General features: G+C 31.6%; 1 protein-coding gene and 1 long non-coding RNA gene across 4 annotated transcripts; one reads left to right on the top strand and one right to left on the bottom strand.

Moving 5' to 3' along the window:
• Nucleotides 1–1930: 1930 nt before the first annotated feature.
• Nucleotides 1931–4305, top strand: LOC140438314 (uncharacterized). Of its 3 annotated transcripts, none has more exons than XR_011950497.1 (4): nt 1931–2443; nt 2497–2678; nt 2784–3001; nt 3191–4305. It is a non-coding gene; the product is annotated as an uncharacterized lncRNA (long non-coding RNA). The 3 variants fall into 3 exon arrangements; XR_011950498.1 differs by having other exon boundaries at nt 1931–2157; nt 2254–2443; nt 2784–4305; XR_011950496.1 differs by having other exon boundaries at nt 2784–4305.
• Nucleotides 4306–9222: 4917 nt separating this feature from the next.
• Nucleotides 9223–164837, bottom strand: LOC140439788 (sensory neuron membrane protein 1-like). The gene is made up of 8 exons (XM_072529927.1): nt 164592–164837; nt 105309–105466; nt 100268–100412; nt 91718–91969; nt 91431–91642; nt 65458–65743; nt 13996–14121; nt 9223–11101 (listed from the first exon to the last, which is right to left on the bottom strand). Exons 1-8 carry the CDS (start codon nt 164763–164765, stop codon nt 10841–10843), a joined length of 1614 nt encoding a protein of 537 aa, XP_072386028.1. The 5' UTR covers nt 164766–164837; the 3' UTR covers nt 9223–10840.
• Between the last annotated feature and the right edge of the window lie 64201 nt (nt 164838–229038).

A 229038-nucleotide genomic window follows, 5' to 3' on the forward strand; every position in this document is an offset into this window, starting at 1 on the left:
ATCGTGAGGTTGGAAAGCACACCTTAATTTTTCCACGAGGTCATCCCACGATGAAAAGGTTCCCATACGATACCACAAGAGGGCATCTTTGGTAAACAACTCAGGTGCAGACCGAAGTAAACGCTCCTTGGATACACCTCGAGATTGCCTTAATTCTTCAACCCTTTCTATGAAACTGTTGACACTAGTGACACCATCATATTGAATTCGCCACCTGCTAATATCATGATGCTGAGAGAATTGATCCAACTGTGAAGTTTCAAATCTAGGATAAGTGTTTACAAGATGACTCGAAGGTATCGACGACAACCGCATATTGCGCATTTGATCATCGATGCCTGAGGAATAGGCATGATGTCCTTCTGGATATCTTCGTTCTTGATATTCTACTTGTCTTGGAGTACTTTCTCGAAGTATTGGATAAATCCCACCAAATGAAACTCGTTTATGACTTGATCCATATTGCTCATTTTCCAGTTGACAATTTCTTGATGTCAGAGAAGAAAGACCTGAAATGTTAGCTAAAATCGAATCCTTTGTGTTTGGAATGGCAAAAGTATGCTCATACTCAAGTTCTGTATCGAGTCGAGTGCCATCAGGTGGCGGATGATTTCTAGATTGGGTGGAATTATTATCCTCTTGGTTATCTTCAGCAACATCCGAAGTTGAATCACAATCAAATTCAATTTGTGGTTCTTGCCTGCTTTGCCTAATTTCACCAAATGTATTACTAATCGATTCAAACCTCTGTCTAAGTTCTGAAACTCTACTAATTCCTACGTCTTGTCTTTCACCATAATTTCTGTCAGAGGAGTGTACTACTTCTGGAAGAAGTGGAACAGCTGTGTCCAATAGTGAGAAATGATACTGGGATAAAGATTCATCACGAACAGTTCCGTCTTTAATTCGATTTAGATCTGCAACTAATTTCTGATGCCATTCTTTGAGATGAACGAGTGCTGTACTTTCATCACGAATTCTGTTCAGACGCAAACCTAAATGTGTTAGACGCGAGGATATCCGTTTAAATTCATTTATTTTATTTGCTGAATTAAATTCCTCAATATTTACTTCCAAATCCTCCAGTTTGCTTCTACAAGTTAAGATTTCATATTGCGGATCCAAATTAGCGATTAGTGGTGCTGCTCTTCGACCTGCTTTTTCTTCTCGAAAAATATTTCTTAAACTCTCTCTTTTCTCAACAACCCTATTCCCAATAGGCAAGTTCCTTATAGAGAGTTCATACGTCAATTCGTCCCCCAATAATCTATTGACGTCCATAGTTTACTTGGAGATAATCTGACAAAAGCGAAGCGCAACCCCACCCCAACTTGGAGGAAGAAAACGAGGAAAAGAAAAGAAAACAAAGACCAAAATATTGTTATCATTAAACTCCAACAAAAGCGAACTTTTTTTTTTTAATTAAATTTTAAAATTTTAAATTTAAATTTAAATTTTATTAATTTTAAAAAAAATTTAAACTTATTTTAGTTTTAATTTAAAATCTTTCCTATGATAAATTTAAATTTAATTCAATTCTTAATTAAATAATTTTTTTTTTGTAATTTCAAATTTTATTTAATTAAATTCAATTTAAATTTATTTTAATTTAATAAGAAAACACCTGTCACAGGTCAAAATTGCTAAATACCAATAGAAATAGAGTACAAGTACAACCAAAACCTATTATCTTATCCTTCGAATTATACCAAAATTCGAAACACTAAAATTCCCATAACAAATTAACTTTAACAAATATAATTAGAAATTAAAAGTAAAATCCTCAAATTTAAAGAAATTTAATTAACAATAAATAATGGCAACGTCGGTGCGTATCCCGGGTGTAGAATTATAAAGGTGAACACCAAATTCACGAAACAAATGTCACTAAAATATGAATACTGTGGAAAGTGTAGTTCCACGGATTGACGTTTTCAAATTGATAGTGTGATTGACAGGCTTCAAAATTGTAAGGTTAATAGTTAATAAATTATAAACATTAGAAATTTACATAAAATATTCAAAAAATTGTGCAGTTTTTGGAAAAAAAGAATTAATCACAAAAGTAACAGTAGAAGAATTTTATTTTTCAACAGTTGGGGCGCCAAATTGATATGTATTTGAAAACGCTCTTTCGGAGAGCCCTCAGGGAAGTGGGTAAAGGAATGATTATCAATAAATCAATATATTCTTCGATTGCTACTTTTGTTTTTATTAAAGATTTCTTTTTTTAAATCAATTTAAAATCAACAGTTGAACAATAAAGTGAAAAGGTTAATTAACAAGTTCTTATTATAACCACTACAGTGGGGTTCTAATTACAGTGTCCTACTAAAAAAATTGAGAAATTTAGTGTAATGTTCGATTCTACCAAGATTAAGAATAAATTGCCACTTAGCTGTTAGAAAGTCTATCTTCTTGATTTCTGGAGACTCGATCCCAGGTGAGTACTTAATATTTATTATTATTATTTCCTTTAATAATCCGACGTTTTAGGTTCTTTCTCTCTGATGGACAATTGGATAACATCCGATCCTAACTAATATGGAAAACTGATAGCCAATCCCTTAAGGAGTCATGAGATTATAAATATAAGTTGAAAAGATGATCAAAATGGTTTGAGATTAAATCACAGAGTAAAAATAAAAGGCCTAAAAAAACGTTATTAAGTTTAAAACGTAAGTAGTTATTTATTTTTTCCAAAAGAAAACCTACCTTTGTTCAAATGTGGCCTTAAAGTGTTTCTAATACGAAATTAGTTTATAAAATCGAGTTTCTTTTAGTTTTAGAAAACAAATCCACACGATAGGTGATAATTGCTCAGCTTCTCACTGCTACAACTATTAAATTTTCGGAAAACTATCAAGAAAACCCTAGAAAAGCCGCAAAATTGCGTTGTAAGTTCTACACGAACCAATACTTTTTCATACAAAAGACCACCAAAGAAAGGAAAAGAAAAAAATTAAAGATAAGTTTTTTATCTGGCGCCGGCCATTGTCCAGTAAGAATTTATTTAAAATAAGTTGTTGTACTACTAATAGGATTGAGATCTGTTTAAAAACACAAGAAGAAGAATTCTATCAAGCTATTTTTGACATTAACCTTTAAAATAAGAAATAGGCTTTTTGGTTTGTTTATTTTTAATTCAAAGTTTATTATTCATTTAAATTCATACTTATTTTTGTTTTAGGCTGTACAAAATCAAGGAAACAACGAATAGATCATCTCAGAGACCAAATAAGACTTGGGAATGCATTAATTTTTCATGAAATCTTGTGGAGTTGTTAACAATTATTTAGCCAAAATTAAAATAATAAAACTTTATTTCAATAATTTATTCTGAATTCTTTGGACCTGTAACAAGATGCCTCTAAAAAATAAAAATCAATCAACGGTATCAAGTCCAAAAGTCAAGTGGAGCGTAAGTCAAATGGAGTTGCATAAAGTTCAAAGACTCGATTGTGTATCAATCAAGGGTGCAATGTGTCCGTGCACCATTGCAGACTAAGAAGTAATTGCTGGACCTTCCTTTTCTGCACATATATCTAAAGAATCTCTTGAAAGAGTCTTTGGGCTAACAAGAACTGGAGATCTAAAACCCTGTGACTTGGGTTCAAAAACTCAATAGAAAGTAGAACTACGGGTTACTGGTCTTAATACAACATCAAACTGTCAATATCCTTCGAAATTCGCATTCTAGCATTCGATTTCTCTAAAATTAAGGTACACTCAAGGTACTGAAGTCTACTTATAAGTCGATAACAGATTGGAATTGGAAATGTTCTCTTAAACTACTAGCAAATCGCAGCAAAGTAACGTTGCTGTGAGTACAGGGGCATAAAAGAATTGTTGGTAATGAGATTGCTGATAGTCTTGGTCAAGAAAGGGCAAATTCTCTTTTTATTAGACCAGATCTAAATCCTCAATACTAGGGGCTATCCAAAAATAGGAAAAGAAACTTTTGTAGGCTACTCGGACAGTATTTAACGCCGAAGGCAAGTAAGAACGTAACAATAAACTTCTCCTAGCTCCGCAAAAATATTCTTGGAGCTTCTAAATACCAGACCCAGAGTAATAGCGGGTGTTTTCACTCAGATATCATTTCTGTATAATAAACCAAGTGGTCAAAGCAACATGTAAATTCTGCGAAAATTCAAAGAAAATAGACAAACATATTATTTGCAATTGCAGTGCAATTATTCGCCAACGCCATAAGTACCTAGACAGGTTTCTTAGAGTCTGAACAGGTAACAGATAACTCGCCTAAACGAATAGTAGGTTTGCTTAGAAGCCTAGAACCCTTGGGCTAATTACAGACGTAGGATATATACCAGTCTTACAGGACATACTGTAGAAATATCTACAAGGCCAAGTGACTCCTTTGAAATCTTCAAATAAAAGTCTTACAATTACGATTTAATATACTATATTTATTTATTTACAGTAAAGTGATTAACAAATTAACGGTGGAATACTTAAAATAAAAGCACTACAATTTTAAGCAATTATTTTATTTAAAACTAAATTGTCAAATTTTATCCTTAACCTGATCTCGCATACACTAAACTAAAATATATTATATACAGTCATTGAATTTACATAAATAATATGTCTACTTAAACTATGAGGTACAATATTTTTGGTAAAAACAAAAGACAGTTAGGGGTCTATTCATACTATCGGTATGTTCTCAATACGCTCTCTGTCTCTTAAAATATTTTTCCATGGGAAACAATGAGTTCAATCACATTAATGTTTTTGCTCCAATCCTTAAATTTTGAATGTATTGAAAAGTGGAATTATTTGAAAAATATACATAATAACATAATATACAAATAATCTACTCGTATCTAATTTGTTATATTTATTAAAATATAAATTAAGTTGGTAAAAAATTATATATTTAATGTTATGTTAATGTTAATAAATCTATAGAAATTTCAAATTATTCGAATAGCATTTTTTGTATCATGTAAAGTCTCAATTTGTAAAAATTTTCTAAGAAGTGTTATCATCATCATCACGTAGCGCTACAACCCTGGGTGGGTCTTGGCTGACTGTACAACTTTTTTCCAATTTGTTCGGTCTTCCATCAACCTAGGGTCAAATGAAATGTTCATTTGTTCATTCAAAAAGTGTTATGTAAAGTTAAATTATATTTCTCCCCGACTAGGGAAAATTTTGGAGATAGAGAGGTGGTATTGAACCGAATTGATGTCTCGACTATATTCTGAATAGATCTTAAATAACGATTCATAAAAATGTGTTTTAGTGGTATAGTTTAAATGCAGAAATAGTAGTGTTTATTTTTAATACATTTTTATTGTTCCCATTTCCATTCAACATTCCCATTACAAATAATATTATAACCTTTTTTGTCCCTATATATCAAATATATAATATAAATTGTGCCTTTTTTAAGCTAAAGCTAAATTAAATCAATAATTTTCTCTCATAACTGTAATTTTCTGTAAATTGGATGTAAAGATATCTAAAAAGTGCAGAAAATCAGATACTAAAAGGGAAAGTTTCGGAGTTGAACTGTTGAATCTTAATGAGGTCAAAAGGAAGGAAAAATATTTTCAACGGATAAACCATGAAAATTTGATTAAAATTATTAAAGAGTTTGAAAATACAAATATATGTATAGATAATAAAGAAAACATAGTAGTTAGTAAAGAGAATATCTTTAATGGATGGAGCACTTCAAGGATCGGTATTCACCAAAGACGATAATGATTCTGATATTCACATAAAACTAAGCTCTTACTTAAATCATAACGACTCTGATCCTGTGTTAAATAAGGGATGCAATAAAAAAATAAAAACTCAACAAATAGCTAGGAGCTATCAAATCTTTACAGTACTTACTATACAAATATAGAAGTAAACACCCAGCAAATCAAATTCACAAGTTTATATGGCCAGCGTATGGAAAAAATAAAAAAAGAGAATATTTTCAAACACAATCTATGAAATACTCTATATGATAATTTACACACGTCTGAACCATACTCTGAGGAGGTTCTTACTGAATGTTAAAGTGGACTCAGGCCTGGACCACAGTATATTGCTTAAAAAGAATTCTTTTTAAGTAATATTCTGTGCCTGGATAATCAATTGTAAAACATTTCATCCTTGAAAAAATTATGAAATTTAATATCGACATTTTTTACTTATTTGTATATTTCAAAGTGGCTATGATAGAGGTTTACGAAACAAGAACATTTCAACAGTTCGAAACTCTTTAAAATCATAAGATTGAAAAATATAACAAGTAAATAAGATTTGTCAATGTCACTATGTCAAAAGTTACATAGTGAAAATTCAGAATAGCTTCTCTAAGAGCACCTTAGAAACTACACATTCCAAAAAACAAAGATCGTAATATATAGATCCTTAATACGTTCAGTTTTAATATGCTGGTGTGAGAAGTGGGTGCATTTAAACTCAGATAAAGATAAGAATAGGAGCTGTCATAATAAATATAACTTTAAGCTGTACGGTAAGTCCAAAGAAGTAGGTAAATATAATATATACTAAAAAAAGTTATGATTCTTGTTTCCTTATTATTAAAAATTAACGAAATAATTTTTTTTTATATTAACATATTTTTTTATTTTATTTTTCTTATGCGATGTATAAGGTGTTAATTATTCTATTTTCGCTTAAATATTCTATTTCTATATCATTATGTTTTCGTTTTGTAATTTACCTTTCCCCTTATAATCAGATGCTCTTAGATTAGATTGCTGTACCTGTCCAATTGGCTGTTCTCGATATTATTTGCATAATTTTAATCTTTATTGGTTTTTATTATTAATTTCTTTATAGATATAACAGCCGTGTACTAGTATGGCATGTTCAGTTTGATTGAACTATCGAATGTTATTATTTCTTTTGATTTGTTACTTATTCTTTCATATTTTATCCTGCCTTTTACCTTATTTCTCTTTATTAGATTAAAGATTTATATTCGCACTTGATGTCATAATAACAATAAGTATAAGAATAACAACTTCGGACAGGTGATAAACTTAAAATATAACAAAAGCTAAAAATGATAATAAACTAGGACCCAGATCTGGCCATTGGAATACAACTGATATCCACAAAAAGTTAAAGCTTACATTATAAAACTAAAAGCATGCTTTTTAAGAATATAAACGAATGCTTTAATGACAGAAAATTAGAGATATCAGCCAATCCAATATTTAAGAAACAGGTGACATAACCTTGAGGTCTATAAAAAATGTGAAGAAAGATGGCACGGACTTAATACTGTTCATAAAATTAACTATACTAAGATACCAAATTACCTGTCCGGAGTAAATTAAAAATTGTTTTACCATTTCGAATAAGGTGAAAAAATTATGTAGATAAGACCTGAGGAGGATTAGCTTGGCAAATTGGTAACATTTAATCATGAGAATACAAAAGATATTATACAAGAATAGGTACAAATTTTTAAAATTAAAAAATGTTTTCTAAAAATAGAAAGAAATATGACGGTGGCAAAATCGGAGAAACATGGAGAAATTAGCTGATTCTTTATGTGTTAAAGAAAGAGAAGTAAATATAAAGTATATAAAAGACAATCATCCTAACAGTAGTAAAATATGTATTGAAATATTAGACTATTCCTTAATCAGATACAAACTATCTAAGTCCATAAAAATAAACATAAATAGCAGATATAATGGAAGTAATATTATTTGTAAAAGTAATAAGGTTGTGATATGTCTAACCTCCATCAAGAGCGAATAAAAATTATCCTCCTAGACGTTGTATTATCGATGATTCCGAGGGAGAATGATTGGTAACAATTGACAATTTCAGGTGGCGAGGCAGATTAGGGAAGATCAAAGCTCAACGAGGGCTCTAGTATTAGTGATAATAATGATGATAAACATAAAATGCCCCATTTCCTGCAGGAAATGGGGCATACGACCAGATAGAAATAAGCCTGGCAGAAGTTAAGAGAGCAATCAAGACATTGAAGAACAAAAAAGCCAAAGGACCCGGAGGAATACCGAACGAACTAATTAAAAACGGAACGGAAAAGTTATTCCGCATGCTACATAGAATGTTCGAAAGAGGACTAAATGGAGAAGAAATACCTGTGGAATGGACACAAGCATACATCACATCCATACATAAGAAAGGAAACAGGAAAAAATGTGAAAACTATAGAGGAATTAGTATAATATCGTCGGTAGGTAGACTTTACGGGAAAATTATTAAGGAAAAACTAGAAACTGAAATAATAGGAAAAATTGGAGAAGACCAAGCAGGGTTCACAGTAGGAAAATCATGCCTAGATCATACGTACACATTAGAACAACTGATAGAGAAGAAAATGGCAAAAGGTAGACCGGTCCATCTGGCCTTTGTTGATCTAAAGAAAGCATATGACTCAATACCTAGAGTCAAATTATGGGAAGCAATGAATGATCTCGGAATCCGACAAACACTAATAAAAGCAGTTAAAGCACTATACAAAGAAAACAAAGTAGCTATTAAATGTGGAAATAAAGCCTACAATCCATTTAAGACGACAAAAGGACTTCTACAAGGCTGTGCTACGTCCCCTACTCTGTTTAAAATATTCTTGGAAAAGACACTCAAACCATGGAGGAGAAAGTGCGAAGGAATGGGCATACCAGTAAGAGACGAATACCTATACACCTTAAGTTTTGCCGACGATCAAGTAGTCATCGCACAAGATGAAGAAGATCTCAGCTTTATGCTCAGAAAACTAGAAAAAGAATATAAAAACAACGGAATGGAAATAAACTTAGAGAAAACCGAATACCTAACAACAGAAAACAAGGATATGAGAAACCTAGAGATAGACGAGGGAAGACAAATAAATGGAACAGATAAATTCAAGTATTTAGGAACCATAATATCGAACCAGGGAACAACAGAAGAAGATATAAACAACAGACTGAGACAAACAAGAAACTGTATAAGACAACTAAACTCAGTGTTGTGGGATAAGAACATTACGATAAAGACAAAAAAGAGAATATATAATACCCTGACAAGAAGTATCCTGACATATGGGTCCGAAAACTGGACAATAAACAAGAGAAATAGAGGTAGAATAAGAGCAGTAGAAATGGAGTTCCTGAGGAGAAGCTGTAGACTTACAAAAAGAGACAGAATTGAAAACGCAGAGATTAAGCGGAGAATGGGAGTGCAATCAGACATAATCGACTATATAGAGGAGAAGAGACTATCCTGGTACGGCCACGTCAGAAGAGCGGACAGAGGACGCTGGATAAACAAAATCACAGAATGGAGCCCGATTGGAAGAAGAAAGAGAGGAAGACCCCGAAGGTCATTCAGAGATGAAATCGACGAGGCTATGGAGAAAAGAACCCTGCGAGATGGAGACTGGAATGACAGGGAAAATTGGAGAAAACGGTTGAGTGAAGGAAGACAGTGAAAACTGTGGAAATCCTTAGTAGTAGTACTATAAACATAAAATAAAACAAAATCCAACGATAGTAATAAACTGAGATTCGCAAGTAGCCAAAATAATTAAAAATTAATATTGAGCCCACAAAAACCAAAACTGATGTCTTAATATTGGAAAAACAATGAAGTCAATGTTGGCAAAAAATGTCTCTCATAAAATTTTAAGGAAAGAGTAATGCGAAGTGGAAAAAAAACTAAGGTAGTATTTTTTGTTAAATATATTCTCGTTTTTTCATATTATGATAATATTGAACATGGTTGTTGTCCTGGGACTCTAAGACATAATATATTAGTCATTTAAAATGGCGCTAAAATAAGCTCACCTTCTAATCTAAAACCTAGTCCATATATTAATTTTGCTCAAGTAATATCCCTTGGAAAAAACGTTTGTTACTTTTTAGATATAACCGTTGAAACTATTATTTTCGTAAATATGTGTGGTTAACAGAAATGCCAGTAACAACTTACTACTACAACTTCTCCAAATTCTTTAGTTTCTCCAGTTTATAAAGAGAATAATTGAATACTTTTCCTGATACTCGTTAGTAAAAATGGCAGATTTACAATAGAAACATAGTAAAAGACAATTTTACGATCTTAACGAAATAAGCCGCCAAATCAAGTTGTTAATATTAAAAATGGGTTTCGTAATATATTATGAAATATGTTACAAGTCAGAGGGAAAAAACTGATTACTGAAAATTTTTTCAGTTTTTTCAGTAATCAGTAAAAGTTTTTTAGTTTGCCACCAAGATACATGAATTTGAAAACAAGTGTTTAAATGGAATAAAATTGATCTGCCATGGCAACACGGAAAAATCCTTTGTTTTGTGTTTGGAGTGTGAACAAAACCAACATTATTGGGCAAGAACGGTAGATACACACATAGTTTATCGGCTACCTATAAGAAAACAATTAAAAATTAAGGACTAAAGAACAATTGACAAGAAGAGACAAAAAATTTAATTGTAAAATAACGTGAAAATTGGAATGTTTCATTTTACTTGGGTGAGAGAAAATAAGACATAAAAAATATTTTTATTTATCTTTTTTTCTATACAATTTAAATTTGGGGGTTTTGCTAATGGATACGTGACACCCTGTCTTGTTGATACTTTTATTATAAGGTTTAATTGATATACATACATGTGATGTTCTAAATCAAGTTCACAGGAACGTATATTGAAATATTTTGATAGTAAATTGCTAATTACAAGACAGATTCAGTTTAATCAATAGGTTACATTATTATACAGGTAATTTACTTTTTTATGAATCGCATTTTGAAAGATAAGTAATAAATAAGAAATAAGCTGTTTAATAACTTAGATAAATCTCTACAGAGTTAGTTAATTTAAAATTTATCAACTTCGTTTTCAGACATTGCTTTATTTGTGTGACCATTTACTGTTGAAATTCCACTACCTGGGACTTTCTGCACGTCTTTGACCTGTGTGATGGTAACTTTGTCATTATTTTTAAAAAAGAAATAGGCAGACGCGATGCATCCTGCTACAGAGCCCACAAGTATAAGCCACTTTGAGATATTTACTATTTTTTTCATTGTGTATAGCATTTTTAGGGGTTTCGTGAAAGTATTATTTAGATCAACTCCCTGAAAAATAAAGAAAAATTGTAATTAATAATAATAAACTTATAACAAACGATTATAGACATATAAGAAGATCTAACTAAAAACACTGCTATATATATATATATATATATATATATATATATATATATATATATAAATACGTTCAAATTATCGGGTAAAGTGGTCTGTAATAAAAATCTTTCTTTTTTATAAATTACTCAATATTTCGCCATTTATTTAAAAGCTTCCTCAGGAGTAAACTAAAAACAATTTGAACATTACAAAAAATGGCGTGCAAATACATTTTAAAACACTCACAGAATTTAAAAGATTTCTGGTTTTTTGGTACCAAAAGCCGACAGCATCAGGCAGGTATATAAATTACTATTCAAACCATACCACCCGTCAAAAATATAATACAGTACTAGGTATGAAAAACAGGATAATTTCCATTATTGATGACAACTTTTTACAAAAAAATCTGAACATAATATACAAAATTTTTCGTAACAACGGATATCCTAAACAGATTAAAAAAAAACTGATTTACAGCACTAATTTCTATGACGGTCCCGTCCATGATTCTAATAACAAATCAATCAAATATAAAAAACTTCCCTTTATTAATGGTCTAACTCATTCTGTCATATCCATATTCAAAAATGTTCCTAATATTAGTATAGCTAAATATAATACCATGAACAGCAAACAACTATTTTCAAAAATCGAAGACCCAGTACCAACCTTATATAAAAGTAATGTCGTTTATGAAATACCGTGTTTAGGATGTCAAAATAGCTATATTGGTCAAACATCACAATGACTAAAACAACGCATCACACAACATAAAAGTGATTGCCGCTTGAGAAAAAATACTTGCGCAGTGGTTGAGCACTATGAAAACACTGGTCATATGCTAGACTATAACAAAGCTCATATTTTGGCACAGACTGATAACTACAAAAGTAGATTATTTCTTGAAATATATTACATTAACAAAAATAAAAACACTTTAAATTATAAAACGGACACTGGACAGTTAAGTAACATATATTGTAACATATTGAACAAAATTTATAAATATTAAAAATAGCCAACATTCATCTTAATAACAACTAACCTTAATAATTCATCAAATAAATATTATTCTTCTAACTTTTCTTTTATTGTTATTTTTATTTTTACATTTGAAATAATTTTAATTTTTTATCGTATAGCTGTAACGAACGTGCTTAAGACAATTTAATCTTGACATTCCATATTTCAAATACTTCAATGTCAGTTTTTATTTGCGAAATCTTTTAAATTCTGTGAGTGTTTTAAAATGTATTTGTACGCCATTTTTTGTAATGTTCAAATTGTTTTTAGTTTACTCCTGAGGAAGCTTTTAAATAAATGGCGAAATATTGAGTAATTTAGAAAAAAGAAAGATTTTTATTACATACCACTTTACCCGATAATTTGAACGTATTTATAAATTATTTTTTGGTCGAAATAATCACTTCTAATATATATATATATATATATATATATAAAAAGTAGTCCAAAATTTTTTTGACTAGTTTGGAAAAAATATATGTAAATACTTTTTTCTTTTTGGGTGTGGTAGTCAATAAAACCAGAGCTTTGCTAAGGCGAAAAAGCAGAAAGAGCTCTCTTTCTGCTCGTGAAATGTGACTGAAATCAAGCCTGCAGCGACGACTGTTTTAACATGTCGTCCTTCATTTTGTTTTTAACTTTTAACGTATTTAGTAATTTTAAAGTGTTTTTTTAACAGTAATTTTTAAAGTGTAATTGCAACTTCAGTATATCATGTTATTTAACGTTGTTGTTTCTGCCACGAATCTTACATTCGGACCTTGATAAAGGTGGCAAAAAACCACCGAAAGCTTGGATTCAGAATAAATAGTACGCCTTAGCAAAGCTCTGTTTTTATTGACTACCACACCCAAAAAGAAAAAAGTATTTACATATATAGATATATATATATATATATATATATATATATATATATATATTTATATATATATATATATATATATATATATATATATATATATATATATATATATATATATATATATATATATATATATATATATATATATTACATAAACATTGCTTATAACAATTTATATTTATATCTGCAGTTTGATGGTTTGCAATTGAATGTAAACGTCAAATGTAATATTCTACACTAACTCCATGTGGTCTTCTCCTTCTTCTTAGCCTTCTGTCGTCCATGTTTGGACATAGGCCACTCCCAACTCCTTCCATCGGTCTCTATCCTGAGCAACATATTTCCAATTTGTTCCGGCTATTCTTTTAATGTCATCAACCCATCTCATCTGTGGTCTTCCTCTTGGTCGTTTACTTTCGTAAGGTCTCCAATGTTGTATTGTAGTATTCCAACGTTGGGGTCTTTTCATCTAGCAGTGTGGCCCGCGAAGCTCCCTTTAAGTTTGGCAATTTTTGACGTTTATGACCTGTTCCGGTTCAACTGCCAATCTTTTCCGGGGGGTCTTAAGTAGCGCCTTATGGGGTCTTTACTCATTGTATCTAGATGGGAGTACCAGTTCATACGGTAGTGGTAGATTTCTTTTTATATCTTATATGAGAATATGTCAAGTTCTTTCCTGATTTCAGTGTTTCTTATCTGATCCACTTTTTTAATCCATTGAAGCTTCTTAGAAATTTCATTTCTGCTTCCTGGATTCGTGACACGTCTTTCTGTTTTCTTACCTACGTGTTGCAACCAAAGGAATTTGGGTGAAACTGTCATATTTTATTATTAACCACAATTCAGCTGAGTTAAATATTATATATAATAATAAAATACTCTGTATATTTTATAAAATTTAATATAATATTTTTTCTGTAAAATTGTTTTAAATGTATATATTTTAATAACTTACCTCTTCTACCCAGAACATTGGAATAACTGTGGTCGTAAAATTTTTAAATAAGTCGACTTTTTGGTTTGGTTCCAACGGCATACTGAATTGTAATCGCTTTTTGGCAGATACGGGTCCTCCAGTCATCTGTGATATTAAGGAAAATATTTTAAAAATATCAGTTGTTTTATAAGTGTGGTCAATTTTTATAACAATATTTTTACCACATATATGTAAATCATTCTTGCTCTTTTAATAAATTTACATTAGTATTACATAAATTGATACATATTAAGTAAACTTTTAAGTACACCTAAACTATCATTGATATTCTATGTTGGATACTTCATAAGAAAATTGTTCCTAGTGATTATTTGTATTGATTGTAATATATTTGTATAAGATTGTAAGGGATATGTATGATGGAATTCAACTAGTATTAAGATAGGTGTGGGAGAAACTAATTAGTGTTGGATCAAATTATAGGTAATCATTCACTGTGTTTAATGTATGCGAATGAGGCTGTGTTAATAAGAAATACTAAAAGGAATTTAGAGCAAATATTGGAATGGTGGAGACAAACTCTTAAAGAAAAAGGTATAACATTCATTAGGATAAAAATAGAGCAACTAGAATGATCATTAATTAAAGACGGAGTTATCACTATACAGTACCGGAAATAATTTAACGTGGGACCAGCACACGATTATTAAGTAATTGATAATTTAGATAATTAAAATTGGGGGAATTGATTTAAATGATAGCTTATTATTTTATTTTGAGAATATGCCACAATTTTACTTTATAATAAGTTTATTTTAAAGTTTTGATTTGCTCTTCGGAAATCAGTTTCAAAATACAAAACATCAATATAAATATTTATTAATGAATATTTGAGAACGATTTTTGAAATAAAATCCGTCAAAGTAAACTTATTTGAAAGTAAAATTATGGCTTATTCTTAATAAACATAGTAAATTTTATTAATATGCTAAAAGGAAAAAGCTTAAAAAATATTAAATGGCATCGTCGCATTAGTCTTTTGGTTTGTAGGCGTGGCGATGGGTCATTGCTGTTGCTAAAAGTGTATTTGTAATTAACTGTTACCTTATTACTCATGGGAGCATGTAACGAATTAAAATTAAAATGGGCCAAAAATTTCGTCTTTTAATTAAAAGTAAAGAAATTACTATTTATTTGGTATATAATATCTTTGAAAACATATTTTTGTTTAGCTATTTTAAAAGTAGTGGGTGTGAATATAAAACTAGTTCTATAAAAATTAAATAAAATAAAAGTGAAATTCTTAACCAAATAAAATTCTTAGCGAATTTAAATGTTTAAAGAAACCACCACCTCGTGCCAAACAGAAACCAAATCTATGATACAACGCCTTTCTCATGGTGTTGAGTTCATTTGCCGATATGTTTTGGTTAAGTTTAATTATCTTTTGTCTCAGTTGCTTTAAGTTGGTGACTCGCTCGAATTTATGCCTATACCACTTGGTATTTATCGTTCCCCAAAAATAAAAATCTAGGAAGTCGGGTGACTAATGGGGTCATTTTATTGTACCTTGAGTACTAGTCACACATTTAAGAAAAATTAAAGCTGAATAGTCTCTAAAGGCCTGTGCATTGTGTAGAGGACAGCCGTCATGTAAAAACCAAATTTCGTTTAAGTTGATTTGAAGATGTTGAAGTGCAGGAATAACTGGATTTCGCAGCAATTAAATATATTTTACTGCGTTTAGATTTTCTTCGATGAAAAATATACCAATAATATGATCTCCCAAAAGTCGAATCCAAACATTCAACTTTTGTGTGGATACTGCATATGCAAAGACACATTCAAGTGCTTATTTTTCTGAGACTAATAACATACAACGGATGGATTATATTTTTTTGAATTGTGAAGGAGAACACAAAATTAATATTTTCATTGCATTTCTCCATAATAATTTCACAGAATTCCATCCGTTTAAAATGATCATCAGGAAATATTTCTTGAGTGGTCTGCACTTTATCTCATTTTTTTTTCAAAATACGAGTATTCCTCACTGTTTTTTCTTTTACATTATCTACGTACATCTACTACGATTTCATCGGCAATTTGTTTACTTGAACAAGGGTCGCTTGTGTCAAAGCACAGACATGTTCCCTAATTTCTCGTTCTTGACTAATTTTCTTTTCCTGAGATTGATTTAATGGGCAGCAATTTTTACGGCTGTCAGTAGTACAGCCAAACTTCTAAAATTGATAACGGCCAATACATTTTTTTTACAGGTATATTGGCCTATGTTGAAAAGCTGTAATAAATAAATAGTTTCTTGTATAGAATTGCCACCGAAGTAACATTTTATTATTTGTACTGTTTCTGAAGTTGTGTAAACAGTGGGCATATTGAATTTTAATTATCACACCTTGCTACTTCTAAAATAAATAAGAGATATACTTAAAATAATGGAATGGGATCGGAAACAATCGGTTATAGGTATCTTTCGATATAGAGCTATGATGATGGACATTCATGCACAATTTGGGGAAATACGATTGTGACCTTTGCCTATTATTACTGTGCTTTTTCGAACCTGTATATTCTCTAAACTATATTAGGAATTATTACTAAAAAAAAGATGGGAGCTTTGGAGGATGACATCATTGTGAAAAGTAATGTATCTTTTTCTTATTGTGCCGTCTGCTTTCAAAGGTTGGCGAAACAAATGACAATTGTAGCTTTGGAAACTGCTGCGCGAAAGATTTCTGTGGATGAGCGGTCAAAACATCTCCTCAGGTCTTTCAGACACGAGTTCTGGCGTCTTTTAACTGATCTTTTTGCTTTGTACTTTACTTTTCAATATGATTTGGAGTAATTCATATCTTTCACCTCTCAACAGAAGATCCAAGTATTGTATTTTTTCTCTCTTTGACAAAAATACTTAGTAGCCTTATAGTCCAGACGATATCTGTTTTAAGTTGCTGTGAAGCATATAAACGCAGTTTTTTACATAAATTGCTCCAAAAGATCACTACAAATGATAATTTCGTGAGTTGTAAAATGTGGGCTTGACTTTAATTAAACAAAATATGAAAAAAGGCAAAACATTCGATATTTCATCTTCTTTTTTCGCATTTATTTCAAGAACTCTTGGTTTTAGAATAATTGTATATCAGACATAAAAGTTTTGTAATTAAATTTTATATAAGACTGGATTAAAGTCTTAAAAATTATTATTAATAAATAAATACTGAAAATACAAAAAAAAACAACTTTGCGAGTTTATTTCCCATACTAAAGTTAGAAGCTTCATATTCCGAGAAATAAATATTTCATATGAGTAATCATCACACAAAATTTCATAAAAATCGATTCAATAATTTGTGCAAACTAATTGTGCAATCTAAATCTTGTTAAAAAACGGATAATTTTCAAAATGTCAAAACTAAAACTTGTAGATACTTGAATTTTTTTTACGTATAGAAAGGTATTCTCTTGGCTTGGGGATTTTTTTTAAATGTTTAAATTTTAGGCGTCTAAACAATTGAAATAACTTTAACAACTCTTAATAGATTTCAATTTTTAAATCCATAATTGTATTAAGCACTAATTGGATACACATTTAAGTTATTTACAGACCACTACAAATTTAATAAAATGCCAATTAAAGTCCTTTCATCAAAAATTGACTGGTTGTAGTGGTGGGGTAAGTGATAGAGCGGCCGTCGCGGTTGAATAAAAATTGATTGAATTACACAGTCAAAATAGCATCGCGCTCAAGATCCTTGACAAAGGCAAGGGTTTTCTGTCGAAACGTTGATTTCTATGGAAAATAAAATCTAGTTCTACATGTAATATAATTTATTAAACCTAAACCCAAGAAAAACTAATTTTATATTATATATACAAATTGAACGAATTTAAAACGGAACATACAATTTAATATATGTCTGTTTGAACTGCATTTGAAATAGTGGACCAATATAAAACTTGGACAAAAATAAATCCATACCCGGTGATAGACATTGTATAAAATATCGTTCAACTATCTGTCTCCTTTAAAGGAAAGAGGAGCTTGCCTAATGGTCGGAGAGATAGAGCCGAAATTTTGAACTGATCAGTAATATGACATTTCTCTATTGGAATATATTCATTGTAACTGGGTTAAGACTTTGTCTTACAGGCGGACGCCCCTCGTGGTACAGGGGTTGGCTATACAGGGATGAAGTTGTAATTTTTTTCGGAAAAATTAACGATCGATAATATGGCTGAAAATTTGCCCAGAGTAAGATCTTGGTATAACTAGACGAAATCCCAAAGGGCGGACGCGAGAGTAGATACATAAGGGGTGGCGGACAGGGGTGAAGTTGCAATTTTTTGGGGAAAAATTAACGATAAGTAATATGTCCGCCATTTTTATGGCTCATTATTTAGCCCCTAAAAACTCTAAATGCAAAAGAGCGGACAGCTGGGTTGGTACAGAGAGCCATAAAACGGGGTCAAATGTACCACTTGCCTGCGCATTTTAGGTCTTGGTAACAATTTTCAAACTGATTTTATTATGATTTTTTTTATACCGATTGATTTGAAAATTTGTATGCTCACTTCTGTTACTATTCTGAAAAGCGTCAAGTAGAGTTTTCCTCAAAATTTTCCAAAAAAATTTTCGTAAATGAAAATTTTCGTAATTTTTTGAGGTAAAATCTAATTTGTAGAATCCTGTCGATTTTCTGTCAGTTTTACCATGATTTTTTTTCAAAAATTTTCAAACGATTTTTCCGATAAGAAAAAAAAATTAGAAAAACTTTAAAAATTTCGTTATTTTTCTCACTCTCATTGATGTCATCACATTCATCATCTTCGTCACTTTCACTTTTAATAATATCACATTCATTATCTGCTTCATTATCAATCATGAACTATTTCTCGAACTGATTCTGGCATCTGAGGTCCACTAAACCATTTGAATTTATATGTTTCATCTTCAAACTCCCAACCATGTTCTTCAACAATCAATTCCGTTGGTACTTTTTTATGGGCATTTGTCCAAATATTTGAAATATAATGAGCTCGCAGTAGATGTTGGTGTAATTCATCTTGACATGGTGGTAAGCTTGAAGCATCGAAATTTTTTAGTTTTTTTTAAAAGGCTCGTTCACATCATGCAACTTATACTGCCAGTTAAATAGTGAAAATCTGACATCGTTTACTTTTCTTTTTGGAATTGTTCTCGTCAGTCCTGTTCCATATAAGTAACATATGAAAGTTTCTAAGGTTTCAAAAACTTCATTACAATCGAAGTCAGTTTCACCAAGTTGGATAAAAGCATCTTCATACTTATTACATTTAGCGCATGCGTCTAGAATTACTGATCTAAATGGAACGCGCATCATTATTATTTCAATATTTTAAAATAATAAAGATGCAAAATTAATGTCCAAACAGAATTTGTAAAATTATAATTAACTAATGAAAAAAAATTTAATCAATTTGAAAGTTAAAAAAAATATTGAAAATATCTCCAAAGTAAATTTCAAAACTTAAAAAATTGATAATTCCACTATTAAATTGATTTTTATTAATAATTATTTGTAAAATGTTAAAGGAAGTCTACAAATTGAATTTTACCTATTGATAAATAGAAATAATATATTTTGTATTTGATTATTAATATAATAATAAATCAAATTTTTCTTATATCTGAACAACCATTATTTATGCAATATAAATTTAAAAACCTTTTTATTGTAATAAAAAATAAGTAAAATTACTATTTGTTATAACAAAAATATTTAATAGTTAACATTATAAAATTACTTACATTTATTCAATTAAAAATTAATTCGTAAAATATTTATATTTAAGAAAAAAATGTGATTTGTAAAGTAAATATGACTTTAGTTTGAAAAAAAAAAACATTATTATAATATCATTTTAAAACTACAAAATATTCTATAAAAGATTCAGACGATGACGTAGAGTTTTATCAAATGTTTTAGAAAAGTTTTTCTAATTTTTTTTTTCTTATCGGAAAAATCGTTTGAAAATTTTTGGAAAAAATCATGGTATAACTTACAGAAAATCGAAAGGATTCTACAAATTAGATTTTACCTCAAAAAATTACAAAAATTTTCATTTACGGAAATTTTTTTTTGAAAATTTTGAGGAAAACTCTACTTGACGCTTCTCAGAATAGTAACAGAAGTGAGCATACAAATTTTCAAATCAATCGGTATAAAAATATCATAATAAAATCAGTTTGAAAATTGTTACCCAGACCTAAAATGCGCAGGCAAGTGGTACATTTGACCCCGTTTTATGGCTCTCTGTACCAACCCAGCTGTCCGCCCTTTTGGATTTAAAGTTTTTAGGGGCTAAATAATGAGCCGTGAAAATGGCGGACATATTACTTATCGTTAATTTTTCCCCAAAAAATTGCAATTTCACCCCTGTCCGCCACCCCTTATGTATCCACTCTCGCGTCCGCCCTTTGGGATTTCGTCTAGTTATACCAAGATCTTACTCTGGGCAAATTTTCAGCCATATTATCGATCGTTAATTTTTCCGAAAAAATTACAACTTCATCCCTGTATAGCCAACCCCTGTACCACGAGGGGCGTCCGCCTGTAAGACAAAGTCTTAACCCAGTTACAATGAATATATTCCAATAGAGAAATGTCATATTACTGATCAGTTCAAAATTTCGGCTCTATCTCTTGGACTATAAGGAAGCGATAAGTGGTTTGACAGCATAATAACTGCTTGTGTAGTCTAGTTTTCACAGTGATTCTAGGCAACCTATTTGGGTGGAGCTTTGACTTGTTCTTGAATGAGTTCAGAATCCAGCAGCCCGCTGAAGTATTGGATTTTTATAATATAATTATTTGACAACCTTTTGTTGGCCAACCACCTAGAGCGGAGTTGAGCCGAAATACATTGATTTCGTATGTTCCGTTTTAAATTCGTTCAATCTGTATATATATATATATATATATATATATATATATATATATATACATATATATATATATATATATATATATATATATATATATATATATATACATATATATATATATATATATATATATATATACATATATATATATATATATATATATATATATATATATATATATATATATATATATATATATATATATATATATATATATATATAAGAAATACTGGATATTCATTGGATCAGTTAAAACACACCATTAAAAGATGTCACAAACAAAATTTTTACTATCATAACTAAATTTTAAAATGTATTTTGTTCATTATTTTATGTTATATTTTATATGTGTATTATTAATGTTGAGTGTCATAGCTTTATATAAATATTCGCAACGACTAGTAAGTTGCACTGACAATTTGTGATATATGGTAAATATTTACACATTCTTCTAATTACAGTGTCTTGAAGAAGGAATCAAACAATTCCGAAAGCTAGACCAAAAGTCAAAAGAGTGTTTCTGTAACATCCCGGCCAAACCTTCTGACTGCAGCCCTAATAAACTGTGTTGTTTGTATATATATATATATATATATATATATATATATATATATATATATATATATATATATATATATATATATATATATATATATATATATATATATATATATATATATATATATATATATTGTTACGATAGATGGTGACGTGTGGTATGACTCAGAACGGTAAACATGTTTATCACTAATATGCTTATTTATTCGAGTATTTTCTAGGTAATGCCTACCTGACAACACCCTTTGTTATAAAAACAACAGTTCGAAACTTCTGGAGACGAGTCGATGTGAAAACCAGTTTACCGTTACCATTTTCGCCGCTCAGTCTGGTCGAGAGGATTGTCGACTTTTCGAGATAACGGCAGTTTATGTATATAAATAAAACATTTTATATGGAGGAAGAGTTAATTTTGAAGATTCGCGCCGCGTGTAAATTGTACGCACGAATTATAATAAATTGTATAATTAAGATAAATTATTTAATAAAGACTTTAATAAATTTATAAGTGTTATAAATAGAACCTTTTAATAAATAAATAATAGATAAATTAGAATTATTAAAAATACTATAATATACATAAATATATATATATATATATATATATATATATATATATATATATATATATATATGTATATATATATATATATATATATATATATATATATATATATATATATATATATATATATATATATATATATTGTGACGATTGGGGTTTATAGAAAATAATTTATAAGTTATATACTACATAATATTAGATATAAAAAAGTATTTGATTATTTTAAGAAGTTATATACTAGAGAATTTAATAAAAATATATTTATGTGAGGGCATTTTTAATAAATTAGCATATAATAATTGTAAAAAGTTGTATTTTAATGTTGTAAATATATTTAAGTGAGCCATGTGCATAGGCAACCAACTATACAGTGAGTGATAGACAGATATACATACTCTGAAGTGACGTTTAAGAATATTTACGAATATAAAGTAGGGTTATAATAATAATGTTAGTTTAAAATGTTTAATTTATATATATATTTAATGATTTAAATGTTTATTCTGATCTGAAAAGCCTAAATGTCAACAAAATTATTAATAGAAAAGAATGGAATTCTCTGGATCACCGGAGATGGCTATGTTTGCGAAATGGTTTGTTCCAGAAAATTCAGACATGTATTTAATAGAACTAAATAGAACATGATTTCTTACCAGATGGTTCTGGAACATCCGAAAAGATATAAATACCCGTGATTTGGATTCAAGATGGAGTTTTTAGTCAGAAGTCAGGCCAGTTTATTATGAAAGTTAGTAGACACATTTAGTTAGTGAAGTAAATTGTTCAGAATTTTCAAGAAGTCAGTAAGAAATATGAAAGTTAGTTGGAGTCAGTGAATCAGTTACAAATAGTCAAATTGTTTAATATAGTGAGTTAAATGAAGATTAAAAATTATGCCTATATTTAATGCACATTTATAATTATACACAAATAATTATTGAAGATTATAAAAGTATATTAGAAGAATATTGGATGGACATTGGAAGGAATTAAAATTATTTTATGATTGGAGATTAGTATAAATCAACTTATAATAATTGGATATTGGTATATTGAAAAGAAGAATAAATATAAATGGTGTTTGCTGGTTTGCTTGGTGGTGTATAAATGCTGGCGAAGAAAACTATATCTTAAATTGGTAGAAGCTGATAATTGGAAAAAGTAATTTCACAAAAACAAGGATAACCGAAGTACGAAGACATTCAGTGGTGATTAGAATCTATATAGTGGAAAAAAGTTCATTTAGGCATTCAGTGAAAGAAAGGTACAAAATTTTGTTAATATAATTTAGTTAATGTCATAACAATTTCAATTTTGAAGATAGTTTGTTTAAATTTTACATTGTCTATAGAATTTAATTAGTTTTATAAGAGTATCAATTTAAAGATAGTTTATTTTAAATTTACATTGGCTAGGTTAGATATATATGTGTGTTTCATAATAGTTATAATAAAGATAATTTAAAAAAGTACTTACAAACTAATTCTTTGAGAACCGCGATAAAATCCCTATATTATTAAAATACTCATTGCTCATCATTCAAACAAAAAATACATCATAACAATATATATATATATATATATATATATATATATATATATATATATATATATAAACAAAGCTAAAACTAGCTCTATATTTCTCGCACAATCGCATAAACACACAACCAAACTTATATGGAATCAGCATGTGTTTTAAAAAAATATTTATTTATTAGGAAAAAACTTGTTATTGTTGCTGATTATAAAGGTTTTTATTAAAAATTACCAAACCGATAAAACAATCAGATAACACAGCTCGGTACGTTATGGATAATTCACTTTAGTAATAAATTGAAGGAAGATAAATAAATTTACCCTACTGTAGTTCTTAATATCTCCGATGGATGAGAGCGTTCGTTAACTCATTTTTATCTCCTTGAACGTCAAAAAGTCCAGACATTATTTTGTTTGAGTGGTCTCTTAATGAGGTAAGCCAAAAAATTCCTTTCCTTTTATATATTTTTAAATAAATATTTATTACCCTTTCCGAAAGACCTGATAGTTACTACAACTATGTTTATTGGCACGAGGTTGTATAAATAGATATGGATTTATGGTAAGTGTTCTGAAACACAATCCTATATATTTTCATGGTGTATAATATATTCCTGCTAGATAGATCCAAGGTTTGTGTCAGCCAAGTACCTAGAGGGTAAAAAAAATTACATCCTTTCTTCACGCCCTTCAGCTATTGGATAATTCAAGTTGTACCTATTTTATATTTTTTTTTATTGATCATTGAAGAATATGTATAAACTAAATAACAGTGAAGTGATTTATTATTGATCTTTTAACTATAATAGTTATTCTACCTAATAAATAAATGTATTTTTATGTGAACGAATTTCGAAATTTGGGATAAAGTATAATTTAATTTTTATATATTTCTCATTCATATAATGCCATGATATAAAATGTTTGTTTTCTTACGATACGGTTTTAATTTTAGGTTTGTATAAACACTGCTCATCTGTAATTTACTATTTTAAACACAAGTTGTTTAGTTTTTGTGATGACGTAACTTTTTAACGTCATAACTTTTTTTTTGTTCATTATAAAATAATAAAGGTTAACTTTGTTTTAAATTTTTCTTTTCTATTCTTTAAGCTCGTTTCCTTACGAGGATAAACATTAGGATGGCACCCATTTCATTTAAATTTTAAAGATAATACAAACAGCTTCTATAGGGATTTTAAAAGAACTGCACCCAAACTCTTCAACCAAAGCAGAAGGGCTTAGATTGCTTGTAAGTATATCTAAGTAAATAGTTTACTCAGGTTATAATAGCAAAAGCAATAGAATCGGTTTTTAACTTAAATAAAAATTTTTATTATAATTAAATTATATTCCATTATATATTTAATATTTCAGTCTAAGCTTATTACAGTTTGGCTAAGTATCGTATTCTTCACTATAATAGTCTTTATCTTCAACCTCTTCGTCTTTAAATTGACATCCTCAATTTCTTTTTCTGTGGTCATCTCCTCATCATATTCAATGTTCATCTCGATTTCCGTAGATGTCATGGAAAATATTGCATTTTTGCATAAATGGCTTTGGTACCTGAAGTGCCATAATCAGAAAATTTCAAACTATGTTTAACTCAGCTGCATGTTTTGAACCAGTCTTTTTTATAGTCACATCTAATCGTTTTTAATAAATTTTTTGGTAGTGCTGCTATCATGTCTGGATAGGTAATAAACCATTTTTTTCAAGCTCCCAACCCCAATTTGTTACGTGGGGTTGGAAGCATGATAACGACAAATATTACAACAATTTGTAATAATAATACTAACTTGTACTTAACCGCTCTTGTACTTAATAATATACTCACAGCAGTGTCGTTCTGTTGAAGATAGAGTAGGTGGAATCACTGATATAAATGAATGTTCTTTTTCTGGCATCCTTTCTTTAAACATAAATATCGAAGAAAATTTAATTAAAGTTTAGAACTTTTATCCATATAAAACGCAGTCATTATTTTAAGGTCTGCATTTTTTATTTGCTTGCATGAAGCATGTTGATCGTTACAATTTTTGCGCTTTATTTTGTAAATAAGTATCACCAGAAAGCAGTGAATAATTTTTTAGATTAGAGCCGGAGGTTTTATATGTGGAAAATGAGAAATACTTGGTGTAATTTATACATATAATAAAAGTATAAACAATTTTTTAAATTTATAATAATGGCACTTACTAGAAATAATCAAAAACAAATAATTTGATGTACAAACCATACTTATAATTAACAAAATATAGACGATAAATAAAGCTAGTTTAGCTAAGTACTTGTAAATGTGATATTTGATTTTTTAGAATAGAAGCGGAGATATTAAGCGCTTCGCGATTTTGAACGCGTAAAATTAATTTTCTATTAATCAACCGAAAAATTAATTCCCTCATTCGACCTCACCACAGATACCAAAAACATAATCACACTCAATACCATCTTATTGTTAAATATACTTCCAGAAAAACTAACTTATTAAATATCCTACCGGCAACATCATTGAAAAAATCTTCGGCCACACGTGTGTCTTTCCAGAACAATAAGGTTGAAATTACTTTCTATCCTAATTATCCAAAAACTGCCTTATTGATTTTATCCTAGATGCAGTAAACTGCCAGGGGCTGTGCAAAAAGAGACCCTATCAAAAATATTGTGACAAAACAAAACATTCAAATTCTTGCCATTACCGACACTCTAGTTCTCACGGGCCCAAACTTTGCAGGAGATACCATATTCTATCGAAACCGTTGTCAGGTTTCCCGCGGGAATGGTATTATTATTAAATATGGCATACCACATTCTTAGCACAAGTTCACTCAAAATTGTCAGCTTTTCGTTGCGGACTCCTTGACAATTGACCTGCACATGCCCAACAAGAGCAATTCGCTACTCTAAACAAAGCCATTTTGATGGGGGACATGAACTGTAGAAATACTTAATTTGTTGATTATGCAAACATCTTGGAATGCATCCAATTAACGGATATAATTCTAGACCTCCCCATAATAAGAAATACCAACACTAAATACATGTTTTTAAATGCAAATGAGACCTCGATCTCGGATCAGATTCTTGTTACTGGTAGCGTGATGCTTAAATTCGACGATCGATGAGACATAGCCGAATTAATACCATTCGATTTTCTTCAAATTCTTGTCAACACAGACATATTATCACCCAAAACTCTGAATCCCCCGAGACAAATAAAAGATTATTACAACGTATACTAGCCTTTCTTCAAACATCCCATCACAAATAATCTCCTAGAGTTAGGCAAACTTGATACTAATAAAAGTATCGATACGAGTGCAATCCTGCAATCCAAATCAAAAAGTCTTATCTCCGAGGTTGTCAATTACTAAATTCCAATGAAAACATTACACCATTCTTCTCTGGCACTCCCACAATACACCATTGACAAAATACAAAAAAGTCAGCTAATACGTCTGTATAAGACCAACAGAAACCCTATCATTAAAACAGAATATTACCGCATATCTGCTAGAATTAAGAAGGAAATATCTATCCTACAAGCTCGCCAATGGGAAGATACTACTTCGAAACTAGACTAAGATAATGTAGTAAATTCTTAAAAAAAATCAAAGTCCTAACAAAACAAAAACATACCCAATATTCTCATCTCTTGGTCGACAATCAAGTAATCAGCTTCCCAGAGCTAAAATCCGAAGTGTTCAAAAACTCGCTTCAAAGTAACTTTCAAACGCTAGAAAATCCAAACTTTGATCACATATTTATACTCAACATAGGATATATAGTCATAAATACCATTTAATTTCACAATAGAGGCCATAATCCGATCATGGCACCCCTTGTTGACAGGGAAACGAAAATCTATTGCCAAATAAGCAAAAATAGCACTCTGGGACCTGAAAATATCGGTATGTTCTTCAAGAACTCCCAGAGAGTATTATCCCCTTTCTAACAAAAACTATCATTGAAAAGTAACTAATACTTTAATGCTATCAAAACCGGATAATTACTGTACCTATGTGGAATCCTATAGCCCCATATCACGAATTATATATGTATATATATATATATATATATATATATATATATATATATATATATATTGTTATAATGTGTTTTTTGTTTGAATGATGAGCAATGGGTATTTTTAATAATATAGGGTTTTTATCGCGGTTCTCAAAGAATTAGTTTGTAAGTACTTTTTTAAATTATCTTTATTATAACTATTATGGAACACACATATATATCTAACCTAGCCAATGTAAATTTAAAATAAACTATCTTTAAATTGATACTCTTATAAAACTAATTAAATTCTATAGACAATGTAAAATTTAAACAAACTATCTTCAAAATTGAAATTGTTATGACATTAACTAAATTATATTAACAAAATTTTGTACCTTTCTTTCACTGAATGCCTAAATGAACTGTTTTCCACTATATAGATTCTAATCACCACTGAATGTCTTCGTACTTCGGTTATCCTTGTTTTTGTGAAATTACTTTTTCCAATTATCAGCTTCTACCAATTTAAGATATAGTTTTCTTCACCAGCATTTATACACCACCAGCAAACACCATTTATATTTATTCTTCTTTTCAATATACCAATATCCAATTATTATAAGTTGATTTATACTAATCTCCAATCATAATATAATTTTAATTCCTTGCAATGTCCATCCAATATTCTTCTAATATACTTTTATAATCTTCAATAATTATTTGTGTATAATTATAAATGTGCATTAAATATATGCATAATTTTTAATCTTCATTTAACTCACTATATTAAACAATTGGACTATTTGTACTTGATTCACTGACTCCAACTAACTTTCATATTTCTTCCTAAACTTTTCTGACTGACTTCTTGAAAATTCTGAACAATTTACTTCACTAAATGTGTCTACTAACTTTCATAATAAACTGGCCTGACTTCTGACTAAAAACTTCCATCTTGAATCCAAATCACGGGTATTTATATCTTTTTGGATATTCCAGAACCATCTGGTAAGAAATCATGTTCTATTTAGTTCTATTAAATACTTGTCTGAATTTTCTGGAACAAACCATTTCGCAAACATGGCCATCTCCGGTGATCCAGAGAATTCCATTCTTTTCTATTAATAATTTTGTTTACATTTAGGCTTTTCAGATCAGAATAAACATTCAAATTAGTAACTAACACTCTAATTTAATAAAATATACATTTCAAACAATATATTATTATAACCCCACTTTATATTCGTAAATATTCTTAAACGTCACTTGGAGAGTATAGTTGGTTGCCTAGGCACATGGCTCACTTAAATATATTTACAACATTAAAATACAACTTTTTACAATTATTATATGCTAATTTATTAAAAATGCAGTCACATAAATATATTTTTATTAAATTCTCTAGTATATAACTTCTTAAAATAATCAAATACTTTTTTTATATCTAATATTATGTAGTATATAACTTATAAATTATTTTCTATAAACCCCAATCGTCACAATATATATATATATATATATATATATATATATATATATATATATATATATATATATATATTTATATGTTTATATATATATATATAAATATATATATATATATATATATATATATATATATTTATGTATATATATATATATATATATATATATATATATATATATATATATATATATTTATGTATATATATATATATATATATATATATATATATATATATATATCACATTCATATCTTAAAAACAGAACTATAGAAGTGAAAATATTCGATTAACTCTTAACCCCCTGTACTCCACCAACTGGAGTTCCCCAAGTCTCAGTGCTAGCGCCCTAGTTGTACATAACAGACAAAAGCAACATCTCAAATCTCAACATCCCAGGTACACAGTTGTTTCTCTACGCATATGATACCGCTATACTCACAACATCGAGAACATACCATCCTAAGAGAACTTTTAGGAGAGCACAAACTCTACTAAACGGAGTCGAAGATTGGTGCAATAAGTGGAGAGTCATACTAAATGCTGCAAAAACACAAATAATTGTAATCCACAAGGAATCTACGTTCCTGTATTTGGCTGTATACCATATATTAAAAAAATTTATTAAAAATCCTTTGTAAAAGGTATATATTTTTAAAAACCCAAACGGGCTGTTATAGACAAAACGTTTTCGGAATCCATTATTCCATCATCAGTGTCCTATAAAATATATAACCACTTAATTAAAGAGAACGTGAAGTTAAAATTTTGACTAAGGTTAATGTAAAGTGTGGTTAGTGTGTAGTAAGTATTAACCACACTTTACATTAACCTTAGTCAAAATTTTAACTTCACGTTCTCTTTAATTAAGTGGTTATATATTTTATAGGACACTGATGATGGAATAATGGATTCCGAAAACGTTTTGTCTATAACAGCCCGTTTGGGGTTTTAAAAATATATACCTTTTACAAAGGATTTTTAATAAATTTTTTTTACAAATAATTGTGTTTCGGAGAATAGTTAGTAAGTGAGGAATTTTTAAAATGTCAACTATTTGTCAAACTGTTACATTAGCAGTAAATACACTTAGTTTAAAGACTGCTGCGACACACTGAAATACATAAGAAAACATTTTAATACAAAATTATATATTCTAAAGTTTAAACTTACCTCTTTTAGAGCATTAATAGTAAAAACGTCTCGCCATTATTTCTTGTTCAAAATAATCTATCTTATATGAAAGCTTATCAGCTTTCTGCAGACTATTTAGTTGTTTAAGCATAGCACAATCACAATACACACAAATAATTAGTTTTAAAGCTATTAATCTAAATTTAGTATGTATTTATAAATACAATTTATTAATATATAATATATTATGATCAAATTGTGTAAGAAATCAAAACATAAACAAAATTCTTACTCTAAAAAAGCGACAACGCGTTAAACAATTTTGCCACACGCGGAACTGTCATTAAAATTTGAAGTATTCTTGTATCAGTTGCGTACAATTGTCTAATCTATTTAATTAAAATTATTATTTTGTGGAATATTAGACTTATTAAGAATTATTTCATAAAATTTATATTATTAATAATAACAAATGTTTTTGGTTATTTAATCAAGATAATTTTAAAATTCCTAATATGATGATGATTACATTTTTCTGATTATTATATCATGTTGACGCCTATGAAAGATTGAGCAGTAACGTATGGGTTTCGTATTATTAGCTGTGTTAGGAAAATTTGAACTCTAAGGTTGACTTAAAATTTAAAATATAAGTGACGTCACTTTATATAAATTGTGACGTGCAACGTTTTTACTTTGACAAATGGTATATAATCATGTAATATATGGTTGAATGCTCGAATAAATGAACTTTAATCAAATAAAAGGCAGATGTTGAGCACAGTTTTTTATTAAATCTTGCCCAAGTACTTTCGCTCTCGAGCATTTTCAGGGGCATTTTGTCAAAATTATAGGCTATCCAACAATTTTATGAATGTCATGAATATTAAATAATACATTTACATAACACTAGACAAAGGACAAACAGTTTAAAAAAATTGTTCTAAAACCAATAAATCTCGACATAATATATGCCTATATATATGACATAATATATATAATAAAAAGTTAAGCCCATATTTTACTCCTGCATAGTGAAATTATCATTTGTAGTGATATTTTGAAGCGAATTATACATAAAACTGCGTTTATAGGCCGCCAAAAAAATTGTTATTTTATACAGAAACCACCTGGATTATACAGATAAAGTATGTTAGGCACGACATGATCTAAAGGAAATTAATATTGGTATGACCAAAGATAGAATCTTATGGAGAAATGTAATTAGGAAACTCGAATGCATGTGAAAATGTGACGCAAAGTGAATGATGATAAACTGTCACCATTCAACAGTATGTTTGTATGCTAGATGTCCTTTTTTGTTGGGGAAGGTTCTTCTTCTTCAAGTGCCCTGTCCGTTGCGAACGTTGGCTATTAACATGGCAATTCTGATCTTGTTTGCGGCGCTTCTGAATAGTTCGACCGATGTGAGCCCGAACCACTTCCTCAGATTTTGGAGCACTAGTGTCTTCTCCTGCCTGGCCCTCGCTTACTGTCTATTTTTCCCTGGACAATCAATTGCAGTAGACAAGTGGGAAAGGTTATTTCACATAATTTATATGAAAGTCACCACTATCTTTTAGAGCATTTTTAAATTGGAACATGAAATTCGTTTTACAAATTACAGCACATTAAATAATATTTAGCTGCACTTTCCTTTAAAATTCATTTCAATTTTTTTATTAGGATACTAATTAAAGATATTCAATTTTTACCGTCGAAATTATACACATTTTATTAAAAAAAAATTATGTGGTTAATTCTATAGAAAACTACAACAAACATTTTTGTTAAAATTTATCTCAGATACATTTCGTGTCAGAATTTCTTTTTTCTGTGGCGCACAGATTCTTGGAAAATCAATGTTTTTCGTTTACCTTCCCTACGAGGAGGGGGAAGTTTGGGGGTAGGAGTGGGAAACTTTTTTGCATCTTTTTTGGAGTTTCAAAATTAAGTTTGTTATTATGATTTTCACAGGTTCAGTGGCATTTTTGTCTCGATCCAGTGGCGACTGGATTAATATAGAAAATCGACACTTTAAACGCATTTTTAACACAATATTTTTAATATCTATTATATTTATTTTAGATCACTATTTGATCATAATGGATGAGGACTTTTGAGTAGACTTTATTTAGAAACAGTTCTATAGTACCTTTCCAAGTAGATATGTGCCACGAAAGAAATGGACGGGGAAACACACAACCCAGCCTGCAGGTTAGTCAAAGTAAGTCCACATAACCCGTCAGTCAACAATGTCCCGGACTTAAATAGTAAAAGAACATTTTTTTGTGACATCCATTGTGACATAACGAAGCAAAAACACTTTGACTTATTTCGCTTAAGAATATCCAACACAGATGACATTCATCAATTCGTTGTTGTTTTGCTCAAATATTCATATGTAATAATGAAAATGGTACCAATTTTCAATGTTTTTGGGAATAACTGCATCATTTGGCCTTCCGAAGCCCTCAGCATCATTCGTGTTGGTACGACCGCGTTTGAATTCAGTAAACCATCGTTTAATGGTTGTTATCGATGTCGCATAGTCCTAACAACATTTTTTGAGTCATTACTCAGTTTAAACGCTATTTTTTCCAATCAAATAATCAAAAAAGTAGCGTTACTTTAAATACTGTAACTCAGTTAATAATAATCCGAATGACATAAACATTTTAGCAGTGTCCTTCTAAAGGTCAGGACTACCGAAATACCAAATGGAAAATTCATTAGATATGCCATTTCATGGTTAGGCCCGGGACTTATTGACCGACGTATTAAAAGCAGAGCGGCGGAATTGGTGAATGCCGAGGGTCAAAAGAAACCTCGAAAGAATATCATACCCTTCCCGTAACAATGAATCGTTAAAAATCCTAGGAACTCCAATGAGCAAACCTGATCATATAAGAATGTCATAAAAGTATTCAAGATAGCAATGGTACACAGATACTATTCTGATACTCAACTAGACTGATACAAATTGGACCAAGTAGAACATAGAGCTGTCAACTTCTATAGTGTCATAAAACAACGCTTAGAGTATTCCTTTTAAAAATAATAAGAGGTCTATTGGGCATAATTGAAAAGCTCATATATAGCCAATCGGCTAAAGTCCAAAGGACCTGTTCTACGGATTTAACAACGATAAACATAAATATCACAGAAAAAAATATTTCTCGGATCAGTATACCTTCCACATAATGACCCTAAACAAATACTACTGAGGAAGAGGGAACAAGTAGTAAGATATTGCTGGATAAATGGACTGCCACTAATAGTTAGCTGTGATGCGAATGTGCATCATCTGATCTGTCCCTCCACAAACATTAATGCAATAGGTGAGTCGTTATAACAGTTTGTCATCATGTTATAAAATATGATTTATACAACCAAATGTAGAAAACAAACCAGTTACACAAAGTTTGTAACATGATAAGAAAATAATATAGTTTGTATACCAGTGACCAAAACGCACGTAGCTAGAACTGTTAAAAAATAGCCCCGTGTCAGATGAGGTGTCTCGTTCAGACGCTCGACACATATATTTTAAAGCAATAATAATGAGTCTATTAGGAAATATTATCGTAACTTTGCAAGGTTAAAGGGATGATACGACATACACTGGACCTTGACATGTCATGTCGGCGTTCCAAAAATACTGAGAAACTTCAATAGGAAAGTGATCTGGTCGAATAAAATCCTTGCAGATCAAAGGTCAGAAGTCAAACGAAAAGTAAATTCCACCAAAAGATCAGACTGTATATACGGTGCGTAAATCTTTCAGCTCGACAAAGGCAATATATATGGAGGTAATTGTGGCAACTGCGCTTTCTTAAGCCCTCTTCTGGCGTCAACACACCATCTGTTGGAAAATCATACAATTCCAGAGGCGTGGTTATTTCATTGTTTTTTTTTAGAATTGAATTATTTTATTAATTAATTCTATCATTGTGTCTCTGTTATTGCCTTTGTCGTCTTGTGAATTTCGTAATTACCCGATCTTACCTTACTATTTAGCACACTGATGTTTTAGTAACACTCTTGAACCAAGTTTATAGTTCAGGCGTATTACCCGAAGAGTGGTTAACGTCGATTTTTATTTGTCTCCCCAAAAAGAAAAACGCAAGAGAATGTAGCGATTACAGCACTATTAGCTTGATGTCTCATGTGCTAAAGTTACTACTAAAAGTCATCCATAACCGAATATATCACAAACTGGACATAGACGTTAATGATACACAATTTGGTTTTCGCAAAGGCCTAGGAACGCGTGAAGCTCTTTTTTCACTTAATATACTGATACAAAGATACTTGGATGCCAATGAAGATATATACGTATGTTTTATTGACTATAATAAAGCATTCGATAAAGTACGACATAAACAATTAATAAATGTCCTGAAATCAAAAAAGATTGACTACAACGACCTCAGGATCATATCAAATTTATACTATAAACAGGGAGCAAAAGTACGTGTTAACGAACAGCTGTCAGAAGAAATTGAAATTAGATGTGGAGTGATTAACAACATTAGATATGCGGACGACACTGTGATAGCCGAAAATATTAAAGATCTTCAGGGACTGGTGACCAGAATAGCGGAATATGGAAAAGAGTATGGTCTAACAATGAATGTCAAGAATACGAAATTTATGAGAATATCGAAAACTCAACGTCGAACAAGTGGACAAATATGCATATCTGGGAACAATGATTAACTCCACAAATGATTACATTCGGGAGATCAAAATCAGAATAGAAAAGTCTAGAGCAAATTGCAACAAAATAAGAAGAGTGCTATGTACAAGGGATTTAAAATTGGAACTAAGAGTTAGGTTGGCGAGGTGCTATGTTTTTTCGACTTTATTTTATGGAATGACATCTTGGACATTGAATGCGACATCAATGAAAAAACTGGAATCATTCGAGCTGTGGGTGTATAGAAGAATTCTAAAAATATCGTGGACAGAACACGTGACAAACACAGAGGTTCTGAGAAGAATGAATAAAAAAATAGAAATTTAAATATAATTAAAACAAGAAAATTGGAATATCTCGGATATATTACACGTGGAGAGAAATACGGATGTACATCAAATAAACTTTTCAGAGCAGCCGTCTCAAAAGTCCGAATAGGTATGATGATTGCCGACCTCCGTCGCGGAGATGGCACTTGAAGGAGAAGACATTACTATTTATTTGGTTAATAAATTTTTTATTTTTATTTTGAAGTAAGACAAAATATTAGGTTAAAAAAGACGATTTTTAGTATATTCCATCAGTTTTTCGTAGAACAAAAATAGATATAACCAGTGGTATAAGTCCACGACATCCACGTCATAGACCAGTCTTATAAGATAAAAAACAAATTATATGGAAGGTATATGATCGATTAAAAAACACTACCTTCAACGGAAGTCACTTTTTTTACTAGGAGTAGCAGTGGCAACAGTTGAACGTATTGTGCGTAAGAGAAAACTAACAAATGGTTTTAAGCCTCCAGCTGCAAATCAGCGCTGACGAAAACTTATTAAGTTGGATGAAGCCCAAAAAATCCTCTCCAGAACTGTACATTCATTTTTCTTTGAAAATAGGGCTTCAACTCTCAAATCTACGTGAATAATTACGAAAAGCATTACAAGATCTTAACTTTCGATATACAAAACGATGCCGGAATTCCATGTTAACAGATAAGGAGAAAATTATATCATGGCGAAGTAATTATCTACGCTTGATTCATAAATATTGTGCGACAAAACGAAAAATGTATTTACCTCGACGAGACTTTAGTTAACGCCGGATACACAGTCGTCAAAGTTTGGTAAGATAGAATAGTAACAAATGCACAGCAAGCCTTTCTTGAAGGTTTATTGACAAGATTGCAAACGCCGTCAGGAAAGGACCAGCTAACTGTCGCATACTATTCTTTTAGTCCAAAAGTCCAAACGCTTTTAGAAACGAAATTAAACGAGAAACTATGAATACTATGTCCAGTTTGATTTAGAGGTATATACTCTTATCTGGAAATAACCTATATTTCTTCAAATGAAAAATTAAGAATTAGATCCTAAGTCCATTAAACGAATATAAATGCTTAGTAATGAAAAGACATCCAGTATATAATATAATATACATATGTCAAGTGCATTTTCTTAAAACTTAATATTTATTTTTTTTTATAATCTAAAGTTAAATGCGCAGTATAATCTTTAAGCGCACATTAAGTGGTGACTTTACAATTTATGTAGTAATTTTATAGTGTACACGCCGCCATAATTATTTGTATTTAGGATTTTTGGAGATTGGATATATAATTTTTACTTTATTTTATAGCTAAGTTTTATAGCTTTAAAATGGCTTTTCGTAAAAGAACTTTAAGTATTTTAGATTTGTCGCTCTCCAATACGCCTCCAATAAGTCTTTAAACACAGACACCAGACTACAAAAAGGCAAGTTTTTTTATCAGTAAATCATTATTTTTTTGGGTCAATCAAAAAAATATAAATGCAATGTTTACTGCCTTTCTAAATGTTAGTAAAAAACATCTTTATTAATAATTATTTAAGTTAATGTATGCTTCCGTTGTAACAAAAATATCTATGGCAGGTACAGATAAAGAAATCCTACCACCTCAACAACTTAGCGATATATGTGGAAAAGATGCAGTCATCAAACCAGCTAGTGTTACAGAAGAAAAGCACTATAGTCAAAATTCTGTGGTAAGTTCCGACTTTTATTTAAGCAACAGCGATGATTCATTAAAGGATAAAGCTTATTAATCAGATTCAGATACCGATTCAAATGAAAGTAAAAGTAGACTTCCTGCAATTTTACCGGCATTGCCAGAAGGTGTTTCAAGTACATCTAATGCTGTAGTAGACTCCCTAGCTAATTTAGTAGAAGGGAATATAAACCACAATTCTCTAGTGAATAAATAAAAAGTTGTCAATAAAACAACATAAAGCAGACAGAAAAGAAACGGTTACGAAATGTTCTTCACTGAAAAGCGAATAAGAGAAAAAGAAACTATGCTAGTGGAAAGGCTATATTAGTAAGAAGGGTAAGAATATTCCTTGCAAAACCTTAAAAGTGTCATGCGAAATATCTTGCTGCATGAATGTAGTTTAAAATTATCTGAACCTCAGAGGGAAGTTATTTTCAAAAAATATTGGAATGATACAGCAGACCATAATATCAAAATATCAAAAGACAATTTATATTATATTGTGCCCAAACGAAAACTATAGTACGACATAGGTTGCGCTCAGGAGATGAATCTAAACTAAGATCAAACACTTTAGTTTACTCTTTCGTAATTAAGGGTATTAGTACTGTAGTATGTAAAATCATCTTTTACATACACAAGTACTAAAGAGTTCTTTATCAAAGCGACAGGATGGAGGCATAGTTCAACGAGATCGTAGAAGCACTCATGAGCCAAGTAATAAGACAACACAAACAATCAACTATTGATTCTGTGATATCACATATTCGATCTTTTCCGAAATACGAGTGTCACTACAATCAGAAAAGGTCCAAAAATAATTATTTGGGGCCTGATTTAAATATTGAAAAAACGTATAAATTATACAAATAGGAGAAAACAGAGAATATTGATGCCATTGAAGTCATAACAAAGCACTGGCTGTATCGAGATATAATTATTAACTAAGTCAATTTAACATTTAAATTATCAGAACGGGGTTTCTGGGGGATTTAAACGACTGCGATATATTTGCAGCTAAAATACGAGCAACTGATAATGATTCTGACAAACAACGGGTTTAAAATAAGAAAGATTACTTATTAATTACACTTAGAAGAACCAAAATCCAGATATAAATTAAAATCTGTCAAATTATTCTTTTCTCAGGTTTTTACAAATGAACCTAACGATACCATTCCTCAAATAATGTGCCCACGTTTGTCTAAAACTCTTGACAATATATCTTTCACACCGGATGAAATTAAACATCATTTAAGGAAACTACGAAATAATTCATCACCTGGATTAGACGGACTCACCTCTTTTTTCCTCAAACAATGTGCAGAATCTGTAGCCATCCCTATATCTCTTATAATGAATGCTTCTTTTAATCAAGGTTCTCTCCCCTCGTCCTGGAAATTGGCTTCGGTTACTCCTATATTCAAGAAAGAAAATAAACTTGATTGCAATAACTATCGTCCAATCAGCCTGGTTCCTATTGTCGGCAAGGTCATGGAATCGATTATAGGTCATATTTCAGAAGCTATGTCTGAGTTTCTTCTTCAAGAAAATATCATCCCTCACCAACAGCATGGCTTTATCAAAGGTCGTTCAACGATCACAAACTTACTTCATTGTGTAAATGATTGGTCATTATCTTTAAATAATCGGAATCCTGTCGATGTAGTCTACTTAGACTTCTCCAAAGCTTTTGACCGTGTTCCAAAACGTCGATTACTAGCTAAATTGGATCACTATGGTATCCGCGGAAAGTTAAACATTTGGATTGAAGATTTTCTATCCGATAGATACTTCAGGCTTCGTGTTGGGGAAGACCACTCACTAGATAAGCCAGTCAAGAGTGGAGTCCCACAAGGATCAGTACTTGGACCGCTACTATTTTGTGTCTACACTAGTGATCTTCCGCTCATCATATCCAGTAAGGTTTCCATTTACGCTGATGACACGAAATTATATGTGAATCCAACTATTAACCAACATGTTCTTCAACAAGATCTTGACGCAATATTGAAATGGTCCTCAGAATGGTTACTTCCACTTAACATTGAAAAATGCGTTGTTTTACATATCGGCAAAAATAACCCATCACTACCGTACTTTATTAATGGACATCCCTTAAACTCGGTAACCTCCCACAATGATCTCGGAGTGATAATTAATAGTGACTTAAATTAATCTGATCACATAGTGTCGGTGTGTAAACGTGCAAACTCGAAACTGTTTTTGATCCGTAAATGTTTTACACGTATATCTCTAACTTCTGTTAGTAAACTTTACTCAATATACGTTAGACCTATTCTTGAGTTTGCCGGACCAGTGTGGAATCCAGATCTTATTCGCGATAAGATCCTACTTGAAAATGTTCAGCGTAAAGCTACAAGACTGGCATACGGTCGTGTAAGACCTAACTATGAAGATAGATTATCCATGGCTCATCTTACGACATTCGAGCAGCGACGTCTTCGAGGTGATCTAATTATGTCCTTCCGTATTTTAAAACATAACTTTGGGAACCTAAGCACCATATTCACTTTGAATCAAGACGAAAGATTAAAAGGCCATCGATACAAATTGAAAAGGGAACAAACTACTGCAAGGTCCAGGGTGAACTTCTTGCCAAATAGAATCTTTAATATCTGGAACAATTTGGATCAAGACACCATATTGGCAACTAGTGTTAACATCTTTAAAAATAAACTTGATAGTGGTTTATTTTATTTATAGAATTTTTTTTCTTGGACAGCATTATTTATTTATTTATTTATTGTCTCACCATTCAACTTTTGTATGATATACTTAATTGTTCTCTTATAATGTCATTATTGCCATTTTTTAATTACTATTATTATTTTTTATTAATTTTAAATATAATTGCCTATATATTCTTTTTAAATAACACGTAGTATTATTTGCAAATATCGTGTTTGATACTTGTGCCAATTATGTTACCGAGTCTAATTAACATTGAAATTACTTATTATAAAATATCATACCTATCAATTAAAATACAATTACATGCCCACCATATTTAGGTTTTGTGTATTTTTAAAGATTTTTATTAAAAAATATGTGTAGAAACTTAAGATATGTTACGGATTCACAGGATAACAAACCCTTGTTTGTAGAAACCACGGAAGTAGGAGCCATCATGTACGCGAAGAAACAAATACCTCTGACCTATAAAAAATTTTCAATATTAAAGAACCAAAACAGATATACGGAAGTAAGAAAAGAATAAACAGAAGATGTCGGAATATCACAAAAAAATATTAGCAAACAGTTAGTGTTAAAATAGAAGATGATGTGACAAAATGTCACAAAGATGAATAGGCTATAATCATAAAGTAACAAGTCATAGATAATAAGGAGTCATAAAATATGAAACACGCAAATTTTAATAAAGGATATTAAATGAACTACATAAAGACGCTGGAGAAGGTATCACAGAAGAATACACAAAATTGTTCAACATTACACTTTAATGTAAAAAAATACCAGAAATATGAAAAGTAATCATAACATTGACCAATTTAAAAAAACACACCAAACCAATCTTACCAATTGTCGTGTAATAACATGTTTAATAAAGTAATTTATTAAAACATTATAAAAAAAAATTTTTACCATTGAAATAAAGGTAAAAAAGCCAACCAGCGGACTATCATTAACTATAATGCACATGGAGATGCATGATGAAACTATACTTATTTTAAAATTGGAACGGGATTTACAAATAAATGTACAAACATTCAGCAAACAATATAGAACAATGAACAACAAGGTATATAGAAAGCCTAGGTAACCACTTCACTATCTTTCAAGTAGATATGTACGCTATAGAGATATGTCTGCAGGAACTAATAAGGTGGAACTGCAACGACAGATCTATAAAAATTATATTAGATAGTCAGGCAGTATTAAAGGTACTGGATTCGAACTGTTTGGATTAGAAATAGAATTTGGTTAGTTTGGAACTATCTTCAGAATCTGATTCAAGTCGGAAAAAGTAACAAAGTAACTTTACTGTATAATACTCCCTAACAAAATCGGACTGACAGAAAGTGCGGATTTTAGATTTTATCAGACTGAAGACAAGACAGCAAAACACTTTCTATGCAACTGCCTAGAAATGGATAGTATAAGGCTCCGTAAATTTGAGCATTATTAACTAAAACCCTACGGCTTCGTAGAAGTGTCACCAAGGGCCATAATTAGACTTTAATTAGAGGCTGGGCTAAAAGGACAACTTTGCCTTAGACATGAGCCACAATAGACTCTTAGGTCGAGTGGAATGGTGGTTAAGCGCCCCACTTATATTGAACCTAACCTAATCTAAGTTAGATAAGTTTAGTTTAGTTTACACTAGTAAATACAACCATCAACCATATCATGCCATTCGAATACACCGTAGATTTGTAACAACATCTAAAATAAGGTCAGAAGTTAACGTGAATAAATAGTATAAATTAATAACTATTAATAAACACAAATATAGTTTAAATATTATGTTTTTATGAGATTAAGCCAAAATTATTGGTTGTGATTGTGTTGACAATCACATTTTTAATTAACTGTTCGGATTTGATCCAAACTGGCAACAGCGCCCTCGCGGCCTACCCCTAACTATCCTTTGTTACAGACCAAAAATTTGACGATACGAAAGATTGCACACAATTCTCTCTCTTTTACGTTTAACTGTCCGAGAAGACACATCGCTCTTAAGTTTAACTGCCGCATAGTGAATCATCCGATCACGTCAACAATAACAACTGTAAGTGATAATATTTATTACACAAGCAATGAGCAAATAAATAGTAATTATTATATTGTTTACCAACCAAATAAGGGTATACTATTGATAATTGAAATACATTTCTACTGAGCAAGAGTAGTTTAATTAAATCCACGTAACAAAAAGAACCACCGCTTAATGGAAATATACCAAGTCGAAGGCTAATCCGAAGTAATTATATCTTATAATTACTTGTACCCAGCCGAAGTATTTATTCGGCCCACTTGGACGGTGCAGAGGAACCAACCCCGTTCCATGGTCCTTCTCCCATATGTTATAAACTAGGATTTATATAAATAACAAATTCAACACAAATATATTTAAAATATATTATATTCTACAAATTGCTACGTCGCGTCATTGGCTGTGTGAGAATTCACGGCATCAGGTACACCGCTCATCACTGCAGGTACAGAAAAAGTTCTTTCTTCCCACGTGCTCACAGAATAATTTCGATACTAAGAAAGACACTATTGTTTCGCATAAAATAAAAATTTGAATAATAATTATTTTAAGAAATTCTTTGTAATAATTAGTTTTAAGAATTAAAAACATTTATTTGCTCAAGCGAAAAACTTATTATTATTTGTCTTTGAAATTTCACTAAATAAATACTTTTAATATTTTTACACATCACAAATATTATACTTACCGATTTCACAGTGCCTCCATATATTTAACGATTTTATATATACTACACATATTTTACAACACATTTAAATATTCATTTATTGATATTTCTATTGATTTGTTTGTATTGTATTGTTTTTCTTTCAGGGCGCTTATAAAAGTTGTGCTATATCTAACGCGGTAGTGTTTTCGCAAGTGAATTTAAGGTGTTTTTAGTGATTGCATATATCATACTTGTTTAGATTTAAAACCTATATTTAATAATGGAAGCACTGAAGAAACAACGAGCAACGGCAAAGTCGGCTTTAACGCGAGCATATAATTGGTGTGATCAATTTTTAGATTCTCAACTAACTATAACAGAAATACAACTAAGAGAAGAATCAATAATTAAACATTTTGAACGTTATAATGTTATACAAGATAACATAGAACAAGCCACTGACGATGCCGATGCTCTTGAAAATCGTGATCTTATGGAAAAACATTATTTTAAATATTTAACTTTATTACGCGAAAAGTGCAAATCTCTCGTAGAGTCAAATCTACCCAGTCTTACCACTCAAACTCCCACTGTTACACAAACCACGCCTACTAATGTAAAACTACCCCAATTATCACTTCAAATCTTCTCAGGCAACTACGATGAATGGATATCATTTTATCAACTCTTTACCTCTTTAATCATTGATAACCCCTCTCTGACAAATATTCAACGGTTTATATACCTAAAATCTTCTCTAAAAAATGAAGCTCTCGCCTTAATTGACTCTCGAATTAACCCACGAAAACTTTAGCATTGCTCTTGAGCTCTTGGAAAAACGATACTCTAATAACTTAAATATAATCAACGCACACTTAAAATCCATTTTGGACTACCCCAATCTCACTAAGGTTAATGCCCAAACACTCAGAGACTTCGTAACTACAATAAGAAAACAAATTCAATCTTTAAAAAACTTAAACATTCCAGTAAACACTTGGGATATCATCTTAGTTTATATTTTGTCAAGAAAAATTGACTATAACTCCAAAAAACAATACGGAGAATAAAGAATTAAATCAGATTTACCCACATTAGACGAGTTTCTAGACATTTTAGAAGATAGGTGCAATTTATTAGGTGATTTAAGTGACTCAAGTGACTATAAAACGGAAAAACCTTCTCCGAAATTCTCTCGCACTACTTCTCTTCACACCAATGTTACCTACAATAATTCTTCCACTTCTAAATGCATATACTGTAATGACTTGTCTCATAAAATATATAGTTGTCCACGTTTCTCATCTCTATCACACTCTGTTAAACTAAATTTCACACATTCTCAACACATGTGCAGAAACTGCTTGGGCACAGGACATTCTTACAATGAATGCATCTCTAAAACTTGCCCGATTTGTTCTAAAAAACATCACACTCTCTTGCACGTACGCAAAACCCACAACACTAACTTCTCGCATCCATCTCACAATTCAGGCACATCTCAAGGCCAAAGAACTACCTATCCTCAAGGCAATCAACATAATTGGAGATCCAATTCAAATCAAACACATTCTGATGCCAACTCCAGAAAACATAATTATCATCAAACTCAAGAAAAATCAAACCCTAATTTAAATTCTAATAAAAATACTACAGAATTCGACGACATGCCATCCTCCTCTGGCAATAACATTCACCCCGAGTCTGTCACAGCGGTATCTCTAGATACCACAGGCGACCTTACATTCTCCGCTAAACCTTGTAATGTTCTATTAGCAACAATTAAAATAGCTATTCAATAAAAATCAGGACATATAGTAACAGCCAAGGCACTTCTCGATAATGCTAGTCAAAGTAGCTTTATATCAAGGAATCTTTTTGAAAAAATTAGCTGTAAAACCCTCCAACAACCACTTTAAGTTTCTGGAATTGCCCAGAGCTCAATCATGTCTAACATAATGGCAAATCTTACAATTTTCTCTACTAATGATAAAAGCAATAAACTTAACATGACTTGTTACGTACTCGATAGAATAACTACCCCACTACCGCAGACACATATACCCCTAGAATTGCTCGAAATACCACACAACATTTTCTTAGCCGACAGTGAGTTCTTTTCAACTTCAAGCATTGACATTTTGATAGGTGCTGACAAATACTACGAACTTATTACCGATGGCATTGTAAGATTAGGAAAAAATCTCCCTGTACTTCAAAACACCTTTTTTGGTTGGATTGTCGCTGGTAGTGTACCTCATAATCATCTACAAAATAAAAGAGTATCCTTATTTACTCAAACTTCTAATGTTATCTCCGAAAACACTTCTTCTCTTAACTCGCTTCTTCCTAAATTCTGGGAAATGGAGGAAATACCCACTAAAAAACTTCTCACCCTGACTGAAGAAATTGCTGAACTTGACTTCAAGAAAAACTTTAAAATTTTAGAAATCGGACGATTCCAAGTAAATCTTCCCCTTAAATGCCCCTCAGAGCATACCAAACTAGGTGACTCTTTTCATATCGCTAAAAAACGATTCGAAAGCTTAGAAAAGAAATTTCAAGTAAATCACTCTCTATTTCTTGAATACAAAAGGTTCATCGATGAATACATTACACTTAATCATGCACGATATATCCCACTCACACTATACAATAATTTTTCCGAACACAAATATTTCTTGCCCCATCATTGCGTGATAAAAGAGAGCAGTACCAGCACTCGATTACGCGTTGTTTTTGATGGATCTTGTAAATCCTCTTCTGGAACCTCTTTAAATGACATTATGCTCACAGGTCCACAGGTACAACCTGATTTATTTGACATCATTTGCCGTTTTAGAATACCCCAATTTGTTTGTACTGCTGATATTCAAAAAATGTACCGTCAATTAAATATCAACCCAAATCAAACCATCCTGCAAAATATACTGTGGAGAGATGATCCCTCTAAACCACTTGAATGCATTGAACTTACTAGCGTAACGTACGGCCTCAGATCTTCAAGTTTCTTATCTACTCGGGCTATAAAAGAGCTTGCATCCACTAACATCCAAAAATACCCCCTCGCTTGTGAAGCCTTACTTACACAAACTTACGTAGACGACATCCTCTGTGGTGCCGAAACTGAAGCTGACCTAGAAACCACATATCACGAATTAAATACCGTTCTAGGTAGTGCTTGCATTTCAACTAACAAATGGGTTTCCAATTCCACAAGGTTCACTGAAAAATATTGTAATAATGATCAACCCACTTCATATGACATCCAAGTCGAAAATGCCTCTAGTAAAGTTTTAGGACTTTCATGGAACCCTTCTCCAGACACACTCTCAATTTCAGTACCTGAAGCCCCAACTAACACTCGCGTTACAAAAAGAATTGCCTTATCCACTCTAGCCAAAATGTATGACCCCTTAGGGTTATTAACTCCTGTGATTCTACATGGAAAATTATTCATTAAGAAACTTTTTCTTGAACGAATGGACTGGGACGATATCTTGCCTCCCTCTTTGAAAAAAGAATGGACAACCTTTGTAAATAATATACCTCACTTAAAGTCCTTAAAAATCCCACGCTGTCTATTTCTTAATAAGAAAGTCGCACACATACAATTTCATGGCTTTGCTGACAGCAGCGAAAGGGCTTATGCAGCATGCATTTACTTTCGTACTGTATACTCTGATAACACAGTTTCCTGCATACTGGTTACAGGAAAATCTCGGGTAAGCCCTATCAGGACAACTACCCTACCTAGACTTGAACTCTGTGCCATGTTACTCCTCTCAAAACTCACCAAAAGAATCATATCAATATATGAAAACAAACTGTCATTCTCTAGTGTCAATTTGTGGAGCGATTCAAGGATAGCACTATCGTGGATACAATCCCACGCATCCCGCTGGAATACCTTTGTTTTCAATCAAGTTGCTCAAATCACTGAATTGACAAATGCCTTTCAGTGGCGCCACATAAAATCTGCAGAAAATGCTGCCGACTGCCCATCTCGAGGATTACTAGCCCAAAACATTTTAAAATTAGACTCATGGTGGTCAGGTCCTTCATTTCTGCAAGACCCCAATCTAAATCTCGCTCATTTTAATGAAAAAATTAATGAATGCAACTTACCAGAAGAGAGAAAAATCTCACTTCTTACCACTAAACCTACCGAAGAAAATTTTTGGCATAAAATATTTCTTAGATTTTCTAAATTTTCTAGATTAGTGCACGCAATGGCATATGTTCACAGATTTATTCACAATTCAAGATTTCCCACTAAAACTCTTACTGGTCCACTATCTGTAGATGAACTTCTCACGTCCACTAACTCAATTTGTAAAATTGTTCAACACCAACACTTCAGTTCAGAAATCTCTGAAATCCAAAATAGTAAATCACTCTCAAATAAAAACATGGTCTCACTTAGTCCATTCATAAATCACTCTGGTTTTTTTATGTGTTGGTGGACGCTTAAAAAATGCAGACATTCTTCTTCTTAAGGTGCCATGCATTTCTGCGTAGGCGTCCACCGTACATCGTCTTGTCAGGTAAGATGTTAAATATTCTGGATTAAATAATTCTGTTTTTAGCAGCATTGCGAAGCATTTCATAGCTGTGGATTCCTGTCCATTGTCGAATATTGCGCAGCCATGACATTTTTTTACGTCCGAGACCTCTCCTACCCTCTATTTTCCCTTCGAGTATCAGTTGCTGAAAAGTGTATCGTTCTCCTCGTATAATGTGCCCCAAGTATGCAGTCTTCTAATTTTTTACATAATTAAAAAGTTCCCTATCCTGTAAGCCCGCTCTTCTGAGTACTTCCTCATTTCTGACCCTGTCCGTCCATGATATTCTGAGCATTCGACGCAGGCACCACATTTCGAACACTTCAAGTTTGTTAATGGAACTGGCCTTTAAAGTCCATGCTTCCATTCCGTACAGGAGAACAGGCCACACGTAACACTTAAGCATCTTGTATCGGAGGTTGAAGTCCAATTTGCGATCAGTCAGAAACTTACGAAGCCTCAAAAAAGCATTTCTGGCTTGTTCAACTCTGCTCTTTATTTCATTCTCGGGGTCCCAACCCTCATTCAGCAAACATCCCAAGTATTTGAATTGCCTGACTTGTTCGATTTCTTCTCCAGAGACATATATCTTTGCGTTGGGGTAATCATTTCTACTTATAATCATTGATTTTGTCTTCTTGATATTTATTTTCAAACCCCGAGCTTCACTTGCAAGAGTTAGATCATTCAAAAGGCATTGAAGATCTTCGATGTTATCTGCCACTATGGCTGTATCATCGGCATACCTGATGTTATTAATAAATATGCCGTTAACTTTAATACCCTTATTAGAGTCTTCCACTGCTTCTGCGAAGGCTTTTTCTAAGTATAAATTGAACAGCATTGGAGACAGTATACAACCTTGCCTTACTCCTTTTTTAATGGAAAAATCTTCTGTTTCGTTGGAATTTTGAAGACGTACTGTTGCTGTCTGATTCCAATACAGATTGGCAATGATTTTTATATCCTTTGCATCCAATCCCAACTCTTGTAGGTATTTTATCATCAATTCATGTTTTACATTATCGAATGCTTTCTCGTAATCGATGAAACAGATAAAAACATCCTTTCTTTGATCTAAACAATTCTGTATCAATGTTTGCATACTAAAGATCATTCAGACATTCTAGAATATCACAAACACCCTATTTTACTTCCCTCTAAATCACATGTAGTCACTCTACTGCTTTCACACGAACATACTAGACTTGGTCATGTCGGACCACAAGCCTTACTTTCCAATGTCAGACAAAGATTTTGGCCTTTGAATGGCCTCAGGGAAATTAAGAAAATTATTCGAAATTGCTCTACTTGCTTTAGATTTCGCGCACAACCTGCACAGCAAATCATGTCCGATTTACCAAAGGAAAGACTTTCGATCACACGCCCCTTTCAAAATGTTGGGACTGACTATGGTGGACCACTTATGATAAAAACATCTCGCCTTCGTAAGACCCCTCTCACAAAATGCTATGTGGCACTCTTTATCCGTATGAGTACAAAGCTGTCCATATTGAACTCGTATCCTCTCTCTCTAGTGACTCCTTTTACTAGCATTAAAACGTTTTATTGCTCGTAGAGGGAACCCCTCTGTTATATTTAGCGATAACTATACAAATTTTACTGGTGCTAATAACTGTCTTCGTAAACTCTATGACTTCCTCAAAACCTCTAAAAATTCTACGCCAATATCATAGGTCTTCTGTATCTTCTCACTTTCCAACTGAACCATTAGATCTTATTCTTTTCTTGTCATTCTACCTCGTTATTGAATGAGACATTCAACGGCCGGGGAGTATGTTCGAATTTGATCTAAACTGGCAACAGCGCCCTCGCGGCCTACCCCTAACCATCCTTTGTTACAGACCAAAAATTTGACGATACGAAAGATTGCACACAATTCTCTCTCTTTTACGTTTAACTGTCCGAGAAGACACATCGCTCTTAAGTTTAACTGCCGCATAGTAAATCATCGGATCACGTCAACAATAACAACTGTAAGTGATAATATTTATTACACAAGCAATGAGCAAATAAATAGTAATTATTATATTGTTTACCAACCAAATAAGGGTATACTATTGATAATTGAAATACATTTCTACTGAGCAAGAGTAGTTTAATTAAATCCACGTAACAAAAAGAACCACCGCTTAATGGAAATATACCAAGTCGAAGGCTAATCCGAAGTAATTATATCTTATAATTACTTGTACCCAGCCGAAGTATTTATTCGGCCCACTTGGACGGTGCAGAGGAACCTACCCCGTTCCAATTAACCAATATTTGATGTTTTCATTTCTACTTCGAAAATCGTTCTCAAAAAAGTTTTTTTTTGTGCAAATTATGTAAAAATGTGTATAACCAAAGATATTGTTATTGGTTATATCATTTAAAACTTGACATGCTTGACCTAGATCTTGGAAACCAACAGCCCATAGTTGCCACAACACATTTTGAGGTTGGTGTTTTTACCCTAGGAATATTTTGACTAATTTTGTGTGTTCCTTCTTATATATTTGTGTATAAAATTATATCATAGTTGTGGTTATGTAACGTAAATTGACCAAAAAATTGATTTATTATCCGCACACATCTGAATACTCTGACGAGTTTACTTCAGAATAAATTATTTCAGCAATATCAGAAATTAAGTCTGGAAAGGCACCAGGCTCCGATAAAATCCATCCAGAATTTTTACTCCAGTGTGACAAATATGCATTAACTAAAAAGGGCCTCCATTAAAGCCATATTAAAACCAGGAAAGGCAAATGATCAGCAACAAAACCTTATTCCTAACAACTCATATTAAAGCAGCTTTTCAAAGAAAGCAAATAACATCCGTGTCTTTCATTATCCTATCAGCTGCATACGATACTGTCTGGAGACAAGGACTAATCTGCAAACCAATCCATGCCATCCTGTGTCAAAAGGTAACTAAACTCATTGATAGCATGCTCACCGACAGTCACAATGGGCAACTTTAAAAGTGTCCAAATGAAGCTCAGCAATGGACTGCAACAGGGATTTGTTTCTACACCCTTACTGTTTAATTTATACTTTGCGGACCTACCTGGGACAACTGCGCAGAAATTTGGCTACGCTGACGACTGGGCCATTGCAGCAAGATATAATATCACGAATATTACAGAAACAATACTAACGAATGAAAAAGTGAAAGTGTGCTGTTTCCGTCTGAATAACGTCCAAGCCAATAAAAAACTCTCCATTCACTTTTTAAAACAGACTGCTCACACATAACTCAACAACAAAATATCTTGGAGTGACTCTGGACAGACCATTAAGTTTTAAAGAACACCTACAAAGAACGGCAGCAAAATTGAAAAAGCGAAATAATAAAGTTCAAAAGCTATGTGACACCACATAGGGGTCCTCAGCCTCCGTACTCAGATCATCCGCCCTAGGACTTGTATACGTGTATACTGACCCCGGTATGGCTCAATAGCAAACACACGAATATTATTCACACCCAATTAAACCAGAAAATGCGAATAATCTAACGTACAATTAGACCCACACCGAACTATTGGCTTCCCTTTCTGAGTCACATTCCACCGCTGAAACTGAGAAGTCATTCTCTTAGAAAGAAGATAGAAAAATCGAGGGTAACCATTAACTACCCATTCGCCATGATAGGCTTGATATCGAAATAAACAGACTACGCTCCAGATATCCTCAATTGTTAAGAGCCAACTTCTTACATCAGGAACATTTTAACTTCACCAACGCTTGGAGAAGACAATGGGAGAACGAGTCACCACAGGAAGCACACCAAATGGCCTGTATCGATCAGAAACCACCAGACTTTGAACTGACCCGCAAAACATAGACAACGCTAAACAGAATAAGAACAATCAGCGGTATATGTGCTGACAGCTTATATTTCGGAAAAAGCTCTTGCTCATGAGTGTGACTGTGGTGCGCAACGACAGACCGTCCGTCACATTGTTGAAGAATGCCCCTGAAGGCGATTTCCTGGAGTTTTCGACATTATAATAATAATATATTAGATGTTCGTTTGTAATACTCCATGTATGTTGTGATGTAAATGTGTTGTGTGTTAGATTGTAAACGAAGTGTTTGACCTCCTATTATTCACCTAATGTTGTTATATTTTTGTTGTTGACTTCTTCTTTTATTATTGGCAACCAAACCCGGCTACATTCAGCAGATGGGTACATTATTCTTCATTGAGTACGATGAGAGCTGATTCTTTGATTTTCCTATTTTTCATGTCTGTTTCTTTCATGATTATTGATGTATCTTTACATTGTGATCTGTTTGTTGTCCCAGGCATGTTTGCATATCTGGGATTGCTTACAGTATCTGTTCTTGATGATATTTCATGCTCATTTATTCTGACATTAAGTTTATCCTGAAATTAATTGTTGTATTCACAGGGTTTCTTTATAGAAGCAGTTTTTTGATCTTTCTTGTGTGTTGTTAGGTTTGATTTTGGACAGAATACACCTCAGTGTATTGGTTGTTTTGAACGTTGTTGTGATGTTGTACTTGTTTCTTATCCTCTCCAGTTTTTCTGATAAGCCCTGCACATATGGTATTCTTGTCATCTTTGAGTCCTTTCTTGTGAGTATTTATGAATTGTTTGTTGTGTTGTGTTGTTTTCTTTCTTCGGTATTGTGGAATTCCTTGTTTATTAATAACACTGGATAGTCATTTTTAGTCAGAATTGTTGTTAGCATATTTTTCTCTTCCTAAAATGCATTGTAATTTGATGAATAACAATAATCTATGAAGCCAGGTTGTTGCCAATCCAATATTAATTTTGGTAGGCGATGTAATTCTCTGTACATGTCCGTACCAAATAAGATGTTTGTGCTGTATTTTTCATAATATGATGATGTTTATTTTTTTCATTATTTATTTTATATTTTGTGTCTTCTGCTATAAATACTTGTTTATCTGCGAAATAAAGCATATGTAAGGTTTTTTTTGTCATTTAATGGTACATCCATTTCAAAACATAATTTCCTCCATTTCTTTAGTGTTCCATTCGGGAAAATTTTATAGACTGTTGGAGACTGCAGCCTTACCTTAGTCCTTTATTTACTGTAAAGCTCTTGGGGAACTGGTTGGTTTATTTTTAATTAATGATAGTTGTAGAATCGTTGTATGGCTTTCAAAAGTGTAATATTAATAGATGAGCTTTCCAATACTAGCCATAGTGTATTTAGGGGTATTGTATTATAAGCTTTTTTCAAGTCCATAAATAATAGATTAGTTGATCTATTCGTAAATATTCCAGCTCTAGTGGTTCATATTCGTTTTTGTCTAGGGCTTTTATAACTTTTCCAGGTAGTAGAGTAGTGAGTTAAGTGCACCTTTTATTTTTCCCATTTATGAGTCGTTCTTTGATTTGTGTCTCATTGCGTCCATCTCTTTCCATATTTGTCCCCAAATAGATATATTCGTAACAAGAAAAATTTACCTTCCCATCTTCTAAGTTTGGTTAATTGTTTCAGCTTTTCCTATGCAAATGCTTTTCGTTTTTGTTGAGGTAATATTTAGTCTCCATTGCTCATATTCCTGTATTAATCGCTTTGTCATGAATTGCAGATCTTTCTGGTCCTGTGCGATGACTAATTCATCGTCCGTAAAATAAAGCATATATAGGGTTGTTTCATCGTGTAATGGTTTACCCATTCCAGAAGAGTGCCTTGAAAAACTGTTGAAGATAGACTGCAGCCTTGCCTTAGTCCCTTATTTACCCTAAAATTCTCGCAAAACTGGTTGTTAATTCTTATTTTTTCTCGTTGTAATACTTTCACAAGTGTAATAATATTAGATGAGCCTTCCAGTTCTTGCCATAGTCTACATAGGAATATTGTATCATGAGCTTTCGTCAAGACCACAAATAATAAATAAGTTGGTCTATCCCTAGCTATACTTTTTTATTTTATCATCATCAACAGCTATTCCATCCATCGTCGAATCCATCACCCTTAGATGTGTCCATTTATTTCTGTTTGTTGTTTTTTGCATCATGGTTTGAGGTCTGCCTCTACTTATTTTGTTTTCTTTTGATCGCCATTCAATAATTCGCTTCGTTTTTTTTATTTAGTTGGGCTAAAATGAAGAAGTGGTTCATGCAGGATCGTCCAGCTCAAAATCCTGCTTGCTATTATAGCTCTAGTGGTTTATATTTGTTTTCCACTAGCATTTTTATAACTTTAGGCCATTTGTGATCCGCTTATTGCTTTATATGTTTCTGTTGTTCATCACTTCATAATGTGCTCCTAGTGGTTTATCGGTAGGTTCCCAATTTTTTTCCAAGGCTTTATATGGAGCTCCCTTTAGCGATTCTACTATGTGGGTATAAACTATATTTGTATCGTCGGTCAGATATGCACTATAAAGTCTTTGGTCTAGTTTGTTATCGTAAAGGCTATTTATAAAAAACTTTGTTTCCCTCTCAATTGTTTCGTAGTTTTAGGTTGATTTAGGTTGAAACTGATAATATTAAGCACCAAGGTTATACTTCAAACATCAATAGTAATAATTGTAAGTTCACTTTAACTACTAATATTTTTGCTATTATTGTTTTACAAACCAAGTTGATTTTAATTTATTTTATACTTATCTTTTAATTACCAGACACATTGGCAGGTATTAGGAGTGCCACATGCAAGTCAATAAATTACATTTCCTGGTAGGTGAGTAAAGTAAACTGCCGTTCTTAGGAAAAACACCGCATATGCAAAAATTATGAAAATTTAGTTGGGCGTGAAAATTAGATCTAAAGAGTTTAAGTATATTAAATGGTTATTTAAGAAAAGTACAGTATTTACAATCCCAAATATATATTCTGAAAGAAATACTAAACTTAGCATCTACGAAAACATGCTTTGAACTATGGAAGAACCCCACAATTACAACATTACTTAGGTAAAACCCCGCATATATTTGACGGAGCCTGCAGTTACTGTGTTTATTCTAATCAATACACAATCGCGGTGTTTTTGCTACGTAATTGGCGCGATTAGCGAAAGGATTTGTCAGAGAAAATGTGTTTCAATCGTCTACTCCTATCTACTCTAAAAAAGACCGACGTGTGAAGGCGGCTTATAAAATCAAAATATCTACTCTAAACCTTAATACGCATATAGAAAGTTTTAATCCCGGTATATCCCATTACAGGCGTGAACACGCCCTTTATCGTAGATGCCTGCCTAGTGATTCAACCATATAGGTCACGCACAAGGATTATTACCAACCTACCCTCCTAATCAATGCTCGTATAAGGTTTATCGAAAGCATCTTAAAAATAAAAACATAACTTTCACAAATCTAATCCATGAAGAGTGCGAACTGTGTGAAGCATTCCAACTACACAATAAAGAGCATATTTCTGAGAACTTGAATCTAGCATGTAGTGAATATGAAAGCTGGAAAGAACACATTCAAGGTGCCAGAGATTTAAGAGAATTATATTGTTTGGATACAAATGAACCAGATACATCAACGACCCATAAAGTCTATGTTGACTTACAAAAAGTCATAATATTACTAAGAATCGATATGTTTAAGAAAGCAATAGTTACCCAAAGAATATCAACATTCAATGAAAGCTTTGTACCCCTGGGTAAAGGAAAAAAAAACAAAAATCTTTTGCATGCCTATGGTATGACGGTATTACTGGACGGTGAAAAGAAGAAATAATTAGCTGATATAATGTTTTCTTTTTACATTACAGGTATGTCGAACATTTTATACTTTGGGTTGAAAACTGCCAAGGTCAAGATAAAAATTTGAGTTTTTTATATTGTCTTGTACATTAATTACTATTTAACTGGGAATAAGCCACAATTAAAGGTTAAAATACGTTTATTGTATTTTGAGAACGATTTCCGAAGTGGAAATTGAAACGTCAATAAACGTATTTTAACCTTTAATTGTGGCTTATTCCCAGTTAAATAGTAATTAATTTAAAATGCCACAAGAAAATAGCTTCAGAACAATGTCTTGTACATATTGTAAATTCTGACGCTATATCTGCTCAAGATATTTGTATTTAGTATTTCGAACCAGTACATACCTTCATGTCCGCCGATGAACTTCCACCATCAGGTGAAACTATCTTTAAAAAACAAAAGAAAACCTACGATTTTAACGATTGTGTGACAGTATCCGGTCTAATAAATGTGTTTTTTTATTAAATATGTAGTTTTATTAAATTTTTCAAAAACTTATTTTATTGTTTAATTATATTTTCTTTAACATTATACTAAGAAAAAACACCGAAAAAACATAACATCCGTAGATGCTGTAGTTTTACTTAGCAATTCCTAATATTACTTACGATTTTTTCCCAGTATAGTAAGCATAAAATTAGGATAAACTACTGCTCCTTTTTTTAAACATAGTTTATTTACAGATTTATTGATATTATGACCATATGGAATGTAAGGGCTTGTCAAAATATGGCCACTTATACACTCCCACGGTGCCTTACAGAGGGCCTTCGACCAGTCTATTCGAAGTATCCTCTGCGTATCTTCCATCTTAGGTATTTCTTACACAGGAAATAAATGAAACTCGGTTTAGGAGGTGGGCAAGGCCCAGCCACAGAGCCTAAAATGTTCGTAGAACTGGAGCGGCGCCCCGACATCGGACTCCCAGGGTGCAGATACCCTATTTTGGGAGCCGAGACTAGAATGATCCGAGAACTGAAAAATGTCCCATATTTATTAGCATATTAATATTTATTTGGCATTTTCAGATCTCTCGGCCAATAGAAAAATATAAAGATGTAAAAATATAAAGTATAAAGTTGCAGATTCTTTGAAGTCCATTTACTCATTATTATAAATACTACAAATGCTGTGGTTTTCCTACAAATGAGGAGGGCGGTACAGTACGTAAAACTTCTGAACTATTGAATCAACAACTGTCTTCACTTCCTGACTACTTTAAAGGTTTAAAATGCACATATGTATTACTAACCGATTTTGTTACTTGTACTTATGATGCGGTAAAGTCAATGGAGGGCATTATGTTAAAAACTATCAAAACTATAAATATATTTATGAAATATATAATTGTGTACAAAATGCTAGGTACTCAATATACTCTTACTCGTAAAGAACCCCACCGAGGATCACAGTACTAAATTTTGAGTGTTTATTATGTGTTACTAATGCAACCGGACTTAGCAATCGGTCTGTAGGAAATAAAACTATTTGTTTTATGTCTCAATATTTCGTCACGATTTGGTGACTTCTTCAGTAGAAAACTGTAAATTTATTAGAATAATTATTCTATGTAAAAAAAGTGAATATTTCAATACTTACAACTAGAAGCGTAAAAATTTAAATTTTGTTAAGATAACTAAATGACATTTTTGTTTGATTTTAATTTATTTACGAGTTATGGTAACCGCAATACATTATATTTTGTAGAGTGAATTCTTATATTGCACAATTTTTTAGTGAATAAATTTAGGTAAATAAAATAATTTAGGTAAAATAAACAATTATTATGACTATTATCGATATTATAAGGTGAAAAGATGCAATTAATAGTAAAGGAATGAAAAAGAATCAGGAACTTGTTAAATTGATGTATAAAATGTAATTGATATACTATAGTATTTATCTTTGGTAATTGATGGTACGTAGTCAGTTATTGTAATACTAATAATTAGAAATGAAATAAAATTGTAGATAGAGTTACTAGAAGACTATTAAGTTAGTTTGTTTTTAAAGGTTAAGATCTATCATATCATATATTGTTTAGTATATTGTAGTAGATATTACTTAAATGGTTGGTGTCTGTCTGATAATTGATAAATTCATGAGTTTTATTAATGTGCACAATTTCAAGGAAAAGTCGATTTTTATGACCAATAAGTTGTTATATTACATTATATTATTATTATATGGTATAAACAATAAAGTTATTGCAAATTAAACCTGAAAGTATGCATGTTTTTTAATTGTTCATAATTATTAAAACAAACAATAAGAACACATTTCATAATGTAAGTTTTTATGTAGTTACTACATTTGCAAAAGATGGGCACCATCGGTCACGTAGTTTTTAAATAGTTAAATTTGATCCCATTCGAGAGAACAAAGGTCATTTTCAAATGGCTGTACAGGTGCTTTGTCAATACCTAGAATGTTTTTATTTATGTGATTCTCTTTAAATATTCTCAAATTTTCATGTTTTTAAACACAATGAAATAATAAAAATTACTATTATATTGGCAATGTCCCTAACTTATGCCACAGAATAAGTAACAATCAGAATGCCCACTTTCAGATGCCGCCTTTGAAGTGTGTCATCACGCGATTGCCATTTATTTTAAACTGAAACATAGACTCGAATTGAGTCTATGTTTCAGTTTGTCTAAGCTACGACAAAACTGTAATTTAAATTTTTAGAAATTAATAATTTAGTAAATTTGAAATAATTTATTCTGTTCTTCAACTAAAAGTACCAATAAAATATGTCATATTATGCTATGGTTGCCGTAAATAGATTAAACCGGGTTAATTTTTCTATATACAACAGAAAAAAAATTCCCTGAACAGCACTGGTTCCGTTTAAAACATGGCTGATTCCGTCTGCGAGAACGAGATGCACGTACTTATCTTGACAAGCAGAGTGGTCATTCTGATTAATTATTATTCTGTGCTTATGCCGCGCAGTATATATATATATATATATATATATATATATAAATATATATATATATACATATATATATATAAATATATATAGATATATATATATATATATATATATATATATATATATATATATATATATATATATATATATATATATATATATATAAATATGTATATAGGGTGGTCCTTAAGTAATTGTAGTACAAAAAGAAACAGTAGATTCTACACTTTAAAATATTACGATTTCAGCCAAATTGATTTAATAAAATGTTGATATTAAGAAAGATACAGGATACAGATACAGATACAGTGCAAATTTAAAATTTTATTCTTTGCTTTAACTTTCATGTTTGTAAACATTTATGCACAAAAATTTAAAACTGGGTACTTTTGAATATAAAAAATTATAATTTAATGCACACTTTGATGTAGCTGATAGAGGACGTCACATATGCCACATATGTGGCATAAATTTGCACTTAACTTTTTTGCTGTTTGAGTTACCTGTATTTGTGATAAAAAATATTAAAGATACATTATTTTAACAAAAAAAAGGTATATTTGTTAATAACTTCAAAACTCAACACTTTTCGAGATAATTGCATTTTACAATTCAACTGCATAATTCTGATTTAAGGCAATTACTCCAGCCAACGAAAAATAGCATTAATAAATCTAAATTTTGGTATAAAATACCTTTAACTAAAGTTAATAGTTAACGAAATATTAAATAAAATAAATATATCAGCAGGATAATTAATAAGAGGATTTGACAAAAAACAGAATAATAGGATTTTACATCAAACATTTTACGTTTTATGTTAAATTAAAGTCATAATCAAAACATTTTGTTTACAAAGCAAATTAAGAAATACTTAAACTAAATAACATAACTGTTTGGGAAAGTATGTTCTATTTGTTTTCATATTTTTGCATTTGATGTTTCTCTGTTGCGGTGCTGTAATGTGATCTAATATAATGCTATGTATTCTAACGACTTTGGTGAAATATGTTGTTTCCCGTTATTTCGTAAAATTGCTAAACTGGTTGTCTCATGTATTGTGTTTTGAGTGCGGAGAATTTGACTTCCTTTGTATTCTGTGTCACAAATATGCACACAAGTGTACGGTTTCCTATTGCGGTCTCAATTGACTTAAGTTGTCGCATTCTAAATAACGATACAATGGGGTGATTTGTTGATGTGCTCTCTTCTACCCAACGGCCAGAAGATTCTTTTCTGACCTGCAATCTCAAGACACTTCATCTCAAGACAGCGAACCAAACGGACCTAGTGCGTGATAGGTTCTCGCCATCGAGCGTCGGCGGGCGCCCCGACGCGGTACCAACGAGATTTCCTTGGCTACGACTCCAATAGTTCAAAGGGTAAGTCTATATTCTTTGTACAAACATCAATAATGAGTAAGACCAGTTAATTTCCTAATTTATTTATAGTTGTGTTTGCTATTTGTCGCTAATTTATTCACATACAAAATATTACATTTTTACTTTATAATTATTTATCTATTATCATTTAACCAGCGACCTCTTAAGTTTTATACAAAACATTTGGCCACTTCGAGCTGATGATAAATAATTTTTTTTGACTTTGATTCAGTTAATTTCATTGTGTTTCAATTAATTCATTTTAATTAATTGTTTTTTTCCTTTCAATTTAACTTTGATTCGGTCCTTCGGCATTATTTCTAAACTTAATTTACATAATGAAATTGGATCATATTCACATAGCAATTTTTAAATTTTTTTCTATTTTTATAATTCATAATTTCAGTAGGTAAAATACTTTTATATATATTTTGATTATTATCATACATTAATTATATATATATATATATATACGATTTATTGTTTTACATTTTTACATTGTTTTGTGTTGATTTTGTGAATTATTATTGTTCTACTTGTATTATACTTTCCAACTCATTCTGTACGTCTTGTTTGTTAACTTAAACACATTTTTTTTGATTTTCTTTGTTACTATACCTTTCGTTACTTACTTTTTATCGATATTCTTACTTGTTTGCAATTGATTTTGTTTAAAACCGTTCACTTCTTTAAATCTAGATATTCTCTTCGTGTTGATTTGTTAATTTATGTTTGCATTATCCTCTCTTTCGTGCTTGTATCTTACAATGCTCAACAAAATGAACAAATCCAACTTTTCGCGCCATACTCGGCATTCTCTAGATTCAAGGAGGCCTATGAAACGCATTCAAGTATCAAAACCACACGCCTTCAATATTATTCGTAGTCAGGGTAGATTTTCATAAATCTCACAACCTTGTTTCGATTGAATTTATTGTCTTCTTCTACTCGCTTTCGATTATCGCTGTCTTATTTTACTATTTCGATAAAATCTCTGTTACTTGTGGTTTCGTTAGTGCTACAAAGCACCCTAAGGTAACTAATCAAGGTGTTAAATGTGTCTTGTGTTCCGGTTCTTATCAGTCATATAAATGTTTGTATTTTTTGTGACTAAACGGCTTCAAGAACTTTTCTCGTTGGTTAATCCACATAATTCTTGTGTACGTGGCCTGATTCCACCTCATTCGAAGCGACGAATTGTACGGTTTGCGAATCACGGTCTCGCGTTTTGCTTCGTTTGTTAACCAACGTTCAAATTCATCTTGTTCCTTTAGACAATCACTTCTTCAAATACCAACATTTCTAATTTGCTTCACAAACACATTTAATGTCCTCGTCTATTTCGTGCTTTGTGTTCTGGTTCTCACTATTCATGTAAATGTTTGTATTTTTTGGGACTAAACGGCTTCAAGAACTTTTCTCGTTGGTTATTCCACATAATTCTTGTGTACGTGGCCTGATTCCACCTCATTCGAAACGACGAATTGCACGGTTGGCGAATCACGGTCTCGCGTTTTGCTTCGTTTGTTAACCAACGCTCAAATTCATCTTGTTCCTTTAGAGAACCGCTTCTTTAAATACTAACATTTCTATTTTGCTACACAACCACATTTAATGTCCTCATCCATTTCTTTCCACATAGTTGATACAGATCAAATATGTTTTCGCATCTTTCTTATAATTCGTATCGTGCTAGATACAGGCTCCACAGCCAATTTTATTTCCGTGATAACCAAATCACGCATTTTAGTAATCAGATCTTCTAGACATACTCATAGGGCTTGAATTGGTTTTTCGTTTCTTAAATTTTGGTCAAAATTCTTGGCGAACCAAATCATCCTGTGGTCTTAGAAATCATTTTCAATTATATTCTATAAGGGCGAGTCTCTACGACTTATTCTATATTTTATTTCACATCTTTCGTTACTTCTATGCATACAAACATAGATATTTTCTACAAAGGTTTTGGGAAGTCGAAAAGAGTAGGCACCTGTTAGTTTTGTCCCAACACGACGAAGCTCTTGAAGGATATTTCTAAGTTGTTGATTTTTCGAAAATTAACAAGTCGATTTTCTGTTATTCCACCGTTTCTACAACCCAATCCTCTTTATTTATCTTTTCTCTTGTTTATATTCGCTACTTATTCTTTATTCTTATGCATATTTTCATTTTGTATGCTAGAGAATCGCTTCAGGAAACTTCCGAATCTCAAAGAGACATATGTTGCATTCATGGAAGATTTTGTTACTTCTCAACATATGATGCCGGTTTCTGACACAGTTTTCAAAAAACACATTTTTATTTCGCTTCTTTTATCCAAAATTTGTACTAGCTTCGACGCCAATCTATATGACGTTCGAAGTGTGTCGCTAACCGACGCTTTTGATACTGGTCCTAAAAGGGCATCTCGTTCTTTGCTTAATTTTCGATATCTTCGTTGTTGTTTTATTTGCGATATAAAGCAAACGTATCGACAAATTAAAGTAAATGAGGAATTTTGGAACTATAAAAGGGGTTCTCTGGAGATCGGACTTTTTAAACCTCTCCAAGAGTTTTTGCTACGTATCGTTACTAACAGTACTTCTTCGTTTTATTTCGCTTATAAACTCTACAAGAGTAACGCTTAGTTTTTAATGCTCGATGGTTTTCCGCTAGGCAGTGGGCCAGCAACCATCTCGACGGACTTTAGTCAGAATCACGCTACAAGTGATTCTCTTTGATCTACTCACCTTCTGCAGTGAGAACTTGCTTAGCTTTTAAAGCACGATACGATGGTTTTCCGCTAGGCAGTGGGCCAGCAGCCATCTCAATGGACTTACGTCAGAATCACGCTACAAGTGAATCTCTGATACTACTCACCTTCTGCAGTGAGCACTCGCTTAGCTTTTAAAGCTCGATGGTTTTTCGCTAGACAAATCGACAACGTTAGTAACCATCTTTAATTATTTTCAGGCTTTGGCTTACGTATTTTGACATGTTGTTCGTTGACAAAGACGAACTTTTCATGTTTACGGTACTGGGCCTAAAATGGAATCCTACGACTGATTTATTTTCTCATTGTTCTTGTCCCTTTGACAAACCGTGCACAAGCGGGCTATTCGTTCGTAAATTAGTCGTATTTTTGTTGCTATCCTCTTGTTTTTATTCATTTTCCATGTCTTTTTGCTAGTCAAACGTCTTCTAAAACCGTTGTGGCACTTCAATGTATCTTGGGATGATGAAACATCTGAACAGATACATCTGACCTCTGTACTTGTATGTGTTACATTTCTGGTGTTATTTCTATACAGGAACAGCTATCGCAAGATCGGAGCTCTTGGCAGCTATACTGCTGACGGATCAAGTCACTTTTGTCAAGGAGTCTAGTCCAATTTTCATGCTCGCTCTGTCTCGACAAGATTGGAACTCCTGGCAGCTATATTGCTGGCTGATCTAGTCACTTTTGTCAAAGGGTTGCTCGTCCGATCTTCCGATATTTCGATTCCGATATCGACGATTGCGCTCTCTTGAGCTAATTTTTCTACCCCAAATTGCCAATCGTATTAAACACATACAAGAACTGATACCACACTTTACTCGGCATCAAATGCCTTCTAATCAACACCTCTCTGATTGTGTTAGTCGTGTTGTATCACTGGCACAATTATTAGAATTTTCACCAAACTGGCATTTTCCTACCGTGGAACTCGTCGAAATATTACTTCCTGGCTGTCATTGAAGACTTAAATGGGACACCACGCCGAGATTTCGACGCTATTCTTCTTCTTGTCTTTTCGCACCCCACGGAATTCTTATAGGAAAAGGGGCCAACGGTATTGTGTATGACACAGTCTTTATAGTTTAGTCGGTCGAAAAATTCTACTAATTCGACGCTATTCTTTTCTAATTGATGACATTGTACGCGTTGTTAATCTGAGCACAGGGTCAGATGACATCCAACAATGTTCTGTGGTCAAAATATAACCGCCGCTTATTTGTCAACCTATATTTTATTCTTACTTAGTTTTTTTATTAGTATATCGATCTTTTCATGTCTATTCTTTATACTTATACTTTCAGCTGTTCTTAAAAACATTCGTTTTTGGCGCGGGAGAATGTTTGGGAAAGTATGTTCTATTTGTTTTCATATTTTTGCATTTGATGTTTCTCTGTTGCGGTGCTGTAATGTGATCTAATATAATGCTATGTATTCTAACGACTTTGGTGAAATATGTTGTTTCCTGTTATTTCGTAAAATTGCTAAACTGGTTGTCTCATGTATTGTGTTTTGAGTGCGGAGAATTTGACTTCCTTTGTATTCTGTGTCACAAATATGCACACAAGTGTACGGTTTCCTATTGCGGTCTCAATTGACTTAAGTTGTCGTATTCTAAATCACGATACAATGGGGTGATTTGTTGATGTGCCCTCTTCTACCCAACGGCCAGAAGATTCTTTTCTGACGTGCAATCTCAAGACACTTCATCTCAAGACAGCGAACCAAACGGACCTAGTGCGTGATAGGTTCTCGCCATCGAGTGTCGGCGGGCGCCCCGACGCGGTACCAACGAGATTTCCTTGGCTACGACTCCAATAGTTCAAAGGGTAAGTCTATATTCTTTGTACAAACATCAATAATGAGTAAGACCAGTTAATTTCCTAATTTATTTATAGTTGTGTTTGCTATTTGTCGCTAATTTATTAACATACAAAATATTACATTTTTACTTTATAATTATTTATCTATTATCATTTAACCAGCGACCTCTTAAGTTTTATACAAAACAATAACTTTTTGTCAAAGTAAGTGTTCGATATGTCCACCATTTTCTTTAATTTATTTGTCAATATATTCCATAAAAGGTCGTCTCATATTAAATAGCATCATTGATTCTAAAGAAACTGCTGCACTATTTATTTCCATTCCCATAGTTGGTTGCGAATGTTTATGGGATTCTTATAGACACGTTGTTTTAATACGCCCCATACACCAAAATCAAGCGGATTAAATTCTGGGCTCTGTGGTGGCTATAATGTATAATGGATGAATATATTCTTTTGGATATATATCCAACTCTTATGGTATATTATGGAACTACATCTTATTTGTCGCAGAGGTTAAATAATGTATTAAACTGTGATGTATCTCACTCATTGGTTACTTATATACACATAGAATAACCTATCGATGACATCACTTATTTATATGATTACGTTACAGCTTACGAGTAACTAAATTAAATCTCAAATAAATGGACTATTATGACTAACTAACGAACTAATATTATGCTGATCTAAATTGTCTGTGAGTTTACTACATATATATTTATAACAATATCGGTTATTAGGCCAACGTTGATGTTTTTGTAAAAATGCTGAGTCTTTAAGGTTAGATTTGTAGCAAAAGTATTATTATAGATAATAATATATGTCTACAAGACACATATGTGTGATTCAATGCCTGTGCTTTAGTTTCTAATTGTCCTAATAAAAATGGGTAAACAATTTACGTAATGAATAATAAGTTTTCTTTTGGGATTTTTTATAAATTAAATAATTATATCAATATCTGACCACATTGCCAATGAATATGGCTGCCACGATCAATCCAACGTTCAGAAAAGTTATATATGTATGTATATAGGTATGTTTTCACTGCCTTCTCTCTAGAATGTGGTGGTGTACTATCTTACATAAACCATATATTTTAAGGGAAAAAGTAATACAACGCCAGCAGGTATAGAAACTTAAGAAGCGATAGAAAAGCGAAATTGTAAACACGATGACGGCCAACGTCTGAATACGGACACGGCACATAAAGAAGAAGCTGAAGAATATTTTCTTCAATAAGACATTTAGCAGCCATAAAAAACATTTTGTAATGTTACATTATCATTTTTGAGTTGTTTTAATAAGAATAAACTATGAATTATGCTTATCTACAGGTATTCAGTGCTTTGCCGCACAAATATCATAACTAAGAATTATTATGCAGTTGACTTATAAAATGCGATTATCTCGAAAACAGTTAAATTTTGAGGGTACTAACAAGTATACTTTTCTTTGTAAAAATAATGTTTTTTCAATATTTTTTAACACAAATAGAGCTAACTTAAAGAGCAAAAAAGTTAAGCGCAAATCTATGCCACACATGTGGCATATGTGGCGCCCTCTATCAGTTACATTAAAGTTTGTATAAAATTATAATTTATCCTACTTAAAAGCATCTAATTATAAATTTTTGTCCAAAACTATTTACAAACGTAAAAGTTATAGCGAAAAATAAAATTTTAAATTTCCAATTTAACACCCTGTATCTTTCTTAATATTAACATTTTATAAAAGCAAGTTGGCTTAAATCGTAATATTTTAAAGTACAGAATCTACGGTTTCTGTTTATACAATTACTTAAGGACCACCCTGTATTTACATATTTATGTATTTATCAGTGTCGAAAAATCGGGATTCCATGCAAATATACAATTTTACATAAATTACACTTACCTGTTCAAACAGGATAGATATTTCGTGCTCCTTTTTATTGGGTTTAAGACCTTTTACTCCTTTTACGTATGACTCGTCGGAATCATAAAAATGAGGCATCGAAACGTATATTGGTACGCCTGCGCATTTGTATAGGTCCATTAGTCCTTTTTTGAGACAGGTATCCGGTGTATAACAGTAGCATTTTTCTTCTTCATTTTTTGACATATCTCCCAAAGAAGCTGTGTATTCGTTGACGGGTATACCATCATATTTAGTTTTTTTTACCCAGAATGCTTTAAGGGACCTAAAATATATAGTTGTAAAATAAATATAAAGAATATTGGAGGTACAAATTTGAAATTTGTTTCCATAACAAAACTGTTTATTTGTACCTATTTCATTTACCGTTTGTACCTCTATGCCAGAAACAGTTTTCAAAAATTAAATAAATCATTTCGTTTTTGCTGTCCAAAACCAAATTCTTTTAAAATCTTGAATATGTTGCCTGTGTGTGTCTATTTCATATAATTCATATAGTTCGCTTACGCCCAGTTAAAAATTTATCCATGATTTTTTATAAATTTATATTTACGGCTTAGGATATTTTAATACCGTGAACTGCAATCAACAAGCAAACTACAACATACATATTTACAATAAATTTAACATGTACAGAAGGACTGACTCGACTAAGCCTGGTCAGAACCACCTCAGAACTGAGGAGATGCAGATCGAGAATGTTGATTCAAAGACCCTAATTTTTAATTTTTAATTTTTAATTTCCTCCGTGAGGCAATATTTTGACGCTTATTTTAACTTATTTTTGTATCGCTAGAAGCAAACTTACTATGTCTACAATCGAGGTAAATTTTTTAACACCGATGCGGTTGATTATGAGCTTATATTTAGGGAGATCGTTACCAAGGGAAAGATAGATGATAAAGAAAAGATTTTGTAACGTTTGTAAGATTTTTGTTTTTTTTTTTTTTTAATAATAAGCAGATATTAAAATGTATCTATGAATATATAACAAACTGTAAATTTAAATTATAAGTGGATTTAGGTAATAAAATTAAAAATTGTAAATATGTCAAAAACTGAAAAAATGTGTATACGAACATATTACTCCCAGTAAATTTAGATTATAAATAGACTTAGGTAATAAAATAAAAAATTGTAACTACCACAAATAGTCTGGCTAATTGACTATGCCAAAGCCATCATACAATAAAAACAATTTTACGTTTAAAAACCAGAGAAAATATTAGCGAATTGACCGATTAGATTATTTAAATTTTGATAATGAATAAGCTGCTACTAAGTTGTGTTCCCATTTTTTTCTTTTCGTTATTTCATCTGAGTTCAGTCTTTGCTTAATTAAGTTGATATATATTTGTAGTTTTTTTTTTGTTAAATACTTGGGTTTATTTGGCCTTTTGTCAAATTCTAGTGACATTTAAGGGATTTTTTAATCTGATGTAACGGATTGGAATATGAAGTGAATAATCCGAATTTTTTATCTGCCGGTATTTGGAATTAAGATTTAGTTGTTAGTTTACGATTTGTTTAATAAACAAACATTTTGTATATGAAGAATCAATTAACTTGACCTTTGTGTTACGTAACGAACAGTTGGGATAATTTTAGTTTTTTACGGTACAGGCTGCCCTGGCCGAATTTACGATATATATTATATATATATATATATATATATATATATATATATATATATATATATATATATATATATATATATATATATGTTCGGATAAGTTTCCGCGGTCAGATAAATGAAAATTACTGAGTTCTCGGGAAGAACCGCGTTGAGAATTTAAAACTCGACGTTTCGGCACCCATTTTGGAGCCATTATCAAGAGTGATACGGTTCGGTTCGAGTTCGGGGTCTCAATCTGCCTACTCCCCTTACTCGAGACGTACCAGTATCGTGTTCTATATTGCAAGAACTGTCACTCGACACTGAGGAGTAGGCAGATTGAGACTTCTTCGTTTGAGGTATGCGATGTCCATGAAATTTTGAGCATTCTCCAGTAGATCCACATTTCAAAGGCCTCCAATTTATTTACGGTTGATGTTTTTAGGGTCCACGTTTCAACTGCATATAGAAGAGTCGACCAGACGTAGCATTAAACGTAGTCGAATTTCGAGTTTTATTCGTTTTTTTTTTCTTTTTTTTTTTCGTTTTTATTTTTTATTATATATATATATATATATATATTATATATATATATATATATATATATATATATATATATATATATATATATATATATGTATATATATATATATATATATATATATTATATATATATATATATATATATATATATATATATTTATTTACTGTAACAATTGACTTCCCACATGTAAAGTTGTAGGTTCAATTGGCTTCCGCTGGTCAATTGGCATCCGGTATTCGGATGCCAATTGACCTCTTCAAAATAATATCAGAAACGCATAGTGGATGATATTATAAGGCTCTTTACGCGATATGAACCCGGAATCCAATTGGACCGTTTTTTGATTCGTAAATAAATCGTAGTTCGAGGCAAAAAATAAGCAGCGCCACCATCGATTTGTGTATATTGAGTTGAAGCGATATTCATGTCGTTACAGCTTAGCGGTTCAATTGGCATCTACAGGATGTGATACGATTTTGGAAGCCAGTTAGTCACTTAGATTGTCTTAGATTCCAGGTTTATAAAGGTTCGAGTAACATCTGGTCGATTCGCGTTTGAGTTTAATTCTTAGAATGGATATTTTTTGTTTAGTTTTTGGATTTACAATATATTATTGGTTTTATCTTACTTTCTTGTTATCTGCAGTCTTTTATTCTTTTTGAAAGGTTTTATAACCTTATTTCTCAGCGCCATGTGTATAATTTTTTGAAGCACATTGCTAAAACGTTGTGTATTAAAAAGCATTTAATGTTAGGGGTTGTAAATGCATTAAAAATGTTGTGAATTTTGAAAATGTGGTTTGGCGCTGTGTTAATAAGATTCTTTCGTTAAGATGCTTAGTTTTTATCTATCTCTGGTTATGCTTTGTCTTTTTTTCTGTGAAAATATTAACTAATATTATAAATGTGAGTGTAAGGTGTTTGTCGGCTTGTTTTTTTTTTCGCATTCCCTGTTTAACTTTTTAACCGATCATATTGATTATTTTTGCAATTTTGACAGGGACACAAATAAGCACAGATGATACATTTTATTAAAAAAAGTTGTATTTTCAAGGGATACTTCTCGGCAGAAGACGCCATCACAATCGAATCGAGGATAAAGCTAGTATTTTATATGTAAATGAGAATGCAATCCACTCTCAACTGATCAACATTTAATATGTCATCACAGGTGTTCCGTGTGCAATGCTGCCAGGTCACCCATGTACAGCTTGGAACAACAAGAGCCATTTGCTGATCGGTTTAGGTCACCGAAACCCAACCAATTATGATTGGATCAACAGAAACAACTACTCCGTGGGCTAATACCCCTACCGGCATTGAATTATACTATTGATCCAATGGTCGCAGAACAACACAACCCATCAAGTGTGAAACGCCAAACAGCTGTTTCGGTCCGCCAGACCTTATCAGTGACGCTTGGCTTCTCCATTGGAAAGTTGTCCGTTCTGCTTAAGGGAACAAGGTCCTCTGAATCTCAAATGTAAATGAGAATGCAATCCACTCTTAACTGATCAACATTTAATATGTCATCACAGGTGTTCCGTGTGCAATGCTGCCAGGTCACCCATGTACAGCTTGGAACAACAAGAGCCATTTGCTGATCGGTTTAGGCCGCCGAAACCCAATTAATTATGTTTAGATCAACAGAAACAACTACTCCGAGGGCTAATACCCCTACCGGCATTGAATTATACTATTGATCCAATGGTCGCAGCACAACACAACCCATCAAGTGTGAAACGCCAAACAGTTGTTGCGGTCCGCCAGACCTCATCAGTGACGCTTGGCTTCTCCATTGGAAAGTTGTCCGTTCTGCTTAAGGGGACAAGGTCCTCTGCATCTCAAATGTAAATGAGAATGCAATCCATTCTTAACTGATCAACATTTAATATGTCATCACCGGTGTATCGTGTGCAATGCTGCCAGGTCACCCATGTACAACTTGGAACAACAAGAGCCCTTTGCTGATCGGTTTAGGTCACCGAAACCCAACCAATTATGTTTGGATCAACAAAAACCACTACTCCGAGGGGTAATACACCTACTGGCATTGAATTATACTATTGATCCAATGGTCGCAGATCAACACAACCCATCAAGTGTGAAACGCCAAACAGCAGTTTCGGTCCGCCAGACCTCATCAGTGACGCTTGGCTTCTCCATTGGAAAGTTGTCCGTTCTGCTTAAGGGGACAAGGTCCTCTGAATCTCAAATGTAAATGAGAATGCAATCCACTCTTAACTGATCACATAGGTGACCTAGCAGCATTGCACACGGAACACCTGTGATGACATATTAAATGTTGATCAGTTAAGAGTGGATTGCATTCTCATCTACATTTGAGATTCAGAGGACCTTGTACCCTTAAGCAGAACGAACAACTTTCCAATGGAGAAGCCAAGCGTCACTGATGAGGTCTGGCGGACCGAAACAGCTGTTTGGCGTTTCACGATGGGTTGTGTTGTTCTGCGACTATAGGATCAATAGTATAATTCAATGCCGGTAGGGGTATTAGCCCTCGGAGTAGTTGTTTCTGTTGATCCAAACATAACTAGTATTTTATAGTATATATATATATATATATATATATATATATATATATATATATATATATATATATATATATGGCTAAACACCCCTTTAGGGGTTACGCCGCTTACGCTCTCTAGATCTATGTTTTGAGGTAGATCAGTCCTCATGTTCCTTATTTAATTTTCTCAGTTATTTTTCTCCATTGTGTCCTATCTCTGGTTTTTCCTTTCCACTGTCGTATGCCCGCCTTGTTGAGATCATTTACAACTTCTTGTAACCATGTAGATCTTGGTCTTCCACGTCTTCTTTTGCCAGCTGGTGTCCATTCCAATATTGAGAATATCGTCGTAGTTGATCCTGATCTCCATACGTGTCCTAGCCATTTTGCTCTTTGTTGTTTTATTTTACACACTATATCTTCCTTAATTTCTTCCAGTAGCTCAAGGTTCGTTCTTTGTCTAAATTCATTTTCATTTATTTTTATTGGTCCCAGTATTGCTCTTAGTATTTTTCTTTCTTGTATTCTAAGGTTTTCCTCTTGTTTTTTTGTCATGCTGAGGGTTTCGGCTGCATACATCATCGTCGGTCGAATTATTGTTTTGTATACCTTCATTTTCGATTTCTTACTCAATAGTTTATTTTTTAGTAATTTCTTATTTGCATGGAAGGTCTTATTTGCTGTAATAATCCTTTCTTTGATTTCTGTTTCTCTTTCTCCATTGTTTGTTATTAATATTCCCAAGTACTTAAATTTTTCGACTTCTTCAAAAATGTATTCGCCTAGTCTAACCTTTTTGTTTTCGAAGTTTTTATCAAATCTCATTATTTTTGTTTTTTCTTGGTTTATTTTTAATCCCATTACTTTTCCTTCTGTTACCATTTCATTTAACATTTTTTCCATTGTTTTTCTATTTTTTGTTATTAGCACAATATCGTCAGCGTATGCTATTATTTGTCCTTCTCTAGTTCTAAGGGTACCTTTGTTTATTTTCCTGACGATGTATTCCAGGGCAAGATTAAACAGGGTTGCTGATAACGAATCTCCTTGTCTAACCCCTTTATTTATGACAAATTCTTCTGTGTCTCCTACTTGAGTTTTTATACTCACTACAGTTCTACTCATTGTCATTTTTATTAATCGTCTTAATTTGTTTTGTATTCCCATTTCTTTCAGAGCTACCATTAATTTTGATCTTTTTATTGTATCAAATGCTTGCTGAAAATCTATAAAAAGCAGTTCAATTTCTATTTTATATCCATGAGCTTTTTCCATAATTTGTTTAACTGTATGTATGGCATCTGTTGTAGACTTTCCCTTAATAAATCCGCATTGATAGTGTCCTATGATATTCGTCATCGCGTTGGTCAGTCTTCGATGTATTAAGGTCGACATAATTTTATATGCTGTGTTTAATAGCGTCAGTCCTCTGTAGTTATTACACATTTGTTGGTCTCCTTTTTTATGAATCGTGATAATTTGTCCTTTGTTCCATTCTTCCGGCATTTTTTCTTCGTCCCATATGTCTTTTATTAAATTGTACAGTTTTTCTTTTAATTCTTCACCACCATATTTTATAAGTTCCATATTGATCCCGTCTGATCCTGAAGATTTACCATTACGGCTGCTATTTATAATTTCCTCAACTTCCTCTTTTGTTGGTCTTTCTAGCTGGTTTCCTAACATCATTGTCTCTTCTTCTACGTTTTCATTTAGGTCTTGATCTTCTTGCTCTGTTAATAATTCTTTAAAATAGTGAGTCCAAATTTCTTTATACTCTTCATCATTTTCTGATACTTTTCCATTTTTATCTTTTATGCCTTTTATCTTTCCTTTAAAAGTTTTGTTTTGCTCGCTAATTTTCTTATAAAATGCTTTTGTGTTTCTGTTCTTACTTTCTTTTTCTATTTCTTTTATCTTATCATCTAACCAGGCACGTTTAATTTTCCTTATTTTTTTCTTACATTCATTCCTTATTCTATTGTATTCTTCCCTATAATCCTGTCTATTTGTTCTTATCCACATTTGTCTAATTTCTATCTTCTTTTTTAGCATGTTATGGCATTCTTCATTATACCATTCTTGTTTTTTTTTGTTTCTTTTTATTCCTATGTGTACATCCGCTGTTTCATTTATACATTTTTTTAAATTTCTCCATTCTGTTTCTATATCCTTTGTATATTTACACTGTTCCTTTAGTTTTTTGTTCATGTCATCAGCATACTTAAACTTTATGTCTGGAGCATTCAGTTTTTCTACGTACCATTTGTCTTTCATTGTCGTGTTTTTTAGAGTTCTTTTGACTTTTTGTTTTACCTTTGCAGTCACCATAAAATGATCTGTGTCTGCATGCGCACCTCTGTAAGTTCTCACGTCCGTAACCGATGTTTGTTTCCTTCTTGTAATCAGAATATGGTCTATTTGGGACCATGTTTTTTGGTCTGGGGAAATCCATGTTACTTTATGGTATTTAGGATGTTCGAAATTTGTACTAATGATAATCATATTGGTACTAGCTGCTAGGTTACATAATCTTTGACCATTGTCATTTGTTTTTTCGTGTAATGTGTGTTTACCTGCTACTTGGTTAATGTAGTCTTCCTTACCTACTTGGGCGTTAAAATCTCCCATTACCAGTATTGTGTCTTCTCTAGGTAAATTCTCCATTTCTCGTTCAAGTTCCTCATACATTTTGTCTTTTTCCTCCGCAGCAGCACTTTCAGTTGGAGCATATACGTTTATGATTGATATATTAAATGGTTTGGCGTTAATTCTCAGGTAAGCCATACGTTCATTTATTGGTTTAAATTGCATAATGTTATTTTTTATTTTTCCCATAATTATGAAAGCAACTCCATATTGACCTTGTTTTCCATGTCCCGAATACTGTAGTGTGTAGTATTTTTTATTTATTTCTCCTTGACCTGCCCATCTAATTTCTTGAATCACTGCAATATCAATTTGGTATCTTTCTAGTTCTGAGACAATCTCCTGCATTTTTCCTGGTTCAAGCATTGTTCTGATGTTCCACGTACTTATTTTTAGTTCATCGCGTTTTTTCATTTTTCTATTATATTTTTTCCTGCTCGTCTGTTTTATCTTATCTAATCTATTCATGTCCTTTTCCTTTGTCATTTTCGTTTCCGTTTTTTGTTGTGTGTACGATATTTGTTGTTTTATCGGTTTTTTGGCGTGTCTTGGTTTGCCTTTTCCAGTTCATTCTTCTCTTTGTTCCATTTCCATATAGCCCCGTCAATATTTAATTTTTGATAACCTACTCTGGTGTTCATACCTTTTTCTTGTTGAAATTTTGCAATTTTCCGTATTTCTTGTTGGATCTTCATCTCTTCTTGCGTTAGATCGTTATTGATGTATATTTCTGGCTTTGATGCCCTTAGTTTGTTTTTGTTCTTCATGATTTTAATTTTTTCATTTCTGTTTTTTAGTTTTACAAGACATGTTTTGTCGCCTATTTTATAAGCATCTTCTATTTCTACTTTAATGCCTAATTCTTTTTCCACGAAATTTGCCATAATCTCGTTGACTACATTTGGGTTATTTGTATCCATCGGTAGACCCTGGACAATAACATTGTTAGCCTTTCTCTCTTTCTCGAGCTGTTCTACCTTCATTTTCACTATCTTTAGTTCCTGCTTCATTTCATCATTTTCCTTTTTTAGTTGTTGGTTACTTTGTTTGAATTCATTTATTTCTTTTTTTAATTCTCTGAGGTCATTTCTATATTCTCGTTGTTCTTCTTTTATTCCTTTTACCTCCGTTGTTAGATGTTTTGTTTGATCTGTTAAATTTTGCATCATTTTTAAAAGCTGATCTATTTTGTTTTCATCTTTCTGTTGTTTGGTTGGTGTTCTGGTAAGTTTCTTGCTCTTGTTGAAAATATCTTCATCATCTTCCTTTCGACTTCTTTTTTTATTGTCTTCTGAGGTGTAGTCATCATCGCTATCCATTTTTATTTCTTTTTTATGTATTTTTTATTCTATATTATAGCAAGCGGTAAGTTCTAGTTCTCCGGTCAACCCGTCAGAAGCTCTAGAACTTCTCAAGCAATAATTGAGTATGAAATTTAAATTTATTAAATATTTTATTTCTTCTAAATTTTGTTTATTTAGTTAATATTATTAATTAGCGGATTTCCTTTCTTGGATTTTTGAAACTTTTTGGATAACCGGCAACGTCGCATTCAATTTGATCAAGACTTGTCTTCTTATCTGTTATTAAAAGAACTGGAATTTCTAAATGTCGTTTTGTTTTGAATACAATAAAATGTTTTAAAACTTACTTACAGGTCACTTTTTGCCAATTTTCTTTGCACTGCAGAGAGTTTATGTCCTCATACAATTTTTCACGTATAGTTTGGATTTTATTTCTCACTATTACCTCAAAAATCGGAATAAACACTGGTAAAAATGTTTAACACTTTTATTTCGCACAACGCCGATGTGTTATCGTAGTATAGTATATATAGTATTTTATAGTATAGCAAAGTAATACATTTTCGGGTAGATCAGATATGTAGGATTTAGTGCTCGCTCTTCTACCTATATTTTATTAAAGGATCATTTTTTGTCTTTAACTGGGATATTATTACTCTCCTGCCTTCTACTATTCTTTGCTTTTCTCACCACTCCTGCTGATATCTCTATATTTGTGTTTCGTTTATTTATTCGTTCATAGTTTGTTATTAATTTTGCCTCACACATATTTGCGTCTTAATAATTTTAATAATATAGAAATCTTATTACCTGAATAAAGGAATCATGTTTTGTTCAAATAAATTTAATAAATTAAAACCATTTCTACATACCATTTTGAAGATAATCATAACAACTTGAAAACACTACAACAAATGAAATGGAATAAGCAGTTGTTCCACATCTCTAACGTAAGGATATGAAGAAAAATTGATTCTTAATATCGTGTGTATTTTTCACCAGCGCGAATTAGTGCTTGAAATCTACGTGGCATGCTGCGTATAAGCCTGTCGATATCTTGTTGAGGTACCTATATTTTCCCATTCTTCGATTAGAGTTTCTTTTAGTTGTTGAAGGATTTGAGGTGGATGTGTTCGCCTCGGGACACATCTATCTAACATATCCCAAAGATGTTCAATTAGTATAAGCGAATAAATGCAATACACTCTTAACTGCTCAACACATCAAGGTGTTATAGCAGGTGTTCCGCGTGCAATGCTGCCATGTTCACTATTGGAGTCACTGGAGTAGTTGTTGCTATTGATCCAAAAAGTTAAGCTTTGCTTGGGTTTTCGGTAACCTTAACCGACAGCAAATGACTCTTGTTTTCCACGCTGTACATGTGAACATGGCAGCATTGCACGCGGAACACCTGCTATAACACCTTGATATGTTGAGCAGTTAAGAGTGTATTGCAATTTTTCGCTTATATTTTATAGTCAGAGGACACAGTCCCCAAAGCAGAACGGACAACTTTCCAATGGTGAACCCAAACGTCACTAATGATAGTCTGGGTGGACCGAAACAGCTGTCTAGTGTTTCACACTTGGTGAGTTGTGTTGTTCTGCAACCATTTGGATCAATAGTGTAATTCAACACCGGGAGAGGCATTAGCCATCGGAGTAGTTGTTGCTATTGATCCAAAAAGTTAAGCTATGTTCAATTAGATTTAGATCGAGACTCAGGGGTGGCCAATCCATGGTTTGAATCCCGTGCTGCTGAAGGAAGTTCTTGGGTTTGATTTCCTTTTACGACCCTGTCCAATGCGTCTTTTATATCGACCGGTTTCTACATATCGATTCCAAGCATGATGGATGACGGAAGAACTGACGATAAAATTTCTCGCCACCTGTCGAATACTGGTACCATTTTCATTAGTAACAACAAGAACGATTTCTTGCTTATTTGTATATCATTCTGTCATCTCTCATTTTGAAAAACTAGTGTGAAACTTAACAATTTATGATGAAATGTAAAATTTCTAGAATAAAACAACTGAAAACTTTTGTTTTCTGTACTTCCACAAAATTTATTTAGTAATTGTCACTACAGCTGTTTCGGCAACTTGCCTTTCTTAAGTGATGGTTAACCTACTGTGCGTTCAGGTTATATAGTTTCACTGAACAGGTTGAGGAGGGGGGGAGTTGTTAGTCTCAAGTTCGTCATTCAGAATTGGTGTCTTTTAATTTTCATAGATTCTAATAAAGATAGCTTAAGGCTTTTATTTTGGACGTGAAGAATTTGAAATTGGTCGTTAAAAGAATGATTATGATCTAGAAGGTGAAGTGCATATGTGGATTCTGTTTTCCTATTATTGAAAGCCCTTTTATGTTCTGTTATACGTTTGTTGAAGGCTCTACCGGTTTGACCGATGTAAGCTTTTGGACAGTCTCCACAGGTGAGTTTATAAACCCCAGTGTGTAAGTGCATGTTTTTCGTTTGGCTCTTGTTGTTCTTAATATATTTAAATGCTGGTGTTATTCTTTTCTTTTGATCTGTCTGGCTATTTTAGTTAATATATTACCTGTATATGACGTGATCGAGCAATATATTGTATTGGGCTTTTTCTCTTGTGGTGGGAAGATTGATTTAAGGGCTTTCTTGAGTAGTTTTTGCTGTAACATTTTGTTTATTATGTGTTCGTTGTATCCAATATTTATTGCTATAAGTTTAATGATATTCAATTCTACTTCGAAGTTATTATTTGACATTGGGATTTCTGTCAATCTGTGGAACATACTATAGTAGGCTGCTAATTTATGTTGTGCAGGATGGGATGAAGTACTGTGTATGGTTGTGTCAGTATGTATAGGTTTATGAAATACAGAGAACTCGTGTTTGTTTTCAATTCTTATAATTTTTAAGTCTAGAAAATTTATTGACTGGTTTTGTTTTATTTCTCTTGTAAATTTAATATTACTATGGATTGAATTAACGTATGATAAGATTTGGCCAAATTCATGAAACATAAAATAATGCAATGTCAAAACATGTAGCATGTTATTAATTATTCATACTTTATAGTACATTCTTAACTTTTGTTAAAGGTATTTCATACCGAAATTAAGAAGTATTCATGGTTTAGCCTATTTCTCCTTCGTGGCTATGAGTAATTGCATTAAATCAGAGTTGTGCAGCTGATTTGTAAAATGGGATTATTTCGTAAACTGTTAAGTTTTAAAGTTATTAACAATTATACCTTTTTTTACAACCTTACAACCACAGTTGTAAGAAGTCAGATACCAAAAAATAAAGGAGAAAGTTATGTGCACTTTGCGTTCGGCAATAATGTGCCTGTTGTCTTAAACATCTTCACTTGCAAAAATTTTCACAGTGAGTGTTATCAAATGGTCGTATACTCTTATAAGTACTTTTGTTTGCTTTCTAAGTATTTTTCATGGACTTTGAATTTGCTAAAATATTGGAAAGTGTCATCGAAAATGCAAATCGAAGAGAAATACGAACAAGAACGAGAAAATACAGCCCATATAGCCCATAATGCGACGTAACAGCCCAAGACATGAAGTTACAATCATTGTAACATTTAATTTTAACATTTAATCCTACTATACCAGAATTTCTTTAGTAATACCAAATAATTCATTACAACAGAGCTCTTTTACTCAGGGAATAATCAGACTAGAAGTTGTTAAAAGACGATAAAACATTTTTAAATTACTGAGCGTAAAAAATGTAAAATAAAAGTATTTAGCAAATTAAATCAAATTTGAAGCTGTCATAATTTTAAAAGAAAAATATTCAATCTCGAAAAAAGCAATAACTACCTGCCTACAATTTATAGATAAAGAGTTATATACTCTAACAAGTTAAATTTTTAAACATCCGTTTCGACAACAAAATATTACAATGACTGAACAGATGAATTGACTCAGGTAGAATTCCACCGAAACCTTTAGGTATTATTGTCGACTTGAGTCATAAACCAATGGATGCTAAAGGTCCAAAGCCAATCGATGCCAAAGAAACCGCAACAACGATTGATGCCAATTGGTACCGTAACAGAATTCGCTGTATATTGTGGCCCGTGAATATTCACGGTTGCCAAATGGGAATACTTTTCGTCCAGAAGTCAATTGGTACTACAAAGAAATATATATATATATATATATATATATATATATATATATATATATATATATATATATATATATATATATATATATATATATATATAACAAGCGAGTCTTCTACAGCTGGCGCCGCTTCTCGCATCCTAATTTCCAGCGTTTTCTGTCGAAGCAATCTTCAGTTGTTAGATCTCTGGCGGTCATTGCATCGTCGACATCGTCTCTCCAGGATCGTCTTGGTCTACCTCGTTTTCTTCTAGTTGGCGGAGTCCATTCTTCTATTTTTTTTTGGCCATCTATTTTTAGGCATTCTCTGAAGGTGTCCATACCAGTTAAGTCTTTTGGCTTCGATTGTGTCTCTTATGTCTAGATTGATTTCCGTTTCTCTCCGAATATCTTCGTTTCTCACCCTATCAAGTCTAGTGAGCTGGCAACATCGTCTCCAGTAGTTTATTTCCATGGCCTTAATTTTTGATTTGTTTCTTTGGTTTATTTCCCAGAGTTCGGCGCCGTACAGCCCAATACTTTCTATTATTGTTTTATAAATTCTACTTTTATTTTCTTTTGTTATTTTTTTATTCCATACTAGTCCGTGTAGCTGTCTGGTGGCTGATCTTGCTTGGCCAATCCTGGAGTGTATTTCTTCGCTACTGCCCGCTTTTGATGTTATTTGGACTCCCAAGTATTTAAAATTGTCTTTTGGTTTTATAGTTCCCGTTTCGATTTGTAGGCTTTCTGGTTTTTCTCCTACAACTAAGTACTCAGTTTTTTGTATATTAATTGTGAGGCCCCATTTGGCATACTCATCTTCCAGTTTTCTAAGCATGTAGCCTACATCACTCTCGTCTTCAGCTAGAATGGCTTGGTCGTCAGCGAAGTGTATCGTGTACAATCTATCATCTCCGATTGGGATGCCCATATTGCAACACTTTTTTCTCCACACTGAGAGTGCCTCATTTAAATATATTTTGAAGAGTGTAGGTGCTATGCAGCAGCCTTGCTTTAGGCCCTTACTAATAGGAATTTCTCTAGTTAATCTATTTCCAGTTTTAATGTTTGCCGTCATATTTTTGTAGAGCTGTTGTACTGCTTGTATATTTTTTTTGCTTATTTCTTGTTTTTCCATTGCTACCCAAAGCATTAAAAGTGGTACACTATCGTATGCCTTTGTCAGATCTATAAAGACTATATGAGTTGAAAGGTTGTGGGCTAATCATTTCTCGATAACTTGCTTTAGAGAGAATATACTGTCCATACAGGATCTGCCTGCACGAAAGCCATTCTGTTCTTCAACATCTGTCATCTCTTTTTCAATTTTGTTTTTTATTATTTTTCCATACAGTCTTGAGAGTGAAATTATGACACTTCGCCCCCTGTAGTTTGAACAATTCTTTCTATCTCCTTTTTTGTAGATGTTGCTAATATGTGCTTTTGTCCACTCCGGTGGTAAGTCGTGTCCATTATAGAATAGGGTGAAGACATACGCCAGTAATTCCCGTAATACTTGTGGGCTATGCTTTAATAATTCATTTGGTATACCTTGTGGTCCGCATGACTTCCGATTTTTTAGAGTTTGTATTGCATTCTCGACTTCCTGTACTGTTATTTCATCGTCTTCACTGAATTCCACTTCATATGTTGTTGTACTGATGTTCGTGAATTGAGGTCTTGTTTCACTCAAAAGTTGTGAGTAGTGTTCGATCCAAGATCTTTCTTCTATTAAATCTATGCTACTCGTTTCTTTTCTGTTTGTTCTCAGATTTTTTACCGTTTTCCATGCTTCTCTTGATCTTGTTGACCCTATATATTTGTTGAGTTCTTCGCATTTACTTTCCCAGGAAATATTTTTTGCTTTAGTTACTAAATTTTTTACTTCTCTGTTTGATCTTGCATATGTTCGTCTATCATCTGGATCATTTGTTTGTAGCCACTTTTAATATGCTTGTTTCTTGTTGTGTACTGCATTGGCGATGTCATTTGTCCACCACAATGGAGTATTCTTTTTGTTCTTTTGGATTTGTGGTTGAGTCGCAGCTTATATAAGAATGATGTCGAGTCGTTTTGCAGTGTATGAATATTGTATTCAGGTAGATTCGTTTTCAGGGGTTTTGATTGAGCTAGTTGGTTGTCATTTTGATTTAGTAGCCGAGGTCGGTATTGTAGGTAACATTTTGATCTTACCATATAGTGGTCAGTTCCGCACTCCGGTCCTCTTAATACTCTTATGTCTTCAACTTGTATGTGTGTTTCTTGTTTTGTGATGACATAATCTATAATTGACTTTGTGTTTCTCGTTAGTTGAACCCAGGTGTACTTATGTATGTTTTTATGTTGGTAGAATCCGTTTAGGTTTTTCAGAGAGTACTGTTTTCAATAAGTGTTCCCCATTTTCATTTGTTTTAGCGTCACTATATTTTTCTACGACTTTGTCATCTGTTTTTCTTCCTGTCCAAGCGTTAAAATCTCCCAACAACATAATTTCTTTGCGGCTATTTATATTTTCAATGAGTTCCGATAAAGTTTCGTAGAATATTTGTTTAGCTGCTTTTGATGCATTTTCTGACGGAGCATATATTCCAATGATCTCGTATATTATTAAATTTTTAGATTCTGTATATTAATCTAGACAAAATTTGTATTGGTAAAAGTATTTGTATTGTTGACAAAGTATTATAGGTTCAAACTTCATATTTTTTGAGTTATTCATCGTTTTTCAAAATTTTTTACAGATAGAGACAAACTTTTTAAAGTTAATAGCTCATCCACTTACAAATATAATGTCTTAACTTTTTTTATACATACAGAAGAGATAACGTTATTATAATTATTTACATCAAAATCGAATTTTTAAATACAGGGTGTTCACAAATGATACGTCATTTCCTTAAACTTCAAACTACAATAATTCAATAATTTTAAAGAAAACACTCTGTATTTTATAGATTTAATAAAAAAGTAATTTGTCTTTCAAACACAATTTAGGAGATAATTGTTGCATAATATTAAAGGTAAGATATTGTTGTTTTATTTTAGCAAGCCGTGTATGAAGATGTCATATTTGTCGTTATTTCTGGTTACTGGCATTTTTACAAAGTAATAGAAATGGCTCGTTTCGAATGAAATAATGACGATTACGAAAATTTACTTTTAGTACTTATAATAGGAATATTATAAGGACAAGTTATATAATATTATTTTTAATAATATGACAATTATTACTAGAACATAAACTATATTTGCTACAAGATATCCAACCCGTGACAGCGTAAAAAGATTACACATTACAAATTTAACACATTCTAGTTGTTTTCAACAATAAGTTAAAAACGTATAAGCCTATTATTAATATAAATGATAATACAATTAATGTTTTTGGGGACCATGCTGCTTTTAACTGTATAAATACGCGTATCACAGGCCTAAAATATGTTAGGGACAAGATGGGTAAATCAAAACTCGGGATGAAATTGTCACACAACTTCAGTGTCACAATCAATAAAGTCAATACAACACCGAACTATAAAATATATACAAAAGAAGAAAACCAATGATTATCTTCCTTAGAAGCCCAACACGTCAGCTGGCGCACGAATCCAAAACTCATCGCCCTAGCCGTTCTTCTCGTGATAACTAATAAGGTCAAAGACATAGTTTGGAAAGGAAATATATGAAGTATCCATCAAAAAATAGACCTCATCATTTTACGGATTTTAATTGAATCCAACATGGTCGTCATCGTCGAATCACAAAGAAATGTTTACCATTCTTCAACACAAAGTTTTGTGTCTTCGACACAAAACTCCAACAGAGTCAAAATAATATAAAACTTTTAATTCTTAGTGGGTCACTTTACGGTAGTACCAGAACTATTTCAACTATTTAACGAACGTGGTCTTAAAGTCGACATACGAAAAAAATTCACAATAGGTTGCGGTAGGAGCTTTCACATCTGCATAAAACAAAGCGTCACAATAGACAACAGCAAGTTACTTTTACCTCCACTTGTACCATATCATGGTAAAAGTGGAACATACGCAATGACAATTTCATAAAAGAATACTGCTGAGTCTTAGCCAGAGTCTGACATCAACACATAAAAAGATTTAACCCTTATATTTGATCTAATAAACTATATTAGAAGACCAGAAAAATGTCAACTTATAATAACTAACGCTGCTGGGTCTATGACAGCAGTGAGTCTATGAGTCTTACATCAACACAAATATCCCAAGATACAATAATACAGGTCGCGTTCCTGTACGTTCTAAAGGTCATCTCGAGAAAACAAAAATAAAACAACAAAAAAATATGTTCCAGTACCAAAAATATACATTTACTATAACAGCTGACCCCACTGAAACACCAAATTAAAAGAGAGAAGAAACATACCAATATTTTGGTCAAAAAATCGGCTTTACCTAACACAATGGAGAAACGAAGTCGTATTATTCTCCTACTTGTAAGACAAAAGAAAACCACGGACTTGTAAAATACAGAAAATATCTTCTTTTTCGGGAAATAAAAAAGTTTTTTCCCAAGTTCGTGTACTATGAAACAAAAAAAAAACAAATTTTTAACAGATTTCTTACCTGCCTGCCGAATTGTTCATATAAAATACAAATACAAACACCTTCATATCTTCCTAAAAAATTATAAAGTACTTCCCATGAATTCATGTAAGAGATATATATATATATATATATATATATATATATATATATATATATATATATATATATATATATATATATATATATTGCTACATATGGTTCAGAGCTTTGGGTAATAAATAAAAATGACGCATCCAAAATAAAAGAAATGGAAATGAATTATTGGAGAAGATGTTGCCAACTCACTAGAAGAGATAGAGTAAGGAAAATGCAAAAAGCTGAAATTGTATGGCCATGTAGAAAGGATGAATGATCAACGATGGCCAAAGAGAATGTTACAGTGGATCCCCACCAACCGCAGGAAAAAGGGAAGACCAAGAAGATCGTCGAGACAAGAAGTAAAAGGTGCAATGGAAGATAGGGGTCTACAAGTAGATGACTGGAACGATCGCAAGCGTTGGAAGCTAGGTTGCGAGAAACGGCGGCAGCTGTAATAAACTCGTTATATATATATATATATATATATATATATATATATATATATATATATATTATATATATTATATATATATATATATATATATATTATATATATATACACACATATATATATATATATATATATATATATATATATATATATATATATATATATTATATATATATATACACATATACATTTTTCGGTCAGTCAAAGTGGAGAAATAAAAGACAAAGAAGGTGGTTACTTCATCTATTTATTGAAGACGTTTCGCTTTCTGCTCAGAAAGCATCATCAGTTCATCTAAAAAGAACAATATGAAACCAAACATCCATAGAGAAGTTACAACAAAAGTGTGTTACCTTACAAAGACATGTAGCAGTCAATGATGTTAAAAATATGAAAAAACTTACGAAACTGGACATTCAGAGTTAACGTTGTATAAAATAATTAATTGAAACTAGGTATAGTTTGCAATTTAACAAAATTAGCACAGCAAAAGAACATGTGATAAAAATACATGTATAAAAAAGTTATTATAAAAACTTAAGTAAAAAACATTAACGTTTATTTTAAAGTGTAAAGAACTAAAAAGATCATACGAATGCACTTCCAACAAATTTATTTAATAAATTAGATTTTAATTTTAACTTTAGGTAACATTATAAGTTATTTAGATTAATAGTAATAAGATAAAATGAGGTTACCAGTCTTTAGCTTACTGAGTCTCGCCGATAAATGAATTTACAGGTTTAACACCCACGAAAACACGTGAAAATAGGTGGCCTTGAGGTCAAAGTGACATAAACAGCAAGGCAACCTACCAACCTCTATATATAAGGCGGTATATTTCAAATTTGTGATAAATTTGGTTGACAGCTTGTCGTTAAAAAACCAAACAATGAAAGGAAAAGGTGGTTAAAATCACCACTCACCCCAACAGTGATTGATCTGTCAACAAAGAACAAAGCATGCGAAGTCAATCCAAAATATCATATATTATAATATTATGACGTCACTAGTTAGCCAGCTAACAGGTGAAAATTAATACAACTTCCACAGTTCAAAGGTTCAAACATTTAGGACCGTAATGAGAAAGATTCTATGAATCAATTTCAGTTTAATTTTATCAAACAAGTTGTTCAAAAAGAACAATTACTTAATTATCTAAAAGTGATATTGACAAATATTAATAAAATATAAGTTGATAAAACTAAGTTAAGGAAGGAATAATTTAGTTTATTTTATTTTTATTTAAATTTATTATATGAAAATGTAATAACAAAACCCCAATGTGGGACAAAATTTAAGTAAACAACATATCAAGCCTAATTCTGTAAAATTAATGCATGATAAATTTGACTCAAATTACTAATGTCGGTTCTCTTATTAAGGGTATTAGGATGTTTTAATATTGAACACATTTCTAAAAACTGTCTTTTTACGAGATTGCGTTCAGTGCCAAGAATTTTAACTTCATTAAAGTTTACTTCGTGCTTAGTGTTGATAGCATGTTGGGCAAGAGCACAAGTATGCTTAGATAAATTAATATCACTGCGGTGAGTCGTAAGACGCCCTCTCAGTGATCTCCCTGTCTGACCGATGTAACATGAGTCACACTCAGCACAAGGTATATGATATATTACATTAACTTGTTCCAGAAGGGACAGAGGTGTTTTAGTTTTGGAAAACAAATTCCTGACAGTCTTAGCATTCTTAATAGCAATTTTAACCGGTACGTTGTTATGTTTGTACAGTTTAACGAGTTTCTCAGTAACTTGAGGAAAATAAGGTAAAGATGAGTAATGGGTAGTTGGATTCCCAAGTACAGTATTAGGCTAGTGATGGTCAGAATCGATTACTTATGGGAATCGGTTACCGTGGAATCCAGTACAGTAAGGAATCGGATACTTTATTGAGTACTGAGTACCGAGTACTGTGGCTATCAGATTTTGAATTAATAGTCGGTTTGCCAATCTTTATCTATGATTTTTCAATTATATGTGTGTGTTTTGCGTATGTTTTTTTTGTTTTATAATAAATATAATTTTGGCAAACAAATAAAAACATTCTAGATAGGTATCAAAAAAAATAGACCAAAAATTATTCTAATAAAAAAGTGTTTAAATATATTATTTCATATAAGTTTTTGGTATAATTAAAGTAATTAATTAGCAAATAACAAAACTTTCAGTATTCTACTATTGTCTTAAAAATAAAAAAACAGTTTAAATATTAAATGAACATTAAAAATAGAAATTAAGTATAAATAAAATAAAAAAACATTGTAGAATATATCACAAAAAAATAAAACAAAAACTATCTTAAGAATAAAGACTGTTTAAAAATATAATTGTGTCCAAGTTTTTTGGTAATAGTCGATTTCGACGATCAGTCGTTAATTGCCCTGCCTTCGAGAAGACTCTTTCAGATGGAACCGAGGTCCCAGGAACAGATAAATTCCGAATGACCCGAACATTACTGTAATTTCCGATGGTTCTATATTTGGCAAGTATTCAATTAATTCAGTACTCAGTACTCAATCGGTTTCCAGTTCGAGTACTCGAGTACAATTGATTCTGTAAGGAATCGGATACTACTCGATTCCAGTATTCGAATACTCCCATCTTTATATTAGGCAGAACAGTGTTATTAATTGAATTATTTGATATTGTTCTGAGTTGGTCACCATTGGGTATGTCATACCTAAAATACATAAGCCCACATTGAGCATGAGGCCAATTGTTTCCTCTATTAATTCACCTAACATTAATATTGCAAATTTTTAACTGACATCTTATCTAAATCTTATAATTATAATAACAACTTTAATATTGTTGATTCTTTTCATTTTAGTGAATTTATTAATAATCATGAACTTCCACAAGGTTACATTTTAGTGACTTTTGATGTGGTATCTCTTTTCACTAATTTACCTCTTTCTAGCGTTATTACCTCCTTAAGAAATCACTGGAACTCCATCCAACCTAACTGTCCTGTATCCTGTGATGTATTTGCAGAACTTTTACAATTAATATTTGACACTAATTTTTTGGTCTTCAATGACAAATATTACCTTCAAATTTTTGGGACACCTATGGGTTCCTCAATCTCTCCCATCCTGGTTAATTATGTACTGGATGATTTAGTATCTGACCGGCTTGGTCGTTTAGATTTCCAAATCCCTTTTATTAAACGGTATGTTGATGACTTATTACTAGCCTTACCTCCAGACAAGATTCAGGCCACCTTGTCTTTATTCAATGAGTTTGATCCTCATTTACAGTTCACTGTTGAACTTGAGGACTCCAACACAAATAGTATTCCCTTCTTAGACATGCGTGTCATTAGAATGGGAGATAACACCCTTACGACAAGTTGGTACAGGAAACCAATGGCCTCTAATAGGTTTCTCAACTACCACTCTTGTCATCCCTTTAAATATAAATTAAACCTTATTAAAGCTTTAAGCTGCAGGCTAAATAGACTGATACATCCGATTAATCGAAGGGAATCCTTTCAATTACTTAAAAATATTCTGATTGAGAATTCCTATCCATCCTCCCTTATTAATAAATACCTTTATACTCAAAGTTATGGTTCTTCTTTAAATTACATACCCAATGGTGACCAACTCAGAACAATATCAAATAATTCAATTAATAACACTGTTCTGCCTAATACTGTACTTAAGAATCCAACTACCCATTACTCATCTTTACCTTATTTTCCTCAAGTTACTGAGAAACTCTTGGCACTGAACGCAATCTCGTAAAAAGACAGTTTTTAGAAATGTGTTCAATATTAAAACATCCTAATACCCTTAATAAGAGAACCGACATTAGTAATTTGAGTCAAATTTATCATGCATTAATTTTACAGAATTAGGCTTGATATGTTGTTTACTTAAATTTTGTCCCACATTGGGGTTTTGTTATTACATTTTCATATAATAAATTTAAATAAAAATAAAATAAACTAAATTATTCCTTCCTTAACTTAGTTTTATCAACTTATATTTTATTAATATTTGTCAATATCACTTTTAGATAATTAAGTAATTGTTCTTTTTGAACAACTTGTTTGATAAAATTAAACTGAAATTGATTCATAGAATCTTTCTCATTACGGTCCTAAATGTTTGAACCTTTGAACTGTGGAAGTTGTATTAATTTTCACCTGTTAGCTGGCTAACTAGTGACGTCATAATATTATAATATATGATATTTTGGATTGACTTCGCATGCTTTGTTCTTTGTTGACAGATCAATCACTGTTGGGGTGAGTGGTGATTTTAACCACCTTTTCCTTTCATTGTTTGGTTTTTTAACGACAAGCTGTCAACCAAATTTATCACAAATTTGGAATATACCGCCTTATATATAGAGGTTGGTAGGTTGCCTTGCTGTTTATGTCACTTTGACCTCAAGGCCACCTATTTTCACGTGTTTTCGTGGGTGTTAAACCTGTAAATTCATTTATCGGCGAGACTCAGTAAGCTAAAGACTGGTAACCTCATTTTATCTTATTACTATTAATCTAAATAACTTATAATGTTACCTAAAGTTAAAATTAAAATCTAATTTATTAAATAAATTTGTTGGAAGTGCATTCGTATGATCTTTTTAGTTCTTTACACTTTAAAATAAACGTTAATGTTTTTTACTTAAGTTTTTATAATAACTTTTTTATACATGTATTTTTATCACATGTTCTTTTGCTGTGCTAATTTTGTTAAATTGCAAACTATACCTAGTTTCAATTAATTATTTTATACAACGTTAACTCTGAATGTCCAGTTTCGTAAGTTTTTTCATATTTTTAACATCATTGACTGCTACATGTCTTTGTAAGGTAACACACTTTTGTTGTAACTTCTCTATGGATGTTTGGTTTCATATTGTTCTTTTTAGATGAACTGATGATGCTTTCTGAGCAGAAAGCGAAACGTCTTCAATAAATAGATGAAGTAACCACCTTCTTTGTCTTTTATTTCTCCACTTTGACCGAAAAACCCACCACTCTTCGAGTGTACCTTAGTTTATTTTGGATTGACGGTCGTACTCCTTTTCTCGATATATATATATATATATATATATATATATATATATATATATATATATATATATATATATATATTATATATATATATATATATATATATATAGATATATATATATATATGTGTGTATATATATATAATATATATATATATATATATATATATATATATATATGTGTGTATATATATATAATATATATATATATATATATATATATATATATATATATATATATACATATACATATATAACGAGTTTATTACAGCTGCCGCCGTTTCTCGCAACCTAGCTTCCAACGCTTGCGATCGTTCCAGTCATCTACTTGTAGACCCCTATCTTCCATTGCACCTTTTACTTCTTGTCTCCACGATCTTCTTGGTCTTCCCTTTTTCCTGCGGTTGGTGGGGATCCACTGTAACATTCTCTTTGGCCATCGTTGATCATTCATCCTTTCTACATGGCCATACCATTTCAGCTTTTTGCATTTTCCTTACTCTATCTCTTCTAGTGAGTTGGCAACATCTTCTCCAATAATTCATTTCCATTTCTTTTATTTTGGATGCGTCATTTTTATTTATTACCCAAAGCTCTGAACCATATGTAGCAATATGTATATATATATATATATATATATATATATATATATATACATATATATATATATATATATATATATATATATATATATATATATATATATATATATATATATCTTACATGAATTCATAGGAAGTACTTTATAATTTTTTAGGAAGATATGAAGGTGTTTGTATTTGTATTTTATATGAACAATTCGGCAGGCAGGTAAGAAATCTGTTAAAAATTTGTTTTTTTTTTTGTTTCATAGTACACGAACTTGGGAAAAAACTTTTTTATTTCCCGAAAAAGAAGATATTTTCTGTGTTTTACAAGTCCGTGGTTTTCTTTTGTCTTACAAGTAGGAGAATAATACGACTTCGTTTCTCCCTTGTGTTAGGTAAAGCCGATTTTTTGACCAAAATATTGGTATGTTTCTTCTCTCTTTTAATTTAGTGTTTCAGTGGGGTCAGCTGTTATAGTAAATGTATATTTTTGGTACTGGAACATATTTTTTTGTTGTTTTATTTTTGTTTTCTCGAGATGACCTTTAGAACGTACAGGAACGCGACCTGTATTATTGTATCTTGGGATATTTGTGTTGATGTAAGACTCATAGACTCACTGCTGTCATAGACCCAGCAGCGTTAGTTATTATAAGTTGACATTTTTCTGGTCTTCTAATATAGTTTATTAGATCAAATATAAGGGTAAAATCTTTTTATGTGTTGATGTCAGACTCTGGCTAAGACTCAGCAGTATTCTTTTATGAAATTGTCATTGCGTATGTTCCACTTTTACCATGATATGGTACAAGTGGAGGTAAAAGTAACTTGCTGTTGTCTATTGTGACGCTTTGTTTTATGCAGATGTGTAAGCACCTACCGCAACCTATTGTGAATTTTTTTCGTATGTCGACTTTAAGACCACGTTCGTTAAATAGTTGAAATAGTTCTGGTACTACCGTAAAGTGACCCACTAAGAATTAAAAGTTTTATATTATTTTGACTCTGTTGGAGTTTTGTGTCGAAGACACAAAACTTTGTGTTGAAGAATGGTAAACATTTCTTTGTGATTCGACGGTGACGGCCATGTTGGATTCAATTAAAATCCGTAAAATGATGAGGTCTATTTTTTGATGGTTACTTCATATATTTCCTTTCCAAACTATGTCTTTGACCTTATTAGTTATCACGAGAAGAACGGCTAGGGCGATGAGTTTTGGATTCGTGCGCCAGCTGACGTGTTGGGCTTCTAAGGAAGATAATCATTGGTTTTCTTCTTTTGTATATATTTTATAGTTCGGTGTTGTATTGACTTTATTGATTGTGACACTGAAGTTGTGTGACAATTTCATCCCGAGTTTTGATTTACCCATCTTGTCCCTAACATATTTTAGGCCTGTGATACGCGTATTTATACAGTTAAAAGCAGCATGGTCCCCAAAAACATTAATTGTATTATCATTTATATTAATAATAGGCTTATACGTTTTTAACTTATTGTTGAAAACAACTAGAATGTGTTAAATTTGTAATGTGTAATCTTTTTACGCTGTCACGGGTTGGATATCTTGTAGCAAATATAGTTTATGTTCTAGTAATAATTGTCATATTATTAAAAATAATATTATATAACTTGTCCTTATAATATTCCTATTATAAGTACTAAAAGTAAATTTTCGTAATCGTCATTATTTCATTCGAAACGAGCCATTTCTATTACTTTGTAAAAATGCTAGTAACCAGAAATAACGACAAATATGACATCTTCATACACGGCTTGCTAAAATAAAACAACAATATCTTACCTTTAATATTAAGCTACAATTATCTCCTAAATTGTGTTTGAAAGATAAATTACTTTTTTATTAAATCTATAAAATACAGAGTGTTTTCTTTAAAATTATTGAATTATTGTAGTTTGAAGTTTAAGGAAATGACGTATCATTTGTGAACACCCTGTATTTAAAAATTCGATTTTGATGTAAATTATTATAATAACGTTATCTCTTCTGTATGTATAAAAGATGTTAAGACATTATATTTGTAAGTGGATGAGCTATTAACTTTAAAAAGTTTGTCTCTATCTGTAAAAAATTTTGAAAAACGATGAATAACTCAAAAAATATGAAGTTTGAACCTATAATACTTTGTCAACAATACAAATACTTTTACCAATACAAATTTTGTCTAGATTAATATACAGAATCTAAAATTTTAATAATATACAGGATGTTTTATTTAAAACAACAAAGTTGTTAATATCGTTTAATTTGTTTCCGATGTATAGATAGTGTAAGCTCGTCGTGAAACACCCTGTATAAACAAGATCTCATATTTCAATAAGAAAACAAAGAAAAATCAAAGATTTTCTTTATTATTTTATTGACTGCTACTTAATGTAGATGATGGTAATATATTACCAACTGTAGATCTAAAATTGACTTACCGACACAAGTCAGGGGCAAAAGATACAAGACCTTCTTCTTTATTCATCAATGGGGGAAATACAGTACCATCTGTTCCCATAATTTGATTACATTCTTCTGTTGGCCACGCTGACATAACGGGCGAACCGTCATATTCGACTATCCTTCCTACATCGTGAGAATTCTTGGTTCCTCGAAGTGCTTTAATTCTTTTTTGTTCAGTAGCATTTTTCTAAGAGAAAGAAGATACAATAGTATAGTTATTTGGTCATAATAATATTTCGTTAACTAATACTTATAAACTTACGGGTCCAATTAATGAGAAGCCTAAATTACTTTCGTCAATTATCTTCAAGCTTCCTGATCCTCTCAACTGTGTACAAATCGCTTTACCTGCAAAATCTGTTACGCCACATTTGATAACAACTCCATCAAAAAGAATATCGTCCACTTTGGCTGTTAGGAATATAGACGTTGGATTTTCATATATCGATTTAATGGCTTTGTTGATTAGAGATAAAGCACCAGGTTTTGCTCTGCTAACAGCATTAACAAGTCCCTGGAAATTTGTTATTATATAATATTTTTACAATTACATTATCCTATTAAATAAAAAGTCAGATAATAGGCAAATATGTAAAACATAAAGATTATAAATGTAACCTGTTTACAAATGTACACAACTTTATAAAAGAAATCCCAAAAAATTTATGCTCAGCCAAGACATTGTGTCTTAAGTGCCTCATTATAAGAACACAAATAAATCTGGTACAGCATAAATATTTGCTCTTAACTATTAGAATAGGTCAATATCAAATGTAGAACACTTTGATAATTCTAAGATTGGTATGATAAGTTACACAGTAATCATTTCTCGATATAGCCCAGTCGACTTAGACGAAAAAAGGTCTAACCTTCATGGCGAACTTGCAGGGATTAGTTTTACAGGAATTATTTTCATTCAATATCTCGACTATCTTCAACTTTTGGACAAAATCGTTAGGACTTAAATTGTTGCAATTACGATTTCCTACAATTTTTTCTTTCCAAATTTTTTGATTGCTACAATCATTTGACTGTTTTTTTGTGCTACAATCAACATTTAAGGTCCCAAGCTTAACGAACTCTAGGCGGTGACGTCATCAGCAGCAAACCATAAACGGTAACGAACCTACGACCTTAAATATAGATTTTATCAAGAAAATAAAAGAGATCAAAATTGTATAAAATATAATTTTCTTCATACACTCTTTCATTTTGGCTTCAATAGGTTCCACCCCTAGACTTCCCCTTACATATTTATTCTTAATTTTATCCTTTTTTTGTCACTTTACTCATTCATTTAAGCATTCTTATTACCGCCATATGCCTTAGTTGTTCCTTTTTTTTTTTAACCGCCCAACATTTAGTTCCGTACACCACAGTTACTCTTATGGCTGTTTTATATGTTTTCTTCAAAAAAACTTGAAGGGAAAATATCAGTGGTTGGCTGTACTACTTTACTTTGAATAACTAGTTTTAAATATCCACTAACCTCTAACCGATGTAGAGCCATACGTTGCCATGTTACCAATTCCAACGGTAACTTAGACATCTTAATTTTTAATAGTATATAATGTAACATATTTGTAAATTTATATCATTTAAAGGGTTTTTACCCATATATTTTAGTGGCTCATAGCATGTGCACTTTGTTACACTGATGATGGAATTTACATTCCGAAAACGTTCTGTATATGTGATATAGCCCGTTTGGGTATTTTATTTATACCTTTTACTAAAAATTTTGAAATAAATTTTTTTTTTTAGTTTTTAATGTTACAGTCGTCAAACATCGTCCACTAATTATTAATAATTAAGAATTTATTTCAATTCTTTTCATGGTCCTTCGCAAGCAGATAATATTCCAGTGCAATTATCAATAATTTAGTGTAATAATTAAAAATATTTACAAAATCTCATCGCCAACAACGGCCACCATTAATTCAACAATCTCAAGCTGGTTTTTAGAATCGACCGGTCCTAAAAGTAAAGTACAGCGATAACAGTGAGTTCCATATTTCCTTTAAATACCATTTATTCTAACCAAATATTTTCCTGTTTTTACTTGCCTGTAGCTTATATTTGTGTTTTATTTGTGCCTATAATAAATTATTATACAAAACAAGCAGTTAATAACAGTAAATTACTACAATTTTCTAATTAAAATGTCTGATTCTGATTTAAACGTTTTGAATCAAAAACGGGCTAACATTACATGGTCATTAAAAAGTTTTACTAAATTTTTAGATATACTGAAAAAGGACACATTAATTGATTCAGATATTTTTACACTAAAAGATAGAGTAAATGACGCTGACGCTTCATTTTATTATTAGAATTTAAAAATATTAATAGTGATATTGAACTTATCTCTTACGGTGTTGCACTAGATGAACTCAACAAAGAACTTGATGTATTCGAAACAAAATTCTATAATGTTATAGCTACTGCAAAATTATTATTAAAAAATCACAACGATTCCGCTTCAACGCCCTCAACGTTCTAAAGTTAGTTCTATCAATTCGATTCATAATCAATCATGTGAATCAGGTGGTATAAAATTGCCAGATATTTCTTTGTTCCATTTTTGCGATATGTTTTCTATCATTACTTACCAAAATCATGAACTAACCAACATTGAAAAGTTTTTCTATTAGCGGATTGCTCTAGAAGGCTACATGAATGGCTAAAATGATGCTACATGAACGTATCCCACGCTACAGTAGCGAAAGATTTAATTACACTCAAAAGCTGTTACATGATCACATAGGTGCTTTATTTCTTTTAAAATCTATTCATAAGGGTTTGCATGATACATTACAACTATTAGCTGACAATATATCTAAACATTTGAGATCAATGCATCAATTAGGTTAATCTATTTAAAATTGGAATTGTGTGCTTAATTTTGGTTTTGTCAAAAAAAAAGCGATTAGAAAAGACAAACGCGTAATACAACTGTATCACCTACTTTGGATAAATTTTTGATATTTTTGCGTGAGCGACCGTTTCGTAGACACTTTAAATTATAAAAATAGTATTTCACCAAACACAAACTATAATAAATCGTATCAGGTTTCACGGGCAGCAAAGACAATAAAGGTTTTCATGTCTGGCTGCTATATTGTTCATTTCGTAAGGGTTAACAGTCGATATAGGGGAGAGCCCTACAGTACCTCACCTTAAGGTTTATCAACAAAAAAATCAAAATGCTGAAAGGTACATGTTTAATACTTCCTGTCATGTATGAAAGGACTATTATGCTGTCAATGAAAGTAATAAACAATCATAATGTTTCAAAATAATCACTTTATTAATGAAAATTAAAGATAAGGAAAAATCAAACTTTATAAAATTGGCCTCCAGTACCGGCCAGTAAATATATTACCAATTAAACAATACAGAAATCACAAATATATTGTTTGGATAGCTCTGATATGTTCGCACAAGCCTCATGAACCCAAATATTACAGTTTCCACACTGTATCCAATCCTCTTCATAAGATTCAGTGCACAAAGGACAAACTGTCTCGTCTTCAACCGGTCTGCTAGGAGGAGGTAGGTTTTCATCTTTATTTTTCCTACTTTTCTTACTAACATATCTTCCTGACAACAAGCTTTTACCTTTTTGAACATATTTTCCTGAGACCTTATTTTTCTTGTTAACGTCATTTTCCACAAGTAAATTCTTCCCTCGTTTAAGTGATTCGACGCTTGTTTTGCCTGCTTTTTTCTCTTCCAGCATTTTTTTGTATGGAGAACCAATTATAATTTCGCTTTTTTCAGCTTTACGACTCCGGGCAGTTGCTCTTCTTTTAGAAGCATCAGGAACCGGTGAGAGTTCTGTAAGTGCAGCTTTAAAATTGTCTGTGGATAGGTCAATTGTAGCTTCTTCTTGAGATTCTAATTGCCGCAAAAAAGCAATTTGTGATTCTCCATTAGCAAGAGTAGTTTGGTTGTCGGAATGCACAGAATTTGTAATATGGGCTACGAGATCAGGAGCAGGAGTAGTAGATGTTGGTTCTAGCAGTTGGGAAGATGAAGGCAACGGTTCTGATGTTGAAGGTGTTGCTTCTAGCAGTTGGGAAGATGAAGGCAATGATTCTGACGTTGATTGTTGTTCTGTAATGTTGGTTATGTTAGAACAAATAAAGTCCAAATCATTAAAGACATTTTTATCAAAGAGGTGTATGCCTGTGCAACGAAAGCCATTCTACGATTAAGTAATATATATACCATTTCAATTTGATGAGTGATGTGTAGCTCAGGTGGTTTTAGCAGCCTAGCAATGAGAGCACGACAAGAATTAACAAAAATATCTGTTAGTACTCTCTCACCTTGATCACGGGAAAACAGTTTTTAAAAAAAAATTATATGGTGACATGTTCAAACCATAAGAGTATTTTAAAGCCTTTAAAACATCATCCCAATTAAGGATGGTGGATTAAATACTTTCGCAATAAGCTGCAGTATGAAGATCAAATAATATTGGCAAACCTTTTATTGCATTTTTGTCTAAAATATTAACACAGTTTTTAAGAATCGTTAGGGCCTTTATAAATTCTTTGGCATCTTCATTTTGTTGCCAGAAAATCTGAAAGGCAATGTACAAATTAGAAATACAGACGGAGCTCATAGAAGCTACAAAAGCTCTATATAAAGAAAATAAAGTGTCCATTAAAATGGGAACAAGAATTATAGGAGACTTTACCACATTAAAAGGGCTCCTGCAGGGTTGTTCCACATCTCCAACCTTATTCAAAATATACTTAGAAAAAGCCTTGACTACATGGAAAAGAAAATGCGAAGGCATGGGAGTACCGGTACGGAACGAATACCTATATACGTTAAGCTTTGCAGACGATCAGGTAGTGATTGTACAAGACCAAGACGACCTCAGTTACATGATGAAGAAACTACAAGAAGAATATACCAAGGCTGGCCTAGATATTAACTTCGCGAAAACAGAGTACCTACCTATCTACAAGTGAAGAAGACATAGAAGATCTACAGATTGATGACAACGTAACAATCAAAGGAAAGGATAAATTCAAATACCTGCGGTTTATAATCACGAAAAAGGCAACAACAGAGGAAGAAATTACACAAAGATTAGGACAAACAAGAACAGCAATCCGACAACTTAACTCAGTATGGTGGGATAGACACCTAAATATGAAGACAAAAACGCAGATTTATAAAACATTAGTGCGAAGTATTATGACATATGGGGCTGAAAATTGGATCATATACTAGAAAAACAGAAAACAGCAGTAAGATAGTAGCAACAGAGATGGAATGCCTGCGAAGATGCTGCAGAGTAACAAGAATGGATAGGAGAAGTAATGACGAAATAAAGTAAAGAACATCAATAGAAACAGACATACTAACATATATAGAACAAAAAAGATTAAAGTGGTATGGACATGTAAGAAGAACTAGCGACAGCAGATGGATAAAAAGAATAACCGAATGGAGCACCATAGGAAGGAGGAAAAGAGGACGACCCCGAAAATCCTGGAGGAACGAAGTAGACGACGCCATGAGTAGGAGAGGCCTAAACGATGGAGAATGGAACAACAGAGAGAGATGGAAACGGTTAAGCGAGGGAAGGCAGTGAATACTGTAGAATCCCTAAATATATATAAAATCTGAAAGAACAATTTGTAGAGTTTCCACTTCTAGTAGGGCTTTGGGCTTGATTTTAAATAACAACTTGTGTCATTCTAGCTTACTCTTCAAAATTGCTCATTGGTCATCATTATAGTAGCTCATAAAATAGTAGCTTTATCTTGTTGCATGGTTATAGATAATTCACCATGGTAAAATTAGTTTGTTGATTCTGAGCTAAGTTCTGACATTTGACAAGTAACAACTGTTACTTGGTGGTTTAAGGTGTGTTCACATATATTATTTTTGTTAGAATTCCTCATATTTCATACTTTTTTACCAATTTGTATATTGTGCAGTCCATATTATCTCGTTTACGATTTTTGACTAAATTATCTGCGAATAAGAAATGTCGTGTCAGTATTTGATTCCAGTCTAACTCCTAACAATTTTCTACCAGCTTCTTGGATATGTATCTTATATCGAGCAGATGACTTGAAATACCTTGGCGTAATCATGTATTAATTGGAAACGTGTCGCCAATTTCATTTTTAATTCTTACTGTACTGGAAAACATCATCTCTGCCTGGTCAAGAGATCATCGCCTCCCGCATTTTTGGTACAGAAGTTTTCATTTTACTAAGCTGTTCATTAAATTTGTGCGATAGTTTGTAGATAGATGAAATTCTCTGGAAAGTGCTTTTGTATGTATTTTGTGATTATAATCACAAATCGTCGTTACCAAAATGTTCATAGAAGCACAAATGTAGACAATGAATATTCTTTTATTTATTATTTTACATCTATCATTATTAATTATGTTACAGAGAACCCCACGCGACTGATTCCTGATGACGAAATTAATTCGCAATTTTTTTATGAAGCTTTTTACTTTCTAGATATTGACTTCCATTTCTTGTGAATCAATTATTTTTGCTACTAGAGTTTAGTGTACTGTTGCGTTTTCTTAAGCTACTGTTACTTTTAAATGTGTCGTCATAATCATTTTACTAGAATATTAGAATACTAAAAATGCTGAATATGATTTGTGTATACGCATAAAAAAATATTTGCGGTTGCTCGACTATCGGAAGGTAGGCTTGTTATTTGCAGACAAAGGGAAATCAAATCATATCATTTTTACAAATTTATTTCTGTGTTATGTTGTTCGATGTTGTTGCTGTTGATGTTTATGTTTTTGTTAGCAAAACAAGTTTAATTCGCAAAAAAAAATCTGGGTATTTGATAGAAACGACTCACGTATAATCAAACAAGATATAGTTTAGTATCAGTAAATGAAAATCCTGATGTTATTTTACATTTACTATTAACAGCAACAAGAATAAATATTGGCCTTACATTATTCTAACTCTAAAAAATTTATCTTTCACTCTTGTTATTTCACTTCTGTTCAAAACGTGTTTACAAGAGAACTTCAACAATGGTTGCAGCTCTGCCATTTTATTTTGAGCAAATTTTACACGACGAGGGTTTTTTCAGTAGCCATTACTGGAGAGATGCAAACCCGCATGCTATTAAAGATGCAGATTTTCAGCACGAGTTTAAATTGAATATTTTTGTATGGTATAATATAATGTATAAATGATTATGGTATATAAAGGAGGACAAATACTAAGGCCATAAGTACTTGTTCCAAATTTAAATAAAGATTTTTTTTTTGTAAAATACACTTGGTTATATTTTAAATGAATTTAAGAAGAAAAATGTGGTTTATGCAGTATGGTGCTGCTTCTCATTTCTCATTTACTATTAGAAAATGAATAGGAGTTGGAGTACGCCACATATATCATTTAGTTTGAGCTTTATAATTTAAATTAAATATTTTTTGCATTTAGATCTAGGTCCGTTAAAAGCATATGCATTGAATCTTTTGAAGTTCCGATTTCCATACGACGTCAGCTTCTACTCTCTTCTTATTTCACTCGAGGTTCCGTCAATCCAAAAAATCCAGTAACCAACCTAATCAATATTATTCATCATGTTCCTGAAAACAGAGACAAATCTGTGTACCCTCCTTTACAATTAGTAAAACCTTTTTCAGCAGGTATAGACCTGACAATAACCACCCCCATCAATACCTCCAATATTCCTCCTTAGACCAAAAAGCTAGCTACTTTCAACAGTACCCTAACTCGACGTAGAAAAGCCCAGCGGTCTTCTCAGACAATTATTTCAAGAAGCAATAAATACCAAACAATATAACCAAATTCTTTATACCAACGCCTTAAAAAATAGGGACAATACTGGCTGTGCTGTCTGTACCAAAAACACAACCTTTGCTGTACACCAACTCCCAGCCATTTGTAGTATTCATACTGCAGAGTTATATGGAATCTTTAAAGCTCATGAAAGGACTTTACCTAATTGTAAATCTCTAGCAATATGGACTAATTCTTTTTCTTCAATTTAGTCCATTAATTAAATATACACATTAAATCCGTTAGTCCAAAAAATTCAACATATCTCTCATCAACATCACACCAGAGAAACATCAATAACCATTTTTTGGACCCCATCTCATGTGGGGGTCAGTGGAAATGAATCAGCAGATATTGCAACAAGAAAGGCAAGCTGTTCTGACTTACGCCTTAAAAAATTCAACTTAATCACGATCTAACAGCAACTATAAAACAAAAAAGTCTGAAAACATGGCAAACTCACTGCAATGGACAAAACACAAAACTGTGTATGATCCAACCTACTGTTTACTCGCCTAAGATAACTAAAATGACGAGGAGGGTGAAAGCCATCATTCGAAGACATCGTATAGGTCACACCCGCCTCACTCACGGGTACCTCATGAGTTCCGAAAATCCACCTGCTTGCGAACATTGTGATTCTCATCGCCTAACAGTAGAATACTTGCTCATACAGTGTACTATTACAGATATTATAGACCAACACATAATATAAACGATAAACTCAAGCAGATAATTAGTAAACCAAATGTGTATAGTGCTATAATTGACTTTTTAAAAGGTTGTTTACTTTTAAAAAAATTGACTTTTTAAAAGATTGATGATTATCATCTTATGTATCAAATATTGTAAAAAAATATTTTAATTTTGTTCGTTAAAATAAAAACTAAATATATTATAGTGATTTGTGATGCTAGAAACTGTATTTTAAACTGTATCATAAAAATTAAATTAAAATTTTCCATCAATTTTTCACTTTTACTTACGAGTATCATTGGATGTGGGATTGTTACTACTACTTGTCCTGAGACACAACCTGGACCTGATGTTCTTGTAAAAGTATCTTTAGAAAGGTAAGTGATTATATCACTTTCTTCTTCATCAGTTACATCTACTTTTTCTTTCCATTCCCTAAAATTTAAATAAAGCATTAATGTAGGATCTTAGTCAGTTTCTAAATTAAGTTAATTATAGTTAAAGGACAAAGTTTGCAATAAATTGTTATTTAAATAACATATTGGACTTCGGCTACGATAACAGTAATTAAAATAGCAACTACGGAAACAATTAGGTTCACAAGCTAAAACAGAAATACTATTTAAAATACACTCAACGAAAGTCTATGACATAAAACACTCTTGTAATGATACACGGTTTTCTGCGCCAAGACGACGTGGTTTAGAGTTATTTTTTCCTGGTTTTTCGTTTGTGACTGTGAAATGGAAGCTAATTGCTAATAAATTTAGTTCTAAGCTAACGTTAATTATAGCTGATAAAAGAAGTCACTAGTTACAGAAAATATCGTTGAGTTTTTAAACATTTGGCCAACCATAGCAAAAAAATTGTACAAACATTTGCTTCATGTAGACTGCATACGCATGTTACATTGTTGATATAATTACATTAAATTAAATTAATTACAGCAAATAAATACTGCATCTTTTAATTTTTTAATGATCCAATGACCAAATTTCCAAAAGGAAATCGTAAAAAAACTGTAAAGGCCTGATGGTGTCACCACATCCCAAAAAGGGATTACGACTGAGGAGGAGGGCCAAACTTAGTCGTAATTGTATAATATGTCTTATTTTAGGGATAACGGTTAATAAAATATTTAATATCTCAATAATTTTAACTATTTTATTTTTCCGGATCGTCTCATCTTTCCCTTATATTTTATAGGAATACGTTTAAAAACGGTCGAAAATGACATATTACAAATTTTAATTGATGATTTATTAATTATTGTTTAGATACTGAAAATACAGCTGTAAACATAATTGCCAAAAGGTCAGCCAGTGTCTTTTGTACTCTCTACATACTGTCTACACTATTAATATGTAAGTTGAATCCTAGATATATTAAGAAAAGGTAAAAAGCTGTATAAAGACTGACTGGTAAGAAACTGAAGAAATGTTGGTTATGTAGAAAAGGACAATGAATGCGTGTTATGAAAATGATAATGCTTGGAATAGGAGTCATAATCACCATACTACAGCCCTAAAAGACCTCGACCTTTCTGATTCATTTTGCCCTATCCCTTGCTTGGGTTTTCCAGTTGGCTGCACCAGTCTTCCTCGCAACCTGTGTTACGCCGTCTATCTACTTTGTTCTGTCCGTCTTATTATTTCCACCGACTTCGCTGTTAAAATCCTTTTTATCATATTCAATTCGATACATGTGATACCCTTTGCAGGCAGTTTTGCTTAATTTTGATGGTAATATCTTTTCAACCAAATTTTTGCTTGTAGATATTGTGTAGTTCAAAGTTATATCTACGCCTCCATATTTCTTACTTACAGATCGCTCCGAATATTTTGTGTAATACCTTTTAATACCTCTCTTTTAAAAATCGATAAAAATAAATCGTCAGTTTTGGTTAGGATTCATGCATCAGATCCATATGAGAGAACAAGGACTATCGGTGTTCATATATGAACTGTTTGATCGCTTCGAAGTAATGGCCATTGACAATCAGATCTGTGTCAACACTTTAAGCTCTCGTGTTTGGGTTAGTCGGTATAAATTTCGTTTTATTTTAATTTGTATGTAATTCCATTCGTTTTGCTGCTAGGTTAGTTAGAATGTCCGTGGTGCTCGTCTTGTTGTTGTTATATTATCCAAATCATCATCATCATCATCATCATCATCAGTGGCATTATTGCTCGTTATGAGCCAAAACCTTCTTCAGAATAATCTTCCATTCGCCCCTGTCTCTGGCAACTCTTCTCCATGCTTTAACTCCGATGGATTTTAGATCATCCTCTATGTTATCTTGATACCTAAGTTTTGGTCTTCCTCTGGCTCGCCTCCCCACTGGTCCTCTTCGATCGAAAATTTTTCTGATCGTTGCATCTTCATCTCGCCTAATTACATGTCCTACCCATCGAAGGCGTGCTAATTTAATATATTTTACAACGCCAGGTTCCCCAAAACTTCTATATAACTCAAAGTTGTAGCGATTAAGCCACAAACCCTGTTCTTGGATTCCTCCATATATTTTTCTTGGAATTTTTCTCTCGAAACGTTTAAGCAATTCTTGGTCGTTCTGTGTAAGTGACCACGTTTTAGACCCGTATGTTAACACTGGCCATGTTAGTGTTTTATATATGGTAAATTTAATTTTTCTGGGTAGTTTTGGGGCCATATGTTTCCTCAAGCCATAATAGCACTCATTGGCAAGCAGTATTCTTCTTTTAATTTCTTCGCTGACATTGTTGTCTTTGGTCAGCAGCGAGCCCAGGTAGACGAAGGTGTCCACACCTTCCAGTTCCAGAGCATCAATTAATAGTCTAGGTATCTGGTTGCCGACGATCTAGCTGTCTTAACGATTAGTGACATGTATTGGGAAATTGTAGATACGATAAACGACTGTTTTAACAAGGTAAATAGGTGGATGAAAAATAATGACCTAGAACTCGCAGGCAGCAAGACCGAGGTGGCCATTCTGAAGGCTCCAAGAAACGGGCCAGATCTGATCTTTCAACTAGGTAGCAATGAGCTGAGACCAACGAACTGTGCTAAATATTTAGGCATTGATTTGAACAGAGGCTTAAGATTTACGAAACATCTTTCAAAAGTGGTTAAGAAGGCGGACAAACAAACAGCAGCCATCCAGAGAATAACACCTAATATAGGAGATCCAAGCAGCATCAAGAGAAGACTATATAGACATATTGTACAATCGACCCTCCTATACGGAACCCCCGTCTGGACAGATGTACTAAGATATCAAAAATATAAAGATATGATCACAAGAGCACAACGTAAACCCCTACTCAAAGTCATAAGCGCGTACAGAACCACTTCTACTATAGCCCTACAGACAATAGCAGGTACGATCCCCATCCATCTCCTAGCCAAGGAACGGCAGATGCTATACGAAAACCGGAATGGTCACTTACCTCTGGTAAGGGCGACCATACGAGAGCAGATATTAACAGAATGGCAAACGGAATGGGAGGCACAGATTACGAAAGCTCAATGGACAAAAACGCTAATCCCAGATGTGGTTGCGTGGTACAACTGTAAATTTAAGCGGGTAAATTACTATTTTACACAATTTTTGACAGGACATGGGTCTTTCAGGTCTTACATATTTAAAATAAAGAAAACCAACGATGATAGGTGCTCTACATGTCATGAGAGAGACGACGCGGAGCATTGCATCTTTCGGTGCAATGTTTTCGCCCAAGAACAAAATAGGCTGCGGAATAGGTTAGGGGATATAAGGCCCAATAATATTATACATATAGCGTTGCATAGTAAACAAAACTTTGAATTTATAATAGACCAGATCACGCAAATTATGAAACGAAAGACGCATACAGTATAGCAGACGCAACATAGGTACACATACCCCTACTCTTCAGGGTACTCTACTATTCCGAATAAAGCTTGATCAGGATGTTAGAAGTCCTCTGAATTCTTTAGGAACGATAGTCCTCTTCTCCTCTATCCAATTGTTCCAGATACATACAGACTCCTTTCATATCACATAGTCCATAGTCAACCATGATCTTCAAAGGACGTATACTGCCTTTCCCAATAACTACTAGTCCTTGAATTATTGTTCCGAATCAGGAACCGGATCTTCCCCTATGTGCTGGCCACTCCTAGGCAAGCAGCATAGGATAACTTAAGACATCATCTGAGAACGTATCTTTCAGGCAGCGCAGGATATCCCCATGTTTCGTTCTCTAATGAACTCGTCCGGGGATATCCCGCGTCGAAGAGGGGGTGGTTTTAGTTGGTAGGCGACTGGTCAGGGGGGCATGCGGTACATATAATCCATACTCTGGACTGTATGCCCTAGCATGTTTTTCTCTCTGGATCGAATCCAACAGTACTAGGGACACCTTCCCTAGTCGGTTTTGAACCTTTTCACATCATTCCAAAAAAAAAAGGTATCTGGTTGCCTGATCTAGTACAACACATATACTTGGTTTTCTGTGCGTTTATTTTTAATCCCATTCTAAGTTCAGACGCTCTTAGTGATCGAAATGCTTCGATCAGAGATTCTGTGGACCTAGCAATAATGTCTATGTCATCTGCATATCCGACCACTTGTACAGATTTATTAAAGATGGTGCCATTCGTATTATTATGGCACTCTCGAATTACTTTTTCTAGTGCAAAGTTAAATAAGAGACACGACAGTCCATCTCCCTGTCTCAGTCCATTTTTACAATGGAAGGGTCTGGAAAAGTCGTTTTGGATTCTGACTACACTCTCTACGCCTGTGAGTGTAAGTTCCGTTAGTTGAACAAGATATCCAAATCATCAGCACATGCTAAAATCGTCAGCATATGTAACATCTTGGCTATCGTTACATTTATCATGCTTATAAGTTTTTTGGAAGTCTAATTCATTCATAGCGTAGTACGGACTTGGTATTATGACACTGTCATATGCCATATGTTTTATAATTGACAAATATGTGGTATATATCTATATTAAATTATTGCGCTTTGTCGATAATTGGTTGTAGTGTGAAGATTCGATTCTGATATTCTTCTTGAAACGCTTCGATATACGACTTTAATCTCTTATGCAAGACATTTGTATGCGGTATTTAGCAGAATTAGTCGGCGGTAATAAAGCCTAGGCTCGGTTCCTTAGGCACTTTTTCCTCAAACCAAATTTTACAAACTATTTTTTGCATGGCATTGGCGATCTTCTGTCCATCTTGTTTATACTGTATGAGTTGAGTGACAAAAAGAACAACATTAATAATGAATTTATTAGAATAATTTTGAGTTAGTTTTTATTTTTTAATAATTATACTAGTTTTTACTTTCAACTTACTGAAAACAAAAAGGTCCAACTTCTTTTACTTCAGGCATAGCACCATTTTGGATTTCCATGGGATTCGTTACATTAAATACATATATTTTAAATGATAATGGAAACGGAACTTTTAAGAACATTCCTCTGATTTCCATGCCTGGTCCTAGATTAACCATCTGAAATAGTTAAATTTACTTTAGGTTTTACTTAAGATATATTAACTTTCTAAGTTAATTCTAAAATACTAACTACATTAACAAAATAATAAAGATCTATTGAAAAAAATCTAATTTGTAGAGTTGTCTGCGCAATGAAAATTAGGTTGCTTGGGATTTTAACCACTTTACAATATAATATGTTTACATAATTTAGTTGTATATAGTTTTATGAAGAAATATTTTAGCAATATAATATTTTTAGAAACAACTTTTGTATTGACAATGATAAATCATACATGTTATGTACTAAAATTTATGATTTTTGAAATGGCTGACTAGCTATCTAGCGTTTAAATGTAAATAATAAAATGAACTCCAATAGGTAACAATTTTTATTAAAAGTTTGGTATTATTGTATCCGGTTAGTATATTTATATAATGCACAATTATGATTTTATCTATTACGTCGAACCCGCTGATTAGAATACCGTTTATAGGAATATTTCGGTTTAAGGGATAGAACTTTGAGGTCTTGAAACGTTTCTATTTATTTTTTTATTAATTTGTCCGTTTATAGGAATACATTTTAATCAAACAATAATGCTTAATAGAATAATTTTCAGGTGAATAAATAAATGTATATTTACAATATTCTAAAAATTTAAATGATGTCTGGTTTATTAGGACCTTTCAAGTAATAAAATACTTAATTACTTAATTATCAGCACCAATTTGACCTTCCCCCGAAACATCCACAGGACATAAAGTAATTTTTTATTTGTCTAAAAATTTTTATTGCCCACCTACTTCATTGCCCGTTAATAAATTTTTAGAAACAGTTAACTTTTAAAACTAAATTCACGAAGAAATTCATGAATTTATTGATTAATTTCTGTATTAATAAATTCGTAAATATCTTGGACGTAAAAGTTTCTTTGACATCAAATAAATTTATACATCAAGTGTCATTATTTCCATGATACTATGACTAACAAGATATGATCTTCCCGTAGCACAAAATCGGTCGTGTTCGCGCATGCCGTCATTGGAGAGTAGAATTTGAATTCTTGTTAAAGTTAAATGGGATTTTTATGCATTTTGTGATGAAATTATTCAATTAGCAAAATAATAATATTAAATAAAGATTTAATAATTACAATAATCGTACACAAAAGGATATCTCCAAACTATTTATTAAAGATTATTTATTGACACATACAGAAAACTGACATTACGAAAGTGTAACTCTCCAATTACGTCACGACTTATGCGCAATATCTTATCTTCTTAATCATAGTATCATGATTATTTCAGTAATACCAATGGTTTTATGATTGGATGTTATTTATTGTTGATTGTTTAAATAAAGATATATTTGGAAATATAGTCTGAAAACAATAATATTGTTTTAAAAAGAAAATAGTGATTTAAGATTGTATAAAAAATTATGCTGAATTTGGTAAAGAGTAGGATCTTGAATAATATGTAAAAATTAGTGGAAACTGTTGATTTTTAGACACAGAAGAGGGTTTCAAATAACTTAAACACGGACAACATAGCTAAAGAAACAGAAAAAGTGGTAATTTTATATAATCGAACAAGAAAATCTAGCATTCATTACATACTAAAAATTAGCTGTAGGTAGTAGGTACGTTAATCAATTCATTGTGACTTTTATAATGATGAAAGCATTTATTTAAATACAATACCTGCCTGCACCAAGTCAAAGCAATGAAGAAAGAAAGGTACAATAATCTGTTAACCACTTCTTATAATATATTCTCAAGAAATACCTAATACAAATAAATATGTTTGTTGTTAGAATATTGAGATATATAGAATTCTAATTAAAAAGAGAAGTTTTAAAGAAATGAATACTTAAAAATAAATGGAAATAACCAGTAATACTTTACCACTAGTTTGTGAGCTGATTCTTTACAATTTTAATGATTTGTCTTTAACACATTACAATTTGCTATATTCAATAGCAAGATAGGGTAGAATTAAATTATATATATATATATATATATATATATATATATATATATATATATATATATATATATATATATATATATATATATATATATATAAATACAATAATTTTTAAATATTATATAATTTAAATGAAGAATCATAACAGGATTAAAAGCTAATTTTAATGTTTGTTGTACACAGATAACTGTGATTTTATTCAAATCATATTCGATATGTAATCCAGCATTTTTAAAGAAAAATGGTCAATTTAGTAAGGAAACTATGAATACTAAAATAGTGAGCATCGATATACTGTAGGGTAAGATGTTTAACAGTGAACCAGTGGGGTACAGTGAACTAGTGAACCACCGAAATATTAGGAAATCTGGCAACGCCAGACACTTGCGTTCTACGAATATTAACCACAGTTGACTTGCTTGTCGACACTTGATGGACAAATCCATCCGGTCAGTTAACCCTTTCGAGACGGTTTTTTTTAACGAGTTTTAAAAACATATTTTTGTGGTTTTTTATTTTTATATACACAAATATACCCTTTTTTAACAAAAAATGTTAATGAAAACGTTAGGGTGTTCGTGGGGGTAGTGGTACACATATGTACCATTAGTCTTGTATATTGGTACATATGTGTACCAACAGTCCCACATAAAAATATTATTATATACCACATAATATATTTGTATTACTTTATTACTCAAAAATACAAAACAATTACTCAAAAATATAAAATATTATTTACGGTGATATACTGCGAAACAGTTTTTACATAAAGGAATGTCACACTCTTCGCAAAGGGTTTTTGTACGTGTTTGAGTTTTATTATCAGTGCACATTTTACATCGTCTTCTTGTGCTTCCTTCAATTGGAAGATGTAATGATACACTCTCGAAACGTTTTCTTTTCATAGATATTTTTCCCTTTTTAGATAAACGTCGTATAGCAGCTATTTTTTGTCCTTCAGCTATCATTTCTTCTGCCAGAGGTACCAAAAATTGAATCAGAGGAATTTTTTTCTTATTTTTTTCATTATAAATAATCCATGAGTTTACAACTGACATCATAAGTGAGGGGTGTAAAATCAAAAGCGGCAATCTCCACTTTTTCTTGTTTTGAGTTAGAGACGCCGTCTGTTGCGTTTTTTTATTACCTGTTAGGAAAAACTATTTGTAAGAACCAAAAGCGGTCTTATCTTTATACAAATCGCAGTGAAAAATTCGTGTTGGGATCAAAAGTGGCAATCTCCATAGCTGAGTGCCTACCAAACACGACAATCTCCGCTTCGGCCAATAACAACCACGTAGCGCTCGCACGTGATCAACACATAGTTAGATTTGTCGTAATATCGTGTTCGTGATATTATAGTTTGTTTTAGTTTTGGGAGACGTTACATTGTTTTTGTGCTTTTCCTAAACTATATTGTGTCTAAGAAATTAGTTTTACATACAAAAAAAGTATTAATTTTTTATCATGGAAGTTAATGCATCTCCTGTCACACCAACAAAGACACGGAAGCGGATAAGACAACCTGAAAAATGGAAGAAAAATGTTGCAAAACGTCTAAGGTGAGTACTTTTGCGAATGTTATGATTCCATTTAAAACCGGTTGTAAATTTTGTTTTTTTTTCATTTTTCTTAAAAATTTGTTAAGATTTGAACCCACTTCAGTACATATGTTCATAACTATTTTTTGTTGTAGATATTCTGCGAAGAATATGCCAGAATACCCAACATGTGGGCACAATTCAAAAACATATAAGTGCTGCTTGCTGAAAATGAACGATATACAGAAATTTCATAGCCTATTCTATGAGACCAAAGATAAAGCGACTCAAGATGCCCGAAATACTACACTGTGAATCGTACTGTCCGGCGTCGGCCGAAAAATGAAAAGCATTCTCCAAGAAGCACCAGGTAAAATGTTTCATTAGTAATTTTTTATCCAAGGAGAAAATTCCAGTGTGCCAATCAGCTTTTTTGAACGTGCTAGGAATAACAAAACATAGGCTTTCCTACTTGACAAAACGATTTACTGAAACAGGCCAAATACCGATTGAACACAGAGGTGGTGATCGAAAATCTGCGAAATATCAGGACAAGCTGGAAGGGGTGCAAAAGTTTATAAACCAATTAAAATGTACTGAATCCCATTATTGCTGTTCAGTAACGAAAAGAATGTACCTTCCATCTGAACTCAGCGTTTTTAAATTGTATTCAATGTACACTGCTCAGACAATTCCATCTGAGACTGTAAAGAGATCGTATTTTCGCTATATATTTAACAGAAAATACAATTTGAGCTTTAAAACCCCCAAGAGCAGACGTTTGTTCAAAGTGTTTAGAACTAAGTGAACGCATTAAATACGAGAAAAATGAGCAATCCAAAATTAAACTAATGACTGAAAAACGGCTCCACAAACTTCGAGCCAAAGCATTTTTTCAATTTCTTCAAGAAAACAGAGAAGACCTAGTTACTTTGTCGTTTGACTGCCAAAAAAATTTGGTCCTCTCCAAAGTTCCTGATCAGAGTGCTTATTATTCAAGGCAGCTTTATTTTTATAACTTTACTGTTGTTGAAGGTTCTTCAAAGTCTCCACTTTCAAGGAAAATGTATTTTCATACTGTTGGACTGAGGACATGTTTGGCAAAGGATCAAATGAAATTTCCTCTGCAGTCTTTCATCGACTTAATAACACTGATTTTGAACACAAATTGAGAAGAATTTACGAAAAAGAGAAGTAATAACGGCACCTAACGAATACAAGGAAATTATTTCCGAATCTTCTACTATCGTTGATATGAAGCAAAGCTGTGTTTACGATTGGAAGTCTGCTGTTCAGGAGGTTCTTAAATCAGTAGGAGCATGGGTTTTTCAATTTAAGAACTGTAAAAGGTACATTTTAAAACGATGTAGGACAGGAAATGTTTTAATACGAGGTGAACTTCATTACATAAATGATTTTGGAACTTTTGTCAGTATTGCACGAAAAGGAAAACAGATTGGCATGATCAATTCAGAAAAAGTTATCTCCAATGCTCACAAAGTAAATAATTTAAAACTGCGTGATGTGCGAAATCTTTTGACCAAACATTTTGGTTTAGACTGAACCCAACTTGATCAGCTTAACTATTATAAAGAGCTTTTTCAACGTTATGAACAAGAAGGAAACGAGAACCTGGAGAATCCTGTTTCAGAGTTAGAGTCTGTCGAACCTGTGAATATATACCTGAACTTCCGGATATTTTAGTTTAAGTGATATGCATATAAATTACTTTTACATATTGTATTATTTTTCAATATCAAAATATATTTTTATTATCTAACTCGCACAATGACGTTTTATTAGTTTCAAAACTGGCAATATCCTTATAGATCATTTTCATATCCGTCAATCTCCAAGCATTGCAAACAAAAACGGCAATCTCCAAACTAAAATATTAAAAAAAAGGAAAATAAATAATTTTTTAAGCGCCTTTTTGTGTACATCCGACCACAAACCAAATTTTATATGATTCATCATCAGTTTTATTATTTTAATTAAGTTTGTTAGTTTCTACAGTTTTTCGCGGTTTCCCAAAATTATGGAAATGGGAGATTGCCGACTTTGATTTTACACCCCTCAAGTAAGCGATGGAATACTTTTTTCCACCATTTGTTTGATTTACGATCTAAATCGTACAATCCTACCATTTGGTCTGCTATATCAACCCCACCCATAATTTTCCTGTAGCACGCTATCATTTCTGGACAGGACACATTTACTTTCGAACCATCTCTCATGGTTTTATTGATAGATGAAACACTGTCATTATGGCAATTACTCAGCATCAAGACTTCCTTGGTGTCCTGCCATTTCACAAACATTAGTCCGTTTTCACTGCACTGAAATACGCATTCACCTCTTTGCAATTTATCTTTTATTTTTGGCAAGTTTTTTCTATTTTGGTTACAGGTCCCTATTGCTGCGTACTCTATATTTTCCAACAGACAAACCGAAGTAAAAAAACGATCAAAGCAAAAGGTTATATATCTCTTTCTTTTGCTGTGGAAACAAGTTTGTTCACTACACGTTCCCCAAGAGTTCCTTCTACATATTCAGTTTCGCGACCTGTGTAGATGTTGAAGTCGTAGGTATATCCAGTAAACGAGTCTGACCTAAGCCACATTTTGATTCCCCTTTTTACTGGTTTTAGCGGTATATACTGTTTGAGTGACGATCGACCTTTGAATTTCGTCATGGACTCGTCGATACTTTGAAAACTGCTGTCTTGTCGATATTTTTGAAAGGTATCTTTCAAGCATTGTACAACGTCATCAATGTAATACGTTTTTGAGGCTTCTGTTGGTTTCTTTGGTGATGCAAAATATATTTTTGACGATATAACTTTGAATCTGTCACGGGATATTGCATTTTGAATTGAAACGTTTCCCAGTGAAGGATGAGTTGACCAATAATTACTGATTTCTGGTACACGGTTGTAGCACATAACTAGCATACAACCAAGAACTATTTGAATTTCTCCTAAGTCAGTTTCTTTCAGACGAGCGTTTCTTCTTGACTGCTTACATATTTCAATCCTTTCATTAGTGCATTGAGCAATATACATATACAAAGAACGTGGAAACAACTTTTTGAAATATTGGTATGGCGTCAAGTTAGATTGTATGCCAGCATCCAATGTACAACTACGTTGACTTGAAATTTGTTTTTTCGAAGCAAAACCTTCATTTGGTGTTGACCACAACAGAACTACTAGGTGTGGCAGTTTCTTGTAAAGTTTCCTGTGTATCACGAACTTCTAACTCTGATTCTGATTCTTCATCAGAAGTTTCGTGAAAATTATCTTTGCAGTCCTCGTCTGATTCCGATTCATCATCAGAAGGCTTATACATGTCATCACTACTTCCAGACTCGGAAAATGATAATTCTGCATAATATTGAAGTTCTTTCTGTGTAAGTGGCCTTTTCTTATCCATATCTAAAAATGACATGAATAAGACTAATGGTACACTTACATACCGTACTATAAGACTATTGGTACTTATTAGTACCATAGATTTTAAAAACAGTCAAATGTTTATTTTACTATAAATAAATAACAATCTAAATATACTTACTATAAAAAGACACAAAAACAAACAGTCTGTAAAATGATATAATACAATTTAACTATAATTTGTATCAAAAAACAATGTATTTATGCTGACTGTAGCAACCAACACATCTAAAACTCGCAAATTCTAGGTTAACTAAAATATTTTACGCGGCTACACGTGAACGTGATTCAAACGATGCAATGGAGAACTGACTGGTATATTTTTAAATAATATTTAACGGCAAAATATCACTTTAGGCTTGTATGCAAACATAGTGGTACACATATGTACCTGGAGTCTCGAAAGGGTTAACCGGCACGTGCTGCAAAGTTTATAGGAGGTGCGAGCCAATTGTTGTTTTTAGAGATAAAAGCTTATATATTTAAAGTAAGTATTACGATTTTTAATGTCCTTGCGTTGGTTATATTTAAGAGAAAACCTTTTACATAATTTTCTATAGGTATTTGGCCATACTTATGTAAAATAGTTGCAAGTGTGTTAAGCTGTTTTCTTTTTTTTTCTAACCTAAAATATATTAATGTACAGGGTGGTACACAGTGAATTAATCGACCCTGTTTCACAGTGAACCGGTTCACCGTGAACCAGATACTTATTTGTAAGTGTTTCTTTAAAAAAAATGTAAACTAACGTTAAAAAGTACATTTATGTTTATTGTTTTTATTTATTAGACTCGAACTAAACACGTTCTAGAATAACAATTTAACGTTTTTATTTTCTAGAATACCGCGAAACAAAACTAAGGAAAGAAAAATTGGAGCAACTACACAGGAAAATATGAGAAAGGCTTTAGAAACAGTAGAAAAAGGCATAAGTATACAAAAGGCAGCTAAAGAAGACGAAATTCCTTATCTACACTTCGCCGCTATGTAAAAAATGAGAAAATCAAGGCAACATTTTTTTGGTTCCCAACTACGAAGTAAATTGGGTTTTTTTTTAGAACAAGAAAATGTATTAATTGCATACTTCAAGATTTGTGCACTAAAATTCTATGGACTTACCACAAAATACTGCAGGCAAGTTGCTTATGAAATGGCGAGGCTAAACAACATTAAAATGTCAGATTTCTGGGAAAGAAATTCCATAGATGGTGTAGAATGGCTTAGATGTTTTAGAAATCGACATCCAGATCTCTCGTTGAGAAAGCCAGAACCCTGCAGTCTTGCAAGAGCAACGTCCTTTAACCGAGAAAATGTGAAAATCTTTTTTGATAATTTATCAAATGTTCTTAACAGAAATGACAAATTTGCTGATGGCACACGCATTTATAATTTAGACGAAACGGGAACATCAACTGTTCAGAAACACCAAAAGGTAATGCCCCTAAAAGGGCATGCAATACCTCCTGCCATTGTTTTTCCCATTATAGACCTTATGTTGCACGGATTTGTTGACGTAATAAAACAATTTATAAAACAAACATCATGGATAACCACGAATCGCATCTCTCCATAGAGGCCTTGGATTTGGCAAAAAATTCTGGAGTAACAATTCTCACACTGCATCTGCACACTTTAGCTAAATTGCAGCCGTTAGATATTGTACTGCTAAGTCCGTTTAAGATGTATTATTATGCCGCTTTAGAATCCTGGATGCTTTGTAACCCAGGGAATCCTGTCACCATTTATCAAGTGGCTGATTTTGTCAGCCATGCTTATCCCAGAGCCATGACACCACTGAACATAGCCGCTGCCTTCTCCAAGTGTGGAATTTTTTCCATTTAACAGAAACATATTTAGCGACGAAGATTTTTTGCCAAGCAGTGTTACGGACCGTCCTGAACCCAACAATACAACAGATGAGCCAACCTCTGAAACAACTAAAACGCCATAACGTAACGAAAAAAACCAAGCAGGTCCAAGCAAAATCTTTGATTATTATATATCAAAGTATTAATAACAACATAAATATTTCGACTACCTTTAAAAGCAGGTCCTCATGATGAAAAGAGAAAACGTAGAAATGTTAGAAAAAGCATTATAGCAACAGATACACCGGAAAAGGATGCAATAGCTTTAGAACGGGCTAACGCAAAAGCTAAAAAAGAAACTGCAAAAAAGACAGGTTTTTGCAGATTCTGCTAATACAAAAACCAAAGTTGCATTGACAAAACCAAATAAGCGTGAAAGAAAATCTGGTTCAGACACAAACGAATCTGAAGAATTTATTTCTGATAGCTCTTCTGATGATGACTGGTTTAGAAATTTTGGATGAAAACTTTGCTCCTGTTTCACGAAATCCTAAAGATGATTTTGTCTTGGTACACTTTACTACAAAAAAACTGTCTGTTTATTACGTAGCAAAAATTTTACAAGATATTAATAAAAATGATGACTGGTTCATATCATTTTTAATATTAAAAGAAAGAGAAAAATAAAAGTTTACATTTCCCATTGAACCCGATCTAGTTTTTCAAATTTTGATGTTCGATCTTTTTATTTTTTAGTGCCTGTATTATTTTAAATTATCTTAGCAAAACTACGTTCGTTTGTTTAATAAGCACCATTTTTGTAATAAAACATTAACCAAATAAAAATCATATACTTTTTCCCACTTGTTTTTGATTATTGCATTGTTGGTTCACTGATAAATTAAATGGTTCACTGTAAAATTGTTCATGGTTCATTGTGGACCACCCCAGGTCTTAGTTCATCAAATGACATTTAACAAACAAAGACCAATATCCATTACATAAATTGTTAAAATTAAAATACACTTTAAAACAATAATTTAGAAACTCTATTCTGTAGTCTAAACGCAAAAAAATATATTTTAAATTTTAATTTTACCTATTTTTTGAGTTTTCAAAAAAAAGGTTCACTGTTGAACATCTTCCCCTACTATATATCGATGGTGGTGTGCCTATTTGAAGAAAGAAGAACAAAATTAGTAGCAGACCAACGGCTTCATGTAGAAAAAAAAAAGGAAAAAAGAGCACAAAAGAAACGTGTCAGAGAAATGGAACTGGTGAAAAACATGCATTGAAAAGATATAGATTTATTAGATTTAAAAATTAAATTATGCAAAGAAAAATTTAATAAAAAAATAAAAAAAAAAATATGTATATTAATGATCCTTCTGAGGTTTTCCCATAACACAAAAATATTTTATAGGGCTCTCAAACATCTTCAACTTAGGAAGGTCAATAATGTCTTTATTTAGCAATTCATCTTAAAGATTGTCTTCACTTTGATTGAATCATTTCAACTGTACAGCCACCTCCATTGGCTAAAATGGGAAACTTTCTTTCCATTCTGTTACATATCTGGAATTCATTATACAAATTTTCAGGATGTCTTGGTGAGTGGACCTGATCCGAATGTGAAATTAAAATCTTATCAATAATATAGGAATAGGTCTCACATGGGCTGCCTTTGGTAGATTAAATAACATTTTCAAGTCTGTTATCAAAGTGTGTTTAAAAAGAAAGGTTTTTAACCAGTGCGTTTTACCGGTTCTTAGAAAGGACAATAGATAAAATAAGAGTTACACAACGCCATATGGAAAGATCAATATTAGATATTACCATCAGAGATAAAGTACCAAACCTAGAAATAAGAAGAAGAACAGGAGTCACAGATGCAGTTGAAAAAATAGCCATGGCTAAATGGACTTGGGCCGGACATGTTGCCAGATTAACGGATGATAGATGGACCAGAAAAATGCTGGAATGGCGACCAAGGCAAGAGGCATATTGAAGCAGAGGACGACCACCGACTAGATGGACGGATGATATCAAGCGCATCACCACAAACTGGATGCAAGAAGCACAAGATAGAAATAGGTGGAAAATTTTACGGGAGGCCTACGTTCAGCAGTGGACAAATATAGGCTAATTGATGAATAATATAAAATTATTCATACCCAGTTCAAAAAAATAGACGGGTGAACCCGATCTGAAATGAATTTAAAAAATCCTATTATTAATATAGAATTATCCATACTTGGTTCAAAAAAAATATATCCAGGGAGTATCACAAAATTATCAGAATTTAAAATCAATCTTTGATGGATTTAGAGCATTTATAATAATATTTGAATCAAACGATTTAAGAAAGAGAAAAGTAAACAATTTTTTAATAAAACTAGAATTTTCTGTCTCAAAATTGTATGTTTTTCCTAAAAAAATACATAATCTTATTTTCTGTCTTTTATTATAGAATAATAAACCTATCTCTTTTCCATAACTAATTTTTTTTAATTCTCAAAAAACTAGTTAAAAACTCTTGCTTGACGTACAAAGATGCAAAGTTTAAAAACAAAATAATTATTATCCCTACTTCGCGACAAATCTATACAGGTTGGTTACACTGAATTTACATCCAATAAATGAGAAAAATAGGACATGTTCTATTTCGTCAATTTCTTCACGAATTTATATATATATATATATATATATATATATATATATATATATATATATATATATATATTTAGGGATTCTACAGTATTCACTGCCTTCCCTCGCTCAACCGTTTCCATCTCTCTCTGTTGTCCCATTCTCCATCGTTTAGTCCTCTCTTACTCATGGCGTCGTCTACTTCGTTTCTCCAGGATTTTCGGGGTCGTCCTCTTTTCCTCCTTCCTATGGGGCTCCATTCGGTTATTCTCTTTATCCATCTGCTGTCGCTAGCTCTTCTTACATGTCCATACCACTTTGGTCTTTTTTGTTCTATATATGTTAGTATGTCTGTTTCTATTGATGTTCTTTGCTTTATTTCGTCATTACTTCTCCTATCCATTCTTGTTACTCTGCAGCATCTTCGCAGGCATTCCATCTCTGTTGCTATTATCTTACTGCTGTTTTTCTTGTTTATGATCCAATTTTCGGCCCCATATGTCATAATACTTCGCACTAATGTTTTATAAATCTGCGTTTTTGTCTTCATATTTAGGTGTCGAATTTATTCATGAATTTATTCACGGCAAAATTGGATTTCAAATTGTGCTTTACACACGTCAAGTTTGACCTTGAAGCGACTTCATGAACTTCCTCTTAAATTTATTGTTGGTGTAAAGCCCGTATTAGAATTCATTAACGGTAGTTTATAAAAATTAAATTGGAAAAGGAAGGATCTTACATTAAAAAAGTTAATTTAAAATTATCTTTATTATATATATCCATCTACAGTATGGCGCACCGAAAACGAAACAGAGGCATTTACTGGCAGATGATTCCTTTTTTGAAAAAACGCTCGGACCCGTCGATTTTGTTTTCGAGGGGACACAAAATTGGCATAAAATCACTTTAACATTTGCAGCCCCTTAAGCGGGGGTGGCATCATCCCTAAAATCTTAAATGAAAAGGGGGGTCGAATGATCCATAAGGTCTTTCAACTCCCTTTATAATAATGTAAAATTCATGTATTAAATTCAGTAGTTTTGGAGATTTATTGATTTAAAGTTTAAAGTAGACTTTAAGAGGTACATCAAATTAGTTTGTACTTCTTTCAGAAGAAATTTAAGTAAAAGCATTTTCTTGATAAGTAAATGCTTTTATTTACTACGCCCATGGTTTATTAATAATAAAAATAGCAATTGAAGTGTCCTTTGTGACAAAAAAAGTTGTTTCTTGAAGAAAGATAAGTAGAGAATGCCACGTACTTATTTTAAATAGGAAATAGTACATTAGTTTGCGATTGATTTGACCAATCTTTGTTGTTCAAATATCATTTATTGCTTTATATATAAATTAACCATGGTATATTCCACGGCAGAAAGGGTTGAAATTATTGAAATATTTTTCGGAAATAATCAGTGCGCTAATAGAACAGCACAAATTTTTAATGAGCGACATGAGAACAATAATGTGCACCGAAAATATGTTCTAGAACTTGTAGCTAAATTTCGGGAAACTGGATCAGTCGCCAATAAAAAACGTAATATTGAAAATCCTATAAGGAACGAAGCAACAGAAGTGGGGGTTTTAGGGCAAGTTATTGTAGATCCTACATTAAGTACCCGCAAATTGCAAACTTCGTGTGGTGTTAGTCGACGTATTATCCAACGGATTCTAAAGGCCCATAATTTTCATCCGTATAAAATTCACCTTGTACAAGAACTTAATGAAGACGATTTTGATAAGCGATTAGAATTTTGTGAAGTTATGAGTGAACGAATTACAAACGATGAACAATTTTTATTTAACATTTGCTTTTCCGACGAATGTTCCTTTTTTTTTAAATGGCGAAGTAAATCGTCATAATTGTCGATATTGGTCGGACTCTAATCCCAGAATTTACCGTGAGGTACACACACAGCAGCCACAAAAATTAAATGTTTGGGCTGGCGTTTTTGGCGATCATTTGGTTGGTCCTTTTTTCTTACCTGGAAATTTGACTGGTGAAATGTATTTGGAATTACTGCAAAATGCCATAGATCCTGCGCTAACAGATATAATTGAAAATCAGAATGATGGTCGATACGTTGAGAATATGTTGATGTTCCAACAGGATGGTGCCCCACCACATTACCCATTAAGAGTTCGGCATTATTTAGATCAGACCTTTCCAGGTCAATGGATTGGTAGAAGAGGTGCCGTTGAATGGCCCCCAAGATCGCCAGATTTATCACCTTTGGATTTCTTTTTGTGGGGTTACTTAAAAAGCAAAATCTATGCTACTCAGCCAACATCCTTAGAAGATTTACGACAAAGAATTGTGAATGAGTGCCATCAAATTACTCCTCAAATATTGCAAAATGTCCGGCAACGTTTTCAGCAAAATCTTTATTATTGCATGGAAAGTAATGGTGGTCATTTTCAACATTTACTGGGCTGACAGGTCAGTTCATTCTTTATTTTTTAACAACTTTGCTGCTATGTATTGATCTCCTCTTACGATGATGTATTTAAACTTTAAATCAATAAATTTCCAAAACTACTGAATTGAAGTACATGAATTTTACATCATTGTAAAGGGAGTTGAAAGACCTTTTAAATGATGGATCATTCGACCACCCTTTCCGTTTAAGATTTTAGGGATGGTGCCACCCCCGCTTAGGGGGCTGCAAATGTTAATGTGATTTTATGCCAATTTTGTTTCCCCCTCGATAACAAAATCGACGGGTTCAAGCGTTTTTTTTAAAAAGGAATCATCTGCCAGTAAATGCATCTGTTTCGTTTTCGGTGCGCCACCCTGTATATTATCTAAAAAGTTAAATTAATTGAACACGGAAACAATTAAAGTGCTGTCAATTCAAAATTGCTAAACATTTTAGAATTGAACAAGTTCAGATAAGCAACTTTTAAAAAACCAAAATGGTTTTATCAACGATCGGCGGGCTAATTCAAAATCTACCCAAAAACGAAAACGTAGTGAGAAATATTCAGATGTAGAACAGGCATTATTAGCCGAGTGATTCACTAAGAATAGGGCCCGAAATGTTTTTATGAGCGGTCCAGTTTTAAAAGAAAATTAGTAAGAAATAATCGAAAAGTTAGCTAACGCATTTTCACAGCGACAAATGGATGGATCTGCAGATGGAAAATTCGTTTACGAGTTTTCTTGAAAAAATCTGCCGCAAATACATGGAAAATGCATGTGTTACCTTCATTAATTAAAAATTATGAAACTTCGCTTTCTTACCGAGCTGCTACTGATCGTACATTCTATTTCCCAGGTGACATAATTTCTGCTTTTAAGAGAAATATTATAAAGACGTAATACAAAAAATTATAGCAAAATTTGAATTGTTATGACACAACATCGCCAGGTAGTTCCAATCACATGACAGGAATAATTCAGGAACAAGGCAGCTTTCTACGGGTGCCTATGAATTGGCTCCCGCTTGCAGGTAATAAAATCTCTACCGATAAAAGGGTTTGGGTGAATAGACTCCTGAAGAAATTCTTGGAAATTTAGGTAGGTAGGGGATGGATTTTATTGGGATGAAATGGATCATATCGTCGTAAAAAATGCAAGCTACTGAAATGTTAGGAGAACGGGGAAACCCATGTTAGTGGCGAACAGTTTTAAATATAATTTCTGCAAGTTGCTATTACATGGCTCTTCTGCCTACTCCTCTTCAGCCCTCTATCTTCCATTCAATTATTATTTGTAGCAGATTATAAGTTATAAGTTATAACTCTCTATTTATTTTGTTTAATACTTTTCAATATATAATGTGTTGTGTCTATGATATTCTAAGGATTCTGCGATAATGTCTCATGGTTTTCAAGCTTAATGTCCAGGCTTCGACTCCATACAGAATGACTGACCAAGCGTGACATTTAATAACTCTAATTCGGATGTCTAAGCTTAGGTTTCAATTATAGATAATTTGCTTCCATTTATTGTACATGTTCCTAGCCTGTTCTGTTTGTGTTTTTCTTTCTATATATGGATCCCTCTTATCGTTTAGTACTACTCCTAAATATCTGAATTTGTTAACTTGTTATAATTGTGTTATTTAAGTCAATGCGGCAATTTTCATCGGTTTTGTTTATCACCATTACTTTAGTTTTTTGAAGATTGATTGTCAGTCCCATTGCTTCACTTGCATTAATAACTCTGTCTATAATTATATAACTCTGTCCATATCTGTCTATTTATAGTATATTTTGTAATTTTTGTCTTCTATTTTTTCCGCTATCAGAACGGTATCGTATGCATAATTAATATTGTTATTATATTTACTGCTTATTTTTATATCAATTTCGGTGCAGTCTAGAACTTGATTTTTTTTTTTTCGAGAATAGTGTACGCTTTTATTAATATTCTAACCTCTAATTCATTCTTACAAGAACATACACATGACTTCAACATTTAAAATGAATTCTCATAAATTGAATATTTTGCAATGATATTTATTGTAAATTGTTGCTTTTGGGTACTAAACTTTTTCTACAACTGATATTTTATCGAGAATATGTTGTATCTAGTTAAAAATAATTCTAAAATTATCGTTAACGGATGGTTAATATAGATGGGGAGAAAATCTATTCTCTCAGATTCAGAAATGTTTATTGCTTTAAATTACTGTAATGAATTAAAGTAATAGCTCTCATAATAAAACAAATTTATTCCCCATAACCATTGGTCGTCTGGGGGGTCTTCTTTGAATATGCATTCAGAGTTCAAGTTAAAGCACAATGAAGACAAGATACAGCCTTCTCGTACACCAGATTTTTTCCGTCCAGCTTCATCTTCTGTAGTTCATACAACAATTTTTTATGCTGGACTCTATCAAAAGCTTTCTAGTGGTCGATGAAATAGAGATATACTTTTTTCTGGCTATCGAGGCATTTTTGAATGAGTGTTTGAATCGCAAACAATGCCTCTCTTGTTTCCAAAGCCTTTCTAAATCCAAACTAAGAGTCACTTATGTATATTTCACATAATGTATATAATCTTTAAAGACATTTTGAGTTAAGCTAATATAGCTATGAATTCTAAGCCAGAAAAGAAATTAAGCCATTCCTTTCTTATTAAGACGGTGTCGGGTATCGAAAGTTAAAATGATTTGCTGTAGCTTTATGTTGTTATCATTAAACAATTGTTAGTCTATATGAACTTTAATTATATAAAACAGGTGGCGAAAGATTCAGAAACTGGGCTTTGTTACAAAATATTTGAAAGAATCAGACATTTCGTGTTACTTAAAATATGTGTTTAGTCTTTCTTTTTTGGACTCGAAGACCTAGGTAACTGTTTTGTGATTAATATTGAAGCAATATTACCCAGACAACTAACAAAAATAAATTTCATTGAACATCAAATACCTCTTTTACAGGAAAAATGCATAACTGCTTTTTAGTTTGTAAAAAATATATCAAGAAGGAATCAACTTCTGTAATCTGTAAGTTGCAGTTTCTTTAATAAATAAATTGTTTACTACAAAATTTTTAATTTCTGGTATATATTATACCTCTTCTCCTCAAAATTCAAGTTTCAGAATATTAGGATATTCAGAATATTAGGGAATATTAAGGTATTAAATTTCTGGGAATTTCGTAATGGGCGGAAGCCAATTTATGTACTGATTTGGAAGCCAATTCATGTACTGGTTTGGAAGCCAATTCGTGTAGGATTAAAGTGGTTTTATAGAGTTTGTGAGCCAGTTAAGGTGCGCCGCTTTCTACAGAAAAACATTAAGTGGTTTCATTGATAGAGTGACGAAGATATTTTCTGTGGAAATTCCATCCAGACGGCTAGACCTAAACGCTTGTAATATTATACTGAGCTTTCTGGAGGACGAATCCAATGTCAGTTTTTCTAATAATTATAATTTAGAGCAACAAGTGACTAATAATTTATGTAATAAAAAAATCAGGCTAAGATTATTGATTATTTTTTAAACAAAATAAGTAATCCTATTGTATGTATTTTAATAAGACACCAATAGGCCAAGAAATGATCGTGTATTACGGCAATACCCAGTAATTTTCTGTGTTACCGTCGAATTTCATGAAAATTTGGATTCAGGTTCTACTCACCCTTCACTTTACTTTTGGACATGTGCTCTTAGTTGCTTTTTATTTTTTAGGCCTTTGCAAAGAAATTCAAATAGTTGCAGTATTGCAGTTTGTAAGGATAAGTGAAAGTATGTCTGTGCGTTAATAGCACATTATGTGTATCTTACAATGTTAAAACCTACAATGTTAAAAACTTACCGTTAAAACTTTGTTTTCAATATTTCCAAAAAAATTATTATAATATCTTATCACTACAGCTGTTTCGGCAGTAAATTGGCAGCCTAGCATTGCATGTTACATAGATTAATAGAAATTCTGATCAAAAACTACATAAGAAAGTCCTGAAATTAGTATTTCCAACACCAGAGAAAAACTCAGTACCTTCGGCTCAATTACATATACAGGCAAGATATATGAACAAATATAGCAAAATACTATATATAAAAAAGAATAATCCAGCTTTTAGAACAAACAACAACTTAGGCAAATATATTAAAGACAACAAGAGCCAAAATGAAAAGCTCATACACAGTGGTATATACAAACTTAAATGTGGCGACTGCCCAAAAACTTACATCGGTCAAACTGGCAGAACTTTTAACAAACGTATAGCAGAACATAACAAGACTTTCAATAATAGAAAAACAGATTCTACATACGCAGTTCACCTTCTAAGGTCATTATTATTTTATTTATTATCTTGAGACAAACAGTTCTCATCTCCTTAACCTATTAATTTAAAGACTATAAAGGGTAAACACATACCAAAAATAAATCACTTGAGTACTATATCATACTTATTAGTAAAGCTCGGATTTAAAGGCAACAAAAATTGAAGAAAAAGGCGCCTATATAGGCAAAGATTTTTATTAAAAAAGGCAGGAATATTAACATTTAGGCCAAATATAGGCAATAAAGGAATATAACTTATTATTTATTGTACAAAGTGAATTAACGTAATATTAACTTAAGGCAGGTATATTTACACATCATAATCATAACATTAGTATAAATAAACAAGTAACTAAATAACTGTAAATTAATAATTAAACATTATAACCACTTAAAATTTTATCATTAATAGAAACAACTAAATGTTTTTCAATATTTTCGGTCTTAAAACTATGTCTTCGATCACTTAAAATTAATTTGTACATTGAAAACGAACGTTCGACATCGACAGATGTAATTGAAGCATATTTCAGAGCGGATAATAAATCTGGCATAATTTGAAATTCCTCGGAAAATGTCCCATTCAAAACTTTAGCAACATTAGATAAAAACGAAAAACCTTCATTCTTGTCGAAAACATATTTTATTTTTTTTTTAAATTAATTGACCGTTACTTCCAGGTGCCGATTTAATTTTCGTCTTTAAATTATCTATTAATTTTACTGACTCACATAAATTTATCTCTTGTTTTTCTAATAAGGTAATTGTGGTAACTATTAATTTATAATTGTCATTGATATAAGCGAGTTCCTGTTTCAATTTGGGATTTTTTAATATTATTTTTTTGCTTCTCGAATGGCTTCGGAAATATCATCATCAAATTCTGACATAACTAATTCTATTTCATTGCAGTGTTCAAAGTAAAAAAAAACTGCTTCGAGCCAGGTTCCCCATCTTGTAATTACTAGTTTAGGCCCCTCTACTTAGACACCGGGAAGTCTTTCTTGGTGTAGCAAATATACGAAAAATTGCCCTCTAACTCCCGCTTAATTTTTAAAATACATTCCACATAACATTTTTCACAGTATGTTTTCTCAATGTACTCTCGTCCGGTAAGGATTTATTAAGATATTTTTCGAAAAAGCATTTAAAACTAGGGTTATTAACTTTATATAGAGGAATGTTGGATGCAATCATCATCTGGCATAAATCAAATTTAAATGCGTCTTCCTCCTTTTTTTTGAACTGCTTAAACTATCCCGCAGAGATATTTGGGCTAACTTAGAGGAATTTAATTTTTCCGAATTACGTTTATGAAGTGGGGTTCCACAATGCTGGTCAATAAAGTACTTTTTTCTACTTGAAATCTGAGAATTAAAAAAAAATAATTAGGATTCTAAAACCGCTTTAGAATTTAGTTATGTTGTGGGACGAGAAAAAATAAAACTTACCGATTTGCCGCATGGTTTACAAAATGCTTCATCTCCTTCTAGAGAAAGTTCCGAATAAGGTGCGATCCATAGCCTTAATTTAGATGTCATCTTTTCACACAAATGTCTAAAACGTTTTAAAACGTGTTCTTTGCTTTTCGGTATACGCAACAAAACTAAACTAGGATATAGCAATTTGTGACTAAACTCTGAGACAGTAACCGACTGTACAACTGATAATAAACGAATAAAGCTTAGGGATTTCCAAATAGCTAACCTCAAGTCTCGATCAGGTACATTTTCCTAGAAATCTGTTATATAAACAAACCATTGATATTTTATTATTGACCCAAAATTTTATTATAGAATGGTTTATTAATAGAATAATATCATGGGTAGTACCATGAAATTTTAAAAAAGGCACAAATAGGCGAAATTTACGAAAAAATGCAAAAAGTGCAAAAAACAATTATAATAGGCAAAATAGGCAAAAGGCATTTTGCCTATAATCCGAGCTTTACTTGCACACACAGATAATATACTTTTGTTTTCTAATAAAATAATTAATGGTTACTTTATTGTATTACTGACATAGAAAGACATAAAACTACATACGTATTATACTCGGTTATATCGTAACAATTGTTATGTATACTCAGTACAATTATTTGTACTACCCGCCAACGATCGGTTATAAGATTATTCCGGTTAAAGGAATATTCTTGCTACAAAGACTATTCCACCAAGCGCGTTTAACTGTATGTCAAAGTTATTTTTAAATGTTTTAATAGCTAATAAAATTTAAAATTACAGATTAGTTTGAAAACATTTACATTTTTTATAATAATGTGAATATTTTGTATTTAACAAAATAGAATATTAATGTTATTGTCAATTAAAGTTGTTAATGTTCTGTTAAATGATTAGTGGGTTTTTTTATATTAAGATTACAATAATTCCGTTTAATAAAAGTTCAAAAACGAGATAATTCACGTGGCAACAAAGTAATCATTAGCTGAATTGATTTCACTCGTATTGAATATTTGGATTTAAAGAACTTTTGATATATTATATTTTTCGTTGTGTTGCCAGGCGTGAGAATGAACAAAGTAAATGTTTTTCCTACACCTTGATATACTAAGTATCATAAAACCATGAAAGAAACAAGTAATAACACGTAATTCTTTATTACAAAATCGGTAGATTTAAAAAAATTCATGGAAATACCGATATGAAGTTTTATAAAACTTTTCAAACTCTGAACAAGAAGTAAAATGTAGAATAGAATAAAAATGAAACAATTATTCACCTACCAAGATCTAGATCCAGCTCTACGATATATCATAATAAAATGCTAAATACACAGTATTCTTCTACATGGTATGGAAGCCTAAACACTGAAAATTAGCTCATTACAATGCATCGAAAACTTTGAGATGTGCATATTCTGCCCCATTCTAAAAATTCTATGGACTAACCATGTTAGAAATGAAGGAAATTTTAAGACATGAATAGACATCGTAAACTTGTAAAACTTATTAAAAAACTGAAAACATCTTATCATAGATATACATTCAGACACGAGAGATATAACTTCCTCTAACTTATAATGGAAGGAAAAATAGAAGGAAAGAGTGGTCCTGGCAGACGACAAATGACCTAGCTGCGTAATATCAAGGATTGGACAGAACTACACCTCCAAATATGTCTCAGGTAAGCACAAATTAAAGATAAATTTGCAGAAGACATCGCCAACCTTCACTAGAAACGGTACCTTAATAAGAAGAAGAAGTTTTAGCCATATATATCCTTGTTATTTGCTGCTAAAATTGCTTTTTACTCAACTAATTATGATTGTTATAATTAGCGATGATGTTTCAAAACACTTTTTTAATAAGCTTTTTCTTCGTTAACATGAAATGGAAAAAACTCAGCAGAAACGAAATTTATTCGTAGAGAGGAATGCGACCATTACCGATAGTAAGCATATGCTTGGAGAACTCTTTGGTAGAAAGATCGTTTAGCAATACAACGTTCTTGTTTGTTCGTCACTTAGTTTCATTAGTATATCGTACACTTTCTTCTATTGTGGGTTTAACATTGCTACATACGTTTAAACTTATTGATTCAATGCATATCGATCATATTCACTTTTACGTTCCAATTCTTGATTGAATGCGTCGCTTAATTCACGATTGGCGATTGCATTCCTACTTGACCAAAAAAACTACTGCATATAACATAATAAATGTCTTCGATATCAAAGCTTGGTCATATATCTTTTTATTCATTGGAGTTGGAATTTCTTGAACTGACACGAATTTAATGTAGAATGTCATCTAACATGTCATGATTGTACTTACTACGTATGGTAGTAAATGGAGATGCAGAAATAATTGTTTCAGCGATTATTTTGTTCAATGATTATCGTTTTCAAGCAAATTGAGCTGTTGATATGAAGCACTAAATAATGGGTACACGACACCTTTGACAGTTCTAAGTAATTAAAACCGACCCACGAACATTCAGCAGAAACAACTGTAAGTAGCATTTGTAACTCATCCGATGAACTGTTTAAATACAACCAAAGTATTAGTAAAACACACATATGGATGGTAAGAAACCGCTTTGCCGCCTTTCTTTCTACGTTGAAATTTTCGTGAAGCATTCTAAGTGTAGTAATCAATTCAAGTCACAGAGCAGACTAACGTTTGGCAAATACCATCATAACCGTGGAGTTAAATACACTCGTTTACTGCATTCAGATACATTTCCAAATTACCAATCCTCTGCACATTTGGATTTCACTTAATTGCAAACTTCCACGTTTCAATGAACCTATTATGGAAGGAAGTGGCGAATACGAAACAGTCTATGTGTTGTCGACAATTTAATCGTTTTCTTTCACTTTCGTTGCGATAATTCTACCTTTAGCACCTGGTGATCGACGCTGATATATTGGATATCCAAGGATGCCAGTGTGAAAAACTATAAATAAAACATTCAACATTAAACCATTATCTAAAAAAACCTTAATTGCAAAAGTTAGAAACAAAAGATATGCAGAGGCTACAATTTAAACAAAAACAATAATATGCTGTTTTCTGGTAACAGTTTTTGAAACCTACTTATGGTTAATATTATGATTAATAAATAAAAATAAATGAATATCTTGGGATAACTATCTATTTGATTTTGACTGTTTTGTATTTAAATGATTAAAGACATATACTCTAGAGAGTAAGAATTTTTATTAAAGATTTATTTAAATATTAAAAGTTTTATTTTAGTTAGATAGTTGACAAGTAATTTAATTAGAAAATTATACCTAAGGTAATATGAATTTCTTTAAACCAAACAGGATCTTGTAGTAACCTGTTCAAAACCGTAACCGTATTCAAATTTGAACAAAAGATACAAAAATGTTACACTAAATTTCTGGAAAAACAAGTTCAAAACAAAGTTCAGCAACAAATTAAAAAAAAAAACGAAAAGAAAAGAAAAATATAAGAAATAGGATATCAAAAATCAAGTGGTAACAAAACAGTTCGTGACAAAAAAGATATTAGAAAAATCAATAAAAGAAATACCAATTAATGATGTAAATAAAGATAGTCATATTCAAACATCCAAGACAAAAGCGATAAAACTCAGTATTGAGAAAGAAAAAATTAAGAAGAGATGAAAGTGGCTTTATGAAGACTTCGGGTGAGCTCTAAAAAATAAAAATCATGTGGAGATAGAAAGAATTTTGAAATAGACAGATAAAAGAGTAGTAAAACAACAAAAAAGAAGGTAAAGCTAAACAAAAAGATTTAAGAAAACCAGACAACACCAGAAAATTATAAATTTTTTCTAAAAATAAAGACTGGGTACTTTGATACTATACAATATATCACAGATATATAGCAGATAAATTATACGTATGGCAGAATAATTTGAAGGTATATTAAACTTTGACAAAAAATAATACCAAAAAAAAAACGAATAAAAGCAAATGACAACCAACAAAGACAAGACCCTTTGGGTGAGGTGATAAAATAAAAGATGTAAGAAAGAAGAGTAAAACTACAAGAAATAATATCTCAACTTGTTTGGTAATATAAAAAATGTTAGAACATTAAAATAATGTACTTATATTTATTTATCTAATTTTTAATAAAGAGGATAGAATAACCTGTGAAAATTATAAAGGAATAGTTTTATCACAAGTACGAATACTATACAAATTGTTAGCAAAAATTGCTGTGAGTAGTTTGTGCTAGATTATTGAAAAATAACAACTCAAATTATTATACTAAAGTTAACACCAAAAAAGTTATAAACAAAATTTAGGTTAGAAACTTATGTAGTGCTACTAGTGCTTATAGATATGCCCATTACTCCATAACACGTACATATTATATACAGAAATACATAGGTTCTGCAGATTATGAAGTATTTCTTAAACGGTTAGGAAAAGAGCTAAATATAATGTTCACCAAATTAAAACTACTATTTAGGATATCTTGTTTTATTGTAAAATGAAATAAAACCTAAGTATATGAAATTAAGATGCAAAATAACAGAAAAAATAAATGAATAATACTGAAAAATAACGAAAGGAATTGGTGTCGCTGATAGTATATCGGAACGGTGTGTTTATTTTTTACCCTCCAAAATAGTTTAAATTAAGTGAGAACAAGTTTTCAAAATTTAAGTACGCTTTATGAAGTTATTAGTGATCAACTGAACTCACTTTTGCTAGTCTGTAAGTACAGTTTTACTGTAAATTTCACTGAAAATATATAATTAGTACGTATTTAACATCAAAAATTTTCATAACCATATTTGCTTGACGATAAACAAAAACATTTAATTACCATTAACCTGTATCTCCGGCCGGTTTTTTTTTGGCGGCGGACAGGTCCGTCTTTAGGAATGTTTAAATATCAACGAATATGTCGCAAATCAATGAAATAAATTTACCAGGCAATTCTCAAATGGATAATTCTACACAAAGAAGTTACTCTACCGCACTAACACAACAAAAATTTCCGTCAAAACGGCAAGCTATCATTTTTAATTCCATTGAAGATGCGAAAATACAAGATTACCTCCTCCCCTGGGAGAAATCATTCATCCAAAAAATATACTATTCTGCTCTAGATTATCAAACAGTAGAATATGTTTATATTATTTATCATCTGAAAATATCGTAGAAAAATTCATGAATGAAAATAACGGCAACATTGAAGTTAATAACCAGATTATACAAGCTCAACGGTATATAACTCCCTCCGAAAGAATCATTTTCTCCAATGTTTACCCATCCATTCCTTATGATGTATTAATTAAAGAACTTGAATCCATGGGGCTTGTTATTCTATCTATAATGTCCTTTTTAAAAATTGGTGCACCGTTACCCGAATTTAATCATATAATAAGCTTTAGGAGACAAATCTTTATCAGCCCAACAGATCTCACAATTCCAGAATCGTTTTTAATTAATTACGATAATACTTCATATAGAATCTTTTTATCAAGCGGCATAACGTGTTACAACTGTAAATAAAATGGGCATACGGCAACTAACTGCAAAAACCCTATCAATCCAAACCCATATCCTACTTCTCCAACTACAGCAGAAGAAATCTCAATATTAACCATCACACCGACATCTACTTCAAGTCAAACAGACACCCCAACTACAGAAAATCAACTAAATATAAAACAAAATGCGAATGAAACAACCACCTTACATATGAAACTTGAATCTCCACAGAACAGATCAAAAATTCTATTTTCTATTGACGATACCTTAAGTCCTTCTTCGCCTTCCAATGATATCACAAATAAACCGAAGTTTACCAGTCCAGCAGAAATACCATTTAATCCTAAGAAAAAACAAAATAAAGGTAAATATCTAGAAACCTTCATAAACCAGCAGTCACCACCATTTATTTTAAGCTATGTTCAGATAAAAGACCTATTCGACAACAAAAAGAATTCACCCGATCCAATTACTGCCGTTGAAAATTATACAAACTCTGATTCTCGCTAATAACTTCGGGTTGGTGCGAATTTGTAAATAAAAAAAAATAACGAAAGAAGACCAATTTAAAAATGAAGCGTTCGAGTATCACGGCAAAAAGAAGATATTTATATAAGATAAGTCATCTACAAAAAATTAAATCTTGTCGAAATATGACAAAAATGTTTCCTTTTTTAGTTTTTCATTATTCTTCTTGAACCTGTTTAGTATAAATTTAGTTTATTCCATAGCATAATTTTTATATTGTAGTGATGTAACACTTTTTATAATACACTTTCCTAAATTTAATTATATATCTACAAAGAAAATATTATAATCTGTCTTTTGGGTTATGACAATTTATAATCAAATTCTGTTATAATTACAGTTTTTTAAACTTTGTGTTTTTAACTTTGACGGACTTTTTACAGAAGGTTGTAAGTCCATAATTTGTATAATTAGCTATACTTAAAATTTGATTATAACTTATTTATTTAACTTTTGCAACTAACCTGTAGATAAATTTGATACAAATACAGTTAAATCTGACTTAAAACAATTCAGAATTATTTCCTTATTTCAAAATAAATGCCTTTGAAACTTTTTTTACATAATGTTAATAATAATTAGGTTTGCTTTCTGGTTGAATTTGTTATTTATTTTTATATGTGTGTCTTTGCAAATATTTAGCTACCTAATAGGAAGTTTTATCTGGGAAAATTTTTACGGTACGCTAATTTCTGTGTTTACTTAAAACCATATCATATCCGCTACAATGGATTATTTAACATTTCTAAATTTTATTTTTGGATTCTCACACAAAATTAACTCCAAAAGAGTTATTTCATGTGACCGAGGAGGACACTAAGTTGCAACTCTTCCTTCTAATTTGAAAACGCTTTATGAAATTACGAATATTTCACATTGTTTGAGGATACATACATAATATAGAGGTGTTTGTATAAACGCTAAGTTGTTAAATTCCTATTTCGGGAAATAACGAGTATACGTTTTTTTAAGGGGCTAAGTTGGTAAAATTACAAATAGATTAAGTGTAAATAAAAGATACATAAGTGTAGTTTAAGTCATAATCAAACTTGGTAGAAGACATATCTCTGAAGGGTTGAGGTTGGTCTCGCCTTTGACTCCATTCGTTGGAGATCCCCGCATATCGAAGTTTTCACTAAAATACTATGTAAATGGAAAGCAACAAATATTCATAAATAAGATAATTATTTAAACGTATTAGTTAAATTGTAATTGTAATTAGAATAAAAATAAAATTTCGTACAAAGAATTAAATAAAAAACAGGTAACCAAATTATAAGGTTGACAAAAAAATAATTAATTTCTTAACACATAAATTTGTTATTTATAAGTAGGAGAAATTTCCAGAAAAACAAAAATAATTAAATAAAACAAATCAATATATACGTCTGCATTAACTTTTGGAAAACACAAAATACAGGAATATTTTGTGGAAACGATAGAGGAAGAGTGAAACAGTATCGAAACTTACTAGAATGTCTGACGATGAGATAGGGTATTGTTTAAGAAGTTCGATAAAATGAAAAAAAAAATTGACGAAGGATGAAGCATTTTCGGCGAGAAGTTGTAGAGTTTTGGCCAAGTACTTGGCCGATGGTTGTGTAGGACAATTGTATGCACTGACAATGGGGCGTAGAGGAATATTAGGGGTGTGAATTTTGGGTAGGCCATATATTCGAGGTGTTCTGAAAGACTTTTCATGATGAATTAGAGATTGTTTTATGTCAACTGCAAGAGAGATTTTATTGATAATGGCTTTTGTTGTTTTCTCCAGACAGGTTGTTAGATTATTCCGACAGGTCAGTAGTCTGGAGTATTAATAAGACTTGAGAGTTTATTAGTATGGCAAAAAGTGTTTAGGATGACGGTGGTATTATGCGCGAAGAATGACTAGATTTGGATTTGATTGAAGTTCTTTTAGGGCTTTTTTCTCGGGGTGGCTAATGTTCGGAGTAGGAGGAGAAAGTTTACCTTTCGAATATGCTGCAATTACCAGACAAGACATCGCTAGAGTTCTTAGAAACTTAAAGATTCCTCTTGTTATATAGAATATATGGCCTACCCAAAATTCACAAAGCCGATATGCCTCTACGTCCCATTGTCAGTGTCTACATCTGTCATACACAACCATTGCCCAAGTACTTGGCCAAAACCCTACAACCTCTTCCCGAAAATGCTTTATTCTTCGTCAATTCTTTTCATTTCATCGAACTTCTTAAACAATACCCTATCTAACCGTCAGACATTCCAGTAAGTTTCGATATCGTTTTACTCTTTACAAACATTCCTAAAGACGAAACTCTAAACATCTAAAGACCACTTATGTCTCATTAAAAATTGTTTGTCCAACACTGATTTCATCCTCCAAAATGAATTATACAGACAAATAAATGGTACCCCAATGGGCTCCCCACTATCTCCAGTAATTGTAAATATCCTAATGGAAGACTTCGAGACCCAAGCACTATCCACATCAATTCTCAAACCCACATGTTGGCTATGATATGTTGACGATACGTCTGTCATTTGCCCCCATGGCAGTGATGCTTTGGTATCTTTTCAAACTAATCTAAATGGTTTACATCCTAGTATCCAGTTCACGATGGAGGTGGTAAGTAATTCAACCCTACCGTTTCTCGACGTTATCATAATAAAAAACCAATCCCACGGTTTTCATCACATGTATGCCAACTCTCATCATCCTCCTTCACGAATTAATTCAATTATTCAGTCATTAGTACGCTTGTCCCCAGATAATCAAGCCCTTATCCAAAACGGCTACCGCGAAAATCAGATAAATAGGAGTATCCACAGGCATCAATCTCTCACTGAACCTCAACTCAAAGACTCAGACCCTCATCATACTTAAGCTTTTCTTCCTTATATTAAAGGTGTCACTAACAAAATCGACAAAATTCTAAAATCAAGAGGAATAAAGACCATATTTCATCATCATCCAGCCCCGTTTTCACATCCATTGTTGGATATAGGCCTCCTCCAAACGTCTCCAGTTCTCTCTATCTCTAGCTACTGCAATCCAGTTTGTTTCTATTCTCCTTAGGTCGTCGGTCCATCGGGTGGGTGGTCTGCCTCGACTTCGCTTGTCGGCTCTTGGTCTCCACTCCAATAATCTCCCTAATAAAGACCATATTTACCCCCTTCAAAAACTTTCATCTCCTGTCCGACCAATCAAAGACAACATTCCAAATGAACAACACGGAGTTTATAAAATTCCTTGTGCCGACTACCCCCGATCCTATATATGCCAAACAAATCGTAGAATCCAAAATAGTATTTATGAACATTCCATTTCTGTTCGTAATTTCGACTCAATTTCAACTCTTAGTCAACACCATCTTTATACATGTCACAAAATTCATTTTGAAAATTCCAGAATCATAGCCCCCATCCGCTTCTATAAACCAAGAATGATCCGAAAAGCCATAGAAATTAAAAAAAAGGCCAATTGTCTTAATAAAAGAGATGACGGCATACTGTTATCTTCGACTTGGAGACCTCTCATAAAGAAAATACCGTTTGCTCCACCCGTCAAGCAAAATCGTACTGTCAGAAATGCTCTTGCCAACTTCCGCACCAATCCCCGTGCCAATTCTTACGCTGGCCTCCATGCCAACCTCCACCCATGCCACGTCACCATCGACGCTATAACTGACCCGTCCTCTATTCCCAGCACCATTAATGCATTGATTAGTGATCTGTGTAGTAGTGTCTGGGGGGGGGAGGCTCGGGAGACTAAGACCTCGGAAACCTTGAAGAAGACATTCAAGAGAATGTCGAAAGGTTGGCACAATGATAATCGACGCGGTTCAACCCGGAAGACTGTTGAGTTTAGTATTAATTTCTGTAATAATATTAATAATAGCTTTAGGTATAATATATGACATTAGAAGTGTTACACCTAGAAGGAATAAATTCTTGAACTTAATTTTTTGGCAACAGAATGACAACATTTAAAAAATGCTATGATAACAATATCAATGTTTTATCTTTTCTACTTTTTATAAAAATAAAGTTTTACCTTTTTTTGTGAAGATACCGATTTGTAAAAACCGGTTTGTATAGAAATTTTTAGTTATTATTCCTCAGTCTAATTGTATTCAGTGTAAGAAAATGCCTCGAGTTCGAAGACATCAAAATTACCACCATGTAAGCGATTTTGACAGGGGCAGAATTATTGCGTATAGAGATATGGGTTTGTCGTATCGCGAAATAGGGCGTCGCTTTAATTGTACGGCAGTGACGGTTATGCGTGTCTGTCGTGTGTGGACAAACGAAGGTAGAGGAACACGAAGAAGACCTACTGGTCAACCGAGGCGTACCACAGAGCGTCAAGATAGGCGCTTTAGATTACTTGCTCTGCGAGACCGTTTTGCTACTACGCGTCATTACAGCTGCGCGTTATGTTGATGACATCAATTCGGAATTATTTTATTCCTTCTTCAAGACCCTGTAATTAGAAAAATGTGTAAATATTTACAACATATCACAAATTGTCATTGCAACTTACTAGTCGTTGAGATTATTTTTGTAAAGCTATGACACTCAACATTAAAAACACACATATAAAATATAACATGTAAAATAATGGACAAAATACATTTTAAAATTTAGTTGGATAGTTAAAATTCTGTTAGTGACATCTTTTAATGGTGTATTTAGACTGATCCATAGAGAACAGAAAAAAAAACAAAAATAGTATGATTAAAAAGTAATTAGGAGTTCTTGCTATTATATTAATGGAAGGATTATATTAAATCTATCTTGATAGTATGCAACATGTTTTGTATGCAGGTGTATTATGGTGTGTATATATAAAAGTAAATCTTTATTTTATTTTTGATGTTTTGTCAGTAAGTAACAATAAATGTTGCTCAATTTATCTATGTCTGACTTTTTATTTATAAAAGACGTATTGGATTTTATAAAACACATTTCCAAGAAAACACGTTTTGAATGGTTTTTTTCCTTTGCCAAAATACAGGAATCTTCGAAATTAAATTCATGTTTTAAAGTTAATACATGTTCTGTGAGCGCACATGCGTTTATCTTTTTGGTTTTTAAGTCGCTGCAATGTGATATTATTCTACTGTGAGAATTACGAGATGATTCTCCGATATACACGTTTTTACAATTGGCACACGGTATAGAATAAATAACATTCGATGACTCCTGTATTATGAAAGGATCCTTTGTCGTTTTGTACAACTTCGATACCGTTTTCACATTCTTAGTTGCAATTTTTAAGCCACTAACATTTTTGAAAATGTTCATTAGCTTAGGTGTGAGAACTGGAATATAGGGTAGGAAACGATATTTTAGATTGTGGTAGCTCTGATGTGTTCTGTGTCAATGTCTGTGTCAGTTGTCGGACCTCATTCACTTCGTTATTATGAAATATATATATTCCAGTTCTCACACCTAAGCTAATGAACATTTTCAAAAATGTTAGTGGCTTAAAAATTGCAACTAAGAATGTGAAAACGGTATCGAAGTTGTACACAAAGACAAAGGATCCTTTCATAATACAGGAGTCATCGAATGTTGTTTATTCTATACCGTGTGCCAATTGTAAAAACGTGTATATCGAAGAATCATCTCGTAATCTTCACAGTAGAGTAATATCACATCGCAGCGACATAAAAACCAAAAAGATAAACGCATGTGCGCTCACAGAACATGCATTAACTTTAAAACATGAATTTAATTTAAAGATTACTGTATTTTGGCAAAGGAAAAAAACCATTCAAAACGTGTTTTCTTGGAAATGTGTTTCATAAAATCCAATACGTCTTGTATAAATAAAAAGTCAGACATAGATAAATTGAGCAACATTTATTGTTACTGACAAAACATAAAAAATAAAATAAAGAATTACTTTTAAATATACACACCATAATACACCTGCATACAAAACATGTTGCATACTATCAAGACAGGTTTAATATACTACTTCCATTAATATAATAGCAAGAACTCCTAATTACTTTTTAATCATACTATTTTTGTTTTTTTTTCTGTTCTCTATGGATCAGTCTAAACACACCATTAAAAGATGTCACTAACAGAATTTTAACTATCCAACTAAATTTTAAAATGTATTTTGTCCATTATTTTACATGTTATATTTTATATGTGTGTTTTTAATGTTGAGTGTCATAGCTTTACAAAAATAATCTCAACGACTAGTAAGTTGCAATGACAATTTCTGATATGTTGTAAATATTTACACATCCTTCTAATTACAGTGTCTTGAAGAAGGAATAAAAGAATTCCGAAAGCTCGACCAAAAGTCAAAAGAGTGTTTCTATAACATCCCGGCCAAACCTACTGACTGCAGCCCCAATAAACTGTGTTGTTTGTATATATATATATATATATATATATATATATATATATATATATATATATATATATATATATATATATATATATATATATATATATTTTTTTTTTTTTTTTTTCAGGGATTCTACAGTATTCCCCTGCCTTCCCTCGCTCAGCCGTTTCCATCTCTTTTTGTTGTCTCATTCTCTATCGTTTGGGACTCTTTTACTCATGGCGTCATCTACTTGGTTTCTCCAGGATTTTCGGCGTCGTCCTCTTTTCCTCCTTCCTATGGGACTCCATTCGGTTATTCTCTTTATCTATCTGCTGTCGCTAGTTCTTCTTACATGTCCATAGCACTTTAGTCTTTTTGTTCTATGTATCTTAATATGTCTGTTTCTATTGATGTTCTTTGCTTTATTTCGTCTTTACTTCTCCTATTTATTCTTGTTACTCTGCAGAATCTTCGCAGGCATTCCATCTCTGTTGTTACTATCCTACTGCTGTTTTTCTTTTTTATGATCCAATTTTCAGCCCCATATGTCATAATACTTCGCACTAATGTTTTATAAATCTGTGTTTTTGTCTTCATATTTAGGTGTCTATCCCACCATACTGAGTTAAGATGTTGGATTGCTGTTCTTGTTTGTCCTAATCTTTGTGTAATTTCTTCCTCTGTTGTTGTCTTTTTCGTGGTTATAAACCCCAAGTATTTGAATTTATCCTTTCGTTTGATTGTTATGTTGTCATCAATCTGTAGATCTTCTATGTCTTCTTCACTTGTAGATAGGTACTCTGTTTTCGCGAGGTTAAGATTTAGGCCAGCCTTGGTATACTCTTCTTGTAGTTTCTTCATCATGTATCTGAGGTCTTCTTGGTCTTGTGCAATCACTACTTACTCTCATGCCTTCGCATTTTCTTTTCCATGTAGTTATTGCTAACCAGTGCTTAATAGACAGTACTACAACTCTTCGAACGAAGGAACTCGTTTAAGTTGTTTCGATAGCAGCATAAACACAATCGCGAAAGTATCGCGTTACCATATGCTGTAAGCTCAGTTTCCGGAAATCACGCGTTCCCGCCGGTATTCTGAAATTTAACATCAAACCAAGCACTACATCGATACAACACCCGTTTTCTCTAAGCCTCGACGATTAGCACCTGACAAATTGTAATGGGCTAAAAAAGAAATCGAAAATCTTCTGCGGCTAGGCATCATAAGACCATAAAAAAGTAACTGGTCTACACCACTACATATGGTCCTAAAGAAAGGTGAGGAATGGAGAACCTGCGGAGATTATCGACGTCTAAACCAAAGGACAATTTCGATATTTAGATTTTATAGAACAGTTTTGCACCAACATTCAGCACATCTCTGGGTTAAAAAATATTGTAGCAGACGCACTATCTCGAGTCGATAGCATCAAGAAAGATATCGATATCATGGACTTAACTCTCGTACAATAAACAGCTAGTTTGTACTGTGACGTAGCAACATCTACAGCCAAACCATTTGTACCGAAACCACTCCGAATGGCAATTTTTAGCAACATGCATATTCTAGCACATCCTGAAATCAACAGTACTGTGAAGATGATCACACAACGATATGTTTGGCCTTTAATCAAATAAGATGTGAGAAAATTGACTCGAGAGTGTCTAGAGTGCCAAAAATAAAAAATATCGCGTCACATTGTTTCACCGACTGGAAGTTTCTTACCACCTTCCAGCCCATTCAAACATGTTCACATAGATATTATAGTGATGCCGATTTCTGAAGGAAACAGATACTGTTTAACATGTGTCGACCGTTTCACGCGTTGGCTGGAAGCTTTACCAATGCCCAATCAAGAAGCAGATACAGTAGCCTTTAAATCAATCTGCAAATTAACTGGAACTATCCATCTAAGAACAACCTCCTATCACCCTCAAGCAAATGACATGGTGGAAGATTTCATCAATAATTAAAAGCAGCAATTCGATGCCATGAAAATATTCGATGGACCGAAAGCCTACCTTCAGTGTTACTGGGCATACGAGCAGCGTGGAGAGAAGATTAAGTACTTCAGCCGCCGAACTCGTTTATAGAGAACCATTGTGTTTTCCCGGTGAATTATTATTTCGTCGCAAAGAAACACCGACGACAGTGCTCACATTTATTTAAAGACACTTCGAAACCATTTCGAAAATCTCCGTCCCAAGCAACCGTCGCAACATGGATCCAAAAGCACTTTATTTTCAAAGAGATGAAAACCACCACTCAGGTGTTTGTCCGCCGTAACACAATCACAAACGGTTTAGATAATCCATTTCACGGACCTTTTCCAGTAGCTAAACGAGAAGACAAAACATGTGTCTTCCTTGTAAACGGAAAAGAAGTAAAAATTTCCATCGATATATTGAAACCTGCGTATGAGGTCAACGTATATCAAGAACCAGAGAAAATAACAGTGTCCAGAGAAACAAATACCTACAACAATTTTGAGAACAGCAGACCCAAAAGATAAACGAGATTTACGGGAAGTTATCAAGCAAGTGTCAGTTAAATAATTTTTTTCAGTGTAACATTTTTTTTTCATGTAAATCTCTTTTTCTGATATACCTATTCAATTTCCATTGTAACTATGTATGCATTATTCATATTTCTCGAAGGGGGTGTTGTAGCGACAAACTAATTACGAATACTTATAACTTTAAGGCTGTTTTATCGGTGCACCAAAACCTAGGGACAGTGTTTTCTCTGTTATTTACCGACGAAATTTCTCGAAATTTGGACACGTTATTCGAAATTATGTTGCCTTCAAATTGATGGTCTTACTTTTTTTATTTTTTTGAAACTTCTGTTGAAAAATTGGATTAGACTGTTTAACGTTCTATTATAACCAAACTTTTTACGCCCATCACTTGAAAGAGTTTTTTTTTTCTGTAATCGTTGGTTTTTTTTTCACCTTTCTGTGTCCAGTAATAATCGAGAAAAGCGTGTTCCAACTTTGAAGAAAATTGCTAAAATATACTGAAATCTAATAGTGAAACGTGTTACTCATCATTGTCGCATAGTTTCATCGTTATCGCCTTCGTGACGTCAAATCTCATGAACGTACGGTCAGTTAGTTCGCTTGAATTAGAATCCATTATCAGTTATTTATTCTTGTATTTTCTTCATCAACTTGCTTAGTATTTACAGTTTACAATATTCTTAGTTATTTTGAAAACATTGAAATTCTTTAGTTTACGGGTATGTTAAGTAATATATTATTAGTTTAGTGGTATAAGTTATAAGTTCTTTAGTTTACGCGTATTTTTAAGTATTACATTAGTTTACTGATATAAGTTATCAGTGGCAAGATAAGAAATGAGTCCCAGTAAACGTCCTAGGCCAAGGAAAAGGAGAGCAATTGCACTACAGTAAGTATTTATTATTTATATATTTACAACCGTTTTTAAAAGCTTTTATTTAACTTGACTTATATGTACGTTTTTTACGTAGTCAATTTTGTTCGTCATATATATAAATTTTTATTTTTTAAGTTTGTCGGTCTTTTTAATAAAACACTTTATTTTGCTTAGACGTTTCGGCCACTTGAGGTTTTCAATACACTCTTTATTTATTAAAACATTACACTTCTAACATATTATTTTCACAATACACGTTATATTTCAAAATTCACAAAATGCATGTTTATTCCTTGAGATGTGAAGAAGGAATGGTAAATTTGAGCGTACACATCATATGGTAGATATTTCAAAGCATTTCATAAGTCGTAAACCAAAGATTATACACAAAAGATTAAGTTACATTTATGAAAAAATCCGACTAACATTCCCTATTAAGAGAAAAGAATATTTTGTAGCGATACCTGAGTTTGCGAAACTCACGATATGGATACTGAAATGTTATGTATTTCTGCGTTATTATATTGAATAGAGGCTTGGACGCTGAAAAGGATATAAGTAGGTAATAGAATAGAAGCATTTGACTTATGGGAGTACAGAAGAAAATTTAAAACTAATTTGGGTCGATACGGTTATAAACAACGTCGTTTTGTAAAAGGAAAGAAACAAAGGAACATGAGATGTTAAATATCGTGAGTTTCGCAAACTCAGGTATCGCTACCAAATATTCTTTTTTCTTAATAGGGAACGTTTTTTCTTGTGTAGGGATTTTTTCTTAAATGTAACTTGATCTTTTGTGTATAATCTTTGGTTTACGACTTGAATGGTTTACGATGAAATGCTTTGAAATATCTACCATATGATGTGTACGCTCAAATTTATCATTCCTTCTTTACATCTCAAGGAATAAACATGCATTTTGTGAATTATTTTTATCAAGTTCAAGGACAGCTAGCAATAGCTCAGAAAAAATATTGCTACTTTATTGTTTCGACACCTATGGGTTTTATTGTTGATAAGGTACGTATTTATATTAGTTTATAAACGTATTAGAAACCTTTTTTTCATGTCAGAATTTTTAAGATATTCAAACAATATTTTTATGATTACTAGTATTATTATTTATGTATCATTATTTATCGTATACTTAATACTGATACCTGCACATACTAAACTACAACAACTAATAAATATTTTCTAATTGTAAATAGAAGCCAAGCCGGAATTTTGGAAGCAAATATTGCCAAAATTGAAAAATTTTTATATTGAAAATATGTTGCCACGTATTTTAAGTAGTTAAAAACAAAAGCATCTTCAGATTACTTTCTTCTTCAGAAGAAAATACAAAACAGGGTGTTTTAAAATAAGAAAGAAAATTATCCACGATTTGTGTTTTATTCATCAATTGGATACTTTTCTTATGTAACTGCAACCTATAAATATATTAAAATAATGTATATTCCATTCCGAGAACTTTTTCCTCACAGTGCGTCGCCTCGAAATACTTGCCAGATAAATACATTTACTATTATGATGGTTTTGCAGGTACCAATTTTTTATAGATAAATAAAAATATTTTTTGTTTAATTTTTACTAGGTTAATATCGGTTTTCTCTAACAAATAAATAACTTCATGGGATCATTTTTAAGCTATAACTGCGAAATTGTTTATTTGTTTGTGACAACAAGTTGGAATTTTTTCGATATTTTTATGTTATTTTAAATTTATTATAAATAAACACCACGATGTTTTTTGCAGTCACGTTTCACAAATTTTTATTCAATACTATATTTAGCTAAGACATATAAATTTAAAATGTGATAATTCTTTTTAAAACATTATCTACGATAATCAATCTGAAAAGGTATTCCCGACAAAACTTATTTGAATGGAGAATAATGCATTTGTTGTCATTAAACTACCCGTCGGCCGGCGCCACTGAGTAAAGATCGAAACAAGTTAACACTGTGTAGATTTCAAATTAGGGAGTTACGTAGGTCTGACGTAAGCAGTGTAGAGAAGTAAGTGATACGCCCATTTCAAATCGCAGTGTACTTCAACTGCTAAAACAGCCTTAATATTCAAAAATTTAATAACGGATCTCATATTAAAATTTACATTTTCGCAGTTGGTAATACAAAAATATATTTATTTCTCCTTTAACCTTGCAAATGTTGCATTTTTCATGGGAAACGAAATATTATATTGTAAGCAGTGACATCACAAGAGACCAGGGCGATAATATTTGAGTTTATCGTCTGGCTTTTAAAACAAAGAATGTGTATTAAGTTTAGTAATCAATTAGTCACAACTTGCATCGGTCCGCGATACATACAAAAATACCTTCCCTTCGAGAATTAATTACGTTTTACGGAAATAAATATTATTAAACAGTTTTGTCTAAGTTTTATTCGAATAGATTATATATATTTTGTATATATATATATATATATATATATATATATATATATATATATATATATATATATATATATATATATTGATATGATATAGGAGAAAGAAAAATAGTGATTAGAAATTAATTTATAAGTTACACATTAGATAATATTAGATATTTGGTTATTTTAATAAGTTATATACTAGAGAATTTTATAAAAATATATTTATGTGAGGGCATTTTTAAGAAATTAGCATATAATAATTGTAAAAAGTTGTAGTTTAATGTTGTAAATATATTTAAGTGAGCCATGTGCATAGGCAACCAACTATACATGTGAGTGATAGACAGATATACATACTCTCCAAGTGACATTTTAAATAATTAGGAATATAAGTGGGGTTATAATAATAATGTTAGTTTAAAATGTTTAATTTATATTACCATTGACCATTGTTTACGGTCGAACATTCTCGAAATAATGGTTATGTCTGTGGAACGAACATATACTTTTTTCGAGAACATCCATATAGAAGAAATAGAACTAAATCGAACATGATCTCTTACCAGATGGTTCTGGAACATCCAAAAAGATATAAATACCCGTGATTTGGATTCAAGATGGCAGTTTTAGTAAGCAGTCAGGCAGATTAGTAAGAAAGTAGTTCCAGTGCATTCAGTTAGTCAATCAGTTACAAATAGTCCAATTGTTTAATATAGTGAATTAAATGAAGATTAAAAATTATGCATATATTTTAATGCACATTTATAATTATACACAAATAATTATTGAAGATTAAAAAAGTATATTAGAAGAATATTGGATGGATATTGGAAGAAATTAAAATTATATTATGATTGGAGATTAGTATAAATCAACTTATAATAATTGGATATTGGTATATTGAAAAGAAGAATAAATATAAATGCTGTTTGCTGGTTTGCTTGGTGGTTTATAAATGCTGGTGAAGAAAAATATATCTTAAATTGGTAGAAGCTGATAATTGGAAAAAGTAATTTCACAAAAACAAGGATAACCGAAGTACGAAGACATTCAGTGGTGATTAGAATCTATATAGTGGAAAACAGTTCATTTACGCATTCAGTGAATACGAAAAAAATGGAAGAGAATTCAAAAGAAATCAAAGAAGACATAAAAAAATTGGAAGAGAATTCAAAAGAAGTCAAAGAAGACATAAAAAAATTGGAAGAGAATTCAAAAGAAGTCAAAGAAGACATGAAAAAAATGGAACAGAAATTAGAAGAGAATTATAGAAAATTAGAAAAGAAAATAGAAGATAATAATAATAAAATTATAAAACAAATAGAAAAACAAATGGATAAAAAACTTGAAGCTGCGGAGAAAAAAGTAGCAAATGAAATAAAAATTATACGGAATGACTACAAGAAAAGGATAGAAAATGAGAGGACAGAAGTAAAGAGGATTATTCAAGATAATAAGATAGATATAGAACAGAAAATAGAGTTGCAGAAATGTAACTTAGAAGTAAAAATTAACGAAGACAGGAGAAACACAGAAGAAAAATTAGACGATATACAACAAAATATCCAAATAAATAGTAATCAAATAAGAAATGTGGAACAGAGAATAGATGATATTTCACAAATGAGAGACATAGGGAGACCTTACTTAAATTTAACAAATGAGACTGGGATTAAATTCACTGGTAATATAAAAAATTTGCATCCTAGAGTATACATAAATAGTTTAAAACATAAATTAAGATTAGTGAATAATATTAATGATATTAAAGATTATATTAGAATGACATTAAATGACAATGCAGCAACTTGGTTTGCTAGTATTGAAAATGATTTAGATAATTTTCAAACATTTGAAAATAATTTTTTAATTATTATTGGGCTGAATTAGAGCAAGCCAAGTTTAGAGAAATTCTATATTTTGGAAAGTATAATCACAATTTAAAATCAAATATGGTAGATTATGCATTAAAACTGATAACAGTTGCAAAATATTTAAAACCACTACTTAGAGAGGATGAAACAGTCTTAAATGTATCTAGACATTTTGATGCTGATGTTGTGCAAACAGTAACTGTACAAAATATTCAAACAATAGATACTTTTATTAATTTTATTCAAAGAATACAAAGAGGCAATATGACAAGTAATAATAACAACAGAAAAAACAATAATAACTTTCAATATAATAAAAATGATAATCAACAATATAGACAATCATATAACAATAATTATAGATACGGTAATAATTTACAAAATTTTAATAATAATAACAGTAATCAAAATAGACAGAACTTTAATAACAATACTAGTTATAATAGACAAAATTTTAATAATAATACTAATTATAATAGACAACATTTTAATAACAGTACTAATAATAATAGACAAGATTTTAACAATAGAAGAAATATAGAGCGACCTAACTATAACAGACAGGTAAATTGTGTTCGAAGGAATAGAAGCTGCGAAGACAGGGAACGAAGTAGTACAAGGCAGGATAATGTGAGTAGAAGTCATAGTAGGGAAAGACATAGGACATCAGATCCAAGTGGTCAGATACAATCTGAGAATTCTAATAATCAAAATTTTGTTCAGTAAACTTTCTGAATTACAAGTTAGGCCATTGCTATTATGAAAAACCTTCTGAATTTATTTCTCTAGATGAAGATAAAATTATTGAATCTATTAATTTAATTTATATAAATGCTTTGGCCAAAAATAAGATGATTAAGATTATGATAGATACTGGTTCAGAAAGTACTTTAGTCTCGGAGAATTTTATTTTTAATACATTAAAACTATCAGATATAATAAAGATTCCAAAAATTAAAATTGTTGGTGCAAATAATAAGAAGTTGGGTGAAATTGATAAACTAGCCAATTTTAAAATTAATATTCTTAAAAAAGAAATTAATATGCAAGGATTTATGTGTTGATATATTAATGGGAAATTATGAATTGGAAAAGAAGAAAGTAAAGATAGATTTTGAAGAAAAAATGGTAACTTTGGAAGGGCAAATAATTAAATTTATGCAGAAAGATGAGGTGGAAGAAGGAATAAGAGTTGATAGGATATTATTAAAAGAAAATAATGATGTTTATGAAGAAGAAATGTATTTTGATGATAGGTGTGTATCTAAATTTAGCTTGTTCTCTAGGCTGATAGAAATCTAATTTAGCGTCCAGTCTTTTGTTGATAATTTTTGTGAAAAGTTTATATATGTGTAAAAGCAAACTAATAGGACTGTAGTTTTTTAAATCTTTTATGTGTCCTTGCTTGTGAATAAAATAATGACTGCATTGTTCCATTAAGAGGGAGTTTTTCCTTGGTAGATGCATTCGATGAAAAAATTGGCCAAAGCCTGGATAATTTTATTTCCATCTAGTTTGATCACTTCGCCATAGACATACTTACCTATTGTTACTTCTGCATCATTTTGTTTAAAATCCATTTTCGTATTAAAGTCGCTCCTTACTATTGTGTAATATGCTGGTGTGGCATGTAACGCTGTTTCTTGGTCCTCATAAAATCTTTTATTTTCTTCTTCCGAGTGGGTAGTCGTTGGAGCATATGTCTGGATTAACTTAAGGTTATATCTTGCATTTAGTTTGAAGATGAGATATACAATCCTGTGGCTCATGCTAATAATTTCAACTATATATGAATGGACTTAGACAAAATCAATCAACAGAAAGATTTCTTCTTTAATAAACTATTTGAAAATAAAGCTATGTTTTATAAAAATGGTTTTTTTTAATAGACATAACGTTCATTATTATGCCATAACTAATCCTAATCCAATTACACACAGTGAAACTGGATGGTCGCTGAACGCGTGGGGAGGTATTGTTGGTAACCGTGCCATGGGACCACATTTTTTTAAGAAAATCTAAATGGGTGGGTGTATTTAAATTTTTTAGTACATCAATTATCCATATTATTGGAAGACGTTTTACCTCGTATACGTTAAAAGCCAGATTTTAGCATGAGGGTGGTCCTGTTCACCATAATGTGTTGATTCAAGGTGAACTTGACGGTCAGTTTCCTAATAGATGGATTGGAAGAAATGGACCAGGAAGAGTGGCCACTCAGATCACCAGAATTTAATAAAATGGGCACTTTTTTTAAGGGTTACGTTAAAAATGAAGTTTAGAAACTACCGGTAAGATAGTTTCGAAACAAATTCAGATTTCTGCTTTAATCTGGAGCCTTCTTCATTTTCTTTAGAAACTACCTCCAACAACAAGGGATGAGATGAAAGATAGAACACGAAATGTATTTCAAAGTATTAGTGTAAAAATGCTTTGTAATATGAGTGACTCATTCAATGACCGTTTTCAGGTATGCATCAATATTTTAGGAGTTCGTTTTAGACACCTACGTTATTAAATTTTAAAAATATTTGATTAAAAGTAGTGTTTAATTTTTCCATAAATGTAGTATTTTTGTTTATGTTGTTTTTGTAAAATTTATTGATAATAAATTATTTCTATTTATTACATTGTTACATTATTTGCCGGAAGTTATGGTGAACTGTCAGTTTTAGAGAATTAAGTCATGGCTTACTTAAAATTTGTAAAACTTTAGACACCTAATTAATAATTTGCTTTGAAAAATGAAAACATCTAAACATCTAAAACATCAAAAACTAATTAATTAAAACATACGAAATATTCAATAAAACTTGAAGTATAGTAATGATACTTTTATATCGTAACCTAAAATACAGCGTGTTTTATTTAAAATTAATGAGAAAATAATAAACTTCGTTTTAACTGACCCTGTATTCGATATAAAAAATTAGTAATATCAAACATTTTTGAAAACTTCGACAATCAGTAAAAAAGTATGGCACCAGTAAATCATTACTTCTGTACTTCTTATTTATACAGGAAGTTGAACTTGGTAAGATTTTCATAGAAAATTGGTTATAATTTTGTAATTACCCTGTATAACCTAATGAAACATCATATTGTTATAATGAAGAAGTGAAAAAGATTTTAAATATAAAATAAAATACAGGGTGTTTAATTAAAAAAAAAACATAAGTTCGGTCTGCCACTATGTTATTGAACAACCTGTAACATTCTAACTAATTTTGTAATATGAAACTCACAGTTGCCTACAATTTTTGTTAATAACTATTTATTATTATAGCGAATGTAACTAACCTTTAACACAATAATCATCAATATCATCAATCACCCTGCATATATATATATATATATATATATATATATATATATATATATATATATATATATATATATATATATATATATAATATATTATATATAATATATACATATATATATATATATATATATATATATATATATATATATATATATATATATAATATAAGGGTACTTCTTTATGTACACTTTTTTATAAAGCTGAATAATAAGGGAGATACAACCCTTTAAAGGGGTGAATTGAAATTCTTATTTTTTCAAATATCTTCCAAACAGTTTTGAATACGGAGTTCGTATTTTGGGAGTGATTATAAGACATTAGGATAATTAATTTTATGTCACCACCTACCACATCCTATATTAATACAGGGTAATTTTGGAGGGTAAGTGGGGGTTATTGCGTCACATGTTTTTTAATTTTTACATATTTTAAAAAAATATTTTAAAAATTGTTTCCTTATACTTTTCTACGCAAAAAAGGTGCTGTTGTAATATTTCGATAGATATCACCGTTTTCGATTTATTTAAACTCGAAGGTATATATGTATTTTATTGTAATCGTTACATTTCTTAATATTCATCAAGTATGATTTGGAATTGACACTTGTGTTAGCAATAATATTACAAATTAATGGAAAACTTAATTAATACTTAACATTTATTTAATGACGAAAATAATATTTCACAACAACTGTTCAAAATGTGCTCCATTTTGTTGAATACATAATCTAATTCTTTTATTTAGCGAACGCATTAATCCATTTAATGTTACTGGATCGTTTTGTAAATCGGTAAATACTTGTTCAATTTTGTCTCTTAACTCATTTACTGTATTAATTGAAGTGTTATACACTTTTGATTTCAAATAACTCCATACTGTAAAGTCCATTGGATTAAGATCACAACTACGAGCAGGCCAATGAACCGGTGCATCCGCACCCCGGCCACTTATCAGGGAAATGTTCATGTAACCATCTTCTACAAATTCTTGTGTAATGTGGTGTAGCACCATCATGCATGAAAAACATGTTTCTTAGTATTTGTAATGGAATATCTTCCAAAATATCATGTAAAATATTGTCTAGAAAATTGTAATACATGTTACCATTTAAATTTTCGGGAAAGATGTGGTATCCTATGAAACTATTTTCTAAAGTAGCTGCCCAAACGTTTATCTTGAACGTGTGTTGGAAGTGAGTTTCCATTGTAGCCCTTGGATTTTCTTCAGCCCAGAAGTGCATATTTCTAGAATTGAACATACCTTGTCTTGTAAATATGGCCTCGTCTGTAAACAGAATGTTGCTTAAAAAATTTGGTGCAGTTTGAACTTTATTTTGCAATACTTCACAAAAATCAACTCTAAGTGGCATATCGTAAGGTAACAATTCCTGCACTTGTCGATAGTGGTAAGGATGTAATTGCTCTTCATGCAGAACTCTTAAAACACTTTGATGGGAAATATTCGTTCTTAATCCTAACCTGCGTGTACTTATTGTGGGGTCATTTATTACAGCATTCAATATTTGCTGTTCAACGCGAACATTTCTTGCTTCTCTACGACGACTAGCATCTGTATTCCTTCTTTGAAGACAACCGGTTTCTCTCAGTCGTCGTTCAGTACTTACAAAAGTCCTGGCATTGGGAATATTTCTGTTCGGATACTTTTCTCTGTAGCGTCTTACAGCGGCAGCAGCATTTCCCGAACATTCTCCTAATACTAAAAGTATGTCTGTCATCTCAGAATTAGAATAGTGTGCCATATTGCGGGCAAACAAATTTAAAAATGTAGCAAAAGAGACGTGTTAAACAAATTTCACTGTCGAGTACAATAAAAGTGTAGATAAAATAATTTAATTGTTATTAAACGTCACTGACAATTATTCATAGACTACTGGAGATTAAAGTGTTGTTGCTAACACAAGTGTCAATTCCAAAGCATACTTGATGAATATTAAGAAATGTAACGATTACAATAAAATACATGTATACCTTCGAGTTTAAATAAATCGAAAACGGTGATCTATCTATCGAAATATTACAAGAGCACCTTTTTTGCGTAGAAAAGTCTAAGGAAACAATTTTTAAAATATTTTTTTAAAATATGTAAAAATTAAAAAACATGTGACGCAATAACCCCCACTTACCCTCCAAAATTACCCTGTATTAATATAGGATGTGGTAGGTGGTGACATGAAATTAATTATCCTAATGTCTTATAATCACTCCCAAAATATGAACTCCGTATTCAAAACCGTTTGGAAGATATTAAAAAAAAATAAGAATTTCTATTCACCCCTTTAAAGGGTTGTATCTCCCTTATTATTCAGTTTTATAAAAAAGTGTACATAAAGAAGTACCCTTATTTTTGGACGTACTATGAGCTCTAGAAATTAATGTACATAATTCTGGACCACCTTGTATATATATATATATATATATATATATATATATATATATATATATATATATATATATATATATATATATATATATATATATATATATATATATATATATATATATATATATATATATATATATATATATATATATATATATATATATATATATATACAATTATTTAATTTCGTTTTTATTTACATTTGAATAAAAGATATAATGACGTGTAACAAAATTTTAAAATTATTATTTTTTAACATAAAACTTAAAACATATTTTACGTAGTTGCGTATCACACGCCACTGATGTGACTTGATGCAAAATATTAAAAATTTAACGAATTTATTAATTTACGCAAAAGAATATTATTGAATTATTGACTTAAACACCAATTTAAAATATCGGGAAATATTTATCACCTGTCAAATTCACGTCGAGCTACAGCTTCAGCTACAGCTACATTTAAAAATATTAATAGGCTCCATCGTATATTATATCGATGTTTAATAGTATTTATACAGTTTTGTTTAATTTAAGACTAAACTATTTTTGTTTGTTTTAGGGGGATACAACGATGAAGAAGGATATTTTGGACCATGGAAAACCTGTAAATATTTGTTATAAAATAGGGAACGATCTGAAAATATTGACTAAAGATTTAGGCCATCTGGTAAATATCCAGTTTGTTTTTAAAATCACTGTATTTTTTTAATCTCTTCACATCTATAGATCGTATTACATTACTACGATTATTGCGAATAAATAGAACAAAATATTAAGAGCGTAAACGCAAAATTTCGGGCCAATGCTTTTTAAATGCATTTATTTTTTTCGAATCCTGAGAAAACTAACCAATATTTTTGAAAAATTCATACGCAGAATGAAATATTACGTTATTACCGACGGCCGAAAGTCCATTATAGTCCAGTCGTCAGAGAGTTGACCACTAAAAATCATACGAACAAGCTGAATTTTTCAGAAAATATTAATTTTGGGACCTCAAAAAAGATGCAAAAAAGTTTACTACTTTCACCCCTATTTTACAAATTTTAATAATTGTTTTTTTTGTATTAGATTTAGCCCTGAATAACAGAACGAGTCGAGTTGTAGCTCCTCATAATATATATTTCCTTCGAGTTAAACATAACTACTGCATCTGGATACAGTAAACGAGTTTATTTCACTCTATCGTTACCAAAACAATATATTTTCCCGAACATTACTCTACCCTGAAATTTCACTTGGAACGTTTTATTGAAGAAATTTCAACGTAGGCAACGGATTCTTTGTCGTCCATATGTGTGTTTACTAATGCTCTTAGTTGTTACACAGTTTATCCGATAAGTGACGAATGCTACTGGCGGTTGTTCCTGGTGATTGTTCATGGACCAATATCATTTTAATTACTTCGAACTCTCAAAGGCACAGAATAAATAACAATCAGAATTCCCACTCTCAGATGCCGCCTTTGAAGTGTTGTAAGCACGCGATCGCCATATTTTAAACGGAAACAGACTCGGATTGAGAAATTTGTGACAAGCTACGACAGAACTGTAATTTAAATTTTTAGAGATTAATAATTTGGTAAATTTGAAACAATTTAATCTATTCTTCAACTAAAAGTACGAATAAAATATTGCATATTATGTCTATGGTTGTCGTAAATAAATTAAACCGTGTTAATTTTTTCTATGCACACCAGATAAAATATCACTGAACAGCACTGGTTTCGTTTAAAACATGGCTGATTCCGTGTGCGCGAACGAGATGCGCGTACTTATCTTGACAAGCAGAGTGGGCATTCTGATTGTTTATTATTCTGTGTCAAAAGTATAGTGTGCCCATCATTTACTGCTGCATTTCTGCTTAATTTGCTCGAAAACGGTAATCATTTTAACATAACAATTACTGAAGCAACTGTTTCTGCATCTGCATGTCAGATACGCTCCTTATTTGCGATCATTATGTGGGTATTTGTCCCATCGAATCTACGTGAACTGTTTTTTTTTTTTTTTTTTTTTTTTTTTTTAAAACAAACAAAATTTGTTTAATTTACTAATGTTTGTATTTTGAGAACGATTTCCGAAGTGGAAATTGAAACGTCAATAAACGTATTTTAACCTTTAATTGTGGCTTATTCCCAGTTAAATAGTAATTAATTACGTGAACTGTGAAACGCATGAATTGTTAGATGACATTTTACATCGAATTTCTGTCAGTTTAAGAAATCCCATTCTAGAGGTGAATGATGGTCATGTATAATCAGGCTTTTCGTTTGCTCGAAGACATTTATTACGTTATATGTAGCAGTTTGTAGTCAATTCAGTTATAATTAGAAATCTGAACTAACTAAAACTAAATAACGAAAAACACTAATGGTGTGAAAACTTAAAAGGAATATAATACGCGCGACGTTACTCCAATTTAGAAAATAATGTCAATCTAACGTCATCTTATAATTATTTGTACCTAGTATGTTAACGTTTAGGCAAACTATCCACTTTTTTTATTCTCTGGCCTGGCAATATAACAAAAAATATAGTATATCACAAGTCCTTCAATAAAAATAATCGACACGAGTGCAATCCATTCCGCTAATGGCTACTTTGCTGCCAACTTTTATTAAACTTATCATCATATTATCACCTTAATAATCACCGTAATCATCTTAATAACACCCTTTCTTTTTAATTCGGCGGTCGGTCATTTGGGCAATGAGTATTAAAGCCAGTAAAAATTTGTGCCCTAGATCTTGTTTTCCTCTCTTATACCAGCCGCAGCTCGAACGTCGTCTTGTCATAAGCGCTTCATTAACGATTAAAAAACAAGGTTTTAAAATTCAATATGCCCAAAATACATATCGGCCCAAAATTATAGAACAGAGTTTGAACTTGAATTTAGATTCTTAGTGAATTTAAAAATAATGTTTTTACTTGTTTTTGAGCCATGAAAAATGCAATTTTACGTTTTTCTTGGTTTTAAATTATTTATAACTCTAAAACAATTAAGTTTACAGAAAAACTGCAAGAGACCTTTTTTTTTCAGAATAATCCAAAGAATTAAAAAAAAAATTTCGGGCCGAAAAAATTTATTGTCATAATTTGTTTAAAAAAACATTCTTTAAAAAAATTTGAACAACGTTTTACCTGGGCGACCTCTTGAACCTTATTTTGGAGTAAATACATTAAATTCCCTTTACGTAACTCGTTTCAAACAATAGCACAATAAACTTAAAGATAAAAATACCAGAAAATACAAAAAATAAAAAAAAAACGCGAAAAACATTTTAGAAAACGCATTTTTTTTAATTAGGAGTAATGAAACAACGTATTACTTTTACTCCAACCACTTATACACATATTTAGTGATATCGGTTATTATAGTTTGTAAATTTCTTGACCTTATTTTTGCACTTTTTATAATTCCACCATTACCAATATAAATAATGCTGGGCTGAGGCTACCCACTTTCATTGTATGGACAGTGGAAGTGTGACGTCACAACTGTCAATTACTTTCCAAACAAAAGTTGAAATGCCCAATCTCAAGACTTTTTAATTTCTATAACGTTAACATTTTGCTTCCTCTGCTGCTTTTTTTTAGGTATAGTGTTTTTTACAATAATACCATCCTAATTTAGTGTTCTATTTATATGAAATATAGTTTAAAAGTTTAAATTAAAGACATTCTAACCTTACTTTATTGATACATGCATTTTATTGTTATTTTTATAAAACAACATGCTTTATTATTTACACAACCTTGTAAAATTATTGTAGTAACTGTCAGAATAGTTAGATATTGCAAAAAGCGGAAAGATTTTGTAAAAAAAATGAAAAAATAACGAAAAATACAAATTATCCACACTAAACAAGGTTTGTTTGGAAAGTGAAACTGACATATGTCAATAAAATCTACGTCATCACTTCCACGGTCCATTCCGTCTTTATGTTAAAAATATTGACAGTAAATTCCTTTTCGTTTATTTTAACGTTTCTGGTAACTCTGTCATATTTGGTAATTATTACTGTTATTACCTTTTGACGAAATTTTCAGATATCCCATTATTGACATTAACATGACATAGATATTTATTTCTTACGTATTAAAAAAAACATTAAAATTTTTAAAACAATACAGTAAAAAATCGCCTAATTATATAAGAAAACGACTATTTATATATACCTACAGATCACGTAAATGAACGCAGTACATATACGTATTATTAATAAACAAATTATTATTTCATTGCTTACTTGTTGAACTTATACTATTCAGACAATCTGTATAATTGAAAAACAAACATATACACTAATTACCATTAACTGGATATAAATTGTATGTTCCAGCAAAGGTAAATTAGTAGTTCCAGTATAATTACACCTTTTTTAAAACTTAACTTCGCAAATGCAAGGCTATTTTTCTACTTATTTATAATAATTGTATTATTTAGTATTAACCAATGATTTACATAATCATTAACCTGTTTTAAATAATATTTTCTATTGGAATATAAATAATAGTAAAAATGTATAAAATGTAAGATTTGGCAGAAATAAATAATTAATACAATAGAAGAATCGGCTATCCATAATATACACCTACTCTAAAATCTACTAGCTGCCTGATTAACTTTGTACCGCTTTATAATTTATAAATATTCTGTTAAATTATTAGATAAGTTCTATTACCTGTTTTATATTAACAATAAATTAATTAAGTTTAATAAAAGTTCAAAAATGAGAAGGACTTGTGATATACTATATTTTTATTGTAATGTCAGGCGAGAGAATAAAAAAAGTAGATAATTTGCCTAAACGTTAACGTAATAGGTATAAGTGGCCATAAGATTACGTTAGATTGACATTATTTTCTATAGTTAATCCACAAATATTCAAGGATCGGCAAGCATTCGGAGGAACCAAGGAAATCGCCAGGTAGACAAGAGCATATATGAGGAGATAGTGCAGTGGGAGGTTGATGCCCGAGACCAACCACCTACGGTGGAAGGTCTCGAACGAGTCATGAAAGTTGCGCTGAATAACAATAGGACCAGCAATGTGCATGCCACCAAGATGCCTTGATCGTGGAATGATGAGATAGATACAATGAGGAGAGAGTGCATCACCCTCTGCAGACAAGCGACAACGACGAGGAGTCGAAGACAGCAAGTGAGAGAAAGAAAGAAAGAGTGCGTATAAAACTCGAAAAAGGAATTTAAGAGGACGATCCAAGCCGAGTAGAAGAGGCACTGGAGGGATCTGTGTAGCAAGTTAACGAGCACCTCAGGGAAAAGGGTAATAAAATCGTAATGAAGCATTTCAAAGCGTATCGTACATACGACATGCCGCTGGACGAGAAGCTTAAGGCTGTCAGAGAGTTATTCCCACCCCGAGCTTCGCATGCTGTGCGGAGGGACGTAAATGCGGAGTGAAGTGTGTCTTTTCTGCAGAGGAACTGCAGAGGGACCTCCAGACGCGGTTAAATGTCTGAAACGACTGGAGCCTGCCTGGCTTTTGGTTTACATAAACGTCCTGCTTAAGGTGCAGATGTTTCTGAAGCCTTGGAAAATCTCGAGGTTGCTACTTCTACCTAAGGAGGCTAGAAAGTATTGGCCATGTGTCTTCTTTCGAGCATAAGCAAAATATAGGAGAGGATATTGCACAAATGAATCAAAAAAGTGATAGAGAGGTCTGGGGGATTGTATAAAGGCAGTATGGATTTTGCAAGGATAAGAGTACGGTAGATGCGGTGATGGGGTGTTCCTGGCGGTGGAGGGGAGAGCACACCGCAACAAGTCGACAGCTCTGCTTCTCTTTTCAGTTCTGATCTTTAAGTACAAGTGTCCTAATCCTGATCTGTGAAGGACTGGATGAATGATCATGGTTTGAGTCTCGCGACGAAGAAGACAGAGGCGGTAGTCCTTAAAGGCCCGAGAAAAAGAGATATAAGGGGAGAACATTAAAAGAAAATAAAGGGCCACATCCATTGGGATATGGCATGATGAGTGGGATGCAACTAGTGATGTATCACATTGGACGAAGTCACTGATACCGAATCTGCAGTGCTGGCTAAATTGGACAATTGTGTATATTTTGGGGCTTCGGATATTGTGTCAAATACCCTTTTAGAGTGGGTCAGATAGGTAAGAAAAAGGAAGGAGCTAGAGAGTGTGTTTGAGTTAGTGAGAGATATGGTAGAGAAGATGATGATGAATGAGCGCTGGTAAAACAAAATCCACAACTATGTAAGAAAGGTGCTATCGCTAAACGAGAAGGAAGAATGGAAGCTAGATGAAGTTCTAGCAGCCATCGAGGAGGCTTGAAGAGAGTGAAAGATTCGGAGGCAAATTACAATTTTTCCTATATGTTACATCTATGATACCGGGTCAGTCCTGACCCAGTTTTAGGAGTTCTAAGAATATTTTCAATACGTTTGTAGGTATACGTAAAACGCAGCCGGTTCTGTTTACCGATGTACACATTCTGGTGTACAGATTCTGAGGTTCTTTAACCAAGCTGTTGTTCTTCTTTCTGGACCTCGTTTTCCAAATATTTTTCCTTGCAGGATGGCTTGAAGGAGAGCATATCTGGATTTATTTCGCATATATTAAAATGTGGAAAAAAAGAAACCTTCAAGTGAAGTTGAGTTGTATGCCTTACTTCTGTCAGATAGTGAAGAAGATGACGTTGCAGAGCTGGAGGAAAGCAATAGTGAAGCAAGTGATAATAACGATTATGAGCCGGAAGCACATGAAGGTAATTTATCAGTTCTTGAGAATGAGGAAATTTTAGCGACCACTTCTGAAAATACCGATAGTGAACGATCTAATGTTTCTGATGTTATGTACGAAGGACAAACATGGTATTATTTATTAAAAAAAAGGGTAAGACATTGGCATGTAATTTAGTACAGAAAAGCATAGGCATTACTACGAAAAGTCAAAATATTGAGACATGCATAGATGCATTCAATTTATTTTATTTTTTTCCAGAGTGTAATGTCAATGATTCTTGATCTAGTCGAAATGCGCGCTATCTTTGGTATACATATATAACCTGGCAGATTCAGAGAATCGCATTAGAAGGTGCATAATTTATTGTCCAATACAAATAATGCATTTACGCGTCCTATTTATAAAGCTTCTCTAAGTCGATTTATGAGTATTATGAAGTATATTCGCTTTGATAATTTAGATACGAGAGCAGAGAGAAAAGAACGGGATAAATTAGCCCCTATTAGAGAAATCGCTGATATATTTGTCCAAAATTGTAGGGAATCAGATCAACAATCTGATCGACTTGCAACTTATAGATTTTAGGGGACGTTGTCCATTTCTGATTCATATACCTAGTAAACCGAAGAAACAGGGTTTAAAGGGTTTGATCCTAAGAAAAACTGAAAATTTTTATTGCTGCAACTTTGAAATATATACCGGAAGGATTAGTGATTAATCTGAACATAACCAAGAGTTATCAAAATACGTGCAGAACATTAATATGGTCTTGTCGAAATATACAACTGACATTGCTTTATCTGAAAAAATTTTATGCAAAAATTTAAATCTTTTGGGTACTATTAGAAACAATATGAAGAGTTTGCAAAATCATTGCTTGCAATAAGAGATCGATCACTGTATTCTTCAAAATTTTTGTTCACTAGAAACATTACTTTAGTTTCATATATGTAACCAAGCCTAACAGATTTGTCGTATTATTATCGACCTTACACAATGAACATGAAATTTCTGCTGCAGACCAGAAGTTTAAACCAAAGATTATTTTGGATTACAACAAAACCAAAAGTGGAGTTGTTATGTTAGATAAATTAATCTGAAAATACACATGCAAAATATCAACGAGAAGATGGCCCTTATGAATTTTTTAAATTTTTTGGATATTGTCTAACCTACAATACTTTCGTTTTATGGAATATAAAAAATCCTAAATAAAACACCCAAGTAAACATAAAACATCACAGAAAACCATTTCTGGAGGATCTTGGAAAACAATTAACCTCACCCAATATAAAACGAATAGCTGAAGCAATACGAGAAGAACCCACCGGGTACCATAAATCCGTAATCGTTGCAATATAGACCACCGGTATTAGTGTCAAAAAGCAAGCAGAAGTGCCGAAATCTGCAACAAAACGAGGTTTTTGTTATTATTGTAGGGGTGGTGACAATAAATATTCAGAGGTGTGACTTTTGTAAAATATTTTTTAGTAATGCTCATTCAAAACGTGAGAGAAGTCCATATTGTCAAAATTAAATGCAAGTACTGCCAAAAAGAAGAGAATGGGGAACCATCTTAAAAAATTTAAACAAATACAATAATTTAGGATTATAAGTTTCATGTTTCTTTGTGTTTTGTTAAATTAAAGATACCCCTTAATAATACTTACTATTTAAAACACCCTTATAAATCAAATGAGAATGGGTCACGCTTGACCTATCATCGTAATCTAAATAAGTAAAATAATCTCCGTACTCCTAGGTTAATGGCTCTTTTTCTGAATACGTTGAACAGAAAAGAAGAAAGTCCCTTACGTACTTTATCAGTATGTGTCCTATGAAATATTGACCCATGTTGGGAAATAAAGTATGTTCCCAAAGAAATGGAAAATTATTAAGTGCAATATTTTTGTAGTCTATGTCAAAAGCTTTTTTACCATTTAAGTATACCAAATCTTAGTTTCATTTGGTCAAATGCCTTTTTTTTCAATAAGGTACAGAAATACGTTTCTGTGTTGGTTACTTAACTCAAGTCAACCCTTTAAGATATTTATTTGACATGGTCTTTATATCGTCTGTGATCCTACTACAATTTTTGCATTATCGTGTATAAACATTGCAGACATTGTTTCTGTTTATGCATGTAACTTCTTTTAACTTTCCTACGTGTTAAACTAATCATTGTTTTAAACTCTTCTAACTTTTAGCATCTGTTGTTTATCTAATCTTCTCTTGTTAAGAGAACAAAATAATTAAAGATTAAAACAGGCAATAAAACAAGTAGGCCCAAACAAAAACTTTCAAAAAATAATATACATCACCTATTTAGTTCCAAGTGATGTTATAGAATAGGTAACAATCAAGTATATAATGTTTTAGTTATATTTACCTGGAACTTTAAATTTCAAAAGCTAATCAAAACTGTCTGATTCAGCGTCGTATAGGTTTTAGATGGACAGCATTTGGTAAAATGCGACATATTCTAAAAGAAACGCTACCGATTTTTTTAATGAAGAAAGTTTACAAACAGTGTCTACTACCGATAACAACATATGGCTTTGAAACTTTACCAATGAGTAACAAATATACCAGTGAATTAAGAGTAATTCCACGAATAATGCAAAGAGCAATGATGATAATAATAAAAAAGATAGGGTACCAAACAGGATAGTAAGAAGGAGCACTAAAACAACAGGTGTCATATAAAATATTGCAAATGGGGATGGGTTGGCCATATAGCACTTTTATTTAAGGTATAGTACGAGGTAGACCAAAATATGGATGCCTACTAGACTAAGAAAAACAGCAGGACATTTCATTCAGAAATCAGAGGATATAGAAAATAGTGAAAGCGCAGGTGGAGAAGATCGACGTCCGACAGTGAATGCAAGAGATAATGATATTAAAAATAATGTTCTTTAGTCTTGTGCACGTGTTATATTTACTAAAAACTTAAACTTATCAAGACTGAGTGACTTATCTATTGCAGTGAAATACAAAAAATAATTTAAGTAAAGATAATCTGTCCTTGTCCTTGGGGAATTTAAGTAAAGATAAAAATGTTAATTTTGTAATTTAAGACTTGCTTTAACCTTCTTTTAGAATAACATATTATATTTAAGTATTCAGTATCATGCAATTATGGCAGTCTGTAATTTTAAGTAGTAATTATAAAGTAGAATAATAGAGAACCTCATACTTAATACATTTTTTTTAATTAACCGCAAATGCAATGCTTTATTTGACCATTAGGCCAAGTATATTTGGCAATTGTGACCATGAAATTCTCTTGTTAGTAATTTAATTATAAGTTACGACAAAAATCAAGGAAAATTGTGGTAATAACTACAATATTAGAGTTTTCTTCGAATACATGTATTAGGAAATCTAAAATGTACATCTGTAGTTAAGTAATCAATTTTCATCTGGCAAAAATAAAATAGTTTCTGTTCTTATAGTCAAAAAATGACTAAATGAAGCTGGTTTGGTTTAGACCTGCTACTGCGCCGTCGCTTCCCATAGATCAGTGTTAATGTATAATAACGCGTTTGACTATCGACGATTGGAATACAGTGTTACAGTTGAATAAGTCTAAAGTCTCTAGGCAGACACAATTAAGGATGTCGAAGACCTTAAGAGAGATTTTGAGATTGCACTATGCCTTCAAGGGACCGTTTGTGCATACTTTTGATTTGGAAATCTATTTTCAATAAAACAAAAATCTCAAAGACAGTTGAAGGAGGATATCAAACTCATAATGTATTTGTTATCAACCAATGATAATTTTATCCAAGATATATCATTATAATCATATTATCGACAGATATAATGATTCTCAGACATTGTTTTGAAACTGTTTACTTGTGGCATAACATAATTAGTTACTAATCTGGTGAATCCTATGACATTTACAAGACAAGGATACTGAAGGATTGAAAAGGAGAGAGAATAAATTCAACATTTCAATAACATTCAAATCAACAAACACATTTAAATCTATTTTATCTAAAACCAAACCTAACATAGAACAAGAAAGAACAAAATATTTTAAAATGCACAAGAAAAAATAAATTCCTGTAGTTGGCCGTATACCATGAATCACAAAAGTTTTATTTTAAAATCCTTTATAAAAAGTATATAATAAAAAATACCCTTTCGAGCTAGATCACAGAACGTTTTCGGACTAAAAATCCATCATCAGTGCAATATTACCAGGTATACATAAGTCAAGTTACTAATTATCTGGGTAAAACCCCTTAAAAAGTTATAAACTTTGTTTTGTTTTACATTGTTGTTATAAGTATGTTGTGATGTTAAAGTATTTAACATATATCCTGCACGGTAGCGTAAGATTCTCAATAGGGGTTAAGGAACAAGGTCTGAGGGTCAGCAACAACCCCTATTGGGAGTCTTACGTTGCCATGCAGGATATCTGTTAAATAATTTGACATCACAACATACTTTTAACAACAATGTAAGACAAAACAAAAGTTTGTAACTTTTTTAAGGGTTTTTATCCAGATATTTAGGCTTGAATCATGTATACCTGGTAATGTTACACTAATGATAGACTTTTTAGTCCGAAAACATTCTGTGATGTAGCCCGAAAGGCAATTTTATATTATAATATACCTTTTATAAAGGATTTTTTAATAAAACTTGTATTTTAACCCTAAGTTAGTCGCTATCGGTGTCACACACCGATGACAGAATTATTCATTCGGGATTTACAATTAACTGTTATTTTTATATCGCCACTTTCTGTACCTCTCCCTATTAACCAAACTCGTGTTAGTATACATTCTTACCTGCCTGGGTACAGTTGTGCTAGTTTTATAGTTATTTTCGGTGCGAGACTCCGTAGCGACAAACGGTGTAGCTATTACTTGTTGGCATAACTTGCAGATCAGGTAAATATTTAGCATCTTATTATTGCATTTTATCGGTAAGTTTTGTTAATTCTTATTTATAGATGTCCTTTGAATCCGAACAAAAACTCATGTTAGAATTATGGGAAATGGTTCCTACCACGATGAAAATTATTTTGACGATGAGGGAAGTAAAAACGAAATCGATCAAATTGAGGAACGCGATGACGGAAGTGAAACGGAACAAGATATGACAGACGAGGAAGAAGAAAGTGGAAGTGATACCATAGAGTTTATTGAAAAAGATGGAGTTAACAGATGGAAAAAGGCCGTTCCACCGCGAAATGTTAGAACAAGACAAGAAAATTACGTAGCTATGTTTGCCGATGTCGAGATTACCTACACGTGACTTGAAGACTCCCAGTAATATTTGGAAATATTTTGTGAACCACGCTATGTTAGAAATGATTGTGGAAAGAACGAACAAATATATAGACTCAATTAGAAATACCCGTTCGTGATCGGGATGCTAGATACACTGATATAATAACAATATATTGTTATACTAGTGTTTTTCATTTTGTATCTGTTGTTTTTCAATAAAATATTTTCAAAAATATTTTTCAGTCGTTTCTATATACAATATAAAATATTTGTATGAATATTATAGCAATAACTATTTTTTTTTAATTGTCGGTCTCAGACACCGTAGCGACTCCTGATGCTCAGTTTTTCCTAGCGACTAACGGAGGGTTAAATTAATATAAAGTATTAAAGTATTATTTTATTTAAAGTATTTTGAAGTATATAAAATACCTTGTGAATGAGAATAATTTTATGTCAGTGTTACATGAACACCTTTAAATGTTAGAATAAGTACACATCAATCTTATATCAAACTTAGAGAATTTAATAGATCTCAAATATGTAAACACACAAAAATGAACATAGAGTTCAATCGAAAGATTGATGTATAGTTTTAAAATAAAAAGATGGTAAAAAGAGAAAAATCAAAGAAGCTGCTCTTATTATGTCAAATGAAACCAAATGTCTCGCAAATTTCTTGGCAGAATGCAGTATTATCGGGTTACAAATATTAAAACAGGAAATCAATAGAAAGAAAAAACCACGATTACTAAGTCAATAACATATTGACTTAGGAGGATACATAATTTACATTTTAAGACAACATTCATATAAATTTACAGTTTGATATTAATATTGAGGGTAAATTATATACCTATGTATTAGACCAAATACGTATATGTCGGGATAGTATGAGGTTTTCCTAGTTTTTTCTCTTGATTCACTATGGGATCACTAACAGAAAAATTTTACTGTCATCATTGCATGTGGTTTTCTTTGAAAAGACAAATCACATGCTATGATTTTTCTGACGCGTATTCTTGAGTTAATGTTGATTTCAAGTAATCGAACTATTTTCCAATAAAGCCGTCCCAAGAACATAAATCAAAATATTGACAATATCCGTGTCAAGTCATCTACTTTAAAATGTATAGTATATATCTTAATTGTCAATATTAATGGGTCAGATAAAATTAAATTATTTGAAGAAATTTTAGTATTATTATATTTTTATTTAGAGTACAATTATCGAAGTGGAAATTGAAACGTCAAAATAAACATCTTTTAAACTAAAACTGTGGTTAATTTCCGGTAAAAATAATAAATCGTCAGAAATTTCCGATCCAAAGTGCAAATCAGGTCGACTTCACGACCGATTAATTTTTATACTCGGTCAAGGTAGGTATACATTCACATATTTTGTATGCATTTTTATTTTTATTTTTATATTGTCATTTTAAAACGTCAGAATGTATAGTATCTTATTTCTTTTAACAATAAATTTTCACTCCTTTGATAAACTATCAATTTACAGGATTTGTACATAAATAACTACAATAATGTCAGCAATAATAAAATAACTAAGATCAAGTTAGTGTTCTTGCAATTTTCAAAAAAAATCAACAATTTTAGTACATAATATAAACATATATTTTTTGGAGAATCTCTGAATAAATAGCACGAACAGTATGGCAACATAAACAATTATTTTTTATTAACAATTTAGGAAATTAAATAAAAATCTTACCGATTTAACTTTCGATGTTATCATTTTAGGAAAAAGTATAAATCCTACCAAAACGATAAAAAATAAGGCGAAAACCGACCCTATCGCCAACTTCACTGGAAACCGCAACTTCATTTTTTTATTAAACTTGGTAGTTATTAAAGACAAAAGTTTTTGAAACTCTATTAATTTCATCCACGTCTTGTCTCCCGCTATGGTAATTGGAAAACCGCAATGGACTGACGGCGGACACCACTAAATGATGAGTAGGGGTAATTGTGTATCGGTTTTTATTCTCATGGTGCTTTAATTTTTAATCAGATCTAGTTTCCCATAGTTATGCGATCGAATGAACTTTAGGTTGGACTATGCTGGAGGAGGGGATAAAAATGGTTAATATTAATTGTAGCTAGAATCTTCTATCAAATATGATGATTCATTGGTAACCCAAAAAATAACTTACTTTTAAGGTACGTATATATATATATATATATATATATATATATATATATATATATATATATATATATATATATATATATATATATATATCTCATGGTTAGATGTATTTTAAATATAAAAATTTAACAAAATGTTTTTGCACGTAATTTAACACGTAATGAGTTAAAATTGATTATAATCTTTCTTCTACTTTTCTCATTAGGTTTGTTTATTGTTCCATCTTTTTCTGCACTTTTGTTTCCTAATTTTTTTAACAAATCTATTATGTCCTGTTTTTTATCAATTGACCCTTCAAAAAGAAGTGATTTTTTTTCGATGTATTAGAACGGAAACGTTGACTATGATCTTACTATAATCTTTTTTTCCATCCAGGTTACTTCTTTACTCTTGCTACGTTATTATATATGTAGATAAGTGTATACTTATAGGTACATTGTAAGTATTTATTTTTCATTAAAAGTTCTTTTAGGTTTTGCCCTATTAGATACATAATTATATTTTCAATAGTCCAATTATTTTCAAAGCTTATAAGTAATCTAGGTGATGGTGAAGTTTCAATTTCATTCTCGGTACTTTCATGATTATCTTTGAGGTACTATTTTATGTAATTTTACATTCTATAACCTTTAAATAATCTAGTATACAAAAGTATAAACTCAGACCTCAATTATTTTTTTATATTATTATTGTTATAGTATTCCACTTTATTCATTCAACATTAACCTTTTATTTGAATTGATAAGAAATTTTTTATAAATTTCTGCTATTCTTTATTTATAGTTCAATTATTAGAGTGCTGTATTCAGAATCTATATTCCGAAAAGCATAAGACGAGGTTTAAGGTGGAATCAAGATTAACGGAACCAGCATAGATAAGATTAGGTACGCTGATGATACTGTCCTTGTAGCAAGCAACGCACAAGAACTACAAAATTATAATAACTGCGGTAGTTCGTTATAACGAAATGTTCGGTTAACACTATCTAAATGTGTCCAAAACTAAAATTCTAGTATTTTCAAAGATTCCAACAGACGTACGTTTATACGCCAAGGGACCAATAATAGAACAGGTATTTTCCATAAAATATTTGGGGGCAAATTTCAATAGGCAGTGTAACCCAAAAAAAGAAATCCTGTCAAGAATCGAACAAGCGAGGAAAACACTCATGAACATGAAAACTTTTTATATAAGATTAGAAATTACTCTGGGGCTCAGAATTCGAATGATCAGATGTTACGTCTTCTCTGTTTTGATGTATGGCTGTGAAAGTAGGACAATGGACTCTGAAAGAGAAAAAAATGCCTTTGAAATGAAAAATGTCATAGACGGATGCTAAGAATACCACGGATACAAAAAGTTACCAATGGTGAGGTACTTTGGTGCATGAGTAAACAAAAATAATTACTCAGCATAATCAAAGCAAAAAAATACAATACTTGGGTTATGTGTTAAGGGGTGCAAGATATGAATTACTTTAAATCATACTGGAAGGTAAAGTGCACGAAAAAAATCAGTTGGAAGTCACCAGAACTCGTGGCTGAAAGACCTCAGGAGATGATTTGACCGCCCATACACAGAAGTCTTTCATGAAGCAGTTTACAAATTTTATATAATACAGTTGCCATTTAGAACGCCAACCTTTGATAGCAAACGGCGCAATAAAAAGGAATAAGATGAAAAGACCAATAATAACATAAGTTTCACAAACAAGACCGACACAGCCACAGTACAAAGACTACTGGAAACGGCAGAGATAAGAGTACTGAGAAGAATTAAAGGAAATATGCTGAGAGATCGAAAGAGAAGAAGACATTAAAAGAAAATGTAACGTACAGTGTATAAACGCATTGACAGTAAATAGAAAAAAAGAATGGAATAACCACATAAGCAGAATGGAAGAGACCTGTGACGTCAAAATAGAAAGAGATAACCTCGAAAAATATTGAGTGACATGCTTCCATAAAGTTATTAATTTACCAATGAATAAGCAGAATCGCTTATAAAGGGGAAGCAAAGAAAGAAACAATATAACAATTAAAATTTTTTTAGGAAAATACGAATTTAGTGATGATGCTGCTATCTTATTTGCAAAGAATGACATACCTATTTAGGTATTTAAAGAGAATACACTGCTGAACAGGTGAGAAGGATCATAATTGTTATCTTAAATATTTTAAAAGTTAATTGACGTGGTAGTATGTTTTCGTTGGTTATAGTTAAAAAATATATATATTTTTTGAAATAATAACAGAAATCTAAAATAAAATATTTTAACTTGAAAAACAATTTATTGAAATAAAGTAAAATAAAATTGTATACTCAACATCCAAAATAACAAGAAAGCTGACTTACAAAACTTAAATAAAAATTTCTAATAGTGTGTTGGACCTCCTCGTGATCAAATTAAACAAATTAAAAGGCATACTCTGAATTAAGACATTCAACAAATTTTGATCCAAAGTTGTCCATATGTACTTCATAGCTTCACTTAACTGTGAAGTGTTCTATGTAGTTCATATATGGTGACCGGGCTGACAACCCTATTCTGTCAAAACCGTGATCCTGTAATCTTTAGTTAACAATTCTTGCATTATGGGGACGGACATTGTCGTTAATAAGGACAAAACTTTTACCAATTGCACCCGGAAATGGTACAATAATTGGTTTTACAACCATATCTCTATATCTAACTCTATCTTCCTTTATATCCCTCTCTTTTTTGTTCGTTCCAAACCAAAATACGGCTATTGGAATTTTTTATAAGAAATCTAGACTTTTCGGTAAATAAACAATTTCTACATTCGTTGAATGTCCAGAAGCGGTGTTCTTCAGCCCTTAGTCTTCTCAATGCGCGATGTTCCTTGGTTAGTACTGGATGAGATGAACGTCTATTTGCTCTTAAGCCAGTCACATGCAACCTTCTTTTAACGGTATGGTTTGAAATTATTCTTCCAGAGGCGTTACGCAATGTTCTGTTGATGCAAGAAGCAGTATATGTTGCGATTGGTCAAGAAATAATTCGCATATATCGGTCATCAACAAGGTAGGTACTCCGTTGTCCCCCTTCATGAATATATAAGGCTATACCATTTGTGACATAACGAACTCCAAACTCTATTTACAACAATTTGTGAAAATTCCAAACGTTGAGCAAGTTCACGTTGCGTTAACCCTTTGTTGATCCACCTCACAATCTGTTGCATTTGGACAATGTCTAAACGTTTTGGAGGCATAGTTTATAACTACATAATAATTAATAAAAATTAAATTTTATTACACTATTTAAAACAACTGAACCCAAACTGTGTTAATATCAAATGAAAATATACGACTTTAATATTGCAACTTTTTAATGACGATTGTAAAAAAAAAAACGGATGGCCACAATAACAAAATTTATTATATTTAGCTTAAAATTGATAAGAAAGTCGGGGTATTCTTATTATTTTATTTATATTAAATTGTTACAAACTCAGACTATTTCTGGCGTAAAATATTACTTTGATCCGTATCAATTGTTCAATTCTTGTTTAAGCCTTTAAGGGTTACCCACTTAATTTTATGGTGTATTGTATTTGAAGTTTGTCGAGGTGATCATATTAGTTTTGTATATTCTTGTACAAAACTGAGATAAGAAAATATCGTAATTTATATTAATTTTTGATTTAAATAATCCTGTATAAATACCGATGTAATCCGCCTGAAAAACTCTGTTATCAGGCCAAATTTCCAAATAAAGTTTAATTATTTTATTCTTCGATGAGATTTTCAAGATTCTTCAATCTTTTCAACTTTTCTTCAACCATGTTATAACGTACATGGAGTAGGGATGATATTACCGGTGTAGGTGTAGTGACGTAATCGTTATTTTTTTTTTAATAGAAATCGGTATAAACCAGAATTTAATTCTCTATTTAACAATATTACATTTTTAACTAAAATATTTTTTTAATGGTACAGAAACAATTTTTTTAAATTTAAATTCAAGTAAATTACAACTAATGATTTAATTAATAATATACTTTAAAGAAACCAAATTATGCATAATAATTATTTTAAATTAAATGTTCGAAATGCCATCCATCGGTTTCTTGACAATATGCGAATCTACGGACACATTTATCAAGTACATTGCGGATGACTTCTGGAGTAATTAGACTCATTTCATGCCCAATTCTATTTTTCAAGTCCTGCAAGTTTTGAACTCTATTGATATAAACTTTTGATTTTATGTAACCCCACAGGAAAAAGTCTAAAGGTGTTAGATCTGGCGACCTTGCTGGCCACTCTATAAAACCTCGTCTTCCGATCCACCAGAAAATCTTTGGAAGATTAGGAATAAGAAATTTTTAACAAAATTATAACTACAAAATATCAATTGATCGAGCGCTTAATAGCAGAATGGCACAGGAGTGGTACAATTCCATAAAATTGCCAGATATGCATAGGCAGTCATTCCTGCATAGGATGACACTACCAAGTATTAGGCTTAAGGCATAATTTTAAGTGTTTTCATGTAGTTACTCGTTTCTTTTTTAATATTTATAAACTTTACAAGATTCTAAATCACAATAAAATAGATTTAAGCACAAAAATATGATTTATAGCTCAATTACATACCATTTTTAAAGAAAAAGTCCAATTTTATGGGGTGGCTCTAATAATTTGATCATTCGCTGTATATATATATATATATATATATATATATATATATATATATATATTAATAAGATCCCCAAATTTTAAATAAAATTAAAATCAAAAGACCATTAAAAAAAATCGAGAACACCCTGTATATAGATATAGTTTAGTTGTAAAATCATAAACCATTTATCGAGAACAACGTGAGTGGTTTCCGAAAATGTGAATAAGTGATATAGAAAGTTTTCTCCGATAAAAAGACAATACGGTGTGGACATGACCAGGTAGATTTAATACACAACTATTTGAAATTTGCGGTTATAATAGATTAGAAAGTAATAAGTAAGGATTATTGGTTAATGAGTTTTCTCCTTTAGAAAAGTTAAAAAAAGAATTCAAGGTCGTTGGCAGGAAACTACTTTAACGTCAGGTAATTTTTGGAAAAACCAAAAATTTAATGGACTAAGAAATCGATGATGCGTTTGATGAGAGGGGAGGTTTGTTTAGATTGGTTTGAGATGGTTAAAGAGAAAGGGGGTGAAAAGCTTGCCGGGAATGAAATGAGGGAAAAGAAGGACATTGTGAGTTGAACATCAATAGAGACCGGTTCCGGTGAAAACATTTTTTTGAGAATTTATAAGAAGTAGTGCTTAGTGTTTGTGTGGAAAATTAAGCAGCCATTGTGGTAAGCAGAGACGAGTTCCAGTAGAAATAGAGGCATTACTGTAAGTACAAACAGATATATTTTCGTTGTGTCTGAGAGGAAACAGTTTGTTTGTCTTGGAGTTTGGAGCTTGTGGTAAAGACATTACGACATTTTCACATACTGTTTGTCTTTTTCTTTTATTATCAAAAGAAACAGTAGGCGGAATAGCGAGCAGGGAAATTGGTAGGATCCGGGAAGTACATTGCGATCTGGTCAGGGCACAATCCAAGCAGAATCAAGGGAAGATAGTCTATTTGAAAACCAAAGTTTTGAGTTTTAAATATATTCTATACAGACATTCTATCACGACCATCTATCAACATTCATGTCAATTTTTTGTAATTTGCAATATTTTTATAGTTAAGGCAAGAAGATTTAAAAATATGTGTATTTAATTTTTATTGATCATTAAGGGATGTGTGATTTAATGGATGATTGATTATTTTTTTATTCTATTTATAGTGTATGGTGTAAGATTTATCTTTAACGGAATTTTAAATTAATTGGATATATTTTAAAATAAAGGACAATTGTTTTAATATCAGCAGTGATTGTCTATTATTTCTTTTTCCTTTTGTTGATCTTTCTTAAATGGAACTAGCAGAAGATACTTTGAAGCCACGTTTTAATTAAAAAAAAAAAAAATTATTTTTAGCCCTGAGATATTCTTTGCTTTTGATTTGTTTGATAAAGATAAATTTATCACATTTCAGACTATATAAGTAGATTTACAATTATAAGCCAATCACAACAACATATATATATATATATATATATATATATATATATATATATATATATATATATATATATATATATATATATATATATATATATATATATATATATATATATATATATATATATAAATATATATATATATATATAAATATATATATATATATATATATATATACATATATATGTATATATATTTATATATATATATATATATATATATATATATATATATATATATATATATATATATATATATATATATATATATATAAATATATATATATATATATAAATATATATATATATATATATATATATACATATATATGTATATATATTTATATATATATATATATATATATATATATATATATATACATATATAAAGTAGTTAGGTATTATTGACTGACACGTTATGTAAAATAAAGTTTTATTTTGAGGTTGCAGTCATTAATAGGGCAGGAAAGTAAAACTCTTTGTTCTTTAATCAAGCTTTCGCAAAATTTATTTGCTTCTTCAGGATATGCTAAAATATGGTATCAGTAAATACAACGAAATTAGAACTAAATAGCATTGTATAAAACTAGTAAAAAAAAACTTACAACATGAGGTTAATCCATTAAATTTTCAAATTTGCAAAACATTAAAACTTAACTTATTTTAAAAATTATACAGTTATGTAAGTACAATATTGGAATATGGAATATGGAATATTCTTGGTGCTTGGCGCTTGCTAATTGGATGCACCCAGCATTTCCTTTTTTGCTTGGACGCTTCCACGCTCAACAAAAGTAACGCTTCCTAATCGGAAGAAGAACTATCTGAAAACATGTTTCACGTCTATACTTGGAGATAAACTGGACCGCTGTTAATTGACCGCTGCAAGTGTGCTTTCGTAACTCCAAAAAACTAACGCAGAACTCAGAACGCCTAACCGCTGTCGGTGTACGCGCGGGCTTACCCCAAGGTACAATAAAGAGAAGGTATGATATTGCGCATGACATTTGACAACTGACCCAGGCATGTGACGTGGTCAAGAACGGTCGAACCCATTATTTGTAATGATAGTTAATGAGATTTTTGACATTGTATCAAACCGCGTTTTTTCTTCAGTTAAAGCATTCTAGTGTCTTAAAAAGTACCTGTGGTGTTTAGTTACTGTTTAGTTTATTATACTGTATAGTATATCTGCAGTCTGCAGTAATTCATCCAGCTAGGCAATAATTCATTTTTATTCTTCATAAACCATATAACGATTATATTTTGCCTGCCATGGGGGTATTACTATTAGGGGTAGAAGATGGGGGATAAAAATTCTTGGGGCGAAGATAGGGTAAGCAAAATAAACGCTACTTGTGCGAACGGGCACTCAGGTTTTGGTAGGAAAGCTGGGGTCGTGGATAAGTAAAAGACAAGGGGGTTTTTCTGGCTAATTGGCTTAGTTCCAATGCCATAAAACAAAACACACACACACACACACACACAAGGGGGTTTTAATTGGGTCAACTACAGAAAAATGAAATAAAGGGTCATAAATCTCTTGGAACAAACAAAAACAAAACGAAACAGGAAACACCTCAAGAAATTTAATATAGGGCGCCACTTGAGGTGCCTAATTACACCTATTACAACCAGCTAGTTGAAACTGGAGATATAATTATCAGAAATGCAAAACATTTAATATCTTTTTCAAATTAAACACAAAAAGGGTTAGTTAAAATAAAATAAACAAAATGTTGAAAAACAAAATTTAACATTTATTTTTGTGTCACCACAAACAGTTACAAAATATAGAGAACATAAAAACACTATATTAATAGTCACAATTAAAAAAAATACAGAAAAAACTTACAATTGTTAATGGGCGACAATTTGTAGCAGAAATAAATTATTACAAATCAAAAAAAATATCTTTTTAAGTGAAACTATGCATAGTGGTTAACCTTCTTTAAAAAATAAAAACAAAATCTCAAATATGATTCGGTATTTACCAAATGTCAAAAATAGTGCCAACTTACTGTCATATGTTAATACTAAATTTAAAACAAAACTGAACAAATGAAATGACAGCTAAAAGTCAAACCATAAAATTTACAACTTTAAATATTACAACTTTTTTTGTATGAAAGCAATTATTACGTTTATTTAAAAAATGTCTGCTTTACTTTTAAAATCTGATCACAAAAAAAAGTTACCTGAGTTTCACTGTATAACTTTCAATAACTGAAACAAAAAACTACATCTTCAAACTGTAAAAAAAAATATCCCTAAACGGCTGCTTAGGACATTGAGGTTTGAGGTGGAAACTGGCACATTGGACACACCATGTAAACGTTTCTTAAAAACTGGACAATGGAAATGTTGATATCTTTATAAACACATTACTTGAGTAAAATACCACTTCTCTAACATATTTGTCGGTTTTCTTTTTGACCGACCTCTAAAACATCTTCATTCTTCCGTTATCTCTGTCAACCTCATCGACTACGGTTAAAACTTAACACTGCTACTATACTGCACATTTTCGCATGACAAAAGACGAAAAAACAAAAAAACATTACGAATTAAAAGAAAAATTCGGACTAACACCGAAACCACTGCCTCTAACAGCGGCTCCACTGAGAGTGATGAAATCATCTAAAAAAATTGCTCACATCAGGTAGAATAAACAAATCACTTAGCGCATAAACTAAACACAACGGAAATTAAGACGTAGATTAATTTGAAAACGCAATATCGGGTGGTTTGAACAAAGAAATATCGAAGAATTTACGCCTGTGACATAAATAAACAATAAAATGATTCAATATCGACGGCGGCGACCTAAAAAGACGAAAGATTATAAATTGAAGGATACGAACTAAGAAACAATAAAAAAATTCTTCGTTATTATAATGCATATATAAGGGGATTTCAATTAACACATATACGAGGGGACTTCAAAATAAAATGCTACAACCATCGCTGTGTTTGAATGTTTGTTACGTGTTAAAAATAGGTGCTTTTAAAAACATTTGGACAAACTGAGTGATGTGCATAGTTATGCAACTAGAAAAAACTCCATTATAATATCTTTCATTTTATGGATTAATAAAGACCCAGAACTCGTATGAATATATCAGTTTAAAGCTTTTTAACATATTACTTTAAAATTGATGGTGTTGACAGCAACAGTTAATGGTTATTTCATATCGATTTGTTAAGTAAGAAACTAGCCTCAGCCTGCTATGCAGTAAGATCTATTTCGAAGGAAATCAATTTAGCATCTTACAAAATAACATATTTTTCTTTGTTAAGTTTTATCTTCGATATGGTCTGCCTTTTTGGGGTTATTGTACTTCAAAAGTTTAAATCACAAAAACGAGCAATATTGTAACTGTTTGGCCTGAGAACACATTGCAGAAGCTACTTAAAAAATCACGGGAACTTAACGCTTTCCTCTTTATATAATATAGATAAGAAACTGTTTGCTTGATTAGTAAGCATCTAGATGATTTTTCAGCAAGACCTAGTCATGACTGTTCCACTAGAAATTCAACCTTTGATGTTTATTTACTAATCCCGTCTACTGATAAAAAAGTCTATATTATATTATGAAAAAGACAGAAAAGATTTGATTTCACGTACAAAGCGTCTATGTATCTGTTGATACGTATTTCGACTTAATAAGTCTCATCAGAACAGTTATTCATAGCCGTTCTTAACGTGAAAAATAATCTTCTCTGTCTTATTAGGAAGCAACAATAAAATGGCTTCGTTATGGACGCAATAGCGACATCTGATAGAAAAATCTATCTATTGTTTCGAAACTATCTTACCGATTTTTCTATATTATATTCTTTAAAAAAACTATACAACTATCTCCCTTTACAACTTAAATCTGCAATATCTTTGCCCAAGTTTCATAAAATGACAATAGCCTATCTATCTGAAAGACCATAATTCAGTAGAAGAGTTTCTTATCGAATAACTAAGAAATTACAATACCTTTATATACACGTAACTTAGTATTTTTATATATATTTGGGTATCATACACAGCAACTTAGTTCGTAATGTTTTATTATGCAATTTGCAATTTATTTAAATTTTGCAATTAATTGATTATTTTATTATCTTTCATTTTCTGATATTGGCGATTTTTGTAATTCCAGTAAATTCTAATTATTGTTACTTTTTGACTTTTTGTAAGCTTTATCCATAAAATTGTACAATTTTCTGTAACAATAAAGCATATTTCTATTTTATTCTTTTCTATAGCCATACGATATAAACAGTTATCTTTTAAACATAGAAAACAAAGAATTCTTGATTTACCACAGTTTCTATTCTATTGATGAGTATCTGTCTCATATATTTTATTTTTATTGTTTGACAAATTTAATAATGTTGAAATTTACATAAATAAATCTGTTCTATCTATCTATCTACTTTTTAAATTTCTTACTTTTTTCCTATTTACATATTACAACAACACCATAACTCTTCAGAGGACACCGAATAAAGTCAAGATAAACAATAGTATAACAGAAAGCTTTGAGGTCTTTATCATCTAAAATGTTTAGCATAATATTAGAAAATGTTACACAGGAAGCAAACATTAATAGAACAGGTCTGATCTACCATCAAAAAACATCACTGCTTACGACTTGGTAATCTTGGCTAGAAGAAAAATAATAGAGCTGATGGAAACAGTCATGAAACTGAAAGAGAGGGTAGCAACCAAGGGAATATATATATATATATATATATATATATATATATATATATATATATATATATATATATATATATATATATATATATATGTGTAAATACTTTTTTCTTTTTGGGTGTGGTAGTCAATAAAAAATAGAGCTTTGCTAAGGCGTACTATTTATTCTGAATCCAAGCTTTCGGTGGTTTTTTGCCACCTTTATCAAGGTCTACAAAGAAAATTACTATGTTGTAACAAATTGAATGGTGCCAAAAAGGCTGTAAAAAACTATAAAAAACTTACCCGAATGTAAGATTCGTGGCATAAACAACAACGTTAAATAACATGATAAAATTGAGGTTGCAACTAAACTTAAAAATGTTACTGTTAAAAAACACTTTAAAAATTACTAAAAACGTTAAAAGTTAAAAACAAAATGAAGGACGACATGTTAAAACAGTCGTCGTTGCAGGCTTGATTTCAGTCACATTTCACGAGCAGAAAGAGAAAGTGAGTGGATAATTATTGTTTAAATAGTTTGGAGAAAATACAAAAAACAACTTTGAAAATAACGTCTAACAGAATACTGTTAGTGAATTTTTAGTACTGCCAACTGTATTACCAACTTGAAATTAAGCGGGAAATTAAAAATGTAAATTATAACATAAGCAATCGAAAGAGAATAGTATTTAGTAAATAGGTTTAGAAAAAACAACTCAAAACAAAACAAAACTGAATTAGTAATTGCAGTTTGATCGCAAATATTCAATTAATAATGAAATTTCAAAAAAGGAAAGAAACAAAGAAAACTCTGAGATGCAAAATAGCTCAGTCAAAAGTCAATATAAAATTGTAAATTTTGCTAAGATTCTGGATCTCAGATCTCTTATTAAGATTGTTATTATCACTCTTGCTGATATGTACCATCTCTAAGAAAGTTCTCTTGAATTTATTTTTCTCTCTGGCTAATATTTTTACATTGTTGAAATCTATCTTATGGTCTAGATCGATAGTATGCTCTGCCAAAGCACAAGTAGGTTTGTTTAATCTACAATCACTCTTATGAGAAATAATACGGCTAGACAGATTCCTTCCAGTTTCACCAATGTACGTGGATGGACATTCAGTACAATGAATGCAATAAACAACATCTGTAGTCTCTAGAGTGGTTAGGGGTTGTTTTATTTTGCTATACAGCTGACGTATGGTTTTGATGTTCTTGTTAGCTATTTTGATATTCTTAAAGTCTTTAAAAATCTTAGTGAGTTCAACGGTTAGTTTCGGAATATATGGAAGGGTATAAAAATACACACTTGTTGGAGCAGAAATATTTTGTGCTGAGGGCACTGATTGTGACATAGTAAGTATGTTGTTTCTATTAACAAAGGGGACATTAAAAATTAATTTATTTATCAGTCTTAGAGGATATGAATTTTCAACAAAAATATTGCGTAAGAGGTTGAGATCATGTTGGAGATAATCCGGATGAGACAACCTTTTGACACGTTCTTTCATCGCTAGGACTAAATTAGTTTTCATCCTCGGGGGATGGTAGGAGTGGTAGCTTATGAATCTATTGCTACATATGGGTTTTCTATACCATTGTGTTTTCACAACATTATCCTCACATCTATGCAAACTCATGTCAAGGAAAGGCAAAGATCCCTCCCGCTCCTCCTCGCATGTGAATTGCAAGTGTGGGTTTTGTTGGTTGAACACATTTAACGTAGAATGTATGGAGTCTGCAGGTAGTGCCAAGATTAAGTCATCCACATATCTCTTTATGAACGGTATTTCAAAATTGATTTGTTGCAAACTATCTTCAATCAAATCATCTAAGACATAATTGCACAGTATTGGTGAAATACTGTGCAATTATGTAATTGCATAATGTAATGTAATGTTACATAATGTAATTATGTCTTAGATGATTTGATTGAAGATAGTTTGCAACAAATCAATTTTGAAATACCGTTCATAAAGAGATATGTGGATGACTTAATCTTGGCACTACCTGCAGACTCCATACATTCTACGTTAAATGTGTTCAACCAACAAAACCCACACTTGCAATTCACATGCGAGGAGGAGCGGGAGGGATCTTTGCCTTTCCTTGACATGAGTTTGCATAGATGTGAGGATAATGTTGTGAAAACACAATGGTATAGAAAACCCATATGTAGCAATAGATTCATAAGCTACCACTCCTACCATCCCCCGAGGATGAAAACTAATTTAGTCCTAGCGATGAAAGAACGTGTCAAAAGGTTGTCTCATCCGGATTATCTCCAACATGATCTCAACCTCTTACGCAATATTTTTGTTGAAAATTCATATCCTCTAAGACTGATAAATAAATTAATTTTTAATGTCCCCTTTGTTAATAGAAACAACATACTTACTATGTCACAATCAGTGCCCTCAGCACAAAATATTTCTGCTCCAACAAGTGTGTATTTTTATGCCCTTCCATATATTCCGAAACTAACCGTTGAACTCACTAAGATTTTTAAAGACTTTAAGAATATCAAAATAGCTAACAAGAACATCAAAACCATACGTCAGCTGTATAGCAAAATAAAACAACCCCTAACCACTCTAGAGACTACAGATGTTGTTTATTGCATTCATTGTACTGAATGTCCATCCACGTACATTGGTGAAACTGGAAGGAATCTGTCTAGCCGTATTATTTCTCATAAGAGTGATTGTAGATTAAACAAACCTACTTGTGCTTTGGCAGAGCATACTATCGATCTAGACCATAAGATAGATTTCAACAATGTAAAAATATTAGCCAGAGAGAAAAATAAATTCAAGAGAACTTTCTTAGAGATGGTACATATCAGCAAGAGTGATAATAACAATCTTAATAAGAGATCTGAGATCCAGAATCTTAGCAAAATTTACAATTTTATATTGACTTTTGACTGAGCTATTTTGCATCTCAGAGTTTTCTTTGTTTCTTTCCTTTTTTTGAAATTTCATTATTAATTGAATATTTGCGATCAAACTGCAATTACTAATTCAGTTTTGTTTTGTTTTGAGTTGTTTTTTCTAAACCTATTTACTAAATACTATTCTCTTTCGATTGCTTATGTTATAATTTACATTTTTAATTTCCCGCTTAATTTCAAGTTGGTAATACAGTTGGCAGTACTAAAAATTCACTAACAGTATTCTGTTAGACGTTATTTTCAAAGTTGTTTTTTGTATTTTCTCCAAACTATTTAAACAATAATTATCCACTCACTTTCTCTTTCTGCTCGTGAAATGTGACTGAAATCAAGCCTGCAACGACGACTGTTTTAACATGTCGTCCTTCATTTAGTTTTTAACTTTTAACGTTTTTAGTAATTTTTAAAGTGTTTTTTAACAGTAACATTTTTAAGTTTAGTTGCAACCTCAGTTTTATCATGTTATTTAACGTTGTTGTTTATGCCACGAATCTTACATTCGGGTAAGTTTTTTATAGTTTTTTACAGCCTTTTTGGCACCATTCAATTTGTTACAACATAGTAATTTTCTTTGTAGACCTTGATAAAGGTGGCAAAAAACCACCGAAAGCTTGGATTCAGAATAAATAGTACGCCTTAGCAAAGCTCTATTTTTTATTGACTACCACACCCAAAAAGAAAAAAGTATTTACATATATTTTTTCCAAACTAGTCAAAAAACTTTGGACTACTTTTTCTTATATATATATATATATATATATATATATATATATTTATATATATAAGAATAAGAAAAAAGAAGTACTTGTGACTCGTTTGGAACAAATATATAACTGTTTTGGATGGGTTGGAGTCAATAAAAGGGCTATTGGTTAACTATTTTTTTATTCTCGAGCTTTCAATTGTGTTTACAATTATTATCAAGAGCTAAAAAAGACAAAATACTTACAAGGTTGAACTAAAAAGAAAAAACAATTTTTGTTAACTTACCAAATAAAAATTAGTTTGGTAAGTAAAAATCACTGCTTACATGTTCAAAATATTTAATACAAAAATGTTTTTATCTAATAAATGTTTCTCTGAAAAATTTTTTTAATTTTGAAAACATTTTTTTTAATATAAGAATAATTGAATTTATAAATAAGTTCAAATAGCAACCAATTACAAATAGCCTCAATGTCATAAATGCCAACATAAAATTTTTATTTTTGACAATTATATTGCCAAAAGTAAAACTTCGTTTAAACATTCTTTTTTGTTTAGTAACAAAAAGAAGAAGATTTATTCACCCTTGACAGATGTCTGAAAGAATGTGATAGATATATGGAGAATTAAATATGACTAATATGATTAATTTAATTTAAATTAATTAAATTAAATTAATTTAAATTTAATATTTAAAATGTCATATTTAATTCTCCATATATCTATCACATTCTTTCAGACATCTGTCAAGGGTGAATAAATCTTCTTCTTTTTGTTACTAAACAAAAAAGAATGTTTAAACGAAGTTTTACTTTTGGCAATATAATTGTCAAAAATAAAAATTTTATGTTGGCATTTATGACATTGAGGCTATTTGTAATTGGTTGCTATTTGAACTTATTTATAAATTCAATTATTCTTATATTAAAAAAAATGTTTTCAAAATTAAAAAAATTTTTCAGAGAAACATTTATTAGATAAAAACATTTTTGTATTAAATATTTTGAACATGTAAGCAGTGATTTTTACTTACCAAACTAATTTTTATTTGGTAAGTTAACAAAAATTGTTTTTTCTTTTTAGTTCAACCTTGTAAGTATTTTGTCTTTTTTAGCTCTTGATAATAATTGTAAACACAATTGAAAGCTCGAGAATAAAAAAATAGTTAACCAATAGCCCTATTATTGACTCCAACCCATCCAAAACAGTTATATATATATATATATATATATATATATATATATATATATATATATAGTTATATATATATATATATATATATATATATATATATAAATATATATATATATATATATATATATATATATATATATATATATATATATATATATATATATATATATATATATATATATATATATATATATATATATATATATATATATATATATATATATATATCGAGAAAAGGAGTACGACCGTCAATCCAAAATAAACTAAGGTACACTCAAAGAGTGGTGGGGTTTTCGGTCAAAGTGGAGAAATAAAAGACAAAGAAGGTGGCTACTTCATCTATTTATTGAAGACGTTTTGCTTTCTGCTCAGAAAGCATCACCAGTTCATCTAAAAAGAACAATAGGAAACCAAACATCCATAGAGAAGTTACAACAAAAGTGTGTTACCTTACAAAGACATGTAGAAGTCAATGATGTTAAAAATATGAAAAAACTTACGAAACTGGACATTCAGAGTTAACGTTGTATAAAATAATTAATTAAAACTAGGTATAGTTTGCAATTTGACAAAATTAGCACAGCAAAAGAACATGTGATAAAAATACATACAAAATGTATAAAAAAGTTATTATAAAAAAAACTTAAGTAAAAAACATTAAGGTTTATTTTAAAGTGTAAAGAACCAAAAAGATCATACGATTGCACTTCCAACAAATTTATTTAATAAATTAGATTTTAATTTTAACTTTAGGTAACATTATAAGTTATTTAAGATTAATAGTAATAAGATAAAATGAAGTTACCAGTCTTTAGCTTACTGAGTCTCGCCGATAAATGAATTTACAGGTTTAACACCCACGCAAACACGTGAAGAGAAGTGGCCTTGAGGTCAAAGTGACATAAACAGCAAGGCAACCTACCAACCTCTATATATAAGGCGGTATATTCAAAAAATGTGATAAATTTGGTTGACAGCTTGTCGTTAAAAACCAAACAATGAAAGAAAAAGGTGGTTAAAATCACCACTCACCCCAACAGTGATTGATCTGTCAACAAAGAACAAAGCATGCGAAGTCAATCCAAAATATCATATATTATAATATTATGACGTCACTAGTTAGCCAGCTAACAGGTGAAGATTAATACAACTTCCACAGTCCAAAGGTTCAAACATTTAGGACCGTAATGAAAAAGATTCTATGAATCAATTTTAGTTTAATTTTATCAAACAAGTTCATCAAAAAGAACAATTACTTAATTATGTAAAAGTGATATTGACAAATATTAATAAAATATAAGTTGATAAATCTTAGTTAAGGAAGGAATAATTTATTTTATTTTATTTTTATTTAAATTTATTATATGAAAATGTAATAACAAAACCCCAATGTGGGACAAAATTTAAGTAAACAACATATCAAGCCTAATTCTGTAAAATTAATGCATGATAAATTTGACTCAAATTACTAATGTCGGTTCTCTTATTAAGGGTATTAGGATGTTTTAATACTGAACACATTTCTAAAAACTGTCTTTTAACGAGATTGCGTTCAGTGTCAAGAATTTTAACTTCATTAAAGTTTACTTCGTGCTTAGTGTTGATAGCATGTTGGGCAAGAGCACAAAAGTATGCTTAGATAAATTAATATCACTGCGGTGAGTCGTAAGACGCCCTCTCAGTGATCTCCCTGTCTGACCGATGTAACATGAGTCACACTCAGCACAAGGTATATCATATATTACATTAACTTGTTCCAGAAGGGACAGAGGTGTTTTAGTTTTAGAAAACAAATTCCTGACAGTCTTAGCATTCTTAATAGCAATTTTAACCGGTACGTTGTTATGTTTGTACAGTTTAACGAGTTTCTCAGTAACTTGAGGAAAATAAGGTAAAGATGAGTAATGGGTAGTTGAATTCCCAAGTACAGTATTAGGCAGAACAGTGTTATTAATTGAATTATTTGATATTATTCTGAGTTGGTCACCATTGGGTATGTCATGTAAAGAAGAACCATGACTTTGAGCATAAAGGTATTTATTAATAAGGGAGGATGGATAGGAATTCTCAATCAGAATATTTTTAAGTAATTGAAAGGATTCCCTTCGATTAATCGGATGTATCAGTCTATTTAGCCTGCAGCTTAAAGCTTTAATAAGGTTTAATTTATATTTAAAGGGATGACAAGAGTGGTAGTTGAGAAACCTATTAGAGGCCATTGGTTTCCTGTACCAACTTGTAGTAAGGGGGTTATCTCCCATTCTAATGACACGCATGTCTAAGAAGGGAATACTATTTGTGTTAGAGTCCTCAAGTTCAACAGTGAACTGTAAATGAGGATCAAACTCATTAAATAAAGACAAGGTGGCCTGAATCTTGTCTGGAGGTAAGGCTAGTAATAAGTCATCAACATACCGTTTAATAAAAGGGATTTGGAAATCTAAACGACCAAGCCGGTCAGATACTAAATCATCCAGTACATAATTAACCAGGATGGGAGAGATTGAGGAACCCATAGGTGTCCCAAAAATTTGAAGGTAATATTTGTCGTTGAAGACCAAAAAATTAGTGTCAAATATTAATTGTAAAAGTTCTGCAAATACATCCCAGGATACAGGACAGTTAGGTTGGATGGAGTTCCAGTGATTTCTTAAGGAGGTAATAACGCTAGAAAGAGGTAAATTAGTGAAAAGAGATACCACATCAAAACAAAAATGTAGCCTTGTGGAAGTTCAAAATTATTAATAAATTCACTAAAATGAAAAGAATCAACAATATTAAAGTTGTTACTATAATTATAAGATTTAGATAAGATGTCAGTTAAAAATTTAGCAATATTAGTGTTAGGTGAATTAATAGAGGAAACAATTGGCCTCATGCTCAATGTGGGCTTATGTATTTTAGGTAGACAATAAAATCTGGGAGCATATCCATCATAATTATGTAAAAATGTTGCAGGTGGTTGATCTATGATCTTAATATTTTTTAAGTGTGTAATGAATTTATTTATTTTATTTGTAAATTTAGAGCAAGGGTTGGTAGAAAGAGGTTGATAGTATCTATCATCATCTAACAACGATTGGCTGAGGTTAAGATTTTGATCTCTATCCATGAGGACAGTGGCATTCCCTTTATCACTTGTAAGAACGAGAAGATTAGGGTGAGTTTTTAAAAACGATACCGTCTTCCTGTAAATCTTATCTAACTCCGATATGGGTTGTCTAGGGCGATTAGAATAGTTCAACAGAATATTATTGGAAGAAGACCTAAGAGATAAAAGGTCAGAATTGTCAGCATGTGACAAACTATTTTCCACATCTGCTAAAATTCTACTAACAGAGTAATCTCTGAAAGTTGGCTGTAAGCCAAATTTGGGGCCCAACGATAACAACTTAAGAATGTCCTGAGGAACCTCAGTACTAAATAGATTTTTAATCCACTTGGGATTAAATGGAATTTTTTTAAACTGGGGAGTGTCTAAGTTATTAAGCTTCTTACGAAGGTGTGCCATGGATTTATGATATGCAAAATTAAATTTTCTATGTAAGGATGACTCAAAAGTGTCCAACAAATTGTCAGGAAGGTGATTATCAAAAAAAGAAGTGACATAATTGATTTGAGAAATAATATATTTAATATCAGTGTGATATACAATATATTGTATATTGTATATTGTGTGATATACAATATATTGTTCTTTTTAGATAAACTGATGATGCTTTCTGAGCAGAAAGCGAAACGTCTTCAATAAATAGATGAAGTAGCCACCTTCTTTGTCTTTTATTTCTCCACTTTGACCGAAAAACCCACCACTCTTCGAGTGTACCTTAGTTTATATATATATGTATATATATATATATATATATATATATATATATATATATATATATATATATATATATATTGAGATGATTGGTGTTTAAAGAAAATAATTTATAAGTTATATACAAGATAATATTAGATATAACAAGTATTTGGTTATTTTAAGAAGTTATATACTAGAGAATTTAATAAAAATTATTTATGTGAGGGCATTTTTAAGAAATTAGCATATAATAATTGTAAAAAGTTGTATTTTAATGTTGTAAATATATTTAAGTGAGCCATGTGATTAGACAACCAGATATACATACTCTCGAAGTGACAGTTTAAGTAATGATTACGAATATAAAGTGGGGTTATAATAATAGGTTGTTTAAAATGTGTATTTTATTAAATTAGAATGTTAAGTTACTGATTTAAGTGTATATTATGATCTGAAAAGCCTAAATGTCAACAAAATTATCAACAGAAAATTAAAGAATTCTCCAGAATAGAGAATTTGACCTTTGTTTACGGTGGAACATTCTCGAAATAATGGTTATGTCTGTGGATCGAACATATACTTTTTTCGAGAAGATCCATATAGAAGAAATAGAACAAATTGAACATCATTTCTTACCAGATGGTTCTGGAACATGAAAAAAGGATATAAATACCCGGTGATTTGGATTCAAGAGGTCCATTCAGTTAGTCAATCAGTTATGAGTTACAGTTACCATGATGGCCAGTTTTAGTATGAAAATTAGTTAGAGGCAGTCAATCAGTTACAATTGTTCAATATAGTGAGTTAAATCAAGATTAAGAAACAGTATAAAGAAAATATTATTGAAGATTAAAAATTATGTTATGTATAAATGATGATAATGGAAGAAATATTAATTGACTATTAAAATTAAATAATATTTTTGGTGATTGGATATTGATATATTGAAAAGAAGAATAAAAATAAATGCTGTTTGCTGGTTTGCTTGGTGGTTTATAAATGCTGTGAAGAAAAATATCTTAAATTGGTGGAAGCTGATAATTGGAAAAAGTAATTTCACAAAAACAAGGATAACCTAAGCTGAGAAGAAGACATTTGAGTGGTGATTATAATCTATATAGTGGAAAACAGTTCATTTAGGCATTCAGTGACAGAAAGGTACAAAATTTTGTTAATATAATTTAGTTAGTGTCATAGCAATTTCAATTTTGAAGATAGTTTGTCTAAATTTTACATTGTCTATAGAATTTAATTAGTTTCATAAGAATTTCAATTTAAAGATAGTTTATTTTAAATTTACATTGGCTAGGTTAGATATATATGTGTTTCATAATAGATAATTTAAAAAAGTACTTACAAACTAATTCTTTGAGAACCGCGATAAAAACCCTATATTATTAAAAAAACACTCATTGCTCATCATTCACAAACAATACATTATAACAATATATATATTTATATTTATATAAATATATATATATATATATATATATATATATATATATATATATATATATATATATATATATATATACAGGGTGGTCCTTAAGTAATTGTACAAAAAGAAACAGTAGATTCTACACTTTAAAATATTATGATTTAAGCCAAATTGCTTTAATAAAATGTTGACATTAAGAAAGATACAAAGTGTTAAAGCGCAAATTAAAAATTTTATTTTTCGCTATAACTTTCATGTTCGTAAACATTTATGTATAAAAATTTACAACTGGGTACTTTTAAATATGAGAAATTTGAATTTGATGCACACTTTGATGTAACTGATAGAGGGCGCCACATATGCCACATATGTGGTATAAATTTTTTGCTCTTTAAGTTACCTGTATTTGGGATAAAAAAAATATTAAAGATACATTATTTTAACAAAAAAAAAAAGATATACCTATTAATAACTTTAAAACTCAACAGTTTTCGAGATAATCGCATTTAACAAATCAGCTGCCTAATTCTGATTTAAGGCAATTACTCCAGGCAACGAAAAAAAAAAAATAAAAACATTAATACTTCTAAATTTTGGTCTAAAATACCTTTAACTAAAGTTAATAGTTAACGAAATATTAAATGAAATAAATATATCAACAGGATAACTAATAATAGGATTTGACAAAATAATAGAATAGTGGGATTTTACATCAAACATTTAACGTTTTATGTTAAATTAAAGTCATAATCAAAACATTTTGTTTACAAACCAAATTAAGAAATAGTTAAACTAAATAACATAACTTTTTGTCAAAGTAAGTGTTTGATATGTCCACCATTTTCTTTAATTAATTTGTCAATATATTCCATAAAAGATCGTCTCATATTAAATAGCATCATAGGTTCTAAAGAAACTGAGTGTTTATTTCGTCCCATAGTTGGTTGCGAATGTTTATGGGATTCTTATAAACACGTTGTTTTAATGCGCCCCATACACCAAAATCAAGCGGATTAAATTCTGCGCTACGTGGTGGCTATAATGTATAATAGATGAATATATATTCTTTTGGATACATATTACACACTAGATAGAAGTACCTGTTTCAAACTTAAACTGAATGTGAAGAGAGACTGTCGTGCATGTGTATCATATGGAGAAGGTTCTATAGCATACAACAGTGAATGATGGTTCACAGTGCATTTCTAGCAATGACCAAAGTTGTAACTGTTTAATTGATTCGCATAATTTAGGCAGTTATTACATATATTGGATTTTTTTACTAAATCAATAAGTTGAATCGCATTCTGAAAGGTATGTTTTGAAGTATGAAAACTGATAAGATAAGAATTAAATCTATTACTAGATATTGTTGGTGATTTGGATGGCTGTACCCTTAGTTTTGAGTTGATTTTCCTCTGTATGTTATGATTCTTTAGGAATCTTTAGATTCACATTCTTGACATGTCACTGGATCAAGTTTGATGTAAACTAAATATGTAATTAGAGTATCCAATTACTTTGTAGGCTGTGGTAATGACTTTCACCCTTAGGCAGGCCCGCTATCTGTCCTGTATGTCGTTTTTTACTAATTTCAAGATTTTGTGAAGTATTATTAGTTACTTCCGCTTGTCCAACCCGATATTTTCAAATGACTGTCTTAGAATACTTACGATACACATACCACGTCGGTAGGGTAAACTGGTCCATAGTGGGACATTTGAGTGGTGATTATAATCTATATAGTGGAAAACAGTTCATTTAGGCATTCAGTGACAGAAAGGTACAAAATTTTGTTAATATAATTTAGTTAGTGTCATAACAATTTCAATTTTGAAGATAGTTTGTCTAAATTTTACATTGTCTATAGAATTAGTTTCATAAGAATTTCAATTTAAAGATAGTTTATTTTAAATTTACATTGGCTAGGTTAGATATATATGTGTTTCATAATAGATATAATAAAGATAATTTAAAAAAGTACTTACAAACTAATTCTTTGAGAACCGCGATAAAAACCCTATATTATTAAAAAAAACACTCATTGCTCATCATTCACAAACAATACATCATAACAATTTTGGCGCCCAACGTGGGGCTCTCTATTTAAAAGAATTAGTTTGGGAAGATAAGTGCTCTCATATAATTAAATTAATTTTCATTAGAAAGAAAAAATTATAGATTTTATTTTTAATTGTATTTGAACAAGTAAAGTCTCAAAATGTTTTAAGGAAAGAAAGGTACAAGAAGCAAAAAGAATGAAGAAGATTTTGAAGTAGAAACACAACCTGTACAAGAGGAGATTTTAGTTCAAGCTCCACAAGATACTGCAGAAATGAATCCAGAAAGAGAGGAAAATGTCAATATGGCAGCTTTGATGTCATTAATGATGAAGATGAACAAGAAAATGGAAGAGAATACAAAAAAAAATGGAAGAGAATTTAAAAGAAATCAAAGAAGACATAACAAAATTGGAAGAGAATTCAAAAGAAGTCAAAGAAGACATGAAAAAAATGGAACAGAAATTAGAAGAGAATTATAGAAAATTAGAAAAGAAAATAGAAGATAATAATAATAAAATTGTAAAACAAATAGAAAAACAAATGGATAAAAAACTTGAAACTGCAGAGAAAAAAGTAGCAAATGAAATAAAAAATATACGGAATGACTACAAGAAAAGGATAGAAAATGAGAGGACAGAAGTAAAGAGGATTATTCAAGATAATAAGATAGATCTAGAACAGAAAATAGAGTTGCAGAAATGTAACTTAGAAGTAAAAATTAACGAAGACAGGAGAAACACAGAAGGAAAATTAGACGATATACAACAAAATATCCAAATAAATAGTAATCAAATAAGAAATGTGGAACAAAGAATAGATGATATTTCACAAATGAGAGACATAGGGAGACCTTACTTAAATTTAACAAATGAGACTGGGATTAAATTCTCTGGTAATATAAAAAACTTGCATCCTAGAGTATACATAAATAGTTTAAAAACATAAATTAAGATTTGTGAATAATATTAATGATATTAAAGATTATATTAGAATGACATTAAATGACAATGCAGCAACTTGGTTTGCTAGTATTGAAAATGATTTAGATAATTTTCAAACATTTGAAAATAAATTTTTAAATTATTATTGGGGTGAACTAGAGCAAGCCAAGTTTAGAGAAATTCTATATTTTGTAAAGTATAATCACAATTTAAAATCAAATATGGTAGATTATGCATTGAAACTGATAACAGTTGCAAAATATTTAGAACCACCACTTAGAGAGGATGAAACAGTCTTAAATGTATCTAGACATTTTGATGCTGATGTTGTGCAAACAGTAACTGTACAAAATATTCAAACAATAGAGAGTTTTATTAATTTTATTCAAAGAATACAAAGAGGCAATATGACAAGTAATAAGAACAACAGAAAAAAAAATAATAACTTTCAATATAATAAAAATGATAATCAACAATATAGACAATCATATAACAATAATACTAGGTATGGTGATAGTTTACAAAATTTTAATAATAATAGAATAGAATAGAATACTTACGATATACATACCACGTCGGTAGGGTAAACTGGTCCATAGTGGGACGTTTTTTTTTTCAAAAGTGTATAGCATCGTGATTAAGCGTTTGTAAATTATAGTAAGGGTACCTATGCATGGGCATGGCTGTATGGAAACAAACTAATAATAATTTCAAGTAATCCTTTATTTATAATAAATGTTATTCAACAAGTTCCACTATGGACCACTCGTCCCACTATGAACCAGTATATGGTCCATTGTGGGAATCATAGTGGTCCATAGTGAGATTTTTAATAAAAAATCATTTAACTCTATTTTAAATTTGAAAAAATTCAAAGGGAACATAAACCGGCGAGCAGCCCTAGCTGTACTTCCACTAATGGCAGGAGGGGACAGCTTTAGTAAAATATCTTCTGCTTCTACTGTATCTATATCGGGTTTGTCGGGGAAAACAAATTTGCCGGCCACAATTCTCTTCATGAAAGAGATATCATATTCATCTCCACACAGTTTTGTCCTAACCTAGTCATGACTTTGAATAGGCAAATCTTGGTTTTCTGATGTGAAGCTTTTTAAATCGCTAGAATAGTTGCAAATCTCTTCACTAACATCACTGTTTGAACTAATGTCGTTATTAAAAACTTGACTTTTAACTTTTTGTATGAATCAAATCCATGTTTGTTTAATGGTAAACACAAAGATTATCACAATAAACAGACAAGAAATATGGCTTTAAATCAGTTAAGCGAAATTATTCAAAAGCCAATTTCTGAGATACAAAAGAAGTGGAATGGAATCCGAAATATTTATAGTGCAGAGAGAAGAAAAGTATTAGAATCGCAAAAAAGTGGCGCTGGAGTAAATGTCCCAAATAAATATGTCCCAAAACTATGGTACAACAATAAGCTTCAATTTTTAAATGAATTCCTTAACATTAGAAAGGCAGTCTCATCATTTGATATCAATGAAACAGCCAGTACGTCAAGTAACGACTTAGATATGGTGTATGAAGTAGGTGATGACGGAATTTTATCACCTCTTTCAAATGAGGTTCAAGAAACTTCAGATGAAGTTTATGACACACCAAATTAAAAAAGGAAGAAAGTAGAACCATCATTAACAGATAAAGCATCAGATTCTTTAGACAGCATTGCATGTGCTATAAGTAGTGCATCAAATGAGGATGAGAACTCCATTTATGGAAAAAAAAAATAAAAAAAGATTGTTACAAGTTAAACAAAAAATTGACATTATTTTGTATAAAACCCAACTTGAAGAGCTAGAATAAAAAAGTAGGTAATTTATACATATAGTTGGTAAAAAATAATAAAAAGATTATAAAAATTGTGTTTTATTAAACATAAATCTGTACAATACTATTTTAATTATATAAGACATTTATTTTGCCAAGGTACAGAACCTTCGTTCATAAAATGATTTTTAAATTTATCTCTGACAGATAAAGCAATTTCTGCTGGCCTATTGGGACCTTGTGATTGAGATAGATTTATTAAGTGTGCATCCATTGTCTCAGTTTCTGCGTACGTTGAATTTTTTGAAATTAAAAAATTCTGCCACCAGTTTCTATAAACAACACTCCACTACCAGTTAATACCGTCGTTAAATATTTAGGAATCCATTTGGATAGCAAACTTAATTGGGGCATCCACATCTGGAAGAAACGCCTTCAGCTTAGCTTAATCTACAGGAAAATGTATTGGTACATGAGTCGAAAATCAAATCTTAGCCTGGATAACAAACTTCTGATATATAAATGTATTTTAAAACCGGTATGGCAATATGCAGCACAAATCTGGGGTACAGCAAGTAATACCAACATACAAAAACTTCAACGTTTCCAATCGAAAGTACTGCGCCAGATCTGTAATGCCCCTTGGTATATCACGAACCACAGATTACACAGTTTGCGAAGCAATATCTGCTGTAAACTCTGTATACAAGAACAGACTATCCTGCCATCCAAATCCGCTGGCCACGGATCTGCTCAACATTTCACACGTAAGAAGATTAAAACGACCAGACCCTTTGGACCTCTATCAGGAAAAATAGAGCATAGTGTCATGGTGCGGTGAAATAACAAGTTTCTATTCTGGTGTTTTCTAAATCTTTCCTTAATTTGTGTTTTAAGCCTCGTAATTCTCATATGTGTGTCAGTGATGTTTACCTGTATTAAACTCTGTTTGTTAAGTGAAAGTTTAATTTAATTGATATATCATAGATTATATTTATATTATATTTTACCTGGGTGCTCGCCACTGGGCAGCTTCAAACTATGTTATTATACATAAATTATACATATTGCTTATTGTTTATAATGAAACAGATTGCAATAAACATTGGATGTTAAAAAAAAATGTGCAGGACACAACAGGCAAGGGTGATTGTTTCAACCTTATCTGGGCTCAAATTTATTGTTGACAAAAGCACTCTAAACCTATTGTACATTATGCCAAATGCATTTTCAATAACTCTCCGTGCTCGAGACAAACAATAATTAAAAATTCTTTTATTATTTGATAAATTTCTTGTGGGATAAGGTTTCATCATGTGTTCTGATAAGGGAAATGCATCATCGCAAACAAATACATGCGGCACAACAATCTTGCTCATGGGTAAATTTTGCTCTGGAGGAAAATTAAGTATATTTCTATCCATGGTTTTTTTGAGTGAGGATTCCCTGAATACACCACCATCACTCATTCTCCCATTTACTCCTACATTAACATATAGGAATTTATATTCAGCATTTGATACTGCCGGCAGTACTATACTGAACTGTCCTTTATAATTGTAAAAATAAGATCCACTGCTACGTGGAGCGCGAAAGTTAATATGCTTGCCATCATTTGCTCCAAGGCACATTGGAAATTGCCACAAATTTTCAAAGTCACTTTCCACTTGTTGCCACTCGCTTACAGTTTGAGGCATCTTCATGTATTCATCTTTTAGTCTTTGGTAAAACACTTTACATACTTCTGGTACTATCAAACTAATCGTACTTTCATGAATTCGAGTTGAAAACATCAAAGAACGATATGATTCACCAGTTGCTAAGAAACGTAAAGTTAAAGCCAACCTAAAATCAAAATCATTACTAAATATCATTTGCAAAACTTGATATTCTTAACAGAATTACTTACCTATTCTCTGCAGATACACTTTGTCTTAAAATTGTATCCTGTTTGGTAATATCTTCTCGAATAAGCTCGAGGAGTTCATTAAACTGTGGCTCACACATTCTTAAAAACTGCCTATATTTTTCAGGTTCATTGTCTTTAAGTTCTGTTTCCAACAAAACACCACGACCTTCCTGTCTTTTCTGAAGCCAAGCTCTAGACCACATATTTCGTTGGCGTTTTTTCTTGCTTGTTTGAATAAGAAGAAATGTTGCAATGGAAGCAGCTGATAATAATAGAATTTTCTTATCCATTATATAATATATCTTATATAAAATATCAAATGTAAAACGAGGGCAATGTTTGTATTATATATCTATGCGAAAAATGAGGTTAAAATATTGTTAAAAGAAAAAGAAGAACATTGAGGTTAACAGTACATGTACCAACATAAAAACATACTTTTTAGCGTGTAATGCGCAGAATCACATAGCATATTCTAGTATGAAAATGTGACAATGTAATACACAAAACTTCTTGTAATAATATTGTACACAATCATTTCATGTAAGTTTTTGTTATACCATTTTCTTATATCATTTTATGTTATATATGTTAGGTTTATGACGCAAAAATGTGTTACTTTATCTATACTTATAATATGTTATAATAACATATTATACATAACATTTAACATATGTGTTTATTGTACTTATGTAAATCTAAATATGTATGTACATACATATATGTATAATATGTATTGAAATAAGTATAAGTAGTCAATAAAGTATACTCATAATATAACGGCTTCTCAAAATCTTTGTATTATAAAAATGTAGGCATACATATATACTATAGTCCGTCTAGAAAGTATCCGGAAAAATGAAAGCAGAATTATAATTTTACGGTATTTATTTCTATCACTTGAAATATAAAATTTCAACAAATATATCATCTCATTTACTTATACAACATCCATTTAAATCTAAACACTTAACTAAACGTCCAGGTACACCCGAAATTTTCGGCAATGGTGTTTCAGACCTGTAAAACTGACCGAATCAAACCTTCTTTATCTCGTGGCGCTGCTCGTTCCACTTCAATCTCTATCAGTCCCCATATGTTTTCAATGGGGCTAAGATCTGTAGATGCTGCTGGCCACGGAATTGTTGCAAATTCGTGTTCTTGCATTCAAGCTTGAGTATAAGCAGAAGTATGGCATCTTGCATTATCTTGCTGAAAACGCCACCTCTCTGAATATAAAACATGAGCCGTTTCAAGAAGAAAACCATTTAGGATGTCACAATATTTCGCACTATCAATAGTACCATTAACTATACAGAGAGGTGTAGCACCACGAGATATTGCTCCCCAAACCATTATTTTAGTGGGAAATTTGGAAATTTGAACGGCAACATTTTCTCTTGATAGGACTTTTAGATGATTTGCAACAAACTGAAAACAACTTTCATTAGATATAAAGACATTATTAAAATTATCTTCTCGAAAACCTTGACAAAAATCTATTCTTCGTTACCTTTGCAGAGGTGTCATTGTAGGGATTTTTTTTGGATTCCTTAATATGTAGTCTTGATTTTTTAGTGAGATGCGGACAGTTTCTGGACACACTTTTATTCTTCGTTGATTTCCAAATCTGTTCGCTAATTTTCGAAACCCTAGGCGCGAATTTTGTCATCCTAAAGCCACTTAAGCATTTAAATTGTTTCCGCGAATCTTACGCGGTCTACCCGAAACTGGTCTATGTCTCATATCTATGCTATTTTTTATCCTCTTTATTGTCTCATACACTGCACTTTTTCCGAGTTCAATCAATTTTACTAATTTTTTAACGTTTCGGACACTCTTTTTTATACAAATATTCCACCAATTTTCTTTTTTCTACTTGTGACTGTGACATTATTTCACAAATCTTAAGTCTGTTTACAAACAACAATATTTGACAGATGGTGTTGTCACGCGATTTTGTCCATAACCTACTATCGACACAACCTACTTGATGCATTACTTTTGTCTTAAAATGTTACAAAAAGGAAATCTATTAAAATTAGGAAAAATATAAAAATTTTTTTGGATTCCTTGATATGTAGTCTTGATTTTTTAGTGAGATGCGGACAGTTTCTGGACACACTTTTATTCTTCGTTGATTTCCAAATCTGTTCGCTAATTTTCGAAACCCTAGGCGCGAATTTTGTCATCCTAAAGCCACTTAAGCATTTAAATTGTTTCCGCGAATCTTACGCGGTCTACCCGAAACTGGTCTATGTCTCATATCTATGCTATTTTTTATCCTCTTTATTGTCTCATACACTGCACTTTTTCCGAGTTCAATCAATTTTACTAATTTTTTAACGTTTCGGACACTCTTTTTTATACAAATATTCCACCAATTTTCTTTTTTCTACTTGTGACTGTGACATTATTTCACAAATCTTAAGTCTGTTTACAAACAACAATATTTGACAGATGGTGTTGTCACGCGATTTTGTCCATAACCTACTATCGACACAACCTACTTGATGCATTACTTTTGTCTTAAAATGTTACAAAAAGGAAATCTATTAAAATTAGGAAAAATATAAAATTCCGGATACTTTCTAGACGGACTATATTTATTTTTAAAAAGACAAAGAAAAATACAGACATTTATGTATTACAAAATATGTAAATACATGCTCTTATGGTGGAACAAGCAGCATACGCTTCAGCAACAGTAGGGATTTTGCCCAAATCTTCCAATTCTTCATCAGCCTCATCAGTATTTTGTTTGTCACTAGTTTGGTGACTTAGTACGATGTCAATATCTGACAGTTCTTCGCTCGTACTTATTTCGTCATCCACTCGTACATAGTCATCTGCAGAGCAGTCAGAACTGAGAAGGGAAACGGCATCCTGCAAATGCGTTTGTGCAATATCGTTGTATGCGATTCCTGATGTTGGTTATATGGTGAAAACAGTTGATGATCTTTTGTACTTATTTAAAATAAATGATTTGATTAAATTATTTCGTTTATGATTATTTAGAACTTTATATTAAATAAATATGAATATTTAAAATTTAATCTATACGTTGTCATCTTGCGGCATAAAGTGCGTTCGCCCGAGGGTTAAAGATCTTAAGTGCATTCTTACGTGATATGTCAAAAAGTGGCTAAGACTTTTTAAAGATTACTTTTTTATCAGATGAATGTCGAATAAGGCCTTGGTATGTACATGTAACAATGCTCTTTTATCTATATACTGGTCACACACTAAGTCCCAAGCTATTGGAAAATTATTATGTGTGGCCTGCATATTTGCCATAATTTCAAACGCTACGCCCTGTAAAGATCTCTTTAAATAATAAAAACGCTGTACATTACTAATTGAACCATTATTAATTTATATAAGGGCTTGCGCTTGTGCAATTATGTAATAAAAATCATTTTCAAAGATTTTGTGTGTTTTGTATTCGTTTAGCAAGTCCTCCACTTAGCATTTAATGTCTACCTGTATAACTGAATATTCCGCTAGTAAACTCTCAATATGCGCAATTCTATTCCTTAAGTAACTTTCGTCATGTCAAATAACTTTCAAAGTGAAATTTGAAATTTAAAAGTTATCCGATTAAAAATTATAGTTTTTAATAACTTTAAACAGTATCGATTTAAAATTTAAGTAAAATCGACATAATAAACGAGCCAGTCTTCTAATCAGTATTACGATTAATTTTTTATGTATAATTAGTATTTTAATTTCGACTGATTAGTTATAGACAATTAGTTATAGAAAAGCTCGGGTTCGTTCGGAAAAATATTCCAATAAGTTTTTTTTTGTTTAAATGTGTTTGTTTTTTTTTAACAAATTGTAACAATAAATTTTTTTGGCCAGGACAATTTTTTTTTTGAATTTTTTAGATCATTCTGAACAAAATAAGTCTCCTGTACTTTTTCTAAATATTGTTCTGAAGCTATTTTCTTCTGGCATTTATTCTTTAATTGTGGCTTATTCCCATTTAAATAGTAATTGTATTTTTTAAATTTAAATTTAAATTTAAATTATTTAAATAATTTAAAACTGAGAAAAACGCAAAATTACGATTTTTAAGGCTCAAAAACACAAGCAAACATAAATTCAATTATTTTTGTATTAAAAAAAATGTTTTCAAAATTATAAAAAAATTTTAGAGAAGCATTTATTAGATTAGGACATTTTTATATTAATTATTTTTAAGATGTATTAGCAGCAATCAATTTTTATTTACTAAACTAATTTTTATTTGGTAAGTTAACAAAAATTGTTTTTTCTTTCTAGTTCAACCTTGTAAGATATTTTGTCTTTTTTAGCTCTTGATAATAATTGTAAACACAATTGAAAGCTCGAGATTATAAAAAAATAGTTAACCAATAGCCCTTTTATTGACTCCAACCCATCCAAAACAGTTATATATATATATATATATATATATATATATATATATATATATATATATATATATATATATATATATATATATCCTATATATATATATATAGGATATATAGGATATATATATATATATATATATATATATATATATATATCCTATATATATATATATAGGATATATAGGATATATATATATATATATATATATATATATATATATATATATATATATATATATATATATATATATATATATATATATATATATATATATATTTACTCTGTTAGTAGAATCTTCGCAGATGTTGAAAATATATAAAATGTATATATATATATATATATATATATATACAAATACAGAAATATCCACAGCATATTCATTAGTTGTAAGAACATATGTATTTGTGATAACTGGACACTATTCTCGAAATAATATAAAATCTGACCAGACTTTTATCAGGAGAGACTATTGATTAATTCTAAAAAAATACTATTAAAAGCTAATGATAGAATTTTTAAATTAAACAAATTGATTTCTTATCCTTTATTTAATTTAATAGGGTCAAACATTTTTGATGGTCGCTAGTTGTGACGTGGCTAGAAACTAAATTTTTATTAATTTCATAATTATTTATTTATATTTGTATTAATTATTAAAAAACTATATTCCAAATTTAAGTAATTTTAAACGTGAGTAAGGGATTGTTAAAAATGTATGATAAGTTTATAAATATTAAAAAGAACTTTATAAAACGTACGCTCTACTTTTGTTATTCTAACAACACCAGGTTTTCCCCTAACAATTATTAGAACCATAACTTTCACAAAAATTTTAAACAGATTATTTGTTTTTTTAATTACATTTTTTTCTTAGTTTATCATTTTGTGAAAAATAAAACACTAATATTTTCAACTCACCCTCTAATATTACTTTAAAATTTAAATAAAACAATTATTAAAATACACATATTAGGACGAAGACATTATGCACTTGTCACTATTGAACCAACTGGGTCAATGAATTCATAATGACAATAGCTTCAATAGTGACAACTGCATTATGTGTTCGTCCTAATATGTGTATTTTAATAATTGTTTGTCCTTAAATGTTTGTTAATTAAATAGATAATTTTAAAATGCCACATTAGATATATAGAATTAAATTGTCTGGGAGGTGTATAATTTTGAACAAAGTTCTACACAGGATTTTTGTCCATTTTTTTCTTCATCAAAATAAACACCTCGAGACTTTTTTTCACAACTTTTTACTGCAACCATACACAACTTTTGTCTGAAGATGTTGGAGAAATCTAACGAAATAGAACGATATCGTTGATAAGACTACACTTTGGCTTTTAATATTCAGCCAATCCATCTGTTCGACATTTATATGATTTAGACAGCTGTTATCATCATATTGATATATATATATATATATATATATATCTATATACCCATACATACATCCTGCTATCATTTTAGCATCGGCACATTATGCTTTTATCATCAATTTAGCATCATCTTGCAAAGTAGCATCTGTATATCGACGCTACTTGATAAAATTTTTTCCTGTTTTTGTTACAAAAAATTTAACCATCACAATAGTTAGAGAATTGATCTCGTGTTGGTACTGTAAAATATCCGCTTTCTTTTTTATTCCTCTCTGGGTTGTATAAGTTTATTCCAGAAAATGTTTCAGTCTAAAATGATGATACAGTTAAAATATTATATATATATATATATATATATATATATATATATATATATATATATATATATATATATATATATATATATTGTTATGATATGTAAAATCGAGAAAAATATTGGTTTGTTTAAAAATATTTCAAAGTTCAAAAACATTAAAATAATTCAGATAAGTAGGATAATATCCAACAAACATTTCGGAGAAGGAAAGTTATTAAATTCTTGGATTACCTGTACTAAACAAAATGTAAGCTTTGCATAAATTATTTCTTTGTTATACTTGAGTGACCCGCATAATTTTAAGTGAAATCCAAAGACATTTGAAATACATTAATGCAGTGATTAAAGACAATAGAAGGGATTATAGAAAGAGGTTTTTGTTAGTTTTTAAGAATTATAGAAAAATATTATTTGTAAATAAGTTTTAGGAAATTTATAATTATAGGTAAAAATTTGTTTGTTATCGAAATGAAAAAAATGGGGGAATTGTGACGAGTTTTGATTGGCGGAGATTGAAAAAGGTGGGATAAGTATGTAGGAAAAAGTTTAGCGAGATTGAGGAGAGAGAGGAGAGAGGCAGTTGGTTTTCCAAGTCTGTAAGACGAACAGTGATTGTTCTCTGGCTGTTCCCGAGATGTAGCAAGCAGTAGTGTTGAATGTTAGTGAGTTTTTGTGGAGTTAGTGTATCTGACAGAAGCTGAAGCAGCAAAATATTGTAAGTCATATTTTACTACTTATATTCCAAGAGTCACTGTTCAGGCCAACGAGAGATTCAGTTTATCGTAAAGAGAAGATATTCCAAGAGTCAATTTTTCACTCGGGCCAACGAGAGATTCAGTTTATCGAGAGGAGAAAGGCTATCATAATTTGAATGATTGTTGCTTTTGAAGGAGATTGGACGATATACTTGCAACAATCTGTTGTAAGATTGCTGATTACATAGGGAGCGGTTGAGAGGAGATAATACAGTCTACAAGGAACAAGGATTTGGACCACTCATCATCAGAGAGAGATATTTTTGTTTTCTGCAGTTTTTTTTCTTTTATTGATAACACAATTTTTACACGTAATTTAGAAAGGATATAAATATTTTGATTAGGAGAGTTAGAATAGTTTGGGATTTTGAGTTTTTCAATGAATATTGTTTGTACCATTAATTTTGATTGTTCACGTACGGAGAACAAAATTTTGAGAATCCTTATATGAGATTTGTTTATTGAAAACTTTTGAGTGTGAATTATTTTAATATTTTTATTTCAATATATAGTGTTAGATCATATGTGTTTTTTATCATTCCGGTATTCTCTGGACCTTACCTTTCACATGTAATAGCATAGATATTGAAGCACGAATTTAACCCTGAGATAAAAGAATTAAAAATTGTGATATAGAGTCATAATCATATCATTTAAATAATTTTAACTAATCAAAAAAAATTAATTAGCTAATTATTGCTTGGCGCACCAAGACTTTAAATATCACAATAATAATATATATATATATATATATATATATATATATATATATATATATATATATATATATATTTATATATATATATATATATATTTATATATATATATATATATATATATATATATATATATATATATATATATACAGTGTGGCGCACCGAAAACGAAACAGAGGCATTTACTGGCAGATGATTCCTTTTTTGAAAAAACGCTCGGACCCGTCGATTTTGTTTTCAAGGGGGACACAAAATTGGCATAAAATCACTTTAACATTTGCAGCCCCTTAAGCGGGGGTGGCATCATCCCTAAAATCTTAAATAAAAAGGGGGGTCGAATTTATTACGAATATATATACATTATTTGAAAGGTCTTTCAACTCCCTTTATGTTGATGTAAAATTCATGTATTCAATTCAGTAGTTTTGGAGATTTATTGATTTAAAGTTTAAAGTAGACTTTAATAGGTACATCTAAATTAGTTTGTACTTCTTTCAGAAAAAATTTGAGTAAAAGCATTTTCTTGATAAGTACATGCTTTTATTTACTACGCCCATGGTTTATTAATAATAAAAATAGCAATTGAAGTGTCCTTTGTGACAAAAAAAGTTGTTTCTTGAAGAAAGATAAGTAGAGAATGCCACGTACTTATTTTAAATAGGAAATAGTACATTAGTTTGCCATTGATTTGACCAATCTTTGTTGTTAAAATATCATTTATTGCTTTATACATAAATTAACCATGGTATATTCCACGGCAGAAAGGGTTGAAATTATTGAAATATTTTTCGGAAATAATCAGTGCGCTAATAGAACAGCACAAATGTTTAATGAGCGACATGAGAACAATAATGTGCACCGAAAATATGTTCTAGAACTTGTAGCTAAATTTCGGGAAACTGAATCAGTCGCCAATAAAAAACGTAATATTGAAAATTCTATAAGGAACGAAGCAACAGAAGTGGGGGTTTTAGGGCAAGTTATTGTAGATCCTACATTAAGTACCCGCAAATTGCAAACTTCGTGTGGTGTTAGTCGACGTACTATCCAACGGATTCTAAAGGCCCATAATTTTCATCCGTATAAAATTCACCTTGTGCAAGAACTTGATGAAGACGATTTTGATAAGCGATTAGAATTTTGTGAAGTTATGAGTGAACGAATTACAAACGATGAACAATTTTTATTTAACATTTGCTTTTCCGACGAATGTTCCTTTTTTTTTAAATGGCGAAGTAAATCTTCATAATTGTCGATATTGGTCGGACTATAATCCCAGAATTTACCATGAGGTACACACACAGCAGCCACAAAAATTAAATGTTTGGGCTGGCATTTTTGGCGATCATTTGGTTGGTCCTTTTTTCTTACCTGGAAATTTGACTGGTGAAATGTATTTGGAATTACTGCAAAATGTCATAGATCCTGCGCTAACAGATATAATTGAAAATCACAATGATGGTCGATACGTTGAGAATATGTTGATGTTCCAACAGGATGGTGCCCCACCACATTACGCATTAAGAGTTCGGCATTATTTAGATCAGACCTTTCCAGGTCAATGGATTGGTAGAAGAGGTGCCGTTGAATGGTCCCCAAGATCGCCAGATTTATCACCTTTGAATTTCTTTTTGTGGGGTTACTTAAAAAGCAAAATCTATGCTACTCAACCAACATCCTTAGAAGATTTACAACAAAGAATTGTGAATGAGTGCCATCAAATTACTACTCAAATATTGCAAAATGTCCGGCAACGTTTTCAGCAAAATCTTTATTATTGCATGGAAAGTAATGGTGGTCATTTTCAACATTTACTCGGCTGACAGTTCAGTTCATTCTTTATTTTTTAACAACTTTGCTGCTATGTATTGATCTCCTCTTACGATGATGTATTTAAATTTTAAATCAATAAATCTTCAAAACTACTGAATTCAAGTACATGAATTTTACATCATTGTAAAGGGAGTTGAAAGACCTTTAAAATGATGGATCATTCGACCCCCCTTTCCATTTAAGATTTTAGGGATGGTGCCACCCCCGCTTAGGGGCTGCAAATGTTAATGTGATTTTATGCCAATTTTGTTTCGCCCTCGATAAAAAAATCGACGGGTCCAAGCGTTTTTTTTTTAAGGAATCATCTGCCAGTAAATGCATCTGTTTCGTTTTCGGTGCGCCACCCTGTATATATATATATATATATATTTAGTTCAGGATTTTACCGTTTACTCGCTGCCGCTATATACATGAAAATGTATATCCCACTTTCATTATGAATCATTTTAGCATCAGAAATTTGGCCTCGCTGTTGAATACAATATTTTTCAAAACAAAATAGTCAATTTGAGTATATATATATATATATATATATATATATATATATATATATATATATATATATATATATATATATATATATATATATATATATATATATTTCGTACATAAATCATTCTGGCATCATGTTTGGCTAATAGTAACATGTTATGATATATTATTGCGCCTACCTATTGTATCTTCGCTCCAATTAGTCCAGTCGTGACCTACAGCGCCTCGAATGATAGGATTTAACCAATAAAATACAATAAGCCAAAAAAATCAAATACAACAGCATGTCAAAAAGGCCTTAGTTATATATTTTCATTTTTATAAGTCCAATCGTGACGTACAGTACCTCAAATGATTCAAAACTATGGTTTTAAACATATTATGTACAAGAACATCTTTAAATATTTAAACCTTCGGTCAGGCGCGCCCTAAATAATTACATCCTCAGGCGCTCTGCAGCAATTTGCTGTCATGTAGTTTCTTATTGTTTTCGACACATTTAATTATTGATTAACTGTATTGTTATTTATTTTATCAAAAAATAAGAACGCTTTATTAATTTAACTAATTTTAATAAATTGTACAGAAAAAAACTTTTAATTTATTTGATCATTACAATTAATACATACAATATTAGATTTAGAATATCTTTTACAAGTGAATCCACTACATTGTGTACATTTTATAAAGGTATACGACTTGATTTTTTCACTGTAACAATTGCAGCATCTACCACGTTTAGCAGGATTTTCGTCTTCTTGATGTGGTACTGGTTGCTTCGGAAACATCCTGGACAGGAACTCGGTTATATCACGTGGAAGTGTTTTAATTTGTGATCGTGTATGAAGGTGTTCTTTCATCAAGTTCATTGCCAGGTTTTTGAGAAAATGTCTCCTTTTTAGTGATTTTCCAGAATTTGCAGCGGAATATAGAACAAAAGCATTTATGCCTCCAATATTCATTAAATTATAGAATATAACATGCGGCAATATTTTAGTAATTCGTGAAACACTGTATGATGAACATAATTTATCTACAGTATCAACTCCTCCTTTTGTTTTATTGTAAGCTTAACTCAACTGTGGTTTCTTTGTATCCATGTCAACTGTACTTTCGTTGTGCATAGATGAAAATAATATGACTGACTTACTTTTACGCGGCACGTAAGAGGTAATCATATAATCTTTTTGAAATCCAAATATGCTAGATTGTACTGCCCTTGATTTATGTGGAAAAAATTCTTGACGAATTTCTCTTTTGTTTTTCTTCAGCGTCCCAAACAGAGTAACTTTCTTCTGCAGCAAATATCTAGCTAATGGAATACTAGTATAAAAATTATCTGTTGTTATGTTTCTTCCTGTCATTTCTACGGACTCTATTAGACATTTTACAACGTCAAAGGCCGAATTTGATACGTCGTATGAGCCACTTGACTGTTTACCACAATATATCTCTAAATTGGCGGTATAAAATGTTTGAGCATCACATAACGCGTACATTTTTATCCCGTACTTAGCAGGTTTGTTGGGTATATATTGTATTCAGCTACACCTACCTCTAAAGGGATGAAGCATTTCATCAATTGTTGTATACTCTGACAAATTGTATGAGTTTTTACAATTTTTTATAAATCTGTCAAAAAACGATCTAATGGCCGACAGCTTGTCTATATGTCTATTTTACATCTATCACTCCTTGTATATTTATCATCAAATCTCTACCATCTATTTCCCAAAGTTCCATCACAATTGTGTGATTGCCGTGCTTTATGCCAATCAAATAGAGGAGTCCAAAAAAGGCCAATAACTCTCTCCTGTCCACATTCCTGCAATCTCTATCTTTCAAATATTGCGTTTTATCTCTATGTTCATTTATACATAAATTGGTAGAAATTAGAATTTCTTCAACCATATCAATATTGATAATAGTAAAAAACGTATCAATTTCTGTTTTTATTTGACGTGCAGTTCCTTTTAATCCCGGTGGTACTCTCATTATATTTTGTTGCTTTGTCTTAGATGTGGCAAAAGAAGTTTTATACCACTTACTTGTTTTATCCTTGCCAATGAATGTATCTTCAACGTTTTCGTAAAACACTTCCTCCTCATCTGACATATCTTGCTCTGAACATGTATCGTCGTGGTTCTCCTCAATTTGTTGTTTATCCAAATCAATATTTTATCTGTTTCATCTTTAATATCTGTCATATTATTTAGAATTTCCTCTAATTGTGCTTGGGTTTACACTTCCTTTGGATTTTTACGAGACATGGCGTAATCTAAAATTATAAAATATGTTATAATATAGAATTCTACAATAATCTAATATGTTTTATATATATTATTAATTCTTATAAATAATTATATTATTAACAATTTTACTTACCAATAAAATTTCAATTTCTTGAAAAAGATATATAATATATTAGTTAGTTAAAAAAAATTGCGCGAATTTCACTACCAGGCGCCTTGCAGCAATTGTCTGCCTCGATGTACTATTCACAATAAGGTACGATAACTAACTAATTGGATTTTGACTTCACAAGACGATGATGGGTACCGACTAAGGATTAACCGATAAGGGAATTTTAAAAATATCACGTACATAGCGTATCCCGTTAACACTTTACCTGGAAATATTGAGTTTACGCAGCAAATTACTGCGGCGCGCCTGGCTGAAGTTTAAACTCTAAATCTTTGTCTCCTGATTAAGCTGACAAAAAATCAGCGAAATATAGAGAAATAAACTGTAAAAGAGCACTATTGTTTATTTATTGGTGATTTTTTCTAATTTGACCAATGGCTTCATTTGGATGTTAGTTTAAGCTCTTTCACGGGTCAAACCACACTAATCTTTTCGATTGTTTTCTATCCGTTGTAGAATGTCATAATTTCACATGTGGCTTGCTTTCGTACATATGTGTTTATTTGGACTACAGTAAGGTACGATTATCGAGGGAATTGGTAAACGAAAAGGGACCGACCTTTTTAAAAAAAGGATTTTTTTTCCTCTTTTATTTAATATATTATACTGGAAAATTGACCAATTTGGAGTATTAGTTAAAAAGAAAAACAGGGAAGAAGAATAGGAACGAAGTTAATGTTCTGAATGGGTTTTTTTAGGTACTTGTTTTTTATGATGAAAACGTGATATATCTGGCTCAAGTTGTCGATGTCGGTTCGTTTATTTAGGGACGCTGGATATTTTAGAACTTGGCACATTTCAAGGATGGATCGCTTGTAATAATTTTGTTGTTTGAAAAGTATTTTGGAATTCGTGAAATCGATACTATGTTTAGTTGAAATGGCATATTGTGCAAGGGCACAAGATGGTTTAAAAGTCCTAATGTCGCTTTTGTGGGAAGTAAGTCGGCCTTGAAGAGAGCGGCTGGTCTGGCCAATGTAGTAGTTACACTCTGCATATTGTGTATGATAGACGACATTAGTTTGTTCTAGAGGGGCCAAAGGAGTTTTTGTCTTTGAAAGTCACTTTCCTAAGATTTTGTTGTTTTTTAAGGCTATTTTAACAGGTAAGTTTTTAATACCTTAGTTAAGCTTGTTCGTGATTTGTGGGAAGTACGGGATCGAAACATATTTTGTGGTTTGTTAAGGAGTGAGAGGGGAATTATTAATCTGTATTTTGTTAGAAATGGACGCTAATGTTAGCCCGTTGGGTGTTTCAGTAATGGACTGTCCATAGCTTTTGGAATATAGAAATTTATTGATAATGGATGCCGGATAGGAGTTCTCTATGAGAATGGACTTCAGTAGATTGAGAGATTCTTCTTTGTAAAGCGGGTGTGTCAACATGTGTACTCTAAGGCTGAGGGCTTGTTCCAGGTTAAGTTTATATCTGATTTGGGTGTGTCTAGTGGTAATTTAAGAAACTTTTACTAGCCATTTCTTTTCTGTACCAGGTAGTGACTAATCTGTTATCAGGTGTGCTAATAATTCACATATCTAAAAACAGAATACCGTTATCAACCTCAAATTCACATGTAAATTGTAGGTGAGGATCAAAGCAGTTAAAAACTGATAAAGTGTCCACCGTCTTGTCAGGCGGAGTTGCTAAAATCAGATCTTCGACATACCGTTTTACAAAGGGAACCTGGAAATCTAACTTCTCGGTACTCTCATTAATAAGATCATCTAGTACAAAGTTGTCTAGAATAGGAGAAATCGTGAATCCCATATGAGTTCCAAAAATTTGACGATACTATTTGTCATTGAAAATTAAATAATTGGTGTCAAAAATCAATTTTAATAATTCGGAAAAAGTTTCCCAAGATACCCGACTGTGGGGTTGGATTTGATTCCAATGGTTATGGAGAGAAGTTAATACACTGGAAAGTGGAAGATTTGTGAACAAGGATACTACGTCAAAACTTACTAAGACAAAGCCTCTGAGTAGTTGATAATTATTAATAACTTCACTGAACTGGAAAGAATCTGTTATATTGAAGTTATGTATGCTTGTGAAAGAATGTTAGTTAGAACTTGGGCTATATTCGTGTTTGAAGCATTTATTGGAGATAATACGAGTCGGATATTCAGTTGATTTTGTTGGTGTAGGTTGAAGTGGGATTGCGAAGAAGTGGTTGATAGTATTTGTTATTATCTAGGAGTTGATGGCTCAGGTTAATGTAATGATTTCTCATCATAAGGACTGTGGCATTCCCTTTATCACGAGTTACTACCATAAGGTCAGGGTCTTTTTTTAGAAAAGATGACGTTTGTTCATATATTAAATCAATATCGGTTTTAGCGTTAAAAGGCTTATGTGAGAAAGAAGTTGGTTAGAATGTTATTGACAGATGATCTTAATTCGAGAAGGTCATTGGTTTTAGAGTGAAACAGTATGTTTTCTATGTCAGCTACGAAATTACATACAGAATAGTTTTTGAATGAGGGTTGTAATTCCAACTTTGGTCCGAGAGAAATAAGATTGAGGACGTTGTTGGGTATTTGGATGTCTGTGAGATTTTTTATTCATTTCTCCAGAAATGGTAAGCGATTGAACGGAGTGGTCCCTAGCTTGTTTAATTTGGTTTGGAGATGAGATAGAGATTTATGTAGAAAGAAGTTGTATTTTTTTATTAGGGAAAATTCATACTGATCCAAAATGGTTAAGGGAAGGAGATGTTCAAGTTGGATAAATATGTTGACATTTGTCGATAAATGAATGTTATGTCGGAATGTACGGACGAAATATGAAAGTTCAACAATCGTGCTCTCACCTGCATGTTGATGAAATCAACTCTTCTTGTCAATTTGTTGGACAGGGAACCCATAGTGGACTGCATAAGGTGGTCGGTGCAATCACTTATAAAATATGCTTATTTCTTTGTCTTTCTGCATTGAATCAAAAAGGTCTTTTTTGCTTTGGTTCTCGCCAATCTCTCGTTAAGTTTGCTCCATCTCTTAAGTGGTATCGTACAGTTTCGGCCATAGTCACGAAAAATCCCTCTGTATAAGTAGACATTGCAAAGACTACGACCGTTAATTATATTTAAAATGCATTCAATGGTTGAATTGCAGAAGTTTGATCGGTGAATAATTGTCAAATGAAAGTTGTCAACTACTTCAATGATTTACTAGAATACGTTTCACTTTTATTCTTTATTTAAAAGCATCATCAGTTCTCTACACATAGAAATGATCTTAGAATAACGGACAGTAACAGGGTAAAGTAAATAACGGACAGGGTTCATACTTACAAAAACAATTTGTAAGTAAGTTTTTTGATGTTATAAAAACTCTACGATAACCTCTTTTCGACCTACAAAATTATCACAAGCGATCCATCCTTGAAATGTGCTAAATTCTAAAATATTCAGCATCCCTAAATAAACAACTTGAGCCAGATATATTACTCTCTCATCATACAAAACAAATAAAATAACCCCATAAAGGACATGAACGTCATTCCTCTTCTTCTTTCCTGGTTTTTTAAATAATACTCCAAATTGGTCCATTTTCCATTGAGTATAATATATTAAATAAAAAAAAAGAAAAAAAAAATAAATCATTTTTTAAAAAAAGTCGGCCCCTTTTCGTTTACCAATTCCCTCGTAAATCGTACCTCACTGTAGTTAAAATTAACACATGTACGAAAGCAAACCACATATAAGATTATGACATTCTATGACATGGACGCCATTGCTATGAATTTCCAAAAGAACTTGCACACTACCAACAAATAATGTTTATTACAAGCGACAATTACATTTTGTCTCATTCAACATTCATGTTCTTTCTGATCAAACATCTGTGTTTTATACATACGATAAAAGTGTTACTAAAAAGGGAGCTGACGAAGTGTGCTCGACGATTGACCATTTTGTGACTTTCATTTAGTCTACGACTGTTCGTAATCTTGCAGTAAACTAAAGTGCCTAGTACCTACAAGGCCAATCAGATGTCTTTATGTAGATAGTTCTACATTAAGGTTAGTTCATCACCGTTCAAGTTTCTTTGGTACTTATTACAGCCATGAAATTACCAACAAATACAAGAAAAAAAGGATAAAGGACCATCAACGAGAGAACAACATTCCCGCACAAGAATTAAAAGTTTTGGATGAGGCTCCAATCCCAATTTCTCATGTGAAATACAATGACCTACAGTCTTTAACTAAATTTCTCATCAATACTGAAGCTAAGACCTTCTACAATAACTTGATGTGTATTTTTTTAGGTTTTATATCACATATAACATGATGCAAAATTAAAATTAACAGAAATTAAACCTTATTTTTAAAAGATAAACTTTGTTTTTCGTCTGCTGAAAAATTTTGCTAAATGGACTAAAGCTGTTTTTTCCCCCTGACCCTTCATATATATAAATATATAAATAAATATATATATATATATATATATATTTATTTATTTTTATAAATATATATAAATATATATATATTAAACTTAGAGCTAAGATTAATATTATTATAAAAATTAATATTAAACTCACCAGTCTTCCGGGTTGAACCGCGTCGATATCCATTTTGCCGAGCTTTCGACATCCTCTCTGATGTCTTCTTCAGGGCTTCCGAGGTCTCAGTCTCCCGAGCCCCCAGACACTACTACACTCACTAGTCACTTCTAGTTCACTCACTAGTTCACTCACTAGTTCACTACTACGACTGGGACCAGGGGACGGTTCATTTATACCGTCGATGGTGACGTGGCCTAGGTGGGGGTTAGGGTGGGGATTGGCGCAAGAGTTGGCGCGAACATTTCCGACAGTGGGATTTTGATTCGAAGATGGAGGGGGCGATATTTTGTTTATGAGAGGTCTCCATGTAGAAGGTAACCGTATGGCGTCATCTCTTTTATTAAGGCAATTTGGTCTTTTTTCTATTTCTATGGCTTCTCGGATAATTCTTGGTTTATAAAAGCGGATGGGGGCTATGGTTCTGGAGTTTTCGAAATCAATTTTGTGACCTGTATGAAGATGGTGTTGACCGAGAGCTGAAATTGAATCGGAATTGCGAACAGAAATGGAATGTTCATAAATCCTATTTTGAATTCTACGATTTGTTTGGCCTATATAGGATCGGGGACAGTCTGCACAAGGAATTTCATAAACTCCGTGCTGTTCGTTTGGAATATTGTCTTTGATTGATCGAACAAGAGATGAAAGTTTTTGTTGGGGGGTAAATATTGTTTTTATTCCTCTTGGTTTAAGAATTTTGTCGATTTTGTCAGTGACACCTTTGATGTAAGGAAGAAACGCTTTCGTATGATAAGGGTCTGAGTCTTTGGATTGAGATTGAGTGGGAGATTGATGTCTGTGGATGCTCCTATTGATGTGATTTTCGCGGTAGCCATTTTGGATGAGGGCTTGTTTTAAACAAGAAAGCTCAGCGGATCTACTTGCATCATCGGAAAGGCGTATTGATCTGGATACAAGAGTATTAATGACTGAATTAATTTGTGAAGGTGCGTGGTGAGAGTTGGCATGCAAGTAACGATTGGTATGTGTGGGTTTTCGATAGACAGAGTAATGAAAACCTTGGGATTGGTGTTTCTTTATGAAAACATCGAGAAACGGTAGGGATGAATCAGTTTCTACCTCCATCGTGAACTGGATACTAGGATGTATACCATTCAGATGGGTTTGGAAAGACACCAAAGCATCCCTGCCATGGGGCCAAATGACGAATGTATCGTCAACATATCGTAGCCAACATGTGGGTTTGAGCATTGATGTGGATAGTGCTCGGGTCTCGAAGTCTTCCATAAAGATATTGGCAATCACTGGAGATAGAGGGGAGCCCATTGGGGCACCATTTATTTGTCTGTAGAATTGATTTTGGAAGATGAAATAGGTGTTGGACATACAATGTTTAATGAGAGATAAGTGGTCTTGTTGGATACTGTACTTAGTTTTCAGAATGTTTAGAGTTTCATCTATAGGAATGTTTGTAAAAAGTGAGACAATATCGAAACTTACTAGAATGTCTGACGGTGATATAGGGTATTGTTTAAGAAGTTCGATGAAATGAAAAGAGTTTTTGACGAAGGATGAAGCATTTTCGGCGAAAGGTTGTAGAGTTAGAGTCTTAAACCAAGAGGAATAAAAACAATATTTACCCCCCAACAAAAACTTTCATCTCTTGTTCGATCAATCAAAGACAATATTCCAAACGAACAGCACGGAGTTTATGAAATTCCTTGTGCAGACTGTCCCCGATCCTATATAGGCCAAACAAATCGTAGAATTCAAAATAGGATTTATGAACATTCCATTTCTGTTCGCAATTCCGATTCAATTTCAGCTCTCGGTCAACACCATCTTCATACAGGTCACAAAATTGATTTCGAAAACTCCAGAACCATAGCCCCCATCCGCTTTTATAAACCAAGAATTATCCGAGAAGCCATAGAAATAGAAAAAAGACCAAATTGCCTTAATAAAAGAGATGACGCCATACGGTTACCTTCTACATGGAGACCTCTCATAAACAAAATATCGCCCCCTCCATCTTCGAATCAAAATCCCACTGTCGGAAATGTTCGCGCCAACTCTCGCGCCAATCCCCACCCTAACCCCCACCTAGGCCACGTCACCATCGACGGTATAAATGAACCGTCCCCTGGTCCCAGTCGTAGTAGTGAACTAGTGAGTGAACTAGTGCGTGAACTAGAAGTGACTAGTGAGTGTAGTAGTGTCTGGGGGCTCGGGAGACTGAGACCTCGGAAGCCCTGAAGAAGACATCAGAGAGGATGTCGAAAGCTCGGCAAAATGGATATCGACGCGGTTCAACCCGGAAGACTGGTGAGTTTAATATTAATTTTTATAATAATATTAATCTTAGCTCTAAGTTTAATTGTACTAACCGCGGAAATCTTTCCGAACATATATATATATATATATATATATATATATATATATATATATATATATATATATATATATATATATATTTATATATATATATATATATATTTATAGACTAATTAGATCTCGGGTCGTTCTAAACACTAAACTAGAAAGAATGAAATTACTCCAGAAACCAACTGCAGGGGTAAATATCACTAACCTAAGCAACAACTCGGAGCGCTATCAAAATTTAATTCAAGAAAAATTACAAGACCCAACGAATACCACACACTTAATGGAAACAATCTTAAATTGCGCCAAAGAAGTTGGAGGATTACAAGCACACAACAGCAATAGAAAACTTTCAGATGAAACAACAGCTCTCCTGAAACAACGAAGAGAAATGAAAATTAACTCCAATATTAATAGAATTGAATATACCTAACTGTGCAAAGTAATACGGAAAAAGATCGCAGAAGATATAAAAACCTACAATGAACGACTTGTACAAAATACAATCGAAAACCGTAAAAGCTATAGGAAAACCAAGAATAAGTTGACAATCGGTAGAAAGCAAATAATAGCATTGGGAAACAACAACGGAAGGATCACAAATAGGGATGAAATAATAAAACATGTAACCGAATTCTACGAGGGTCTATATAAAGCTCCGGAAGCACAAGAAATAGGCGAAGAAGAAATTGCGGTTCAAGAAGATGTACCAGATGTTCTCGTGGATGAGGTAGAGGCAGCTCTTAAAAGCATGAAGAACGGCAAGGCAGCCGGTAATGACGGTGTTACAGCCGAACTTCTAAAGACTGCTGGTAAAACAACTTGGAAAATCCTAGCAAAAATATACACAGACTGCCTAAAATCGAGACATATTCCAAAAAAGTGGAATTCAGCCAACATAATCCTTATTCACAAGAAAGGTAGCAAGGAAGACATTAGAAATTATAGACCGATCAGCTTGCTACCTGTGATATACAAGGTATTCACCAAAATCATTAACAACAGAATACAGAACACACTTGACGCTGCACAACCCCGAGAGCAAGCAGGCTTTAGAAGTGGCTTCAGCACAATGGATCATATTCAAACATTAAGGGAAGTAATGAGCAGAACAAAGGAATATGATCTACCACTGGCGTTAGCATTCATAGACTTCGAGAAGGCATTTGACTCCGTATACCCAAGAGCAGTCATAGAAGCTCTTGTCGACCAAGGAGTAGATAAACCATATGTCGAAACGCTAGCAAATATATACAAAGAGGCCACAGCTAGAGTAAGCATATATGAAAATACCCCAGAATTTCCCACTCAGAAAGGAGTCTGACAAGGAGACACCATATCCCCTAAGCTCTTCAATGCAACCTTAGAAAATATCTTCCGGAAATTAGACTGGAACAACCAAGGTCTATGTATAGATGGAGAATACCTAAACCATCTTAGATTCGCTGATGACATCATTCTAATTGCTAGAAGTCCTGAAGAATTACAACTGCAAATTAATGACCTTAATACAGCCAGCAATGAGGTAGGCCTAAAAATGAACCTAGCAAAGACTAAAATAATGTGCAATGATCTGATCGCCAACGTGGAAATAAAAATTAATGAAACCTCGCTAGAAGTAGTAGATGAATACATATACCTGGGACAGCTCATACATAAATCGGGATCACTACTTCCGGAAATCAACAGACGAATAAAACAAGCGTGGTCAGCATTCGCACGAAATTCCATAGTCTTCAAGTCCAAAATGCCACTATACCTCAAGAAGAGAGTATTTGATCAATGCATATTACCCGTCTTGACATATGGATGTGAAACTTGGATATTAAAGAGAGAAATAACGTCGAAACTCCAAGTAACTCAAAGAGCAATGGAAAGATGTATGCTAGGGATAACAAAGAGGGATCGTAAAAGAATTGAATGGATACGGAGGCAAACCCAGGTGACTGATGTAATCCAAAGAATAAAATCCCTGAAATGGCAATGGGCAGGACATATGGCAAGAAGAACAGATAACAGATGGACCACTAGAACAACTATGTGGTACCCCAGGCACGCTAAGAGACCAAACAGGCGCCCGAATCTCAGATGGGATTATGATATTAGAAAATTAACAGGAACAACGTGGTCTCGAATAGCACCAGATAGAAAAATATGGGCGCAAATGAGCGCAAATTATTAAAACAACGTATAACTAAGACATCGTCGAATAATAATAAGAACATATAACATTGAAATAAGGGAGGCTGCACCGTAATTGGAAACGGTTGATAAAGCTGCACATGATGATGATGATGATGATATATATATATATATATATATATATATATATATATATATATATATATATATATATATATATATATATATATATATATATATATAACTGTTTTGGATGGGTTGGAGTCAGTAAAAGGGCTATTGGTTAACTATTTTTTATCTCGAGCTTTCAATTGTGTTTACAATTATTATCAAGAGCTGCTAAAAAAGACAAAATATCTTACAAAGTTGAACTAGAAAGAAAAAACAATTTTTGTTAACTCACCAAATAAAATTAGTTTAGTAAATAAAAAATTGCTGCTAATACATCTTAAAAATAAGTAATATAAAAATGTCCTAATCTAATAAATGCTTCTCTGAAATTTTTAGTATAATTTTGAAAACATTTTTTTAATACAAAAACAATTAAATTTCTAAATAAGTTAAAATAGCAACCAATTACAAATAAGCCTCAATGTCATAAATGCCAACTTAAAATTTTTATTTTTGACAATTATATTGCCAAAAATAAAATTTTGTTTAAAAATTCTTTTTTGTTTAGTAACAAAAAAGAAGAAGATTTATTTACCATTGATAGATGTCTGAAAAAATGTAACAGATATATGGAAAATTAAATCAAAATGTGACATTTTACAAGTTTTATACATAAATTACAATTTTGAATATACATATATATATATATATATATATATATATATATATATATATATATATATATATATATAATATGATATAATTATATAATATAAAATATATCATATATACTTAGTTTTAGTTAAAAATTTGGGACATTTATTGATTTTCTTCTATGTTGCATAAACAGTTTTCATAACTTTTTTCTTCGTCCTCGCTGCGTCTGATATTACATCTGTACTCTGTAGTGGCATTTTCAGTTTACTTTTTCAATAGTTACTACTTGTTTTGGCTAGGTTATTCTCGGCTTCATGTACTGGTAGTGGTGTAATTATTTACGATTTTAATTACAACTACCACGAGACATTTACTAATTTTCACCGTCCTTCGAAAGGATTTTTGAGACATAAATTATATAGGAGGCAAGAACAATAATTTGAGATACTTAATTATAAATACCAATTTTCGGCATTTATTAATATTTAAAGTAATGACAGAAAAGCGTTTGTCGATAATTTAGATTTACGAGTATTTATACCAGACTTTATTTAATTAAATTTCAAAAATATTATTTTCTTGATAACTACACCATTTTAACTTTACAACTCTAAATTCTAAAATGTTAATAATAATGAAAATGACTAATACTGCCCTGCTAACTATGACACAAAAAACAAATTATGAAAGAAATCCACTAATAATACACATACATAATATGTATTAAAATTATTAATTATCTTGTCTCTCCATCTATATAAAACCGAAAATCATAGCTGAGTGACTGTGCATATTAAGAGTATAAAGGCAAATACTACCCTGAAAGATGTTATGGAGGCTATTGACCACCGTGTAGTAAAATGAAGAGATACTAACAAAATACACACACACGTACAACCCAGCCCCGATAGACATGTGTATTTCAATGAAACATTGGGATCCACCTATCCGAAGATCAAACCGGTCACACTCTGTCATGGAGTGATTTACGCACTGATACTTACTTTGAATTTTGGCCCTGGGCAAGAAATGTCCTCTATTTTACATTGTGTTGTTTTTACCTGATTTTAGGGGTAGATAGAACAGCTTTAGAATCAGAAATTATTTGTTCAAATTGAGAGTTCCATTTCTAACTTAAGTACCAATGTACAGGATGATATTAGACCTAAATGTTGTACCATTTTATTAAATTTTAAAAACAAAAACAAATACCCTTTTAAAAACAAAACACTACGAAAGAAAATTAAAAAGATAAAAGTTTTTTAAATAAGAACACCAATTTGGTTGTTCTGAAACCTGACAAAACTAACAAGACTGTTATTATGGAGTCCGATGACTATGACAGTAAAATGGATTGTTTATTGAATGACAATACAATATACCGTGAAATGAAAAATGACCCTATGAATATTTTCCAAAAAAGAAATAACGAATTAGTCGATAGATGGGAAAAAATTTTCTATATCTCACCAAAAACTGCTAATTCCCTCAAGATACATAATGCTGTAACTCCAAAAATGTACAATCTGCCCAAAACACATAAAGAAGGTATGCCGCTGCGACCTATTGTCTCATGCATTCAGTCTTCTTTTGAGAACCTTTTAAAATATTTGAAAAACATTATTTTTAACGTAATAAATAAAAATCCATACTATTCAAAGACGCCGATCATCTGAAATTAAAACTCAACAATATACATTTACCTCCAAATTATAAATTAGTTTCTCTCGATGTGGTATCTTTATACACCAATATTCCAATAGCTTTAGCGAAATACATTATTAAAATAACGTGGAATGAAAAGTGTTCACAGACATCCCTCTAGAAGAATTTCTACTAGCAGTCGAAACAACATTAAAGTCAACCTATTTCCTATATAAAAACAAAATCTTCCAACAAACAGATGGATGTGCTATGGGTGCTAGCATATCCAGTGCCATCGCTTCATTAGTTTTAGAGCATCTAGAGGAAACTGTTTTAAATAAAATAGATTTTTATATACCTTTTTTCTACCACTACAAAGATGACTGCTTGAGTGCAGCACCAGAGGATAAAATAAATATTTTACTAAATGAATTCAATAACTTTCACCAAAAACTAAATTTCACATTAGAAGTTGAAAAAAATTGTCAAATTAATTTTCTGGACCTGACCTTACATAGAGAAAACAGCACTATAAATACTTCATGGTACACCAAAAAAACCTGGTCGTCGAGATATCTGAATTTCAACCGTCATCATCCCATGTCTCAAAAGAAATCTGTAGTTATCGGACTCGTCGATAGAGCTATTAGGTTATCCGATCCTATCAATAGACCTCAGGCCATTAAAAAAGCAAACACAGCATTAACATTTAATTCATACCCACACCACCTTATCGACAACACTTTCAAATCGCGACTGCATAAATTTTACAATAACAATAACAACAATAAGACCAACACGGTAAAGAAAAACTATATGTCTCTCCCCTATATAAAAGGGTTATCAGAACAAATTTCAAATCTTCTGTCTAAACATATAATTACGGTTGCTCATAAAGGGCACAATCTTTTGAAAAAGAATTTTACAAGACCAAAAACAAAAACCCCTCTATTAGAAAAATCGCATGTTTTGTATGAAATTCCCTGATGGAATTGTGATGGAGTGTATATTGGACAAACCAGTCAGCTACTTAACTCAAGAATACGTTCCCACAAATATGACAAAAAAAAAATCAACCGCCCTCACTTGATTTTGACAAAACCAAGATCCTAAAAAGTGAACATAACATGAAGAAGAAGGAGCTTCTAGAGTCTATACAAATAAAAAAAATAATACCGCAATAAATGATAAAAAAGATATCAAAAATTTAAATAAGTTATAGGTATTTTAATTTAATTTAAGAACACACAAAAAGATAATCTCAGAACGCGTATAATGTTAAAATAGATTGTTTAAACGATAAATCAATAAACAACATATTAAATTTAGAATACATTTTACATGTAGTGACTTAGTGGGTCTGTCCTACGCTTTTAATATTATTTTAATTGTGACGTTTATGTATACTTATGAGCTACATGCTTAGTAAGTCAAAAGTTTCACTTTTAAACCGTATTATGTCTTTGATAAAATGTTTTTTCAGTCCATATCACTTCTTAAAAAAGGCATGGATTTCCTGCCGAAACATCGAAAAAAAATGTCTTAGTATCAAAACAATTTTTTTATGAACCTAAACCAAAGAAAATCCACTAAAAAATATATATTAAGGCTTAAGAACTAAACTCAAACTATATATATATATATATATATATATATATATATATATATATATATATATATATATATATATATATATATATATATATATATATATATATATATTTATAGTTTTCGGTTTTGTTTGCTTCTTCCTTTGTTTTGTTTTTCTTTTTCTGTTAGATTTTCTATCTAGTATCTTCGTTTTCTGTTCCAGTTTCATAGTTTCTTTGCATTGCTACAGTTCTTTTCGATTGTCTCCACATTGAGCTCCAGCTCAAGGGGCCGCTACGCTCAGGTTTTTGTATATTAGTGACAATACGAGTTAAAGGGGTGACTTGATCTATCACGAGAAGTAATTGATTTGTCAATCTCTGGTTTTTCTTTTTCTTTTCTCTGATGATTTTTTGCAGCTCAGTCACTTGAACTTGCATAGCATCTAATGTTTTCACGAACACCTGATGCAGATTTTTCTCTTTAATTTTTTAAGTTGCTCTATCAATGTATCCGAACTATTTCTCGAGCTATTTCTCTGGTGTTGTTCATCTTCGTCGTTTTATTTCTTCCGTCTCTGAACACGTTCCTATGGAACGCTGTCTTTTTCCATTTATTTCCTCTATTTTTAATTTACTGTCGCTTGAGCAATGAGAACTCGTACAAAGAATTTCATTATCAGTTGAAATTTCATCAAAATTTTCACTATTGTCACATTTTAACTCCATTAAATTTTCATGCACATTTTTTACTGTGTTTTCTACCCTAATAAATGGTTTTGACCTAGGTTTCACTCTATTTAAGTCTTTAACTATTGAATTTGTAAGATTTAAGTTAAATGTGGGAGAAAAGCAAAACACATAATGCAATTCCTAACTTTGAGGATTTCAAAACGTTTTTAAAATCAAGGGCGGACCTCTTAGAATCGCTTGAGGTAAATCGAGCTGAAAAACAAAATACACAAAATATTTCTCAGGCGAGCGCATATTCAAGAAATACGAAATATTCACAAATATACGCGATCTATACGTGGTCTATACTCATCACAGGGAACTTTAAACAAAGCAGACAACACACAGTGTTGCCCTATTTGCAAAATTTGTTAATGCGACAAATTTTAAAAATCTAGATTTGATAAAGTAAGAAAGGTCAATCTTTGCACGAACATGCAAAAAATGCACTTCAAAACACCATACGGTATTACATTCAGATAGGTCAAGCGAACAGAACACATCTTTAGTTCACCATCCGGTAGAAAACGCGAGCGATATACAATCTGTTGATAACATACAAGGTATTTTAAATGCTACCAACTTGTCAGTTTCGGCAGTTAGCGCTAAAGATATACAACTATACTGTCCACAGTATTAGTTAACATTTTTGACGGCCAAGCAAGGCATACATGGTGCGAGCTTTATCAGATTGAGGTTCACAAAGCTCACTCATAATCGAAAATTTATGCGATAAACTAAAGTCAAAAAGACAAGTGCGAACCTATCAGTCATGGGCATAAAAATAATATTGCATATCCCGTTCGATACAAATGCGAAATAAATAATATACAGTCTCGTAGCGATATGAGTTTTCCTACAACTTTAAATTGTTTCGTAATACCAGAAATTACGAGGTGTGTATCGGCATCTGAAATAAACGTTAGTGATTTGCAAATAGAAAGAATAAGCGGATAGTCATTTTTATAGACCACAAAAAATCGAATGGTTGATAGGAAGTGATCTGTTCTTTGGTGCAAACAGAATTAGTTTAGGTAAAAATAAACCATTCATGCAAGAAATAATGTTCGGCCGGATCATAGCAGGGCCGTATATCAGCGAAAACAATGCATCAGATAAAAAAATAACTAAATGTAATTTTACGAACACTATCGAAGATACAGAACAGCTAAGTAAGTTCTGGGAACTTGAAGAGGTTTTCAATGAAAAATTCATTTCGACAAGCAAAAAATAGGTTTTTAAATCTTGTGCGTAAATTAAATAAAGGTGGCAATCTTAAAACTCTTTATAGCGATAATTTAGAAATATAAAGAGTTACGACATATTACAAGTTTGTGCAGAATTACAGAAGCGGCGACAGACTTTAGTGTAAATACTACATTTTATTTTATGCCACATCATCCAGTATTAAAGGAGAGTCTTTGACAACACTTTGAGCTCTTTGAGTTCTAGTGAGTGCAGACATAGAAAATATGTACCGTCAGGTGTTGGTTGCAGATGAGCAAAAATCCTTACAATGTATTTTATGGCGAAATAATCCGGAAGAACCCATAGAAATATTTTAGTCACAAACAGTTACATACGGTATGAAATTCTCTTTTTACTGGTCGATAAAATGTTTAATGACATTAGCGGAAGAGCAAAAAGCTAAAAATCCTATCATTGCTAGCATTATTAAATCAGATTTTTATGTGGACGACCTTTGGACAGCTTTTGATTCAAAACAGAAAGCGCGCGAAACTTGTTAGCAACTTTTTGAGGTCCTTAAAGGCGGAGGATTTACATTGCGTAAATTCTATTCAAATAATCCTGAAATATTGAGAGATATACAGGATAAATCAACTACAGGTTCCGTTTTTCAATTCGGTCAAAACAAGAAAGCGAAAACTTTGGGATTATTGTACTCACTGCAATCAGATACTCGTTTTTATAGCATGAATTCATCTCTAGGCCATATAATCACAAAGCGAACTTTATTATCGGACGTAGCTCAAATTTTTAATTTCTTTGGTCTATTAAGTGCATGTACAATCATAGCGAAAATTATGTTACAAAAACTATGGCTAGAGCGTCTTTCACGGGATGATACTACACCTGAGCATTTAGCAAAAAATTATTTACAGTTTAGGAATAAATTAGAAAACAATTTAAAAATACCTCGGCATGTTATATGTTCTCGTGAGGTCCAAGTGGAACTTTATGGATTTTGCGACTCCTCAGAAAAAGCGTACTACCGATTGGTGAGGTAGGTTGTATTCATTTTTATTATGTGCGAAAAGAAAGGGGGCTACTTTCAAGCCAGTTTTCTTTCGCGTTTAGAGCTGTGTGGAGCAGTCATTTTACCGCGTTTGACCAATAAGGTTAAAAATTCATTAAATTGTAATTTAACACGTCTTACCTCTGTACAGATTCTTCGATAGTACTTAGTTGGTTAAAAACATCAGCCAATGTATTAAACACGTTTGTGAGCAACTGCGTAGCAGATATCCAGGAACTAGTTCGTCTGCGAAGTGGCGTCATGTACCAGGCAAGGATAATCCTGCAGATCTAGTGTCGAGAGGCGTGGAACCAAATAAAATAATGGAATGCAACTTATGATGGCATGGACCAGAGTGGCTTATACAAGAGTGGCCAAATTTACAAGTTGCTTCTACCGAAACAAGCGAAATGAGAAAAAACATAAAGTTTTTTTACTAACAAGCTTAATAAAACACAAAATACGAAAATATTTTCATTTGAGAGCTTTTCTATATTTTACGTTTAAAAAGAACTGCTGCGTATGTGTTTCAATTCATCCGCATGTGTAAGAAGGAGAGGACGTCCGAACCTCATTCTCTGGAAGAAATGCATTCTGCATTTAACCTTGTTCTAAAACTGTGCCAATCACAGTCATTTTCTAATGAAATTAAGCGTTTAAACCAAAAGGGATCTCTCGAGAAAACAGCACAATTTCTTGATGGTCATGTTAGATTAAATTTGTAAATTCAGGGCGTTCGATCGTCATTCAAACAAAGACAAGAGAAGATTACCTAGAAATGGAAAGATTACTGGAAAATCACACTCCCAGTGTAGATTTTCTAGCCTACCTTACAGATGCAGAAAAACTCAAAAGAGTAATAATCAGAAGACTGTCTGCGAACACAGACACCAAAACCATCATGGACGATTTTGCCAACAAGGGGGTAGAAATTACCAAAGTAATCAACATGATTTCTAGAAGGGAAGATAAAAAACCACTTCCTCTGTTTATGGTTACCATCAAAGAGAAAGAAGACAATAAAATCAAGAACATATCTGATCTCTGCTACATGAGAATTTATGTAGAAGATGAGATAAAAAACAAAAAGAAGACTATCCAATGCTACAATTGTCAGGGATACTACCACAGCTTCAAATCCTGCCACTGTGGCGCGAAATGCGGAGAAAGTCACAACAGTTGCAAATGCGGTAAGAACAGGGAAACAGAACCCAAATATGCAAATTGCGGAGAGGCACGTACAGCGAACTCTAGAGGTTGCTCAAAAGCAACTAAAAAGAAAACTGCTCCTAAACAAAAACCAAAAGGTAGACAGATCAACAGCAACACCACCAACAAAGGTGTTAGCTACGCGCAGGCCACCAAAAAACCTGCAAATGAAAACCCTGCAGCTACAAACGAAGCCGCAGCATTAATCTCGAGTTTCAACTCGGATTTTAATGCAAAAATGGACCAATTCTCCTCGATGCTGGAAAAAATGACACAGGTGATGGCAGCAATTAGTAGCATGGGACAAATATGCTAGCACACCAACCGGAGGATCTTTGTATTGGGTCTTGGAACTCAGGTGGACTATATCAAAAAATCAATTTTCTGGACGAATTTTCAAACAGACTGGAACTAGATATCATAGCACTACAAGAAACCAAACTAGTGGAGAGGAAAAAAACTAAATATCCAGGCTATGATATCTCTAGAACAGACCATCGAGCAAACTCAGGGAGTACGGCCATCATGATCAAAAAAGAAATCAAACACCAAGCCATCCCAACTCCTGATGACTTGTTCACAATGGAAGCTACGATAGTCCGGCTAATCACAGGAAACGAGACACTAATAATCGTCTCAGCGTATGTAAAACCAAACGACCAAATCTTCGATGAAGACCTGGGACTCATCCTGAATTCAGTGTCACCAACCGCAACGGAACACTGCTTTGCGGCTATCTTGAAACAAGAGAAAACACATACGTAGTAGGCCTAACGGACCCTACGTGCTACAATGGGTTGTCTCCACCCACTCATCTCGATATTGCAATCCTTCACAACGTGGGTTAACAATATGAAATAAATTCATTAAACAAAGGCGATTCAACACATAATCGTCCTGACCCTGGGCTCAATAGATATAAACTATTTGCAGTCCCACAATAAGAAAAAAACCAGCTGGCTAAACTTCAAAAGAATCGTTAGCGAAAACATCGATGCAATACCCATAATAAACAACATTACGATACTAGAAGACAGCGTGGCAAAACTAGAAGAAACCATAATAAACGCCATCGATGCTAGCTCAAAAGAAGAGAATATAACAACAAAAAAAGGACGATTTAGGGACATAAGTACGGAATTAAAAGACTTGACCAGAGAAAAAATGGAAAAAGATGAAAGGCCTACCGCACAAGGACTCAAGAAGACAAAAGGATTGCAAACTAGCTAAATAGAGAAGTTAAAAAACAGCTACGAAATCACAAAAACGAAAGCTGGGACACCTACATCCAGGAATTAAATCCAAATATATCCGCGTTCTGGAAGCTATCAAAAATATTAAGAAAAGATAGAAAACCTATCCCACCAGATAAAGCGGAGGTATTAAAAGATAAAATTGAAAGAGCATGTAGAAACAACTACCATCCCTACGAAGACTTATACTTCACGGAAGAAGTAGGAAACGCAGCCAGATACAATTCGTGGGCATCAAAAAATTTAAACAAGTATTTATGGATATAAATCTTGCCTCATTTTGCCCCAAAAAAGATCGTTGCGACTTATGCATTGAACACGAACAAAATAATATCGACGAAGCGGTTTGGAATAAACATGTTGAAGAGAAAAACAGTGCTCGAAATGAACAACGTAAAGATAAAGCTAAAGCTCATAAAAAAGAATGTATTATGCTCTGTATGGACTTGCAAGCTGTTAAAGTAGCACCTTCACTAAATGCCACTAAAATATACTTCAAAACAAAGTTAGGATGCCACAACTTTACTATATATAACACTACAACTCACCAAGCTACTTGTTACTGGTCTACAGAAGTAGAGTGCGGTTTGCAGGCTTCCACTTTTGTTTCTTGTTTAATGGATTATTTAGAAAGGCACTGCTTGAAAGAAAATCTACCTATCGTAATTTACTGAGACGGTTGCACATTTTAAGACCAAAACAATGTTATGGCGAACGCACTTCTTAATTTTGCCTTTAAGTATAGAGTCTCAGTTACGCAAAAATATCTTACCAAAGGTCACACACAAATGGAATGTGACTCTGTACATAGCTGTATTGAAAGAAAACTAAAAAATAGGTCTATTGAGTTAAGTGATTATGTTAAAGCGTCGAAAAAGGCTAGAATAAAACCTGATGCATATAAGGTTATTTAACTAAGTCACGACTTTTTTAAAGATTATGCCAGATTAGAACTGCAGCAGTACTCCACAATCAAACCTGGTAGAAATAATTTTATTGTAGACATTAAAGCTTTATGGTATAATCCCAAAGAAATAATTCAATTTAAACTAAATTTTAACGAAGAATTTCAGCATCTTCCTGTTAGAAACAAAAATACTGAAACCAATATAGATTACCCAAAGCTATACAACAATCGTTTGGTAATCACTCAAAAAAAATGGCGTCACTTACAAGATTTGAAGAGTGTCATATTAAAAATATGTCACTTGTTTTACGATCATCCCCCATATACAGCCCCACATCGAGCTTCTAAAAAAAACAGTTCAAGATAGAAATAGTACCAAACTCTATTTTAATTTTATTTTTGTAACTAGATAGTTAAGTTTGACAAATCATTCAATAAACATTTGTTAACACCATTTAACAGTTAATAATAAAAAATATAAGTATCATGCAGTATTTGCTACCTCTAACAAAATCTGTGACAAAACCTGATATCTGACATTATTTTTATTATTTTAAAAAAATTAAATTAAAAATATGTATAATACCTGTATAATAATAAAATCCTTAAACTGTATATATGTAATTATACGGTCAGGTGAAAACGATTTTAAAATTGGCAACGTTTTTTACTTCCTGTAAAAACTAATTTTCGCATATAACAGTAATAACCTTGAAAAAATTTAATTATCAAGATTATGAAAATATTAAGTCTCTAAACTAAGTAAATGAAAATATGTATACACCTACTTTTATAATGTTTTTTAAAAACTATTTACAATATTTTCTCAGAATATAGATCACTGTCGGTTTACTTAATCTTAACCTTTTAAAGAAGTCTTTATCATTACAAAAATTAAAATGTTCAATTCTGCATCAAATATTATATTCACGCACTAAGTTTATAAATATTAAATATTATACTGATCATACTCTCCGATTTCATTAAAACTTTTAATATCCATGTCTCTATCCTACACTAAACAACAATATTTAGGTTATATTTTTGATTTTGCGATGACCTACAACATAATAACGAACTACAATAAACACAATTTATTTTCCAAAAAACTTTTTATTCAGTACTTTATTTGGCAAATAAATATTTTATATTTTTTTATGTCAGATAATTTTAATTTATTTTATCTGTGAATTTATCTGTTCAGATTTCTGTCCTAGGTGACGCTAGAAGTTTAAATCTAAAATAACATAAAACTTTAAATTATTTTGTACTAAATCGTACTTCAAAAATATTAATAATATTATTTATTAATTATATTAATATATAATTAATATTTTTTGTATTATTAATTAAACTTATCGTTTCAAAAACAAAATATGATTGTAGGTTGAAATGCCAGGTCTTTAGATTTGTTTGTTCAGATGGCGTTAGCATTTTAAATCTAAACAAACATAAAGCATGAAATTATTTTGTATTAAATTCTTCCTTAAAAATATTATTAGAATTGATTATTAATTATATCAATTTGTAATCGATACAGTATTATTAATTAAACGTTTTCAAGAACAAAATATGATGGAAATGTCAAATGTTGGTAGTTCAGATTTCTTTCCTAGATGGCGTCGTTAGTTAACTGTAAAAACGGTGTGACTTGTCATCATAGCCTTATATATAGATAGACCACAATTACTTATAGTCCAGTCGTCAAAGATTTGACCTCTAAAAATCATACAAACAAGCTAAATTTTGCTGAGAATATCAATTTTGGGACTCCAAAGAATATTCAAAAAAGTTTACCCCTTTTACCTCAAGCCTTCCCCTTAGAAGCGGGGGATAACTAACAAAATCGATTTACCAAGAATCTGTACGCTGTAGAAAAAAATGTTTCATATAAAAACTGTAGCTGAGATAATTTTAAACAAAAACGACACTTTTTCTGTAGAATTAACCGTTGTCTTAGAAACAACGCTTGAAGTGACAGGTCATTTTCAATATCAGATAAGCGCACGAAATCAATTTTAAATAAAACTTATATCAACTCGACGGTAAAATTTCGATATCTTTTGATCAGAGTATCCTATTGACAAAAATCAAAATTTGTTTTAAAGGTGAAGAGCACAGCTTTCTATTAGATTGTTATATGTTGCCGTAAATAAAGTCAATTTTGATAAATCTGTTAAATAAATAAATTATCACTTTCATTGACCAGTCGCAATGAAATTTTTATTAGTGGAGCCCATTATTTAAATCTATAATATGACTTTTCGCTTTTACGTCTTAGCAACAAAAATAAGGCATTTAAAGTATGCCCATAAAACGCTGAATCACAAACGATTGCACGTCACGGGAAATGCTTACACGAAGATGGTATGAGGTGCAATTTGTAGCTTAAGTTGTGTTGTTTTAAAAAACCTGTGGCAGACTTTAATAAGGGTATTAAAGTTGACGGCATATTTATTAAAAACATCAGGTATGTCGATGATACAGCCATAGTGGCAGAAAACATCGAAGATCTTCAATGCCTTGTAAATGATCTAACTCTTGCAAGTGAAGCTCGGGGTTTGAAAATAAATATCAAGAAGACAAAAACAATGATTATAAGTAGAAATGATTACCCCAACGCAAAGATATATGACTCTGGAGAAGAAATCGAACATGTCAGGCAATTTAAATACTTGGGTTGTTTGCTGAACGAGGGTTGGGACCTCGAGAACGAAATAAAGAGCAGAGTTGAACAAGCCAGAAATGCTTTTTTGAGGCTTCGTGAGTTTCTGACTGATCGCAAATTGAACTTCAACCTGCGATACAAGATGCTTAAGTGTTACGTGTTGCCTGTTCTCTTATACGGAATGGAAGCATGGACGTTAAAGGCCAGTTCCATTAACAAACTTGAAGTGTTTGAAATGTGGTGCCTGCGTCGAATGCTTAGAATATCATGGAAGGACAGGGTCAGAAATGAGGAAGTACTATGGAGAGCGAGCTTACAGGATAGGGAACTTTTTAGTTATGTAAAAAGTACGAAGACTGCATACTTGGGACACATATTACGAGGAGAAAGATATACTTTTCAGCAACTGATACTCGAAGGGAAGAGAGAGGGTAAGAGAGGTCTGGGACGTAAAAAAATGTCATGGCTGCGCAATATTCGTCAATGGACAGGAATTCACAGCTATGAAATGCTTCGCAATGCTGCTAAAAACAGAATTATTTAATCCTGAGTATTTAACATCTCACCTAACAAGACGATGTACGGTGGACGCCTACGCAGAAATGCAGGGCACCTTAAGAAGAAGAATGTTAAAGTTTAAATTCAGCGTTTTTATGCATATTTCAAATGTCTCGCATTTGTTGCCAAAACTTAAAACCGAAATTTTAGGGTAAATGTTTTAAATATTAGGATCTAATAATAAAAATTCCTCGGTCAATGGTAGTGATAAATTTTATTTATCTCCCGAAAATCGTAAAAGAGGTAAAAATCGCTAAACGTTTACTTATCTAACACTTTTATGGAAGGAAGCTCACTTCATTTAAGGTAAAATGCAAAAATTGCACATAAACGCTACTCTATTCCCCTTTAAAATTTATTTTGATTTTTATCGGTAAAACACTCTGATTAAAAGATATCGAATTTTTTACACACCAGTTGATACAAATTTTATTTTATTTCAATTATTTTATATCAATTTTATATTTTATTTAAAATTGATTTCGTGCGCGTACATTGAAACTCAGCGATCGCTTCAAGCGTTGTTTCAAAGAGAAAAAGGAAAATGTGTTTTTTTCTACAAAAAAAGTGTTGTTTTGTAGAAAAAAACATTTTTTATTTGAAATATTTTTTCTGCTGCTTACAGATTCTTGATAAATCAATTTTTTTCATTTTTCAGCTTGTTCGTATAATTTTTAGAGGTTCAGTCTCATTTTTAAATTCTTCTTCAAGATTTATATGAGTCATTAAAATTAGGAGATAATTTAAAGTAAAATATTAAAGCTACACCTGAAAGTAACATGTTGGTAATGTTGCTAAAGTTTTGAATGGGGCATTTTCCTAATAATTACACATTGAGCCAAATTTTTTTTCTCCCTGAAATATGTTCCGATTACTTCTGCTGATGTGAAACGTTTATTTTCAATGTACCTACGTATTAATATTAATTGATCAAAGACATAGATTTAAGACCGAAAATAGTTTAAGGCTTTAGTTGTAGCTATTAATGATAAATTTGTGTTTACAATGTTCAATTATTAATTAACAATTATTTAGGTTATAATATATTGTCATGGTGTGTAAAAATATTTGTGTTAATATTAAGGTAATTAACTTTGTATAATAAATAATAAGCTATTTGCTCATATTGCCTATATGTTGACTATATGTGAAGATTTCTTTTTTTTAACAAAAATCTTTGCCTATGTGTAGTCATTTTTTTCTTCAATTTTCGTTGCTTATAAATCCAAGATTCGTTAATAACAAATGCTGATAGTATTCAATCGTAATCTTCAGTTGGTTGAAGAAATATAAACGCCAAAAGCCGTAAAACCTTTTACTTGCACCAGAAAAAAATTCCTCGAAAATCGTTTAATACTAGATAATCGTTTTAGTTTAGAGTGAAATTTTAGTAATAAATTGTGGTTAAAAATGAATTATTTCAGTATATTTATACATAAATAGGACATACCAT

The sequence above is a fragment of the Diabrotica undecimpunctata genome, chromosome 4 (genome assembly GCF_040954645.1).
Source record: "Diabrotica undecimpunctata isolate CICGRU chromosome 4, icDiaUnde3, whole genome shotgun sequence".
Lineage (NCBI taxonomy): Eukaryota > Metazoa > Arthropoda > Insecta > Coleoptera > Chrysomelidae > Diabrotica > Diabrotica undecimpunctata.

Excerpts from the sequence above, each read along its gene's own strand:
- LOC140439788 (XM_072529927.1), bottom strand. The coding sequence starts at position 164,765 with ATGAAATTAATAGAGTTTCAAAAACTTTTGTCTTTAATAACTACCAAG. Across the intron at positions 105,467-164,591 it reads TAACATCGAAAGTTAAATCG|ATGGTTAATCTAGGACCAGG; the intron begins GTAAGATTTTTA and ends TAACTATTTCAG. Across the intron at positions 91,970-100,267 it reads TCCCACATCCAATGATACTC|GGACTTGTTAATGCTGTTAG; the intron begins GTAAGTAAAAGT and ends ACAAATTTCCAG.